Genomic DNA, 288,358 nt, shown 5'->3' on the forward strand with positions numbered 1-288,358 from the left:
AACCTTCAAATAACATTTTAAAACTTCTACTTAATAACGTTATTTTTTAAAATTATTGATATGGCTGAAACTTTCAACCTTTCAACATAATATACATAAAATAATAAATCAATTACAATTAAAACATGTTTCAACATTCAGAAATATCACAAAACTATGTTATAGAATTAAAAAAAATATAAAAAGTACAAAAGCAAGCAAGAACAAAACAAGATGGGAAATCACATATTAAGCTCATTTCCCACTATACCAATTATTATAATGCATTAAATCATACATATGTCATCAATACCTTCTGTTTCTAAATTCACTTCGGACAAAAAATGTACAGTTGCGTAGCGTAACCACTTGATTTCGAATGTATATGATAAACTTGGTTCCATAAATCCTTGGCATCCATACAAATCGACGAGTGAAGTAGATTTTTAAAATATTTGAGACGTAACACTCGGTAATGATATGTTCTAAAGTTTCTATTGCTTTCCCACAAAATTGACACATATTTGTTGTCCTGCCTTTGGGATACTAACGTTATATTTACAGAGTCAGTCTGATGGCTCTGAATAAAAGGTGCAATCAATGTTCCACAATAGAAGTGGTGTGGGCTGGGCATAAGGGTCTAAGAAAGTTATGAAGACATTGCATAAACCTGTTAGCAGAATGTGACACCTTGGACACAGAAGCCAGGTGATGATGTATGCAGTCAATTCATCCACTGATTATGTTGTCAAACACATATGTGATGTGTGTGTGGTGAAATAAATAATGAATGTATTAGAACATCTGAGTTTTGGAAATTAATTGCTGTGAAACAAGAGGGTGAACAGAGTGAATTTTGAAGTTGGGACATTTTAGTGGGGAAAATATGATGCATGTCATCTTTTGCAGTGTTTTCCTTTTGCAGTGTTTTCCTTTTGCAGTGTTTTCTAAGTACTTCTTCTGCAATATCTGAGTAAGATGGTGCCTATTTGTATGGTATTTGACATTTTGTATTCACCTAATAATTAATCAATGCATTTTATTGCTGGAATGATCACATAATCCAGAATATGACAGGGTTTTAGATGTCCATATTATAACCAACAACAACAAAACAGTTTAATTGTTGAAATCAGAAATAATGTAAAATTCCAAAGCTGTAAAGTGACTATTGATCACAGTGAAAATCAATGGAAGATCCTGTTCGTTCCTTTTAATATTCCACCGTCCTTCTGTCTCTATGCACTTCATTTTGCATTGTTACAACTGCATGTCTTCTGACTGTTTGTTATGATTGCAGTTTAGTCTAGTTTTGTAATACATCATTGATGATAAATGCGCTTGGAGGACCACCATTTACAGGACCGGTCATTCCATCTTTATTAATGAACTGCCACAGAGCCCACCAAAATGGTGGATGATGTGGTGTACAAGACCACTTTACATTTCATAGGCAGTGAAAACAATTATCGCCCCTCTCCTCACCACACAACCTCCCTTGGACTTCTTCATTTTTAGTCTACCTTTTTAGGAAACAGAGTGGCTCCTGCTCACTCATATCTTGATCCACTGCGTCTCGTAGGGAGCCGGTCCATATTCATCTGTGTACCTCAAAATCCCAGAGCATGACAGCATTGGACCAATACCAGGGGAGTTCCCACTCTGTCCGACTGATGCAGAAGATGTTGGTGGGTAGCATCAACAGCACACTTTCAAGCTAGGTTTCGTAAAAAGACTGATAGTTATTGACAAATCGTCCTGGATAGTAGTGTGGTGGTTATGTCTTGCAACAAGTTCTTGAGGGTCTTTCCTCTTTGCGGGTGTTCCCCTTTATTTAACAAACCCCCACCATGCACCAGTTTCAACCTGTTCACACACCTCTAATGTTTTAGGGGATCAATGATTGTTTTTGTGGCACTGTATGTTTATTGGTTTAAAATGCAATTCACACAAAAAAAAACACTGCCTTCTTTTTGCATGAAAGGATCTTTTGTCTCTAGTAGGCTCCTAAAGTGACAATTCATAAATAGTCTATTATGACGTTTCAACACTAGGCTTCTTAAGTGGCACCTGCAGGTTCCTGCCAGTCACATGATGGCGCAATGGCCTCCATTACATAACATAAAAGAGGATAGAACAGTTTATCACCACTAGACTATTAGTGTCACTCATACAAATTCAATATATTCGGCTCATGATAACATCATAAGAAGTGTCTCTTCTTAAGAGAAGACAATTTTGACAAACTATTGAAAGAACCTTACTCCACATAGACCGCGTAAACCGAAACAACGCAAAACAGTGTGAGATTTACATAGCTGCAGGACGAGAAAGTGTCAGAGTGGGGGTCCCAAAGACATTGACTGGTGACGACAATGTCCTCTGTGTCGCTGCTCCCGATGGTGACGTTACAGATAAGCTTGTACCGAGGAGGCGTGGCCCTTTTGACCAGGCTCTTGATCTCTTCGCACAAGTCTGTGGTGATCCGGGCACATTTGCTGGGATCATAGGAGACGTTGGCAAGCCTGGATGGCAAATACTCTCCGATCAAGCGTTCCACTTCGGCACAGGGGAATTTTTCCTTTGGTATTGCAGAGCTGGCAGGGACCTGTTGCCAAGAGAAAATAACAATATTAACAACCCTTTGGTACACTAATAAGTGATGCAATGCTTTGATCTCCAAACTTTATATGAAGACACCCCTTGAGTAATGTTATGTTATGTTATTTGGCATTTGAATAGCGCTTTATATATCATTGGGGCGACCTCATAGCGCTAGTAGGTTGAACGCCCTCAGAGACTGCAGTCCAGGTCAGTAGAGCAAGTAGAGAGAGTTAGTGTCATCGGGTGCGTGGGTGCACCAGTTATGTGTGCAGCTGGTGTAATTGCCTGATAATAGCCGCATCCTAGCATTAGGTGTGCTGGTTGAGATATCAGTTGAATGTGTGCAGTCTGGTGGGTGGACACCCAGACCGGGTTCTGGTTGCGTTAGGCCTGCAGGACGCTTATGTGAGCAGCAAGGCTGGTTTGTCATGGGATATAGCTGCATTTTATTAGAATGATGATGTGGTCATGGGGTGGTATTCGTATGTGAGCAGCTAGACCAAATTTATCAAGGGGTATAGCTGTACTCTAATTGAGTGATGGTGTAGAGAGTAAGCGTAGTGATGTGATATGATGGTTCATGCATAAAGCGCCTAAGCATAAGGGACTTCGAAGCAAGTGGTGAGGTACGGACATTGGGGACATGCCAGGAACAGTACATGAGGACCGGAGGGGCTGGGTACACATCGCGGTGGGTCGTGGTGGGGCCGAACAGTAAGAATGCGGGGGCCAGAGGTACGGAGACATTACGGGAACAGAGGGGCTGGGTATACAGCGACAAAGGGTAACTGGAGGGCTGGGCAGGCAGTCACTACGTGGGACACAAGAGGTGCATGGTGTACAGCGATATCATTACGGGACCAGAGGGGCTGGGTATACCGCGACATAAGGGGACTAGAGGGGCTGGGCAGGCAGTCACTATGTGGGACACGAGAGGGGCATGGTGTACAGTGATATCATTACGGGACCAGAGGGGCTGGGTATACCGCGACATAAGGGGACTAGAGGGGCTGGGCAGGCAGTCACTATGTGGGACACGAGAGGGGCATGGGTGTACAGCGATATCATTACGGGACCAGAGGGGCTGGGTATACCGCGACATAAGGGGACTAGAGGGGCTGGGCGGGCAGTCACTATGTGGGACACGAGAGGGGCATGGGTGTACAGCGATATCATTACGGGACCAGAGGGGCTGGGTATACCGCGACATAAGGAGACTAGAGGGGCTGGGCGGGCAGTCACTATGTGGGACACGAGAGGGGCATGGGTGTACAGCGATATCATTACGGGACCAGAGGGGCTGGGTATACCGCGACATAAGGGGACTAGAGGGGCTGGGCAGGCAGTCACTATGTGGGACACGAGAGGGGCATGGGTGTACAGCGATATCATTACGGGACCAGAGGGGCTGGGTATACCGCGACATAAGGGGGCTAGAGGGGCTGGGCAGGCAGTCACTACGTGGGACACGAGAGGTGCATGGTGTACAGCGATATCATTACGGGACCAGAGGGGCTGGGTATACCGCGACATAAGGGGACTAGAGGGGCTGGGCAGGCAGTCACTACGTGGGACACGAGAGGTGCATGGTGTACAGCGATATCATTACGGGACCAGAGGGGCTGGGTATACCGCGACATAAGGGGACTAGAGGGGCTGGGCAGGCAGTCACTACGTGGGACACGAGAGGTGCATGGTGTACAGCGATATCATTACGGGACCAGAGGGGCTGGGTATACCGCGACATAAGGGGGCTAGAGGGCTGGGCAGGCAGTCACTATGTGGGACACGAGAGGGGCATGGTGTACAGTGATATCATTACAGGACCAGAGGGGCTGGGTATACCGCGACATAAGGGGGCTAGAGGGGCTGGGCAGGCAGTCACTATGTGGGACACGAGAGGGGCATGGGTGTACAGCGATATCATTACGGGACCAGAGGGGCTGGGTATACCGCGACATAAGGGGACTAGAGGGGCTGGGCAGGCAGTCACTATGTGGGACACGAGAGGGGCATGGGTGTACAGCGATATCATTACGGGACCAGAGGGGCTGGGTATACCGCGACATAAGGGGACTAGAGGGGCTGGGCAGGCAGTCACTATGTGGGACACGAGAGGGGCATGGTGTACAGCGATATCATTACGGGACCAGAGGGGCTCGGTATACCGCGACATAAGGGGGCTAGGGGGGCTGGGCAGGCAGTCACTATGTGGGACACGAGAGGGGCATGGTGTACAGCGATATCATTACGGGACCAGAGGGGCTGGGTATACCGCCACCTAAGGGGACTAGAGGGGCTGGGCAGGCAGTCACTATGTGGGACACGAGAGGGGCATGGGTGTACAGCGATATCATTACGGGACCAGAGGGGCTGGGTATACCCCGACATAAGGGGGCTAGAGGGGCTGTGCAGGCAGTCACTATGTGGGACACGAGAGGGGCATGGGTGTACAGCGATATCATTACGGGACCAGAGGGGCTGGGCATACCGCGACATAAGGGGACTAGAGGGGCTGGGCAGGCAGTCACTATGTGGGACACGAGAGGGGCAATGGGTGTACAGCGATATCATTACGGGACCAGAGGGGCTGGGTATACCGCGACATGAGGGGACTAGAGGGGCTGGGCAGGCAGTCACTATGTGGGACACGAGAGGGGCATGGTGTACAGCGATATCATTACGGGACCAGAGGGGCTGGGTATACCGCGACATAAGGGGGCTAGAGGGGCTGGGCAGGCAGTCACTATGTGGGACACGAGAGGGGCATGGTGTACAGCGATGATATTACGGGACCAGAGGGGCTGGGTATACCGCGACATAAGGGGGCTAGAGGGGCTGGGCAGGCAGTCACTATGTGGGACACGAGAGGGGCATGGTGTACAGCGATATCATTACGGGACCAGAGGGGCTGGGTATACCGCGACATAAGGGGGCTAGAGGGGCTGGGCAGGCAGTCACTATGTGGGACACGAGAGGGGCATGGGTGTACAGCGATATCATTACGGGACCAGAGGGGCTGGGTATACCGCGACATAAGGGGGCTAGAGGGGCTGGGCAGGCAGTCACTATGTGGGACACGAGAGGGGCATGGGTGTACAGCGATATCATTACGGGACCAGAGGGGCTGGGTATACCGCGACATAAGGGGACTAGAGGGGCTGGGCAGGCAGTCACTATGTGGGACACGAGAGGGGCATGGGTGTACAGCGATATCATTACGGGACCAGAGGGGCTGGGTATACCCCGACATAAGGGGGCTAGAGGGGCTGTGCAGGCAGTCACTATGTGGGACACGAGAGGGGCATGGGTGTACAGCGATATCATTACGGGACCAGAGGGGCTGGGCATACCGCGACATAAGGGGACTAGAGGGGCTGGGCAGGCAGTCACTATGTGGGACACGAGAGGGGCAATGGGTGTACAGCGATATCATTACGGGACCAGAGGGGCTGGGTATACCGCGACATGAGGGGACTAGAGGGGCTGGGCAGGCAGTCACTATGTGGGACACGAGAGGGGCATGGTGTACAGCGATATCATTACGGGACCAGAGGGGCTGGGTATACCGCGACATAAGGGGGCTAGAGGGGCTGGGCAGGCAGTCACTATGTGGGACACGAGAGGGGCATGGTGTACAGCGATGATATTACGGGACCAGAGGGGCTGGGTATACCGCGACATAAGGGGGCTAGAGGGGCTGGGCAGGCAGTCACTATGTGGGACACGAGAGGGGCATGGTGTACAGCGATATCATTACGGGACCAGAGGGGCTGGGTATACCGCGACATAAGGGGGCTAGAGGGGCTGGGCAGGCAGTCACTATGTGGGACACGAGAGGGGCATGGGTGTACAGCGATATCATTACGGGACCAGAGGGGCTGGGTATACCGCGACATAAGGGGGCTAGAGGGGCTGGGCAGGCAGTCACTATGTGGGACACGAGAGGGGCATGGGTGTACAGCGATATCATTACGGGACCAGAGGGGCTGGGTATACCGCGACATAAGGGGACTAGAGGGGCTGGGCAGGCAGTCACTATGTGGGACACGAGAGGGGCATGGGTGTACAGCGATATCATTACGGGACCAGAGGGGCTGGGTATACCGCGACATAAGGGGACTAGAGGGGCTGGGCAGGCAGTCACTATGTGGGACACGAGAGGGGCATGGGTGTACAGCGATATCATTACGGGACCAGAGGGGCTGGGTATACCGTGACATAAGGGGGCTAGAGGGGCTGGGCAGGCAGTCACTATGTGGGACACGAGAGGGGCATGGGTGTACAGCGATATCATTACGGGACCAGAGGGGCTGGGTATACCGCGACATAAGGGGGCTAGAGGGGCTGGGCAGGCAGTCACTATGTGGGACATGAGAGGGGCATGGGTGTACAGCGATGAGTACAAAATAATGGTTGGTCACTGCAAATGCTCGGACTGCTCATTAATGTCGGCCCCTGTCCTCATGTTTCAAAGAGCTTTGTGCTCCCCTGGAAATCTCATACCCCTTTAGGGGGAAGCATAAGAATTGAAAAACCACTGCTTTTTGCCTCCAAACCACAGTATAACTAATAGTGATAAAGTAAACAATCCGAACGATAAGGAGATGGGGGTTGATACGAGCATAGACAGTAGCACGACCTCTTGCTGTTGTACTTAGTACCCATATTAATTCTGAAGAGAAATATAGTTAGACAGTGCATTGCTCTAACCCAAGTGCATGTGTATTATCACAAGCATGAGGAAGTCAACGAGGATTGTAGAGTTACATCTGTGCATATGATATGATTGTTTATTTATAAAACGCTTAATACCCAGAGGTGTCTAAGCGCGGACCCGGGGTCGAGCCTGTGTTGCTCAGTGTTGTCTTGCTTCCGAGGCGAGCACATTGCCCCTGAGCTATCCGTTGTTACCAAATATTCCATATTCTGTAATAACACCATACAGGAAACTGCACACCAGCAGCTGATTCATTCATTTGTTCAGACTCTGACATTGTGCATTGTCTTGTGAAAAGCAAAACCATTTGAATCTTTTCAACAGTATTCAAACTTAAAGAAAGGTGTATTTGTTTAGGTTTGCAATATGAAACACTACGTCCCGCAATTAAATGGGTACTGGTGTCCAATCAAATTTTTAAAAAAAACATCTTTGACATTATTTTATAAACCTAATATTTTAAAAGATTGATTGGTGATTAATACGCCCCTATGTAATGGTTTCCACACTTTCTTTTAAAAGACCACTTGCAATAACTAGATATTTGCTGTCAGAATGAATAACGCTCATAAAAATTGTAGGTGAATTACTATGTTAGGACAGTTCTTTATAACATTCGTTTTTCCCCCCCAGGACCTAACAGTAGGGGTTTCCCTCCCGTTAATCCCGTCTATCAGCAAGTGCTTCCTCCCAGGTTCTGATAATGTGACCCTCCAGCTCCGACTCACCCCCTGTGCTGATGTTAATGACTTTTTTAACACACCCTTACTAGCAAGTATTTCTTCTCCCTTGCTTAGGTATGGCAAGGGGGAAGGCTGTATTTTTGTAACCCACCACCCCGCCGCCATGGGACAAGTTATCCTCTATTTTCACCCTCTGTGTTTGGTCGTTCCCCAGTGTTTGAGATGTACCCCTCTGTGGGCTCTCTAGATTTGATCATTCTCTGTACTTGGCCCCTGCCATTGTCTGAGATATAGTCCTGAACAAGCTTTTGGTTCCTATTCCTGTTATGTGTGTGGTATTGTGAAATATAACGCTCAGGCTTTTTGCTATGTTCTCTGCCAGAGGATGAGAAATAGTCATCAGCAGGCACTTGGGTCTCCCTCTTAAAATTCGCCTTCTGATGTCTCTTAGGGCCTCCTGTCTCCCTGGATCTGGCTATCTTCCTGTGTCTTCTTCTTTCACTCTCCTCTCCCAATTCAGCGACCCTGAAGTCTCAGCACGGGGTTCTGTTACATGGCTTTCTATTACTTTAGTTATCCATTATAACCTCTAATAGGCTTTTCCATTTATTCTTAGATTCATTGTACTGGGATTGGGTATTCCCCATTTTTATTGTGGCCCTAGCCAGTGTTGTCCTTCATCTATTAAGAGTTCTTAGTTGCAGTGACTTCATTGTCACCTAGGAGTCTTTACAAGGAACGCCTCTATTTCCACAATTTAATGTTAGACCTGAAAAAATCGCATTCGAACTTGGCCATAAAAGTGAAGTTATGCTGTTTTTATCATCTAGTGAAGTTCTGTCCAATTGTAATCTAGGCCAAATCCAATTTTACCAGCAAGAAGTAAAACTGTCAAATACCTGTTTTAATGAGCGAGTCACCTTGTCGCTGTCACATTACCACGGCCTGTGTCACTGTGGGAGCAACGGGGAATCATGAGAGTGGGGCGGGCCAAGTAATGGGGGATGCTAGAGAAGTCGACCACAAAGGTTTTTTGCGGAAGAAGGAAATAGAAGTGAAGGGGCGTCCCCCATGAATGTAAATAAAACAAGGGCACTGGGTTGTCCCAAATGAAAGGAGCCATCTGCAAAAGGGAGGACAGAGTTTCTCCGCTACCGTGGTCACAGTGGTTTTGCCGCATGGCAGGCTTGTAGCTGAATCCTAGACAAAATATAAAAGGTTTGCTGGTTAAGCCCAGGGCACAGAGATACAGGAAAAGGGGGAGGCATGAAGGGGCCATTGGGGCAAGAAGCGGCATCAGGGCTAAAGCATGTGCTGCATAAGATTATGCATGGTACCATGGTCCCAACCTAATTAAACAGAATGTTTACAAATTTGAAATTCAAATAAACATTGTCTACTCATTCTGATTACGTTAGACATTTTCTCTGTTAGCATTAACATACCTCAACTCTCAAGCATTCTTTGGTCAAGGGACTTAATACAAGAATTAAAGCGCATGCAGAAGCTGTTAGTACTGTGGTGAATCCTGCAGAGTCATCAATGATTCCCTGGTGGTAGTCTCCTCCCACATGTCCAGGGAAAGGCAGCCTCTGCCTGCTCCTGACCCTGGGGGTGGTGTCAGGAGGGAGGATCATGTGGGAAGGGATGAATATCAGGAGGAAGTGATAATTCCAATAGGAGAGACGCTGTATTCCCCTCTTTCCTGTAAAGTGGAAACTCTAATTCCAGAGTTTCTGATGGCATTTTGTCAGTATTCAGAACTCCACTTCTACCTATCAGAACTCTATGTACTGTATTTACTCTTCATAGGTACCTAACACCTCTAAAACACATTTAACATCTTATGTTTATGATGGTTGTTATTTAAATAAAAGTGTCCAACAATGCAGTTTAAAACAGTCTAAAAAACCTTGGGCCTTCAAGTCACAAAAAAGCCTCAAGTACTGAGACGAAGAAGAGGAGCAAGGAGTCAATATAGAATGAAAGTGACACCAAGTACAAAGTGCGGTCTAGTGGTCAAGTTCACAATCAGCTGCACGGGGCATTTAAACCTGAAGATCACCTGCTAGTAAGGAGTAGAGAAGAGAAGAGCTGCAAAGAGCGCTGAGCAGGAAGCAAACCCATACGCAGAGACAGCTTCACAGAGACAAGCCATGAAGAAAGAAGAAGATGCTTATCAGCAACTGACTGGAGGCATAGAAGACCAGAAGAGAAAAACTCTGATAAAGCTATAACGGGTGCTCTGGGGGAACCGCTAAACGTAAGGAGTTCACCGCGGGACTGTTGAAGACGCAGTCCTGCAGATAGGCATCAGTTCCACCGGCGAAACAGTGAAAAGCTGATGCAGGAACCGGAGAGGACTCTGCCTGACAGGGGAAGCCTGCCCAACGAAAACTCTTCACTGCAGCTGCATGTTACACCAGTGAGTTAACCCAGAATAGGCGGGGGCCCCGGGACATGCCAAAAAATTATGAACATTTGGGGCATTATATGGAATACCGACCAAGTAGAATTAAAGGGCAAAAAGGGTACAATTCTCCTTATTTGAGATGTCAATTTGTGGAAACTTGGAACCCGCATCATCATAAGCCAAGAGACACTAAAGATGAAACACAAGGGTAAAAGCTGTACAATTCTCCTTATATGAAATGTCAATTTTGGAAAACTTGGAACAAGCATTGTATTAGGACATTGGACATTGTATAAAAGACCTAGTGAAAGATACGCATCAGGCAGTGAGCCCTTTTTGGAAAGAGATAACTGGCAGGGGAGTACACCAGGGGATCCGCGAGAATCAGAAGGGGCTAATTCCCGGCAGGAGATTATACCAGGAAGTTATCATTTTGAACAGTTGTGTGAAAGAGAAACATTATCATTTGAAGCAATTGCTGAAGTTAATCAGGTTTGCCATCCTGATAAAAAGTGTTCTACGGAAAAGACATTTGTTGTGCCAGCTTGAGAAAAGTGTTCTAAGATAGAGACATTTGTTGTGCCAATATGAGGAAAGTATTTTGTAAAAGAGACATTTTCATTGACTCGAACATTGTTTGAACATAACACTTTCAACAGTTTTCGTGAATTAGTTCAGGGGAAGGGAACCAACCCCTGGACATAAGAATTGCTTTTTTGGAATTATATCTTTGAACTTTTAAACCCTTTTGTTGCGTTGGAAACAGAGCCATTTACCTTGCACCTTTTGATTGTGTATGTTAGTGTGAGGGTCAGGTATATTCTGGACACAAGGTCAGCTTGCTTTAGTTTTAGGCAGGGACACTCTCATTAGGACAGGGACCAATAGGCCATCATCCAAATCCTTTTTATTTGAATAAAAATGGCGAATATGGAAAACGTTTCAACTTTGTGCCTGCCTCTCAATTCTGACCCCTCACAGTATTAAGATTCTGATTGTTGGTGAAAGACATTTTAGTTGTAAGTGATTCTAAAATTATGGTCAGGATAATGTTCTGATCTAATGGTTCACTGTCGGATGCTTTTTGCGGACATTGTGCCCCTATGCGCAGGCCTAACACACCATTAGCCAGGTAGTTCATACGCGAATTCCAGCAACTCTAGACCTCCATAAGCTTCTATTAAAGAACGTGAAAAAGAAATATGCCACTGAAGATTAAGATATTAACCTGGCATATCTACCATCATCCAAAAGAGCCATCTATCTCAGCTCATAATAAAACTTCTTGGGATGAATATCCAATGCCACTAAACTGCAAAAATAGTCTCTTCAACTTATATTTCCAGCAAAATTCCACTCATTCATGCACACCTTGCCTTAAAGAAAAACCGAAACACAATCTGCTCTGCCATTCGCCAAACCAAAGACTTTGATCTCTTTTCCTTCCTTTACAGGAGACCCTCTCCTGTAACATCTTAAAGAGACTTGTGCCTTAGAGTGAACCTCGTAGCCCCAGTCCTCCACAGAGATTGCAAACCATTCTGGTCTTTCTTTCCATTGCTACCCCTTTTCTTACTGCCATTTAGTGGACATGACTTTTCCAATGGCTCTAAAAATTCCAAATCCAGGTCTAGAAATGCTATGCATAATGAAGCTCATAAAGAGTTCTATACAACACCAGCTACTGTCCACTGAGTTACTGAGACATTCGGGCTCATTACAAGTTTGCTGGTATCCCACCGGTAATTGAAGCAGGATAAAAGCAAACTGCCCCTATCGTTTGCGTCGCCTGATAGCCTGGTATTACCGAGATATTACAAGCAGCAGAAAGGGTGGTAAGTTCCCATTCCATAGAGTCCCATTGGATGTTAATGGATGGGATTGCCGGTGATTCCAGAATGTATTTGCCAGTAGGGTTCTGATTACCCGCAGGCTTGTCCTGCCGGTAGATCACTGCCCCTACTGCACTCTGGAGTTTCCCCAGACTGGAAACAATGCTGGTGTCGGAATTACATGTATTCTTTCTGGCATTTCCCCCCGGACCAGGGAATTTATAACAAGCCCAATTATATCATGTCATGGTAATAAAGATTACAACTGCACCAATCACAATGTAGGAGTGTTATGACGATGATGCTTGTCCAGATAGTGGCACATTATGCCTCTGCACGATTTAAACTAGACCATGGTCTATGGAGGAAATGGAAAAGGGAGAAGTTGAGAGGATAAAAGAAGTGGGACTGAAACAGAGGTGACAAGACCTAGGGAGAAAGAATATGATGGTGTTAGCTGGGGAGGATGTACGATCGTTGGTAATGCAGCAATGTTAACCTGGAAAAGAGGGAATTAAACTCGCCTATGATGTACATCAGTTTGTAGTACATGCTAGAATTAGCTGACGTGTGTCTGTGTGGTGGATCGGAGATGTGAGTGTGGAGGCTTTTTCCTGCGACAACAGTTCTGGACTTCCCTTGCTGTAAGCAAGAAGGATAGCTGGGGGTGCCAATCCAAATGACAGAGCTAGCAATGTAAAGGTAAATCCAAGGAACAGAGAGGGAAGGGAAGAAGGGATAATTTCAGTCTTCTAAGAGCCATATCTGCTTTACCACGTGACGTAGGATGAGATTGGTTGATCGATGTTAGGTGCTACAATTGTTAGGGGAGTCGCTGGGAGAAGGGTATTCAATCTTAGTGACATATTTGTTTCGAGACTTTAGTGATGCTAAACATTTGTTTCAAAACAATCACTATAAACCATCCATCTACAGCCAGACCCTGATCTCATTTTCCAGGAAAGGAAATAACCAGGAAATATAAATAAATAAACTAAACCACTATTATATAATACAGAGAAATGAGCAGCATGTCCACAGCTACTTGGGAGATGTAGACATACGTGTTCAATTTGAGTTTATGTAAAAATAGTACATCGACAGCAAAGCAAAGGCATTCCTTCTGTGCCATCTACCAATATGCAACAATTGCTGCTACTCGCATTACTAGACCTAAGTCTTGCAGTACCTTTAGTTGTCAGAAGTTAAATTGACGTGCAAACGAGCCCAAAGTTTAAAAAAACTAGTTTAGTTACACTCCCCCATGCTGGCAGTTGAGAGCATTAACCACACTCCGTTTTGGTGCCATGCTTCCCTATCCAATCACTGTAATGAGTAGTTTCTTTGTTAGTAGTTTGCATGTGCATTTTTGGTTGGAAGCGACCAGATACATAGACATGTATATGTATGTATGTATGTATATATTTTTTATAAAGCGCCGGTAGCCCGAGGGCATCAGGGCGCTTGAACATTACAACATAGAAGAGAAGAAAGCAGGCATAAAGAGACGCAAAACGTCATATATGTGTATGTGGCTGTAGGAGAGTAGACGGGTGGGGGGAGATTCCATGGGGAAAAACAATGACTGGTCGAATTCATATTGACCAAAAGTGCACAAACTACTTACTTTTAAACAGCAGTCTACAAAAACACATAGAACCTCCAATCACTTGCAATCCATACCTCTGCCTTATTATACAACTGAGCCGAGCTGTTGTGTCCCTTAGAGGTCAAAATGGGTTGCCCACACTGTATACAATATAGAAGAAAACAGATCAAATTCACATTTAAATGGGAAAAGGGAGGTGTAACACACAGGAACTATACCATTAAAAAAAATATTTTTATTATAGAAAACATCAATCTCATTAAAAAAACTGTGTTAAATCATACACAGATTAAGGAACAACCCTAAAACCAGGTTATCAAAAGCAGGACGATCACATACACAACATCCAAGTAAAATGAAAAAACCATACCACATTAACTAAAAAAAGTTTAACATACAAACATCAGTGCAAAATTCATTTGTTGCATATTATGTATAACCCAACATGTTTCTGTCTGTTGACTCTTAGATGTCTGACATTCATCAGGCGTAGCTCTTCTTGAAATTCTAAAGTAATCGTCCCCTCCAGTCCTGGTGGGCATGGATCTGAACTTGATCCTTAATGCAATCTTGGGATCAGCGTATTCCATTGCCAAATGCCATTTGGAGGTTTGTGTGGTGACATCTGAATCACGGCACTCGGCGGAAGAAAAAGAACTTGGGGCTTTGTTGCCTTTTTGTCCGGATTGTGTTTGGAGAGTAAGAACTCTATACAGTGGCCGATCCAAGTTAAAACCTGTTATTTTCCGCAAGGTTCACTCTCTATTGGGAACACATTTGGCTACCTTACCTTTCAAGTTTGTTCTTACTCTATATCCATTGAAAAGGATTACCATTATAGGCAACTGAAATCCGGCTGGATGTGATTGTATAATTAGCTACATTGGATCCTTGGCATACGCTGATCCCAAGATTGCATTAAGGATCAAGTTCAGATCCATGCCCACCAGGACTGGAGGGGACGATTACTTTAGAATTTCAAGAAGAGCTACGCCTGATGAATGTCAGACATCTAAGAGTCAACAGACAGAAACATGTTGGGTTATATATAATATGCAACAAATGAATTTTGCACTGATGTTTGTATGTTAAACTTTTTTTAGTTAATGTGGTATGGTTTTTTCATTTTACATTGATGTTGTGTATGTAATCGTCCTGCTTTTGATAACCTGGTTTTAGGGTTGTTCCTTAATCTGTGTATGATTTAACACAGTTTTTTAATGAGATTGATGTTTTCTATAATAAAAATATTTTTCTTAATGGTATAGTTCCTGTGTGTTACACCTCCCTTTTCCCATTTAAATGTGAATTTGATCTGTTTTCTTCTATATTATGTACTATTGTCTTTCTGTCCCCAGACAGTGAAAACAGTAGGGCCCTCGTTACAAGTTATGCCGGTAGCCATGCAGCAATTTGCGGCATGGCTGCCGGCAAAACCGCATCCGTGTCCTCGGAATGAGGACTTACCGGACCATTCCGAGTTCGGATGGCCCGGTAATTCCTCACTCGAGGACACGGACACGGTTCATCCCAATTCCCATTTCAGCCCCCATAGGGCTGAATGGGAATGGGAGAGGGAGTAAACAACGGGCCATTACGAGATGGCCCGTTGGTTGCTCCCTCTTCCCCTCGCGGGACCTGGTATGCACGCCTGGTTTTCCCAGGCGTGCTTAACGTGTCCCGCGAAGGGACCTCGTAATGTGGCGGAACGGGTTGAACGGCACCGCAGCCTTTTACGGCGCCGTTTAACCCGTTCCGCCAGGGTCGTAATGAGGCCCTAGGTTTTGCAACAGACCTTTCTGTGGGGACTTTTTTGCTTTAATTTGACCTCATTTTGTCCTGCTTGCCCACACTGTAGACATGTATATCCATAACCTTGTTCTAATCATCTGCTGCTATAGACTGAACTTTTCAACTATGTTTTTGACTTCCAGATAATATTGAGACTACACGATCGGAATGGAACTTAACAAACATCCCTCTTGGATCGTCTGTTTCACATAGACCTATGGACGACTGACAACCAGCTACAGGTGGGACCCATAATAAGAATAAGCTGATTGTGTTTGATGCTAATATCCATGTCTTGCCTCGGGTTTCTGGTGTCACCACTTATGCCCGGCAGCTATTTCCTCTTTTGAGGTGAACAATCTCTGTGTAATTTCTAGACAACAATCTTTTCTTCAATTCCTAAATCACTTCTATTGAACACCTTCAGACACCTATTCAAATTTCTGGATTTGCCACAACGTACTACCCTTCCTTTGGATCCCCAAATGTGTATTACATAAACTGGTATATCTGATCTTTCTTAGTTCTCCTAAAAATGGCATCCATAGGTGCCCAAGAGACTATGCAATGGATACCCCAAATAATGGGAGATGAATGCAGCCCATGTTATCCAATTGTGCAGACTGAAGAAAAACAGATACATACGTTTAGTGAGAGAGTGAGTGATATTTCAGTAGCAGACCCCTTATCAATTTACAGGCAGCTTTACATAAGGAAATATTTGAAGTGCTGCCATATTTTCCTGACTTCAAGGTATATATTGACAACTTCAAAAGGAGACAGCAAAAAATGGGCCTCACCACGGGTTGGTCGGTATACGGGCAGTAATACCGCAAAACTGTAATAGCGTTAGCACCCATTGGTCCAGCAGTATTACTGCTGCATCATGGGTTGGGCGCTAACGTTAAATCCCCATTCCCCATTGGGTCAATTGCATCCAATGGGGCATTTTCGGCGCTAAAACCGCATGCTAATACAGGTGGCGGTAATACTGCCGAAAAACAAGACACTAAATGGGATTTTCACCTCCAGAAAAAAGCGTATTACCGTTATCGCTGCATTCAAGGGCTACAGCCCCACTCTTGATGAGGCCTAATGAATCAAAAGGTTTACTTTTTGACACAATTGTTTCTGGGATATTACTTTATTTTATTTCTAACAATCTTTCATGTGCTTTTAAGGGATCTTTGTGCAGAGCCCTGCAGTTCTAGAAGTGTGTGAGGGTGCATATTGGAAATGTAAGAAATACATGAATAATAAATCATAAATAGTTATGAATTTGTGTCCATAAATTGCACTGAACTTTCTGGTGACATGTAACCCTTACACCGGGCCTCATTATGAGTTTGGAGGTAGCCATGGTGCTATTAGCGCCATGGCTGCCTCCAAAATCGTGTCCGGGTCTGGGGTCTGTGAATGAGGAATTACTGGGTCATTCCAACCTTGGAGGACCCGGTAATTCCTCATTCACAAAACCCTTCCCCATTCCCATTCCAACCCCCATATATTAGCTCCTTGGTCCCGTTGAGGGACCCGCAAAGGACATCTGGTCTGACCAGACGTTCTGTGCGGGACCCGCAAGGGAACCTCGTAATAGGGTGGAATGGGTTTACCGGAACCCATTTCACCAACCTCGTAATGAGGCCCACTGTAGTAGAGGTGGGTTACATTTCTCTAAAAAGTCTTAGTTTCAGCTTGAACTCAGTGAAGCTAAAATGAGGTCACTGTGAGACCTCGCCAAGTAGGATGGGCCTCATTACGAGTCCGGCGTTAACCGAGGCGGTAAAACTGCCTGGTTACCGGCAGACTCGTATTACCATTCCGCCTCCTTGACTCCCGGAAATACCAGGGCATTACGACCCTGGTGTCCCGGGAATTCCGGAGGCGGAATTCGGTTAATCTCCATTCCCATTGAGTCCCATAGGATCTCGTGATGGTGCTGGTGTTTCCACGTCCGCCTGCAGGCGGCCGGTGTTAAACCCGCCATGTCAGACCAGGTGGGAACATCACCTCCCGCCTGCAGGAGTCGGGATCGGGCAGTCCGGAATTAACAGTGGCGGCAGGTTTACCGCCACTGTTAATTCCGGACCGCCCGACCTGTAATGAGGCCCATAGTCACTTGCCGGCTCTGGGTACCCTACAGGAAATAAGCTTGTCTGACTCATTTATAGCTCACTTCGGAGGAAACAACAAAATAACCACAAATGGGTTAGTAACTTATACACTCTGCACTGAGTTTGCAGGTGCTAAGTGATCCCCAAATGAATTAAAAAACGCTTACCCTTGAACTCACCTTCAAAATGGCAGCCACATCAAAGTTGAGCTGAGTGTTGCACCCACTGCATTCGTGGAGCCGGTATACAGCACTTGTACTCATACTGTTATAATTCATATCCTTCCCTAGGGGCGTGTTGAGAAACGCTCGCAAGCTGTGAAATTCACCCATGAGAATCAAATAGATGGCAAACATGGAGCTGTGTGCTATCCAGTGCACCCTTTGAACCTAGCCGGTGGAGATTCTCAGGCTGGGACATGCCTGAGTGGCACCCGGCATGGGTGAGGCCAGGTGATGGAGTTCAGGGCAGCTGGAGCCACTAGGAAGGTAAGTGGCCCAAGCGGACTGTGAAGGAACCGGAGCTGAAGATTGCTTCGGTAAGGAGTGTCGCTCCTGTAGTAGTAGGGCAAGATCTGGGAGACGCTTGCCCTTGCTGGCTGGTGTGCCGCCAACTAACAGTAGCAGAACCAATATTCAAGCGAGAGCGGCCAGAAAAGGTGTTGGGAACCAAAGTGAGATGCCGACTGTCAGGCATATATCTAGTGAGAGGCAGATGCACAAGTCCCGGGTGACTGGGATTCAGGCCCCGAGCCGAGTGCCTCAATGAGGTGGTGGATGAGTACCTAAATTCTAGAGTCGAGTCTTGCCATAGAACAACATCAAGCGATGCAAAGCCGATGGGGTCTGTTCAGCACTTGAAGTAACTGGGACAGTGGCCATCAATAATGACAATGCAGAACTATCAGATGCTCTAAATCTAATAACATAAATGAGATATTGCCGGTGCAGGATAATCCCAAAATACAAACTTGTCATGACAGAAATACACCCCACACAGCCACCTCAAAAACAAGTACTGGCCGAAAGGCCCAGCACAAAAGCAAATCTGTTGCAGATGCTAAGCGAAACTAAAGTTACATTGCTGGACCCATAAAAGAGGTGTTTCTGAAGTGGACTCAAACCTTTGTGAGTACAACAAAGTGCATGGCGAGCTCACAACCCGAGTAAATCAGTCACTGCTGAAGAAACAGGAGACTGCAGAAAACGGATCTCTACGAAATAGCCTGAGTGGGACCTCAGTGGAAGTCTGGGATTGGGATCTCATGATCAACATGCAAGACCCGGTCAAACACATTCTACAGATAACTGACTATTCTGAGCTCATTCTGGACAAGACACACAGAGTGTATTCAAATGCAACGAGGCAATCCTGGTGAAGATCTGTAAACAAAGGGCGTTCATGTTGCAATACACCAATTTGACCAGACTCCGGATGGAATTGCATCTAAAATGGAAAAACCTATGACAGGAAAGAACATGGGTGAGAGAGAAGCATAACTGCTAGCGATTGGGCCTTGCCTGCGTCTGTAGAAGTCTGTCTATCCACCTTTGAGGGACAATTTATATAAATCTCAACCATAGATATGATATGATAGGTTGTTTATAGCGCGCTTAATACCCAGAGGTTTCTAAGCGTGTACCCGGGGATCAAACCTGTGTTGCTCCGTGCTGTCATGCTTCCAAGGCGACCACGTTTCCCCTGAGCTAACCTCCCGATACCAGGTGGCAGAGGTTAAGCGCATTGTCGTTTTCAGCGATTCAATTAAATGACAACAGTCCTTCAGAGGAGAACAAGGGGAAAGAGCCCTCGATCCGGGCACCCATGAAAAGACAACACAAATTGCTTGGATGATTTAGTTGAAAGAATTGTTTTTTTACATCAGTATTGCATCATTGGCAAAGAGAAAGGTTGCCATCTTCTCCCCCCTAAGGCTTGGTGTGCCATCCAGATTTTCTATGTCCTCGGCCATGTCATTATGATATGGTGAAAATAACAGGGGAGGAATGCGTACAGCTCTGCTTTAAGCATTTTCATAGCAGAGGTTTGAAACCCCTCTTCCTATCCTGGCTGAAGCAAAGTTGTTAATATACAGATTGCAAAATGCTGCAATCAAGTTCACAGGTGCAATCCAATGTCCTTCAGAGGTTTGCCCAGGGAACAGCATCAACTGCAGTTTGCATATCAACAAAGATAATATATATGGGCTCGTTTCTCTTAAAATGACACATTTTTGAATAATTAAAAACATGGCCGACCGTGCTTATTCCCTGAGGGTGAGTCATGGAATTGTGGATGTGGGAGGCAGGGGAAAATGGCCGAAGCTGCCTGGGAGACCCCAGTCAGGTACAAAGCTTTGGGCAAGGGAGTCAACAGACCCGTTTGGGGAGCGTTGTGTAGGCAGACAGACTGGGTCCCCCTTCTGGCAATAACAGACAGGCTGCACTGAAAATTGGGAACACAATGAAGGCACCACAGTCTTTGTTGAAACCTGGAACAGATGTATTACAGGAAGAGGAGTAAACTCATTGCCAGCAGGATAAATTAGACACACAGGACTAGCTGTGCACATCCACTGGCGTGGAGCCTGGGCATGGGGAGTACCATTGGATGCAGGGGGGGCACCAAGGGAGAAAGGGAAGGGTTGACAGGGAGTTGGAGGAGGGGACTGGTAGAGATGGTGAGGGGGAAGAGAGAGAGAGAGAGTTAGGCGCAGAGAGGCACAGAGAGAGATACACAGGAAGAGAGGAAAAGGTGCACCGGGAGACAGACACAGAGACACAGGAGGAGTAGAGACGGGAACATGGAAACAAGCACAGAGACACAGGGGGACAGAGAAGCACATAGAGGCAGGCAGTGGCGGGCAGAGGCTGAGAGGACAGGAGAGAGAAGCAGGGGGAGGTGAAGAGGCCAGGAGACCCACTGGTGGAAAAATAGAGCAGATTGGGGAGGAAGGGATCCAGGAGAGAAGGATAAGTCCAAACAGGGGGAAGGGTACCTGCTAGAAGGGCAAGGGCCTATGTATCCTAATATATAGAGTGCATGGCAGTTGGTGCCAAAGGGGAGATTAATTGCTGGACTGGGGAATGGAGGAGGTTGCCCGGAAAGGGGTGCAAGAGGTCATGAGCTAGTTTGGTGACTTGCAGGCGGCAGAATAATTACAGGGTGTAAAGATGCAGCCCTACGCCGCAGATTACACTGGAGTTGGCTTCTGTCTCAAAGGGGGCTGAACAGGTTTTCCGACAAGGAGTGTTGGTCAGGCCTTTGGGGGAATGTGATCCCTCTGTTACTGGCTGTAAACTGGTTGCCTAGGCTGGGGACGGGGAAAACTGTTTTTGTGGAGTCCCCACAGAGGGCAGTGTCCAGTGTTCCAGAAACAAGCAACTATAGGGTTTATTAAGGTACAAAATATAGTAATCAGGCAATGTTGGGGCCATGCAAGCAATTGACAGATAATAAACAGCAAGCATAAACAGCACTGAAACTGTAGTCTGGGGCGAATATACAGTCAAATGCAGTGCACAATGGAAAATAAATTTGGGAAACATGACAGTCACACACAGCCATTTCCACACAATAAACCAATACACACTTAGTTCCAGCCTATGTGAACAATGCTTGCTGTGGCACTGGAAACGTCTGGCAATATATTCTCACCATATATCCATATATTTGTTACGTTATGTTAATTTGTTTTTTAATATGTTTTTAAATTGCTCATCCACCAGTCTGTGGCACTGAAAAAGTGGGTGGACAGTCTAACATAACGGAAAACACCTGAAGACTTAAGGAAAAGCAAGCAAAACAATGTGGGGGGTCTTCAGCAGTAGTAATGTGGAATCTCAGTTAGAGGGTTTTTCAGATATGTGGACCTAGGAACAAGAATGCCGTGCCACACTGTTTCTGCCTATGGAAATGTGAAACCCTCCTCAGCCAGATCTAAGGGAGCGAGGAGGACAATAAAGGTCTAGTTTATGCTGCAGACAGAATGGACCTTGGTTGTAGAATGCGGGATGACCAGGTCAACCTCAATTCGAGAGGACACTTGAAGCCAGTGTAGTTGGCGGAGAACCAGACTAATATGGTCCGATTTCTGGACACATAAAAGAAAGTGGGCTGCTGCATTCTGCCCCGTCTTTAAGCTTTTATTTTGATATAGAGGTTGGGTAGCCAAGGTTAAAGGTGTTGCAGTAGTGAAGCCTAGAATATAGTATTACTGTAACCACTGACATCCGAACAGCAGGGAGTACGAAAGGCAGAAACGTCGGAACCACAGGGATGTCATTTCACCAAAATACCAGCGGTAGCAGAAGTGACATCACATGACCCTTGAACCCTGATTGCATCAAAAGAAAGTGATGTCATTTTACCCCACCCCCAAGTGACATCACAGCACAGGAAGTGATGGCAAACAACCTTCAGATTTATTTTTTAGATGGATTTAGCACCCATGTTTCCAGGTGCTCTCATTTCAGCTAGATATAAGAACTGAGGCACAGAGGGAGGCATGCTTTGTCCACGATTACACATTTGGGGAATGCCATTTTCCAGATTCGGCATGGGGTCTATATGTAAAACATACATAATTCAGTATTTCTGACAGGGTAACCTAAATCTGTAACGCAGGCTACAGCTAGTGTACGAAACATCTATAGATCAATGGACACAGAAGTATGTGTTATCTGTGGCGTTGATGTGTTAAAAAAGTCAAAAAAGCACTGACCTGGGGAGGCGTGCGTTGCTGTTTAATCGGGAGAAAAATGCTGCACGAGCAAAGCCTGAAAATTAACTCATTGACCAGGATTTACTATCAACAAAATTCCCTGGATATAAAGGTATATATGATTCAGCTACCACTACGATAGAAGAAACCTATTAGTCTGGCATGCGTGCACAGAGGAGGTGCACCTCATAATGTTATTTTTGCTGGAGTATTATACCTGGTGTTAAGATGGATTTCTGAACTCTGTCCTGGAGGGGCAGAGGTTCAGAAGGCCAGCCTAGTTTCTTGGAACAGGGTAACCTCTGGACAAGCCAGACCAATCAGGGTAGCGATCGCGGCGGTCAAGACTAGGTCTCAAGAGGAGTGAGGGTGACTGAAAGCCCGCAATGAGCACACGAAGCAAGGACACTTACAAATTACTCCAAGCAGGTGTTATATTAAAAATATATACACATTTATTACAAGGCCTTTGTAACATTGACCGTAGCGAGAAATCACAATAAAACTCAAGTAAACCAACACATACCAAACCAATACAATATATATACAAATACAAACGAGTCTAACGAGTTAGACGCACGAAAGGTGTAGTCCACCTAGATGGGGAGGAAAACAGGCAGTGCGAATAATAATTAGACCCAGTCCGCCTTCAGAGGCCCCTAACTAAAAGGAAGTCCAAACCCTACGAAGAGTGGAGCCTTGTGCACACGCTGGTGTCAACGGGCAAAAAGGTGAGTCTCTTCGAGGGAATCGGGCAGTTTAGTTCGGTGAACAAATGAAGATGAACAGAGCTCCGCGCACCTCCACTGTGGGTAGAAGCAGAGCACGAGTACGGAAAGGCGCGCTTTTAGACACAGCGGGGGAAAAGCTATGGGCTCCTGCAGGAGGGCGACCAGTTCCTAGCGATGCTACTCACCGGTCCCCGATGCAAGCAGACCAAGGCTTCTCCGCGTCAGTTTCAGTGCTGGCAGGTTCAGATAGGAGCAGGGGATGTCTCGTCGTCGTGTAGATTCCGCAGCAGCAGAAGTTGAGTTGAGGATGTCCCAAACGCAGTGAACCCGCACAGTTTGTTACCACAGCAGGGCAACGGAGCGGCCGTGTGTATTTCAGCCAAATGTACACTACTCACTTCAGACCTGGGAATGCCAAGTGTACGAATCGTGTGAGAGTGACAAGGACTCGTAATACAACACAACCTGACGGCAGTTACAGAGCAAGGCTCCTGGGTAGGCTGGTCAGTCTGCTGGAAGGCCCAGAGACACTTCCGAAGGCTTACGTGCAGGAGATGGTGAAGATGCCGAGAATAGTTGTTCCCACTATTCCAAGGGTCGAAGTACCAGTACAGGCCTTCTCGTTCGATCCGAGGTAGAAAGGGTTTCACAAAGCGACAGCAGTGCAGAGGAGCAGTCCTTCAGCGGGTCACCAGCGATTCCTCGGTTCAGCCTCGTGGTTGCAGGATACTTGGCTCCTGTATTCCTTTGTTCGTGAGAACTCAGGAGATCGACCTGGTAGTGGAGTTTCAGGCCCCCTCTTATCCACGGTTCCCTTCGCGCCAAAACAGAGGAGACCCAATGGGAGATCCGCTCATAAAACACTCACACCATCTGTGGACCTCATCACGGACCACGGGTATCCCAGGCATTCACACCACCCTAGACTCTCTGGCGCCCAGGATGTTTATTGGGACCAGACATCCCAGCCCCCATCCTGGAGGCACACACAGGCCTGTAGAAGCCCGCGAAAGCATCTGTGTTTCGCGGGAAAGTACATGCCCAAATAAGGAAGGCCACGGGTCGGCTCGACCTGGGGGAGGTGAAGGGGGCAAGACGGTCAGCGGACAGGACAAAGAGCCTCGTGGTCTGGCCATTTTGGGAGCCAGGCCACCATTTTGGGCTAAGCGTGAGAAACGCGCTTAAAACGCCAAAAGGAGCTCAAAAACACAAGAAACGATCGCTGCCACCAATCCCGTCCGTGATTCACGTGCACCGTTCATTTACAATCCAAAGAGAGTATTTAGGGCCTGTAGAAGACTAGAGACCCAAGAGAGCAGTAACTTAGCTTATAGTGCCCTCTTGTGCCATGTTGCGCGAAAGCTGCAACATGATAAAGAAACTACGGAAAACAACGTTTCCCGGTACTGACTGTCTTAAGGGCATGTCAGTTTCCCCGTAAGAATGGAGCGAAAGCCCAGAGGAGTGCGGCAGAAGGCTGCACTTCTCTGGCAAAGTCTAGATCATGGTGAAAACAACAGCAAAACGTTTAGGGGTTGCCACATGGAAGGAAAATTACCCAATTAAGAAATCTTTCCTAACACCTGGTGAAGGTTTTTTCAATATACTTAAGACCCTCCATTGTTTTTATTATCTAAGCATAATACTGGGTGCCAGAGGACTTTGAAAAACACCAATTAATGTAATATCATTGCTGCACACAAACATTTATGGCACCACACAGTTATTTAAAATTGAAAACATCCATGAGTTGCTTCTCACCCAGGAACTCACTGGCAGACCCCAAGGCACGCACTGCACACTACCCCTTTGTCAGACCCAGTGATGCCCAATGCGAGCCATGTCGTGGGGGCCCTCCCAAGCTCCTTAACAAAGCACACGGCACGCCGCAGCCTGTGCCGGTCCGGACCACAAGGTGTGTGCAATTTCCATGATGATTATGCCACTGCAGCGGCATGCACTACTGCAAGTGAAAGAAGTAAATATGTTTTTCAATCAAAGCTTAAATCTTTAATGTAATATAGAGAGAAGGGGCGCTGCCTGGACCACAAATATACTGGTGAGTTGTTTTTTGGAGGGTGTAAATATTTTCTGCAAGTACGTGAACTAATGAAAATGGGTTGGGTGGGAGGCCGAGGGGGATTCTTCTCCCCCCCCCAGAGTAAATATTTTGAATAATGGGTTAAAAGGGTGCATTACATAGCACACTTTCTTAGAAATTGTGGGTAAAAGGCCAACAATGTGGGTAAAAGGCCAACAATCGGGTTTGTATAATGGAACAAAAAACATAAAAGTACATGTAGATCTGTGCTGGGGGTGTGGAGGCTCGAGAGGGACCTATCTACATATGCTCTGGGAGTGTAGTAGAGTGCTGGACTTTTGGAGAGGGGTTTTGCATTGCATTGATATGGTAACTAGTATGCCACTGCCTCGTACTTTTCTGTCAGTGATTTTCCTTTCAACTGATAGTCGAAGTGTGGAGATGTGGGATTGTTCGGAATGGATTGATAGAGCGTTGTTGATGGCCATAAAACAAATAATGAAGGTGTGGAAATCCAGGAAGAAGCCACATTGCGAGAACTGGGTGTCAGATATGCGGACGCTCTCTTGGTATGAGAAGACTCAGGCAATTCGACAACATCGGGAAACTGAGTACGAGGAGAGATGGGGGTCATTCAGTGATTTATTTGGATGAGGTGTAGGCTTTGGTTTATTTTGTGGATATTGAGGTTGGCGGGGTTGGTAGGGGTATATTTTTTGTCCTGTTGTTGTTGTTTTTTGGGTGTTTTGTGTTGTCACGTCTTGCCATGAGATAGGTGGGTGGGGATGTTTTCGGATTTCCTTTTGAATAGCTGTTAATTTAGTAGTCATTTGCATTTTGTTGCACTGATGTATATGGAGTAATCGATTGCTTGTTCCCATTCTGTTGTTACTCAGTTGTTATTTTCTGTATAATTATTAAATAAAGTTGAAAAAAAAAAAACAATAGATGCAAATCACCAAAATTGCACACGGCATTTCCCAATGCATTATCATGCCAATCCCTGCAATATCTGCCATTATAAAAACATGTGTATGCCGGCTGTGCACATACATTTCCATGCTGGCTCCACCAACATATGCTAGTATTCCCATATAAGACCATACTTATGTTCACTTTAAGATGTTTTTCTATAGTATCATTACTGGCACTGGGCACAAAACTGGCTCTGCCAATATCTGCCAGTACTCCTATGTAAGCACATACACCTGTTGGTTTGGACATTAAAAGTGACATGTCACTATAGGAAAACCTGTCCAAACTGGTTCCAATGTAAGCCAGTCTAGACCCATTAGAACACTTATCTTGCTTGATTCATCATAGATGCTCAGTTAATAAAATGTCATGCTACAGTGAAGAATTTACAGGCCGCTACACCAAACCATCTGTCTAGCGAGGTAACACTACTTATCATGCTTGCTTTTTTAAAGATCCCGAGTAATACATGTCATGCCACAGTATACAATGGCTAGACTGACTGCACCAAAATGCCAGTCTAACCAGGGAATGGCACACATGAATTTGTCTTTGGCCACAAATACCAGTAAAACATGTAAAATATGTGGCAAAAAGCTCCAGTTATCCCCAGTCTCCCAGGGCCTTACACACACATGCATCCCCTTTCACCCACCCGTCACCCACACATATATCTCCTCTCGCACTCACTCACACTCGATTCACCACACAGGCACACACCAAACCCCACCCAGAACATTCAAACACACACTACCACATGTATGCTCATTCACCCACCAGTCACTCACTCACACATTCTCCTACATGCACTCCTTGCATTCTCTACACAGGCACACACCCACCCACAAAGAACATTCAAAAACACACATCACTTCTCATTCAAACACCATTCACTGCCACCTTTTATTACATCCACTCATTGCAATCTACACAAGCATACACCCACACACCCAGAACATTAAAACACACACATCACATTGTAATTGGTTATTTAAAACGTGCTTAATACCCAGAGCATTCTAAGCGCAGACCGGGGAATCGAACCTGTGTTGCTCTGCATCGTTTTGCTTCCAAGGCAAGACTGTTGCCCCTGAGCTATCCTCCCAAGACAATATTACATCGCTTCGCATTCACCCACTAGTCACTCACAACTTCTCTTACATCCACTCATTGCATTCTCTACACAGGCACACACACAACCATCCACCCACCCAGAACATTCATAAACACACATCACATCACTTCTCATTCACCCACCAGTCACTCACCCATTTCTCTTGCATCCACCCATTGCATTCTCTACACAGGCACACACACACCCACCAAGAACGTCAAAAAAACACATTAAATCACTTCTAATTCACCCACCAGTCACTCACACCTTTTCTTACATCCGCTCATTGCATGCTCTACAAAGTAACACACCCACCCACCAGAACATTCAAAAACACAAATCTCATGACATCACTTCTCATTCACCCACCAGTCACTCACACCTTCTCTTACATCCACTCAATGCATTCTCTACACATGCATTCACCCACCGACCCAGAACATTCAAAAACACACATCACATCACTTCTCATTCACCCACCAGTCACTCACACCTTCTCTTACATCCACTCATTACATTCTCTACACAGGCACACACCCACCCACCAAGAGCATTCACTAAAACACATTAAATCACTTCTAATTCACCAACCTGTCACTCACACCTTCTCTTATATCAACTCATTCTATTCTCTCTACAGGCACACACCCACCCAGAACATTCAGAAACACACATTAAATCACTTCTCATTCACCCACCAGTCACTCACACCTTCTCTTGCATCCACTCATTGCACTCTCTGCAAAGGCACACACACACACACACACACACCCACCCAGAACATTTGGAAACACACATCTCATCACATCACTTCTCATTTACACACCAGTTACTCACACCTTCTCTTATATCCACTCCTTGCATTCTCTAAACAGGCACACTCCCACCCGCCCACCCAGAACATTCAAAAGCGCATATCACATCACTTCCCATTCACCCACCAGTCACTCACGCCTTCTCTTACATCCACTCATTACATTCTCTCCACAGGCACACACCCACCCAGAACATTCAGAAACACACATTAAATCACTTCTCATTCACCCACCAGTCACTCACACCTTCTCTTGCATGCACTCATTGCACTCTCTGCAAAGGCACACACACACACACACACACACCCACCCAGAACATTTGGAAACACACATCTCATCACATCACTTCTCATTTACACACCAGTTACTCACACCTTCTCTTATATCCACTCCTTGCATTCTCTAAACAGGCACACTCCCACCAGCCCACCCAGAACATTCAAAAGCGCATATCACATCACTTCTCATTCACCCACCAGTCACTCACACCTTCTCTTACATCCACTCATTACATGCTCTACAAAGGCAGAGATCATTCAAAAACACACATTTCATGACATCACTTCTAATTCACCCACCAGTCACTCACACCTTCTCCTATATCCACTCATTGCATTCTCTACACAAGCACACACTCTCACACCCAGAACACTCCAGGACACACATCACATCACTTCTCATTCATCCACCAGTCACACAAACCTTCTCTTCATCCACTCATTGCATTCTCTACACAGGCACACACCCACCCACCCAGAACACTCAAAAACACACATCAGATCACATCACTTCTCATTCACCCACCCACCAGTCACTCACACCTTCTCTTACATCCACTCATTGCATTCTCTACACAGGCATCACCCACCCATCACATCATTTCTCATTCACTCACCATTCACATACATACATTAAAACACACATCATATTACCAAAAAAAAGCCTTCTTATCTTTTTCTTGTAGCTTCCGTCCGTCCTTCCAGGCCCCCTAGGGTTCTGCATGCTGCCCACAAACAGGAACCGGAAACCTGCGAGAGCTTCCTGGTTCCTGTATGTGAGCGGCAAGAAAACCGAGGGAGAAGGGGTTGGAGCTGAACGTGGCATGTGACATGTGCACATGTCATGGTCAACTCCAACGCCAACCCCTACTGAGGGTGACCCCGGCACAGCCTTCACTGTGAAGGGTGAGGACTGGTCCAGGGACCAACCAGACCTGGTGTGGCCCCCTGTGCCGTGGGAGGGCCTGCTACACCAGGAGCATCCGTTTTTGTGTGCAAAAAACATTTATTTCTTTTAAAGTTCGGGTCGTAAGCGAGTCCCCAGGTGTTGCAAATGTGCCTCCCAGGGATTGCAGTTGCAACCCCATGTGACCACCAAATGGCGCCCCTGCTGAACCACCCTGCGATGAAACAAGGAACTGCCATCAATAATATCTACTTGGAGGACAAGTGAATGCTCATAAACCCTTGTAACACCCAGATATTTTACCCAGGAATTTGGGTCAGGCACTGAGGTCATTCCAGGGGGCCAAAGGGGGGCATCCCGGATGTGTTATTCACTTCCAATGGCCAGTACTTGAAAGAGTTCAGCTTTAACCAGTGAAATCCCATTCCCATCCCACTAGGTAACAGCTACCAGAGACTCTGGAATATTAGCAATGATTCTGCCACACACAGTGGCGCAGCTGGCCCCCAAACCAAGGTGCTGAGGGGGGAGCCCTATGGCTGCCCCGGGAACATTGCTGATTGCCCCTCTCTACTGGGGTGCTGGTCTGCCAGGCGCTTCTCAGTGGCATAACAGAAAATGTGGGGGCCCACCTATGATACCTCCCGATGGGGCCGCCTTAAACACTGACTCAATATAGTTATACCCCAGCCACCAAATTAGACCACGCCTATGACCATATACCCCACCATTAAAAATGTGCTCCACTCGTACGTTTATGCTCCACTTATAGCCATTCCGCCCACTCATACCTTGACGAGCATCTGCACTGAAGTACAACGTAGTGACTTTTGTTTTGTAACCATTGCTACCAATTAGTGTACAATGTATTGTATCTAATACATAACACAGTCACAATTGAATGCGATAGTTACGTTATCCTATGACACATACAAACTAAGCAAATATACATAAAGAAGCGATAAGATAACAAGCCCAAAATCATAGTGTAGTGATCAAAGTCAAATATTTAAAAATCTATGCTTCTGCTTGTCAGTAACACAATACAGTCATTGGCCCTCATTACAACACCGCACTAAACCATGGCGCTATTAGCACCATGGTTGGTGCCGGTGTTGTAACAAGTCCGTCATGGTGAAATGGGGAAATACCGCCCCATTCCAAGGTTGGCGGGGCGGTATTTCCCCATGCCGCCATGGCCCTTCCCCATTCCCATTTTTGCCCCATAGGGCTCAATGGGAATGGGGAAGGCGCTAATTACGGTACCGCAAATTGCAAGTTGCGGTACCGTAATTAGAACCAAGGTCCCTTTGCGGGTCCCTACTTTAACGGCTGGTAAAACCAGCCGTTAAGGTCGGGTCCCGCAAAGGGACCTCGTAATTAGGCGCTAAGTGTTTAACGGCGCTGCAGCCTTTTTCGGCGCCGTTAAACACTTAGCGCCTGGGTCATAATGAGGCCCATTATCATTATTAATGTATTGAAGAGAGAAACACATCGCTATGGGCCCTCACTAGTCTCAGAGTTGTTTTCCGATTTTACCTGCCGGTTGTCCCTGACTCCCTATGGTGAAAAGGACACAAAACAACACAAATAAAAACAGAGGAACAACCTGTTGCTCCTGTGAAAGTGGCACCAGCGGACCTATTGAGTGTCTAGTTGGAGAGGAGAGGGTGCATGGAAGGTATCTGTGCAGGGGGGGCTCAAAGACACTCTGCCTGGGACAGCTCTTATGCCTTGATGCAAGTTTCCAGGGAGTTAGCTGCCTAAATCTATACCATTCTCCATGCTACTTAAAATATATCACATGAGTAAGTCCATTGAATCATTCAAGAAGAAACTTAAAACACTTCTTTTTTGCTGTTTTTTTCTTTAGTATCTGGCTTCATAGAGACTTCTGTTCTGAAACTACTTGATTACAATGTCCCTTCTAGAATTTTGGTTTGAGCTTTTGTGTGTGTTTTTGTCGGCGCCGGTAAGCCTTTGGGTCATTGGTGCGCAATACAAAGGTATATACAATACAATACAATACAATACAATACAATACACAGAGCCGTTTAAACTGCATTATTTTCAGATGTCCATATTCAACACACCAAAACGCATTTCTTCTTGCATTGGTCAAACATTGAAACACAACCAGGTGAACATTTCACACATTACCTTTAGTTATAAGTCTAGGCGCTTGATTTACAAAGGCACTTTTGAAATGGGAAACCTCATAGAAAAATATTTGGTAAATCAGGCCCTAAGTCTTGAAAGTACATTTTCAAAAAACAAGCACCATTGTTTGCCTTCTGCTGAATTGCATTCTGATATTTGTAGTTTCTCATTCAAGATGGAGGTGAATAATGCTACAATTGTACACTTTTTGCATTACATTTTTCTATAAGGATTTATATATTTGTGTGATTACCGTACTATCGTCTGTGGACTCTGGTGCGTTTGCCGCGGCAGCAGTGCAGGCTGTAGACACAGCCCATAGCAGCACAGCACCACCAGAGGCACCTGGCGGCGCATCACCCCAGTAGATAGGGCCAAGCAGTGATGTAGCTGGGGGGGCCGCTGCGGGCCCCCTCTCTGCATCTTGGCATAGGCGCCCTCAGCACCACAGATGGCGCACCCCCCCTTCCGGCTACGCCACTGGTGATGCTGGTGCTGCTGTGCTGCTATGTGCTGTGTCTACCGCCTGCACTGCTGCCGCAACAAGCACACCAGGGTTGTAATGGCTGGCGGGCGGCAGACACAGCAACAGTAGGGTGTGAGAGTCAGTCAGGGCCGCACAGGGCGCATATTCACAGATTAAGCGAAAAGGCACGCCCTGCCCAAGCCGCACGAGCCCAGCCTCCCCCTGACAACACAGAGGAGCCAGGAGAAACGGAACCGTGTGTCACCACACGGTAGCCCCACATGCACTCCGAGTGGGAAAATATCCCTGGTATCACTCAAAAGTCTATCTACCCTGCAATCACAAGGATGGGATGCACAGGGCAGTATAGGCTAATACCTAGTAAATTTGTTTTAGGGAACAAGTATCACACAAACAATTAACAGGCGTTACTCTCAAGAAGAGAGTAGGTATGTTTCCGTGATACAATTGAGAAACTGGCAATTAGGCCAGTGTTGTGTCTATAATCACTTTCAAAAAAGAAGAATGTGCATATGTAACAAAATGATTTTTTAATACAGAAAAATATAACTTGAGGAGTACAATAGTGAGTCCAAATGGTACTCCACACTTGTTACAGGAACCTCTATAATCCACTGTCCAAAGTAACACAAAACAAAAAATCGCTACTTGCACATTTTTCAAAAAAGTTGGAAAAGCATCTTCGAGGTAATTTATAATCACTAGTGTTTACAACATTCACACTAGACATTTTTTAGATGAATCATCAAAGTACATTTAGACCATTCCAAAAAGCACCATTGGGTTCAATCAGTTGCCAACGCGTTTCGGATTACTACAGAATCCATCCTCAGGGCTATGGTTGCTATTCGTTCCAACTCTTTAAAATTTTGTCACAATTCTGATCTCTAGAAGGTAACAGAAAAAACAATCACTAAGGGTTTAGAGTTTTAAACACAACTAAATCACTTATAGTATTGGGAGGATCACAAACCTCATAGTCCATCAACAGTAGTTGTCAGGTAGTAGGATCAGGCTCACAGGACCGCAGTGCACCACTGGGTCGGCTACAGATTTGTGTCGAATTTGAGGATACCTGATACCCTATGGGGAGGGAAGGATGGGGTGTGATAATTAAAAAATGGAGAAACCTCACTGTCAACTAACATCAGGCCCCTATGGCCTCTCAATCAATCTCATGTGCATATGGCACACCATTATAGACTCAGAGCTGCTAAAAGCTCCAAACAAGCTAACCCGTGGGGGAAGGTAAGGTACACACAGTGTGACTCAACCAGATATTACGAGGGGCTTCCAACCCAGAAAACCAGGCACCCCAAATAAGCGGTCTAAGCCGCGTTGCAATCTATTGCGTTGTGGCGTTATACTGATACTAACGTGAAGTTACAAGACTTCCCATTACAGCGCGGGACACTAGGGCGTCTAAACAACACGTACGTCTTATAATTCTCAAAATACGCATGAGTACAGAACTAATAAATCACCTTCACAGTGATGGCTAGATTCTTAAGAAATCAGCAGGGCGAGCACTCACCTCGCTGTGTAAGAAGAAAACCAGCCGTCCGACGCAAGAGCGCGGGGCTGTCTTACTCTTGTGTATATTGGTTGCTGTGGCAATTTCGTGCATGCGCGCATGTGCCAACGGCGGCCATCTTGGAGTGGGCAATTACGTGCCCCATTCCGAGAGGTGTACGGTCCGGCAACGTGGCAGATGTCAAAAAACACCTGGGTCGCTGGAGCCTAAAGATGCTCAAGTCTAACAAGGTAATGTTTGGGTCTCGGTGTCGCGTACATGCCGGATTAGCGCAAAAGCATTAAATGCATAGGAAACAGTGGACACTTGCAATTGACCCAAGGGGTATGTCAAGTGCACAACAGAAACATTTCCTGGAAGTGCGCATAGGGGGAATGCAGATCAAGGTCTGCTGGGGCCCCCATGGCCACCGAGTTCATTAGTGCCAGTGTATTACAGAATCACAACATACTCAAATGACTCCTGTGGTCTGTTAGGACAGCAAAGAAATAGAACACAACTTGATCCGTCTATCGGCTAAACTCAACAGGCAACCGAAGTGTAAACGATAGACATCAAGAGGCAGCCATCTGTCTCTGCATTCTGCCGCACTAGGAACACCCAAGCTGGGCATCCAAGCCGTTCACATTCTTAAGGTCATTAAGCAGCACATTCCTATACAGAGTAGATAAAATTGGCCAAATTTGTTAGTGGTTTGTCACATCAACAGACAACCAAGGTGTAGAAGATAGCTCACGAGAGTCTGATATCTGTCTCTCCACTCCAATCTACCACAGAGGAGCCAGTCAGTCGCTGATGCTGCTACCCATACCCTGGCCTCTTTGTGTTGCGGCTTGGCCGTCCCAGTAGTGCACAGCACGGATGGGCACACAGTCTGGGATAAAAAATAAAATGCATCTTTAATCAGGCTAGCGCTAGCAGGCACAGCCTGCCAGGGGTCAGATTACAGCAACATTGCACTGGTGATAGTGCAAAGTTTCACGGTATTAGTATTAAGGCAAAGCTTGCCCTATTATAAAAAAAACAAAAAAAAATTGCACCTCGACAAGTGCAGCTTGGCATATTAAAAGCATCAGGGAAAAAATTGCCCTTTTGCAAAAAAGATACATTTTCACTACATTGTTGCACCAGGGCAATTTTAGCACTGGTGCTTTTAATATGCCAAACTGCACCTGTCGAGGTGCAATGGTTTTTTTAATGTTTCCCAGTGTTTTTAAAAATAGGGCAAACTTTTCCCTTGTGCTAATATCGTGAAAACATTGCACTTGCACCGGTGCAAAACGTCTGTAACCTGACCCCAGCACGAGGGGAGAGTCTCTGTCTGTTTGTGGCTTCCGACGGTGCATGCATATTTTAGAAATGGGCTGGGGTGGGGGGGCGTTAAAACAGGGAGGAGTGATTAGTAATGTTTGATACTCTGTATGTCATCACGGGCCCAAGTTAGTGGGTTGAGCTTTGCTATCCATCCTCTGCTCGTATCTTTCCAGAACAGGGACACACAAAGCTAACTTGTGTTGCTTGGTGTTGTGTGGCCTATCGTACTGTGGGTGGCCAAACACACGTGCACACACGCACGCATGCACAGACTAGTCAGACACGATGTTGCCGGTTACATCACCCGGCGGCAACTGCCGCACGGACTTCATTTATTCTATTACGCATGCGCGGGCCCAAACGAGGCTCGCGCATGCCCAGTGCACACACGGGACGTCACATCCCTTTTTATCTTTAATGACAAACAACAACATGAACTTAACTTATTAAACATTAGCTGGAGCGAACTGGGAGCAGGTTAATTCCCGTCCCTTACTGACGGTCACGGATCTCCTGACCTCAGTCCCTTGAGTCCAACACATAGTCCTTGAGACGGGCAGGCGGTCTCCTGGACACTCTTGAGGGATACCTAGACGAGACTGTTGGGGTCTCCGTGCTTGCTTCCGCCGCTGGGGCTCCGATGTTCATGGGTTCCTCGCCCAGCTCTTCAGGGCCTCCTTCCGGGGTGGGCACGGCTTGGGCACTGGACATTCCTGTTGATGTGTCCACTTTCTTGAAGAAAGATACATTACGCGTGACCGTACCGCGCTCGCAGGCGGCTGTCACCATGGTCCCCTTTACATGGGTGACCTTCCAAGGGTGCGGTTCAAACGGTAGAGCTAGCTTTCCTTCGGGGTGTCGGTTCTTGACTAGCACTGAATCTCCGACACGGATCTCCTTGCCCTGCAGGCCGCGCCTGTCACTTTCCTTCTGGTTGTGTATGGCCCGCTCTTGTCGTACCTTTTCATTGTCTATGACGACCGGACTCCTCCCCTCCATTTCAGGTATCATTCCTCAGGGGCAGCGCCCAAACATGGCCTCCGCCGGGGCGACACCCGTGGACTGATGGGGTGTGGTCCGATATTCCCTCAAGAACTCCACTAGCTTCTTCTGCAGGTCGTCACCCCCGTTTGCCGAGATCCTCAGCACTTTATTCAGCGTGCGCATCATTCTTTCCGCTTCCCCGTTAGCGCGAGGCCACAGTGGCGATACTCTGCGGTGCTGGATTCCCCTATCATGGAGGTATTGCGCAAATTGGTTGCCGGTAAACGGCGGTCCGTTGTCGGAGCAGAGCATTTCGGGCAAACCATGTGCCGCAAACATTCTGTCGAATGCCCTCGTGGTGAATTCTGTTGCCGTTGATTCTACCACCTCCACCTCCGGGTATCTCGACCATTGGTCAACGGCCACCAGGAAATACATGCCCCGACCCGTCGAACCAAAGTCTACATGGATTGTCCCCCACGGCTTCTCACTCCGCTCCATCGAGTTTATAGGGGGAGCCCTGTCGCCCGGGGTCTCCGCCTGGCAAGCCAAACACCTTTTCACGAAGCCCTCGACCTTTTCTTCTAGATCCCGAAACCACACCTTTGGTCGGAGTCTCGCTTTCGTTTTGACCACCCCTTGATGTCCGATGTGTGCCAGTTCAAGCACCCGCTTCCTTAGTGTCTGCGGGATTACAATTTGCCTACCTCTCAGAAGCAGGCCATCGTCGGAGATTGAGAGCTCCTCCTTCACCCGCCATAGTGCCTGAAGATCTCTCTGGGCCTCCTGCTGGCGCCGGGAGTTGTTGCGCAGCATTTCCTTCCAATCTCCACTTCTAATGGCTTCTTTAGTGATGTCAAAGACTTCATCCTTGGATGACTCAGAGGCAATGGTTGCTCTCGACAACGCTACGGGGAGTGCCCCATCCACCACATTACAGAGTAGACCCTGGCAGTCTGCCACCTCTCCGCCTTTGTTGGAACCTCCAGCGTTGGGGTGACGTGACAGGTAGTCCGCCGGATTGTTGGTGCCTGGCCTGTACGTTAGACGCACCCCGTACTCCATCAGGGCCAGCATCCACCTCTCTATCCTTGGCGGCGGCTTCGAGGATAGACCCGCCAGAATTGGTAGTAGGGGCTTGTGGTCTGTTACCACTGTCACGGGCTTACCTAGAATATACAGGCGAAAATGGTGGCAGCCCCACAAAATGGCGAGCGCCTCCCTCTCAATTTCCGAGTATCGCATTTCAGTATCAGAGAGGGCCTTGCTGGCGTACGCGACAGGTCTCAGGTCACCCCTTTCGTCCGGCTGCAAAAGCACTGCCCCCACTCCCACCGGACTGGCATCGGCGACGATCTCCGACTCTACGGCGGGATTAAAGTAGGCCATAGTGTCCCCATCCGACAGGGCATTCTTGAGTGCCTGAAACGCCTCCTGCTCCTTACCATCCTACTTCCACACCGCATCACTTCTGGTCAGTGCTCTGAGGGGTTCTGATAAGGAGGCCAGGCCCTTGATAAAACGTCCGCAATAGTTCACCATACCCAGGAAGCTTCTTACCTCCGTGGGGGATGTTGGCGCCGCTGCCTCCCGGATGTCCCTGATCTTCTCTGGGTCCGGTGACATTCCCACTGCGTGAAATATGAACCCAAAAAACCCAATCCGTTCTTTGAGGAACTCACATTTCTGGCGGTGCAAGGTGAGGCCTAGGTCGTGCAACCTCTTGAGTGTGCTCTCGAGCCTTTTCATGTGCTCGGCTTCCGTGTCCGCAAACACCAAGATATCGTCACTTATGTTCAACACCCCTTTTAGGCCGGCGAGTGCCCCTCTTATCGTGTTCTGAAAAACCTCCGCCGCTGAGGAGATACCAAAGCTCAGGCGTTTAAATTGATAAAGCCCCTCGTGCGTCGTGAAGACGGTGATGAACCTCGAGTCTTGGTGAAGCTCAAGCTGGTGATAGCCCGCTCGTAGGTCCAACTTCGAAAATACTTTCGCCCCCTGTAATTCGCCAATAATATCGTCCAGCGTTGGCGTGAGGTGCCTCTCCCTCTTAATGGCAGCATTGGGGAGACGCATGTCCACACAAATCCTCACTGCCCCTGGCTGCTTCGGCTTTGGCGCCACTACTATGAAGGATACCGAGGGTGTCGGCCCTTCCACCCTCTCAATAATGTCATTGTTGACCAGCGAGCGAAGCTCCTCTTCCACCTTCTCTCTCAGGTGGAACGGAATCCGCCTGTGCTTCAGGGCAGTCGGCCTGATTGTATTATCAATGTGCAGCCGCACCGGTGGTGCCTTCAACTTTCCAACCCCTTCAAAAATGCCTGTGAATTTGCTTAACAGTACCTCGATGTCCATTTGATAGACTGCCATCGTGAAATGGACCAAATTCAGGGCCTCGGACGCTGCGCAGCTGAGCAACGAGTGGTGGCTCACGTCCGTAACGAAGAAACGTGCCTTGATGGAGTCGCCCTCCTTGGACACGGGCGCTATAAACACGCCATCAATGGGAAGGGGGGTGTCCCCTCCAAACGTAAAGATCTTGGCAGTTGATGTACATAGCGCCGGAGGTCCCGGAATCCGCCTATAGTGGTCTGCGGCCAGCACGCAGACCGATGCACCGGTATCGATGAGCACTTGCGTCGGCACCCCTTGGATGTCGACTACGCATTTTGGCTGTCTCTTGTTCTTGGCACCTGAAGCAATGTTTGAGATGAAGAATACTTCTTCATCTTCGTCCTCCTCCTCCTCTTCTGCCATGTGCAGCTTCTGTATCTCCTGCTCCAACGCCGCGATGCTCCGCAATTTTCTTGAGCCACCGCCACGTGCTCTGGCTGGGCCTCTCTGCACTGACACCGGGGCGGGGGCGCGAGACATTCGGGCATAATGGCCAGGTCTATCACATCTGCCACATGACCTGTCCTTGGCAGGACATTCCTCAGAGTGGGGCAGGTCATAGCCGCATTGCTGGCAAATGCTGTCGGACCCCGCAATCGAGCGACTTTCCTGCTTTCTCTGCCCCCACTTGTCTCTCGACATCGACCCCTTCCCCATGGCGAAAGCTTCCTCCGATGCTCCTGGACGCACCGCCGCATCCATTTTCGCCCCTCTTGACTCGGCCAGCTCAAATGTTCTGCCACTGTCCAATTTCTGCTGCAGGGACCAGCCTGGTTCTCTTAACACTTGTCTCCGCAGTTTGCTGGAACTGCAACCCTATAGAACCTGATTACGTATCATGCACTCATCATTGTCCCATCGACAAGAGGTGGCCATCATTCGAAGCCGGGCACAGAACTGGTTGAGCGACTCCTCCTCTCTCTGCTTTTCCCCGCAGAAGAGGAACCTCTCGTAATCGACATTCGAGAGCGGTATGAAATAGTTCTCCAGCGCCTTCTTCACCTCGGTGTATGTGTCTACCTGCAAGTTGAGGGACTCGTAAATGCGTAAAACCTCTAAGCCTGCTGAGTACAACAAGGTGGCCCTCTTTGCATTGTCATCATTAATCCCCGTTGCTGTAAAGTACATATCCAGTTTTTTGATCCAGAGCCGCCATCTTGGGCCCAACTTCGAAGGGGGTCCTGACACATCAAATTCTTGCATGGGTAGCAAGGCTCCCTGTTGTGCTCTCGCCGCCACCGCTGCAGTTTCTGTCTCTCCCTCACTGTCCGACATGATCACAGGTCGCACAGGCACCTCTTGCTGGGCTGGAGGCCGCAAACCTGACTCTCGAGGGTCTTGCACGTACCTTGACCTCTCTTACTGCGTGTGGTGGCCCCCTTGTTGCATTCTGCTGCTTTCAGGTCCCCTCCGTGCGGTGCCTGCCTTCAATGGGTCATCCTCTGGGCATGGAGGATAGCCCGAAATTCCAAAAATTGGTCGAAGTGGAGCTAGTGGTGCACGAGCACCTTCTCAGGCTGCTACCACTGTGCTCCTGCTTCTCAACGTCGCCGGAATGCACCCGCCGGGTCCGTGACTCATCCGCCGTGACGTCGTTGCTACAACGTGCTATGTGTTCCACGAGCGCTCGTGTGGCATCCCGCCTCGTCGCCAGTTGTTGTGTGGCCTATCGTAGTGTGGGTGGCCAAACACACGTGCACACACACACGCATACACAGACTAGTCAGACACGATGTTGCCGGTTGCATCACCCGGCGGCAACTGCCGCACGGACTTCCTTTATTCTATTACGCATGCGCGGGCCCAAACGAGGCTCGCGCATGCCCAGTGCACACACGGGACGTCACACTTGGCAGGTCAGGAAGCTTTGAATGTGCGACTTGTTGCACGTGCTGGGGAAACAACAACACGTTTGCCTTCCCCACTGTTCTGTTAGGAAAGTGAAAGCGGGTGTATCCTCAGGAACACAAAATAAACTCTTAACAGAAAGTAAAGACTGCCTATTCACTAGTTTGTTTAGAAGCAAACCAGTTTAATTTCTCAAAGTAAACTTGCATTCAAATGATATGCACCCTGTTTATATACTAGGCAACATTATCCATTCGTTCGTACGGACACAGATCCAGACATGGTTTTCACTGTGCCTTCTGGAACTTTTATTTCTGGATTTCCTGATTATAAACCCATGACTACACGTCCCAGGATGCCAGGGTTGTATTAGTCTCTCCCAAATGGAATCGATAATGTTTGTATACATTTACCCACGTGAAATGCGCACGGCTGTGCTGAAAGCTGCATTGTCCTCTAGGAGCCTGTGCTCGAAGAAGAGTGATTGGGAAAGGAAGCAGCACTCTGTTTTGAAGAAGAGAGTAAATGGGAGTGACTGGGAGAGACTGGGAGAGATGCATGCATGCCAGTATTATCCACTCCACTTGGGACATTGTTAAAACCCATAGGTGCCAACTTTTCACAGTGGGCTCAATGGTCACTTATGCGTTGCTCACAATCCATGGCCCGTACTTTCCAAAATCTGAGTAGCTCAGCCCATCTCACTATAAGGACAACATATGCTGTAATCCAACCACAGTGAGATTTCCATTAGAATTAGAAACGAACAGTTGTTTTTTATTTATCTTTTTGTAATAATTGCATAGATGTGTATTTTCCCCAATAGAGTTGACGCATAGTTATGATTTATTATTAGTTTGGAGGACAAGCACTTCATCTTATTTGCATCACTCAGCTGCAAGCGTGCACTGCATTGCATTTAAGGGTTACCGTTCAATAGGTATTCAGAAGTGATGGGTTGCACTGGAGTGCCTTGTGATTGGCTGTGTTACCAAACCCTGCGGGCCTCGCTCTTCTGAGAGTTGCTCCATCATGATCATGCCGGTTCGGCATGCCAGGGCCTTCAGGGAGAGGAGCTGTGGGCAGGGCCGGGCACTGATTGTCAGATGCTCCCAGGGCTGCCGCAAATGTTTTTGAAACTTTGGGTTGAAAACACCATCTGACTGTGGAAGGCATTGCAAAAATATGGTGATTGTGTTTTGCTAACTGAAGCTAACTGCTTCAGATGGTTCACAATGGTTTTTACTTTTGTTTATGTATTCGGCCATATTGTCCAAACTAGCAAAACGCTTTTATTTCAGAAGCTACAGATCAGGCATCAGGATAATAATAACCTCTCCAGAATTACAACCTTTTACCAAGTCTGCATATATAAAGGACTTGCATTGTTTCCCCTCACCCCATGTTTGGCTTTCTACAGTACTCTGTTTCACAAGATGATGTAAAAAAGTACACAAACCATATTTAGGTAATCAAAAAGTGTACAATTGTGACATTATTCACCACCATCTTGAATGTGACACTACAAATGCCAGAATGCAATTCAGCAGAAGGCAAAAAAATGACCTTAGCGTTTTGAAAATGTACCTTCAAGACTTAGGTCCTCATCACGAGTTGGGCGGTATCCTGGGGGTATTACCGCCAGGATACCGCCAGGGCTAATAGCGTTACCACCAACACCCCCTATTAGCGCCGGATTATGGGTTTGGCAGAACGGTAATTCCCCATTCCGCTTTGGGCCCATTGGGGAATTCCCCATTCCCCATTGGACCCAATGGGGAATTTTCGGGGCGATTTACCATCGGCGGTAATTAAAAGATATATTTTAAGTGTCATGGAGGAGGGTGTGGATTTAAGTAGCTAACTCCCTGGACTCTCACACCAAGGCAGAAGGGCTGTCCCACGCAGAGGGACTTTGATGTCCCCCCTTTTAGGGATACCTTCCAGGCATCCTCTCCTCTCCAACTGGACACTCAATAGGCCTTCTGCTGCCACTCCCGCGGGAGCCACAGGATATTCCTCTGTTTTTATGTTGTTTTGTGTCTTTTCATGAAAGGCAGCCAGGGATAACAGGAGTGAAAAATGTGAAAATAATTTGTACATTCTGTTACTAACAAGCAGAAGTATATATGTTTTAATACTTCGATCACTAAATTCTGATTTGGGGCTTGTTATCTTATCACTTCTCTCTGCATATTTACTTAGTTTGTATGTGTCATAGGATAACTTAAGTATTGCATTATATTCTGAAAGTGTTATGTACTAGATCTAATACATTGTACATTAATTGGTAGCAATGGTTACAAAATAAAACGGACTATATTGTACTGGTTTGGTGGTGTTTGATTGTCTGAGAATTCATCGCGGCAAACTGTCTGGAAAAAAACTGCCCGCATGTGATCAATTATCAGAGGATCAAACATGCTCACACCAACCCACACCCACCACCCCCCACACCCTATCCCCTACTTACTTGTTTGCTTGCCGCCTGGTCCACTTCAGCCCTGCAGCGTCAGTTCCGTCCCTCTAAAGCGGGTCTGATCCAACGTTGCAGTATCTCTTTTTCTTTATTTTTTTTTCTGCTCCCCGCCTCCAATATTGAGGAAGTAGGTGACACCCCTGCAACCCCCCCCAAGGCTAATACATACTGATAATACGGAGCTGGGAACACTCCCACAACCCCCGCTCCACATGTTCGGTATGTAGAAGCCTAATTGTTCATTTTTAATTAGGTTGAATGGTACTGACCAAATTCAGTCAAAGGTATCATTCAATCAATTAAAAATGAACAATTATGCCAATACCGTTGTACTTCAATGTACGAGTGGAGTAAATTTGTATGGGCGGCTCTATAATTGTAGGTGTGGTCTAATTTGATGCGTGAGGTATAACTATGTTGGGGCGGAGCTTCGGGGGCCCCATCAGGAGGTTTCACAGAGGGCCCCCCACATTTTGTGTTACTCCACTGGCCACACACCCATCTAGGTGGTGCAAGATCTACGTGTTGTCAGCATAGAAGCAAAATGTGTTGATGTACGAGTGGATGACCCTGGCCAGAGGCTGATCTTAAGTGCTGAAAAGGATAGGAGTCAAAGAAGAGGCCTGGGGCACCCCACATCTTATGGGTATGGCCAGAGACAAGAAGAAAAATAATAACTGCCGGTGATAGCAGCCAGGAAGGACTGTAAAAAGGAATAGACTGTGGGCCTCATTCCTGGATGCCGCCAGACTCGGAATGAGCTACTGGTGACTGACTTCCCGGCAACACCAAGGGATTACAACCACAGCAGTCCGGGAAGTCAGGTGCCGGCAATTGGACTCAATGGGAATAGGGACCATGGAAGCACTGGCACTGTTGATAACGGTGCTGATGCTTCCGTGACTGCTTGCCTACCATGGCCGCTCTGCCCATCAGGGTCAGCCCTGTCGGGCACAGCGGCTCCAGCAGGCAAACCCGTAGTGTGGCAGTCCATAATCAACGGTGCTGGTAAGCTTACTGGCACCGTTGTTTCCGGACCGGCACACCTATAATGAGGCCATGTGTCTCCAAATTCTGCTTCCCTTAATCTGTGTAGGACAGTCTGATGGTCAGCGATGTGGAAGATGTCTGAAACATCTAAGAGGATCAAGGCCGCAGTGCCACAGCCATAAACCACTAGATGATGATCATAGAGTTCCAACAACAGAATTGTCTCGGCCTGTCGGGTATTAAGTAGATTGGAGTTTTTCACAAAGACCAAAGTTTGTAAGTTACGGCTTGTTCTATCACATTAGAAAGTATGGCTAGCTGGGAAATAGGACATGCATTAATTAACATGAAGGCTTTTTAAGGACTGGGACAACCCTGGTTTGTTTAAAAGCCACAGGAACTACTCCAGTGGTCAAGAAGTCATTCACTACATGGTCTTTTATTATTTTCACTGGGCAAGCATCATATACAGATACACTCTCTGCTTGACACATGAGTGTCGAAATGTCCATCTGTAAAAGAGGACTGGAAGCTGTGAGTAACCATCATTGGGTAGAGACAAGAGTAAGAAAGCAGCCTTCCCAATAGCCTGAATCTAATCATAAGAAAAGAAGCAGCACGATGGAAGAGATCCTGCTAAGGGGTTATAGTAGTTTCTAGTGCTGTGGGGAAGGATAGCACTGTAGTGATAGTGAAGGTTTCCTTGCTAGCATTGTTTGACGTAGCAATTCTAGTGGAGTAACAGTCATTTTTGTTACAAGGAATATCTTCTTTATATAAAGGAATTGTTCCGTATATGCTGATTTGGTGCCTGCAACATGGTTCTGCGCTATGAACAGTCAGGATTACCAGTTTTTGTTTTAATTTCACTTAGTGTAGTTGTAAAATATACGGCAGTTTTTGTTGTTCCCTTAGACCAAGAAAAGGTTGGATGAGCATAGGAGAATTCATGTTCAGTAATCCAATGAAAGAATTGTGCATAAGCCAAAGATGGCTCCAAGAGCCAATTATTCCAGTTCCTGGGAGCAGAGGGAGGGGTGACAGTAGAGCTATGGGAGGCTGAAATGCGAACCAGTGTGTTGAATGTGGCAACGGAGGGATCAGACGAGAAAAGAGGAGGGGTTTATGCCGCATCAATTGAGTTGCCAATACCAGTTCGATCATATGTCCTTTTTCATGAATGGCTCCTGAGACCTTCTAGGAAAGGCCTAAGGGTATCCATCCCACTTTAAAAGCTACAAACTGTCGCTAGAGAAGGATCCTCTACCCAAACATTGATTTAATTAGTTTTCTATATTGCTCTTCATTCCTTCCAAACATTGGATCGGGACTGGGTATCGGACCCGCGCTGCTCCGCGTCGTCTTGTTTCCAAGAAGGGCATGTTGACTCTGAGCTATCCTCCCGGCCATTAATCTCCCCCGGCGGCAGAGCGGATCTGGTAGAAACGTATAACTGGGCGGCAAGATCCAGGAATTCAATGTCTAAATCGAGATTCATCCCTGGAGGGCAATAAGTGAGTAAGACAGCAACTGCAAAGGTAGGGGAGAAAATAAATGTGGAAGCTAGGAGCTCTGCACGAAGAAACCTTGGGAGGGCGATAGTAGAGGTAGTGCATGGACCAGATCAGGGCCACACTTGTTAGTAAACCAGTCATCATTTATGAGATCAAAGTTCACATCCAGTTTCACTATTAGTGTAGTGAATTCTAATTTATGTTTGAAGGGGTGCAAGTGTTTACTTGAATACATTTCAAAATAGTCATGTCATGAAGGGATATAGCAGGAGATAAATGATCTTGGAGGGCGGTTGTGAGTTGAGGAGGATGGGGCACAGGACATCATGCAATGCTGAGCTTCATCATATTGTCTTGATTAATGGGATCAGTGCTCAGAAGGTCCCTGACTAAGCCCTCACACCACTGAAAACAATACAACATGTCTAAGCAAGCCTAAGCAGCGGGATCAGAAAATGTGAGCATATGTTCCCCCAGTTTCAGGGAGCTACACTAGCTGTCGATAGCCACCCGCATTATCTTCAAATTAGGCCATCTTAACTAGCTGAAAGGCCAACCATCTCCAGAGGTCCGCGCAAGGCGCCGTAACATTGCCAGACTGGAGACAACCAAACGCAAAAGGAGAAAACCAGACAAACAGCACACACGACATCCACATGGCTACAACTCTCTGACAGCTCAGGACAGAACTGAAGACCTTTAAAGCAGTGAAGCTAGTGCTCTAAACATTAGAGCCGTAGCCCAGCATGCATGATATGATATGATAAGACATCTATAACATGTCTGTACACAAGTGTTTCTAGGTTTGTTTGTTTGGTTTGTTTGTTTGTTTATTTATAGGGCGCTAGAAAACCCTTGGGTAGCTGGGCGCGCAGAGTAACAAGAATACTTAGAACTTGGTTACAGGTTACAGATTACAGGTTGTTGGTATCATATGTTATATACAGTAATTACATTATATACATTCTTTACTTTTACATGTAGAAATAGAGGGTAACATATTATAAACAGTAGATACATTATGTACATTTTACATGAGAGCGTGGATGGGTGCGTATCGCATCGATACACAATGCACATGGTCACAGGTTTCAGAGGTCATTGCGACAGAGCCAGGTGCGGGTATGGTGCCTGAAGCTGTTGTAGGACTGGTCCCTTCTTAGTTCAACTGGTAGGGCATGCCAGTACTGAGCTGCTTGCACAGGGAAGCTATTGCCTCCTGTTTTTTTTAGTCGGAATCTTGGGGTTTGGAGGCAGAAAGAGTTGGCTCTTCTGGTTAGTCGTGCAGAGGTTTTTCTTATTATTCTGTCCCTGAGGTATGGGGGGCAGCATTCTTCAGGCATTTGAATGTTAGTGTGACAATTTTGAAGGTGATCCTCTCGCTAATTTTTAGCCAGTTGTAGTTTCTACGCACATTTGAAATGTGCTCTCTGACTGGTAGATTCAAGGCCGTTCTGAGCGCGTTATTTTGCAGGGTTTGGAGTTTATTGATGATGTATTTGTTCGCGCCTGCATAAAGTGCATTGCAGTAATCCAGTTTTGAGAGGATCAGTGCATTGGCTAAGATAACGAAGCTAGCTGGTGAGAGGAAGGGTCTGCATGCTTTAATGAGTTTACCAGTATAGGCAGTGGATGAGGCCAGGGAGTTTACTTGTTTCCTTAAGGACAAGGTAGAGTCCAAATAGAAACCAAGGGTCTTCACCTCTTTGGCGACGGGGATTATATTACCGTCGATATTGAAAGAGCTGTAGTTAGAGTCGAGTTTTTTTAGGTTGTTAGGTGAGCCTAGAATGAAGATCTCTGTTTTGTTCTCATTCAGGCAGAGGCCATGGGTTGCCATCCATGCCTGAATGAGGGTGTAAATTTTGTTTACTAAAGCTGTATCCGTATCGAAATTGCCCGAAAGGGGGATGAGGATCTGGGTGTCGTCTGCATAATTTGTGTAGGTGACACCCAGTCTGTCCAATTTGTCGAATAGAAGTTTAGTAAAGATATTGTACATCGTTGGCGAGACACAAGAGCCCTGTGGGACTCCACATGTTGTCTGGATAGGGTCTGCAGAGTCTAAGGTGGAGAAGACTCACATACTTCTATTGTCGAGAAAGGATTGAACCCAGGCTATAGCTTCACTTGACAAGTGGGCGGCTGACGCTAGGTGTTTGCAAAGTACTGCGTGGTCCACTAGGTCAAAGGCCACCGACAGATCAAGGAGGAGTAGCATAGCTGTGTTTCCTTTGTCGCTGAGCCCGTCAATTTGCGCTTTGAGATCTATAAGTGCGGTCTCAGTGCCGTGCTGAGGTCTGAAGCCAGATTGACGAGTGCCAAGGAGTTGGTTGGTCTCCAGGTCTTTTTGGATTTGGAGATAGGCCACGCTGTCAATTATCTTCAGGAGGAAGGGGACAGTGGTGATGGGCCTATAGTTGGTGGGGATGGAGGGGTCCAGGGTTTGTTTTTTTAGCAGGGGGAGAACCCAGGACTCTTAAGGTACTTGGGACTGTGCTAGATGAGAAAGAGGCGTTAATAAGTTTGGTGACGAAGGGGGGTGCTAAGTCTCTGGCGGCGTTCTTAATTATCTGGGCCGGGCAGTAATCACCTTTGCAGTTTGAGGGTTTTAGTAAGGCAATGATTTTTTCAGTTTCATGAGTGGAAACTTTAGCGAATTTGAAAGGTGTTAAGCTTGGATTGGGAGTGGTCGTGGATGTGGGCATACTGGGAGTTTCACTGAGAGGGAGCGAGGCGTTTTTTAGGGTAATTTTAGATTGTAATGTTTTTACTTTATTTGCGAGGGCGTTTGGATATTGGTACACCATTGCTTGTCTTTGGGTACGTTATCGGGTGGTGGTATGGGAGATTCAAGTTCTCGCAGGATTGCAAATAACTCCTTTGTATTGGAGCATGTGTTGTAGATTCTATCGTTATAGACGTCTTTTTTAGCTTGAATGATTGTTTTCTTGTAGTTAGTAGCGCATAGTTTGAGTTTAAGTTTGTTTTCAGCTGTAGGGGTGTGTCGCCATACGGTTTCAAGCTTCCTTTTTTCCAATCTCAGTTCTTTTAGGTGGGGGGTGAACTAAGTATTGAGGTGGGACTGTTGTTTGCTTTTACAGTTCTTCAGTGGGGCAATGGTGTCCATGGCTATGGCCATGCTGTCGTTGTATATTTTGATGGTATCTGGGTCAGAATCTGTTGGCAGGTAGGTGCGACAAGACAAGGGGGCGAAGACAGAGGGAGGACAAAACAAATGATCTTAGTAGGCCTTGTGTCATTCAGATCGTGCAAGTGCAGACAAGTCAAAGTGCAGGGGGAGGGAGAAGGGGAAAGTGCTAGGGAGAGGGAAGGCGGAAGTGCCATCAGGCAGCATTGCTGAGATGACGAGTAGCCAGGGAAGCACAGCTCTGGGCAAGTGCAAGGAGCCAGGGGAGTGTAGGGTTACCGTTACAGCCCCTAAGTGCGCATTAGGCTCGGAGGCAGTGCAAGGGAGATTGGTTATGGAGGAGCCAGTGAGACTCTGGGGGTAGGCAGGCAACCGGTCAGTGCAGCAGACACGAGAGTCAGCAAGGGAGAAAAAGAGAGAAAGCAGAGGTGAAAAGGAATGTTGTGAGCTGCTTCTGGAATTTCAGGTGGTCCGGTTCAAGTTTAAGGGAGGCCATTCCAAAGGGAAGCACCTGCAGATGAGAGAGATCTACCCCCCACTCTCTGCCCGGAGAAGCGTCTGACCCTCAGAGAGTTGAAGGTGGCTGAGCGAAGGGCTTGAGAATGGAGGTGTTTTGGGAGAGAGAGTTGGATGTAGTGCGGGCCCAGCCCCAGAAAGCCTTTTGGAAGATGAAGAGGGTTTTGAACCTGGTCCTTGCTGCTACCGGGAGCCAGTGTAGGAATTTCAGGACTGGAGAGATACGGTCTCTGGGTTTAAAGTCAAGGACAAGTCTTGCACTCCTGTTCTGAATTAGTTGCAGAGGGCGAGGTGTAGAAGAAGGCAGATTAAGAAAGAGGCTGTTGCAGTTGTCCAGCCTAGAGAGAACCGGGGCTGTGGAGACAGCAGGATTATGGGGGAAACTGAGAAAAGGAACAATACCTCTGAGGAGGAGCAGCTGGTAGTGGGCCGTCCTGGCATGGTCTGTGATGTGAGGAGAGAAGGAGAGAGTGGAGTCGAAGATAAGACCAAGGTTTTTTGCATCACAGGAAGGCAGAGGAATAGGGCACAATGAGAACGGCCAGAGTGAAAGAGGGAAAGCGGGAGCAGGGGTCCCAATGAGAAGAATCTCAGTCTTAACTGGCATTAAGGCAGAGATCGTTGGAGGTGCACCAATCCTGAATAGCGGATAGACAGCCAGGAAAGAGCGAGAGAGGAGAGGAGGCTGAGGGGAGCCTGAAAGAGAGCTGACTGTCATCCGCATAACACTGAAAGTTAGAGGAGAAGGGGTAGACCAAATGGGCCAAGTAGACAATGAAGAGCCAGGGTGAGATTATGAGCCCTGGGGAACACCACAGGAGGAGAGAGACTAAGAGAGGCGGTGGAGAGACAGTACCCAAATTTGACCTGAGAGGGCCGATCCAGGAGGAAGGAGGTCAACCACTCCACGGCCTGATCCGTGATGCCCAGGTTCTCACGGAGTCAGGATGCTGTGATTGGCTGTGTCAAAAGCAGAGGAAAGGTCAAGAAGGATGAGGACAGAAGGAAGACTTGAATCGGGATTAGTAAGCAGATCTTCACTGGTGTTCAGGAGAGCAGTTTCCATGCCTCTGGCTGCTCTGAAGCCAGACTGATGGTCATGGAGAATAACAACAGATTCAGTGTGGAGAGTAAGCTGAGAGATTGCTAGCTTTTCCAGGAGTTGGCCCAGAAAAGTAGTGATACAGATCGGGTGATAGTTGCCGGACAGATAAGATCGGCAGAAGGCTTTTTAAGGAGGGTGTGCACAAGTGAGTGCTCGAGGAGAGAGGGGAAAGTTCCAGTGGCAAAAGAGTGATTGCATAAAATGGCCAAGGCTGGAGGAAGGGTGTCAATGTGGTCCTTGGTGGTTCTGGAGGAGCAGGGGAGCACCTGTTTGGATGATACTTTCATAAATAGGACTTGTCTAGAAACATTGTCAGGTGTAGTCAGAGAGAAAGAGGAGAAAGGCGGGCAGAGGGGGGCCATGGAAGGTAGAGGGAGAGGAAGAGGATGTTTTTTAACCGTGAAGTGAGACGCCAGTGCCATAAAGAGGTCCTGGTAGGCAACAGGTGAGGTGGAGAATGCAGAAGGATTGGCCAGATCCTTGCAGATTTTAAAGAGTTTGGCCGTATTGTTAGAGGCTGCAAAGACGCAGGCTTGGTAATGGACTCTCTTCTTGGACAGGGCAAAGATTCTGTATTGACTTTGTAGCAGGCGGCAGGCCAGTTTGTCAGAGGATGCACCGATGCCCTCAACTTGCTCTCAGCCACCTTGCACTTGTGTTTCAGGGCAGTGAGGTTGAAGTCATACCAAGAGTTGTACTTGGAGGTGGGCTGCAGACGAATTCTCATGACTGGAGCCTGGGTATCCAGAGTGTTGGAGATAGAAAGATGCAGGTTAGAGAGGGCTGTTTCAGAGTGTAAGTCAGCCGCAGGCATCGGGTGTGCAGAGAAAATAGCGCAAAGGCATCCACTGACACGCACATCTTGGCCTGAATGACCGAGAAGGTAGGTGGCAGTGCTGGGATTGGCTTAGGCTGGGGTACAGAGAGTTTCAGGTGAGTGGAGAGCAGAAAGTCAGTCCACGAGAGAGGAGTGGTGAGAGGATTCGAGAGGGGGATGTCTGAGGAGATGAGAACATACAAGGTGTGCCTAGCAGAGTGTGTCGGAGCAGAGGGTAGAATGGAAATGGAGAGAGTGTCGCAGAGGTTGCGGAAGAGCCCAGAGGAGTGATTTGAAGCATCCAGGAGAATGTTGAGGTCTCTGAGGAGGGAGAAGTTGAGAGGTAGAGGCAAGGAGAGAAGAGGAGAGGTCAGCCAACTCTCAGAGGAAGACGGCGACTTGGCCAGGTGGCCTGTAGATGGTGGCCACAGTGAGAAAGAGACCAGGAGTGATAGAGAGCCTGCAGACCAGGCATTCAAAGGAGGAGTAGGACTGCATAGGAATGATAGAAGCAGAGACCCACCCCAGAGAGATCAGAGCTACTCCACCTCCAGGATGATTGGTTCTGGCTTCAGAGAGGATCTTGTACACATCACGGAGGAGAATGTCAAAACTCGTGACGGAGCTGGCTGTGAACCATGTCTCAGTGAGAGAGAGGACATCCAGGTTAAGTTCTTCGAGGAGGTGCCAGTTGTCAGAGGAGTGGTTGACAGCAGAGTGAGAGTTGCGAGTAGCGGCGTGGAGCAGGTTTCCACAAGACTTCTGTGGTGGGTACAGGCCTAAGGTATGAGGGGTCCATAGGTTGGAAGAGGGATGTCGTGAGAGTCTGTCTGGAGGAAGCACTGATGTAAATACCACTGATTGGGAGGCCTGGGTTGAAGACCAGGATACCCCTCTTGATCTTCTTCCTTCCAGACTTAGTGAGAGGGTGTAGGATAGGGAATAGAGTAGCAGTCAGAGAAGATGGGAGAGACTGAGAGCACAGTAGAGGGTGCAATGAGTAGGGAGGGTAGAGTGAGGGCGGAGAAGCACAGCCACAGCCGAGCACCACAGGAAGCACCAGTGGGACAGCGAGTCACACAGAAGGAGGAACACGGGGCAATAAGGCAACACATTACAGGGGAAAGCATGCTCAGTCTGGGGGGAGACAAGAGGAGGGGGACAGCGCACTGCAAGACCCAGATTCGACTTTCCTAAAAGGAGTGAATAAGGCTTAGTTTCAATGCAGACAGCAATGCAAAAACACACCCAGATCTGACCTACCTAAAATGAGGGAACAAGGCCTAGTTTCAGTGCAGACAGCAATGCAAAAACACACCCAGATTCGACTTTCCTAAAAGGAGGGGAAAGGACTAGTTTCGACACAACCAGTAATGCAACACAATTTGACTGTACTAGAGGAATGTGAATGATGGCCAAACAATACGGGTCACAGATGCTTATGAGTGGTGCGATAAGAACAGTAGAGTAATTAGATGGGTGGGTCAGTTTAGTGGGGTGCAGCGATTGCTGCCCCCCATGAGCACACCGCACCACACCTACCATGTTGGTCGAAGCTGGTTGACGGCTGCTAGCTTCCTGCTTCCCCGGCTGACACCAGCAGACACCATCTGGAGCTGCTTCCACTGCAGCTGTCCTTAGCCTCAGGGTCCTTCGCCAAGGGGGCTGCTTAGCGTGGATGACTGTAAGGGCCTGTTGGCCAATGGGAGCGTGGTGGGCGGGAGGGGGTGGGGAAGGAGAGACCAGGGAGCGGGGGAGCGGGAGCATAGCAATATGGAAATTCAATTTTAAAGTTAAGGTGCCCAGGAATGGCGCTATTCACCCCAGCACCGCGGATGGAAATGGTGTAGAGGGGCTGGGGAAGCGAGGACACTCATAGCTGCTGAAGGCCTGCTGGCCAATGTGCGTGTGGTGGGCAGGAGGGAATGGGCAAGGAGAGACCAGGAAGTGGGGATGGGGAGGAGGAGCGGGAGAGCCATGAGCTGTGGTGCAGCAAAAATGAATTCAATGTTTAAGTTAAGGTGCCCAGGAACAGCACTACTCACCCCTGGCACTGTGGATGGAAATGGTGCAGAGGGGCCGGTGAAGCGAGAACCCTTTCAGCTGCTGAAGGACTGATGGCCAATGGGAGTGCAGTGTGTGGGAGGGGAAGGAGTGAACAGGAAGCGGGGAGGGGGTGCGGCAGAGCCACGTGCTGCAGTGCAGCCAAAAGGAAATTACATTTTAAAGTTAAGGTTCCCGGGAATGCACTACTCATCCCCGGCACCGAGGATGGAATGCATCCTACAAACACCCACAGAGTCCATCTCCCAACAGCCATATCTGTATATAATGACTCCTACTTGTACAGGGCTCTGTTGCTTCCTAGTTAGGTTTGAAATCTAGAAAGACAACTAAATGCATATTGCAAAGTGTTCCTATGGAATGCCTCACATCTCCATCCAGTCTTCGTTTTTCAATCAACAGCAGGTTGCATTCTGGGACTTATAGCTTTGCTTTTCCCTTATGTTTGGTCCTACAAATCATCAAGTGCAAAGTGATGTTGGTTAAAGAGCAAATAGTCAGCCACTTTTCCACCACTACTTTCTTACTCTGTATCGTGGTTGGAAAGCAGAGATAGCTACATCACGGTTCTATGTCCCTGCATTGACAACAGTGTTTTTCAAAGTAATTTTTTTCAAAGAAATTACTTCGAAAAAACTCATTGAAAAAGATTTCTTTAAATGTCAGAGGGTTCCCCAACCCCTCCTTTTTCCCTATAGTATTATACCCATCAAAACCCCCTCCCCATCCCTTTTAACATCTTAACCATCCCCTATATATTTTGGTGAGTTTTTTTCAAAGTAATTGTTCGTTAAAAATGACTTTGAAAAGACACCTGTCGATGTAACACTGTGATGCCCTTCATCACCAGGGACGTCATTTGGGGGTCGCCAGGGGTCACAACTGTACCCCATGAGGTCTCCCCTGCTTCCCTGTAGGTTCCCTTGCTATATTGTATAGTGTAGAAATGTTTGATCATAGCACATCAAGTGGCCCGCAGATTTAACTGTGCCACAATTAATGCTTTGTTGTAATGTGTCTATTTTTCCTATCTCCATGGCATGCTGTTCAGGATGTTTGTTTGAAGGTATGAGGTAACGAGTAACCGGAGTACGGGATGCCGTGTGAGTGTGCTTCTTTCCTGCGTTACTCTAAATTCTTTAATAAACAGTAATGAACCCTCCCAATGGTATGTATTTTGCCATCCCCTTGGAGCCACGCAGGCTTGACATGTTAACAAATTTGCACCAGGCCTGCAGATGAACTGTCCTGCTGTTAAATCTCAGTTACCAGTTTATTGGTATCCACTACAGAGTGTAATTTGCTTTTTGACTTTGAGAACTTTCAGACATGTAATTGCTCATTTTACTATAGCCAGTAAGGTAGCTGGTAAGATAGCTCGGTGGGTTGAGCGCTCGCTGCTGCGATGTGTGTGTGATCTTCTGGTTCCAGGTTTGAATCCCGGCAAGACCAACTCAGCCTTTTATCCTTCTGAGGTCTGTAAATCAGTACCAACACAAGTTGGGTGATATTGTATGTATATTTGTTCTATATGAAGCGCTTATGCGTAAGTGCTATATAATAACACATCGGGCCTCATTACGGGTTGGGCGGTCCAGAATTAACAGTGGCGGTAAACCCGCCGCCACTGTTAATTCCGGACCGCTCAATCCCGAATCCTGCAGGCGGGAGGTGATCTTCCCGCCAGGTCTGACCTGGCGGGTTGAACACCTCCCGCCTGCAGGCGGACGTACCAGCACCATCACGAGATGGTGCCGGTGTTTCCACTTCCCCATTCCCGTGGAATGGGGATTAACACCATTCCGCCTCCGTGACTCCCTGGACACCGGGGCTGTAATGCCCTGGTAATTCCAGGAGTCACGGAGGCGGAATGGTAATACGAGTCCGGTGGGAACCAGGCGGTTTTACCGCCGTGGGTACCGCCGGACTCGTAATGAGGCCCACCATTATCCTTTGGCCTTGTACATCTGCTTGCATTCACAGTAATTTGGTTATATGGGCCTATACACATAGATATTAATGATACATATGGTGATCTATTCTTGTATGAAATGTATATCAGATTACAGTGATATGGTACCATATTTATCATAGTGTACTTAGGAACAATGCTATGTGATGCCACTTCCTGTTTTGTCAAGGGATGAAAGGCTGTGTTCCATAGCTTCCGTGATGTCACTTCGGGGTGGGGTCAACTCACATCACTTGTGGTGTCATCAAAGGTCATATGATGTCACTTCGGCTACCCCAGGCATTTTGGTGATATGACGTACCTGTTCATCACATCATGTCTCTGTTTCTTTTTTAATCACTTTTCAATATTGCAATCTGTAAGGACCGGATTCAGTTTTCAAGCAAGGTGCCCAGTGTGTGAAACACAGGTGCAGGATCTTGCTCATTTCCTCTTCTTCTGCCCGGCGCGTTAAGTAGTGAGAAAGAGGTTTTTGCTGCCAGTTTTTAGAGAGACTAGTTTCATGCAGCATCGTCCGGCTTTATATTTTTTATCGAATGTGACTTCGCCATTTTCAGCTTGGGCTTTGTCACTCTTTATACGCACAGCCTTGCAAGTGTGACGGAGGTAATTGAATGAACTAGGATGATTTAAATAGCGTCTTTTTAACCTTGAAAATGAAGACTGTATAGCTGAGATATCCTAATCTTTCTAGGATTGTCATTGTGGATTGGGCATGTGTACACTCTGTGCCCTGCTGAGGAAACTGGGAAGGGGAAGATTTTGAACTTTTGTGCTTTAGTATTTTGTATTCAAATGAGGATGATTCATAAGATTTGTAAAAAATAAATTCTATTTGATGAGAGTATGTATAATTAATATGTATATGATATGATTGGTTATTTATAACGCGCTTAATATCCAGAGGTTTCTAAGCGCGGACCCTGGGATCGTACCTGTGTTGCTCTGTGTCGTCTTGCTTCCAAGGCGAGCACGTTACCCCTGAGCTATCCTCCCGTATGTTTTTTTAAAATGTGGGATTGTGTTTGCTTTTATGAATATGCATATCCGAATAATGTTTGGGGGAAAAAAAGACTTTGCAATACTGTATCCATACTGTATGCTCATTCCACTAAAAAAAGGCAGACATATAGGTACCAGGATGCCAAGAAAAAGATAGTCCGGACTAAATTCACAGTTCACAGAAGACATCGGAGACTTGAATTGTCTGTAGTAGCTGCACGCCAAGATGCGGTGCGAAAGTAAAAGGATGGTGTGTGCAGCTGTTTGCCTTTCTTTTTTCTTTTTTTGAGGGGACACCATCACTCAGGGCGAACCTAGAAATCTAAACCCAGGAATTTAACAATGCCCATTTCAGGCGTGTGTGGCGCGTCCTGCAGCGTCGGATTGGGTCGTCGGCCAATCGGCCCGTGGCCGATGCAAAATCATGGCCGGAGACCTGGGGGCCGGTTCCTGAAGCCCACGTGGGCCGGTTTCAGCCCAGGCGTGGGCTTCACACTTCAAGAACCAGCCCCCAGGGCCTCGGCCTCGCCGGGCGGATGCAAGTTGCAAAGGATCTGTAAGTAAATAACTTACAGATCCTTTGCAATTGCAGCCCCGCCGCCGGCCCGTCGCAGATGCAGAGAAAGGTAACACTGAAGTGTTACCTTTCTTTGATAAATGCGGCGGGCCGGTGGCTAACTGCCTTGGCCCACGACACCCTGGCGCCAGCAGCAGTCAGTGCTACAAAACACTGGGAGGGAGCGGCAGGGCTGGGCGGGACTGCCGCAGCCCAGCCTGCTCCCTCCCAGTGATTTGTAACAGACTCTGCTCGCCTCTCCGCCGCACACCGCCACTGCCGCCGGGCCGCCGGCACCATAGGTTGCAACTTGCAGCAGTGAGCTGCTTTCATCGGAATTATTTCTGTGTCCGCTTCGCTCCACTCAGGACTCAGGAGGCATAGAGTGCCTGCCTGGGACCCCACGGGGGGAGACCACCAATCCCAATGGTACGGTAGGCCGGATCTCCCTCCATAACCGTGACTATGTATTTTGCTTTTTGCAAGTTGCAGTAATAGCATGTTTTTTCTGCCGTTGTCTCTGTTACGATCATACAAGACATTCCATCTCTGTATCCTCAGTCACTTGACAAAATCCTTGTGCCTAAAAGCTTGTGTACAGTGTACAAATATTTGACCATAGCATCACGTGTTTGCATTATGCAGGCACCGTGGGTGCTTCTTTGTATCCAGTGTGTTTGGGGTTCAGTTTTACTGGTGGGTGTGCACGCAAACGCAGTCATGGGGGGGTTTGCTGGGAAGGGGGGGGTTGCTGGCGTGTAAAATAAAAAAGTGTTTTTGTCCAAAGAAAGGCCTTGATTCTGGCTGGATGTAATTGGTTTTACGTGAGGGTGTTGGAATGGGGGAGTTTTAAACATTAAACGTATGCAAAGCTTTCTGTGGGGCATGGTAGCCTAGTTATGTGCTAATTAATGGTCCCGTCCCTCGGATGTAGCCGTGATGTATAGGCTACCAGTTTGAGTCGACACTAAGGAAGATCGATCCGGTAGGTGGAACTCTTGAGGGGGGACACGGGATGGCTTGCAGTGCAAGACCAGACTGCTTAGTTAGCCATGCTGGGGGGGCGCCTTGAGTTGCCTCATGGCCCTAACTGGCATTCATTCCAACCTGGCATCCGAAACCTCCTCTCCTCACCCCCCCAAAATACGGGTAACTGTTGTGGTCCTAATGCTTGCATGTGTGTATGTGCGAATCGCCCTGGGCTAGCTTGGGAGATTAGCACTGCATTGTACGTGTTAGAGTGGCTGCTCCACAATGCTTGGCATAGACGGATGTGGCAGGATACAGGCCTAAGGCTTAGGGGGCCAGCAGAAGGGTTTAGTATAGGGAATTGTCGCCAATCTGCTGCAAGCAGGGACAGTAACCTCCTCCCCTTCTCCCAGCATTCTCCCACTCAGTGCCGGGAAGCCCCGCTAAGGCGCGTGCTAACAGCACCAGGTTTACCCCACCCCCGGAACTACAAATAAAATAATGCATTGGGGGGACACTCCAGCTAACTTCACCTGCCTGACGCAAAACATTTCAACCATTTGGGCTGAAAAAAAAAACACAGTGTTACATCTTGGAGTATAAATTGTGGTGGTGAAGGCAGGAAAGGAGACGAAAGCAATAACTGCTTACATAGCCATACTGTGGTTTACTCTATTTCAGTCAAAGGCAAATCAATACAATGCAGCTATAGACTGCACAATTATGACTTTGAATCATTTGCTACGATTGTGCACAACACTTACACTTTCATTCTGTAGATTGGTAAAGTGTGTTGGAGTGTGGAAGCATTAAGAACTATCAGGAACAGCCAATGGGATTCAGGTGTTATTGTGGTATAGAATTAGAAAAGGTCCCTGTTAGGCTATAGCAGCACCACCACCATTTTAGGGATTTGCCTGGTCTTCTATTAGAATGGCCATGAAGGGGTTCTAAATGTGCTGGAATAAACTTCCATGGGTGACATATGAGAAGGGTTCCAACTCTCTTTTCCTGTCCTCTGTTTTCAGATACACTCCCAACAGAACCCAAAACCACACTTAACCACAACCGCACAACACTGGAGCTATGGCAATACTCAAAGTATTGGGTAGTTCATTAGGGCGCAACTGGTGTGGGATAGCACATCAAGTGGCTTACCATTGACTTCATTGTGCCACAATGAATGCTTTGTTGTAATGTGGCTATTTTTCCCATCTCCCTGGCATGCTGTTCAGAATGTTTGTTTGCATGTATGAGGTAATGAGTGCTCAGAGTATTCAATGTCCTATGAGTACACTGCTTTCCCTATTATGCCAACCTCTGAAGCCTGAAAAGTAGATGCACGCATGCATGAAATGCAGCCAAATTTGCACCAGACATGCAGATGAGCTAAACTGGTCTGCTGTTAAATCTGTTACCAGTTTAATGGTATCCACACTCCAGAATAATTGCTCATTTTACTCTAGCTTATTTGATAGCTCAGTGGGTTGAGTGCTCGCTGCTGCGATGTGTGTGTGATCTGCAGGTTGCAGGTTCGAACCATCTCAGCCTTTCATCCTTCTGAGGTCGATACATGAGTACCAACACAGGTTAGGTGATATTGTATGCATATTGGTTCTATAAAAAAGAGCTTAAGCGTAAGTGCTATACAATAACATATTATCATTTGGCCTTGGACGTCTGCTTGCTTTCACAGTAATTTGACAATATGGATCTATACAGACAGATATTAATGGTACATATGGTGATCCATTCTTGTATGAAATGTATATCACATTAGTGAAATCATAACCATATTTTTCGTAGTGTACTTAGAAGCAATGCTATTTGATGCCACTTCCTGTTTTGTCAAGGGGTGAAAGGTCGTGTTCATGCTACTCCTGCTCGGAGCTGTGGACCCTGTCACAGAACTGTATGCAAAGTTATGTTATTTTATGTGTTGTAATGTAACAGACACATGAACCCTCCATAAGTAGCATTTTTTGTAAAGTCATGAATTGACGCAATTCACGGATGATGGTTTGAGGGCCACTTTTTTTGAGGCGAGGGGTGGGCCACTTTTTTGAAATGAGGGGTGGGCCACTTTTTCTTGGGTGTCCGGGCCTATTTCTTGTCCCAGTCCGACCCTGGCGTCCTGTGTCTTTCTCTGCACTCTGGTACTCATGGTTTTGCTTTGCAATTATGAATGCATGGCTATGATGGACAGAATGCAAGAAAGGAAGCAGGGATGAAGCCGCTATTCACACCTGGAACAGTTATAGATAATTACTTTGCTCGTCAAAGAATATTTACAAGTACCTACTGGACCTTTTTCTTGCACACAATAACCAACCAGATGTTCTTAGCTGTGCTGGGAATTAGGCGTTAAAATGCATATGGCACACCACAATAAACAAGCCTAACATTAGCAGTACTGGGGAATCACTGAAGGCGAACTTGCCCCCACAAACCTTTTTCCCTTCATTCTTTTTTGCTGGGGAACTGACAATATGGCTGTAAATCACAGCTCCAGGGAAACCAGGCAAAATGAAACTGGATTCAGCCCATGGCAGGAATTGCTTTGATGAACCCCAGTCATGAGACCTCTAGCATGGATGCAGTCCTTTAGACGTGAAAATATGTCTTTCCTAACACCAAGGAAAACATGGGGGTGGATGCCCCTCTACACGGCCCTTGGAGATCCACCAGTGCATTTTTGGTCATTCGATTCTGAAGAACCTTTGTGGATGAGGTTTTCAGGATATATTCCATATGCCAGCATGAAGCTTCCAATGCTAAAAAGTCTCCCATCAGTATTTGCATTCAGATCTGTACATAGTACACAGGAAAGTAAAGAAATAGTTACTCAGAATTGTGACTACTGTTCTTCGAGGCCAAAGTCCCCGTTCATCCATACGACCTGTTCCACATGTCCGCTTAATTATCCTATATAGTGATGGTGTGGAGAAGGCCTCGCTGTTGGACAGGAGGGTGGAATGAGGTGGTAAGTGCGGCCACTCATGAATCCTGCCTGCCGTGTTTTCTCTTGAAGGCTGCCTCACGTAGGGATCCACTCCCGTCATCTTTCCAGGGATGACATCCCGTCGGTATGCAAGAAAGGAAACTTTGGGCTAGGAGTACAGTCAACACAATGGGAAACCTTTGCTTTTGCCAAGGTATTTGCCATGGATTTCCTGTATGTGTGCTGTTTGCGGCACTCTTTCATTCGTTGTGCTCGGGATCAGTGAATCGGCCCACCTGTTACCTTTACCACCCAGCGGTTACTCCACTGTGTAAATCTTGATCGCGGTACATCACAGTGCTGAGTAGTACTGATGGATTACCACTATTGTTTGGAGCAAATGCATACAGGGCAGAACGCGTCCTACTGCCGATTACGAAGGAGTGAACAATTACAGCCTATTGTTGCCGAAACACACCAAGCACTCACCCTAATCAGCCTCTTACTCTGCTTTCATTGTCTTGACCAGTAGACCACACGCCCTCCTTCAGCACCTTTCTAGTTCTATTAGCTTTGTATCGCACACACTTGCTATTGATGCCAACATCAAGCCAGCAAGATCCTCAACCACGAAGGCTAATTTCTCTGTTTGCACGCATTTGATTAGCAGGCAATCACTCTCACAGACCCATAGTAATGTGCCACTTATGAAGTCCTCCAGGCTTCTGGAGTGCTCTTCAGTAGTGCTCGAGATGCTATCTAAGGCCCTGCACTGCTCAAAGGGCTACCCAGCTGCTCGGCGAATTTCCTCTTCACACGGGGGAACAGGGAAAAAGAGCCCCAGTCTCATCGGCCTCTTAGGCACCCCGCCACTGCACCCTTTACTTGATTTTCTCAGAAAGCGAGCAATCGAAGACTGCTGCCGGACAAAGCGCATTAGAGTAAATGAATAGGTGTTAATGTTTCTCTTGTAAATCAAAGTTGAATGCAGTGCCTCCTCAGTGCATAGTCAAAGAAGATCACATTGTATCTTTGTATGTCATTGGGTAACAATGACTTGTTTTTACAGCTCTGACTCCAAATCCTGGGCCGGGTGGGCACACAAGTGACCCTGAAGTTCAACTTTAAAGGGGCATTCTTTATGTATGCATATGTCTATGAATGGATCTGTGTATAATTAAGATGTGTCATGCCAAAGTAGTGAGATCATAGCTTAGGATACGTGTCACTTTACATGGGGAATGGGAAAACAATTCCTTCTGTAACTTTAGAGCTCCACCATGAAAGGTCACCAAATTTGTCAAAAATTGAAGTCTGGACACTTCAGATGGTATCTCTCTCATTTGCCGACAAGCTTTTTTTTCAAAGTCATTTCTGACGTCAAAATTATGTCGAAAAAAAACATTGAAATATATGGGGTCAGGGGGTTAAAATGTGTGGGGAGGAGGTAGGGGTAAAATAATAGGGAAAGATGGGGCTTGGAGGGAGACCCCCAAAATAAAAAAATAACAATCTGTTGGGTTTTTTTTTTAAGTAATTCCGGCATAGGAAATTACTTCGAAAAGAATCCTGTCGGCAAATTAACATGCAACTATCAGAACAGGCATGCCGAATGTTAAAAAGGTGTTCAGAGAAGTGCTTTCTGATTATTTTCTCAAAATAGTCCGTTTCAGTTTTAGAGTTTTTAGAAATGCATCTAGAACTTGTTGGAAACTGGTGAGATTTGAGTTATTCACTTTTCAAAACGTATCTGAACGTCAGGCAGGCACAGTGCAGCTAGAAAACACACACATACACACAGAAACAGAACACGTAGGCACAAAGGTGCAACCAGGAACCAGTTTTATCGGGACAAGCACAATACACCGAAAAACGTGTGTAAACGAAGCTGAAAACTCAAACATCATAACGTTAGGGACATTTTAAAATGTCGGTATGCGCACAGCACATAATAAACACACACAGAGAAATGCCGCAACAGAAGGTGACGTTACTAAAAGCCTAACTAACATGGAAAGAACATATGCAATTCCTTTACTGACATTTAATAAATCGGTTTTCATATAAAATGCAGGAAACACAAAACCACCTATAAAAATAGAAAACCGGTTACAAGCAGGGGTGGGACTGGCCGATAGAGAGCTCTGGAGATTTCCTGGTGGGCCTTTGCACTCTGGGCCTCTTTTGTGTGATATTTCCACATTTTTTCATAGGAAAATGGTTAGACTTGGCGAAAATCTGTAATTTGGAGCCACTTTGAAAATTATTTCCAGGGCCTCTTTTGGTTCCCAGTCCACCCCTGGTTAAAAGTGTGCTCAGAAGAAGCGCCATAGCCACAAACGGAATATGCATGGCCAATCCACAAACACACATGGACAACACTAGATCCAATTAGGGTTGCATACAACACAAGGAAAACACCAAATGAAAAGGGAAAAACACACACGCACTAGGCCATTAGAGACATCTCACAATTTCTGCATGAGCACACAATGCGGAAAAAACACGCGAGCGGGTGCGCGCACGCACGCTCGCACCCACAAGCACGCACATTCACAGGCGCGCGCGCGCAACCAAAAGCAGAAAATATGAAACTGTATCCAAGGTCTTAATGGACATATCATAAACCAGCGATGCGGAGTGAATGCGGAAAAACTCACACACACCCGTATGAAAAAAAGAGCACAGATGTACATATGGAAATTTTACACATTCCATGATGATAAAAAACATATAGGCATACAGACATGGTCATGGACATCACACATTTCAAAAGAAGAGGGAAAAAACAATATTAAAAAGTAAAGCCTACACATGATACGCATGGTAAAGTTAAGGTGCAAGCAGCCAGTCCCAATCAACTATTTTCCTAATACAAACAACGTCCATCCAACAGTAAATTAAACTTCAGCTCGCCCTGCACCGCCACCACACCGCATCAGGCAGCTCACACCAGTTCTATAGTTACAGAAAGAGAGTGTGGCGGTTTATTATGGCTTTGAGGATTCATTTGCAGTCGGATAGACTTTGTTTGAGTTGGGAAATCTTGGATGTGGACTGAGTGTTTGTACCTAGATGGTGACATTTGCAATGTTTGTAAGAAAGCACCCAGGGTTCAGAGAAGCAAGCCCTGCAGCGCTCCTCTCTTCTGCAGCCCAGTTCAGCTTGAGCACTTGCAGTTACAGCGATGCATTCATTGGCTCACAGCCAGCCCCAGGGAGGGGCCCTGACCTCTATCCTGATTGGGTGATATACAAAATAACTGGGCATCTCAAGGAGGTGTGCCAATGCGCAAAGTCTGTCTGTGCGACCACACACCTGAATGTGTACAGCTCATTCAAAAACCAAATAAAGGGAGACTGAGTGTTGCAAACATTGCCATCCTCATTCATTCCTCGCATACAAAATGTGTGCATAGTTACACGGTGTGTGGAATAGGTTTGTGCTCAGAATGTACCTCAAAAGGGAAGAGATGTTTGCAGGTCAAGTGGAACATGTGTTCATGATGCCGCTTTGCAAAACATGTTCATGCACAAAGATGTGTGAAAAAAGTGTGCATGTCTGGAAAGAACAGAAGTGCATCAGCAGATCAAATTGTACCTCACCGGGGACACGCGGTACGCACATATGTTGTCATACGGGTGAGTTGTTGACGGGCGATGATGTAAAAGTAGCCACGTGTGAAATACAACATGCTTGCAGCATGAGGCGTGATAACCAGAAGCCCATGTGGGAGCGGAAATTAACAATGTTGAGGCAGGTGGAGGAGAGGTCAAAATAGGTGAGGATGACGGGGAGGCATAATGTTAATGTAGTTTGGCATGTGTACGTACGTTGCGTAATGGCCAGAAGTATGAATTTTGATCCCTACATACAAGAAATCAGTGGCATCTATCACGTGTGTATGCTTAGGCATAGCCACATATGCTAGAATATACTAGCTCCTCAGATGCGGTATTACTCACAGAACCCAACGTTGACCCCATTGAGGACATGCTACCACTTGAGAACTAGAGAAATGAAGAAGCTGGGCGGGGCATAGAGCAGTCTCAGGAACATGAAGATGCTAATGCAACTGCCCATGTCATGCCCTTGCAAATATCTCAAACACCAACGAGACCCTCATAGGCTGGCAAGACTAGTGAAGAGCAGCAACTCCTCTCTACGCCAGGCACTGGTGACAGTGGTTCACTTCCACCATTCACGTACCCATTGTTCATGGGCAAGTAAACCATCTTATCCGTCTCCTGTTCTGACAGGACATGTTCAGGACATGTAGAGAGCCTGCACCAAATCAATATCAGAGCCCAGTTGTCTGAAATCATGCCTATTTTAGGGGAAAGAGTGCAAGAAATGTAGGTGGAATTAGTGCAGGCAAGGTTGTGGGGTGCATTCAAAGGCCCCAAACTGAAGTTCCTTTTACATGAAAGCAAGATTTTCAACACTGACACAAAAACAGCTTTGCTCTCTCTCGCTGCAAGGGAAAACTGATTGACCCTTTCACATGAAAAGAAGAATTTTTTAACAATGACACAATAACGGCTTTGCAGTTTAAATGTGAAAATGTACCACTGCTAACAGACAAATGTCAGGGAAAAGACAAGTACCATGATTCATGGAATTATTTGCATATAAAACAGGGATTTGCGTTCCATTCTGCTCGCAAATTCCAGGGATTTGCGGGCAGAATGGCATGCAATCCCTGATTTACACACAAATAATTCCATGAATCAGGGCCATGGTGGCTGCTGACAAAAAGTTATCTATATTATATTTTACATACAAAATACCAGTGGCATTTGAAAAGCCACTTTATTTTCCATGGAAAAATGTCTGTCGGCACAAGGCAAACTCTTTTGGCTTGTGGGTGGGCAAACTTCACAAAGAAACCCCCCCCACTGTAAGTCTGGATGTTACATCCCCCATCTAATTACAACAGCAATAACGTGTGTCCTGCTAAAGGTGTGGAAAGCCCACTGTTCCCCAGGTTTGCTGCCTCTGAAGGCAAGTGATAGCAGGGCAGTTCCCCTTGACTGGAGCATGACTAAAAGGTGTAAAGACTGGGGGCTAAAACTTCAAAAAGCAAACAATCAACTTCAAGGAGACTCATGAAGCCTCTTAAAGTAGACTCCATTTTGTACAATGATGAGTGGGCATGGAAAAGTTGCCTCAATATCCATACCATTCATGAGGGCCTAGCATTATCAGGCTTTATTAAGTGCTTGAATCTGTAGTATGCATTTATTGCAACTTGTTTTGTACTCTTCCTTTCCCTCATTTATTGTTCCTTCTGTATATGGATTATGTTTTATGATGTCATTGGATATGTCCTAACTTGTTTTTATACGCTGCCATTTGAGGAACATTTTGTTTTTATTGTATATCCAGTATATATATATTTGTTATGATTCAATTGATTTTATTTTATTATGTTTCTCTTGCTTTTTTTTGTAAACGTTTGAAATAACCAAATGCAAATAAAACAAAAATAAAAAAAAGATACTCATGAAAAACTCTGGTAACAGGCTGGCCCACAGAGACAGATAGCTGGATGAAACAGATCTCCCATTTGCTGAACATACAGATTTACAATTAAGTTAAAAGGACTATTATAACTCAGGCCTCTTCCCCAGCAACCATAAAGTGGATGTTCTTCATTTATGTACAATGTCTTAGCTAATTTCCAGTCAATTTTGGAGATATAAAATGTATGCACTTACAATTTAGGGAACTGTAATGGCCAGTTAAACAAGGTTCTTGGCTGATCTGCAAATTTCCTGAATGTAAGAGTTGACGAACTGGTGAAGGGTAAAATTAGGAATATGGGAAGGAAATGACATGTTCATAACTGTTATGTTTTCTGTGAAAATGTCAGATAATTGCCAAATGGCCGTGCAACATGGTGCAAACCTAGTAGTCGTCTTATGTAATTCCCTATGATTAACGGAATCGTAAAATATATATGTTATGGCAGTTGCTAGTAAAATTATGAAGTGTTGCCAGGCAGCAGGCAGTGGTACAGAGTTTAAATGAACTGTGATGCAGCCAAATAAATGCTTCCAATGTGTGTACAGTTCACTTTTCCCAACCTTTTGAGTATTCATCCCATCGGGACTCAGGATAGTGCCGCAAAAGTAATGCTTTGCTCAGAGGACTACCAGACTTGCGGGATGGTGGCACAAAGTGTATTGTCCCCCTACATTCAAATTAGGACACGTTTATATTTCCTTAGGATAAATGATGCAACTTTTTAATGCATTTATCCATTTGTCCTAAAGGCACACAAAGATTTTTTTGTATTTGTTATGAATTTGTTTATCACAGAAAACCTTACACATTGATAAAACTAAACCAATTTACAGATCAAAAGAAAAACAAGAAAAAATAAGAAAAACATCAGACATATTAAATAGCATGCATACTGTTACTCATCAATTCCTATTAGGAAAAAAATTCTGATTTTAAAATCCAGTGTTATTTATAAAGTGCTTAGTGCTTTCATACATCAATTATGAAAACAGAATACAAGTAACAATCTAGAGGGTGGAGGTCTTTACCAACTAATTTCAATCAGATTAATTATGTGTACAAATTTTACGACATCCATTGTCAGTGGCGTTTTAGTACCACTCGACAGACGCCTCTCAAATTTTTGAGTTGTAAGCCACAATTCATTATCTATAAATCTAGCAAATATTAACAGTCTCAGATTGTAATGATATGTTTGAATACACTCTTTTTATTCATTTATGTATTTATTTTGAATTCTTAATAAGGCGCTGCATGCCCGTCCGGCTCAGAGCACACCAAAGAGACAGAACAGCATGGGAACAGAAGCAGGGGAGATCAGAAACCGAGCGGGACGATAACAATTAATCAGCTGAATTAAAGAGTAGAGTTTTTGTACTTCTCTTAATCATTGTCAGTGATTGAGACAATTTAATAGCATGGGATAAGGCATTCCATTCACGCGGAGCATAGAATTCAAAACTAGAGTCACCAAATATTTTTATGCGTTATCGTGGTTGGTTAAACTGAAGATTGTTGGTGGAACGTAACACCCAGCCAGGTTGTTTCAATGATTGTCTCTTAATGAGATATTGAGGAGCACTCAAGTTCTGACATGTGTATGTAAGAGATACAATCTTGTGCTGATTCTCTGCTTGACTGGTAGCCAATGCAGTTCCTTCCTGAAGGCAGTGATAAGGTCACGCCTAAATAGTCCAAACATGGCTCTCACAACCCCATTTTGAGTAGTCTGGAGACGATGTAAGTTTCCCTGTGAGGTACCAATCAAAAGACTATTGGAGCAGTCTAATCGTGAGTTCATGAGTGAGGATGCCAGGAGAGATCTGTTCTTTAAAGAAAGGTAAGGCCTACTCTGGTGTAGCAGTTTGATTACATGTCCACATGATGAGCAAATCTGTGATACACCATTGATATGTCAGCATCAAGAATAACCCCTCGTGTTTTTACCAATTTCTCACAGAATTGTGCTACCAGCTACCTCAAACTGAGCATACTGAGTATTGAGCTTCAGTCGAGGACCAGAGGCCATTATGAGAATCTCAGTCTTAGTGTTATTCAATGCAAGTGTTTTATGCGCCATCCAGGCCAGGTTTCCACTATAAACTCGATTTACTGTGGCAGCATCCTTGGAATAATCCTCAGATAGCTCGAACAGGATCTGGGTGTCATCTGCATAATTTGCAAACTGGACACCCAGACCGTCAAGAAGATCAATAAATGGGCTGATATATACGTTAAACAGCAAGGGAGATAGACATGACCCCTGCAGAACGCCACAGGTCAAAGAGATGGAGTTAGCCTCAGCACTTTCAATGGCTACTCTAGATGGTCTTGGACCAAGAAAGGATGCAATCCACTGTGTTGCATTTTCTGAACAGTTGGCAATAGTTAACAATCTGTTCTTTAATACATTGTGATCAATGATATCAAGTGCTGCCGCAATATCTAATAGTAGATGTAAGGCTGGTGACTTCTTTCTATGATTCCTACGATATTGGATTAAGATCCAGGAGCGCTGTCTCTGTTCCAAGTTGGGAACTGAAACCAGATTGGTAAATGTTAAGATGTTTATTTTCTACTATACATTTTTGGAGCTGCAGGTATGCCACTCTGTGCAAGATATTTAGCAATTATGGAAAATTAGGGATTGGCCTATAATTCTTAGGAACTGCAGGGTCAAGTGTGTCCTTTTTCAAATGAGCGGTTACCCAGACATCCTTCAGGACAGCAGGTACAATGCTGTCTCAAATGAGGAGTTAATTATTTTGGTGATAAGATGTAGATTTCATGTTGGTAACAATTTCTGAGACCTCACTTTATGAGCAGCTATGAAAATCAAATTTAGGGAGGGTTGCTAGATTGGCCAGATGGGTGCTCATTGAATTAGTGAGGTCATTGTTACTTGCTGGGCTAGCCAATTGGTTAGAAAAGGACATGCGATGACGCACAATTTTATTCACAAATTCATCCTGAATGGATTGGCACCATATGGAGTCTTTGGAAACAGGCAAGAAAGGAGATGAGCGACTTTCAAATTCTTTAAGAATTTTAAACAGTTACTTTGAGTTTGATTTGGCATTATCAACGCGTATGTTATATGTTTCCTTTTTGGATTCGATGATGGTGTGTTTATATTTTTGTAGCGATTTTTTATATTTTCCCAAAGTAGTCGGGCAGGGATTCTTCATCCATTTTCAATCAAGTACTCTTTTTATTTTCCTTGCTTCCACAATATAATCATTAAACCATGTTTTCTTAATGGTTTCAACTTTGACCATCTTAGTTTTTTCAGGAGCCAGGATATCGATGGGGTCCTTAATAGCGGATGATAGGTGAGAAACCAGATCAGGGGTTTTCACAAATGCTTCAATATGACCTAGTAGAAGAGTAGAGAAGGCAGTGGCTGAGACGTTCTTAATGTTCCTGCAGGTAATCTCTAACCCAGCATTGGTATCCAGTCTCAGGATGGAGAGTTTGTAAGCCTTATAGTAATGTTTACCATTAAATGATCCCACCATGGCCATAATTGGGTGCTAGTGGCAAAGCTATGGACATTGGGAGATAGTATCCAATCCAAGGTATTACCACCCTGATGTGTTGGGTCTTTTACCAATTGGGTATAGCCAGCTACTTCCATGGAGGACAGCAGAGATGTGGCTGAGGAGTCTGATGGGTCATCAGCCCATAGATTAAAATATCCCATTACAAGTACAGGAGAGTTAACCTTTGTAATGCTATTTAGCAGTTCTAGAAGCTGTTCTTCAAAAGACGGGAGGGCTTGGGGAGGTTCATAATGAATAAGTATAATGAGGGCGGTATTCGGGTTAATCTTCACTTTTATTTTAAGATTTTCACACCCGTCCAGATGGTGAGTGTTAGAAGTCTTACATTTAAGGTAGTCTTTCACAATAAGAGCCACATCCCCACCCTGTTGTTCTATACGATCGGCCCTATGTATTTTATATCCTATGGGCAGAGAGTTGTTAATAGTGATATGCGCAGTATCATGTAGCCATGTTTCCGAAAGTGCCAGGATATCTGGTTCTTGCATGCGAATATAATCCGCAATCTCAAATGCATGTTTAACTAGAGAACGTGTGTTTAGCAGAGAGATAGCTGATTACCTATGGGGGTTTTATTGTCTTTAGGTTTGAATCCTATAGTGCGATTATTGTTGAAAATATGCTCCTCCTGATTAGTTAAAGTGAGCCCACTATTGTGAGAAAGGGAAGTTTGTGACAAAGTAGTATCTTTGTCAAAATAAGTCGCCCCATTTGGCTGGTCCCTGTCTGCACGAGAAATAGAAGCAGACGGTGTTGGCATAGTAGGGCTATCGTTTACCACAATATCTTGTATTAGTGGTAGGGAAACGTTAGCATGAGTAAGGTCTGTCTTTGTAATCAACGTGCAGTCGGGAAGTAGTTCCAAGGCTAATTATTTCGTCAGTATTTCAGCCCATTTGGTTTGGGAGAGAGTTCTTAGATCAGTTGACATAGTTGATATAATACAGTGTACCACGCAAGAGCAGGTAGTTAAGGCTTTACATTTGGCAGGAGTGGACGAGGTTTCCGCTATGGATCGTGAGAGGTTGCAGGAGAAGACGTCTAGACCACCTTACACTTGCCTATACATTTTGATTATACAGAGTACAGAAATTGAGGGTTTCATTATATTTAAAGGGGATATACTGAATTTCACACGTGGGTATCATTTTTAATTTAAAACAACGGGATTGAGACCTCCAATAAGCATTTGGAAATGTCTTAAGATACCTTGCTAGCCTACCCATTGGTTTGCCAAGTAGAGTGAAGTTTTTCTATAATGTGTAATTGCACATCCTCCCAATAGTATCGAACCAATCTTTCTAGAAAGAGCTGTTTTGGTTTGCAATGGGTTATTACTTAAAATGACCCCTTAATACTAGAGGGCGCTAGAGGGCGACCAAGAGGGCAGTTCCTTGGTGAGCTCCGATGGTGCACCCTGTATTAATCCTGTAAATCTATAAATTCCAGGCGGCATCCAGAATCGCTGCTGCCCTATACATGTCGCCGAATAACCAGCAACACCGGGGAGCCGAATGCTGATACCGGATATGGCCGAGAACGGAACGGGCCAGGCGGGGGGCAAAACAGCACTAAGGTGAGAGGTGATACCACTCGTTCCCCCCCGCCTGGGTCCCCTGAAGCGGCCCCCGTGGGTGTTGGGTGGCGGGGCCACCCCTATTGGTGGACCCCCGCCACCCAACTAACTGCAGTGAGCCAGCTAACGCGAGCACAGATTGGAAGGTGCCCTGGGACCACACATCAAACTCCAAGTCCCAGGCCCTGCCTGTGTGGGGACAGAGGGAAAGACTAAACCAGACGGCGGCGGGCTCACTTCACTCTGCTCTCACCGTGCGTTGCCATCCACGCTCCCAAAAAGGCGACGCGTGGGAGGCCCTCAGCGTTGGACCTGCAGCCTTGTGTTGCCCATCAGACCTAAGGCTGGAGCCTTTGGCCCTGCACGCCACCTTCTCCTCCAATCGCTAAGCATGGGGCGCCCTTTTGGAGGGCAAGTTCAGTTCACCGTAGCACCATTTGCGACTGGATGAGCATCAGGTGCTCCCACGACCTTCACCAGCCTCCTCCCTCTCTCCCACCAGACCATTACACAGCACTCCCACCATACGTTGCTTTCCACCCTCCTGAAAAAGGCGAGGCACAGAAGGCCCACAACGCCAGACCCGCAGCCTCGGGCTGTCCATAGGACCTACAGCTGAAACGCCCAGCCCCATACACTCCTTCGCCCTCAACTGATGAGTAGGGGCGCCATTCAGAGTGCCTGATCGGCTCGCCGCAGCATCATCAGGGTCTAAATAAGCACCAGCAGCTTTCACGACCACCGACGCCCCCCGTCTTCTCCCCCAACTGACCACTACACAAGCCCAAAGCAATATATGCAAGCCATATCACAATGGGGAAATCAGATAAATCGCAAAGGAAACTGACCTTTGAACCAGGAACAGTGGTCAGAACCCCCAAATCCAAAGACCAACCTGTCGATCCCAAAGAGCCAATATCCCATGACGGCGATGCCGACCAAACCAGAGACATCAGAAAGATCCTTCTCAAGCTCAAATCCGGCATTGGCAGTATCAATTGCAAACTCGACAATGTGTCCACTAAAGTCGGCCAGATCCAGCACCGGTTAGACAAACATGGCGACAGACTGGACACCGCCGAGCAGCGGATCTCCGACCTCGACGACAATGCACACTCTCTAGCAACAACAATGTCAACACTGGAGACTCAAATGAAGGCCGTCATGGCTAAAAATGAAGACCTCGAAGGGCTCTCACGACGCAATAACATTAGGATCATAGGGGTAAGAGAACATCAACCGGCAACGAAAATGGAGGACTTTGTGGAATCTGTCTGCAAAACGCTGTTCGGAAGTCCCGCGCTATCCTGCTTGTTCATGGTGGAACGAGCACACAGAATCCCTGCAAACCGCCCCACCCGGGGGCGCCCCCCGCCCGATCATAGCTAAACTCCTTAATAACAAAGATCGAGATACAATCCTACGCATGGCTAGGGAGAAAGGAGGTCTAAACTACGAAGGCGACAACATACAATTTTTCCCGGACTTCTCCCCATCGGTCCAGGCACAACGCAAAACTTTCACCGGAGTGAAACAGCGTCAGCAAGACAACCAAATGCTCTACTCAATGCTATATCCTGCCAAATTGTGTATCCAACATGATGGTAAGGCCCAATTCTTCAGCACCCCAGAAGAAGCAAATGCTTTCCTGGACCAACTTGGCTGTAGACCCGCAGTGAACAACCCGAGATCGCCAAGGCGTGATTGACCTAGAGCGGTCCCACCGTGACGTATTCCCCCCGCTCACAGGCAACCAACTGTTTACACCACGACTGATCATCTTGAATCTACACTAACGATCAGGAACAGGGCGCACAGACACTTGGAAGGTCACTAGCGCTCCAAGCGCAGCAGAGTTATATTTGGGGATTTTGAATTGGGAAATCTGTCAGGCGAGTTGGAGGTTGCCTGCGTTGGGGAGGGGTTGGGAGTTGCCCGTGAGAAATGGGAAGGGATTCCACACAAGTTTGAGATTAACAAGTTTCACCGAACCCGAGGTTACCTACATGCGCCGCCCGCGAGGAGACCGCACCTCGCCCAATGTCACCACGACAAGCTCCATCACCACCACCCCCCAGCAACCAACTGGAAAAACTCGCTTACACAGAGAAATAAAACAATAGCGCCTTCACCGTTGCTACGTGGAATATTAAAGAAGGGAACCAGCCAGCCAAAGTGAGAAAAATGACACAATATCTATGCCAACACAGGATTGACGTAGCTCTCAGCCAAGAAACCCACTTATGTCTGAGAGCCGAACACTCCTGGGCAAAAGACTGGGGATGCCACAGCTACTTTGCCTCATTCTCATGGTATGCCAGAGGAGTAGCCATCCTTATCAGCAAAGCAACTAACTTCAGACTGATTTCAGAAAAAAAAGACACCGAGGGCAGATCGCTCCTGATACATGGAACAATTGATGGCGAAGAAGTCACTCTAGTGAACTCATATGGCCCAAACACCGATAGCCCCAACAATTTTGAATGGGTAATGACCCAGCTGAACACAACAAAGCAGTCCACGATCATATGGGGCGGGGACTTCAACACGCCACTCAATCCATCCAGAGACAAGTCGCATAACACGACGTCGGTCCCATCCAAGGCGAGCCAGCAAATCATCGAAATTTGCAAAGCGGATGACCTCGTCGATATCTGGAGAAACAAATACCCAACCACCCGAGTCTACACTTTTCATTCCTGGGTCCACAATACTAGTTCAAGAATAGACTATCTTGTTGTGTCTACCCACTGCCGCCTGCAGTGGGGTGACTGCCACATCCTACCGAGATCATTGTCAGACCACTCCATGTTGACCCTAGAATGTAACGCAACACAAGCAATCAAAACCAAGCCCCACTGGAGATTCAAACCCAGAGCGTTACAAGACACTGTCTTTGCAGAAGAACTATGAACAGAAATAAAGTCTTTCCTAGACACCAACCAAGGATCGGTGACCTCAGCTAGGACACTATGGGAAACCCTGAAGTGCTTCACCAGAGGAGTCTGCATAACGAAAGAATGCAAATCCTCAAACTGATACGAAGGGAACTGAACGCCAGTGAATCCCAGCTCAAGGAACTTCAGAGTTCACTCTTAACCAACAACAACTCACAGACTCTGAAAGAAATTAAGAAAGAATTGGAGCTGTTCCGAAACACAGCAGAAAGAGAAGTAAAGTTTCTGGACAGGCACCATAAGATTCGCCAGTACGGGGAGGGACAACAACTCAGGGCACTCCTAGCAGGGCTCATAGCAGCCGACAGGAAACCCACATTGATTGAATCAGTGACCGACCACACAGGCAGTACTGTCCACTCCGCAATCGACGTTGTAGAAACATTTTGCAGATTCTACCAAAGCCTGTACCACTCAAACTACTCTGTAAACCCGGCTGAATTGGCACAGTATCAAGACACAGTTGAACTAAACTGGACAGACACAGAATTTAGAGAACCACTGAATGCACCCATTACCATTGAGGAAATCCTGGAGGCCATCAAGGATCTACCTAACACAAAAGCACCAGGCCGGCGAATTCAATACATTTTACGCAGACCTCCTTCCCCCACTACTCCTACAGGTATACAATGAGGCTCTAGTCAACGACCAACTGCCGCCAACACTCTACATGGCTAGCATAATCCTTTTGCATAAGCCTGGCAAAGCTCCAAACAAATGCGGATCATACAGACCCATATCATTGATAAATCCTGACAACAACATTTTTGCAAAAATCCTAACTAAGAGACTATTACCCCTTATGCCCGCCATGGTACTGGCTGACCAAGCTGGCTTCTTTCATGGGAGGAACACCTCCTATGGGATAAGAAGAATGTTCAGATGATAGAGGCCCTCGACCCAGAACGGCAGGCAGTGGCGGTACTCCTGGACGCCGAAAAGGCCTTCGACTCAGTCGAATAGCTCTTCCTCTTCACAGACCTAGAAAGGATGGGCCTGGGCAAGTGCTTTATACATCTGATTTCACTGCTCCACAAAAAGCCAACATCTAACATCACACTTGGCAGTATTCGGTCGGCTGACATCCATTTAAGAAGAGGAACCAGACAGGGCTGTCCACTCTCCGCACTACTATTTGCCTTAGTAATGGAACCTCTGGCCTCCGATCTGCGCATGCACCACCTCTGTAGAGGCCTCTCGTTCGGCCCACACAAGATGATCATTTCCCTATATGCAGACGACGTAGCCCTGTTTCTCCGGAACGCCAATGAGAACCTGAACCCAGTGAAGGAGAGCAGTGATCCAATTTGGCAATTTCTTAGGACTGAAAATTAACAACAGCAAATCGGTCATCTTTCCACTTACCGCCACCACCACCGTATTCGCTGACGACTTTGGCTTCCATTGGCAACACTCACATGTGAGATACCTAGGTATTTATATGTCCAGAATGAGAGAAGATATGCTTTGCGATAACTACGAAGACACAATGGATACCAACCATCCAATCTAAAATTGACAGGTGGAAATCCCTACCTCTTACCCTCTGGGGCAGAGTATCAATAGTGACAATGATCATCCTACCGAAACTACTGTACCTCTTCTCAAACATCCCTCTGCTACTGTCACAAAAGTTCCTACAGCGCATCAAAAGCATGGTCCTCGACCTCATCTGGGCGGGCAAGGTGGCGAGAGTAGCTTATACCACACTGACTCTACCGACGCGACAGGGGGGACTGGCCCTCCCTGACATGGAATGCTACTATTGGGCAGCCCAAGACCAATTCCTCAGTCATTGGTATGCAACACACTTCTTAAGACCCCACATTCCGATAGAGAGAGCGCTTGCAACACCACACCTCCTCCATGCCATAATCTTCAGGCAATTTCCAGTCATCCAATCATCCACGAACACTGTCACCACCACGTACTCAATTTGGAGAAACATAGCTAAGAAAAGTAAAGCCACGTCCAGATTCTCCCCTCTTCTCCCTGATTAAACACATCCCAGGAATCTCCATCACAGCAGAACATATGTTCCTGCTTTGGACAGAAAAACTACAGCTACACACCATGAATGACCTCTTCCCAGAAGGCACATTCATGTCCCCTCAACAAGCCAAAGACAGGAAAAGCAACACCGCCCTCGATACCTTCATCTACTTTAGGCTACGGCACGCACTGCGAGCATCCATCCCGACCTTCCCGCAACAACCACCAGTATGGCCACTACTGCACAATACAATTCAAGCCCAGGGAGACAGACGCCTAGTCGCAAACATCTATAGGGCCCTCCTCAGTGAACCGAAATCGCCCTGCTCATGCGCTAAAAGTAGATGGGAAAAAGCACTAGAAAGCATAATCCCCGAAGAGGAATGGGCCTATATGCTGAACCTCACTCAAAAGGTAGCAATCAATTCGAGATTCAAGCTGATCCACTTTAACTTCCTCCATCAAACATACCATACACCAGCTAAATTCCATGCCCAAAGAGACACAATATCAGCAGAGTGGGACAGATGCGGAGCGCCAGAGGCAGACCTCCTCCACCTAGCGTGGTCCTGCCCACCAGTGGCTACCTTCTGGAATACAGTACTGAAAAAACATCAGCAGCAAGGGGGGGACCTTGACAACGACCCGAAAATAGCAATGCTAGGACTGACCCAATCGCTGCCTAGCACAGTCAGAAAACTGACAGACCTACTACTGGTCTTGACACGAATGAGAGTCGCGTACAACTGGGGCAGAGAACCCCCACCAAGTCCGCAGCACTGGCTTAAAGACATTACATACTGCCAAGACGTAGAAACCAACTTCATTAAGACATTACCGCTCCACTCACGCCCTCCAGATATTTGGGGCCCTTATATAACATATCTGCTCTCAACAACAGACGATTTGGACCCGCAACATCCGTTTACATCACAAAACTCGAGCACCAGCCTGACACACAACGTTGAGGACAGGGAAATCGTGCTATGCTGACAACTGCACAAGCACATAGACAATGTCATTACAATGGGTGGGGGGCAGGGGGGTGATGGGGGTCTCACGATACGGCCGGCACATGCCCTTACTGTTTGTTTTGTTTGAAAAAGCCAATAAAGAAAGTTTTTTTAAAAAATGACCCCTTAATAATGGGCCCCATACTTCCGATAAATTGGCATACTTTTTTTAAAAGTCTTTGTAAATGGAACGACTAGGCAGGTTTATGATGGCCGTATAAAATGTTAGTATTTTCCAGAGGAAACAGCGTTTAACAACCCAAGTTCATACCAAATGGCTGCAATCGGAATACAATTGGGAAGGTTCAGTGTTTTTTTTCTCCAAATAATGCTTTCAATTTTATGCCATTCAATTTTCCAGCTAAGGTGTGATACATCATAACCATAAAGTAAAGCTGGAATGATGTTTGCCTTATAGAATTCTATAAGGGGAACCACAGAGAATCTGCAACATTTGTTATTCGTTCTTTTAGTTTGTGCAGCCAGTAGATTTTCTTTATCCTTTAGCCTCATAAAGATTCCTTTAATTATTAGGTGCTACGTTCAAATTGAAACCCAGGCCGCCATAAGTGGGGTAAAGCCCAATTTTCCTGTTGTAACTATAAGATTTCCTCATGCTTCGAGGAAAACAATTGATTGTAATTTTGTTTGGGTTACTTATTAATTAGTCATAGCATTATTGCTGGTTGCATTTATTAAAAGCTGTAATCCCATTTACGTGTAATCTAGAAGAACAACGTTGTCTACATATGTTAACCAATATATTGATAGGTCATGTACTCTTGGTGATGTAAACGAGGCCTCTGCTAGAGACTCTCCAATGTCAGACAGGTAAAGCTTAAACAGGCTGGGAGCAAGTACACAGGCCTGCCAAAGTCCTCTATAGGTGGTAAATTCATTTGTTAAACCTCCCTGCCTGTTTAACCTTATCTGTAAGATTGTATCCAGATGTATAGAGATTAGTATTGCTAAGAGCAGATCAGGGAGATTCCACTTCTTCAATTTCCCCCATAAAAGTGCTGTGTCGAAAGCCTGAGGAAAATCCACACATGCAGCAAAAACAGGTGATGTGTCAGAAGACCAGGCCTTTTGCTGCAAACAATTCATGATCAAACCATTCACTGTCATCCCCATTCCTTTCCTAAAACCCGTTTGATACTTCACCAGCCTCCCAGTCGATTCGGCCCATTTTTCAATTCCTGAAGGAATATAGATGCGAAGATCTAACTTTCTGATCTATAAGGGCTATTGGGCGGTAATCTATTGGGTAAGTCAATCACCCTTCCTATAAATTGGGATGATCGCTGATGGTTTTCATAGTTTGGGAGAAGTTTTAGTGGGAATTATATCTTTAAACAATAAGTATAGTACGTTGCCCACCAAACAGGGTAATTTTTAAGAAGATTATCACTTAGTCTGTTAGGGCCAGTAATTTTCGAATGTGATGATTTTTTGATAAGATATTCTATGTCTTCAATGTCAAATTCAAGACTTCAGTTCCCTCCACATTGTTGTACATTTATTGCTGATTCAGGAGGCCTGTAAACATCTGAGAAGTAACTCCCCCAAATCTCTTCCAAAAAAAGGATAGCATTCTAGTTCATATTGTCCAAAACTAATTTAATTAACAATACTCCAAAAGGTATGCATATTTTTAGAAGTAACTAGCAAAATCTTCCGTTCTCTGAATGGTTCTGTGGACAGACATGACAACACTTTCATAAAATATTGAAAATCAATGATCCTGTAGGTCGCTGTTCCGATTCACTTATCGCTTGATGTGCTTTGCACTCTGAAGTAAACTGCACTGAGAATGGGTTTGTGTGGCTGGCTGACATACTACAGAGCAGACATTTGAGGGAGGCGAGGGTTGGTGTGCTGCTGCATACTGGTACCTACTGTGCTGGCTCCCCATCTGTTGCCCTGTCATGGTGCAGTTTGTTGTGATAAATTGTGGTGCAAATGTCCCAGAAACAGTGCATTCTAGGGTTGGGAACAGGCATCCTATGGTTGGGGACAGGCCCTTCTGCAACCACATTGATGTTTCGCCGATTTCAGGCAACAGTCTCATGTGTGAAGATGCTGATGTCCAGGGAAAGGGGTGGGGTGTCCAAATGTTATGTAGCCAGTAATGTCCAGAAGGTCCTAACAGGTGACTATGCAAAATCTGGTGCAGATCGATGCAACAGTGTGGAATTGTAAAAGGAACAGTGCTTCGCCAAGCCACACACCCACAAACACGTGTTGACTTTTGTTGAAATCCAGGGAACGGGGTGGGGCGTCCAATTGTCATGCAGTCAGTATTGTCCAGAGGGTCCTAACAGGTAACTATGTAGAAATTGGTGCAGATTGGTGAAACAGTGTGGAATTGTATAAGGAACAACGCATCACCATGCCACAAACCCACAAACAAATTTAGAGTTTTGCTGAAATCCAGGGAAAGTGGTGGGGTGCCCAAATTTCATGTAACTATGCTAAATAGGTGCATATTGGCGAAACGGTGTGAAATTGTATAAGGAACAGCGTTTCACCAAGCCACATACCCACACATTTTGACTTTTGCTGAAATCCAGGGAATCGGGTGGGGTGTCCAAATGTCTTGTAGCCAGTGTTGTCTGCAAGGTCCTAACAGGTAAGTATGCAACATTTGGTGCAGATTGGTGAAACGGTATGGAATTGTATCAGGAAAAACTCTTCGCCATGCCACACGCAGACCCACAAATGTTCACTTGTATAAATATGGATAATGCAAAGCATTATTTCTCAATTTTTCTGCAGTAAAATATTGCAATAGGCTTAATGCCAATTTTTACATTGAGGCCATACATTGCGCAACCTTTGTTCCATCTCCAGCCCTGAGGCTGCTGTTTTTCTTAATCGTTTTAAGCCTGCTCTTAGCAATTGTTTCTTAGCTTCCACAACAGGGTCAAATCGATGTATCTTTTGTTTAGGTGCTTTTTCTAATTTACCCTTTTTAATAATATTATGAGTGATACATCTCGTAAAATGTTCACTGGTTATTATTTCTCTTTTCCTGTAAATTGTCGTTTGGTGAAATAAGCATCTAGCCTGGCTATTAAATGAGTCTGTGTCCAAGATCCTCATTGCAATCTTATTTCTTATTGCATGCGCCACCAAATTTGCTAATTCATTCTTGGTCGACGAAAGAGTTAATCCATTGTTTACCACATTCATATTTGTTTGAAGAGCCATTCTGCATTTGGTATCCCGTGGTTTCAGCAACAGGAATGACTTTGAAGTAATTTACTTTGAAGGGTTTACTTCAAAATTACTTTGAAAAATATATGTAGTTGTGGGTTATGGGTTAAAAAGGGTGTGGGAAGGGGTTTGAAGTAGGGGTAATAGTGAAGTGGAAGTCGGGTATGGGCCCCCCTGAATAATAAAAATAAAAAATCGAAATAACATTTCAAAGAAATCACTTTGAAGTAAATTACCTCGAAGTAATTATTTTTGGGAAGTAACATGGAACCCTGTTTTCCTTTGAGTCCAGTATTTCTCTCGGCCTGAGCATCTTTTGAATCAGAATTAAAATCTCCAGCAACTGGAGATTCTCCCCGATGGCTACAGGATCCTCCCGAGGCCCAGGCCTAACCGATCGGGGCCGGAGTGGTCCTGATTTTCCCTGAATGGGTCCCTGCTACTATCATAACCTCTCAATCCTACTCTTCCTTTGAAAGCCTTATCTGTAGGCTTGGTGTCTCTCCTACCATCTCCCTCACTTTTGCCACCATCTATAAGCCCCCTGGACCTATTTACCTTTTCTGCTCGGAATGGGCTGACCTCTCCTCTTCGCTCCTGTCCTCTTCCTCCAAGCTTCTCCTCGTTGGTGACTTCAACATTAATTCTGAAGCCCCTGATGAGGCCACTGTACTCTGTGACTTTCTTTCCCTCACTATTCTTCCCTCCGGTCCAACCCACTCAGGCGGACACACCTTGGATGCACTCATCTCTGCAGACATCCCTATCTCTAACCCTCTCACTGCACCTCTCTCCTGGTCTAACCATGCTCTCCTCTCATCTGGAGCTCTCAGGCTCCCCGGCTATGCCTCTGCCTGCACAGCTAGTCTCCTTCTCTGCCATTTGACTGATGAAGGGAGTGTCAGTCACTGCATTTGCCACCATGTCCATTCCTCCTCCCACCCCTGCTATCAACCCTCATACCGACTCTGCTCTTGCTAACCTTCACCTCTCCATCTCCAACACCCTGGACATCCTTGACCCTGTCATGAGGATCCACATGAAGCCTGTCTCCAAGCGCACCTCTTGGTATGGCTCCGACCTGGCTGCTCTGAAACCCAAGTGCAGAGTTGCTGAGCGGAAGTGGCAGGCCTCAAGTACATCCTCTGACAAACTGGCCTGATGCCTGCTTCAAAGACAATACTGACTCTCCATCTGCTCCAACAAGAGGGCCCATGTCCAAGCCCGCATCTCTGGGGCCACCAATAACACGGCTGAACTTTTCAAAATCTGTAAGGAACTTGCCAATCCTACTACAGTTTTTACCTCTCCTCTTCCCTCCCAGGCCCTCTGCACAGTACTGGCATCCCACTTCTCTACCAAAACCCAGGACATTCTGTCTTCACTCTCCTCTTCCTCCCTCCTCACTCCCACCTCTCTTGCCTCCTTTGCCCCTGTATTCTGCTCTATGAACGTCTGCTTCAAACAGCTGCTCCCCTGCTCCTCCAGAACTATCAAGGACATTTCCTCTCTTCGACCCTGCCTGCCTTGGCTGACTTCTGTAACTACTCCTTTGCCACTGGCTTTTTCCCACTCCCCCTCAAGCACTCCCTTGTGCACTCTCTCCTAAAAATGCTGCCTGCTGACCCTTCCTGCCCGGTTACTTATCACCCTATCTCCATCACCCCCTTCCTGGGCAAACTCCTCGAGAGGTAGGTAATCCCCCAACTGACCCACCACATTGAATCTGTTGGCTGTCTCCACGACCACCAGTCTGGCTTTGGAGCATCCAGAGGCAGGGAAACTGCTCTCCTGAACACCCATGATGCCCAGCTCTCAAATATTGATTCCAACTCTTCCCTCCATTCTCATCCTCCTCGATCTTTCCTCTGCCTTTGGCACGGTCAATTATGCCACTCTCTTAAATCGTCTCCGTGATACCCTTGGCATCACACACCTGGCACTGGCTTGGCTGACCTCCTTCCTATCTAATAGAACGTTCCAGGTGCAACTGGGACCTTTCCTCTCCTCTACCTCACACTCTACCTGCAGCGTCCCTCTGGGCTCTATCCTAGTGCTCTGGCTCTTCAATATCTACCTTCCCCCTCTGGCCCACTTGATCTCCACCTTCTCTCATCACTTCCAGTGTTATGCTGATGACACACAGCTCTCCTTCAAGCTTCCCTCCACTATCTCCTCTTCTTCCTCCCTTATTCCTGACTGCTATTCAGGCATGGAGCACAGCTGATGATCTCTGCCTTAATGCCAGTAAGACAGAGATCCTTCTCATTAGGACGCCTGCTCCCTGCCCCCCCTTCCTCTCTCAGGCCACCCTCCTTGGGTCCCCTCCCTTCTCCTTCCTGTGAGGCAAAAAACCTTGGTGTCATCTTCGATTCCTCCCTCTCATTCTTTCTGGAGGCCAACTTTCAGCTCCACCTCCTCAAAGGCATTCTCTCTTTCCTCACCTTCCCCCAGAAGCTCAATGTCTCCAGAGCTCTCTAGGCTGGACTACTGCAAAAGCCTCTTCTTCAATCTGACTCTTTCCTGTCTATGCCCTCTCCAACTAATCCAGAATGGGACCGGAAGACTTATCCTTGGCCTCAAGCCCAGGGACCGCATCTCTCCAGCCCTAATATCTTTCCACTGGTTCTCGGAGGATGCAAGGGTCGAATTCAAGACCCTCTGCATCATCCACAAGGCTTTCTGGGGCCTAGAATCCTGCTTCTTCCAACTTTCTCTCCACAAATACCTCCCGGCTAAAGCTCTTCGTCCTCTAGCTCCAGCTCTCTGCAGATCCCATGTTTCTCCATGCAGAGAGTGGGGGTAGATCTCTATCTTCGGCAGGAGCTTCCCTCTGGAACGGCCTGCCTGCCTCTCCCAGACTTGAGCCAGATCTTCTTAAGTTCCAGAAGAGGCTCAATCAACCCTGCTGTTCTCTACCTCCTTCCCTCTGGCCCTCCCTTGCTAACTGCCCGTCTGTCTACTTTGACTGATCGGTTTGGTCCCTTATGAGTCTCACTGGCAACAGGCCCCCCCTCGTCAAATCTACCTTAGCACCTACCCAACCTTGCATTGCCCATCCGGCCCCCCCACCACCTGACTAGCCTGTAGGGTTGGCACTCCTCCCAAGTCAGGTCCAACCCCTTTCCCTGCACTTGACAGTTCCCCGTCACCCCCCTGGCACTTGCCCTCATGGGCTCTCTATAGCACTTGCCTAACACTTTTTTATGTCACTTTCATTATCTTGGCCAATGTTACTTCGTGTATGTCTTATTTTGTATTTACATGATGATGTGACGTTCTCACCCACCAGTACAGGTTAAAAATCATAGTGATCCCAAGTGTGCTGTAGAATCCAGAGTGGTGATACATAGGAGTCATATAGGTATTGTCGGTTGGGTTTATTGTAAATGTTTGCTAACGGGCTCTAGGGGTTATGTGTAAAAACAAAACGAGTATACCACGAGAGTGAGAAAAGATTACCCCTCTCACTACCGGTCAGGAGGTTTTGTAAAAGAATTATAGGTATGAGAATAATCAGACCACTCTGGCCCCATGTTTGCAGAGCTTCAGAACTCATATGCCATTTCCGGTAGTTGTTTTGAAAAAGAGCTGCTCTGTCGTCCCAATATTGAATATGAACTACCATTGAGTCAATCATAACCTGCTGGTGACTGACAAGTAAGTGACAATGTGTTGTTCCCTGTGTGGGTTATCTGACCACGAAGGCATCTCTTAGACAGATTCACATGTATATGTTGTCACGAAGAGACAATTAAATATCTGAAGTAATGTCTGATGCAATATGCCTAAGATAAATATGAGCAGGTGGATCTAATAAATGGATGCCCTCCTCTTGTGTTTGTAGGAAAGAATAATACGTTCTCACCTGTTTGAAAATCATTGTTTTCCCTGGAGAACTTAAGTCCTAATCACTCACACCGGTTGTGGAAGTAAGTAAAGGGTTGTTAATGCTTATTGCAATTGAGAAGTGTCACAGAAGCATATAAACATTGTCTGACATTAGATAGGCAAAGATATCTCACATATAACAGAAGCACACTGTTGTGCTCAACATTGAGAGTCAGAGCAAAGATGAAGTAGACTGTAGAAAGTATGAATGAGAGAAACACATGGGAATCATCACATTTTATGTAACTGTTATCGTTTTTAATTTGTTTTTAGGACCTGTGAAACAACTCTGGGGTACAAGACAGTATTAGTACGTGATCGAAGAAATCAGTTTGTCCTGAAGAAGGCCTGAAATAGTAATGTGTGTAGTGATACTAGAGATAGTGTTTAATGGAGGTGGTAAAGGCCGAAACATGTCGACAATCTGAAAAGATCTCTAATTTTTAAGAGTTTTCGTGAATTTAGTTATACTGACCCTTGTATGAACTATATATACTTTTAACTGACACATTGAATTGTTGTGTCCTGTGTTTGTTTTTGATATTGTGAAGTGTAATGAATTATTAATAAATTGTAATCTTTTTACAGCCAATGATTTGCATGTTTGGTTCCTTTAGGTGTTTTCTCAACATGTGATATATATATTGTTGATTTAACATGTTGCCTCTGTAAAAGCACTATCAACTCTACTCCTGACCGCTAGTGAGAGGGGTAATCTTTTCTCACTCTCCTAGTATACTCATACCCCCCACTCTGTGGAGAATTAGATCCCCCTTAAAAAATTCTGGGATACAAGACAGTATTAGTACGTGATCGAAGAAATCAGTTTGTCCTGAAGAAGGCCTGAAATAGTAATGTGTGTAGTGATACTAGAGATAGTGTTTAATGGAAGTGGTAAAGGCCGAAACATGTCGACAATCTGAAAAGATCTCTAATTTTTAAGAGTTTTCATGAATTTAGTTATACTGACCCTTGTATGAACTATATATACTTTTAACTGACACATTGAATTGTTGTGTCCTGTGTTTGTTTTTGATATTGTGAAGTGTAATGAATTATTAATAAATTGTAATCTTTTTACAGCCAATTGATTTGCATGTTTGGCTCCTTTAGGTGTTTTCTCAACATGTGATATATATATTGTTGATTTAACATGTTGCCTCTGTAAAAGCACTATCAACTCTACTCCTGACCGCTAGTGAGAGGGGTAATCTTTTCTCACTCTCCTAGTATACTCATACCCCCCACCCTGTGGAGAATTAGATCCCCCTTAAAAAATTGGGAGGTTACCTTATGATAGGTCTAAAAACAAAATGAGACATCTTCTGAAAAGGTGTAAAGGAAAGGATAACATACATATAGATTGTGGTAGGTATTGTCCTCACACCTGAAGATGGTCTTGTGATCTTAACACATATGCAAAATGCTATTCCTAATGAGTCTCTGTTCAGCTGGAAGTTGGTCTATCTTCCCGCCCAACTACTGGGTTTATGGTTAGATGGGTATTTTCTGTCCCCTTACCCGAGGGTCCTTGTCGGGTAGCCAATATCACCTTCCCCTTAAGGGTTTTGCTTCATTCTCTCGTCCTCTTCTTACGAGTTTGCTGGTTTGAAGCCCCAATCTTTAGGCTCTCCAGTCCTCCCCTTTTAAATAGTCTGTAGTCTGTTGGGGTGAATCCAAGAAGCCTGTCTCACCCTTGGTGGTTCGTTCCTCAATAAGACCAAGTGTTTCTCCTGCGCTCTGCACAGCCTCTCTCTTCGGGGTCTCAGCAACCTTCCCCCAGGTAGGGCTTTCCCCTTTTCTCAATGGAATTTGAAGAGAATATTTGTGTCCTCTGGCCCAGTGACACATATTGAACTTTCGCAACCCCCCCTTTTTTACCCATAGGGTTGTGGGAATTTCTGTACCTTCTCTTGGGATTGGTTTATAACCAAAGTTACCCGTGTCAACCACTCGGATTGGTCAGGTCTGACGGGTTTCCAAATGTCACCCATTAAGTAATTATTTAAGCTTTACCGTGATTGGTTTATTCCCAATAAGCATGCGGTTTGTATAATTGAAAAGATTTTGTGGACTGATTTTCACAGTGTGCAGTGCCATGGTAACTCAGTCTTTGGAGAAGTTGACTTGTCCTGCTGCATCCACTCTTTGGGGTTTACTTTGTGTGGTGGCCAGGCCATCCAAGGTGCCTTGGACTTGGCCCCTTATCATGAAAGGATATGGAGTTGCTCCAACTCACCACAGTGCTCATACACATTGGCTACCTTGGCATATGATGGCAACAGCTGGTAAGAGATGAGAGTACCTATATGTGTGATGCCAGGTGGCATTACAATAGCTGACAAACGGTGAACACCTCTATATATGTTGCCAAGGGGCAATTGTGCGAGTGCATTGGCATAAGATGGCAGCACCTGGCAAATTGTATTGGTTGTTGGACGTATATCGCAGGCACTGGGAAATGTTGACAGTATCTGGGCATATGATGGGAATAGCAGGTAGATGTCATGGATTGGGGGCACATGATGCCAATATCTTTCAAATTCTTTGAATATCTGGGCAAAAGACAAATGTTGTGCCTGGGCATATCATGGCAATGACAGGCAGTTTGTGGAGCACATGGGCATAGTTAACACAACATGGCAATTGATGTACTTGGGCATATGATACCCACACCTGGCCAATGACATCAGTAATTTGGCATAGATAAGCAATGACTGCCTAATGGTAGCAAAGTCTAGCATTTTGTTTGTGGTTGTGCATCGCCAAATTATGCATTTTAGTGAATGCTCCATATTTTCAACCTATCCTTATTTTGCACTTGTTATGTTACGTTACTGGGGTTTATACCGCGCTCTTTTGCACAGTTTCCAGGTGCATCAGATTCCTTGTGCATCAGCCCATAATGCTTAGCGCTTTCATTAAATTTTCATTGCATTGGGATTCACAGTCCTAGTGTGCGATTTTATTATGTAACGTGTGTGAGAGGTGGTGGGGTGGGAGGTTTGGAGATGGGGATTGAGGGGACGAGGTGTGATTGTGTTCATGCTGCATAGTAAACTCTTGCATCAGGACAGAAGAGAAGGCTAGAGTTCTTGTTATAGGTTTTGTTAAGTGGTGGTAGATAACTACGCTTGTGAAAGGATTTCTACATAAATGGATATTGCTATCATTATTATTAGTAATTGCCCATGTAGTAAATCTGATGCTATTATTATTAGTTTATTATTAATAACTAGCTGGGGTACCCAGAATTGCCAGTGTCCTGATCGAGTGGTGTCTCTTGTGCCCTGGATGATGTTGCTCTTGTCCTCTTGACGGCAAGTCTTGCTTCAGTTTGCTCTGGTGTCTCAGTTTGCTCTGGTGTCTCGTGCCCTGGAGGATGTTGCTCTTGTCCTCTTGTCGGCAAGTCTTATTTCAGTTTGCTCTAGTGTCTCATGTGCCCTGGAGGATGTTTGCTCTTGTCCTCATGTCGGCAAGTCTTGCTTCAGTTTGCTCTGGCATCTCATTTGCCCTGGAGAAAGTTGCTCTTGTTCTCTGGTGGGCAAGTTGTGCTGCTGTTTGTTGTTGTGTTCCAGAAGCTCTTGATATTGATTTTTGCTTTGCATCAAATGGAGCTTTTCCAAGTGCTGTTCGTGTTTTTGTGACCCATGTTTCAGTCACTGAATGGCTTCAGCACATTTGAGAAAGTGTCTAAGAAATATGTATTGATTGTGCTCTCTTCTTGTGAATGAACCTAAGTGAACTGTAACCGTGCCATTTCCCAAATTGGGAGTGCATGATAAAAAAAATACCCTTTAAAAATGCTTTAATACACCCTTTCAAACTGTATATAGTAGTAATACATCTCAAAGGAATTACTAACACATCGAACATTTTGCTTCAGACACTTTTCCAAATGTTGCCCCCTTCTAGTACCTACGTGAATCGGGGTGAGCATCAGGAAATGAGGTTGTCAACAGAGTGAATATTTTACATCCAACATAGATTACAATCTTGCCCGAGACAAAAGAGGAATCCATGCAAAAAGTTGGTAGACATGGGCTCTCTCTCTCTCTCTCTCTCTCTCTCTCTCTCTCTCTCTCTCTCTCTCTCTTTCTCTCTCTCTCTCTCTCTCTTTCTCTCTCTCTCTCTCTCTCTCTCTCTCTCTTTCTCTCTCTCTCTCTTTCTCTCTCTCTCTCTCTCTCTCTCTCTCTCTCTCTCGCCATTTTAGTGGCATCTTGTGAGGTACTCCTACAGCATGGTACAGGTTTACGAGATGCGATGCACTGTTCCCGGACTCACCACTGAAATGAGACGCAAGAAGGTGCTGCTCTGAGGATCTCAAAGATTCAGTGTGCCCTTTTGGGGGAGTGACCGAGGCAGGGTGTAGAAGAAGTGCAATTCAGAGCAGGGGCGCCGAGCATGGAGGGCTGCGGGCCCCGGGGCCCCCCGGCAGAATAAAGTCGGGGCTGCTGAGCCCCCCCCCGGGCCAGAGAGAAGAGACGCAGTATGGATGGCCCTTTGTTCCATCCATACTGTGTCTCTCTCTGGCGGCCCGGGTAAAAGGCAGGGAAAAAGGATGTTTAGAAATTGTGGGACAGATGCAAAGCAAGAGGCTCTTGCTTTGCATTTGTCCCTCAATTTCTAAAAATCGTTTTGGTTTGGGTATACTTCTACATCTGTGCACCGGGGTGCAGAGATGTATAGGTACACCCAACCCAAAACGATTTTTAGAAATGGAGGCACAGATGCAAAACAAGTCTGTCCCTCAATTTCTAAAAATCGTTTTGGGTTTGGTGTATTTGTACATCTGTGCACCCCTGTTGGCAAGAGCGGTGCACAGATGTAGAGGTACACCCAACCCACAACGATTTTTAGAAATGGAGGCACAGATGCAAAACAAGTCTGTCCCTCAATTTCTAAAAATCGTTTGGGTTTGGTGTATTTGTACATATGTGCACCCCTCTTGGCAAGAGGGGTGAACAGATGTAGCAGTACACCCAACACAGAAGGCTTTTTTTTTTAAATGGATGTACAGATGCAAAGTGAGGGAGGTGGCAGGGAGCAGGGGCAGGGAGAGGGCAAATGAGAGTGTTTGCATGTCTCTGAGTGTCCACGTGATGAGGGTGAATGCTATGGGCGGGGAGCGGTGGCGTATGAGCCAGCACTTTCTGGTAGAGCTGCCATATTATTTGAAATGGGGCAATGCTGGTACTCCTCAGTTAGCTTGCTATACTCTTGATGGAGTAGTACGGCTGTAACAGGGCTTTTATAATTGTTGAATCTTCTCAGCGATAATACTATGCTTTTGTTGAGGCAATGCTAGTTCATCTTAGTGGGGCTGCTATACTTTTGATGGGTTAACATCAGCACTTCTTAGTTGAGCTGCTACACTCTTATTGACAAGGCCCCAGCACTTCTCAACAGATGTATTTCTTTGTATTTTAATAAGTTATTTATAATGCGTGTACTACCCAGAGGTTTCTAAGCGCAGACTGAGGGAGCAAACCTGTGTTGCACGGACTGAGGGAGCGAACCTGTGTTGCGCGGACAGAGGGAGCGAACGTGTGTTGCGCGGACCGAGGGAGCGAACCTGTGCTGCGTGGACTGAAGGAGCGAACTTGTGTTGCGCGGACCGAGGGAGCGACCCTGCGTTGCGCGGACTGAGGGATCAAACCTGTGTTGCTCTGTGTCGTCTTGCTTCCAAGGCGAGCACGTTGCACCTGAGCTATCCTTCCGATACTCTAAAGATCTGAAGTACATTTAATGATACAGAACCAGAACTATTGAGCAAGTCTGTCATCATCAGAATAACGCAACACTGTCGTGGTTATACAAGAGCTCATATATTTAAAGGGATAGAATGTAGCAGCACTATTCAATAACCCAAAGTTCTTAAGCATAGTTAATGTGAAAATACTACACTTCTCACCATTGGGACAATACTTCCACTTCGCACAGAGGCTTCTACACCTTTTATGGGGCAGCACTGATCCAGCCTACTGCTCACATGCTCAGAATTGTCATTTCTTGGCAGGACTGCAACACTATAACATTGTGGTCTGTATGTTGAGTACTTCTTCACCACCAATGTGGATTCATGGCTCTCTCCCAGTGTCTAAATAGTAGATCTTTCTACATCCAATTGGCACCAGGCATGTCTGGAGCTGCCTGCTGTCCATAAGCTGCCCCTTTTGGGAGCCGTGATGGGGCAAGGGATAGAAGGCTCGAGCCTCTCCGATAGCAGAATCAGCAGGGACTTAAAACCTGTTCACTCCTTCTGGAGGGACCATGGGGCAAAATTAGCCTGATCCCACATACAGGGGGTTGTTACCCCTTTATCTCTCCTGAATGAAAGAATGAGCTCTCTCAGACACAAGTTATCACCCCTGCACACACATTGAATGAATATGGTATGGATCTATAGATCGAGAAAACTGGAGTGACAATTCAGAGTGTTTTAACAGAAATATATTTGTTTTCCCAGATGGGAGACTGACTCAATTAATATACATGGGGTCACTGAGATGACCAAGAGTGAAACAGTACATTCAGTTGTGAGATTACCAGCAACGATTGATACTATGCTCCAAAGAGTGAGATGCCCATTCAATGTATCACACTGTTTATAGGTGTGAGACCCATCCTGAACGCTTGCCCAAAGAGCCTTGGCCAGAGTTTCAAACTGAAGAAGTGAGCATGTGATCCGGGGTCTGCAGCCCACAACACACAGGGGATTCCCATGCTCCCACTTGCGAGATTTGCACCAAATTAGTGAGATTGGGCTCCAAGGTAGGAGGCACACGCACAGTCCTTGCTCTGCTGTTTGACACACTCACACAGGATGGGACGGCATTTCCTTCTCCCATCCTAGTCATGTTGCTCTGCCTTTTGAGGGCTACTACAACCTGGATGATTATAGAGGGGTGGAGTAGGGGAACTGATGGCCTACTGGAATGCAACTGGAAGGCTTAAATCTCCTTCTTACTTGGCTTTAGTATATGAAGTACATACTGGCCAATGTTTCCACTATTCTGGGCTGTGCGCGCCTCCTCCCGTTTCTCCCCCATACCCCCCTCACCGTTGCACCAAGTTGGCGTCTACATGCAAATTTGCGGTCCTATAACTGCCAGTGATGTCACGTCCTGAATTTGACCCCCCCCCCCCGAAATTCATAAGTCGGCTCCCCTGATTGAGAGTAAAACTGGGCACAGTCTTTGCGCACACTCATTTGACCAAGAAACCCCATTTTTATTAACTAACATATGCTCGTGCCACTATTAATCCTTTATTTGCCGCTACCAAACGCTTGGCTTTGCTTGAAGCTGATTTTGCGGAAGCCCCAGCCCTTTCCAGCAGGGACACGTCACAAATGTGTGCAATCTAACGTATTCACACTCATAAATTTTAGATTTGTCAAGCCTTTTGTCACGTCTTTTGAACCTTCCCAGCATGGGAGCGCTATCAACTGCCCAATGGAGGAGCTGACATTTGGCGACAGATTGGCATGGGCCTCCCGACCCCAGGTCACGAGAGGGTGAGCTTGTCACGAGAGTGATATACGGTGTTTGTTTCAGATGGAGCAGTTTAGTCTTTCTGGGCAACAGTGCCATCTTACGGCCAATTTCGTAAACTGCATGAAAAGGCTGGCTTCATAAACGGAGGACTACTTTTGTGCGCAGTGTTTTTCATAACGTGTATGTTTGTTTCAGGGTAGAGATTCAGCGCTCCTCTCCTGCTGCTTTCAGCAAGATGAAGTCGGCATGACGCACTAGAGGAAGTGAGGAACACTTATTATTTTTCCAAACATGTTTGGAATAATATCCCGTTTCTTGTAGTGTTGAATTCTCGGTTTCTACGGCTTCTAGGCACTGTAATAACAACTGGTATTACCCAATTTGATGGTAGTCGTTGTTCCTCCGGGATTCAAACTTGAAATATGGAGGCTGCCCCATGTCAGAACCGAGGAGTGAAGGGCAGTATGTATGCTGGTTCATCACCCGACACATCTACATTTAGAAGGCAACAGTTGCGTAATTATTTTCTCCACCAGCCATGGGGCAAATTTGAAAATGAAGTGGAGAAAATCACGTGACATGGAAAATATGTGATAGGAGAGATGAGCATGCACGAAATGTACTCGAAGTCTCCTTATGAGTTCGGCAATATGGTAAAAAAAAAAGTGGCAGTCGTTTTGTTATTACTATTTTTTTGGCAGTCATGGAATTACTGTCACTATTATTGCACCAGTGAAATCTGAGTGTGGAGGTAAAGTGGAGGATTGTCTCCAAAAATTCTGGGGTAAGAACTCTACTTACCTTTCAATAATTAGCAGATTTGTCGTGCAGAATTTCCACTCAAAGTAATTCTGCCAAAAATGCCCTCAGAGTCCAATGGACTTCAAAAATTGTCCTTTTCCCGCCATACCACCACTCATAACCCCGTGGTAATGCCACGGCACCCAGCTACATATAATGGTAAATGCTGGTGAGGGGGGATAGCTCAGCGGCAGCGCGTTTGTCGTGGAAGCAAGATAATGCAGCGCAACACAGGTTTGAGTTCTAGTGTCGTGGGATTGTTGTGAGGGGTTTCTCGTGTGCCAGATTGACTTATATTTGTTGAGATTGTTTCCTGTTACACACTGTCGCACTGCATGTGGCCAAAAAGGTTCCCACTGCCTCTTTTTACACACAGTTTACAAATGACACACCACAATTTGCGCCAGTGTAAGCCTGAGTTTATTGTTAGTGTAAGTAGTGGCCGTTGGCGACACGTGTTACGGCCGTTGTCCTTTTTCTCAGCCGCACATATATTACAAATTGGTGATTACTGTTCGTCACTCTCCATATTTTTTAAGTGAACCAATCAATGGGTGCATTCCCCGAACCTGATGCTACCTGGAATCAGGAAGTGAGCGTTTTGTAAAGGGCACTATCCACCAACTTGTAATATATGGTGCAAATTGTGGTGTGTCATTTGTAAACTGTGAAAATAACACAGGTTCGAATCTCAATCCTGTGCTTAGAAACTAATTATTCATGATGTGTCTCCTGATCACACAAATAATGCAGTAAGAGCAGTCATGGGATTGAAAAAGAGTGACCATGTCTCCGTAGCTAGGAAAGCATCGCACTGGCTTCTTATGGCCAGCAGGATACATTTTCGACTAATGTGTATTACTCTCAAATGTCTTTTTGGAGATTAGGCCTGGTTTATCTATCTAGCCGCATCTCCTGGCTACCTCTCCAAAGAACATTGAGATCTAATTATCTGGGTCTTCTTCAAACGCCTCAGGCAAACTTGGCATAGTGGCACAGGGATCTTTTCGCTTCATGGCATCAAGAATCTGGAATGCTCTTCCTCCAGACTTGAGATTGTGCCAATCCTGAAGCTTTCATGCCCATGGGCCTGGGGCCCATGGGCATGAGGTGCGGTTTTACAAGAAATGTTAATAAATAAATAAATAAATGATGAAAATATATTTGAGCCATTCTCATGGCAGTCATAGCAGAAGTGAACAGAGGATAGCACAGGGGCAATGTGCTGGTCTTTGAAGCAAGACCACGGAGCGCGAAAGAGGTTTGAGTTCTGGATACACGCTTAGAAATCAAACTCAGCTATTAAGTGTGTTATAAAAAACTATTAAAATAAAAATGAATGGGAACAAAACTCATGCTGCAACCGCCTGAAGTTTTAAAGGGGTCCCATGTTTCATGGCAAGCAGCTTCGGATGGAGCACGCAGACCTTGGCGGTAGTGGTTCACCACGCTTCTTAGGGTAACCTATGCTATTAGCATTTTCAAGGTTCTAAATATTGTAATCTTCGCTGTGCATTCCCTGATGATTATATCATGTGTAATGATTGATAGCAAAGTTAGGGAGCTGCAGTTTTTACGTTGCTTCAATCCTTTTGGGAATGAGATTCATGGGGCAATGTTAGGAGGAGGATACATATGTAGTCCAGGTTAAGGAAAGAATATTTGGGTAGTGGTTCATATCTGTACTTATCAATAGTTTATCGTAGACATGATGCATAGGTGTTTTGTTAGGTTTGGGACATGGCTTTGGCAATGCTTGTATTCCCATAGGACACTCAAGTCTTATCTTTCTTCTTTCCATACTTCGAGGTGCAGCACACTTGCACCCTGATCGCCTTCTAGGAACTCCACTAGGCCACTCCCTGAGACTGGCGTGGGGTGTGCTTCCTTGGCACCTGGTGTAGGCAACAGCCGACCACGAGAAGTCCCTGTCTAACCTTGGGGTGCCAGCCCAGGGAGCTTGGGCTGAGGCTGCACATGAGCACAGCCTGTTGATCAGTACATGGACACAAGGCCCCCATGGTCTGCTGTGCTGGTCCTGCTGGTGGCTCTCTTCATTTTGCATGACTACTGGCTGAGAACAGGATGGATTGGGGCCAGCCTACCGTTCCTCTGTCTATTAGGTGCTGCTGGGATGTATAAGGCAGAATTGAGTAGTCCTTCATTTCTCACATCATTTCCCAGGGAGCGTTGGCCCTGATAACGCTGTTTAATCTCAATCCTTTGCATCTGTGATTGTTTGAGGCAAGGCAGCCAGGATGGCGTGCAAAGAGACAGCGAAACCAATCCTTACACAATTCACCACATGGATGTAGTGTCTTGGAAGACCTGGGATAGGAGTGTGTACTTTTCAGCACTACATTCACCAAAAGTCTCTCCTTTCATCAAAAAATACCACCCGACTACCAGCTCCCACTGGAAACAAGCAGAAAACCCCAATTCTAGCAATTCCCTTCAAATGCAGCACTCTCGGTAATCCAGAACACTCCAGCCGAGGCAAGCACGCAAACTGGGAACATGCTACATACATGAGAGCAGTGAGGAAAACAAGACCGGAGTCTACATCATCACTGCCCACTCCATAGCAAAATATACCACACACGTGCATGACCTGTTTAGCCATGGCAATATGGACCCCATATTTACAGTGGGAACCTTACTCAGCAGTTATACACTAGGCCATGCCTTGAGGATACAGAATGAAACCCATTCATAGAAAAGTTAGGAGAAGAGCAGTAATCAGACTGGCACAGAAAGAGTCCATCAACATTAATATATATATATTTTTTATACTATCTTTTAAAGTCTCCATCACACCATGTTCGTTCTGAAATGTTAAGATTGCGTTTGAATTTACAGGCCACAAATCAAATTCTAGCACGAAGAGGTGTAATCCTAAAAACTGAAACATCTTGTCGTTTCTGTAAAGATGCTACGCAAGTAGAGTGCTTAGCTCACCTAATAGTGGATTGCCCGGCTTTGAGAGGTATACGAAAACATTTCTTTAGTAATGTATTACAATTATACTGTGATCGCTCTTCATATGAAATATGGACTATATTAATGACAAGCAATCGCACTGCTATTCACATCGCTTTAACGCAATTTATAAAAACGATATTACCTCGCAATTTATCGTTCATGGCCATTTGACAAATGTATTTTAAACTTCAGGATATGCGGGTTTTATTTATTCATTTTAGTTTTCAACTTTTAACATTATTTGTCAATTGTCCTTGTGAACAAAACATTGTCATTACTTCTGAATCAAATCTGTAAAATTAAATCAATTAATCAAACATGCACATAGGCTATAGAAAGTTTGAAAAATTGTAAACTCGATAAATCAATTTATGTAAAAATGTTTTACGAAAAATTGTAAAATTGTAAAATTGCAAAATTGGGAAAGATTAATGTATTTTGTAATGAAGAACTTTTTTTGAAAGGTTGAATTTATTCAGCCAACCAAAAATAAAATAAAAAAAAAAAAAAAATATATATATATATATTTTGTGTTTATTGTGCCTTTGTAAGGTGCTTATACAGAAAGAAATTGTGTTTCAAAGTGCCCACAGGGAAAAGGGAGGACATGGCAGTACAATACAATAATGAACAGGAAAGAGGTGGTCCTACTAGGCCTTGTGAGCATTCGGATCTTGCAATTGCAGAGAGAGAGAACGGGAAGGGGGGTACGTGCTAAAGAGATTCTCTGGAGGGGGAAGAGCCAAAGAGTAAGTTGCCAGGGATCGGTAAAGTGCTTGGCAGAGGTTGCATAGTAGGGAATGGCCATCTGCCATTGCAAAGTGCAGTCCTGTGAGGGATCAGGGGCCAGTGGGTGCCTAATGGCAAGTGCTGGGAGTGGGAGAGGATGAAGGTGATTGGGAAGAATGTCATGACCCAGGAGAACACATAAGGGCTAAGGCCACTGTGATGCTGGAAATGGATTGGAGGGACAGGGCCTCTATGTCCTTTCCCTGTAGTCCTTTTATCATGTGTGTTCTGTGTTATTTTCTGCACAGGAGTCCATGTGGGACTCCTGGCAGTGCAGCTCTTCCTCTTTTTGTTCGTGGTGAACAGACCCTTGGTATAACCTTATGGCACCCATGGGTGGGGGTACGACCCTGTACCCCTAGTTTATGTTTTTGGGCACCTGTGTTTGGCCCACAGAGCTGGGTATGGGCTGGTGGCAGCTCCATGCTGAATTTGACAGTTGCTCTGAGTATCCTCCATTTTGGGATACCGATGCCCTGCCACTGGAATCAGTTGATTCCTGATAGGAGACCAGATGCCCCCTGTGGCCTCTTGCTTTCTTTTGCCTGGTACCTTGTTTTTCCAAAGTCCTGGGAAGCCCTGACTCTATCCCTTCCCCTGACTGGCTGTTGGGTGGAAGTTCCATATATGGTATTTTGGGGAAGTCCAGGCCAGACTGGCTGGAGCCTTTCCAGTGAATGTATGTTGTGGGTACACCCTTGGGGTCGGACCTAGGTGAATGGAGTGTGTGACCAATATACATTTCCTGTTATGGGTGTCTGGTTTCTGGTATGTGACACAAAGACTGAGACAGCCCTACCCAAACCTGGTATGAATGCAGTGTGAAGTGCTATATGGCTGGGTGCTTGTCCCAATCCACATTCCTTGTTGTGAGTGTCTGGATGGAGAAGAATGGCCTGAATGCACTTTGAGTCTGATTGGCTGCCTGCCTACCTGAATGCCCTTCTGAATGATTGGTTGCCTGAGTTTGACCCAGCAGTGTAAATGAGAGACCAAACAGTATATCTGGGGACCTCTCACTGATAGAAATCATTCAGAAGCTGAAGTCGAAACTTGATGCTTACCTTGAAGCTCAGCTGGAAGAAGAAGGCTTTGCTGCTGCTTTCCTTCGTCGCAATCTGAAAGCTGCCGTGTCTCCAAGAACTGATCCCAGAGAGGACCTTACTAGGAGATCTCTTCCCGAGCTACGAGGGACCATCATGCACCAGCTAACCTTCACCAAGGCTCCCTGGAAGTTAGTCATCGAAAGGCTGCCAACCGGAGACGGGGACCGCCGAGGAATCTGAAGCGAAGCGCCAGGACATTGAAGTCCATTGCCATTAACGACCATCATTGCTGACCGGAGCCGCAACGCTCCATTGCCTAAGACATTTGAATCAGGTACTCCTTTGCTCATCATCGTCGACTGCTTTGTCCCGCCGTAGAAAGTCAAGGTCACCGACGAACCGAGGAGAATCCGCTGGTGGGTTTCCTGCCACCTGAAGTCCTCAAAGACACCGACAAAGATCCAAAAGCCAGCTGTGGTCGAGTCCCAATCGCCAACACCAAACGCTGATGACCCGACACCCTTGCTGGGCCCACGTTCTTCATTGACTATTTGCTGCAACAAACTATCATCATCAAGGTGCACTGCAAGCCTTATCTTCACAGGACGTCCACGACCGATAGTCGACGAGCACCGCCAGGACCAAAGCTGCTGCCTCAACGCCTTTGTTCACCCTTTCCTTCATGGAATCCTAATGATCCGTGACTCCTGCCTTAAAGGGAGTTCACTCAAGAAGGATCGTCGACGACCCTTTGTCGAATTCTACTAAACCAGGTACATTGGGATAGTAGAACATTTGTAGAAGGAAATAAGACTCTGCTAAGCAATATATGGACTGGGCTTGTCAATACATATTTTATTTACAGGTTGCCCAGGTGGGGGGATCCTCACATAGAACTGTGTCTAGGTAAACAGGGCCAGTTCTCTACCAATTGTCTAACCAGCTTGTTTTCCTCCTCAAGTCTATTGTTGGTTCACATTATTAATTGATTTGTATGTCATTTGAAACTGTCTACAGTTGATGCATTTTAATAGAATCTAAGAAGTAATCGTGGTACCACATAGAGACTGTTTTATATTTATCATTATAGAATTGCCTGAGCACAAAGTGTGTTATTGTATGTGTACATAATAAAAGTCTTATTTATATAAAGAACTGTGTGTTCACAAACATGGTGTGTGGACATTCCTTTGTGGGTGCTTGGGGACTACACTGTACTTACGAACCAGCCCGCATCACCTCCTGAGAGCTTAAGCCGTGATTGCTCATCCATAGCTACCTTATAGAGAATCTTGGCTGGGACGCTATGTGCTTCTACTCTTCCATATAGAGGGCAGGAGTACAGATAACGCCCCTGCAGTCTTTACACTCCACCATCTCAGCGAATGAGTGGGTTAGCAGTGGAGGGGGAGAGGGTAGGAGGAGGTGAAGAGGAAGGTCTTGAGGCTCTTCTGGCATTTGGGGAGATCCTGCACAAGACGGAGAGGGAGGGGGAGGCTGTTCCAGAAGAGGGAGCCTGCAGAGGAAAGAGATCAGCCTCCAGCTCGCTCCTTGGAGAAGGGCTTGACATACAGAGAGCTGGAGCTGGAGGAAGGTAAAGACCTGGAGGGAGAGTATGTAGATAGCATGGTCCCCGTCCCGAGACAGACTTATGGATGATGCAGAGGGATTTGAACTTGATACTTGCAGCAACTGGGAGCCAGTGGAGTGATTTTATGGCTGGAGAGATACGGTCCATGGGCTTGAGGCCAAGGATAACTCTTGCAGCCGTGTTCTAGAGAAGCTGGAGCGGGCAGAGAGAGGAAGAGGGTAGATTAAGGAAGAGGCAATCCAAAGCCATCCAGGAACACGTATCACCCCTCCTGCTCTGCTGCAACCTCACGCACATTGGTTGCGTGTGATATTATCGGTGCTACAAAACCGTTTTAAGTATTATTCTAGTAAAAAAAAGATCGTTTTTAGATTGTTCTCCCATATAAGGCATGAAAGGGGAAATACCACTGTTGCCCAAATATTGACCTCTGGCCCTTCTCACTGTTGTTTCTCCATGGCGCTGTCCAGTCCTAATTAGCAAAGTAAAATCGTGCGATTGGAAAATCGGAGAAACGCGTACACCGTTCGAGGGTGCTTCTTCTTTTAGTCTCTCTGCCGGAGGTTACCATTCTACCTATTTTGCACGGGGATTCTATGGGTCGCTCGTCTTCTTCATTCTCTGCCTTTGCACTCTCCACCCCCATGACTCCAAACCGCCAGGGAATCAAATACCTTGTTTTAAAAAGGGGTGTCTGAAACTCTCCCCAAATCATTGCTCACTTGGTCCTTCCATCTAACATCATATGTGAAAACCGGAAAATTTTTAAAAGGACAACTTCCGAGAGCATGGCATTTGGTTCTAAAAGAAACAGCGTCAAAGGTGACGATTTAAGCAATTGTGTTGTTGCGAAAAAGGGCGTCGATAAAAAATGGTTCATGATATTTTTCAAGCACTGTTTATACAGTGTTTATTTGACTGCTGTTATCACTGGACACCGCAGACATCAATTATAGGCCTCTCTTTGTGAAACACCTACTTCTGGGACAACCTGGCAGATGCAGTTGCTAATCTCTTGCTAGTCTCGGGAGGATCGTTCAGGGGCAACGCGGTCGCCTTGGAAGCAAGACGACGTGGAGCAGCGCAGGGCCGATCCCCAGGTTTGCGCTTAGAAACCTCTGGGCATTAAGCGCGTCATAAATAACCTATTACAATTACAATTGGTAGACCACCAACAACTCACCATATTGAGAGATTTCATCCTTTAGTTGCAAAAAAAGTAAAAAACTGCAGAAAACCTCTTTCTGTAAACATGGGTGCACTAAACCTCATAAAATCTGTGGAAGGACCCACACATACATCCAGTTTTCAGGAACAAAAATATCCCCACTGTCTCACCCGCAGGGTGACCACCTTGCCACCACGTTCAACATTTTCACTCAAGCTGCATCACTTCAAAAAGGTTTGCTCCCTAAGTGCTCCCTAACAAACTAAACTAGAAACACATAACGCAAGAAGGACTCCACAACATTCACTTATGGGTATTGCCAATGCTTGATGTACTGGCTCCAAATAAAGTCTTTGAAATACTCACCAAAGAAATAAGGCGCTAAATGGCCCACAATCAGACTCAACTAGCTCACAACGAAAAGAAAGGGCTTGAGCAAATCAACAAGGACTGCAGACAACTCTGTATCAACAGCACAAACAAAAGCAAAGAAAGCATCTTGCTTGTTCTCACCACAGAGAGCATGCACTATGGCGCCAGCAGGAACTGTTCCAAATGATCAAAGGAAATCAGAATCTTCAGCCTGCAATAAATCTAGGGACCCTCCCCACAACTATGTGGCTCCACCTCAGCACCTTTCAGCAAGAACATCCAGATCCAAGACCACTCAGAACAAGAAACGCACAACAGCCCTACATCCAATGATGAAAGTAGCACCAAACGATATAGCGAGATGACTTCCATGAAAGGCTCAGAATATAGGAATATATAGGAATTTAAGCAGACCATGAGAGTAAAATGAATATTGCGGATCTCATATCAAGCGAGGGCCTCGATGAGGGCCATTACTGGCCATGTCTGCCCCCCACAGCGGGCGTGAAAGCCATTTGCACCCTGGGGTTTATCTGGGGTGAAAAGTGTTTATTTTTTTCCTCAGGAGATTGGTTGTGCAAGCAACGCCAATCTCCTGAGGTAAAAAAAGAAACAAGATGGCTGCCACCATAGGGAAAAGGTACTAAGTCCCTTTTCCATTTCTTTTGTAGCGGCGGGAACGGGAGGGGCATCAGGTCCAGAGCACAGAGCTCCAGTCCAACAGGTAAGTGGGAAGGCAGGGTGGGGGAGGAGTATAGATTGCTTAGTGGGATTGGCGGTAGGGCAGGCAACAAAGACCCTCTCCCTGTTGCCTCCCAACATAAAAATAGATGGTACCACCCGGGGACGGAGTGGAGCAGGAAGCTGGGTAATAAAACCGAGCTATTCAGTCGCTCTCTATCGGTACCCTAAAAAGGGTTTCAAAGAGAATGTTCCTTTTAATTAAAGATCTGATATATTTTGCACTGTTCATTGGGAAAAACAAATCAAAGTCGTAATTTTTCATCTTATTGTATTGAGTTGTATTCACTAATCACTTCTTAGTGAGACTGACAGACATCAACATATCCCCAATTAAAGGTTTCTATGTCAATGCATTTCAGAGAATATCTCCTTCATCAGGGCGAACCTTAATGTCCACAATTTAATGTTAATATCAATTAATAATATTTAAAATAGTAACATAAAGCACATACCATACGTTCCGTGTTTCATAATGACATCCGCACATGCAATCAAAAAAGATTTAAGGAGAATAAGTCAATTGCAAAATCCACAAAGGTACTCATGCTTGTTTTTGTGTGAAAACACTTAGGGCCTCATTACGACCCTGGCGCTAATGGGTTAACGGCGCCGTAAAAGGCTGCAGTGCCGTTAACCCATTAGCACCTGATTACGAGGTCCCTTTGCGGGACCCGACTTTAACGGCTGGTCTGCACCAGCCGTTAAAGTAGGGATCCGCAAAGGGACCTTGGTGCTAAGTACGGTACCGCAATTTGCGGTACCGTACTTAGCGCCTTCCCCATTCCCATTGAGCCCTATGGGGCAAAAATGGGAATGGGGAAGGGCCATGGAGGAAGGGGGAATTACCACCCCGCTAACCTTGTAATGGGATGGTAATTCCATGGCGGAGTCGGTAAGTTACCGGCATGGACCATGGTGCTATTAGCAATCTTATGGATGTGGATACAACTTTAACGTTTTCATGTATCTGCCAAACGGCGTGTATCAACTTAGCAGTCCAAATCCCAGCGTGTGTGCCGCCGGAAAGGCCACAGAAACTAATGTGAATACATATTCAGGGTTAATTCTGTCACTAAGCTATGTCACTAGAGTTTGTTTAATATGTGTTCTCCCTTGCTTACCTGCTGGCGTCCACAGTGTAGAGTGCCGTGAACACGCCCAGAGTTCCTTTTTGGAGCCGTTCCCTAGGAAACAAGACTATTTTGTGGACTACTTTACGTGCTGTTAATGCGCGTACATCGTTAGAAGTTCCTATCGTTACAGGCGATTACACAGGGATATTACACAGGGATTGCATCTATGCATTTCTATATTGCACTAATATTGTGTAGTTGCCCTATGAGCCTTTTCGATAAGTAATGAATGTTGCTGGTTGCCATGGAGACCCCGAGGCCCGATTGGAAAAAGAGGCCCGCCGCGAGCACGGTCTCCATGACACCCAGAACGCCAAGAGTAATGTCAATCACAGTTTTCAAATGTTGCTGTGCATTTCTATGAAGCAATCACCAAGCGTGGCAGAGATTTCGTGGAAAACGGCACCTTGCGTCCCAAACGCCCACCGTAAGGTGCTCGGGATGGGACCACCTGGTTATTCACTACAAAAAGTAATGTATGTTGCATCTCATTTGTTAAGACGTAAATATGTGTATATAGTGATTATTCATTGCATGTAAGTCCCATCAATTACAAAGACAGTGCAACCATTTGTACCGGTATTGTGAATCCTACATATTACGATGTTTTTTTCGAAATACAAATTAAAATACATTAGTGTTGCGTCGTGATTTTTACATGATGTTAAATCTATGATATGCACACCTCGAAACTGAATCTTTTGTTAGTGCATTCATAGTTCAAACCCCAATGTCAATGAGTCAAAGCAATGTCTAAACAATTTAAATATAACAATGGAAGTTGATCTCTTTATTCAATCCGTTCGGGGTCAAAGATCCCAATTCGTCTATCCAGAATGTTTCCCTTCTGTCCAATCTTAAATCAATATCTTCATGTGGATTGTTTTTCGAAACTACTTCCAGAATTTGAAACCTGATCTGTGCCAGGTTATGTCCCTTATTTATCCAGTGGCGTGCTACTGCTTAATTAAGATTGCCATTCCTAATGCATGAACGGTGTTCATTCCAGCGTATTTTTGCTGGTCATGTTGACTTGCCTACATAGTATTGCCCGCAGGGACATTTGATTTCATAGCTGTCACATGTGCCAAAGGTCTTATGCATGATTTTTTTTGCCTGTACGTGGATGGTAGATGGTGTCACCTTTCATTACAAAGGTGCAATTAGTACAATGTAAGCAGGGGAATGTCTCTATGCGTTGTGTTAATGGTTCCTTAGTTGGAGGTCTGGTCCTTACCAATTCGTCTCGTACTTTTTTTTTTGAAACTTTATTTATTGGTTTTTACATGAAATAACAAACAGGCCATGCACCGGCCACAGTGAAATTCCCAAAAACACCCACCTCTCTCTCCCCACCCCTCCTCTTCTCTGTAGCTAAATCTAAGGCAAAAAGTCTGGCCGACAACCAGGATCACTTATTCTCACTGGTCTCTTCTCAATGTGGAGGAGAGCGCTGATTTTAAACTGGGAACGAAGTCTGTGAAGAGGATGTGTCTGCAGTGGATATCAGATATGATATGTAGGGTCCCCAGATGTCCGGGGGGCGGGCATGCTGAGGTAGTGTCTTTATGAAGCATGTTTCCACATCTTGGCAGTAGGTCACATTGTTGACTTGCAGATTTTGGAGACCAGTCGTCCTTCACCTTGAGATTGTATCACCCCGTGGAGAAGCTGCCATGTGGGTGGTTGTTGTTGGAAAGTGGCAAGGCTCATTTGGAGGGCATGACGTAGCCTAAAATAGATCAACATGTCTAGGGCGTTGTTGCTTCCGTTGTCCCGAGCCTGTTGCGGTGACAGGAATGTGCCTTCAGTGAAAAGGTCACTTAGTGTTTTTATTTGCAGTTTGTCGGTCCATTGTAGATTTATTCTTTCCGTGGTTATGAGTATTCCCGGAATTTGTCTTGTAAATTACGGATTCTGTCGAAGGCAAAAATCGGAAGTTCCTGGAAAATATGTTGTACTCTTATATCATCTTTGAAAATTCCCCATTGTTTTTCGATAGTGTTCTTGGTTCTAACGCTCTGTACTGAGAACTTAGATACATACACTGGTGATTTCAATTCCTCTGTGCCTTTAGTTTTGACCGCAAGGAATGTTTCCCGGTCTATTGTATTGATCCTCTGTGTTGTAGATTCTATCTCCTCTCTTCTGTAACCTCGAGCCAGGAATTTGTTTCCCATCTCTGTTTGTTGTTGTATATAGTCATTGGGGTCACTGACAATTCTCTTCACTCGCAGTAACTGACTGAAAGGTAAATTACGGATCAAGCTTGGTTGGTTAAAACTTAAACGATGTAGAAAATTGTTCCTATCCGTGGCTTTGCAAAATAAATTGGTGTTGTAACCCTCCTAGCTTGTTCTCACTTTCACATCTAAGAAATTAATCTCTGTTTTAGAAACCTCTCTGGTGAATTGGATCCTACTATCAATGTTATTAAGTTATCGAATTCTGCCTCCGTTTCTGACCAGATTCCGAAAATGTCATCTATGTATCGCACCCAAAGATGGGTGTTCTTTTTCCATTCTGGTTTGCGCAACACATGATCTATTTTGTATTTATGCATAAAGCAATTAGTGTATATTGGGGCCATCGTGGCCCCCATAGAATTGCCGGAAATCTGTAGGAAGTTGTGATCTTTGTATTGGAAATAAGAGTTTTCCGCTATAAATTGAAGTAGTGTAAAGACAAATTCTTTCCTCGCTCCAATCTCCGGTGCTTCTAAAAGTATCCATTCCACTGCTTCTATTCCTAGCTCATGAGGTATAGAAGTGTACAAACTTTTCACATCTATAGTGAATAGAAGATAGTCTTGGTGAAAAGTTGTTGATTTCAATATTTGCAAAAAGTGTGTTGTATCGCAAATGTGTGTCTCTGTGCATTGAATTAGTGGTTGAAGGAAAAAATCAACATAGATTCCTAGGCGTTGGAGAATACTGTTCATCCCAGCTACTATTGGTCTACCTGGAGGTTGTTGTAAATCTTTGTGTATCTTTGGTAATGTGTACAAATTTGGCATTCTGGGATGGTGGTTGTTCAAGAGTCTTTAGGTATGTTCATTAATCCATTAAAGTTCTTTGGCCTTTTTAAGAAGGACTTCCAAATTTTGTTTGATGGCTTTAGTGGGATTGTTATCCGAGGACACGGGTGGCTGTATACAGCGAGCACAGAATGTGTATTCTACCCGCTGTTCCAACCACCTGATCGCCCTTCCCTGGGTGCAAATATAAATGTATGCCTGTAATCCAGCAGGAACACTTGAAGACTCATGCCCCCCACAACATCTAAAAAGCCATAACCCAATAATCCTGACTCGCTCCTATTTTTCAATCTGCTATCAAATGTTCCATTGAACAAGGCATCAGCGTTGAACCCAACTTCATTATTGCTCCACTCAAAATACAGACAGACGAACAGAATGACCCAGCAAGCTGTTGCACCTTCTCCAAAATACTGTTCACAACTAAACTCCTGGAGAAATTCCTCTGTCACCAACTCTGGGATCAGATTAAAACCGAGAGCCTTCTACACAAATCCCAACACAGATTCAAGCCAATGGAGGGACCGAGGTGGACACTCTCCTTCATTTGGGACACTCTCAAAAACAAAGCACACACACAATCTCAATAACTGTGCGCATCCTACTGGACCTAACTGCTGCATTTTACACTATCAGCCATGAAAGCCTGATTAAAACATTTAGGACCTGATTCACAGAGTGTTTTCCATTGGGGTTTCGCCATTATAAAGAGCTTCTGTGAATCAGGCCCTTTGCCTCCTCTGACTCTGGGGAACTGTGCTATGCTGGATGGTTTTATTCCATACTGACAGGGCTGAGAGGTCACGCAAGGTTACGCTCCCACCCCATCACATGCAGAGTACCCCAAAGATTCAGTCTTTCACACCTACTGTTCAACATTTACAGGCCTCCCTCCTCTGAACTCATCAACAACTCAGGCCTGGCATGTTTCAACTATCTAGATGTTACCCAAAGCATCTATACACTCACTGGTAACTCAACCTCAAACAAACCGACTCATGGATGACAATAAACCAACTCAGTTTTAACCCAACCAAAACCGAACGGATGATTTGCAGCACCCCAACAACCACCCCCAGATATATCTGATGGCCCCAAGAAATGGGAACCTGCCCTCAACCATACAGGAAGAATCAAAAAGATGGCACAAAGCGCATTAGTAAAACATGGTATTGATTGTATTATTCAACCCAACCCAGAGTGTATATTCTTTGTTCGAGTCCATTTAAATAAAGGAAAGGTTCAGACTCTGATGTTTGCACCTATGGCAGTTGTTCAATAAATGTCCTCTGGTGCTAGCTGCAAGAAGCGGCTCTGGATTGTGAGGAATGGTTTGGTGCGATTCCGCCCTCTTTCTTTACTGAGCAATAAATACAACACGCGCAGAGCAGATGGAAAGGTTTTGGCATATTTTCTGTAGATGTAAACATTGAATGAACAGTAAATATCCTGAATGTCGTAGTGCTTGCGTAATTACATTTACAGTTCATTCTATTTTCCTTTTTTCTTGGTGCACACACCTGCATGATCACTGAATATTTGACAAAGTGTGAGAGCCACTCCATCGAGGGTGATCAGTGAATGGCACTGTGAAAAGTGAATCTTGTGCAAAGTAAGTAAATAAATAAATAAATACATACATTAAAGCACAGTCCGTAGAGCCCGTTACAATTGTGCTGCTCATACAAGACTATGCTATTGAAGTACATAATAGAGTTTAGCATGTTAGGGAAATTGCTGTATTTTAGTTTTGGCCATTAGGTAGCTCTTAAGCACCGCCTGCAAGCCAAAACCTTTGCATTGGAGCACAGTTAATAGGGGAATTACACATGAGAAGGGACACACGGTTGTGGTTGTTGTTTGGTTATTTATCCACCCATTGACTGCCCATGGCAATGCCAATCCTTATGGCCATTCACACCCACTAATTTCCCCATCTCTACCAAAAGAAATGATAATGATTGGCTATTTATAACACGCTTAATATCCAGAGGTTTCTAAGCGTGGACCCGGGGGTCGAACCTGTGTTGCTCTGCATCCCCTTGCTTCAAAGGCGAGCACGTTGCTCCTGAGCTATCCTCCGAAGACAAATCCTCCTGCAATCTGTTTGAGTTAGCTCTATCAAGCAGTCACATCAGGCCTTAGCCTGCCAGTGTCATATTTAAGCAGTCTGCTGAGAGTTAGTGGCTTAATTGCATCTGCAAAGGCTCTTCTGGTGTAATAGAAATGTCTTAACTAGGTGTGCCTTCAGCCACTTGATATATATCTGTTCCTTTAACCTACATTATATTAAAAACAAGTACTGAAAAATCAACATTCTTGGCTTGTGAATAGACATTAGATAGATATTTGCCAGCCATTGCTATCATATGCACTGGTACCCAAACCATGTTCCAAATGTTGCCATTGAATGGTCAGGTGGTGCCATTATTGTACTACCTGACAAAGGCATATTTGTCTCATGTCTACACAAAGGACAAAACTGTTGGATTTGCAAATGCTTGTTAGACTTATTATGAATGAACATCAATAAAAAATGTTAACGCTGTTCTTCGATAATGCTGTAAAATCTAAATTTATATACATGGAGTTTTTTCAAATTCCTAATCAAGAAATCCGGGGATTAATTTCTGTGTCACAGATACAGATACACAATTCAGAAAAAGGCTCTTTGTGTTTTTTACCCAATTCAAGAATTCTGCTTTGCTGGTGTCTGGGTGCGTGGGTTTTCTGTTCCTTTGGATTTCCAGAGGAATGGGGAGACTCTACCTTCAGACCCTCAAACCTGATAATCATGTTTATTTTGCTGGCCGCGTCATGAGTGTGCGCGTTTTCTATGCAACATTCTGAGCCATCATATACCTGGGACATCCCCCCAAGAAAACTATTTCTGAGGGCATTCTAAGTAATTATCCTTTATTTTCCTTGAACTGCGCGGTGGAGTGAAAATTAATGTTCTCTGCAACACTTGCAGACACGTTCCTGAGTATCTCAAAGTAAGTTTGGTCCAATTCCAGGCCTCGAGGGCCGTAAACATTTCAGATTTTCAGGATAATCTTCATCAATATTAATAAGTTAAATTTGCAAATAATGATTCTAAGTGTATGCACAATTTTTCTCATGAATAATAATGATGGATATCCTGAAAACCCGTTAGGATTCCGGCCCTCGAGGCCTGGAGTTACGGAGTTGGGCAACCTTGCTCTACTGGAATCGGCAGGCAGCGTCTGCTGAGGAGAATATTCTGTGAAGAGCCTGCCCCATAAAAGAGGGCGGGTGCGGGCTCTTTACTGGTGATTCCTGAAAGCAGGAGAAGGAGGATGTAACTAGCACCTGCAGGCACTTCAACACGAGCAGCCTAGATAGTCCTGTGTTTGGCTTTAACAATCACATATTGGGCATGTGTGATCATATGATTTGGATGCCAACTCTAGCTTTAGAAAGTTTAAGCGAAGCCATTTGCTTAGCAAAATGGCCGCCCTTCTTACCTGGTCATTGATGATGGTGATTGGCTTGCGATGATGTATTCTGAGCCTTGGTTTCGAAGCTCTGATCTACAAGAAAACCAGTGTCAACATGAATAGAGCTTAATCAATAAACACATACGTCATCATCACATTGCATACATCCGTGTTCACTCTCCCAGTGGTGTACGTGGCGTGAATTGTAAGATGCTTACAACATTAGGTCCCAAGATTGGTTTAAACTTGTATGATATGTTGCAGATTGTATTACTTTTTTCATCCACTGCAAGGTTCAGTTAAAAGCAAGTCATATGGAATACATCTATATATGCAAAAAAATAAAAAAATAAAAATAAACTATATAAAAAGAAAAAGCAACACTAGGAAAACAATTCACTCGAACTGCATGCACCAAGCCACCCAAGTCTCTGGGAAATGGACTTTTTCACGCAACAATGAAAAGATTTACTTTGCTGTCCAAGCCTCTGTCCTCTCCCACCTGAATGGTGGTAATGCCCACCTGGAAGGCCTCCTGGTGACCACCATGGCACTCCTGAGATGTGTCCTACATACAGCAGTGTGCCTCATCAAAGAACAGTGCAAATTCCACCACATTCCCTCGACCCTCAGTGAATTGCACTCGCTACCACTGCAAGCATATGTTGCCTTATTATCTACACGGCCATCCCCTCAAATCGCCAAGCTACCCCACTGAGAAGCTCAGCATCTCTGGAGGCGGCTGTCCACCAGAAGTAAAGACATGTGCAGACTTGAACTCCGTCAGTGCAGGGAGTAAAGAGCCAGAAGACAGGCCTTCTCTGTTCATGACCCGGACTCAGGAACCTCCTCCCCGCCAACATCAGACTTGTCCCGTCACTTCTACATTCCAGGAAGGAACTCAGGATCTTCCTGTTCAAGGCATGGAGCCTCAACATCTATGCCCACAAAACCCCTCCACTCCCCACCTAACCTGAGACTGGCGATCTGCTCCCCCCAAGTTTCCTTTGTTGGTTGGTTGTAGATCCCTTGCTGCCTAATTGTACACCCTCCATTTCCCACTGTCAGATCTCGATACCATTGTATTGATCCCTTGCAATCTGCTTTTCACCATGTACACCCCCTATGAGTTGTATAGCGCGCTGTTGCTTCCCATAGATATGTTTGTACTCAATAAATGTCAGGTCCCTGAGCAACAGGAGGTGTCAGGTTAGGCATCATTAATTGCCATAAGTGTTGTAGTGGTTAAGGAGGGTCATTTACTTTGAAAAGGCATTTCTTTAATCTAACCATCTTATCAGCCAGCAACTATTGGCCCAACTCATGATGGAGAACTTCCTGTTCAGCAGTGATTGGCCAGTGAATATTGTGATGCTGTTTGGAACCTCTGGAGAGGTTCTAAACTGCCTTTCATCAAGATCAGCTTAGGAATGGTCACAGCGCTCAAGAGCTCCAGAGTTAAACAAAGAAACCAGAGAAAAGAAAAAACATCTTCTGAAAGACAGTCTTCAACAAGAGACAGAGAATAATCTCAGATAAGTGACAGAGAGAGAAAATCAAAGTTTGTTCTAAATGAAAATGTTTTTAAAACTTTAAAGACACTGTTTGCAAGCTTCATGTACAGTGTTGATATTTATCTACTCAAGAGAAGTTAAAAGACATTCTTTACAGTAAAGGATAAAAGTAGTTTTGCACTTGTAATTGTTGAAGGGTTAATTGTACAGCGTTTAATTAGCGCGCGTGCATTACATCAACAGCTGCAGTTGCGCATGAAGGTTTGCATGGGAAAACGTTTCGGAGCCATCGTCCGTCGTGAAATTACTAGCGTATGAGGAAAGCACCTAGCGGCGTGACTTGCGTGCCGGTAGCTGAGGAGGCAGCGTCGGGCGTATCCAAAAAACAGTGTGGTGTAGTATTAATTTCGGACGATGCGACGAGCGAAAAATCAGCTGATGGAAAAGTCGCGCTGAGCAAGCCGATTGCGCGGTGAAGGAAAATCATTTCCAGAGACATTTTTTCTTTGCGGCGTGTCTTTGAAAGGTATGTGTGCACGCGAGCAAATGGAAAAGCAGTTTCAGAGGCATTTTTTCCATGCAGCGAGTCTTTGAAAGGTACGCGTGCGTGCTACCAAATTCAGTCATCTAATAAGGAAGTGAATGAAAGTGAAAAGAATGCACAGATAAGTAAAGAAAAGATAAATAGTGTACAAGCAACTTAAAGAAGCTAGCTATCAATGCAGCAAGATGAAGTATGCAGACAAGCAAAGTGTGTACTGAACTCAACTTGAAGCAATAAAAAAGTCATTATCATTTTGTAGTTCTTAGAAGCAAGGTAATATAGCAATTAGAACTAAGTAGTGCTTAAGAAAGGTTATATTTTGAACATTTATGAAGGGATTTAAAGACTGCATTTGAACTCAGTAAAGAGAGCAGAGGAAATATTCCCAAGTACAACAAAAAACTAGAATACATATTTAAATTGGTCACTTGAGTAATCTCTCTCTGAGGGTGAGAAGAAGTCACTATGCTAAGAGCACAGCAGTACATCAGTGTGGACTAATTATTAGTCACAGCAATTCAAGAACTCACAAGTATCAATTAAGCCTCTAAGATGAGGTAGTCCAGTAATTGGTGGTTTAAAGAATGGGAAAGTTATATTTTTAGTGTAGATGTACTTATTTTGGATGGTAACCAGAGGTGTGTTATTTGCAGGCTATTCCGTGTTCCAGGAGTTAAAGGAGACCAGAGGAATCCTGACCGTTTGTTATTTTCTCCATTTCCCCCTTTCCCCTGATCTGGTCAATCGAGCAGTTGTACATTTGACTGTTGGGAGGACTGGATTGGAGGATTGGGTGGGCTGTCGTCTGCTCCTGCAGGATTTTCGGCGCTGGGACCTGATAGTATGAAAGGCCCACGTTAAAATACCTGCCTGAGCAGAGATGGAGACTGAAGCAGGGGTATCTTTAGGTTCCCTAGCTAAAATGCTATCTGAGATGAGGGAGGAGATGTTAAAGTCTAGGAAGGAGACTACAGAGTTAAGAGATAGGCTTAAGGAGTTAAGTCTTTTGGTGAGCAAGGAAGGTGTGGAGGTTAGTAAACCAAGTGTATCAGGTTGGTATCCAGAAAGAGAACCGCCATTGTTATTTCCAGAAGTAGAAGGGGTTGCTGTGGAAAAGGTTAGAGGGCTGGAGAGGCGAGAAGGGGGCGTGCCAGCATTTTCTGTGGTGACAACTCCATTGGCTCCACCAGAGCGTTTTTCCGGGAATCAACTTAAGTTTAAATAATTTCTAATGCAATGTGAGTTGCATTATTTATGTAGACCAGAGTCCTTTCCTAATGAAAGAGCCAAGGTGGCTTTTCTGATTTCATATTTGTCTGGTGAGGTGGCAGCTTGGTCCAGACCTCTGGTAACTGGAGGAGCAAGAGAGTTAGAGAATTCGGAGTTATTCAAAATCGAGTTTAGTAAGATGTTTGATAGACGTACATTGACTCAGAGTGTTGATTGTGAGTTATTGGAATTAAAACAAGGCAGTAAAGAGTTATCAGTTTATACCACCCTGTTTCGAGCATTAGTATTAGAAAGTCCTTGGCCAGAGGGGAAAAGGTCTTCTCTATTCTACAGAGGTTTGCGTGGGGAATTAAAGGATGCTTTGATGACAATTGTAGAGAGACCAGCCACTTGTGAAGAGTTAATCACATTAGTGTTGAAATTAGACACAAGGATTATTGAGAGGCGGCAGGAGCGCAGGAGATCAATTCCAGAGGGTAGGTTGTGGTTGCAAAGTGAACGACCCAAAGTAGATTCAGTTCAAAGAGATGTGTAGGCTCCAGGGAGAGAAAGACAGTTTAGGCCTCCGCTAACGAAAGAAGAAAAGGAGAAGAGACGTAGGAGAAATCTTTGTCTTTATTGTGGGGATAGTGGTCACTTTGTTGGGAATTGCCCCAGAACCTCTCGAAGAATCTCCACATCTTCTGGAAGAAGTCAGGTGGTGGTGAACACTATTCAAGCATCGGTCCCGCACATTACTATAAATGTATCCTGGTTTTGGAAGGGAGGTTTGAAATGTGGGGGTCCCTGTGTTTTAGATTCTGGGGCAACTGCCAATTCCATGGACAAGAATTTAGCTATCCATTTAGGGGTACCAGTTGTGGCTAAAGAGATTCCAGAACAGGTCAGAGCAGTTGATGGGACACAGCTCAGTCCGGGACTCATAACACAAACCACAGAACTTCTTGGGTTGAAAATTGCAGAAGGGCATTGGGAGAAGATCATGTTTGAATTAATTGATCCCCCCCAATTACAAATTATTTTATGTATGCCTTGGTTGACCTTGCATAATCCCTTAATTGATTAGGCTAGGAGGATGGCGGAATTTAGATCAGATTTTTGTTCGGAACATTGTGAAAAGGCATGGGAGGAGTATGATGTTACAGAAGAAGAGTGTCTGGGAGAGCTTTTGGCAGGAGGAATTGCAGAGGAGCATGTGATTGGGGGAGTGTTTGGAATTCTGCCAGAATGCTATCAGGAGTTTGCGGATGTCTTCAGTGAACGTGAGGCGAATGAATCACCACCACTTCATCCATATGATTGTAAAATAGAGATGGAGGTGGAGCTCCAATTCCTTGTGGCAGAATATATGCGTTGACTGACAGGGAGAATGAACATTTGAAGACATATCTGCAGGAAAACCTTAAGAAAGGTTTTATCTGCCATTCACAATCTCCATTGGCATCACCATTGTTCTTCATGCATGAGAAGGACAAGAGTTTGAGAACCTGCATAGATTATAGGACCCTCAACAAGATAACAATTAAGAACCGTTATCTGCTTCCGCTGATTTCAGTCATGCTAGATGCTATTCAAGGTGCTAAGGTATTCACTAAGTTGGATCTCCGTGGAGCGTATCACTTGGTAAGAATCAGAGAAGGTGACAAGTGGAAAACGGCTTTTTGAACACGTTTTGGATTATTCTAGTATCAAGTGATGCATTTTGGCCTTTGTAATGCACCGGCAGCGTTCCAATATTTTATTAATGAAGTGTTGCGAGAATACTTAGATGTTTTGGTAATAGTTTACATCAATGACATTCTGATCTATTCACGGAATGAAAGTTTACATCAGGAACATGTAAGAAAGGTGCTATTGAGACTGCGCGAGAACCATTTATTCGCCAAATTGGAGAAGAGTCAATTTCACACCACTAGAGTGGAATTTTTGGGTTTCATAATTTCACCGGCTGGTTTGGAGATTGATTCTAGTAAGATTAAGGTGGTTTTAGACTGGCCAGCCCCTACTTGCATGAAAGATGTCCAGAGTTTCATTGGATTTGCCAACTTTTACCAGCGATTTAGTCAAGATTTTTCATCTGTGGAACACCTTTAACTCGATTGCTTAAGAAGGGTGTAAAATTTAGTTGGGAAAGAGAAGCTGAAGAGGCATTTAGTTTTTTGAAGAACAAGTTCACATCTGGTCCGATACTGTTACATCCTGACTTTGAGCAACCATTCTTTGTTGAAGCATATGCCTCAGATCTGGCTTTAGGAGCAGTTCTTTCACAAAGACATCCAGGTACGGGTCAATTGCATCCTGTGGCATTTTTTTTCTAAGAAGTTTTCAAGCACCGAAAAAAATTACACCATCTCTGACAGAGAACTGTTGGCAATTAAAGCAGCGTTCGGAGAGTGGAGACACTATTTGCTTGGAGCTCGACATAAAGTGACTGTTCTTACAGATCATCGGAATTTAACCTTTCTGCGTTCAGCAAAAACTTTAACTCCACGTCAATTGAGATGGTCTCTTTTCTTTGCAGATTACGACTTTGTGATTACCTTTAAACCTGGGCGACAAAATGGTAAGGCGGGTGCCTTGTCCAGATGCCATCCCGGAAGTTCCAAAGAAGATCCTTTAGCTCCAATGCCATTGCTTCAAGATAGTAACTTTGTGGTGGCAGAGATACAAAAGGTGGCGAGTTTGAGCGAACAAGTGTCGAAGGTATTATCTGCAAAGCAAATGAATGATTGGGCAAGGAAGGATCCGGCACAAGTGATTAAGAATGGTTTGCCATTTGTGGATGCAAGATTATTTTTGCCTTCTAAAAGTATGCAAGAAGAGGCTCTTAAACAGTGTCATGATTCTTCCCTTGCTGGACATCCAGGTTTTAGAAAAACCTTAGAACCTTTATGTAGAGAGTATTGGTGGGAAGGAATGCGTAAGGATACTTTGAATTATGTCCGAACGTGTGAAATCTGTGCGCGAGTGAAGTCAGAAAATCAAAAACCAGCAGGATTGTTGACACCTTTACCCATTCCTCCCCGTCCTTGGCACACAAACTCTTTAGATTACATTGTGGATTTGCCTCCTGATCAGGGTTGCACAACAATTTTAGTGGTGGTTGATGTTCTTTCTAAGGCCAGTCATGTTGTACCTATCAAGGGTTCAGCTACAGCTACTAACTTAGCACAAGGTTTTATGCAAAATGTGGTGTGATTACATGGACTCCCTACACAAGTGATTTCAGATAGGGATCCCAGTTTGTGTCCAAATTCTGGCAAGAATTCTGTAAGGAGTTGAAAATAGAAGTTAGTCTAACTACTAGTTTTCATCCAGAGCCGAATGGTCAAACCGAGAGAGTGAACCAGGAGCTAGAAAAATATTTGCAATGTTATCTGAAGACTGATAAGGCTGGGTGGAATTAATTTGGTTGGCAGAGTTTTGTTATAATAATACAGCAAAAACTTCAACTACCATGTCGCCATTTTATTTAAATCAGGGGTTTCATCCCAGATTTCTTAAGGATGTGAATTTGGAGGAATTGGAGGTTCCCGATGTTGAGGGTAGATTGAGAGCCATGGTTGAGAATGTTAAAAAGGCAATAGAGGCTTTACAGAGGAGTAAGTTAAATTATAAGAGATTTGCTGATCGTAATTTGCAGCTCCAATTTATCAATCAGGTGATATGGTTTGGCTTTCCAGCAAGAACATAGCTCTGAAGGGTAAAGATAAATTTAGTCCACACTTTTAGGGGCCATTTGAAATTGATAAAGTTATTTCTCCAGTCACTATTAAGGTAAAGTTGCCATCTAGTCTGAAAGTACATCCCACATTTCATGTCAACCTCCTGAAACCCTGTATTTCAGGAACCAGGTTAACTCAGGTACCGGGTCCAGTTAGTGTAGATGGTTCTGGAGAGGAGTATGAGGTTCAGGACATTCTGGATTCTAGGGTGGTTCGGGGGAAATTGTAGTATTTTATGTACTGGAAGGGGTATGGACCTGAGGAAAGAACATGGGTGGCTAAGGAAGATGTACACTCACCAATGTTATTCAAGAGATTTAATTTACGTAGACCCGAGAAACCTGGCCCTGGGGCAGGGCTTTACCTGGGGGGGGTACTGTCAGGTCCCTGAGAAACAGGAGGTGTCAGGTTAGGCATCATTAATTGCCATAAGTGTTGTAGTGGTTAAGGAGGGTTATTTACTTTGAAAAGGCATTTCCTTAATGTAACCATCTTATCAGCCAGCAACTATTGTCCCAACTCATGATGGAGGACTTCCTGTTCAGCAGTGATTGGCCAGTGACTATTGTGATGCTGTTTGGAACCTCTGGAGAGGTTCTAAACTGCCTTTCATCAAGATCAGCTTAGGAATGGTCACAGCGCTCAAGAGCTCCAGAGTTAATCAAAGAAACCAGAGTAAAGAAAAAACATCTTCTGAAAGACAGTCTTCAAGAAAAGTCAGAGAATAATCTCAGATAAGTGACAGAGAGAGAAAATCAAAGTTTGTTCTAAATGGAAATGTTTTTAAAACTTTAAAGAAACTGTTTGCAAGCTTCATGTACAGTAATGATATTTATCTACTCAAGAGAAGTTAAAAGACATTCTTTCCAGTAAAGGATAAAAGTAGTTTTGCACTTGTAATTGTTAAAGGGTTAATTGTACAGCGTTTATTTAGCGCGCGTGCATTACATCAACAGCTAAAGTTGCGCATGAAGGTTTGCATGGGAAAACGTTTCGGTGCCTTTGTGCGTCGCGAAATTACTAGAGTATGAGGAAAGCACCTAGCGGCATGATTTGCGTGCTGGTAGCTCAGGAGGCAGCGTTGGGCTTATCCAATAAACAGTGTGGCGTAGTATTAATTTCGGACGATGCGACGAGCGAAAAACCAGCTGATGGAAAAGTCGCGCTGAGCAAGCCGAATGCGCGGTGAAGGAAAAGCAGTTCCAGAGCCATTTTTTCTCTGCGGCGTGTCTTTGAAAGGTACGCGTGCGCGCGAGCAAATTGAAAAGCAGTTTCAGAGGCAATTTTTCCATGTAGCGAGTCTTTGAAAGGTACGCGTGCGCGCGAGCAAATTCAGTCATCTAATAAGGAAGTGAATGAAAGTGAAAAGAATACACAGATAAGTAAAGCAAAGATTAATAGTGTACCAGTAACTTAAAGAAGCTATCAATGCAGCAAGAGGAATTATGCAGACAAGCGAAGTGTGTACTGAACTCAACTTGAAGCAATAAAAAAGTCATTGGGCCTCATTACACGGAAGGCGGTAATGGTTAACGGCCACCGTTAATGGTAACGGTGACCGTTAACCATTACCGCCTTACTACGAGGTCCCTTAGAGGGTTGGTGCTTTAACGCCTGCTTTTTGCAGGCGTTAAAAACCAACCCGCTAAGGGACCTCGTAGCTAATTACGGCACCGCAAAATTGCGGTGCCGTAATTAGTGCCTTCCCCATTCCCATAGAGCCCTATGGGGCAGAAATGGGAATGGGGATGGGCAATGGCGGAAGGGGGATTTACCGCCCCTCCAACCTTGGAATGGGGCGGTAAATCCCCTTTCCGCCAAGGCGGTGCCGGTATTTTACCGGCATGAGCCATGGCGCTAATAGCGCCATGGCTCACCGCCTTCCGTGTAATGAGGCCCATTATCTTTTTGTAGTTCTTAGAAGCAAGTTAATATAGCAATTAGAACTAAGTAGTGTTTAAGAAAGGTTATTTTTTGAACATTTATGAAGGGATTTAAAGACTGCATTTGAACTCAGTAAAGAGAGCAGAGGAAATATTCCCAAGTACAACAAAAAACTAGAATACATATTTAAATTGGTTCCTTGAGTAATCTCTCTCTGAGGGTGAGAAGAAGAAGTCACTATACTAAGAGCACAGCAGTACAGCAGTGTGTACTAATTACTAGAACTCACAAGTATCAATTAAGCCTCTAAGCTTAAAGCTGAGGTAGTCAGGTAATTGGTGGTTTAAAGAATGGGAAATGTATAATTTTAGTGTAGATGTAATTTTTGGATGTTAACCAGATATGTGTTATTTGCAGGTTATTCCGTGTTCCAGGAGTTAAAGGAGACCAGAGGAATCCTGACCGTTTGTTATTTTCTCCATTTCCCCCTTTCCCCTGATCTGGTCAATCGAGCAGTTGTACATTTGACTGTTGGGAGGACTGGATTGGAGGATTGGGTGGGCTGCGCTCTGCTCCTGCAGGATTTTCGGCGCTGGGACCTGATAATAAATACCTTAATAATAATAGTTGATAGATTTTTAGTGCACCAAATCATCACCACAGTACATAAGGACAAACACGTTTCAAAAAGGGCACAACACAAATGAACCTTAACAATATTTCATCAGAATGTGATATGGAGGATGATTGGGTGGGACTACGCCATTAGGATGGTACAGGGTGGTATACTATGCAGCTGTTTTTTGTATATGTACATTGCATTGCACATATGTACAATTTAACGAACAAAGAGTTAAAGTGAATTGCATAGAATCCTACAATATTTGTGGTCAAGTGCTAAAGCAAGGGTTGGGGACCAGGTGTCCAGCTCTCATGACCAGCCACAAATCTATGAAGGAGAATCCCTAATGGGGACAACGTTCTCCTGGCTCGAGTCCTGACCTTCTCCTTGGTCCCATCAAGACGTCCATCATGTCATGCAACACCATCACCCCAACCTTCAGAAAGATACACTAATTAGCCCTCCATTCCAGCATCACCTACAAACAAAGTTCCATCCTACTTGGCAGAAAAGCTCACCATCTCTGGAGGCTCCATTAGTCAAAAGATTCCCAAAATAGAAAATAGGAGATTCAAGAGAAAAGAACCAGAAAAGAAGTCCTTCTCCCCGCTACACAATTCGAATCTGGAATAACGTACCGGTACACATCAGGCGGACTCTGCAGCACCGGCTCCAGGATGGGTCAGAGGACCCTGTTCTTCAAGCGACACCTTATTGCTATTGACCTGCTCATAGCACTCCTTCTTGCATCTTCAGCTCTCCCTATACTTTTTTCTGTTTTATCACCCTTTTTGTGCAGCACGCTGTTGTTTGAGCTATCTTTGCACACTATATATCCCATGTATACATATGTCTTCTCCTGCTACAGGCCATAATATGGCCTTTATTAGTTCTACTAATTATCATCTAATGGTCCTTAGACAACAGAGGCTTTTATTGTGGGAAACTATTGTGCCACATAGGCTAAAGCAATTATTTGCTTTAAGGTTGATTATTACAATAGTACCTACATTGGCTCAACTAAATGAAAGATACAGCGACTTGAGGTCCTTCAAAACACGGTGACTCATATAATTACTAAGAGCCACAGGGGGGACATATATCCTCAAGTTTAAAGCAACTTCACTGGCTTCCTGTTAGTGCCAGGATAGAGGTTAAATGTATTTAATAGTTTTTTTATAACACGCCTAATACCATAACTGAGTTCGGTTTCTAAGCACGGATCAGGGATTTGAATCTCTGTTGCTCTGCATGGTCTTGCTTCCAAGACGAGCCCATTGCCCATGTGCTATTATTCGAGGGACCGACCCTAAGTAATTTAGGTTTAGTTCAGCGGGTGACCTGAAGAGTTTTGAGATCCTCTAGGCAACTGAAGTTGCAAATATCCAGAGTCCACAAAGTCAGAGCCTTCAGAAGATCTAGCACTGTTTTGAGGCGGTAGGTTGTGGAATAGTCTGTCTCATTCCATTAAAGAAATCTCAATTCTTTCTCTTTCATAAAAAAGTAAAAACCTTCCTCTCTGATAAACAACCATAGAGTGTATTCATACTTCTACTAAATTTCTGTGAATCTTTGATGATCTTAAGTGCACTGAGAAACCTTTGGGTCATCGTGCCTGTCAACCACCATTACATCGATACGGACCAGAATAGATGCATTACACCTCCCGCCTACACTCCCCTGTGCACTTCTTGTTACTGCACTTGCACGATCCGAATGACACAAGGCCTACTAGGACCATTATTGTTATTTTCTCCTCTGCCCCCCCTTCTTATGTTCGTGTGGCGCTTTGAAACACCATTTGCTGTATAAGCGCCTTATAAATAACCAATTAATAAAATAAAATAAATAGACAGATTGATCGATAGATTTTATCTCAGATGTAAGCAACTACAGTCAATTGCAATTGTTTGACATGGAGGCCTGTGCAGCTGACCACACTGATGAAGAGCCATGTATCCCACCTCTCTTCCTGATCCCAGAATACATAGTAAAGAATCCCTGGGCATCAACAAACAGCATCAGAATTCATTGTTTCTAGGATCTAAGAGAATCACAAAAGGTTGGATACCTCTTATTGGAAAAACGGAAAATGTTATGCTGAGGTTGAGTAATGCATGGGCTGTCAAAGTCACACAGATCGTCTTCATCTGATGGTTTGAGAGCAGAAAATCGTGAGAATTGACGAAAGAGAAAATGCGGCCTAGGGAGTTTGCTTCACTTACTGGGTATTTGTACGCTTTATAATCTGAAGTATCATTAACTGCCATGTGGTTATTATGGCTTCAGTAGCACCCTTTAATTGCAAAGATTTTCATGTTTTGTACAACACAAAACTCTTTGTCTTGGGACGATAGCTCAGGGACAATGCACTTGCCTTGGAAGCAAGACGATGCCGGAGCAACACAGGTTTGATCCCTGGGTCTGCACTTAGAAACCTCTGGGTATTAAGCGCGTTTTAAATAACCAATTACAATTATGTCTGCCAGAAGCATGGATCGGGTTTAATTGTTATTGGTGTTTCAAAAATAAACATCCCTTCAACAGTAATACCAAACCCGTTGGCCCAGTAGTCTTACTTTAAAGTTATGTTAAATTACAACAATATTACAACAACAGCAAGAGTACTGCACATTGTTGTTGACTATTGTCAATGAAAGAGCGAACGCTTACAGCTACCATTGCAGTTCTGTATTCACCCAGGAAAGCAACGTCATCTATGTACATGGGCACAATGTGGGACGGTGGTGGACCAGATGTTTTTTCCCCAGTATTTTCATATTAAACATTATATCATCGTGCCATCTCGGCATTGACGGCTCCTTGTGGCACAACCAATAAACAGCCAATAATCTCTTACAAGCAAGAAAGTCAAATTGCCAAAGTCGGTGCAGATATTTACATTGAGGCAATATGAAAATGGGGAGTGGTGTAACGCTCACCTGATTCCCACGGAGGCGCAGGTCTGGCTTCGAGTGCTGGTGCTTCTTCAATGGTGAAGCGCAGCACTCTGAAGATGGACAGGAAGGGCCCCTCTACTCTGGCTTCTCTGGCTCGCAGGAATATTCCCCTGTGCGTGAAAAGGGATTATTACCTACTGACTGAGTTATGCTCAAGCCTCCCACTCTCTTCCAACCCTTCACGATACCCTTCCACGATTCCCCGTGAAGTCTCACCTTAGGGTCAGGAAGGATGAGCTCTCCATCCTGCTTCTGATGCAGGGGCGCGTTGAAACCCATTTACTTCACTGGATTGAGGATTGATGGGAGTTCAGGTAAGCTTGACTATTCAGGTAAGGCGCTGTAAAAGTTCTGCTGCAAGTTCAAAAGTCCAAGCTTTATAATAATGTTCATTGTCTTGTTGCAGCAAGCGCTAATGCTTATGTCTTTTTCCCCTTAGGGGCCGGGGTTCGGAATGCCGGAGATATGGCGCCGACCCGAAGTGAAACGTGCAGTTCCAGTAAATGACAGGTAAGTTCTGGATGAGCGCTCGGGTAATGTCTTTGCATTCGCTCATTCAATGTCTTTGTCTTTTTTCCCCATAGGGGCCCGGGGTCCGGAAAATGCCTGGAAGCAGCAAGACCCGAAATGAAATGGGAATGACCCAACAGGTAAGTCTTAGAAGAAAACTGAGCTTTTCCTATTCCTTTCCTTCTCTCACCTTGTTCTTGTCTTTTTCTCTCTAGGCTCTGGGAAGTGGCTGTGGATCCGGATGATCGCTGCTGAAGATGGAGGCGTCCAGGATAGGTGAGTGAAATGCAGCGCTGCAGCGATCGTAGCGAAATGCTTTTAAAAATGATGTCTTCCTTTTCAGGATCGTCGGTGTGATGTCTCTGTGGTGCTGATTTAGCAGGTAAGGTCTTTTGTCTCCCTTTGCAGGTGACCCAGGATACTGACAGGCGTGGCTGAGGTCCAGCTGCGAGGAGCAGAACAACGTGAAGCGTGAGTTGCTGATCGGGTGTGGTTTAAATAGCTTTGGAAGAAGTTCCAAGTGTGTATCCTTCCACCGATCAGGTATGTATCCTTCCCCGACCACACCCGGGTGGAAAGTAGTCCCACAGGTAAAGTAGTTCTATTCAGGCCTCAAGAGGGCCTGGATGTAGCAGCATGGTCTGCATCAGGTAAGTGCACATTAAAACACTTGAACACATGTCTAGCTTTATGAGCCTGGCGCCTAAGGCGCCAGGACAGGGGTCCAACATGAGCCTGGCGCCTAAGGCGCCAGGACTGTGTCCAAAGGGCCCCAGCTTGGGCCCGCTGGCACTCCCCTGGGGGAAATGATGCCTGCCTCTGGGGTTGCTGGGTCGGACCTGGCTCCTTGGAGGTAGGCATCATGACAAGTGGGTTAACGCTGCTGGTAATGCTCAACTGGACAAGTTAAGGGTTTGAGCGAAGTGAGGGTGATCAATGCAGGCCTATGATTCTATGAGTATCTACCAGTGCAAGTCAAATGCCCTGAACCTTGGTGTACACCCATTCACCATTCAATATTCACTCTTCACCATGTGTAGAAGGGTCCATCCTGTGCAACCCGGTTGTGGGTATGTACATCCCATGGAGGATTTGACATTGAGGAGCAAATATAAAGTATAGTTCAACACATAAACAAGCGGTGGCCAGCACTGGCTCGGTCAAGCGTGGTCTTTGTCATGTTTCCATGCCTTCTATTCATGAGGCGTTCCCCACATTGAGTCTGCTTCCACCTGGGATCTCCAGATGTTGTGGTCTGTGCCTCCGCTGATCCTTCACCATTGACTATGCTGGCTCGGGCAGAAGGGAATTGTAATCCAAAACATCTGGAGAGCTGCTAAAAGTTGCAAAGCCCTAGTATAGACTATGTTGTATAATGAGATTGTGGACGGACACTTGGGAACGTATCTTTTCATGCTCCAAATTGGCCATGAAAGTGGCAACAGTACAGTTTTTAAATAGGATATAAAAACTGAAATGATGTATGAAATTTTACTGAGAAGTTTTATCATTTGTGTTATATTTTTGCTACATACTTAAGGAAAAAGTAGGTTTTTACTATCTGTCTATTTGGTGAATTCTACACTTCCCTGTTTTCTTTGATATGTGCTTTACTCTTTTGTTTTGTAATGAAATGTAAGATGAAATAGAAAATTGTTATATAATTTGAAAGGTTGATTTTATCAACCAAACAAATAATTAAAACAAAAAATACTGTGTTATATAATGAGATTGTTGTTTTGGGCCTGTCACCCACATCAGAACTGGCCTTCAGTACTAATATTGGCTGAATGGGTGTAGTGCTTGTCAATAATCCTTTAGAGCTGACTGAAACTGCATATATGCAAGCATTTGAGATCCCAGAATATTCCACTTTAATTTTAAAGTCAAATCAGCCTTGGTAAGGAACTCATGGTGACAACAGTAAAGACAGACACAACTGATCACAGTTCAAGTGTGTTTATTAAAATGTAACTGCAGGGTGGAAAAACACCTAACCTAAACCTAAATCTAAGATGGGAGCGAGCGTCGACCATCAAATGAAAATTAAGCAGTCCTTGTGGTGTCTTGTCAAAGTAAAAAGCCTATACTAAAAACTATTGCCAATTCCTTACAACTAATTACAGAAAGAGTGTGGGATAGGGTATTCAAATAAAGGAAACAGTGTTCAAATAATAAGTCAGGATGTGATTGCCTTGAGGTCTCTCTTCCCCACGTTTTTAGCACGGGACAAGGTGGGACTTTGGAGCACAGCACACGCTCGAGCCTTCCCACTACGAGCTAACAGTTCCGTATCACCTATCAGATTCTTCGATGTTTAAGTCTCTTTTCAATAAAAAGTCTCTCACCTTTGAGGCCTGATGCTCTCAACAAGCAAACACAAAAGTTCTGTTCTATGAACACTTTGGATGATGACTTCACCTCTGGGCCCCCCTCTTCTAGGCACAGAACCCTCCGAAATTGCATTCACCAAATCCACAAGACAGTTCCATTTTCAGTGAACTTTGGGTGATGGCTTTCCACCCCTGGATCTCCCTCGGCCGGGCTCAGATCCCACATGACAAAGGGGACACTTCCCTTCCCCTGTCTTGCAATACTTCTTGCTTTTACAAATCTTAATGTCTTTTTAAACAGATTTTGGGGCTTTGCCCCTCGTTGTCGGTTTCCCTCTGCCGGGTTCACTCTCGCCGACTTTTCCCATATAAAGTTCACGTAATCATTTTCACCATCCGGGATTCACTTCCCTTAGCTTTCGCAATCATCTGCCGGTCAAAGACATTCAACGGTACAGAGGATTTTACAAAACCCTTGTATGACCACTTTGACCTTTCTTCGCCTCTTCCCAAGGTCATCTGGTTACGGTAGTTTTTACCATTGGGTAATCGGCCAGAGTTTCTGGAGTGAGCACCCACGTGGGGCCAGACTCCTCTGTTTATGGTTTTCCCCTTCCTTCGTTACTATTATCGCTTGCTTTTCAAAGTTCAATGTAGCCTATGGCTACTTTTTGTTCAACAAAGTTCGGTTTCTTATTGACACTCCCCTTGACTCGCCAGTGATGAACCGCTTGGCTTTCTTCCTTCTTGGAGTCAAGGTCGGTACCACAGAGACAAGTGTCTCTCCCCGGCTTGATAATCAGCAGAGGAAGGTCTTGTGTACCGTTGACGTCTGCTGCAACACAAGTTGGCTCTTGTTCGCTGACTTATCATTCCCTCTGCAGAAGTTTCACAGGCCTTGGTCGGAAAGGGCAAGGTCGACTCTCTGCCTTTCACTCTCTCGGTCTGCGCTGTCACTCTCCTCCTCTTAAACTGCTGTGCTGAGTAAGCTCTTACGTTGTGGGGTATGCCTTGATCGTCTTGTGGTCCACCTTTTATCCCTGTGGAGAAGGGAAAGGGTTGTCAGGTGTGAGTGATTGTGGTCTATTGCCTGACTTTGCCTGAGCCTGGTAAATGGCTCTGGTGTTAGTCCGTTGTCTTTCGTGTTGTACGAAAGTGTTCATGTGGAAAAAGTGGGGGCAGTGTTTTGAAATGTCCTACACGGTAGGATGGGGAAAAGGTGTTGTAAGAAGGGGGATACCACGTCTCACCCGTCAGTGTCTCACTCCCATTCCCCAAGGACCCGCCCATTCAGGTGATCCTCCATCACTGGTCCACCCCCAGTAACTGGATCCAATAGCGAGGGCTGTGTCCTGGCCAACTCGATGACAGATCCATGGGACTAGCTAGGGAGGCACTTTCAGTTTTCTCACACCTCCCATTGTGGCACCTTATACAGGTAAACCAAATGGACATCAGCTGTAATTGGGCATCTCAACCATAACATTCAGAGTTCAGCATGGCTGAACCTCCATGTCATAACGGCAGAGAAAGAGTCTGTGAACATTCCTGGCCCAAATCAGACCAATGGGCAAGGTGCTGAGCATTGCGGAACAGCATGGGGGTCACAATAAATAGGATATTTTGAAAAATGGCCAATAATCCCATGAGCATCATTATAAGCCCCAACTGACCCAGAAGAGCTGGGCTGAGGGGGTTTCCTAAAGTAGTTGAGTTCAATAGTTTTCTCTTGGCAGTCATTTATCGACTCATCTCCCTTAAAGAGGCCAAACCTTAGACTCTGCTGGAAGCATAATGTGCCACTTGCGCTGGGAGCCAAGCTTCAACAAAAGTAGTGTGTATAAGGCCAAACTGAGACAGACTCTCTCATGAGTCCCAGTTTCAGTGAGCAGGTGCTGCTGACAGACAGAAGATAATTCACCATCATTTTCTTTTTGCCATTTGTTATAGCGCCTTTCACCATAATTATGGCCCCAACGTGCTTGCAGTTGAACGCCCTCAGAGAAACTGGAGTCCAGTTCCCCCTCTCCCCAGTACATTCATATTAAACATTATATCATCGTGCCATCTCTGCAAGGATAGCTCCTTATGGCACAACCAATGAACAGCCAATAAATAGGAGAATTCGGGAAGTGCTATTTTGGGTGTGTGCATTTGAGCCATTACAGTTATGCGAGGTTGGGCAAGACCCCGCTGGTCACCCATGTCTAAATGGAGTGTGTATGAGTGCAGCAGAGATATACTATTGACTAAAGGGGGGGGGGTGTTTTAGGAGATAGAGCGTTATGTGGGAAGCTACAGTTAGAATTGTTGTCATTAAAAGTAGCTTCATACTTATGGCACAGGTGATGTGCAATAGTGTTTGTGTTATATATGAGTGCAGGGTGTATGGAGTGAGCCTGCGCCTTCTGCTCAGTTGCAAAGGCGCGATGTGCGAGAGGAGAAATGGATTAGCTGCACAAATAACAAAGTCTACTTCCTGGGTTCCATCTATGTACAAGGATCAGTGCTATGTTTCACAATCGATCTAAGTGCTAGCTGAATCCATAATACTCATCCTCTGAGAGTTTCTTAGAGGGAGAGATTGCCATCCCTAGTTGCTTCAAGTGAGAAAACAAGGCCCCAGTTTCATGATTACATGCGGCAGCATGGCCCACCCTCCTTTGCTTTAAAGTTACATGCAGTGCCAGCAAAGACTGAGGGTCCGAGGTGCCTGATTGTCCTCCTACTGGATGACAAGCATGATTTCCCCCGAGGTGTACCTTAAGTGCACTGCATTGCCCACCCTCCAAGTCCATATGAGTGTAATACCGGGCCCACTGTCAGGATTCCATGTGTGCTTGGTGTCCCACAAGGATGGTAGGGTGGCAGAGCAAAGCAGTTTACAGGAAAGAAGAGGCTAGTAGCTGACAGGAGGGAAGGTGGGGGGGAGTCTGCGGGGGCGGTGGAGGCGGGAGAGCTGCAGGATGAAACGTGTGTGTGAGAGGTGGGGAGTGGGCATGGGGAGGCAAGGGATCAGGAACAGCCATATTTTGAGGGCTTTCCGGAAGGCCAGGTGATCCTCTATGAAGCAGAGCGCAAGGGGCAGGGAGTTCCAGAAAGTGGGTGCTAGAACAGTGAAACAGGCCTGTCCTAATCTGGAGGACTTGTGGGGAGGGACTACCAGGAGGTGTGCAGATCCTGATCTGAGGATTCTGGTGGGGTGGCAGCGAGTGAGCTTGTTTTGGAGGAATGCTGGGCCTTTCTTGTGAATTGAGCAGTGGGTAAAACACATGGCTATGAAGGAGGCCAATAATGAGGATTGAAATAAGGTAAGAGTGGTACACTTCACAATCTTAGACTCAGGTCACTACCCTTTAACTGTAGTCAGTGATCATCCCCGCAAATCATTCAGTCTAAAGATATCAGACTGCCTCTCTTTGCTAGGTCAGGTTGAGGGCTTGCAAAGCAAAAAATTCAGCTCAACAATAGATATTGCACTATCTTGCACAATTCAGCCTCTCTGGTCTTGAAGAGGACAAATGACTCATACTAGGATAGCCAATGTAGGTCCCGAAGGCTATGGAAAGAAATTTCCAAGAAAGAGCCATGTCATATCGCAAGTTACCTACTGTATTTGATATGATATGTTATGGCAGTTATAACTCGCCTGTACACAAGTGTTTCTAGGTGTGACAAGACAAGGAGGGGGAAACAGAGGGAGGACAAAACAACGATCTTACTAGGCCTCGTGTCATTCAGAGTGTGCAAGTGCAGGGAAGTGGTAGGGGAGAAGTGGCGAGGTGGGCGGGGAGAGGGAGAAGTGCAGTTAACTCAAATGTGCAGCCAGAGGGTGACTAAGTGCAGGTAACTCAAGGAGCAGCCAACGGGTGGCTCATAAGTGTAGTGAGAAGGTACTGTAAAAGGGATGAAATTAACATGATATTGTGATTAGTCACGAGAGAGACTGGCTTTTCACATCATGCTCATACATGGTTCCTTTTACCTCTCTTCCCCCCCATTCCTAATATCATAAATAAGCCCCTCTGACAACATACCCATCTTAATTCAAAACTCGTCGACAAATTAAATTCTTGCTTTTTTATTTAAATACCATAAAGCCTGCTGAAAAAAAGCAACTACTCACAAACTCCTGGACCAGGGTGTCATCGCTCTATGTAAAACTTACTCGAAGAGAAATAGAATTAATTATCCTTTTCAATAACAAGCTCTACCCAGCATTCAACTATTTCTAAACAATAGGGTACTATATGACTTCTAGCCCAAACCAAATCCCTGTGCAAAATCTCTAGGCTTCGACATAGGCCAGGTATCTATCATTAAGGACACACAGCCAAAAAGGACAATTCGTTTGGTAGCAACTGAGTCTTATTTTCAAAATTGGACCTACCGAATAGACACCAGCTTACTGTGAAAGCAAAAGAAGATCTCGAGGCTGAGTACCTTCAAAAGGAAATACACCAAATGCAGGTTATAAATATACACAGATCTTTATTCAAAGTAACTGAACAGTTTTCAAAGAAACAGAGTATCGGATAGCTATCAGGCCCTCAGTTCACCACAGCGAATACCAGCCCGTTCGGTGTGGGAAGTGAGTGGGACTGTACATCAGAATAGTCGCACCTTTTATACACTCCAAAACATGATGTCCAACCCACTTGCAGGTTAATGAGTCTAGGATCTAGGGTTCGTGCCGAGTTCGTTTCCTAATTTATGCAGCTATACATTTAGGGGTTATCTTTAACATGTTCGCAAGCAGGTTACAATAGCAACAGGGTGTCTTCGGATTTCGCGTTGAGCCTCTGCACATAACTTTATACAATATAGTAAAACAAGTGTTCACCTAAGATGCTCAAACAGTATTGTGCATGATATACGTTCATGGATTAGTCTTGTTGATACAGGTGATCCTTTATACACAGGTCAACGAAGGACAAGGTCTCAGTACATGACCCTAACATTTGGCCTGCAGGCAGTTTACACATTAACTTGCACACAGAGGTCAAGACGGCCATGTTACATTCAAAACGGCACTGTCCACCATCTTAGAACACAGAGTGACTTTAGAGAGAGAATCTAAAATGGCGGATGAACCTAAAATGGCAGCTTACACAGATTCAAGGTCAGGACCTTGCAACGCAGATTTCCTCGCAGAGCGACTTGGCCTAGGCCAATATATATACATACAATCTAGAGGGTATAATACGATTTCCTGTTCGACAAACCCTCCTTTTGGCCTATGCCAAGCGTTAAACTACTTCTAATCACTTTACGAATAATTCCACGTCTCAATGTCCATACACCCTGAATCACCATCGGAGATATCAATCGCCATTAGATCGGTTACCAGAATTTCTTTCAGAACATATTAATTGGAGTTTTTGTCTGGGACGTATACCTTGCGTCCTAACGTACCCATCGCCTGTGCGCAACATCCCCCTAACATCGAACATATACCAGGAAGACACTGTATACAGCAACAAAGGAACAACAGAATTCCCAAAATGATCAGTAAGACCGAAAGTACCTTCCAACCCCAAGATCGCAAGAAGTCCCAGAACCAAGCGCTAAGATCCCAGTTTTGCTCGGGTACATGCACTTCTGAACTTAGGATATGCAGATTCTGTATTGCCTTGAAGATAGTTGGGGAAAGCAAGCAAGCAAACCCCACTAATTTACATACCCCTCCACGTTCAGCCAGGATGACATCTAATGCCATCCGGTTCTGAAGTGCTACTAACCTTATTGCTTTCTGTTCTAGAGTCATATTATAGAGTATGTCAGTGGTCCGGTTGATGGTTCTCTCCAGTACTCTCGCTAGTCTCCTGATATCCTCTGAGTTAATTATTTGTCCCCAAAATGGCACAAAAGATTTTGCTACGTCTCCCAGAACTTGTGCTGGAGTGTCACCATTCTCGTCCCGCCGTGGATGAGACTTTGAAACCTCTACGGTACTGGCTATGAATACCCCGGGTAACGGGATCCCTAAATAACAAGTTCCCTGCCAATCCCTGGGTAACCATGGAAATGCTACATAACCGCAAACAAAGTAGACAGGTTCACCTACATACAAAGGTCTGTCTTCCCCAGTCAAATTCGCAATGTTGGCGCAACCTTTAAAATCACCCATTGACTGAGTACCATTCCTCTGTATGCAGAAAGAGACTCAATCGGGGCTATGGTTAACAGTGTAAGAAGGAGGCGTGGCATCCTTATTGCCTATAGGAGCCATTTTAAAGGAAATCAAAGATTGGAAAGGACGAGACAGTCTATCAGAAGGCCTAATAGAAGCAATGTTAAGCTTACTCCTATTTGCAAAAAGCGAGCATCCCAAGGGAGTCAAAACACGTTTTTCAAACTGATTCAAATTAGTCCCATCGAAGTTCCCTGAGATGCTATCGTTCCAGTGACCAAAAAATAGTGTAGAAGCATAACATGCAGTTGTCAAAGGTAATGGATGAATATACCAACCTAGCCCCTTGTTGCGGTAAATGCGAACAAACCCAACAGTTGGACCTATTAAAGATGGCATGTGTAGCATTCATGATGAGTAATAGCGTATTGTTGTGATATCTCTGTCTATGCTGAGAATCCCTAGGAATCCCTAGGAGATAGAGTGTGTAGATGCACGAAAGGAGTAGAAACAGTAGGTACATTTTCAGTCGGTAACAAATTCTCGAGCGGATGTACTTCTTCTAGATACCAGAAGCCTAAAACAATGGGCCTCATTACACGGAAGGCGGTAAGCCATGGCGCTATTAGCGCCATGGCTGCCGCCTGTACCTTACCGGGTCCGCCTTGGTGGATGGCGGAATTAGCGCCATATTCCAAGGTGTGTGGGGGCGCTAATTCCGCCATCCACCATTGCCCCTTCACCATTGCCATCAGCCCCATAGGGCTCCATGTTAATGGTGAAGGTGCTAATTACGGTACCGCAAATTGCGGTACCGTAATTAGCACCAAGGTCCCTTTGCGGGTCCCGTACTTAACGCCCGTAAAAACTAGGCGTTAAGGGAGGACCCGCAAAGGGACCTCGTAGTAAGGCGGTAAGGGTTTACCGGTACCGGTGCCCTTACCGGTACCGGTAAACCCTTACCGCCTTCCGTGTAATGAGGCCCAATGACTATTATAAAACCAATTAACTTTATCAAAAAAAGAAATACGTTTTCGGGGCCCATGTTGCAGACTGTCCTTTTTTGCAGCTGGTCACACGTTCACTTATCAGTCCTGTACGAGCAGTAGCGGTGGCAGGCATTGTAATCTTCAAACGAACACGCCAATGTTTTTAGCTGGCGACCTCCAGGCCGAGCATCTTCTTAGTCCTTCCACAAACCCTAGCCAACAGAATCCCCGTATCGACAATAGATCGGGCCAAAAAGGCAAGCCCTTGCTGATTTTCCTTGATTGCACAGCCGAACCGTGCAGTAGGTCTATTTCCTAGGTCGCAGATCGTACCTCGTGCTTCCTGGTACTGTGTGATCTGAGAACAACGTGTCGTCACTTCCCGTTGGAAGCGACGTATCAAAAACAAGAGAGGATGCAAGATCCGGAACAATAGCTTCCGGAAACAAAACTGTTGGAGAGTGTGGAGGCAAAACAGTTGTTTCCCCAGGCCCCACGAGCTCAGGGAGAGTCTCCAACACACTCTCGATGCTGTTTACTGCTTCAGGATCGTTGATTGCAGTACTGATGAGGGGTTCTGTTTCTTCTGTATTGTATGGCACTGGGTGTGGAATCTTCTTGGTGTGCGTTGCATGGATCCAATTTTTCCGGCCAGCCACCCGCACGGCCGTCTGCATGACCAGCAGGACTTGGAAGGGGCCCCACCACTGAGGTGCAAGGCAAGACAATCGCTCAAAGGACTTTACGAGGACCCACTCCCCAAGTCGTATGCTGTGACCGGGGCCCTCGTATCGTACAGGTAAAGCCTCTCGAACCTGGTGATAAATCAAATACAGGTTTTTAGTCAACTGGCTACAGTAATCTGAAAGAAGTACATTTTCTACATTTTGCAGTGAACGACTTTTCGGAAAGGTTCCAGATATTAGCAGGCCTCCCCATAACCACCTCAAAGGGAGAGAGCCCAGTCTTAGTTTGAGGGGTTGTACGCATGGATAACAACACGATCGGTAAGGCATCCGGCCATTTTAATTTGGTGCCGGCACACGTCTTGGTGGGTTTGTTTTTGATGATGCCATTGTGTCTTTCTACTAGTCCGGCATTCTGAGCGTGTCTGGCCGAATGGAACCGTTTATCGATCTGTAATCCCGCGCATATCTGCAGAATTACAGCAGCGATACAATGTGGACCATTGTCCGACCATATGACTCTTGGTAGCCTGAACCTAGGGAAATACTCTTTTAACATAGGGCCTCATTACACGGAAGGCGGTAATGGTTAACGGCCACCGTTAATGGTAACGGTGGCCGTTAACCATTACCGCCTTACTACGAGGTCCCTTAGCGGGTTGGTGCTTTAACGCCTGCTTTTTGCTAAGGGACCTCGGAGCTAATTACGGCACCGCAAGGTCCCTTAGCGCCTTCCCCATTCCCATAGAGCCCTATGGGGCAGAAATGGGAATGGGGAAGGGCAATGGCGGAAGGGGGATTTACCGCCCCTCCAACCTTGGAATGGGGCGGTAAATCTCCTTTCCGCCAAGGCGGTGCCGGTATTTTACCGGCATGAGCCATGGCGCTAATAGCGCCATGGCTCACCGCCTTCCGTGTAATGAGGCCCATAGTCTTTGCAGTAGTCATGGCTGTAGCGTCTTTAACAGGAAAAGCCTGAACCCATTTGCTGAAAGCACAAATGACAACTAACACGTACTTCAAGTTATTACAGCGTTTCATTTCAATAAAATCAAAGTGTATAACCTCAAAGGGGACAGAAGGTGGACCGAAACTTCCCCTAGGAGTTGGCGTTCCCTTTCCCACATTATGCTGTAAACAGATCATGCAGTTTTGGACAAAACGTTCAGCTATCTTAGAGATTTTGTCATTCACCCATACATTTTCCAACATTTTTTGTAATCTTGCGGGCACATATATGTGTAGGACCATGAGCCATAACAACCATCATCATAATGTATACGTCAGGAAGTAGCCATTTCCCTTCAACTCTGTCCACCCAATACCCATCATCATCAAGTTTCCCCAAGCCCTCAGCCCACTTTTTAGACTCTTCCAATGTGACATCGGCTTGGATACCCTCATCCATAGTACAGGCATTTGCGGCTTCCCTTGAAGTATGCATGACCGAAGAGAGATCAGTGGCAGTCTGTTTAGCTATCTTGTCAGCAAAAGCATTCCCTTTCCCTATATCATCTACAACCTTTTGATGCGCTGCGCATTTTACAATAGCTAACTGAGTAGGGAGTGCAACTGCTGAGAGTAGCCGTACTATCAGGGAGCCATGCTGGATCTTTGTACCATGTGAAATTAAGAACCCTCTTTCTAACCAAAGTCTCCCAAAGTTGTCAACCACCCCAAAGGCATACTGACTGTCAGTGTATATATTCATGGTAAGCCCTTCGCAAACATCTTGGCAAAGCGCATGCTACAGGATCGAGGACGTTAACACAGCCAAAGCACATCCATCACATTCATGCACAAACAACACAAAGGCCTTTTCATAATTTGGTGTGCCCAAAACCGGTGCCGAGCACAATGCAGTCTTGAGCAAATCAAATGCACGCTGGTGCTCCATGTTCCATGGCAATGGCGAAGAAATGCCCTTCTTCGTCAGAGCCAACATCGGCTTAATCATTAACGAGAAATTGGGGATCCACTGCCTACAGTAAGAAGCCATTCCTATGAAGGCTCTAACTTCTTTCTGCGTATTTGAGACAGACATGCTAGAAATGAGTTTTATCCGTTCAGGCGTCAATCTTCTTTCCTCCTTTGACAGGAAATAGCCTAAATAGGCGACCTCCTGGCAACAATATTGAAATTTCTTAAGCGAAGCTTTATGTCCATGTTTAGCCAGGTGAATAAGTAACAACACAGTGCCCTCCTTACAACCAATCTCTGAGTCAGCAGCTAAAAGCAAGTCATCAACATATTGAAGCAGAGGTCAACACAAGTAGAGGGGACCCAAGGCTATCGAGTTGTTCTTTCAGAGCCCTACTGTAGATGCTAGGACTTTCCGTGTAACCCTGTTAAGGTGAACTCGAACAAATATCTACTGTCCTTGTGTATAGGAATACTAAAGAAAGGATTCTTTAGATCCACAACACTAAAATGAGTAGCTGAAGCCGGAATCATAGTCGGTATCGTCGTCAAATCAGGCACAATTGGAAATTGTGGAGCGACGATCTTATTGATGGCACGTAAATCAATTATGAAACGTAAAGGAATCGCACTATCACCTTTTTTGTACACGGGCAAAATCGGACTATTGCACAACCTACCTGCAATTTCCTCAATCACCCCTTGATGTACAAAATCGGAGACGATGCATTTCAAAGCATGTTCCCCATCAACTGAAATCTTATACTGCGGAATGCGCAGCAGCTTCACTCCATGTTTCAAAACAATTTTAACAGGCTCAATTTGCAAAACACAGACATCATTGTCATCTACTGCCCATAAACACTCCGGAACATCACGAAATTCCAGCGGCAAAGCTCTAGTCAAAAATTGAGAGACAGAAAGTTGCTCTGGTGAAATTGTCAAACGCATTCCATCAGAGGAACAATGAATTGCCGAATTTAATTCTTTCAACAGATTCAACCCCAGCAAATTCTCTCCACAATTCAAAGTCAAAAGGAATGGACAATGGTCCGTAAACGGACCCAGAAAAATAGTACCGGCGAAGAAACCGGACAGACAACTGGTGTGCCAGAACACCCTACAGAAACATTGGTTTGCCCTGATAGTGGAATGTTTGGAACCCGAGAATGGTCAATGGAACACTTTTGTGCCCCTGTATCTATCAAGAATAGATGTTTCCTATTTCCCACTAACATTTCAACGTAGGGACTTTTCTGATTAACGAGAATAGGCGTAGGTGTAACGCTCACCTGACTCCCACGGAGGCGCTGGCCTGGTTTGCGCTGCTGTGACCTCTTCTAAGGTGATGCGCAGGGTTCGGAAGACGGACAGGACCGGGCCCCCAAATCTGGCTTGTCTGGCTCGCAAAAGTATCCTTCTGTAGGCGAAAATAGGGGATTAACTGTCTGCGGGGTAATGCAATCAGCCTCCCACTTTCCCCTCTCACCCTCCAAGAAACCCTTCTGTGATTCCTCGTAGCGTCTCACCTTAGGGTCTGGAAGGACGAGCTCTCCATCCTGCTTCTGATGCAGGGGTGCGTTGGTATCCAGTTACTTCACTGGATTTTCGGATTGGTGAGAACCAAACTTGCTTGGATTCCAGGTAAGTTTTTTGATAAGAGGTTCCCCTTGTGTTCATGCATTAATGTACTAATGCTAGTGTCTTTTTCCCCATAGGGGCCGGGGTACGGAATGCCGGGGAACAGGCACCGACCCGAGATGAGAGGTGAAATCCTTGTAGAAATCAGGTAAGTCTTTAATGAGCGTTTTTTGGTAATGTCTTTTCATTCGCTCATTAACACTGATGTCTCTTTTTCCCCTTTGGGGCCGGGGTCCGGAAATGCCAGGATGCGGCGCGGACCCGAAATGAAGAGGGAATGAATCAACAGGTTAGTCTTAACATGGAGATTTAGCTTTCCTAATTCCCTTCTCTCTCTCACCTTTTGTTCTGGTCTTTTTCTCCCTAGGCGCTGGGGCGTGACTGCGAATCCGGATGATCGCTGCTGAACATGGAGGCGCCCTGTAAAGGTGAGTGGAATGCGGCGCTGCAGCGATCGACGCGATGAGCTTTTAAATAAAAGTCTTCCTTTTCAGGATTGTCGGCGAGATGTCTCCGGGATGTGGATTTAGCAAGTAAGGACTTTTCCTTCTTCTGTTCTCTTCTTCTCTTCCTTTGCAGGTGATCCAGGATGCTGGCAGGCGTGGCAGAAGTCAGGATGCAGGAGCAGACACGGTGAGCGTCCAGCTGCTAGATGCAGAACAACGCGAAGCACGTGTGGCTGTTCGGGTGGGGTTTAAATAGCCTTGGAAGAAGTTCCAGGTATGTATCCTTCCTCCAATCAGGTATGTATCCTACCCCGACCACGCCCGGATGGTAAATTAGTCCCACAGGTAAAGTAGTTCCTTTCAGGCCTCAAGCAGGCCGGGATCCTGCAGCATGGTCTGCATCAGGTAAGTGCACCCAAGCACTTCCATAATGAGCCTGGCGCCTATGGTGCAGGACTGATGTCTTTTATGAGCCTGGCGCCATAGGTGCCAGGACACTGTCCAAAGGGCCCCTATATGGGGTTGCTGGGTCCTTCCTTGGGGACTGGATGTCCGATTTCGGGGACGCAGGGCTTGAACCGGCTCCCCGGGAGCGGGCATCATGACAGCACTCCCCCCCAAGGCCCCTCCCAAATTTGTTCCCTCTGGGGGTTTTGGTTTGTCTGGGAAGAGTCGGTGGAATTTCCTGACTAATCGAGGTGCATGCACATGGTCGCTGGGTTCCCACGACCTCTCCTGAGGTCCGTACCCCTTCCAATCAATTAGGTAGAACAGTTTTGACCTAAACATTTTTGAGTCTAAAATGTTCTTCACTTCGAATTCGGGCTCCCCATCTATTAGAATAGGTTCTGGAGGTTTGAGTAGTCGGGTTCCGGGTGCCACTGGTTTCAGAAGTGACACATGAAAAACAGGGTGAATTTGCATACTAGCTAGTAAATCAAGTTTAACAGCCACTGGGTTAATTATTGCCGTAATAGAATAAGGTCCCAGATATTTTGGGTTAAAAGTTCGAGGCCCTTTGAGTGGTAAATGTCTGGTAGCTAACCACACTTGATCCCCAATCTGATACAGAGGTGCTTCACTCCGATGTAGATCAGCATTCTCCTTGTATTTTCTCTTGGCTTATTGTAAATGCGTAGTTGCCTCTTTGAAGGCTTGGGTAATTGTAGAATGCAGATGTTCTACTGCAGGCATTCCGAGGTTCTGAGGTGAGTCAAGGTTTGAGGTTCGAGGGTGATGCCCAAACAAAGTATAAAAAGGACTGTGGCCAGTTCCAGAGTGTACCGAACTATTATATGCGTATTCGGCTATCCAAAGAATGTCTTTCCAGTTGCTTTCAGATTGCTGTAACATACACCGTAAGTATTGCTCAAGGGTCTGATTTGTCCTCTCGGTCTGACCATCGGTCTGAGGGTGGTGACTGGTCGATAATCTTACGTCGATCTGCGCCATTTGACAACATTTGCGCCAGAAGTGGGAAATGAATTGGCTTCCCCGGTCAGAGATTAGTATAGATGGGAATCCATGTAGCCGAACAATATTTTTGAGAAATTCTTTGGCTAGGACAGAAGCTGAAGGTAAACCTTTCAAAGGAATAAAGTGGGCCATTTTGGAAAACAAATCCACAATTACCAGAATAGTATTGTACCCCGAACAAGGAGGCAGGACCGTAATCAAATCCATTGATAGGGTGTGCCAGGGTGCTGGCGGTATGTCCAGAGGTTGAAGGAGACCGGCTGGTCTTTTCTTTTGACTTTTATTTTGGGCGCAAACACCACAGGACATCACAAAAGATTTAACATCTTTTCGCCAAGAGGGCCACCAAAATTGTCGTTTCACCTTTTCCTCTGTCTTGGCAATACCGGGGTGTCCCGCTATTAATGCATCATGATAACCGGAAATAACTAGTTCGTGTAATTCCTTATGTGGCAGGAATAAGCGTCCTTGGAAATAAGGTAAACCATTATCTATGGTAAAGTCTGATCCCTTTTGTATCCAATCCTGTAGGGTTGTAGGGTCCAGGAGTTGTTTCACTCTGGCTTGAATGTCTTCAAGCGTCTGAAACGAAGTCATGCCTAGAATCCTCTGTTCGGGAATTATTGGTACTGGTTCTGATTTTGTATCAGATTCTCCCATTCCAATTTGGGATAAGGCGTCTGCTTTGCGATTCTTGTAGCCAGGTCGATAGGTAATCACGAAATCAAATTCAGCGAAAAACAAAGCCCATCGGAGCTTCCGTGATGACTGAGCCTTGGCGGTTTTCAAATACTGTAAATTCCGGTGATCAGTGATCACTGTGATGGTATGTCGAGCGCCAAGCAGATAATGCCGCCAGGCTTTAAAAGCGGACTTAATGGCTAACAGTTCTTTGTCCGTGATTGCATAATTAACCTCGGGTGCCGAGAATTTTCTGGACCAAAATGCTACGGGATGCAGTTGGTTGGTTTCGGGATCTCTTTGGGACAGGACAGCTCCCATGGCTAGGCTGGATGCGTCAGTCTCGACGACATAAGGGAGATCTGGACGCGGGTGTTTCAATATAGGTGCGGAGGTAAACTTAGCTTTTAAATCCTGAAAGGCCTGCTCGGCGTCTTCAGACTATTCAAAAAGTTTATTTTTCCTCAAGAGTGCAGTAATGGGTTTTACCACGCGTGAAAATTCCGGGATAAACCTGCGATAGAAATTGGCAAAGCCGAGCATGCTTTGAACCCCTTTTACAGAGCTAGGTGATGGCCATTTGAGGATGGCATCCACTTTTCTTGAGTCCATTCGGACTCCTTTGGGTGTCAGGATGAAACCTAGAAACTCGACTTCTGTGGTATGGAAAACACATTTCTGCAATTTAGCAAATAGTTTGTGTTGGCGCAGTTTTTCAAGTACTGCCCTGACGTGTTTTCTGTGATCAGATTCCGAAGAGGAGTACACCACAATGTCATCGATATATACAACAACACAAACATCGATGAGTTCCCGAAGAACATCATTCATGAAGTATTGGAATGCAGCCGGCGCGTTACACAATCGGAAAGGCATCACCTGGTACTCGAATAATCCGTATTTAGTACAGAAGGCAGTTTTCCATTCGTCGCCTTCTTTAACTCGTACCAGATGATAAGCCCCCGGGAGATCTAACTTGGTGTATATGCAAGCGTCCTTCACCTGGTCAAGGAGTTTCGGGATCAGAGGCAGAGGATAACGGTTTTTAACCGTTATCTGGTTCAATGCGCAGTAATCGATACAAGTTCTAAGGTTGCCTTCTTTTTTGGGCACGAAGAACAAGGCCGAGGATGCCGGGGACTTTGACGGGCGAATAAAACCATTAGCTAGGTATTGATCCAAATATTGTCTCAAATGCAGATTCTCAGGTTCGGTAAGGGCATAAATCCTGCTACAAGGGGGTTGTGCACCGGGCACCAGATCGATTTGGCAATCGTACGATCTGTGAGGAGGTAACGTGTTGGCCTGTTCCTTTTGGAAGACGTCCTGAAAGTCTTGGTATTCCGGAGGTAGTTGCATGGAGGCAGAGGTTACAGATGCTAGATTAATCTTCAGGTTTTCTAGGTAGCAGGTTTGTGTACAATCCGGGAAGGTTATTCTCTTAGCTCGCCAAGCAATTCGAGGATTATGTGTCTCTAACCAAGGGATTCCAAGAATAACCTGAAACTGTGGAGCCTTGATTACATCAAACACAACACCCTCCCGATGGCCGTCGGGACCAATAAGAGTCACCTCAGTAGTGGAATGTGTTACCGGTCCAGAGGCAATTTCAGTTCCATCGACTGTGGTGATGACATCTTTGCTGGTTTTAGGACGGAGAGGGAGGTTAATCCTAGAGACCAATTCACGATCCACATAGTTTCCAATAGCCCCACTATCGATGTATGCCTTTATTGCATGCAACCGCTTAGGCTGTTCTGGATCTACGAGAACCATTGGCACAATGAAATGTGAGGTCTGAGAGTTAGTTTTCAAGCTCGGCAAGCGGACCCCTACACTTGTCGAGCGGAGTCGTTTCCCGAAACAGAGTCTTCATGGTTTTTATCAGCGGCTCCTACCGCCTTTCGGGGCGGTTTTGCCGGACAATCTCGTAGAAAGTGTCCAGAATTCCCACAATAAAGACATAATTTTAACTGCCGCCTCCTTTTACGTTCCTTTTGAGTTAAGGGTCCTTTAACCCCTCCAATTTGCATAGGCTCAGAGACATCAACTCCCTTGGGATTAGCATGGGTCTTGACCAACACCCGGGTCTCAAACCTGGACCGATCTGCTTTTCTGTTTTGAAGTCTGTGATCCAATTGGACCACTAAGTCTATATACTCTGTGCATTCTTGGGGCGGATTTACAACTTGGGCCAAGACATCTTTAAATTCTCCGCGTAGGCCTCGATAAAACAACGTGACTCTTTTATCCTCTGGCCATCCCGTTTCCACAATTAGTCTATTAAAGGTTGCAATATAGGATAGGAGGTCCTGATTGCCCTGTCGCAGGGATAGAAGTTCGTCATCCAGAGCCTGCCCCTGAGAGTGTCGAGCAAATAACCTTTCCATGCTTGCTTGAAACCTTTCAAAATCACGGAGAATCGGGTCATCTTGAGTAACCAGTGGAACTGACCAATCGGCAGCGCAGCCGCTGAGATATGACAATACAAAGGCTACCTTGGTCTGATCATTAGGGAAGGCCCCAGGTCTGCATAGGAAGTGCAAACGACACTGATTCATGAATACGGCGAATCGTTTGGGGTCCCCAGCAAAGCGCTCGGGTGGGGCCAGCGGCATGTTTCCAGGTAGATTAATCTGCACAGGGTTACTGGAAACCACAGGAGCGGGGTTCCCTCCGGGAACCGGGTAGAGGAGTTTGCCCAGCTTGACCTTGCAAAAGCTGTCTGGCCAGGTCATCAGTTCTTTCCTTTGATATTATTAATTCCCTCCTGAGGGCATTAGTCTCTTGACGAGCGGCATGTACTTCGGCCCGTAATTCCCCCAGTAATTGGGCCAACTGATCAGTCTCAGAACTTTCCATAGCGCCTGGGTGGGAATTTGTAGGAAGGCTTCACGTTCTGTAACGCTCACCTGACTCCCATGGAGGCGCTGGCCTGGTTCGCGCTGCTGTGACCTCTTCTAAGGTGATGCGCAGGGTTCGGAAGATGGACTGGACCGGGTCCCCAAATCTGGCTTGTCTGGCTCGCAGAAGTATCCTTCTGTAGGCGAAAATAGGGGATTAACTGTCTGCGGGGTAATGCAATCAGCCTCCCACTTTCCCCTCTCACCCTCCTAGAAACCCTTCTGTGATTCCTCGTAGCGTCTCACCTTAGGGTCTGGAAGGACGAGCTCTCCATCCTGCTTCTGATGCAGGGGCACGTTGGTATCCAGTTACTTCACTGGATTTTCAGATTGGTGAGAACCAAACTTGCTTGGCTTCCAGGTACGTTTTTTGATAAGAGGTTCCCCTTGTGTCCATGAATTAATGTACTAATGCTAGTGTCTTTTTCCCCATAGGGGCCGGGGTACGGAATGCCGGGGAACAGGCACCGACCCAAGATGAGAGGTGAAATCCTTGTAGAAATCAGGTAAGTCTTTAATGAGCGTTTTTTGGTAATGTCTTTTCATTCGCTCATTAACGCTGATGTCTCTTTTTCCCCTTAGGGGCTGGGGTCCGGAAATGCCAGGATGCGGCGCGGACCCGAAATGAAGAGGGAATGAATCAACAGGTAAGTCTTAACATGGATATTTAGCTTTCCTTATTCCCTTCTCTCTCTCACCTTTTGTTCTGGACTTTTTCTCCCTAGGCGCTGGGGCGTGACTGCGAATCCGGATGATCGCTGCTGAACATGGAGGCGCCCTGTAAAGGTGAGTGGAATGCGGCGCTGCAGCGAACGACGCGATGAGCTTTTAAATAAAAGTCTTCCTTTTCAGGATTGTCGGCGAGATGTCTCCGGGATGCGGATTTAGCAAGTAAGGACTTTTCCTTCTTCTGTTCTCTTCTTCTCTTCCTTTGCAGGTGATCCAGGATGCTGGCAGGCGTGGCAGAAGTCAGGATGCAGGAGCAGACACGGTGAGTGTCCATCTGCTAGATGCAGAACAACGCAAAGCACGTGTGGCTGTTCGGGTGGGGTTTAAATATCCTTGGAAGAAGTTCCAGGTATGTATCCTTCCTCCAATCAGGTATGTATCCTTCCCCGACCACGCCCGGGTGGTAAATTAGTCCCACAGGTAAAGTAGTTCCTTTCAGGCCTCAAGGAGGCCGGGATCCTGCAGCATGGTCTGCATCAGGTAAGTGCACCCAAGCACTTCCATAATGAGCCTGGCGCCTATGGTGCCAGGACTGATGTCTTTTATGAGCCTGCCGCCATAGGCGCCAGGACACTGTCCAAAGGGCCCCTATATGGGGTTGCTGGGTCCTTCCTTGGGGACTGGATGTCCACTTTCGGGGACGCAGGGTTTGAATCGGCTCCCCGGGAGCGGGCATCATGACAGTAGGTTCCAAATCCTGCTTCAGGCAATCCTAACGAAATAGAATATCGTCGAAAGGAAGTTCTTCAGAGAGGTAAGCGGAAAAAGGATGGTCAAATATGTTTCTAGTATCCACACTTGGTACCTGATTATCCTGTGAAAAAGGATGCTGCGAATCTTGTGAAAACTGACCTCTACTAGGGCACCCTACGCCCAGGCGACCTCTGGGTCATCTACCCATATTGCCAAATGTGTTACTTGACCTCTGTCGGAGGATCGGGCATTGTGCACGCCAATGACCCTCTTGCCTACAATAGGCACACTGGTTAATGTTTACAGGACCCAAGGGCACATTTCCTTGTGGACATACTGACCTCTAGTTTGTGCATTACCCCCTCTAGGGCCTCTAACAATTTGCTGTAATAATACTTTTGTTTTCAAATCGCCTTTTCTCTTTTTGACTCTTTCTTTTTTCATTATTGACATGATTCTCATAGTACTGAGCCATGTGCAGTACTTCTGATTGAGACTTCGCTTGCCAAGCACTCTCAGAAGACATAATTTGCCACTGGATGTCTGGCAGCAATCCACGCACAAATTTGTCTACAAATAATCTTTTCCCAGACTCTGTGCCTAAATCTTGTCCACTGAAATCCGAGAATACCTGTTCGAACCTATTAAAGAACTCGGTAGCACCCTCAGACTTCCCTTGGACACAGGCGGTAAGCTTGTCCCAAATAATTCTCTTCTCAGGAATTATAGTTTTCAATTTTGCAACTATTCTGTCAGGCAAGGTCAGTATCACCTGAGGTGGTCTTTTGCCCGCTGGCCTTTCTCCATCGAGTCTAATTATGCTAGCCCATGTATTTCCTAACCCTGGTACGTCATCTATAGTCCTAACCTGTTTCCACAAATCTACGGGCAGGATTACGGGAAATAACAAATCAATATCACTTAAAGTGAATATTGAGGATTGTAAAACAGACTCTATTTCTTTATAGAACCCCGTCGGATTTTTCCTAATGTCGTGAATAGATTGTCTAATGGTGTTCACTTCCTGTCTTGAGAACGGGACGTGAACGGACTGAGACACATAATGTGCAGGTATATTCTGAGCAGCTGTACCCGCTACGACATCGGCAGGGATCTCAACTTTTGGGACAAGTGTCGGAGGAACCTCTCTCATAGGCAACTGAGAAGTAGGCAACTCCGAATGCTTACTAAGCAACAGAGCCAAATCGAGCGCTAAAGCAGCCGAAGAAGTGTCAAATGAAAAAGCTCTCTTGTAAATACTTAATAACTCTGCGGGACAACTAATCTTTCTTTTTACACACTCATCCTGTAAGTATTCTACCATTACCTGTATCACTTTCCTCTGTATTTCTGGCGTATACTGACTATACGTGTCATATACTTCAACTTGAGTTATCGACAAGTCTGAGATCCATCTAATTGTGTCCTTCATGCAAATTCGTATTTCCTCAGATATCAATTTGCGACAAGGAAGGAACCGTTTCTACACATACGTACTATCTCCATCTTCAGCCTCATTCTGTAACCTTTCCAACTCCTTTCTATACTCAAATACCCTCTCAACATGCTCTTGTACTTTCTCCTCAGTGTCTCTAGAGAACGCTAAGGTGTTCAGATCCCTCAACCCTTGTGGGATGATGATATTGTTTAAACTGCCCCACATTACACACAAATGGATCCCTAATCCCTCAATAAAAACATTTTTTTCAGGAAAATTATCCATATTAGAAAGTGTAGCAAAAACATTAGCTTGATCATCCTTCTCCATACAATTCTTAGCCCACGCAATCAATTCACGTTTCTTCTCTGGAGGTACAGTATTGCGAGTGACAACTCTCGATCCCGCTCCCTGATCTACTACAAGCGGTGCAGGACCACTTAGAAGAGGGAGAGTAGGCATGTTCAACGGAGGTGTTATCACTGGTACAACAGGAAAGAGCGGAGGAGCAGGTGGAGGAGCAGGCGGAGCAGCAGCAACAAAAGGAGAACCAACGACTGGAGGAAGAGGAACGACAAGAGGGACGATAGGAGCAGGAGGAGGAATAACAGCAGGAAGAGGCAAAGCAGCAGGAACAACTTATCAATAAGTTTGTCGGAAACATGAAAATATTTAGAAGGATAGATTTTCTGGATACCAAGTGAGAAAGCCCTAGACATATTCCTAGCCGACTCAGAATATTTATCTTGGTCAAATAACAACGCTTTTTCCGCGTTCGTCTTATGACGGCGCACATGTTTTTCTCTACTCTTAAGCTGCTGCAAAGCTTCTTTCTTCCAATTCTGTAATACGTCAAATGCTGCAGGTTTAGCCTTTTTCTTTAATAATATAGATTCTAAGTATTCAATACAAGGAATTTAAAAACTACCATTGATTGGCCACTGAAGTTCGGAAGCATGTCTAGTTTTTCTGTGCCAAATATAATTAAAGACTATACTACCAATGCCATGCTTACAGTACATAGTACACGCCGGCGACCCCTCCTGTGGCGCCGGACGGCCAAATTTCAAAGGTTGTCTGTCACTGCAGAATAATGCCCTAAAGCAGGCAGACAATTTCCCAGGCATGTCAGAATACTGGTGTTACCTGGTCAATAATTGTACTTGTGAGTGCAATGCTCCAAAACAAATTATCAGGATACTTAAGAATCGGGTCACGATTCACCTGATCAAGACTAAGGAGGTCCGATCGGATTTCAAAGTTTTTCCTCGTGTTTGGTGATTTCTGCAAATCTGCCCGCCTCGATATGTGGACCCTCGTCAAGATGCCGACTCGGACTACGTGCTCACCATCCAGGGATCCGACCGTGCAGCGCTGCTGAGGTGTCGCTTCTCATTCAGAAAGGGGCCCCTTTTGTCACCGCCATATCCCGGTCCGATAGCCGCGTCAACCTTCAACGAGCTGGCATCAATCTTGAGGGTCCCTATTCGGGCGCCATCTGTGAAAGCAAAAGAAGATATCGAGGCTGAGTACCTTCAAAAGGAAATACACCAAACGCAGGTTATAAAGATACACAGATCTTTATTCAAAATAACTGAACAGTTTTCAAAGAAACAGAGTATCGGATAGCTATCAGGACTACAGTCACCACAGCGAATACCAGCCCGTTCGGTGTGGGAAGTGAGTGGGACTGTACATCAGAATAGTCGCACCTTTTATACACTCCAAAACATGATGTCCAACCCACTTGCAGGTTAATGAGTCTAGGATCTAGGGTTCGTGCCGAGTTTGTTTCCTAATTTATGCAGCTATACATTTAGGGGCTATCCTTAATATATTCACAAACAGGTTACAATAGCAACAGGGTGTCTTCGGATTTCGCGTTGAGCCTCTGCACATAACTTTATACAATATAGTAAAACAAGTGTTCACATAAGATGCTCAAACAGTATTGTGCACGATATACTGTTCAGGAGGGGAAGAAGTTACTGACGGGCCCATAGGTCAACGCTCACCCTCCAGAACTTGTAAGACAAGATAGCTGCACCATGTGAGGACAGGGGGTGCAGGATTCACTTACTCCAACACGACTCAATAATGAGGACTCGGTAAATTGGCAAAGGGAAGTCCGTTTAATGACAATTACATCAAACAGAGAAACAAATGGAAATCAGCAGCATTGCGATCACCTGTCTCGTCCCGCCTTCCTCGAACTTCAGTTGGACAGCACTTCTTATAGGCAAAAATCATCATCACTGACGTCTAATTTCTATAAAAAATCATCATGCAATATAATTGGTTAGGAAAGGTAACTTAAGTATAGGTGTTATATCTGTATATGATAATGGGGCATGCGGATTGGATAACTCTTATTGGGTGGGCGTCTACGCCCATCCCTCTACATCACGCGTGATAGACGTCACTACAACTACGACGTCCTATTGGTTACAATATCTATAGGACTCCAGATAACTTGGTCCATTGTGATTGGGCAGGTTACACCCCTAGACATACATTTCCACTTTTAATTAGCAGCATGCAGAATGGACACGCCTGTGCCTGGTGTCCCAAGTTTCACCCTGCCTCCCTTTCATCAATCAGTGTTTTAGGGCGACGTGTCAATTAGTTGGCTAAGAATGGCCTTGAAACTGTAGTCTCTTATCGGGAAAAGCTATGGCATCCTCGGGTCCTGGATGACATCAGGCGATGGTACTTCTCCGCCCCTGGCTGGTCACGTGTTAGTTCACCATGAATCTGCTTCAGTTTCCAGCTTTTAGTGTATTTAATTCTGTGTCAGCCTAGCCACCTGCATGGGCCCCCCTTATCTTGACCTTCATGAGGCAGGCTGGTATGCTCTGAAGTTGGAGTCTTGTGAGCTGATGCTCTCCTCCCCTTCTCTGATTGACCTCGATTTCCTAGACATGAGCCGCTCTTTGTTGAGTTTCGATTCCGCTCCTTCTCTTGCCTTTGGCTGGGTTTCGAAACTTGGCCTGTCAGGCCTCTGGCCGCCTGGGTACATTTCTGCTTTTACAAAATGGAGTTGCGCTTGTATAATGTGCCTTATTGAGGTAGATATATGGTTGGCGCTTGCCGCTCTATCTTCTATTAAGCATTGCAAGCAGTATCGATTTCTTAGCATCTTGCGTTTCAAGCCTATTTACACACGTTTAACAGGACGGTTGCTTCCATCTTGTCTCGTAGCACTGTTTCCTCACGTTGTAACATTGTCTCCTCTCTATGCCTATTCCATTCAATTTCGTAGTTACTCGCACTGGCGTGCTATCTTTGATAGCTGCTTTTGTTCATTCACGGGTCTGTTCAGGCCCTTGTGTCATTTCCACTGGCCTTCCATTAAGGCTTTTGGGGTCTCTTCGTGGACCGTGAGTAGGTACTCCTCATTTCGTATCAGCGGCTGGTATGGCTGTCTGATAGGGTACCGTGCTGCCCAGGGTTGTCTGTTTATGGGTGCTTCAACCAGTATGGATCTTCTGATGTATACTGGGCAGACTCCCAGTGCAGCTCTTTGTAGGTTCATTTGCTCTTCATACCTCTACAATACATTCATGGATTAGTCTCGTTAGTACAGGTGATCTTTTATACACAGGTCAACGAAGGGCAAGGTCTCAGTACATGACCCTAACATTTGGCCTGCAGGCAGTTTACACATTAACTTGCACACAGAGGTCAAGACGGCCATGTTACATTCAAAATGACACTGTCCACCATCTTAGAACACAGAGTGAGTTTAGAGAGAGAATCTAAAATGGCGGATTAACCTAAAATGGCGGCTTACACAGATCTAAGGTCAGGACCTTGCAACGCGGATTTCCTCGCAGAGCGACTTGGCCTAGGCCAATATATATATACATACAATCTAGAGGGTATAATATGATTTCCCGTTCGACAACAAGCCACAATCCCTCTCACCTTGATGGAGGAAGCACCCTACTCTTCAGCCTGTCAAATGCAGTTTTCAACCCTAAAAGCTAGTCCTCTGCACTGCAACAAATATAGTAAAAGGCAAAACAATACTGAGCATATCACTGATAAATTCACCACATCTGACGCTATTTTCAAGGGTTCATCATCTACCTATATATCCCTGATCCTGAAAACCCCAGACGTGCTTCAGAAACTCACCATATCAGGCAGCACCCATACAACAAAGGACCAAGATCTAGCTCATGTGAAGATGCTAAAAAACAAATAAATAATCTTTCAGGCACACATTTTCCACTTTGACATTCACGCTTTTCTCAATGCCCTCCACCTCGCCCACAACACCTTAACTTTGAAAAAGCTGGACTCTCCTCTTCTCCAGCATAATCCACAACCTATTACCTAGGCAAGAAATTCCTTCTTGTACTCTAGCCCCAACACTCAGAAAATGCCCAGAACCACTAGAACTGCTCAGGTCTGTCAGATATGTGTACAGCTATCATTGATGGTTCCCCCATATTCTCTCTAACAATCTGTAGCCAAATGCATTGTCCAACGATCTGCTATTTTTCAAACATGGACTGTGCTCATCAAATTCCATAATTGAACTCATACCATTGAAGTTGACATGTCATTTTACACAAAAAGACAACCATGCTCGACTTTATGATATACTGATATATCATCAATCTCTCCAGTTGGTTGGCATAAGATGTTGTAGATGTACTTCCGCCCGTGAGCACAGATGGTCTGAAAGGCTGTCACGCGACTGAAACCTGGTTCCTTCGTGCCTGTTTACACAGGCATTCTCAACCAGATGTTTCCGTCCTTACTTGGAGACATCCTCATTCCACCTAGTGTTGAAAGTGAGTCGAGGCCCTGTCTATTGCTGTCAGCTCCCTCCAACTCAATGAATTCTGACCATCTACTTTAGACCATTGGGCTTTAGTTTTCAGATTTCTCAAGGCTACACTCTAACCGAGGATACTGGGATCTATTATCAGGAGATTGGGGGCTGTGGCACCAGGAAGGTCAATAGATTGTTCCTGTCTTCCCAGCATGACAGTTTCTCCTTCATTCGGCTATGGCAGGGACTCTTGTGTCGTATTGCTTGGCAGACGACTACCAGTGTTCCAAAAGATACTGAAGTAGGGGTTCAGTTGGACACATGCCCACATCCCTGTTGCTGTACACGATGCCACGTTGATTTGTAGGTGAAGTCATCTTCTAACTGATGTTGTTCTTCTCTGCGGTATCCCCTCCAGTGTTGTTAGAGCATTAACACCATCGAAAAGGACAGGAAAGCTCTGACCATCTCCATCTAAAATTTTGCTGTAGTGAACTGTAGATCTTGGTTTGGTAGGATCCCAATTTCCAATTGATCCTCAATCCATGATCTGTGTGGACTGTTCAAACTCACTTATGCTGAAGGCCCTCCTCCTTTGATTGTGCCCTGAGAAGCCAGTCATTAACATATGGAAAAATGATTAAATTACTCATGTGTTTAGCCAACTCACAATTGGCGCCAGGACTTTGGTGAAAAGTATGGGCGCAGAAGGCCAGCTGAGGGGAATACTCAAAATTGTTTAAACACATCTTGCATCATGGATTGCAAATACGTCTGGTACGTTTTCCAAAGCGTGATGTGTACATTTGCATCTTTGAGGTTAAGTAATGTCATGTAATCCCCTGGTAAAATGCCTACTATCATGTGTTGTGGAGTGTCCATTGTGAAAGTGTGGTATGTGATACCTTCACTTAGCCGTTTCAAGGCCAGCACAGGTTTTCATTCTATGGTGGTTTCTTGACAAAGAACTGGAGAGAGAGAAAGCCCATCTTCTGTTCACCTTTATGGTTTGCAGTGAAGGTTTTCTTTCTTCTGAATTAGAAGCTGTGTTCCTGTCATCCAGATGTGCACTTTCACTTTGTTCTTTGGAACTAGAGTGATGATATTTGTGCCATGTAACTCACACAATTATATTGCATATCCCTTCCGTGCTATCTCCTGTATCCTGATGACTGACAAGTCTTACCAGGCTTCTACAAACCGAAGAAGGGCCCTTCTCCCCCTTTTGGCAGACCAAATTCCCCTGAGTAGTTTTACATTGGAAGTAGCAGCACTTGTGGGCAGGGTCCCCTTTGAGCAGGGTTGTTGCCAGATCTGGAAAAGATCTGGGGCTACGCTAATGTCGGGACTGTTAGGACTTGGAGCTAGCTAGCCTTTTGGTTGTAGCCCCTGAACTTCTCTCCTGGGCTACAACCAAAAGACCTGGGGCTACAGCCCCTTCAGACCCCCTTAGCAATGTCTCTGCCATTGAGCATTCTCTGGTTACAGATAATCCTCTTCGTCTTCCTTGAAAGGAACCTCTTGTTGTCTGAGTAGGGGGGTTGGAGATGAGGCCCTTCTTGGAGGTAGCTTTGAAGTGAATGGTCAACCTCTGGCCCTGTATGTTAGGGAGTGTTTCCAATCATTACAAGATTTTTTCAGGAATGAGTCCAGTTGAGTGCGATCAGGACAGGCTCCAAAAACAGTTGTTTGGTGAGGGCCATTTTGCAAGGTGACTCTGCTTGCCAATTATGCAGCCATAAATCTCATCTTGCATATGCCAATGAAATGTTGTTAGATGCTACCCCCTCATCCCTTCATGAGCGATGTCAGTTACATGTCACACATGAGGCCCAATTGCTTCCAACAGTGGCACAATATCTGTATTTTCTTTACAGGCAATACAGGAGGAGGGATTATGTGGCAAACACACAGTAGACTCCTACCCTAATGATCATCAAGGCCCCATCAAATTTCTTGTCCACTGGGTTTGATGGTTTTGCCTCACAGGGTGCAGAGTTACTCTGGCCCATCAGGTGTCCCAACGGATAATCCAACTTTACATTTCCTGGATATTTGGAGTCAAAATTGGTGAGGGGGAGAGGTTAAAGTGATACCTAAGATGGGACGGCTGCTCTGTATCCTTCCATTATTTCTAAAGTACATATTTCCATAACCTCATTGAATGGAAAAGATGATGAGGGCAGACCTTTGAACTACCTAAAGAGTTTCTTCTCTGTAGGCACTGGTGCTGCTGCGATATTAAGTTTATGCCACATATGCTTGAATACCATCTGAAAGTCCCCCCTGTGAGGGGTCAGTAACGCGAGTCGGGCAACTGTTTGTTGTTTTCTCAGTATTTGACATTTTATTTTAAACAGAAAATGCAAAGGAAACCTAATTAAGCCTACTCTACCAGGGAGTTCCCTACCTAGTCTAGGAGCTAAGGGAAAATCTCCTAGCATACACAGACCTGGCCAACAGTCAAAAGAAAGCATAAACAACATAGATAAAAGATTACCAAACAATCAGTGTCTTGGATAATTTCTACTTGTCCTGGGTAGATCTCGTTCCCCAGGAATGTCAAAAGTCAATTTCTCCCAAAGAAAAATAAAGACAAATCAGTTCTTGAAAAGTTTCAAAGAAACAAAAGTTCAACTAGACAAAAATCCATTGGTAACAGTTCCTTCTTCGTTTGTTGAAAAGTTCCCCTTCCAATCTCCACAAAGAAAACAGCACCAATGGTAATACTGATTAACTTCCTTCCAGGATAGATTTGTTAAAGTTCAAACAGAAGTACCACTTATGCTTCAACAACTGTCCTTTTGTATAACCTCTGCAGTGTCTTTGATATAACTTGTTAGGGTGCTTCTTCTAAGGGGGTTGCTTTCTCCTTGACAACTCCCTTATACAAAAGTTACTGTGAAAGCAGGCTTCTTTGCATCACGGTCTACTGCTGCTTCAACTACATTCGATATAAAGTGTTCTGACAATATTATAGACAACCGCAGTTGTATTGGTTCTACTACAACTTGAAATTTTAAGAATATTTCAGGCAACTTGGACAAGGGTCTTCCACTCAACCACTAGAATCGTTATTGGCTTCTAGACTGCTTCTCTCTCTTAACTTTAACAGACTCATGATATGATATGATATGATAGTTTATTTATATAGCGCCTATACACAATGTGTTTCAAAGCGCTTCAAGGAGGGAGGGGACATAGGAAAATACAGTTACATTCAGCAAAAGTCCTTGAAACAATACAGAATGTGAAAATAACCATCATAATAGGCCTGTCGACATTTCTGATAGTGCAAGTGTATAGAACAAGTAAGGCAAGAGGTGATGGAAAGGAAGGAAAACAGAGCAAGCAGTAACATTACTAAGTCTGACGACAATTTACGCAGTGCAGGTGGTAACAAGATGCGGGGTGGGAGGGGGGGCAAGTGGACGGAGGGGGGAAGGAGAACAAGACACGCTACTGAGCAAAAAGTCAGTGACAAATTGAAAAGTAAGGGAGGGGGGAGGGGGAGAACAAAAGGGGGGGGACAGACAAGCTGCTATCAAGAGTCACGGAACAGATGATAGGAGTAAGTGCTAGGAGGCGGAAGTCTAAGAGGGGGAGAAAAGGAGGGGGGAGTAGGAGGGAAGTTGAAGAGGATGGAAATGAGGAGGGGGGGTGGAGCGCAGAGCAAGAGGGGGGGGCAAGCAGGGTGAGGACACACAGATACTCACGGGGGGGCAAACAGAATCTCAGGGGGGGGCACACAGATACTCACGGGGGGCAGGGGGGGCAGAGGGGGGGCACACAGATACTCACGGGGGCAGGGGGGCACACAGATAGTCACGGGGGGCAGGGGGGCACATGGATACTCACGGGGGGGCAAATAGAATCTCAGGGGGGGCAAACAGACACTCACGGGGGCAGGGGGGCACACAGATACTCACGGGGGCAGGGGGGCAGAGGGGGGGCACACAGATACTCACAGGGGGGCAGGGGGGGCAGGGGGGGAAAACAGATACTCACGGGGGGCAGGGGGGCACACAGATACTCACGGGGGCAGGGGGGGCACACAGATACTCACGGGGGGCAGGGGGGGCAGAGGGGGTTACACAGATACTCACGGGGGGCAGGGGGGCACACAGATATTCACGGGGGGCAGGGGGGGCAGGAGGGGCACAGATACTCACGGGGGCAGGGGGGACACGGATACTCACGGGGGGCAGGGGGGCACACAGATACTCACGGGGGGCAGGGGCACACAGATACTCACGGGGGCAGGAGGGGGGCACACAGATACTCACGGGGGCAGGAGGGAGGCACACAGATACTCACGGGGGGAAGGGGGGCACACAGATACACACGGGGGGCAGGAGGGGGGCACACAGATACTCACGGGGGCAGGGGGGCACACAGATACTCACGGGGGGCAGGAGGGGGGCACACAGATACTCACGGGGGGCAGGGGGGCACACAGATACTCACGGGGGGCAGGGGGGGCACACAGATACTCACGGGGGTCAGGGGGGGCACACAGATACTCACGGGGGGCAGGGGGGGCACACAGATACTCACGGGGGGCACGGGGGGCACACAGATACTCACGGGGGCAGGGGGGGCACACAGATACTCACGGGGGGGGATGGGGGCACACAGATACTCATGGGGGGGGAGTATTCAGAGATTGTTAATCAGTTCTTTTAACAAGCACCCAGCACACCTTCTTGTTTCCAGTAGTTACCCCAAATCTGTATTGCCACTCTTTCAGCCTTAAATAATCTTGTCACCCTTGTATCAGAGGACTCTGGATTTATATGGGTTTCAACAACTTCAAACCATCAATGTTTAGGTCTTAATAGGGCTGGTTTCACCTTAGAAAGTATTGGTAATGCTTGTTCTTCTCGTGACTTCAACAATTTCTACAAAGTATTTGTTGTGAATGTTACAAGAGTCAAGTTTCACTAGAGTAATGAAATTTGGTACACGCGACCACTCTTTGATGATGAATTTCAACTTAAAGACTTGCGTTCCCTTTTATTCATATAGAGTTCTGCTTTAACGTGGACCGGGAATCAAAATTACTTACACGCAACCTTTCTTTGATGTAAGTAGGCTTGTAACAATTCGGAAAGTCAGCTGCTACCTCTCGAGTGATTACGGTTAACGTTCTCCCTCTTAATAGGGGACATGCAACCACTTCGGGAATGGTTTTAGTACTACAATGGGAAAAGAAAGGTTTTCCTTCTATGCAAGAACTTTAATTTGTGATAAACACTCATGGGATACACTTGCTTTGTTGTGAAGATTTCCCACGGGAACTACAACTTTTACCCGCTCCCACTTCTAAGCAAGTGTTAACTTAGCTGGCTACAGTTACTGGCAAGGGGTTTCTTGTGAATTGGAGTATAGAGCTTCACTCACTGGCTCCAAAGTCACAGCAGTAGAGGGCTGCTTCCACTTCCCGACTTTCTTTCTGTTACTACTGCTTCAGCCACTCTTGAGACCCACATCCCTTTGCAGTACAGGTGTTTCCAATCTGGCCTCGACCTCAGAGAGTCTTCTCTTCTCCTGCTTCCCTCGACTTGCTTCTGCACATGGACCTCGGGTAGTTGCACAAGATCAGCTCTGCATTGACAGCAATCACGCGCACCTGGAAAGTCTACTAACTTCTTCCAATCTCTTCAAATGCTGCCGCAGCCAAACACGGTTTGTGAGCACAGGACCAACTCAGAACCTGCAGGTGAAATCTGTTCTTCTCTCACACCACCGTCCATTAAGTGGCCACACTTCCTTGTGAACTGACAGCCTCATGCTCCGTTTCATCTTCTGCTACTACTGCCAACCTTCCTGCTCCAGTTTCTTTCTACTGCTCCTTCCCGCTGCAACCTTTTATGTCTCTAAGGTGGGACAATTGGCTTCAGGTGCATGCCCTTAGTGTTAATTGCCTTACCCTGGCAAAGGCTATTAGGCCTGCTTGCCTATCTATAGCTCTGCATGCCTCTTCAGCCTTCTTCTTCATCACAGTCCCTGAGGCACTCTGGGACATATAGCCCATTTTAAGGAAATTAGGTTTCCCACATCCTTTCTACTTTTAACAGTAGTTTTACTCCCCTTGATGTTTTTAGAAGAGGGCTTGTTGGTAGAGACAGGAGGTGCAACACTCTCACTACTCTCTGTAGTGTACCTTTGATATTGAGGAGGACATTTAGGGATAACAAAGATTTGTTCTGTGGATTTGATAGATTTTGATGTTTTAATCCTAGGTTTTATTAACTTAGTTTTAACCATAGGCTGAAATCCATTAGAATGGCAACATTCTATAACCTCTCTCGGAATGGAATTAAAAGTATCTCTCTCTGAGGAAAAATATCATGTCTCATCCCTACCCTGGGTCCTGTCTCCTGTGGGATGTATTTACCCATGCATCTGAGCCGTACCTCAAAACTGTGCAGTACTGACATGGAAAACATCATGATGGCCAGAGTTTCCCAGAAAATGCCCAGGGAAATGCATGAAGAATAGGCTGCCACCCATTTTTGCCGATGTTATGGGCACAGAAGGGCACTGCCTAAAACCACCATTGGACTACCCGCACAGTAGTCTGAAACCATTGGGAATGGCAATGCTGATTGCCAAATGCAACCTAGAATTGTGGGGAATTCATTTCTTAAATCCCAAAAATGGGTGCAGTACCAGTACTCACCACTATCCAAAAGCCGGCGTTTTAAAACCACCCTGTGTTTCTCTGAAGGCAGGCTCAAAATGCCTATTTTCAAACATTGCAACATGTGCAAAATATTCACTGAACACCAGCAGACATTTGGCAGAATGGAGTTTTGTGTGCTTACAGAATCTGGGAAATGAAGAGCCCAAAACAATGCTTATAACAAAACTGCTATGGAGTCAGCAGTTTAAGTTGCACTGGATTTAAAGACACTAAAATCGAAATGTTTAGATTAAATGAGTGACCTATGTTTGGTGTCACATGCCTTTGTAACTGTTGAAATGTCATAGTTTTGCACTTAGAATCAGCATTCTAGCTGCATGTGTAAAATTGCAAGTTAATTTAAAAAGCAACAAAAAACATGACAGTTAGCTGAAAGTCTGGCTTAAGGAACTTGATTTTGCTTGACAGCTACCCCCATCAGGAGTGAAACTTGAGTCACAGCTGTGTTCCCAGGCCTATCTGCCTTTTGCTGGCCACACTAAAGAATATACCATCTATCTGATAATTGAATTACCTGTGCTCTGCAGGAGATTGAACAATGCAACTCCCTTCACCCAGGCAGAGGGTTTATTGAGAGGATCATAAATGGCTTCCTCTTGAACAATGGGCCTTTCAGGACCCAAGCAAATCTTATATTGCAGGGGTCGTAAAAGTGGCTTACTCTTGGCAGAAACTGGGAGGGGGAGAAACTGGAGACAGAAGCTGGCTTGGGGGGAGTGGGAAAACCAGTATTTCCACCATGTGACCTGGGAAGACACACCTCTGTAGCCAGAATCTGGTTTTAGAAAAAGATGAATAACTCACAATGTGGACTTGTCAAAATAATTTAATTGATACCATAATTCGTGTGATTTTTCTGTCTATTTTTTAAGAGGTTTTGGGATCCGGTGTGATGTCCTGGGGCAAAACCCTGCTATTGTTTGCACCACAGACTCTGTGTGAAAGCTACGGATATGGGAATTTACTGAGATATGTATGGACAGGCTGTGTACAATTGTACAAATTTGGAGAACAATCTGATATGGGGAACGCTACCAAAACGTGCTAAAAGTTGCCATTTTTGAATGCAAGCTCCTAGAAAGAGCAGATTTGGACAGAGACATGGCTAAATTCAGCCACACCATGTATATGTAATTTCAAGCAACTGTGTAACTGTGAAATATGTCTTTTGTTATCAAATATATTGTGTGCCATTTGACAGGGGAGTGTCCTCTCTGCAAGCCATAAAATGACATCGCTCTGACTCACAGTCAGTTCCCCAATCAAGTGAGAAATGGAAGCTTGACCAATGGCAAGTGGAGAGGGGTAGGGGCTAGTGATGCTGCATACACACCCACTCTCAAAACACATAAAAGCAGACAGACAGGACAGATAGAGACCTTCAATTCCATCTGCAGCTGGAAGCTCTGCCGGAAAAATCCATACTTACCTCCATCAAACTTCAAAGAGCCAACACTTAGACTCCAAGATAAACAGAGACTTCAGAACCTTAACCAAAAAGGTCACTGCCAGCAAGAGTATTTGTCAGCAGGCCTAAAAATCTTTTTGCAACTGAACTCTTCAGACAGCCGGCTGACGCCGTCTGAATTTTGCCAAGAACTTTTGCAAGAACCCGGTGACAGAAATATCCAAAGAGAAGGCAGGACCCGACCCAGAGAACCGGTGCCTAGCAGAGACCAGGCCATTGTATCCAGAGTGCTGACCCCGATGCTGTGAGCAGTTCCAGAGGCCAGGCGCTGTGAGCGGAACTCGGGAAGACCTGACCAGACTGAAGTCCGTGACCAAGTCGCTTTCCGGTTCAAAATCTCTTGTGAGTACTCAGCAAAACTCAGAACACATCTCTTAGTTAAAATCCTATAAGTCAATCCATTTTTAATCTAAGTAGAACTGCAGCTTAGCAATTGTGTTATCCTGCCATCATTTTTAAAACTGAAAAAGTGCTGCGTTTAAAATTTGCAAAACCAAAAACGATCTTTACTAAATCGCTCATATCTCCGCGACCGTTTGTCTTAGAGACTTGCAGTAACTTTCATTTGGAAGCTGAGATCCTAGGCTTTCCTAGGACCCCAAAACGATAGTGATAGTCCTTGCGGTTCCTCTGTAATAGCGCTCGGCGCATCCGCGAATTTTGCCACGATTTGCAAATTTCTTCACGTGTAAAAAATCGGCTGCTGCTTGCCTTCCATTTGCCAGAAATTCGTTTAACCTGCTAACTATCCCTGCATCATTGCTAATGTGAGCCTGGACTAATATTAACTAGATACCACTCACCCTGAACCTCTGAAAGGGAATCAAAAGAATTTTAGCATATTTTTTTAATTCATTGCCAGCACATATCAAAGCAATTTGGGCCTGTGTTTTCAAACTTCTGTAGTCTAAGCTTGCTGGGGTGAACTGAATCACATTTGATTGCATTTCTGAGAACTGTGTGTTTTCCTTCCATTTCCTTGCCTTGCATCAAGGGGGGGAGGGGATTGCCAGAGAAAAGTGATTACATTGTTTTGTTGAAATCATATTGAGTATTTTCTATTCTGCATTTCATTCATTCAACCTTGCATTTCCTTGAACCCTATAAAGCATTCTCTACCACATTATACTTCTGTACCTATTTACCAGTGTGCTACCTTATCCATTTCATCTCAACTCCTTAGTGATTATAAAGAAGTGTGCTAGTGCCAGATTCTCCGTTGTTAATATTTATCATATCAGATTAAGTGTGATATTCAATTATTAATTTATTATAAAGTGTGATATATCTATCTATTGTTTAAATTATCAAATAAACCTTTTAACTTGCAAAACAGAACTACTTCTTGGCTCAGTGGGGTCAGGGGGATTCCAAGAGAGGGGTGTTATATATGGGTAGTCATCCAGAACGCATGAACTGGACATAAAGATATATCAATAAGGGTTTTCATTCAGTATTCTGGACTAGGCATTGACTTAGCTGTAGTGCGGGATTGAATCCTCTTACAAATTGGGGGCTCGGGCCGGACGTCTGGGTTAGAATACCACTTGTGCAGCTTAATACAGTGTGCTAACTGACGGGATACATACATCCAGTCGGATCACCACGCTGCATTACGCTGTGAAGCATTCCTCAAAAGGGACACTCCAAGAAAAGTTCTGTTCTGCAAAAATAAAATACTAACTTCTGTAAGTCAGGACAGAGACCAATCTCTAGAATGACGACTTTGGTAGATATGAAAATAGCCAGAGAGCACTTCTTACATAAACTATTTGTGAGAGGTGAATGGGCTGAGCAGGGCCAGGATGCCTGGTTGCAGGCCATCACGCGACAGGTCACTGAAACAGGGTCAGATTTATGGAGAGATCAGGGTCCATTACATGTGGCCCTGAGTGAACTATATATGGCTCCTAAGGCCAAAGATGAACACGACAAGATTGTTAGGATAGCGGCATATTTATATTTATATATGGGAGACATGCAGGATAAATGCACTGAAAGCCAAGATCTGGCAAATAGGCAACAGATGACAGTAGAGAAGGCCCAATCTGATCTGGCCTCTTCTGAGCAGAGGCTGCAGAGGAGCCAGGAGTCAGAAAATGATAGTAGGCAATATATCATTAAAATAAAAGAGGATATGCGCATCCTACAACAGGAAAAGACAGACCAGGATGTCAGATTTCTGGCCTTGCAGAAGGAGCACCAAGACAGTTTGAACTCCCTACTGCAGAGCCAGAAAAAGCTGGAGCAACAGATCAATTTCAACAGGGCATGCACAGAGCAGGTAGCCACCCTGCAAATCCAACTAGACAGAGAGAAAGAGGAGAGCAATAAACTGATCCTGAAAGACCTGGATACCCAGGCAGAGTTTGATCACGAGCGCAAGAAAGCCGGCGCCTTCCAAAGGCAAAGGGACGACCTGGCGGCGCAGATGCAGGCTCTTAGTCAGGAAAGAGACACTTTAGGCCAGGAAGTCTGCCACTTAAAAAGGAAAATGGAAGAAAATCACCTGGCCCACCAGGGACTGGGTGACCTCCAAAAAGAACACCAGAACTTGTTAGAGCACACCAGGAGGGTGGAGGATGCTCTAGCAAGAAAGGAGCAGGCCAATAGGGACACAGCTCAGGAGGTAACCCTCCTGCAGCAAAGACTGGCCCAGTGCTCCAGGACCAATCAGGAAACACAGAGAGAGAATGAGGCTCTCTGCCAGCACAATGATAGGCTCCAACAACAGGTAGCGATGCAGGAGAGACTGATAGAGTCTAGTAAGGCCTTAACTGAGGAACTGAAGGCACAAATGCAGGCTCTTGCATTACAACAGGGAGCAGGGGCGGATAGAGATGAGGTTCGCTGGGAAATGGAAACTCCGGAGCATAACCTCAGGAGCCCTAGTGCCAGAGGCCCTCATACCTCTCAGTCCCTGGACTCTGCCACCCCCATGTCCCCTGGCGCACATGAGCACAGGGCCACAGGGATGGCAGATTACTATCCAACCAGAAGCATGGGGCTCATAGGCCAGTACCACCCAGGAATGGAGGGGCGGGCATCCGGGTATGGGCACCCAAGCATGGTGCAATTCAGTGGGGAACCCCGGGAGAATAGGCCCATTAAGGGCATCCTGAAAACCTCTGCCCAGTTAGGTCAGTGGGGGGGGTACCCAGCAAATCCTGGCAGCAAGGAGGAATCTGAAGACTCCTCTGAACTGCGCAGGACACAGGAGACCAGGTCCCCACATTCTGCCAGCCATTCCCAGGCTCGCAGAATCCGGGAAAACCTGGAAGATCAGACAGGAACCTCAGGGAGCAGTGCCTCTGAGTCCGAGGACGAATGGACAAGGGTTACCCGAACCAAAAAGGCCAATAAGGCAAAAAGGGCCTTGCTTAAGGACCCCTTAAAGCAGATTAAGGCGATCAGGAGCGTCATCACGCCTTACCATAAGAACGCTAAGTATTCTGTTTGGGAGCACTTAGAGTTGTTTGAGCAAATGATGGAGACTTTCCATTTGAAGGACAGCCAAAGCTGTATTCAATATGTAAAGTGGACCTTCTCCCCGGAATACTCCAGTTTCTTTGCGGGGCTGGAGGACCAAAATCATTTAAGATGGTCCACCTATAAGGCGGCCATCTTGAAACATTTTTCTGTTCACAGAAATCCTCAAGAGGCTCGCAAGGCAGCCTACAATTTGCAATGTGGGGAGGATCAGGCCCCACAAGAATTTGTGCAGGAGTTAAAGCGTGCTTTTGCACAGACCACAAGAAGGGTGCGCACGGATAGCAGAGAATGTATTAATACGTTTTTCCATGCCTTGCCCAAATATATCATGACCCAGCTCGTGAGGGATTTTCACGAGAAAAGATCTTTAGACTGGGTCATTGAACAGGCTACCCGGATCTATGAGGTGCAGAAACCGATAGATAGCAAAAGTAATGCCCAGAAAAACCCCAAAGCCAACAGCACCCCTGCTGCTGCCAAGGTGGCAGAGGTAAAGGTCACCCCCGTTTTGGATTTGGAGATGGGGGGGGCCTAAAAACCTACCTGCACCTAATAATGCTAGGCCCAGAATGTCCTCGGGCCAGTCACAGGCAGGGAGTGAAAGAGGTAGTCCCCTCAATGGGGTCCCTCGCTCTCCTGACTATGTAAGTCCTCGCTACAAAGGTAACAGTCCAATCCTGGGTTATGTGTGGACTCCCCCAGCCCAAGGGGGGGATCCAACCGAGCACCGAACCCAGGGAACTTCCCTCCAAACTTCCCACAGGAGGGCAGAAATTTACCAAACCCTGGGCAGAACTTTTTCCCCAGATATCCACCCGACTTTCAGCCCCAAAACCATCCATCCTTCTTTCCCCAATTCCCTGAGCCCAGACCACTGAATCCGGGAGAGGGGAGGCCAAGGGTGGAGGGGTACCCAAATCTTCCCAACCCGGGGTACTACCAGAGGAGGGACAGCTACCCTTCCCGGGATCAGCCCAGGGGAGAAAACAGGGCCCCGTATCAGCCTGAGCGGGTTTCCCAGTTAGAGCGCCAGGTTCAAAACATGGCGCGGGATCTGGGTCACATACTGAGGGCTCAGCAGAACCCTCAGATGGGCGTGCCGGTGCAGAACACACCCAACTCTGGACCTGGTGCTCCAGAACAATGACGGGGGCAGCACCCCGATAACTCACCGGTTCCCAGGGAGGAGGCACAAAGGGAAGGGGGGTGTAAAGCCTTGGAGGAAGCTTCCTTCCTCACTTGTAAACAGCCCCTGGAAACCCAGGAACCGGAAACAAAATCTCTTGCCCCTGAAAGTCTGCCTCCTAAGGAGCAGAGGGGGGGTAGGAGAAACAAAAGACCCAAACAGACTCAGTTTAAGGAGGAGGTACAGATCTTCCAATTTGAGGGAGAGGGATCCTCAGAGGATCCTGGGAAAAGGATCTTCTCCTTCAGAGAGGGGGGAACTCCTCCCAAAGAAAAATGGGTCCCTAGGGATGCAAATCCAGACTGGGGAGATGTGGAGACTGAGCTACCGCCGCCCACCATCTCATCCCAGAACCAACAGCAAGAAAATCCCCTGGTTCAAACCCATCATGGTGACTGCCTCCAAAAAGGGGGGGGCGGCCCAGAACCGGAGCCAGCGGAACCCACAATGGCTCTGATCTCCAGTTGCCAAATTTTTCTTTCAGATTCCCAAGGCTCTCCACAGAATTCTGCCCAAATCTCTTCTCTCGCCATGTCCAAAACCAGAAATTAGCCCACCAGTTGTCCAAAAATGTACATTATCTGCGCCCCCTTGAGGAGAAGGAGGGAAGATATTATGCCCCGGTACAAGTACAGGGGCAGGGTACAATTTTGGCACTGGTGGACACTGGATCTCAAGCCACCCTTCTGTCCAGAAGGGCCTTTGACGAACTGAATGCAGGAAGGGGAGAGAATTACCAAATTCCTCTCACCTCTCTTCCTGGACAACTGCAGAACTTTGACGGGAAGGAAATTCCCGTTGAGGGGACGGCAGACTTGGACATTAAGATCGGGCGACACAAGTTGAAACACCCGGTCATAGTTGTGACTCCAGAGGGCACCCCTTGTTTACTAGGGAATGACCTCCTGAGAAGGTTGTCACCCCTAATAGATTGCGTAAACAAGGTCCTCTGGACCCAGACTAGCCGACCAATAAAATTAAAACAGAGTGTCAACCATGTTAGTTTAAACGGCACATGCCACATGGTTGAACAAAAATCTGACCAAGTAGAATTTCACTTCCAGAACAACCAGATTCCAGACGTGACAGTAATAGCAGTAGGACAACAGACTGGTGATGGGGGGTCCTCTCTATTTCTGAAAATCAACCTTCCAGTCTAAAGTGGTATTCCACGCTGGAAGGAAACACTCTGAAATTCTATACCAATCCACAATCTGAAACTCCCACTCCTATAGTCCAAAAAGATGTGAAATCAGCTCAGAGCCTGGCTGATATTCAGCAAATTGGAGAGCAGTTGTTCATCCCTGTTCAGTTAAATGATGGGAAGGACTCTGTTCTCGCTCGAGTGTGCGTGAACAATGGTAAGAGCTTCATCAGCGAAGCCATGTTTCGCCAACTCCCAAAAGATCCAGCCATTCCCAACTTCAAACTGATAGACAAATGGGAAATGGACCTGGAAGCACCTAATTCCAAACATCTCCTGCCAAGCAGGTGTATGCTCAAAATCTCCATTGGCAACAAGAGCATAGTCCACAATTGTTGGGTCGTGCGAGACGTCCCTGCCGCCTTTTACTTATGCAGGGACATTCTCAATCGCTTTGCCATTAGTTTGGACCTAATAAACTTCAAAGCTTCGTCCTGATTAGCGGATAATCCCATGGGCTTTGACGATCCAGAAAAAGCATTTAGGTCAGCTCAATGGCTACCTTATGCAGTTGAAATTCAGACTAAAGAGGAAGTCACCATCCCAGAAAGGACCCGACAATTCTCCCTGGAAGTGAAAGTTAAAAGGGGACAAGAGTTGAAAAACCCTGATGCTTACATACATCTAAATGCTTCTCTCCAACAGCAAGGGTTAGGGGTAAACCCAACTCCATTAGTCAACATAGAACATGACACCATTCCAATAGAGGTGGATAACAGCGACTTAAAGAGTATTACTCTAGCCGCAGGCACCATTATTGGAATGGCGGTTGATGACCGACATTTTTCCATCGACTTAGTAAATGAACTGTTAGGACCAATCCCCAAGGACTGTTTTGACAGTGACAGTGATGACAATACAACACCAGACAGGATTTTTACCCGGCATGGGGGGAACTTCCTGGTGTACACTTCCTGCCCCTATGGTAAGGAAGATGTGACTTGTGACTTCAGGAGGGATGAGGTGATTTTCCAGGTCCATGAGGGCTGCCTTTCCCACCTGAAGCCTCCGGTCCAAATCAGCACTCTGACCAGGGACTTCTCCACCCAGCTGGAGGAGGCAGCGGAGATAGCCAAACCAGAAGTCTTTCCAGGCTTCAGGCAGATGGTGGAAGAGAGAGTCAACCTAGCTGATGCCTGTGTGACTCTGGAACAAAAGCAAAAGTTGAAACAAGTTTTCTTGGATTTCCAAGATCTCTTTGCGGTAGACTCATATGACTGTGGTCGCACTGACATCCACACAAAAACAATCCCCACGGACCCTGGCATGACTCCAGTGTTTGTGAAGCAATATCGCTTGCCTCTCGCATCAATGGAGTCCCTTACTGAAATAATTAAGAACCTTGAGTCCCGGGGAATAATCCGTCCAGTCCACAGCACCTTCAATAATCCGGTGCTGGGAATATTGAAGCCAAACGGCCAGTGGAGACTCTGCGCCGACCTCAGGGAGCTCAACAAACGGGTCCATACTTCCCGATGGCCTCTTCCCTACATTGACCAAGGGCTGGCCCAGATTCAGGGGTCACAGGTATTCACTGCAATAGACCTGACCAATGGATACTGGACTGTGCCTGTCAGCAGGGAGGACCAATACAAACTGGCTTTTACCTTTGGGGGCCAGCAGTACACATGGACCCGGACTCCCTTCGGATACCTCAACTCCGGCAATGAATTCAACATTTTCCTACATAAGGCCATGCCCGACCTGGGTGCGAGGGGTAACCTGGCTTATGTAGATGATGTCCTCATCAAAAGTTCATCTGTGGAGGAACACATAGCGGAGATCCGTTATGTTCTGACACAGTTGAGGGCCGCCGGAGCAAAACTTTCCTTTCAGAAAGCACAGTGGTGTAGAACCCGTGTTAATTTCTTGGGGCATGAGATTACTCCTCAGGGTCTCTGTCCCCAGGAAAAGAAAGTGGAAGCACTTCAGAAACTGAAGGACCCCACAACTCTGCGGGAACTAAGGAGCCTCCTTGGACTGACTAATTACAGCAGAAAGTTCATTGAGGGCTACGCAGAGATCACCAGACCCCTGATTCATCTGCTGAAGGGGGGGTCAAGTGGGAATGGGGTCCAGAACAAGCCGAGGCAGTAAGACAACTCAAGAGAAGCCTCTCACAAGCGCCTTGCCTAGCTTATCCTGTCAGAAACAAGGAGTTCTTCCTGGAGACGGGGTTCTCTAATACGTGCTTGACGGCAGTATTATACCAAAAGCATGACAGGGTCAATAAAGTAATCTCCTATGCGAGCAAAATTTTATCCTCTGTGTAGGAAAAATTCAACGATTGTGAGAAGGCACTCCTGGCAACGGTGTGGGCATTGAAGAATTACCGCCCGTTTATCCAGGGGGAACACATCATAGTGGAGACTCCACACCAGCCTCTGCAATATCTCCAAAGTGATAGAATCCGGGCCGGAAATGTGAGTAATTCCCGAATTACTTCCTGGATTCTGTCAATGCAAGGCTTTCCTGTGGAGGTCAGATATGGCCAAAACAAGAAGAGTCCACTCGCGCAAGGTCTGGCTGACTTGCATGATTGTGCCAGAGAAAACTGTCTCAAGGACGAAAGTCTAAAAATAAAGGACAACATGGAGGCATACCTTAATTCCCCGCACAAAGTCTTTGAAGAAGACAAGTGTGAGGGAATGCCCACTGTCTATGTGGATGGATGCTCTTACCATGTTGACAACAACGGGGAGAAAGAACTGGTGGCCGGCGTAGGGAATGCATGGGTGAATGAGTCCCCAGAACCCTCCGCTGGATACAAAATTGGTCCCCGAAGTAGTCAGGTGGCAGAATTGATGGCTGTGCATCAGGCCATCCTCACTGCTGTCCAGCATCAACTCCACGAACTGGTCATAATCACAGATTCGGATTATGTACGGAACGGGTTCGTGGAGCACCTGGTTAATTGGAAAACCAGAGGCATGTTATGTGCTAACAACAAACCCTTGAAACATGGGAAGTTGATCCAAAACATTGATGATCTGGTCACATCGAATGGGATGACCATCTACTGGAAAAAGATCAAGGGTCATTCCAAAGTAGAGGGACCAGACAAAACTGGAAATGACTTAGCTGATCAGTTGGCCAAGACCGGGGCCATCCAAGGGGATCTAATTGAGATTGAGTCCCTGTTGGGGGAAATCCAGGTCACTGCTATCACTAGGTCCCAGACAAATGCTCACAACGACCTTTCAATTGCACAATGGAGTAAGGAGACCCCTGATGCTGATTTGATTACCGCTCAGAAGGGGGATCCAATAATTGGTAAATTTTACCAGCACCTTGAGGACCCTGAGAACTTTCCCCTGACGGATACCGATTATATTGGGAAAGAGGACCTAAGAGTGCTGATGAAATGTCCAAAAATGTTCCGAATCCAAGACGGTTTGCTGGTAAGGAAATCCAAAGCTGGCCACGATCAGTGGGTGGTTCCTACCTCATTCCGAAGCCTGATGCTAAGTCACGCCCATGATGCAGCCACCGCCGGTCATAGGGGGTTTCACACCACATTGGAAATCTTAAGAGAGGTTGCATACTGGCCACACATGGGCCAGGACCTCAACCAATATTTGAAGGGTTGTCTTGTGTGTGCACAATTTCAGCCGACATCCCTCACACACCGGGCGCCTTTACAAAAGAGGGGAATGACACTGCCATGGTCAGATTTACAAATCGACTTTGTAGGCCCTGTGATTCGCTCGGCTAGGGGGAATAAGTACATGTTGACTGTGACATGCTTGTTTACCAAGTGGGTGGAATGTCTCCCAGCCCCAAACTGCAAGGCAGAAACGGCAGCTGCCTTGATGATTAACCACATCTTTTCCCGTTTTGGTCTACCTCAAAGGATTGAGTCAGACAGAGGTAGCCACTTCACCAGTGAAGTAATGACAAAGATGTGGGAGATACTGGGGGTCAAGAGAAAGCTGCATATTGCTTATAGACCAGCTTCTTCTGGGGCAGTAGAGAGATATAACCGGACAATTGTGAGCATATTAAAGAAGTTTGTGGCAGATTCTGGGCCAAGTTGGGATATCCGATTACCTCTGGTCCTAATGGCCATCAGATCTACCCCTTCATCTGCAACCAAAATGTCACCATTTGAGTTGATGACTGGGCGCAAGATGGTGCTTCCTCAGCATTTGCTCTACAGGACCCAAGAGCAGACACTAATAAATGCCTCCACCACTCATGAGTATGTGGAGAATTTAAGGAAACACCTCCAACATGCTTTTGCTTACGCTCAGCGGAATCTAGAAAGATCAGCTGATAGCATGAAGACCCATTATGACCTGAAAACTTCCAGGAAGGAATGTCAGGTGGGAGACCGGGTCTATCTATACAACTTCCAAAGGAACCAGGCCAAGCAGCGCAAATTTTTGCCTACATGGAAGGGACCCTTTGAGATCATCGACAAGATCTCCCCTGTGGCCTACAAGATCCGCATCCCCAAAGGCGGTTCGGCAGAGGGGGAAGACAAGTGGGTCCACATAAACCAGTTGAAATGTTGCCATCCCAGGCACACTCTGCAACAACTGGAGGAATCCTCTGGAATCCTAGCGGGTACTGTCTCAGACTAATTCAGTTCCAACCATAAAACATACCACATCTAGTATCTAAAATATTGTGATTTGCATGAAACTGTCTCTTAGTTATACTGTTTTTTTTTCAAAATAAGAATGTAATGTTTCGTAATGATGAAATGCATATGCTGCCCCACTATCTCAACAGTGGTGGAAAAACGTCTATGAGTAGGTATTGCCGCTCTTCCTTTGTCGTCCTAGGAGAAAGAAGACCTTGAGACTGGCCAAGGAGGACGATCCGAAGACCGGGAGCAGAGACGCAAGGGGCCCAGCGTACCGCCCAATATTCCCATCAGGACCGGGGAGGATGACCGATCGTTCCACCGGATGGAGGAAAAGATGCTGAACTGTGCCATCTATTGGAAGAAGATGAGGAAACATCCCAGGTCTTGCGAGTCCCATCAGTGAAACCGAATGGCCATCGCAAGAGGGGGGCTTGTGGGATGTATTTACCCATGCATCCGAGCCGTACCTCAAAACTGTGCAGTACTGACATGGAAAACATCATGATGGCCAGAGTTTCCCAGAAAATGCCCAGGGAAATGCATGAAGAATAGGCTGCCACCCATTTTTGCCGATGTTATGGGCACAGAAGGGCACTGCCTAAAACCACCATTGGACTACCCGCACAGTAGTCTGAAACCATTGGGAATGGCAATGCTGATTGCCAAATGCAACCTAGAATTGTGGGGAATTCATTTCTTAAATCCCAAAAATGGGTGCAGTACCAGTACTCACCACTATCCAAAAGCCGGCGTTTTAAAACCACCCTGCGTTTCTCTGAAGGCAGGCTCAAAATGCCTATTTTCAAACATTGCAACATGTGCAAAATATTCACTGAACACCAGCAGACATTTGGCAGAATGGAGTTTTGTGTGCTTACAAAATCTGGGAAATGAAGAGCCCAAAACAATGCTTATAACAAAACTGCTATGGAGTCAGCAGTTTAAGTTGCACTGGATTTAAAGACACTAAAATCGAAATGTTTAGATTAAATGAGTGACCTATGTTTGGTGTCACATGCCTTTGTAACTGTTGAAATGTCATAGTTTTGCACTTAGAATCAGCATTCTAGCTGCATGTGTAAAATTGCAAGTTAATTTAAAAAGCAACAAAAAACATGACAGTTAGCTGAAAGTCTGGCTTAAGGAACTTGATTTTGCTTGACAGCTACCCCCATCACAGCTGTGTTCCCAGGCCTATCTGCCTTTTGCTGGCCACACTAAAGAATATACCATCTATCTGATAATTGAATTACCTGTGCTCTGCAGGAGATTGAACAATGCAACTCCCTTCACCCAGGCAGAGGGTTTATTGAGAGGATCATAAATGGCTTCCTCTTGAACAATGGGCCTTTCAGGACCCAAGCAAATCTTATATTGCAGGGGTCGTAAAAGTGGCTTACTCTTGGCAGAAACTGGGAGGGGGAGAAACTGGAGACAGAAGCTGGCTTGGGGGGAGTGGGAAAACCAGTATTTCCACCATGTGACCTGGGAAGACACACCTCTGTAGCCAGAATCTGGTTTTAGAAAAAGATGAATAACTCACAATGTGGACTTGTCAAAATAATTTAATTGATACCATAATTCGTGTGATTTTTCTGTCTATGTTTTAAGAGGTTTTGGGATCCGGTGTGATGTCCTGGGGCAAAACCCCGCTATTGTTTGCACCACAGACTCTGTGTGAAAGCTACGGATATGGGAATTTACTGAGATATGTATGGACAGGCTGTGTACAATTGTACAAATTTGGAGAACAATCTGATATGGGGAACGCTACCAAAACGTGCTAAAAGTTGCCATTTTTGAATGCAAGCTCCTAGAAAGAGCAGATTTGGACAGAGACATGGCTAAATTCAGCCACACCATGTATATGTAATTTCAAGCAACTGTGTAACTGTGAAATATGTCTTTTGTTATCAAATATATTGTGTGCCATTTGACAGGGGAGTGTCCTCTCTGCAAGCCATAAAATGACATCGCTCTGACTCACAGTCAGTTCCCCAATCAAGTGAGAAATGGAAGCTTGACCAATGGCAAGTGGAGAGGGGTAGGGGCTAGTGATGCTGCATACACACCCACTCTCAAAACACATAAAAGCAGACAGACAGGACAGATAGATACCTTCAATTCCATCTGCAGCTGGAAGCTCTGCCGGAAAAATCCATACTTACCTCCATCAAACTTCAAAGAGCCAACACTTAGACTCCAAGATAAACAGAGACTTCAGAACCTTAACCAAAAAGGCCACTGCCAGCAAGAGTATTTGTCAGCAGGCCTAAAAATCTTTTTGCAACGGAACTCTTCAGACAGCCGGCTGACGCCGTCTGAATTTTGCCAAGAACTTTTGCAAGAACCCGGTGACAGAAATATCCAAAGAGAAGGCAGGACCCGACCCAGAGAACCGGTGCCTAGCAGAGACCAGGCCATTGTATCCAGAGTGCTGAACTCGGGAAGACCTGACCAGACTGAAGTCCGTGACCAAGTCGCTTTCCGGTTCAAAATCTCTTGTGAGTACTCAGCAAAACTCAGAACACATCTCTTAGTTAAAATCCTATAAGTCAATCCATTTTTAATCTAAGTAGAACTGCAGCTTAGCAATTGTGTTATCCTGCCATCATTTTTAAAACTGAAAAAGTGCTGCGTTTAAAATTTGCGAAACCAAAAACGATCTTTACTAAATCGCTCATATCTCCGCGACCGTTTGTCTTAGAGACTTGCAGTAACTTTCATTTGGAAGCTGAGATCCTAGGCTTTCCTAGGACCCCAAAACGATAGTGATAGTCCTTGTGGTTCCTCTGTAATAGCGCTCGGCGCATCCGCGAATTTTGCCGCGATTTGCAAATTTCTTCACGTGTAAAAAATCGGCTGCTGCTTGCCTTCCATTTGCCAGAAATTCGTTTAACCTGCTAACTATCCCTGCATCATTGCTAATGTGAGCCTGGACTAATATTAACTAGATACCACTCACCCTGAACCTCTGAAAGGGAATCAAAAGAATTTTAGCATATTTTTTTAATTCATTGCCAGCACATATCAAAGCAATTTGGGCCTGTGTTTTCAAACTTCTGTAGTCTAAGCTTGCTGGGGTGAACTGAATCACATTTGATTGCATTTCTGAGAACTGTGTGTTTTCCTTCCATTTCCTTGCCTTGCATCAAGGGGGGGAGGGGATTGCCAGAGAAAAGTGATTACATTGTTTTGTTGAAATCATATTGAGTATTTTCTATACTGCATTTCATTCATTCAACCTTGCATTTCCTTGAACCCTATAAAGCATTCTCTACCACATTATACTTCTGTACCTATTTACCAGTGTGCTACCTTATCCATTTCATCTCAACTCCTTAGTGATTATAAAGAAGTGTGCTAGTGCCAGATTCTCCGTTGTTAATATTTATCATATCAGATTAAGTGTGATATTCAATTATTAATTTATTATAAAGTGTGATATATCTATCTATTGTTTAAATTATCAAATAAACCTTTTAACTTGCAAAACAGAACTACTTCTTGGCTCAGTGGGGTCAGGGGGATTCCAAGAGAGGGGTGTTATATAGGGGTAGTCATCCAGAACGCATGAACTGGACATAAAGATATATCAATAAGGGTTTTCATTCAGTATTCTGGACTAGGCATTGACTTAGCTGTAGTGCGGGATTGAATCCTCTTACACTCCACCCAGGCGATCCTCCCGAAGTACACCACTCCCAGAATTAGGATCAGAAAGTCTCTGCCTTCTCCTGGCTCCCTGGGAGGCGACTCTAGGAAGGGTTTTGGTGAGGAATGCACAGGATTCCCCACAACCCCTTCTTACATGTTTGTGTCCGTACATTTTATCTGTTTTTGCTTTAACCTGGGGGAAAACCTATATTTTATGTTATATCATCAAGGGAACTGTCTCCTTTCACGAGGCATTTTTTTTTCATGACAGGCTGGTTTCCCAGAATGGGGCACGTTAAAATAAGCATTTGATGAAAGTGGGCATACCGTTCAGTGGCTGCCGCAGTGGCAGAGTAAGGAGGTAAGGAGTTGAGGGGGTGGGAGTGAGGTTGGGGGCTGGGCTGGTTTAATTGTGGGACAGTTGAGGCATTGGGAGGGAGAGGGCATGGCAGATGGATTGAGCAGGCACAGTGGGAGACCAGGGGTTGTGGGGGTGCACCCCAAATTTGAGGAGTGGGGAAGCCGTTAGTGAGACATGGCAGCCTGCAGGGGTATTCCCCATATAAGAGAAGGGGCAGGAGCGAGAACGGGCACAGACATGTGCTTTCCCCGCAGCACCAAAACCATCCCCGGTAAATAGGGTTTCGGCAAAGGAGCCTGCATGGAAAACACATAGTTGTTTATCAAGTATTTGTACTACTCCCGTCACCACTGTAGTGGTCTTACGGCGGCTAGCCTTGTCCAATAATTTTGCGTATTGTGATCACGCAATGGTGATGACAGACCTTAGTTTGTGGAGGTGGTGATAGGAAAAGGTGAGGCTGCGATGTGAGGTGAAGGTGAAGAGGGCAACTACAATATAACGAACACATTCTAAGGGCAGAGACAAAAGGGATGATGATGATGGGATATGGTGGAGATTGTAGGGATGCGTGTGCAATAACTGATGATAGTTATTGGTGTTTAAGAGACGAGGATTCAACTATGTGAAGCTAATTTTTACTGTGATGACAGTAACTAGACCAGCCAAAGCAAGGTACTGGATGATATTGGTGATTGTTTATGCACATTTCACATATGTAACATAAACACCCAGATGAGCTAGTTCCTGTGAAACTGCTTGTGTCAGACTTACGGGCAGATCCAAGTATTTGCTGTGTGCCCAATGTTTTCTGGCCTGGATACACTCTGGCAGCCCTTTGCTTGTTGCAGGGCGGCAGTAGGCTTCCTCAGTACCTGTCGTCACTGAAGGTCCCAGGTGAAAATATGCCTATATCCCCAAGTACCAGTCAGGGAAAACTGACCACACTCCCTAATCAGCTATTGGGACCAAAGGTGAAACAGGAAACGACAAACGCCAGACCCTTGGCACATAAAAGGAAAACAACAGGGAAATTAACATTCAGACTATGGGCCTCATTACGAGGTGAGCGGGAAGGAGTTAACGGCACCGGTAAAGGAGCTGGAGCCGTTAACACCTTACAACCCTATTATGAGGTCTGCTTGCGGGTCCCGCAAGCAGCCCAGCATGCAAACAACGGGCCCATCATTAACAGGCCCGTTGTTAGCATGTTCCCCATTCCCATTGAGCCCTCTGGGGGCTCAAATGGGAATGGGGATGGTCCAGGTCTGGGTTCCCTGAATGGGGAAATACCGGGCCCTCCAAGGTCGGAATGGCCAAGTATTTCCCCATTCAGGGAACCCGGACCCGAGTTTGGAGGCAGCCATGCCCTAAATTAGGCCTTAATAAGGGCATGGCTGCCTCCAAACTCGTAATGAGGCCCTATGACTGGTAACGTTTATACTGCCCTCGCATATGAAACATACCTAGTTCAGGAGAAGTGTTATAAAGTCTTATAGTGGTCATTCATGCTGGCGCTCACACACAGACCTGCTGTGGAGTCTCAGATTGATCCAGGAAAGCTTTATTGTACATTATGTACAGTATGTACAGTATCCTGTTACTCTTGTTGTAAATACAGTGACATGGAAGACAGGACAGGGAATGGAATTAGACTCTCCATACATAGGAGAAAACTAGGAGACAACCCACCGGCCATCCTAACATCCCAGCTCAGGCCCCCAACTGACACTCTCATAACATTCACTCACAGATCCACTCAACATTCTCCTGAGCTGCATTCATGCATCAATATTCTGACAGCAAGCACTCCTGGCCAGTGACATCAAATGACAAGACTACATTACAACAAGAAGGCAGGTTGAGGAGAGATGAAGAGCGGTGATGATCCATGGGCCGATGACACAAGAACGTAAACAGGGCAACCTGTCCAGAACAGAACGATGGTGCAACTAAGGGAGAAGGCAAGATATCCAGAAGTTGCTACAGGGTTCCACCAAGGTCCACAGTGGAGAAACCGTCATGTATACCCAAAGTACCAAATCCAGAAGGGGAGATCCAAAAGAAGTTCCAGGGAAACAGGTAACCAATGTACAAAGTTTCAAAATCCACAAAAAGAGCAGGTTTGCCAAAGTCACAAGGAAGATCCAAAAAACTATTCAAAAGGAAGAGCCAAGGGTCCAAAAAGCCAAAAAGCCAAAAAGATAAAATCCAGGAAGTCAAGAAAACACAAGGAACGAAGAGCCACCTGCTGAACAGCTGAGAGGTTCTGGTGCACCATTGCTGGGTCCTTAAATATTTCTGAATGCCGTTCCCGGGTTGCGGCAACAAGTGACTCGCTGGTGTCCGATTACCAATTTGCCGTTCCACTGTCAGCGCAGTGTGGTCTCCCCAAGTCTCCACGGCAACCTCCAGCCACAGGGCAGGAGCGAATGCAAGCCTGGTGCTCCATGAGACCAGTGGGAGCGCGGTCGCGGCATCCGGCGCACCAGTGGATCCCCGAAGGGTGAAGCGTAGCATTGCTCCAACTGATGCAGCTGAACAGGTGAGTTCATGACACTACCTGACAGGTGCTCTCAACTCACCCCACACTCTTCTGTGTACAGTGCTTGCGCATGTCAGATCCCACTCTCCTATCAGGGCTTTAGGTGTGATGCGTGCATTTGTTACACCCAGTTTTGATGACGCAAAGCTTCAGCTCCAAACCCGAAACCTCCCCCATGCTTGCTGCCTGCCTGATACCCGTAGCAGCACAGCGCCTCTTGTCAGTGAGGGCTGGGCTTTAGATAATATGTAGTACTTCGCAAAAAATGTGGAACAGCACTAAATGGGGACATGAAAAGTAGTGCAGAACAGTGCAGCTCTCTTCCTGTTTTAACAACACTTTCAATGTGAAGTTTCATTAGTCCACAACAGTTTTACCAGCTACCATTATATTTACCTTTTTCTTCTTGCTGACCATTGGCAGAAAACCTGTGCCAGGCCCTGGCTGGAGGCAGAAAACACAGGATGAGGCAGGAAGGGATTCCTAAATGTTTGCGGTGTCTGTCTTGGAGATCAGGAAGGGGGATGGGAATGTACGGCAAGAAAATACAAGTAGAATTCGGAGGGCTTATTGACATAAGATGCTGCACTTCACAATGTTGACCACCGAGGGTCACCATCACACCATATTTTGAGGAACTGATTACCTTTACCAAGGACCTGTGAAAGCACACCATTTGTGTGTTACGTATTTTTGGTGGTTGCTTTGTATAGCTTCCACGCTCATTCTAAAAGCACGTTCAGAGCTCTTTTCACTCACACACACGCACACAGGCACACGCTCTTACCTTCAGCCAGGAGTTGCAGTTGTTAGGGAGCCCATGGTGTAGTATACCATCAATAATCGACTGCTAATTTTAGATAGCCATTTCCTGTACGGGATTTGTTTTGTTCTCTTCTTTGAGAATATAGGCCTCCATATTATATCCAGTGCGGCAGAGCTTGGCACAATGGGCCTCATTACGACCGTGGCGGTCCGGAAATAACGGTGGCGGTAAACCCGCCGCCACCGTTGTTTCCGGACCGCCTGATCCCGACCCCTGCAGGCGGGAGGTGATGTTCCCGCCAGGTCTGACCTGGCGGGTTTAACACCGCCCGCCTGCAGGCGGACGAGGAAACACCGGCAGCATTACAAGATGCTGCCGGTGTTTCCATGATCCCGATTCCCATTGATTTACACCATTCCACCTCCGTGATTCCCGGAAAACCGGGGTTGTAATGTCCCGGTAATTCCGGGAATCACAGAGGCGGAATGGTAATACGAGTCCGGTGTTAACCAGGCGGTTTTACCGCCTCGGTTAACGCCGGACTCGTAATGAGGCCCAATGTCATTGCCTGATTCTGTGGGGCAGTGTGGGCCCTGCTACTATGAATAGCTCAGGCCCTTACCCCAGGTGGCTTTAGTATCCCTCAAAGAGATATGAAGTGAATTCTTTGCTCTGCCGGAAGCGAATGAAGTGATTTAGGGTGTATCTGTGTACTCTGTTCTAATCTGCTTAGATTAAGGTGCAACAGTGCAGTCGCATGTAAGGTTGGGCGCCAATCTGCCAGCCTTGCTCACAGCTCAAAGTGAATACACACCTCAATATTTCGAGTTCCCGTGAGATTCCATGAGACTGGCTGGCAGCCATCTCCTTTGGCTCCCTGTGGCTGCAAGGATCAGGTTTAATATCCTCTGCACGCACGCAAGGCTTTCTGGGGCTGTGCCTTCAATACTTTGAACTCTTTCTTCTTAAGTACCTTCCTCCTAGAGCCCTCTGCTTGCCTACTTCTAATTCTCTGCGGGTCAGTCCCTTCTCCAAGCAGAGAATGGGGGTAGATCTCTCTCCTCTGCAGGTGCCTCTGTCTGGAATGGCCTCCCTGCCTCTCTCCGCCTTGAGTCGAATCTCCTTAAATTCCGGAAACTCGTCTAGACCTTCCTTTTCTCCTCTTCTTTCTCACTCCCTCTCTCTTGCCAACCTACCCTTGCACCTGCTCCGTATTCTGACTGGCTGCTGGGTGTCCTCTGAGTCGTACAGGACACCTGGCCCCCTGACCAGTCTCCCTGCACTTGCCGCCTGGCCCACCTTGCACTGTCGCCTGGCTAACCTTGCACTACTGGGCTTGGATTACCCCTCTAGTCCAAGCCTTCCTTGCACTTAAGACAGGGCCCTGCTGCTCTGCATGCACTTCTCCCTCTACCCTCCCCCCCGCAATTGCACGATCTAAATGATACTAGGACTAGTAATATCGTTTGTCTTGTCCTCCCTTGTTCCCCCTCTCGTGCCTGGTTGCGCCTTGAAACACTTGTGTATAGGCACATAATGAATAACAAAACACTCAATCAATGGTGCCTTGAGCCAGGGCGGCCAAGGTTCTGTTTGGCCAGCCACCCCCCAGGTGATATTCAGTGTGCTTGGGGAGGTTCTGGAAACTTATATATGTAAATATCCTTCACTTTCTCCTTGTGGGTTTTGTTAGGCTGTGAGAGGAAGAGTTTATAGGTAAACCCACAACACGTGTTTTAGAGAGGATTTTTTAGATCTTGCAGGGATTGGGGACCATAGAGTGTTATATTTGGTGACTTTTCAGTCTCTATTTTCTGTCTTTTTATGTTTGTGTGTTTATTAGGGTCCACTTTGTTGTCTTTCCTCTTTACCCTTACTTACCCTTAATCCAAAACGTTTCCCATGTCCTTTCCCTTTGTGTCACCCCCAAAGGTTTAAAATGGCAACCAAAAGTAATTTACTGTTGGTTTTCCTAATCTTATTTGACTGTGTGTTTGCGCTACTTGACCTTGTGTGATTTGCTCCATCTGTTTCTCTGAGTGTCTTCAACATCAAAAAGGGAAGAAGTTATTGAAAAAAGTTGTCACTTTTGCATTCCTTTTACATTTGTTTGGGCCCTGTACCAAAATATGCCTATCTCAGATTAGCATTGGGGGCCTCCCAGTGCCGCCACCTGCCAAAGTACCCAGCAGCTACAGCCACTTAGTCTTGGGAGGATAGCTCAGGGGCAACGTGCTCGCCTTGGAAGCAAGACGACATGGAGCAACACATGTTCGCTCCCCGGATCCATCTCCGGGTCCGCGCATAGAAACCTCTGGGTATTATGCGCGTTATGAATAACCTGTCATATCATTCCGATTTATGAACAAGAGAATCCTTCCTGTTTTAGACACCTTCATGTTTGTGTCTGGGCACCCTTTGTTCCCTCTCCTCTCTGCTTTTGATACAGCTCTTCTCTCTGCCAAACAATCTAAGGATTCTGACCTCCTTCATTCCTACTCTCATCTGCGTTGTGTTTTCCAAACTGTACCTCATATCCTCACTTCCCCTTCTCCAGATCCCACTCTCTCTTCTTCCCTTTCTGATGGTGACCTGGCTTTGTACATCTCTTCTATTCTGCTCTGTAATGCTATTTCACCTTCTCTATCTTCCCAATTTTCATCTCCTCCATCTCAACTCTCGGCTTCACTCTGTCTTCTTTCATCAGACTCTCAGACTCTAATACCGCTGTTTGCCTGGCTGAGGCTCACCCTACTTCTGTCCCTCTACTCTTATTCTAAAAGTCTATCCTCTTCTTATTCCCTTTCTTACTGCCTTGTTTAATACCCCTCTCTCGATCTCTGTCTTTCATTCACATTCAAGCATTCTACTATTCTCACTATCCAGAAAAAATCGTTCCATAATCCCTCTCTCCCTTCTAGTTATCATCCCATATCCCACCTTCCTTACCTTTCTAAGCTGTTGGAGCATGCTGCCTACTCTTAAATGTCATCCTTCGTTTCCTCAAACTCACTGCTTCCTCACTTCCAATTTGGCTTTCGCCCTCTCCAATTCACTGAGACTGCTGTGTTCTCTGTCTCTAACTCTCAACCTCTGGGTCATCTTAGACTCCACACTCTCCTTCTCTCCTCCCATCTCTGACATTTCGCCAATGACCTCTGCCTTAATGCCAGTAAGACTGAGATTCTCATCATCGGCACACCCGCTCCCTCCTTCCCTGTAGCTCTCTGGCCAGCCTCTCTTGGCCCTCTTCCTGCTCCCACCTGCCAAGATGACCCTGAGGCAAAAAACCTCGGGATCATCTTTGACTCCACACTCTCCTACTCACCTCACATCTCTGACATCTCTAGGCAGTCACACTACCAACTACACCTCCTCAGAGGTATTCTTCCTTTCGTCTCCTTCCCCCAGACGCTCACTGTCTCACTGTCTCCAGAGCTCTGGTTCTCTCTAGGCAGGACATGACTGCGAGACTTGTCTTTGGCCTCAAGCCCAGGGATCGTATCTCTCCAAGACTGAAATCTCTGCACTCTGGCTCCCAGTGGCTGCGAGGATTAAGTTCAAAACCCTTTGCATCATCCACAAAACCTTCTGGGGCCTGGGGCCTCAATACTTTCAACTCTCTCTTCCTAAATATCTTCCGTTTCGAGCTCTTCGCTCATCCGCCTCCAACTCCCTCAGGATCAGTCGCTTCTCCAAGCAACGAGTTGGTGGTAGATCTCTTTATTCGGCTGGGGTCTCCCTCTGGAACAGCCTCCCTGCCTCCCTTAAACTTGAGGAGAACCATCTCCGGTTCCGGAAGCAGCTCAAAACCTTTCTTTTTGCTTCTGCTTTTTATCCTCCTCTCCTCTGCTGACCTCCTGGCTGTAAACGGAACAGCACTGGCTACCTGGACACCTCTGATCTCGGCCCAGGTCCTCCCCCGCCAGCTTCACACACCTGCACTGCCCACCAGGCTACCCCCACACTTGGGGACTGTTTCTGTATCCCCACAGTCCCCCACCAGCCCTTGATACCTGATGTCCTCACTTACCCATGCACTTGCCACATGATGGCGTTACTTTACTTGTTATCATTTTACCATGTACTGCAGTGTCCCTGCCCCCTTCCCACGCACTTGTGCAATCTGAATGACACCTGGCCTAGTAGGATCGTTGTCTGTCCTCCCTTTGTTCCCCTTCCCTTGCCTTGTCGCGGCTTGAAACACTTGTGTATAGGTGCGTTACAAATGCCACATCATATCATATCATATCTTCTCACTGCATGTTATGCTAAGCACTCTTCGCTCTTAATTCTCGTTGATCTATCAGCACCCTTTGATACTGTTGATCACTCTCTCCGACTTTCCTCTCTTTCAATTTTGGGCTTTTCCAGTTAAGTACTTAACTGGTTTAAATTATACCTCTCTAATCACACCTATTCTGCCCCCTGGCTGGCAATGTCCCTCAAGGTTCTGTGCTGAGTCCCCTCCGCTTCTCCCTCTATACTTGTCCTCTTGCCACCATTATCTCTTCTTTTGACCTATCCCATCACTTCTAAGTGGATGACACACAACTAGCTATTCAATCTTGGATGACTGACCATTATCTGGTGTTAAACTCTTCCAAAACTGAGGTACTTTTATTTCCCTTTAATTTCCTCCCGCTAATATACCGATCTCGACTTCTGCTCATAATGTTGGTGTTTATATGGACTCTACCCTCTCTGTCACTCACCACATCTCCTTTATTTCTCACTCCAGTAGAGTCTACCTTTTCAACATCTGCTACAAAAGGTAGCAATACAAGACCTTTTCCAACTTTGTAGTATGGCATCTAAAATACATTAGATTGAATATAATCTTATCCTGAATTATAAGTCGTTTTCTAGCCAATTCCTAATAACTAGAATTTGGTCTGGCCACTGACAGCTGGCACGGTGGGTTATAGATACTGAATATAATCTCCTGCTGTTTACCAAGAAATATAAGACTGGAACTAGCATCTGGTCTGGCCACTTAAAAACAACACACTGATATACAGCCACTGAATATATTGTGACCTTGAATCATAAGACTTTTTCTCTGCAACTACTAATAACTTGCAAACAGTTCAGCCACTGAAAGCTGGTAAAATAGCCACTTAATACATCCCATGACTACAAAGAAATGTAGGATATTTTGTCTGTATCCTGTATTTGGTCTGGTCACTGAAATGTGGCACATTGATTTACAGCTTCATAAAATAATCTCCTTATGCCAACCAAGCAATATAACATGTTTTCTTTGCAACTAGTGTTTGGGATGGCACTCTTAAAGACACTGAATATAATATCCTCCTGCCCACCAAGCATTATACAAATTGTACTCTGAAACACTACATAGTATTTGGTATGGCCACTGAAAGATGGCACCGTCACTCACAACCACTAAATGTAATGCAATCTCTTGCCTGTCTCCAAACAGTTATAAGGTGCGGTTCCTCACTCCACTGACAAGGTCGTGTTCTTCATTACACCGGCAGGAAATGCCACATGTGTGAATGTCATGTAAACTATACTGGTCACTGGGATATAGTAGGGGCGGTAGTAGTGAAGTGATACACAGACGCCCTCTCATATGTCAGTGTCCTACAGGTGCCCACGTCCTATTTCACATTCTTTCTACCTGTCCCTGCAGCTTCCTTTAATTCCCCCTCCCCCAGATCTCAGCTATATTCCTTTCTTACCATTCCTTTAACTAAAGCCCATTACATCAACTGCCCCAGCAGCTCCCATGATCATTCTGTTATTATTAAATGCTGTGTTTGTGGAACCAATTCTGGCGTACGCCTGGCACACACCGTGCCCAAACACACCCTCCCCAAGCAAGTGTATGGGCACGATATACATAAAATATCATATCATATCAAGTGGACGCACATGCTTAGCTGGCAGATTGGGAGGACACTGCCATTATCCTACCCTGTATTCGACTCAGACTGTTCACTAATATCAAGGTTCCCCTTGTATCAGTTGGTTCACCCTAGTCCTTCACTATAGTACACGTGCCCAAACTCTAAAGTGTAGCGCCTACAAGGAAAGCACTGTGAGATGTAAGACACTAGCTATTAATGGCTGCATCCACAGGACAAACTTCTTCATGGTTCTTTTTCTCTGTAAAGCCTAACAATCCCATAGTATACCTGGCAACAGGAAGTGATATGCATGACAGGTTTTTGAAGACCAGCCAACATCATACAATCTCCTTCCATTTTGTTTGAACATAGTCTGATTGTAAAGGAATTGTGTGCACAAATAGATTAAATCCGGAGCTGGTCCAGTGCACCTAGCCCATTAGATTGATGTGGTGCAACAGTTGGTGACGGCATAAGCACACTCCTATTAGAATGGCCAACAGAGACCCGCCCAAGTGGGCAAACCTCCGAACGCTGGTTGTTGGGCAATCACACAGTATTTTGACTTACAGTTAGATTGAACAGATAAGACTCTATTTCCCAAGCTTGGCCCTGCTCCCAATGATGTATGACCAACACCTAACACAATTTCATGAACACTCTCAGCCTCAGCATATAGTACTCAAATGTGGATAATGTCAATCACAATTCTTAGCAAATTTGTACTAGGATGAAAGCGCAGAAAGGTGTGGCAGTCGCATATAAGGATATCCATGATTCCAGTGACGCCCATTCTGTTACTCCCACCCCCTGCTGAAAATCCAGGTGAATGAGTCCGACAACTATTGCATTCAATTACCCACACTCAGAATTCATTGCATGCAGTGGTAAAAGGCATGGGAACCCGTGTCGATCCCGTGCTTCAGTGAATAACACTGATGCATGCACTGTTCCCCACCGTGTTCACATGCGCAAGGCAGTGATCAGCAATGGCTGACACAGAGCAATGGATTCCCGTAGACTGTTCATCCATTGTCCTGTTGGGTTGAGGCTCTCTAAGGGGATGATATTACTGATCGCATTGGGCTGGTTTTTGGATTACCCAAATGGCACAGGACACCGGTGTGGAAACTTTGGTTCAGAGATTCCATGCAGGGTCCCACACGATGCAGGGAATCATTCCGAATGGGGTGTCTGCATCGTTTACATGTTCTCATTGTCCATCTCATTTGAAACGCGGGTGTGAATATTTTGCTTGCGAATAGTGCAACTGTGGAAAAATTGTGTATCTCGTAAAAGGACCAATGCAGATGAATAATTGGTGTGTAAAACACTCAACGATGTTCCTATGCAGGGCATCCATTCCTTTATAGGTCAACAGATGTTCCAAGAGGCATTTGTACTCTATTGGGATATTACATCTGGATGCTGTGTTGAAGGACAAAGCAAATAAGCTTTTCAAAGTACTTACCTACCAAGATATATTGCAAACTGGTTAAATATTGAGTTCAGAGTCGGACATCCGAATCCCGCCCTCCAACAGCAGTACAAACAGTCGCTCTTGGTTCAATGACATCTCAGTGTCTATTTCGTAGTTAGATTTCCGTTGATTGTCATTTTGTATGGGTATTTCATTGGAAAGACCTGTCTTTTCAATATACACTTTTTATTGCTGTGTCCTTTCCCCCTAGCTCCTTTCTTGGACTCTATGGCCCCTCCCAGCCCACAACATGATCAGTAACCCAACCAATGGTCTCTCGATCCACTTTCTGCCCGTTGCTCGTAAACATCTTCCCCTGTTCCTGGCCTCTGTGGCTACTCCTTACATGTTCTGAATCTGAGAGAAAACTAGAGAGGCTGAGGGATGTACATATTTTTTTAAGAACTCGCCTCAAGGTCCAATCTTCATGTCCCCTGCCCTACGTGCTCCCTATTTTCTGGGCTTCTAACTAACCAACGATATCCTCGCCCGTCCATTGTGTTGCCAGATCCCACTACCTGCCTGCCCCCTAAAATGTATAACCTTTTCCTGCTGGTTGGAACACATCCTGCCTTTTGTCTCAGTGGCAGTCCTAACTGAGGTCACCCAATAGCCTAGTATTTGACCCCCACTGAAATGGCGTTGAAGAGCTTAGTATGGGCCATAGAGAAGAGGACTTGCCAAACTGCAAACAGGTCATGTGGAATTGGGCAGGTCTTCTGCTCGTGCTCTCCCCCGCCGGGTCCAAAGATACTGCAACCCTGCCTCCTGTCTTAAGTAGTGACACTGCCACAATGCTGTTAGGTGATGCCATTGTATACCAACAGCAGGACTGCTAGCATTGCATTCCAGCAACAGATTAAAGTGCCCCTCAGTCTGGCTGCAACCTTTGCTTAGAGCCTCTCATAAAAACAGTAGATCTTAAAATCAACTACCAGGGCAGCAGCCCAGTGTATCCCTCCTTAATTCTAGTAACAGGCCTTGTGGACTCTTGGTTAAGTAGCAGGCCTCAGAGAAAACCTTTGCATATAGTTGTGTATGTAGACTACGAGCAGGCCACTGGATATGCCATTCTAGTAGAAGGACTCTGAGAGAAAGACCTAGCAGCAGGCCATGCATCTTTTAGTTCATCAGCAGGCCTCAGGTGAGATCATCAGAATTTAATGTCAACTACCGCGCCATCAGCCCACCACATATTTCTATCTAGTAGAAGTCCTCAGCAGGGTCGGACTGGGGCATAACTTTGTCTTGGGCACCAATTAAAAAGGGTCCCACAGTTTCAAATGGCAGTTTTTTCCCTTTGTGACAGACTGTTTGAATAGTACCCAAAGGGTATTGCTTGTCCACATATAATACAAATTGTGCAATTTAAAGAATATTTAGTCATCAAAAATTGTCAAAACGACTAGCCGCATAGTGAAGTAACTTATCAAACTGACCCACAATGGCCAAAAAAGTGGCCCGCTTTGACCAAAATAAAACTGGCCCACGCTAACATTTTACGATTTTGGTTCAGGCATTGCCCTGTTGCCCTATTGGCCAGTCCGAGCCTGGTCCTTAGGACCACAAGGTTAAGTTGCAGACTCGGACCTCAACTACTGCAAAAGCAGGCCATCATGATATGATATGATATGATATGATATGATATGATATGGTATTTGTAACGCGCCTATACACAAGTGTTTCAAGGCGCGACGAGGCAGGGAGGGAGGGAAACAAGGGGAAGACAGACAAACGATCCTACTAGGCCAGGTGTCATTCAGATCGCGCAAGTGCAGAGGTAAGGGGAAAAGGAGGAAGTGCAGGGGGAGGAGGTGGGGGGGGAAAGTGCAGTACAAGGTAAGTAGCGTAAAAAATAATAATTAATAAATAATAAATAAAAAGGGCCAGCTGGTGGCAAGTGCGAGGTAAGTGCAGAGCAAGTGCTGGGAAGGGGGCTGTAGGGTACAGTGACAGTCCCACAGTGCAGGGGGAGCCAGGGAGGCAGTGCAAGTGGAGAGTGGCTGGGCCCTGGACCGAGGTTGCTGAGAGTGGCCCAGATGCAGGTTTAGTGCTGAATTCAGTGGGGAGTTAGGCAGGTTTAGCAGGGGAGAGGGAGAGAGAAGGCAGAAGCGAAGAGGAAGGTTTTGAGGTGCTTCCGGAACCGGAGATGGTTCTCCTCAAGTTTCAGGGAGGCAGGAAGGCTGTTCCAGAGGGAGGCCCCTGCTGCGGAGAGAGATCTACCCCAAGCTCGTTGCTTCGAGAAGCGGCTGACCATGAGGGAGTTGGAGACGGATGAGCGAAGGGCTCGTGAAGGAAGATATTTAGGAAGAGAGAGTTGAAGGTATTTAGGTCCCAGGCCCCAGAAGGCCTTGTGGACAATGCAGAGGGTTTTGAACTTAATCCTCGCAGCCACTGGGAGCCAGTGAAGGGATTTCAGTCCTGGAGAGATACGGTCCCTGGGCTTGAGGCCAAGGACAAGTCTCGCAGTTCTGTTCTGGATAAGTTGCAGAGGGCGGAGAGTGGAGGCAGGCAGATTAAGATAGAGGCTGTTACAGTAGTCCAGCCTTGAGAGAACCAGGGCTCGGGAGACAGTGAGCTTCTGGGGGAAGGAGAGGAAGGGAAGAATACCTCTGAGGAGGTGCAGCTGGTAGTGTGACTTCTTAGAGACGTCAGATATATGAGGAGAGAAGGAGAGTGTGGAGTCGAAGATGACCCCGAGGTTTTTAGCCTTGCAGGTAGGGGCAGGAAGGGGGCCAAGGGAGGCCGGCCAGAGAGCTGCAGGGAAGGAGGGAGTGGGTGCGCCGATGAGTAGAATCTCAGTCTTACTGGCGTTGAGGCAGAGGTCATTGGCGGCACACCATTCCTGGATAGCAGACAGACAGTCGGAGATGAGGGAAGGAGAGGAGGAGGCCGAGGGTAGCCTGAAAATGAGCTGGGTATCGTCTGCATAGCACTGGAAGTAGGGGCAGAGAGCGGCGATGCGGTGGGCAAGGAGTGCCAGATACTGGTTGAAAAGCCAGGGAGAGAGGTTGGAACCCTGGGGGACACCACAGGTGGAGAAAAAGATGTCAGAGAGGAAGGAGCCCATTTGGACCTGGGAGGGTCGACCGGAAAGGAAAGAAGTCAGCCATGCCAGAGCCTGACCAGTGATACCCAGGTTATCACGGAGACAGTTGAGCAGGATGGCATGGTTGACAGTGTCAAAGGCAGAGGAGAGATCGAGCAGAATGAGAACACAGGGAGTGTTGGAATCGAGGTTCAGGAGCAGGTCCTCACGGATGTTCAGGAGAGCAGTTTCCGTGCTCCTGGCCGCTCTGAAGCCGGATTGATGGTCATGAAGATTACCAACAGATTCAGCATGGAGGTTAAGCTGGGAAATGGCCAGTTTCTCCAGGAGCTTAGCCAGGAAGGGAGTAATGGAGATTGGGCGATAATTGGCCGGGCAGGAGGGGTCGGAAGAGAGTTTCTTGAGGAGGGGGTGCACAAGGGAGTGCTTGAGGGGGGATGGGAAGACTCCAGAGGCGAATGAGTGGTTGCAAAAGTCAGCCAGGGCAGGAGCCAGGGAGTCGATGTGGTCCTTGATGGTTTTGGAGGAACAGGGGTGAACCTGTTTAGATGAGGCTTTCATAGATCGGACTTGTCTGGAAACCTCATCAGCAGAAAAAGGTGGAAAAGCAGAGAAGGAGGGCGCAGGGGCGGCTGCAAGAGAGCAAGAGGAAGAGCCGGGAAGAGAGGGAGGGGGAGAGAGGAGGAGAGCGAGGACAGGATGTCCTGAGTTTTTGAGATGAAGTGCGAGGCCAGTGCAGTGCAGAGGGCCTGGGAGGGGACAGGAGAGGTAGAGACTGCAGCAGGGTTGGCCAGCTCCTTGCAGATTTTAAAGAGTTCGGCCGAGTTGTTAGATGCCTCAGAGATGCGGGCTTGGATAAGGGCTCTCTTCTTGGTGAGAACGGAGAGCCGGTATTGCCTTTGGAGCAGGCGACAGGCCAATTTGTCAGAGGATGAACATGAAGCACGCCATTTCCTCTCTGCCACCCTGCACTTGCGTTTTAGGGTGACGAGATCCGAGTCATACCAGGAGTTACATTTGGCTTTGGGCTTCAGGCGGATTCTCATGACGGGGGCAAGGATATCGAGAGTATCAGATATAGAGGAATAGAGCATGGAGAGGGCTGTGTCAGGGTGGGAGTCAGCCGAGGGGGGAGGAGGGGGCGAGAAGGTAGCAGCGAAAGCCTCAACTGACACGCGCTTCATGCCTTTCAGTCTAGTTGCTGGCCTCATGGTCATTTGGGTAAGCACCAGGCCTCTGCGGCAATGACTCCAGCAGCAATCCACCAGTTTTTTCAATCTCTCAGTCACAGCTAAGAGTACCAGGCTGAACTATCCTGCCTGTGACATATGTAAACCTGAGAATGGGGCATGAGGGAACCGACACGAGCACCACAGAAGGGACGATTTAATTGGCACCAGCATGTTCCTACCTGTAATGGGGATAACATGGTAATTTCTAGACTATCTCTAGATAGTGTGAACGTTTTTATGATCTAAAACTTCACCTTCGTAAAGCATCTAGTAATGAGTTTTACAGCTCTATGCTATTACCTACTACTGACATGAGCTGTCTAGGGTTGCGGTTCGTACTCTTGTTCTGAGGAGAATTGCCTCGATTTTACGGTGCTAGACACCAGGTGGGTGGGACCAGACGGATATGCAAATCAATATTTCTCCACTGTGTAAGGTACATTGAGCTAAAATGTAGTTGTAGACCCTCCTGAGTGGGAAACCTCCCATCCAACAAGTCATTTGAACGGTGTTCGTTCACTGTGCCCAGAGTGGCTCAGCTTCACTTCAGTGAGGAGTCCCGCCAAGGCGACACACGTGTCTGTGGTTTCTGTTGGTACTCTTGTTCAGAGGAGAATTGCCCAGCATTTCGGTGCTCGACTGCTTGGGTGCTTTGGCTTGTGTGCTGCTCATTTCTGTGTTCACCCTGCTGTTCTATAGTCAAGGTTTATCGAACCAATCTCATCCGATATTCGAGTACCGCATCTGTTTTCCGTCACAGTAGCCAGGGGCCTAACAGGCACCTAAGCAATCTCTGAGATGACTCAGACCGCCCACTGTTCAGGACCCCCCTAGATTTAGACAAAGCTGGTATATGACTGAACGGCTGTAAATCTGGGGCCCTCCAACCCCTGCACAGGGGTTCTCCTTCATTTTGAGTTGTGCCACTGTAGATACCCATATGGACGGGCCACAAATGATTAAGTCATTTGGTGGCTGCACATTAAGGCCGAGGCGGTTATAGGTGCTTCTTCCACTATCTTCTGTACTCTCCAAATCAGAATATTAATTATCCCCACCCTCATCCTCACTGAGGTGAAGCTGAGCCTCTCTGAGCACAGTGAACGAACACCGTTCAAATAACCTGTTCGATGGGAGTTTTCCCACTCAGGAGGGTCTACAACTACAGTAATAGTGAAACCTAAATATACAGTTTGTGGTGGAAGTATAGGTCTAAATAACTTTGCTTAGCCAACAGGATACAAACATGTGAGTATATAGAGCATCTCAATTTTGACTGCAAGCACATAATTCAATATGGAGTCTTTCTCTAAGCTACACTAGGTCTAATGCTGAATATAGAGGGACCGTCTTTTTGAAATCAGTACACCTTTTCCAGTTATGTGTAAGTTTACTTACAATTACATTTCCCATAAACATTCTCTAGATATTCATTTGCATATATTGACATATATTTGCATTGTCCTTCCACAGTTTGCTTGGTACAGTATGCAGAGCAAGCAAGCGTAAAAATAATGGTGTTTTTCTTTTACATCAGTGTTTCTCCTCCACCACTCACTCTAGCTAATCAGTGGTGCGTCGGCCTCAATTACACCAATTGAGTGAAAACGGGATGCAGTACAGAAGATATAAACTGTTAAAGAATATTCTCTTGCTGTTTAATATTTTGTATGCTTCTGTTGTGTTTGGATTTTATAGCTTCTGGTTTCTGCTTCTTGGTCAAGCTTGCTTAATTTGTTTTTGCCCCATTAATTGCTTTTTTCTTTATGTCTTCCCCCTCACTTTGGAACTGTTCACAGGGCCATCTTAAGCACTTTTGGGGCCCTGCGCACGGACATCTTTGGGGTCCCCTTCACCAAACCAAAGGAATGAAGTAATCAAGAATACCTACCCCGCTCTCCCTAGTCGCAATCTCAACCCATAGGTTGATATGCTGCCTCACAGCATTAAAAAATAAGGATGTTAACTCCCTTTAAGTCCCATTACCCTCTTCATTCTTGCTCTAATCAGAATGATAATCACGTACCATTTGAAGGCCAACATTACCAGCCTACGAAGAGGTTACTTCGGTTCTAGTATAGATACAGGAGACTTATTATCAATATCATCCAAGAAGGTATGAAGCCTGCAGTATTGATCCAGGACTGTACGTAAAAAGGTACATGTAACCCAGAATAGACAGAGAACTCACATTTGCTGCCTCACAGAATGCAAAATTGCTCATGCATGGATAGAGACCAGCAATTGGAAGGAAGGAGAATGCGACACATACCGGAGAATGGATAGTGGAGGCAGATTAGAAGCTACCAGGAAGGTGTCTGTATCTAGACAGACTGAGATTATAAGTGGGACATGGTTTTAAAATAGTGTTGCCATTAGAGATCAAGAGAATAAAGTGCCCGTGGTGTGCAATATATCAATGCTCACTATTATAGTGGAAGCAACACTAAAACCAGTGAAACCATGAGTGGGGCTAAATTGAAGATCACACCCTGAGAAGGAAATCTCTCTGAAGGGCTGACAATTTTGAAAGGTTTAGGGACTGGCAATTTCGAGAGGCTACGCAATACAAGATTAAATTAGGTGCCAAGCATTACACACACTTGTTAAGGGGTGCATCTGGGATTGGTGCCAGCTCTGCAATTTCTGCCTTTGAACACTTTCATTACCAGTTCTTACCATGAACTAGAATAATCACATTTTATAAAACTGACTTGGAAAGTACACCAATCACATTACCAAACATGACCATTTTTAAAAACAATATATTATAGAATGGTTTAACACAGAATGATTCTAGCTTCATTTTCTCCATCATCAAAAGAAGTATATAATTACCAGCATACAAATCAGTGTGATTTAACAGATTTAATCTGGTTTGGGCTTTTGTATTTTAAACCTTTACATACTTCCAAAACACTGGCTTGTGAAATTGTGATTTATAAACGTGCAGAAAAACCTTTGACTTTTAAAAGGAGCATACTTTAAAATATGCTTGTCCCAGTCCTGCACCATCTGGTCCGCTCACTTTTTTCTACCGCCCCTTCAACTCAAATGGCCTACATAAGAAGAAAGATCAAGTCATGGGCTAAACGATCCCAAAACGATGCCACCAGCATGCAAGGAGGCAAACTTCACAGAAGACTGTACAGTAATGTACGAGATATTAGATGATTTGACCAGGATCACTGTATTGTCTTCTGGCAAAGCCCGGATCCAAGCATGAATGCTTTGGTTCCAAATTTGGATACTTATTCATCTCTTGGACTAACAGTTTATGCTCACCGTTTGAGGTGATTAACTAGGTTTTACAACACTCCATCTGATCAAACCAATTTCTAGACCGTCACCATAAGAATGACATCTTTGTTTTTATAGCAACCCTTATCTGGCGCAGATACATTGCTGATAATAGCACCTGTTGTGCTGCAAAACCACGTACATATGCAGGCAGGTTTATAAACGGCAGACATAGGAAAGGCTCAGCCAGCCTTACAGGAATGTGCTATTCCAATCTTGGATAGGAACACACAGCTCTGCAATGAGTGCTTAACACACTGAGCTAACTTCTGAATCCTTGTGGCACTCAATTTACCAATATGCATTTCAAAATTGGCTATTGAACATGATCATCATAATTCCCAATATACCACAGTGAACACAGAAAGAATTACATGATGAATTGATCGAGGCAGAATGTACTTGTCAAAATAGACAGGCGATAGGTTTAGAGCCTCAGCACTGTGCCATAAAATATCTTGATGTGTGCTATTTAAGTCTGGTGAACAAAGGAATCTTACTTCTTTAGATCAGACCTGGCGCTGTGTTTGGGCTTTTTCTACCTTGGAACTGTGTACCACCAATCAGTTACCACTATGTGAGGTTCTGATTCCTTTCACTATTTGCTGGGCTGATGCAAACCAGTGCTTTATCGGCCAGACATGACAATTCAAGAAAGTAATAATGATTCCAGGGGTACCCAATGAAGGGATGCTGGAACAGGAATAATGTGGCCAAACAATTGTGCCTCTCGTGCTAGACCGGAAGCTGAGTGAAATGCAGACCTCAATGGCTTTGCGACATCCTTTGAAACTCCAGACAAATGCGCGTTGCCCCATGGGATAATGCAAGGGGTTGGACTGCTGAACGAAATAGTGCAGCCGGTAGACCATCTTTCACCCGTGTATAGAGCCAGTTAGGCTTTTTCAGATGCATTGGACGTTCAAGACATGTCCAGCGGGTGACCTAGTGATCAAGCAGATCTGGCTAAATATGGGATAACGCCCTGCTGTGACAGCTCTTGTATCCAGGATTGTACCAACCGGGCCTACTCTTTAGGGCATAACATGAAACACCTCAATATTGGAGGTGTTCAACTTCAAATTAGTCTGAGCCATTCATCACCATTCATCACCCAGCGGTGCCTCTCCAGGCGACAGATATCCACTTCCGATGATACACACACATATGATATGATATTTTATCTATATCGTGCTCATACACAGGTGTTTCAGAGCGTGACCGAGCAAAGGGAGGGGAACATGGGACAACAAAAACAACAATCTTACTAGTCCCAGTGACATTTAGAACACATAAGTGCATGGAAATCCTCCTGTCTGGGGTATCGTCAGCATACTGATGGACGGAGGCACGGCAGCCAACCGCTACATGCACTTGTTAGATAATACTTGCAGAGGTATGACCTATAAGGCACTTCAGATGCAGAGGGGGGCATCTGGTGGAACCTTGCTTCTCTATCTTTCCTTGCTTCTCCATCCTTAACCCTTTGTTAAAGAGTTTCCTTTTGCTTTGAATAATGAAGGAGCATAGCAGAAACACTCCTGTCATGTTGTTGATGTAATCCATGCTGCCTATTGCATTTGGATCAATGCGATACTGTAGGCGTAACATTGCCACAGTTGCTTACGTGGTTTGCAAGTGCATGCTGATGTGTTGAAAATGTTAAGTTCACTCTCAGTTCTTTGAGCATTCTTGCTGTTCATGTAGCCCATTATCACCAATCATCATTGTATACAGGTGGAGTGGTGCCAACAATCACAATAAACTGCTGTAGCCATCTACTATAGCAAAAGCAAGCTCCATCCACATGGACCCCCACATTGCCTCCACTAGAATTGTGCCCCCTGCGGGCATACAATACACGACACAAAGCAATTCCACTATTAGGGTGTCAGGAGTAGGATGTCTGGACAATGTATAAACATACATCAGCTGAATAAAGTAATGAATACAATGAATCACGCAATCATCTTTATGTTACATTGTTCCAATGACAAGTAACAAACCATCTAGAAAAAAAGACTGCACCCATTCCCATTATCGGAAAAAAATACTTATTTTCATGTTTAGCTATGGGAGAAAACAAATAAAACTGCGACTGCTGCTCAATTGTGAATTAAATGAGAAATCAGCACACCGGGCTCTACAACGAAAGAGAACGGTCTGCATCATCATAACAGCCGGAAATACGAGGGATGATTATGGACTGAATGAAAAGTGAGGAAATACTTCTCTGCAAAGACAATGATGAACACTTAATCTATGACTGCTTGGTGACTCTTTGTAATACAGAAGAGGTAGTGGTACTTTTTTCATATAACCACCTTCACAGTAAATGTAATAAATGATAGTAACATAGTATTTTTTAAAATCTCTATCATAAAAAGAAAAAGAAAATAATTCCCTATCAATACATTTCACCTGATGATGGTGGCAACTGAAAACTAGACCTGTCACAAAGCAGGATTATAGAAAATGCGCTTTGCTATTTAGAAGGATTGTGGTTGTTGCTTGGGCAGTAGATTTAATCTAACATATAATTTTACGTAGCTTTCGTACCTCCTAGTTGTATCTCCTTTTAGACGCTCAGGTTTTTAACACTACAATAAAACTGTTCTTTGCCACATGCATTACATGTTCAGGTAAAAACAGTTTCTCTGTTTATAGATCATTTGAACATTATAATGTCATTTTCACGTCACATCCACATGTTATCATCACTTATCGTACACTCAGAGCAACTGAACAACAACAATACAACATCTAAATCTGAAGAAGTGATGGCATGCAATTTTATGTTTAGAATAACTAAAAATACAAAAAAGGATTTATAAGGTAGATAAGACTAGCATATTACATTTTATTGTTGTAAAGACTGTGGCTTTCTGTATGCCATTTACTGCAGAATATGCATAATCTGTAATCAACTTTCTCACTGTCAGGGCTACGATAACCTGTTTTCCTTGAATATTCCCTAGTTTCAGCTCTGGTAATGAGATAATAGGTGTTCCTCAGGGATCCTTCAAATGATGGCACACATCCCAGACATCCCTCTTTTCAATGGTGTGCCAGCAAGTCACTGCCATACTTCACTTCTAATACCAAGACTATACAGTAAGTAAAATCAGGGTCAGACTGGCCCCATCGGCCACTCGGCCCTTGGCCGGGCCAAAATCATGTGGAGATGGGTGAGGCCTTGGGGGCCGGTTTCTGCCCACACACCTGGGCCGGTTTGGTTTTTTGAAATTGTTTTTTTTTAATTTGATTAAATTGTTTTATTAGAGTGAGACAAGTCACACAACTGCCTGCAGTGCTGTGCCGCCGCCCGGCCCGCTCGCAGCCTCAGGCTGCAGCGCACAGTCAGAGAGACAGTGTCACTGTTTGTGCTTAGATGCGGCGGGGGCGGCCGGGTCTGCCTGGGCTGCAGATTAAATTGATGCCATTCCCCTTGCCGGGCCATGCCAGCAGGATGGCGTCGGCCGCGGATCAACTGTCTCCCGCACTCTAGCAGGGGCGGGTGGCAGGGCTGGGGCAGCATATAAATCATCAAAGCAAGGTAAGGTAACAACATTACCTTGCTTTGATGATTGATTTGCATGCATGATGTGATGTGTGCATCATATATTATGATGCATGTATCAGGCAGCATGCCTGCAAAGTAGAGAGGTGGGGGACGACGGTGCCGCCACTCCAGTCTCTACTCTCCAGGGGGCCAGAGCCGCCGTGCGGTTTTCAGGCCTGCCACCCGGCTCGCTCATGTGAGGCAGACAGAGAGTAGAGTGTGCATTTTGCAAATTGCAAATAAAGTGAACTAACACCTGGGCCAGGCTGCTGGAGCATGGAGGCTGCCTGCAGGGCTGGGTTGGGCGGGGCCTAGCTGGACCCAACTCTGCGCACATTAAGTTGCTTTCAATTTTGAAGGACGCAACACATTTGTTGCACTTTGCAAAGTTGACAGCAACTTGTGCCTTCCTGGGGCCGCCGGAACAACGGGCCAATGAAAATGCGGCGGCAGCAACTGAGATTCTGTGCCGCCATCAGCCCCTCAGTCATGTCACACGACTGACTATATTTTGGTTGGAACCCTGACCCTGCTGACACAGTCTACTCAATACAGACACAGGTCGGAGTGGACTGGGGCTGCAGAGAGAGCCATGCACAGACTGACAGGTAGTGACACCAGGAGCAGGAGGACCAGAGCCACGGCGAGTTGACTGAGGAGGCCGCACTGTCCACACAGTCAGGAGTCTCACTCTCAGCCAGACCTCAGCCAGACCACAGCAGCAGCCACTCCAGCAGTGCAGGCTGGGCAGCAGCAGGCTGGGGCCAAGGACCCAGTGCACATACAGGCAGGCAGCCCCCCCACAGGCCACAGCCTGCCAGCGGAGACGAAGAGACAGCCCTGAGCTGAGGTAAGACTCTAAGACCCAGTATTTTTAGTGGCATTTTGCTCTGTCGATTTCGATCCTAGCCAAGGGGGGGTCATGACACCAAGAGGGCTCTGGGGGCCACCGCTACCGGCACTCTCAGAGGGAAGTGGCACAACGCCTACCAGTGCAAAGAGGAAATTGGTTATGGTTATAAAACACATTTTATAAATATCGAACATGTAATATACCATGCTGATAATACTCCTAAGTGATCATAGTTTTGCCTGATAAAGGAACTCCAGCATGGGGTGCTAGATAGCCCGAGACTGCTTAACATTTGTGGTCCCCATTGTTCCAAATTTGGACGCTTTAAGGCTAGCATAGACCTCCAACGCTGCTGCTGCTCTCGCGCTTAGGCCGTCGGCGTGGAGTTTGGGTCCTTTTGAAGCGTAAAGAGCGGGAAGGAGCCCTCCTCCCACGCCCACTCTTAGTACCAGTGTGGCCGTGTTGGGGCCGGGGAGATCTCGACAGGGTCAGGGAAAGCCTGAGTAATAGAAGTGCCCCCAGTGTCAGCTGTGGTAGGGTGTCACACTTAAAAGATGGGCTTGTGTTCTAGGCATTGTTTGGAATAACAGGTTATTAGCACCCCGTGTTTAGGGAGGGCAATGGAATGCCAATCTAAGAGGGAATGCCAAGCTTCAGAGCTTGGTTGGGAATGGTCCTTATTCTGGTTTCGTCTATAGCGGAAATATGCCCTTTTTAGATTTGCTGAACGAGCCTGGCACTCGTTCAATAAGACCCTTTTTGCCACTCACTCTACACATGCCCCCCCCCCACCACTGTTGTTTCAAAAATTGCTTTGTCAGGTGTGCTGTGCAATCAGCTTTTGGGTATCAGAGACGGCATTTTCTGGGAGGGGGGCAGTGTCGACCAAAATATAATTAAAGCAAGCCGTGCCCATAACTACTGAAGTGGAAAATGCAGCCTGTCATTTATTCTGAGAGTGTAGATTGAGACCAACAGTGTATTAACCTCTGCTCTCTGGGGGGGAGGGCATATTAACCCTCAGGGGAATGGATTAAATACAGGCTTGCAATGTTGGCATGATCACATTACCGGAACTCCCTGCATTTCCCCCCAAAATGAGAGTGGTACAGAAGAGAGAAGACTATTTGTTTATTAACATGGACGAAGACAGTGCCACGTAGCTCAGGGGCAATGCATTTGTCCTGGAAACAAGACAATACAGAGCCATACAGGTTCGAATCCCGCTCGGTCGAAATGAATGATAAATGCACACATCAACAAAATGCCTAGGTTGGAATCAGTGTTCTGGTATGGCAGTGAAGAACACAATAGCACGCAATTCCGGGATAACAAAACAACTTTTTATTTTAATTTGCTTCTTTTCTTCGGTTACAGCATGCAGGCTACAGACCAGTGGAGTAACTTTGCTGAAAATGTTGGTGGGGGGTCATGGCATCTGAAGAAAAGGTGCCCCAGCCAAATGAATGGGAGCAAAATGGTGTGCCATGAAAGTTGGGGTAGGACAAACACCCCCGTCCCCCTCTAAAATTACGCCCATGCTACAGACAGTGCAGATTCATCCATATTTTCGCTGAAGCAAATCAGGAGATAGCTGTGAGCATATTTTGTTTTCACCTGACAAAACTTATCCCCTCAAAGTTTAAAACTAAAGAAAATAGGAAGAGGCTGGGATCATATTTTAGATGCTGATGTGTTTGCAATTCACAAATGTGCGCAAGGGTGTCTCAAAGAGGATCACAGCACCACTTCCAGATTTTACCCGGTTTAAGGCTTTGCGAATCTGTTAAAAGTCAGCAGGTGCATCAGAGGGGCTCACAGGCATCTCTCGATTTACCCCAGGGACAACGTTTGTGTTTCAGACCCTAAGAATCAATGCACCTTGAGGCATATTTCTAGCTTTTCACATCATACCTGCTTTTTACATCCAGCACATTTTGGTAAAATAATGCTTGCTTGTAACCTAGTGTGCACTTGTTAAATCATAGTAATTTGTCACATCAACCTTTTTTTTTACAATAGGCCTGTATGCGTCATGCTTGCAACACACACATACACATGGATTTACATGTGCTTTCATAAAGTCCCCTGATGGTTGAGGCTTCCAAGTGGACCTGGTCTCGCCAATCAAGCCTTCTTGTTGGGCCCAGGGACAGAATGGGGAGGATCCACCTCTGGCCGACCCAACCAGGTATGGGATGCAATGGCATGCCACTACGGGCCACAATGTGGCAGCACTCTTTAGGGGTCCCTGCTATGGCCAAGGCTGGCTGGAGTGTTCCATATAGTTCACCCAGAAAGTACTAACTCCCATCCAAAATGCCCAGTTATTTCCCCCTGCAAGCTGCAACTCTCTTATGTCATCAGGCTCTGGTGGCAGCAGCAACAAAGCAAAGTAGGTGTCAGCAGTATTGCATACAGACTATGTGGAGGTTTCCAGAGTGGGTTTGTTCCTACATACTGTGCTGTTGTTCCACGGGCAGCATGAGCACAGGAGAGCGAACAGATACACAGAGGGTAGCTAGAACTCCAGAAAACTAGCATGCCTGTGTGTATGGGTGGGAAATAAAACCAAGATGTGGTCTGAGCCGTTATTGGCTAGCACAGCAGAGACAACTCACCCACTGTTAGGATACAGCACCCGTCTTCAGGATGAGCGAGGTTTTATTTCTAACATTGCACGGCAGAAACTAAATAAACACTGAAGCGCATTTGCCATAGATGTCATTTTAAGCTGAACATAATGAAGCCCACTTTATAGAGCTCAGAAGTATGCAATCTTGTCTTGTTGACCCTATGGTATGGGTCTAATTCACAGAGCATTTTCCATTAGGGTTTTGCCATTAGAACACGCTTCTGTGATTCTGTGATTAGGCCCAGCCCCAGTATAAAGATTGTGAACTGTGGATCATTCCCCCAGTTTGCACAAAGATGTGTGAGACCTGTGCTGTGCAATACCCCTTCTTCTTGCGCGTCCCATAACTGGCATTCCAATTTTAGAATAAGCATCCATTTTGGACTATGTATTTTGCTTTTCGCAAGTTGGAGTAATAGCATGTTTTTTCTGACGTTGTCTCTGTTACGATCATCACAAGACATTCCGTCTCGGTGTCCTCGGTCACTTGACAAAGTCCTTATGCCTAAAAGCTTGTGTACATTGTAGAAATATTTTACCATACCACATCAAGTGGCCTTTGACTTCATTGTGCCACAATGAATGCTTTGTAGTTTGCTGTAGTTTGCTGTAATGTGTCTATCTTTCCCATCTCCCTGGCATGCTGTTCAGGATGTTTGTTTGCTTTTATGAGGTAACGAGTGCTCAAAGTATGGGATGGCCTGTGATTGCGCTGCCTGCTTTCCCTATTTTGCCAACCTCTGAAGCATGAAAAGTAGATGCACTCAGGCTTGACATGAGGCCAAATTTGCACCAGGCCTGCAGATGAACTGGTCTGCTGTTAAATCTCAGTTACCAGTTTAATGGTATCCAGTACAGAATAATTGCTCATGTTACTATAGCTGATATGATAGCTCAGTGGGTTGAGCACTTGCTGCTGCGATGTGTGTGTGATCTGCAGCTTGCATGTTTGGATCCCAGCAACACCATCTCAGCCTGTTATCCTTCTGAGGTCGATAAATGACTACCAACACAAGTTGGTTGATAGTGTATGCATATTTGTTCTATAAAAAGGATCTTAAACGTAAGTGCTATACAATAACGTATCATTTGGCCTTGGACGTCTGCTTGTATTCACAGTAATTTGACAATATGGGACTATACAAACAGATATTAATGATACATATGGTGATCCATTCTTGTATGAAATGTATATCACATTAGTGAAATCATAAACATATTTTTTGTAGTGTACTTCGGAACAATGCTATTTGATGCCACTTCCTGTTTTGTAAAGAGGTGAAAGGTTGCGGTTCATTAATGGCACTGATTCTGTAGAAACATGTGTTTGCGCAGTGAAAAGCGTGATAGGCACTGCATTCCTTTCTATAGCGTTGCGCTTTGCTGGGCACAGATTCCTCAGTCAGTGTTCACTCTGTATCAAGTCTCACTCACACACACCCTTGCTGTCTATTTGAAAGCTTATATTCAAATGACCTTTACCTTTGCTCCTTTTTATGTGACAGACTATCTATGGTTTAGCCCCTAGCTATTGGGGGATGCTTTGGTGCCCATCATATCTTTGTTACAAACCCTGCACTGTATTTATATGATATATACTGTGTTTATTGGGTTTACGTCATCTTTACTTTGCTTCTTTTTGCAGGCCGGTCAAGTATCCACTCTAGTCAGGCCTTAGCAGAGCTACCAACAGCCACCCAGGCGATCCCATCTCTGTGGGTAAGTAACCACTAGTGACTGTATATCTTCAATGCAGTGTAATGTAAGGTGGGCCTGTATAGCACACTCATGGCAACCTTCATTATGCACACCGTTTGCTTCCCCCGGGAGCACGGCCACACTAGGCTCCTCCAGTCCAGCCTATAAGCAGCAGTGACCAGGCAGAACTCTTATCCTATTCCTCTGCACCCAAATTAGAGTTAGAGAATCAGTCGCTCTCCTCTTTCAATCTGGCCAAGTTTTGTTATTGTGAATTTGCATCCAGACCTAATGTTGTGTGCTAGGGCAAAATGAATAGCTGGATAATACCTCTCTCAAACACTAGTGTGGAGGGTAGGATGATTACACAAACATGTGCATTTGTGTGCATGCAGCAGGAATTCACTTGCTATATGTATGTATTGCTGCATGCACCCTTGGTGTTTTTCATAAGTTAATTACAATGCAGCTTTCCTTTTTGGCTACTATTATTTTCTGAGACGTCAGACCATAATACAACGTCCAGGCCACTGCTGGCGAGGAGAACTAACATGCATGCATCAGGTTCATTTACCATGCCATGGGACTGGATTACTGTTAGACTGAGCATGTTATAGACCCAGCTGGATATTGTTCTCTTTTTTAGGGAGGGAGGTTATGGGGAGGCTGGGGAACAGTCAAATCTGAAAATGCAGACATTGAGCTAATGGAAAGCAGTTGTTTCCTCTTATGAAATGCTATTTAGGATGTTGGCAGCCAGGTTACTAAGACCTACTGTGATAAAGGAAGGAATCCAATGCCTGTTTAAGGTAATTTTATTTTTTAGGCGAGAAATGGATTAAAAAAAAGAAAGGGAGAAAAGAAGAAAAAGTGGATTGAAGAGGAAGTCCGGCAAAACAAAGATCTGTTTACAGTTCAGACTATCAAAATGTCACATGGTATTGCTGGGAAAAAAGTGGAGGAGGGTGACCAGGCATCTTCTTCAGGTACAAGTGTTAAACCTGGTTCTTCACTGGAGCAATCAACAAGAGCTCAAGATGTGAGAAGAGAGGAAGTGAAAGAAGCCGGAGTCTCTGCAGTTATTGGGGACATCTCAACAGAGGAAGATGCAGCAGTAACTACAATGTCATCAATCATTGAACGTGCCACCCCCGATTGGAAGTGTGGAAAAGAAGTCTGCCAGAAATAATTGGGGATGTCCGTCTCGAGGAAGTGGCAGCTGGTGGCAGTACCGGTCTGTCACAAACAATTGATGATTCCCCCAAGGAGGAAGTGGCAGAATCCAGTGTGCCTGAAATAATTGGCGACAACATCATTCCCCCAAAGGAAGTGGCAGGTACTTGTAATTCGGAAGAATCATTATCTGCTTTACTACATACTGAAGACTCAGGGAACTGGGGTGTGCAGCACAGAGCATGGAAAGATGATCCACAGGGGGCAGACTATTTGTGTCAACGTCCAAAACCAGATCAACTTTCCCATTTCTTTCAGCACCATCCAATTCAAGCTCCCAAACATGGACGCATTAAAGCAGAGTTAGCATTTTGGAGTAAACGGCATTGGTTAAGTTACCCTGAAATACAAAATGCCCCTTTTTGCACAGCTTGTTTAGCGTTTACTACATGTGGAGAGAGGGCTCCTTTCATCAACGGGATGAGAAACTGGAGGTGTCTTTACCAGCGCATTGTAGAACATGAGGCATGCCAAGGTCATCTAAGGTGCACAGATTCATATATGTTGACCTTTGCAGGGGTCGACATAGGCGGTCTACTCTTTCACCACCAGAAATTAGCTCAAAGTGAGCAAATCAGAAAAAGGAGAGACATATTGGAGAGCGTCATTGACGTTGTAAAAGTCATTGGGAAAAGGGGGCTCAGTTTTCGTGGGAAACCAGAGTCCATGTTTGAGTTGGATAACGAAGAGTTGGATCATGGCAACTTCCCTGAAATCCTTCTGCTCCTAAATAAATATGACAGACCTCTAAAGGAATATATTGAGGCCATTCAAACCAAATCCAAAAAGAAAACTGGGCAAGGACGGGGTGCTTCTGTGACCTTCATGTCAAAGACTACAGTTGGGTATGTGATTGAAGCCATTTCCAAACTGATTAAAATGGTAATCTTCCAAGAAATAAAGGAACAAGGACTATTTTCCATTCAGATAGACTGAACCCAAGATGTGAGTGTTACTGATCAGTGCTCTATAATTATTAGATATGTTACTGACACTGTACATGAACGCCTACTAGCAGTAACCAACTGCACTTTGTCTACTGGAAAGGGGCTGTTTGAGTTGGTGCAGAGTGGTATTAAAGATAATGGTCTTGACCTACGCAAGTGCATTTCAAATTCAACCAATGGTGCATCCAATATGCAGGGCCAGTACAATGGTCTCATATCCTGGCTCAGTAAGGAATCATCTGGTCAAATACATGTCTGGTGCTATGCACATGCATTAAATCTTGTACTTGTAGAAGTGACACAAATATCAAATGAATCCACCTCTTTGTTTGGCCTGTCAAACTCCTGTGCTGTTTTTTTCTAGTACTCCTACAAAAGGATGGATATGTGGCATGAGCTGTCTGTGAAAGGCCGCACAGTCCAAATAATAGGAGAAAGAAGGTGGTGGAAAAAGGATGCAGCACTACGGATTTTATTTGCCTCCTTTAATAACCCGAATAAAGCAATGTTCATTGATGTGTTTGGAGCACTCAATAATAATGTCTCAAATACCGATAAATTCAATGCAAATGTCCATTACCAAGCTATAAACTGTTCTGAGCCTCTGTGTAAATTCCAAACAGTGCTCACAGCCCAGTTATATCTCTAAGTATTTAATTCGACAAACCCTTTACCTAAGCACCGCCAGACAAGTGGAATGGGCATCCTCCAGGCACACAGAATGGTCTTGGACACTACAAAAGCGTTTGCTGCAGAGTCAAGAAATTTTGATTCTGTGTACTGTTCAGCAGTACAATTTGCAGAACGGGCCAATGGGGTTTTGGAAGAGAGAGGCTATTATAAAGGAGTGGAACCTGCACTTTTAGAGGGGAGAGTGTCTCAGAAAAAGATAATGCTTGGAATGAGTGCAAGGAATGAGCCAATCATCTTGGCTAAAGACCGGTTTAGAGTTACTGTACATAATGCCATTATGGACAACATTCTTCAAAGCCTAACTAGTCGTTTTAAAACACACTCATCTCTTGCTGCAGATATAGCATGCCTGGATCCCAAGAATTTCAATGAAAGTCTACCCGACAATGCTCTTAGAAATATGTGCTCCTTGCTTGAAAGACTGAATGACTCCATAACGCTACAGGGGTTAAGGGAATAACTCTTGGACTTTGCAACCAAGTGGACTAAACTGAGGAGGACACTACCAGAAGAGTATGCCTTTGAAGCCCTAGATAGTGAAGATCCAGCACTACAAGAAGAATTTGGAGAGCTACCTAAACATTTAGTACAGAAATGCAGTACATGCCGTAACTGTGCAGTATGTTGCTACGCAATTCTAATGAAGTATAAACTTTTTCAGTAGTTGTTACCGGCAATTGTATTTGGCATACAAGTTCATCTTGACCTTATCTTGCACACAAGTAGCATGTGAAGGAAGTTCTTTTAAAACTGAAGAATATTAAAACCCACCTAAGAAACCCCCTCAACCAGGACAACCTCGAAGCCTTTATGCTCATGTCTGTGGAGTGGAATGTGCTTATACAATTGCAAAATTTGGACGTCATCGACCTGGTTGCACAAAAAAGTGCATCGTTGAAGGAACTCTTGATTGAGTGGTTTTCAGGAAGACTTTAGAGCCAGCTTGTCAATGCATGGGACAATGTTCTTAGATTGCTTTGTCAAACCACATTTCTTGAAGGCAAACAGCCTAATATTGTCTTTTAAAGTAAAACAGAACATTTAAGTTTGGATAAGTTACCAACTAACATCTTAAAAACTTACTGTATGGCACCTGCAGGATTCACATTTGACCATCATCACTTCAATCACTACAACCTTGACTTGGTTCAGTTGAAATTGTGTAATACATCATATACTTTGAAACAAAGATGATGTGTCCAATCAAAGACCAAAGTGGGAAGGGTGACACAGTACTTAGAATAATAAAGTTCCTGTTAAGATGGTACCGTTCATCAAGACTGTGTTAACATCAGTGGGGACAATATATGAATCATTCAGCTTTACATCTTTGTGTATCATCAGATTTTGATTCCATGCCAGCTACATGACTTTCAACAGAAAAAAAAGACTTTCCACAGATGTTAGGGCTGGGTGCCAGAGGGAGGGGCCACCCAGCAAGCAAGAAAGGCAAGCAAGCAATATGTGGCATAGTCAGGCCAAAGACAACGTAATAGTGCCAAAGACACAGCAACAACTAAAATGCATCTCCAAAGGAACAATCCAGCCTTTTAGAAGACTTCTCTCTGCTCTTTTTGTAGGGCAACTACCTACCAAATTGTTTCTTCCCAGCAGCACCTGGCCCCAGAACTACAGGAAGGCCACATTGGGAGTGGCACGTCATCGTGCATGTGCAGGAACAAAGGCACAGTGCTTGTGCTCAAGTCTTTTTGCTGAGAAGAAGACATGTCTCCGAGCAGCTCCGGCTTCATATCCATTGCGAGGGGCCACGCCCCACTGGATTGACATCCCGGCCCTCGCCTGACAAAGATAAGTGCTGTAGCGCTTTGCATAACCACGGGGAGCAGTGGGGTCACACAGGGGGACCAGCCCCACCAGACAGAGACAACTGGCTCCTGCTTCCTACAAAGCTACCTGTACCAGTAAGAGACTGCATGCCGCGTAACAGATCACAAAACTAATCGGCACTTCCCATCTACGTACAGCACCATAAATCATTGGATAGCAGGCCGGCTCGCTAGCTGTGGACACAATTCCGAACACCTTCCTAAGGTGTTACTAACTGCTTACTCATACATGCTCTAACTAACACGTTACCACCACTTACTAGAGCCACATGCGGCCCTACTGTGCATGTTTAGTAGCCACATGCGTACGGCCTCTCTAAATCTCTTGCATGTGAACAGCAACATGTGGCAGTGTTTGATATGTGCGCTAATTGTAGCACTTTATTGCAGAATTTGAACAGCTACTACAACACATCCTGGCACAACAAAATCGCAGGAGACAACAAGCGACACTGGTGACAACTAACCTAAGCTAAGTGCTGCACTACCTCATGTGTGTTTATTATGTTGCTGGGCCTTTGTATATTGCAATATTGATATTGTATATGTGTGTGTAGAGTCAGAAGCTGGGACGTGTGCTTCATTGAGTGTACCAGCTCGCTGGGGTTGCGGAGCCCTGTACAAGCATCGACTTGCAGCATGTCCCAAAACCGCAGTGGGGGTGGTTGGTTCATGCCACTCCTACGTCTCGGAGCTGTGGTCCCTGTCATAGAGCTGTATGCAAAGTTATGTTATTTTATAAGTTGTGTTGTAATGTAACAGACAAATGAACCCTTCATAAGTAGCATTTGCTGTAAAGTCGTGAATTGACCCGATTCACGGATGACGGTTTAAGGGACACTTTTTTTCAGGCGCAGGTTGGGCCATTTTTTTTAGACGAGGGGTGGGACACTTTTTTTTGGGTGTCCAGGCCTATTTCTTGTCCTAGTCCGACCCTGAGTAAAATTAGATAACATCATCCCGATCCCACTCCGTAAAGTGCTTTTCTATTTGCCTATGCCAGTGACTTCAACTGTTCTTAATCTTTCAGTCTCCACTGTCACTCATATCTTTGATGCAAGCTTTTATCAATGATCGCCAAATTTACTGTTTAAACCTAGGCATGTCAAGGCTTGCCGTGATCTTGCTTTAAGGAACTCTTGAATAAAGCATGCCTTCGCAGCACTTAATACAAACTTCAATCACGTTTGATATTATCTTAAAGAAAGATTCCAGACTTTTTCCTCCTGGGCAGCCTCACAGGCTTGAGTTCAACATTGTATCCAATGACCTATGGTTTGTTTAAAAATAAATAAAGACTGCAGAGAACTAACCAGACGCTCCTTGCATTGCATGAGAGGGAAAGTGCTTGGGCCTAAGGTGCAAGGATAGCATCTATGAAAGAAGATAATGGGGGTGACAGGAAGAGGGAAAGTGTACAGACCTGAGATGCTATGAGGAGTTAGTGGGGTTGCTAGTGGTAAGGATAGAGGGCAGAGAGGAGCGGAAAGAATGCCATCAGAAGTACAGAGGAACCGGCATGTGGCCAGCAAGTGCTAGCATCAACTACTTCAATGGGATTTTGGACAAATTAAAGCCAACTTTCTAAAAAGGAAGATTAGCTAAAACAAACGAGCACTGCACGTCCTAATGGATTTGTATTCCTTTTTGTCAGTACTGCTAAACCGCTTGTTATTGTCATTCTTGCTATTCTGGCTTGGTATTGTCATCTTGTCAATTTTCTTTTTTTGCGTTATGATCCTTATTGTTACCCGATGGTCCTTATTGGTAATGCTTCTATTGGCCATTTTCATTAAATGTATGTGGATCATTAGTATTCAGCGCGCCAAATGAAAATTGAAACAAAGGCACGATTGGTGTGTTTGCAAGCCTCACCTGACCGGTAAGCCTGCACACGTTGCCATGCTCTCTGTTTACTATGGCCGCCACGGAAAGGGAATATGGACTACATTAACCAGTCTTCAGCAGGCAGTACGTGGCGACAACCGAAAAAAAAGGCCATTAGTACCCCTGTCTAATGGGCCAGAGTACTAATGGCAATAAGCCCCTCGCCGCCAGGCCATCACTGCATCCGGTAATAGCCTTTGTTAACTATGTAATTATGGGCCACCGTTCGGGGCTTATTGCCTAAATAATTGGAGGATGGAAGTTTACTGCTTCGATTCATGCTAACCACCAAACAGTGGCATCATCTTGTTTGACAGAGGGGTCAGTAAGAGTGTTAATTTAGCAACAAAAGGATGGAGAGGGAGTAGTCTATACTATATGCTGTACTCACGAGGATTACATGTTTTAATCATGATTGTACCCTCATAATAACTCTCAAAATAGTAACCTTAGATATGTTCACTGGGAAGAGACTATATAGGGCCTCATCACGAGTTGGGCGGTATCCCGGCAGTATTACCGCCAGGATACCACCAGTGCCAATAGCGGTACCGCCACCCAGTCAGGCGCTATTAGTGCCGGATCAAGGGTTGGTCGGTAATGGGTATTCCCCATTCCCCATTGGGTCCACTGGACCCAATGGGGCATTTTCGGCGCAAATAGCGTGCGCTAATAGCACCACGCTAATTGCGTCTGAAAATTTACATTTTTCCAGCGCATTTACCCCCAGCTTGAAGCTGGGGGTAAATGCTGCCAGAATTTTTATTTGGCGGACCCTTAAATGCAGCGGTAATAGCTACTGCTGCATTTAAGGGCCCAACACGTGATGATGACCCCATATGAAATATGTCCCCTTTTGAACTGTACAGTCCTCTATGTAACACCAACTGAGATGAAACACAGCTTCTGAGCAACATTTTAAATTGCAATCTATTAGTAGCATAATTATACAATACAAATGGTACAGCCATGTTGTATTTCCTCCTTGACATTAAATGCCAAGAATGATAAATAAATCTCAAGGGCATGGGCAGGAGAATTGATGAAATCCTTGTTATGTACTTTCGCTTTGCAGTTTTGTCAGATGCACTAGGGGCAGGAGTTGGTTACCAGAATAGGAATTATTACAAATAACAATACGCTAATCAATTAAAGATACTAAGTACTGAAGGTGGTGGCGCAAAAGCATATGTACCATATAAGAGGGAGAAAGTAGGAAAAGTGATTTTGAAGTAAGGCAATAACAAAAAGGACAATATAAGCAGTCGTGGCTAAAGGGCATACCCCCATAAAAATAATATAGCCCCCCACTTGAGCCTATAGCACTTCCCCACCTTACTGATGTGTGCAATCATATGCAGGACCCCTTTATCTGGCAGTGCCTCTGTGCCCACTCTGAAAGAAATGGAAGAACATAGAAACAAGGCCAGCACCTGCATCATGCACTAGATAAGAACTGGGAAGTTACACGCATGTTTATGGTTGGATTACTAAAAGACAGAAATCGAAGCACAGTACCTTGAGTTCTTTGGTCATCCTCTTTGCTAGCATGAGTCCCTTCAGACTGAAAGTAGCTTCTGTTTTATCCACACTTCTTGCACTTCCAGATCCTGGTTGAAGCTGCGGTGGAGACTTTGCAACCCTGGATAGAGCACTTGATGTCTATGAGGGGTAGAATTGATAGGGTGACCAGATAATATCACACATGTTGCTATAAAAACATATTAGCACCCTGGCGGGGGGCATTGGCCAGTCAGGAGGCCCCCTCTCCTGCCTCGCCAGCTGCCAGGAATGACCTTAGCATCTGCGAAGATCACACACAGTTGCTAAGGCATTACTTAGGCATCCCTGTATCTCCGCTGAGGAAAGTCTCTTTTCCATGTTGATGACTTAATGGTCATCAACACGGAAAACGCATTTCACAAGTGTATGAAAGCCCCAGGGATCATAGGGTATGATTTGTGTTTTACTTCATAAGAGCCCTTAGCACCTATGAGTGATCCTTGAAGGTGTTCCTGTCGATATTAACCTCGGCAGTGGGTCAACCCTTCCGATATTGGCCCTGCCGTCCATGATAAGCGACCTTCTCTTTGCCCGGGGCCCTTACCTTCGTCAGCGGGATGTTTCTAGCAGGGTCAGCCAGCTGCCTCTGTTCATACCGTGACATTAACATTTCTATTTCCTGAATGTAACCATTCTCAGTCAAGTTGGAAAGGTATACTGGCTTGCATTCGTTTCCTATCCACTACTCCAGGCAGTGCATGTAAGGTCATCAATTCAAGACATTAGCCTCTCAATGGTATTACAGACTGTAATATGTCCTAAGAATGAAATAGGAGAAATATAAGGTTTTGGAGAATGGGAGGTCTGTTTCGAGCCAAGAGGGGCTGACACTCAACATTGGGTGTTTTAGACTTGATCGTCAAATTATTGATGATTGTAGGATCTGCTTGGCATATGAAATTGATCAAAGGTTGACCTACACCTTATCAATGGGTCTTGACCATTAGAAGTACCAAGTGTTGGTCCACTGCAGTCTCAATAGGCAGGGTCAGTTATGACTACAGTCAGGAAGGGGTCCTATTGTCCATAGATGAAACCCTTAATTCCACCGGCCCTTTTTCCGGCAGCTGCATGGGGCAACCCCACAGATGGTTCAGCTCGCTTGATCATGTACCACAGAAAGCCTATATCATTTTTAAAGATCAAATACTTTTTCTTACCACAATGGCAACACCGTATGAAAGCTGAATGTTGGCTCACCTGCTTTCCTGCACGTTCCTCTTTGGGTTTTTCTTGGAAGGTTACTCGCGACATCTTCCTATTCATCATGGCGCCGTTGCAGGTTTACACACAATGGGTTTTTAAACTACCTTTATCAATTCAAAATGTGAGAAGAAAAAGGTAGTTTAGTATCACAAAAAGGCAATCTATGATGCATTTTTGATGTTATGGCTTTCTCAACAAAAGTTATTTCAAAGTTAATTCTATAATCTTCCGAACAGTAACATATTTCAGCGCCTTGATGCACTTGGCATCGCGTTGATGCCCTTGGCCTCAGTACGCTTAACAAATGCAAAAATAAATAAATAAATATCGATTTATTTGGGAGTATATTTGAAATTGATCCCTTTTAAGTCAACAGAAAAGATATCACATTTCTACTCCCAAAATAGCTTTATTTTAACCCCTTACGTGCTAAGGGTATATATTATCATCCCGAATTACAGGAAATTCTTGTAAGCCCTGTCTCCTCCTACCCTTAAAACAAAGCCATTAACGTGGTGGACCATTTACGATTCCCAAGCTCTTGTTGGGAAAAATCTTTATTGTGCATTTTCTGACAGTGTAGTGCTGTAAGAAAATATCTTACCATTATTTTAAAGATGTTTTGCTTATTTATACATCAACAAATGACCACATTTGACAGTAATGTAACATGTTTGAGTTTGGACAAAAGAGATGTCACATACGTTATCCTATTGTTTGCTGGTCAGATAGCCCAGTGAGTTTAAAATGTGCTTGTTCGATCTGTATTCAACCAGTACATAACTGTTAATATGATCTATTATGTAAAAATACTTTTTTAAAGAGGCATCATAGATGCAGTGAAAAATGTCAAAACCATTAAAGTTAGACAAGTCATGGTTTTCTAAGCAACCATAACTGTGCTTCGGCCATCGTAAAACAACCATAACTCAGCCACCGGCATGCAGTGAATTTTAATAATTTTAAGGGAAACGTAACCATAACTTCCCACTGCATACAGTATCATATGTTCAATCCCCGCTTTGACTGGAGCAGCCCCTTACCCCCCCACCGCCCCGGGATCCCTGAACCGAGCCATTGCGCCCAATGGCCAGGGCCTGTGGCCATACCCTGTGGCCATTTTGAATAGGGCGGGGCTTTTTGCTCTGCTACATGAACCCCAAACAACCCAAAAGGCCCACTGACTACTTTAACCAGGACCAGCCTGGGGGAAGCCCGAACGACCTTAGAAGCGCATTGGGCATGACTTGGGGGTCAAAAGTGGTATGAATACCCAGATATCACTAATTGGGCTTGAACAACCTTTGGGAAGAATTAATCTAAAAAAAAAAACATTTGATGAATGCACGCCAAATTTGCAAAAAAAACACTTTGCAGACCAGGCTACTGGCCATCGTGAAGGGTTGGTGCAAATCTCTCTAGACGTATTTATTCATTTAAATGTATATAGCGCGCAAACAGCCCTTGGACATCCAGGCACTGTTACATGTAATGAGCTTAGTTACGTGAAACATCAGACGCCTTTGGAGTCAATACAGATTAGCTACGTACATTATACATTGTGGGCAAGCAATACATGTTACGGGCATGTAATATTGAAAGCTTTGTATATATGTAGCATATGGTGATAATATGATGAAAAGTAGCGCCTTGACAGCTTTTCAGCTTGACAGATGTTCGGGTTGTAGGTGATAGCAAACCTTTGTCTATGTGAGGGGACTAGGAAAATGTAGGAACCCCTATCAGTTTGTCAACCTGCCCCCACAGATGATGCAAAAGTTGCAGGCCTCTCAAAAATGGTCTTTCCTTGGTAGTCCAATGAGCCATAGCTACTTCCTTTATAATATCAGCTATACAAGTGCAGGTAACTATTAACAGAAAGTTAAAACCTTTAGACGTTGCGAATGCTGGTGTTTATCCTTAATATACTATTACACTCTTTGAAATAATACAAAATACAGCTGGCAGGCATACTGGAAGGTATTTACTGTAGGTTGCGCTATGTTTTTTTTTTCTGTTGCGGTTATTTTATACTACAGTTATGTAGAGTTTCTTGAGTAGTAGGCATCAGTGTCTGATTTCTTTTACATGACGTTTGTAAGTGTATGACTCGTTACTCTATATGTTTTGTTCTGCATGATTTGTTTTTTAAGTGTGTTTCTGTGAGTTTTGTTGTTTTCTCGTCTGGGGTACACTTCATGCATTGTGAACTACCTCCCATATTTTGTTGGTTTATCTTTTTATGGAGATGTCTTTTTTGTAGCAAGCGCATAGCAAGCGCATAGTTGGAGTAATGAACAGTGAGAAGCATTCTTGACAGCTGCATTTAATTGTGTGTTTATTTTGTCTGTATCTGATTTTTTATTGTCATTGTTTTTCAGGTACAGTGCTCCTGTGAAGATGTAGAATGTTCTTTCGGATGTCTGAACACTGCCTCTACAGCCTAATTGGATAAATGGACTTTTAAGAGACATTATAGTGGTGTTTAAGCTGCACCTGCAGTGTGTGGCAGCACTTGTACATGTGAGGCACTTCTATTCATCTTTGCTATTGGGTAGCAGAAGGGGCGTTGCTAGGGGGGGGCTAAGGGGGCTATAGCCCCTGATCTTTTGGTTGTAGCCCCGGATAGAATCTCAGGAGCTACAGCCAAAAGACTAGCTAGCCCCCAGTCCCAACAGTTCCGACATCAGCTTAGCCCCGTGTCTTTTCCAGACCTAGCAACTCCCCTGGACGCTACACTGATGTAGAAAGCTCCAAAGACACACACATCTTAACTGTAACTAAAAAGGTAAAGTTGCCTGTTCTCCTTGTTCTTCGCCTCTCTATGTCGGGTTGAGTCTTCAGTTGCTGTGATGGCCCCTTTGGTCACCATTGTAGGTAGTTGGTGTGACGTTTCAAGAAGTAAAGCTTACCATCAGAGGGAATTTTATAATTGATGAACAGGGGGCGGGGGGCGAATATATTGCAAAAACGACTCAAATATAGCATAATCCATGGATCAGTGCATGTGAGGACTGCATTATGTTTTTTATTTTTAATATCCTGTATGAACTTGTAAAACAATTATAAAACGAATTGTAGTAGCTATTGTTGTTGATTGTGTTGATGTCGTCTTTGTTAATGGCCACCTTTCCATTGGATTTTGCAATGCTGGCCTTTCAGTGGTGGAATTGTGGGGGCAGTTTGGCCAGTGTTTTCTTTTTTCTGGTTGACTTGAGATTTTCTTTGGTTGATGCATTTAGCATGTCTCCATAAAAACATGGACGCTAGCTCATAAATATGTGTGCTAACTTGATTTATTTACATTTTCTATTTGCTGGTGGCATCCTATCAAATGAAGCAGTACTGTCATTTTGCAGATTTGTGTGTGTGTTAGAACCATGTAACTTATGTGTGTTTATGAGTCTTTTACTTACGTTTAGCAAATTCCTGGTGATTAGTTGCACATATTTACTTGAAAATTACTTTGGTTACGCAGGATTGTTTTTGGGTGGGCTGTGAGTGAAGGCTTGCAGGGTGGTTATTAAGATTCCCTATTTTTAGGTAACCAGTGTAGTGATGTGTCAGTTTGTTTTTAGATGTGTTAACAGCAGTGTTTGTGTGCTGTGGAGTGTTTTACTTTCAGTGTAAAGTGATGAGGGTTTTGTGCAGTTTACCTATTGTGTGGATTGTTTAGTTAGGAAGATGTGTACCCTTGAGTGTGGGGACGGTGGTGTTTTGGGTGTTTTTTTTTACCAATTGTTGGTTTGGGATGTGTGCTGTGTGTTATGATTTAGCATTTGTAGGCTTGTATACTTTTTACACAGGGCATGCATTGTGGAGGGGTGCGGGACACCCACGTATTTCTATGCTGTTTGATGCATGCACGAGACTTGCCATCCTGATTATCCGGGTTAAGATATGAGAGCAAGCTTCATGTGGTAGACATCTTGTGACATAGAAGGAGAAAAGAGTATAGGCACGCGGAAGGATAAGTGTTTTGTTGGTAAGCAGTATAAACTTATGTTTTGTAGTAGCACCGGGGGCTCTGACAGCATGGCAAGCGACGGTGCAGGTGCAGCTCGTGGCACGATAGCATGGAGAGAACAGAGGTATCCCGGGAAGTTGAAAGTATAACGTTTGTGGGTGAGTGTCTAGCCATCAAATTTCCATGGTTACAAACGTGTGGGTGCTGCATTGGTGACATATTGTGTGTACAACATGGATAAGTATTTCAGGTGTGATCCCCACTACTATTAATTGTACACGTGAGGTCGCTCTACTTGTAGTGTGCTCTACTTTCCAGCGATGTCATTGATGATGTTGTAGGTGATGCCATAAATTATGTCATATGTTATCTGTGATGTCATCAATGTGCTCATGGGCCGCATAATAGGGGGCGTGGATGGCATAGCTTGCAACACTTACTGAATATCAAGGTTATCATAGTGTTCAACCATCACTTTATGTCAATGTAACTATGCCATGCACAAGAGTCTTGCGAATATATCATTGCTGCTCACATAATCACAACTCCCCACAAACACTGAATGTTCCCAAATGTTACTATCTTACTCTCCCACATCCACCTTGAAGGGACACTGCCCTGAAGCCCCTTCTTAATATCATTTTACCATGTTCTTATGTACCGTGCTACACTACAAAAGGTAACCCAAATTCCTGGGAGAACGCCTCCATCCTCATGATAATAGGAATGGGAAGATATATGAACCACAAACTCTCAAACTTCCCAACTGCTGCGCTTTCACCCGCCATCCACCCTGAAGGCAAACATCCCCTTCACTCCTCCTGATATCATTGAAGTGGGTTGGAATCTCCTGTTCTCATACGGATACCCACAAGAAAAGAAATGTTGGCTTTTCAATTCTGAAATGTCTCAGTTGCTGGAATGCACCGTGGGAGACACATATATCATTGTCTTATTTTAAAGAAACATTGGCAATGCCAACAGTTTGGGCTTTTGTATAGGCATGGGAAAGACACTTGACAGGCATTGCAGTAGTGGTATTAACGGGCTATTGATGGTAGCAAGTACAACATTGTGCGAGTACATGGGCATCTACTAGCAGTCTCTGGCAAATGCCTAATACTTATACACAAGCCAAAACTGTTTACTTTGTCAATGCTTATTTTTAACAGGACTTCAGTGAAGTGCACGCATTATGAATATAAATAGAGTGGGTGAAGCCAGATCTGGCTAAGACATTTTTATTACACCAGTAGCTCGTTTACAATGGTATTGTACTTTTTTACTGACTATAAATGGTCGCAATGACCAAAAGTTCTAAAAATGCTACCACAAAAGGTTCGAACACCAAAAGTTCGAACCTTTGGTGGTAGTATTGCAGGTAAGTTAAAAAAAAAAGACTGCGTGGGTTGCGGGGGTGTCACCCGCAACAACCCGCTCACTATAATGTGTGGTATAGTGAGCGGGGTGTTGCAGTGGACACCCCCGCAGCACACCCGCAAAAAAAAAAGACAAAAAACGGGGGCTGCGGCGGTGTTCCCTGCAACACCCCGCTCATCATACTTCCAAAGCTAGTGAGCGGGGGTTGCGGGGGAAACCCCTGCAGCCCCCGCAGTATGTACGTGTGTTCGCATGAGAAAGGTGCAAACTTTTGGTAGTTCACACCTTTCTCATGCAAACGTTCCGACCGCAGCAAAATCAGCCGGTCGGATCACTTAGATCCGTTTACAACTCCAATTCAGTCATTAGATTTCAGAAGACTGCTTTAAATAAACACTGACAGGCACTTTGACTGCAAAGTTAGTAAAGCTTGCTTAAGGCGAGCTCAACAAGTTTGTATTAGGAGGTTTGCGGGTGGGGCAGGCACTGGGTTGGTTGCCATAGGGATTAGCATGGCCAGGGGCAGTCAATGGGTGGGCAAATAACCAAACAATACCTACAGGCTGGTGCCCCTTTTCATATGCCATTTCTCCCTGTATCTACTCTAATTCAATAGTTTTCGGCGAATAGATGGCATCGATGTGCCACCTAATAGTCCATACTAAAAACAACTGAACCTTTGTGCCACCACTGAAACAACCACCCAGCAGTTTAGGCCGTGCATCTGTTCAATGACTGCACATTTTCGCAATAGGAAAACCAATACACAAAGTAAAAAACACACTTTTCAATCTTTATACATTTTAAACCGTTAGATAAATTGGCACCAAACTTTCCAAATCTTTGTAAAATTTCACAGACAACTCAAACAAGACAAAAGTTCTTAGGCATGGAATTTCCATAAAGTCAAAGGGTCATATAGAATATTGCATTAGAGCAAAGTCACACATGCCACAACGCAACCTAGTAACCATCGTTGGAACTTCACCTCCAGTTCAGAGCCAAATCAGGAAGGCATTGTGGGTATGCAAATTAGCTCAAATGATAGCCTTTTGCTCTAGAAAATTGCCTTTGTCTTACAGGGCAGTGCTATTTTATACATAGATTAATCAACCCAAGACCACCATTTCTCAAGACTGCAGACAACCTTATTAGGAATCATCAGTATAGTAGAGTCTGACAGTCTTGTGGTTGAAGCATTGGGTCATGTTTAATCAAAACCAGAAAAGTTATGGTGGATTTAAAAAAGCTTGAAAAATCCCTTGCTCCTGAAATGTGAAATGGAATATTCCATTAGAGTCAAGCTACACATGCAAGGAAACATCTTAACTGTCCTTAAATTCTTCCAACTCTTAAAAAAACAAAATTCCTTTGAATCATATTTTCAACAGAACCGTTTGAGAAACATGTGCTCAAATCCAATGAGCCCTTAGTTTTCAAGTCTGATCTCCCTCCATTGAAAAGGAACACATTTGGAATTATTTGTTTTAGGAGGAGATAGGTACAGTGTCCTAAAATAAATCATGCAAAGGAGTGCCTTTTCAATAAAGCCCACAGCAGTGCACGCATGTCGAATTCCTCCAACGAGTCGGGCATTGTGGTTCCTGACGCATTGCATAGTAGAGATCACAGTGAGAGGCAAGATGGCTGGAGGACTTGGAGAGAGCATTATATTGAAGGGCGGATCTAGTCTTGGCAGGAAGTAGATGGAAACATTGGGCCTCATTACAAGGTTGGAGGTAGCCTTGCCTGTAAAACCGGCAAGGCTACCTCCAAACTCGCATCCGGGTCTGGCACCCGTGAATGGGCAATTACCAGGCTATTCCGGCCCAGCCACCTTTTGCGGGTCCCGGGCCGGTACATCCCCATTCCCATTGAGCCCTAGAGGGCTCAATGGGAATGGGGAAGGTGGTGCTACAGTCCTCTTCTGCTCACGGGTGCCGGTATGGCCACCTGGTCAGACCTGGTGGCTGCAAGGGCACCCGCGAGCAGAACTCGTAGTATGGCGGTACGGTAGCAACGGTGCCGGTAGCGCTACCAGCACCGTTTTTGCCTTACCGCCATACTTGTAATGAGGCCCCCGTACCGGCACCCTTTTCCGGACCAGTGTAGCCCGAGTCACGATGCCGGTGTTACGGGCATAGCCAGGGACCAGCCGGCCTGGCGACACTGTCGCTGGTATCAGCATTGACACGCGGCAGCCATGCCAGTGATACCGGCACAGCGTAAGTTAGTCCACATTAAGAGGTGCACAGACACGCAACCACCGGCATGTACATGCGGTAATAGGGGTACAATGATGCCGTAAACACCGGCATCGCAGACCAGGCGTTAAGAGGAGTCTGGTGTGTAGAAACCTGCCACAGGTGCTCACAATCAGCACAGGTGCAGCCAATGGCCTGTAGCACAGCACAAAAGGATCACTCGCAAACCCCATGCCCCTTCCAAATCCACAATGCTACCATTAGCACTAGCAGTACTAGAGCTGGAGGACATGCATGCACAGCTACTCATTGAGGAGGCATTGAGGCTAAGTACGCAGTGGAGGCACATGAGGAGAAGGAGGGCCATCATGGCTCAGCAGATACCCAATGTGCAGCCAGTTGCCCCCCGCAGGCAGCCACCAATCCCTCGCATGCCGGAATGCACGTGCACGCTGACTCAGAATCTCCCGTAGATTCTGGAAGCAGTGCTACACAGATACGATAACAACGGCATGCCAGTGATTTTGTTTTTTTTACCGGCAAACTCGTAATGAGGCACACTGTTTTGCAATCCAGTCAACTGCAAACCACTTCTCCTCTAAAAAAGATACCACCTTTACAACACCGCCCACAACAGATCACACACTAACCCCATAACACATTTTTACCAGTCTGCCTTATTCACTTTCCTCACCTCTGTCATGATTTCCCTATCCCTAACCTTCACTTTTACCATTTGACCAGTCCACAGTATTCTCATTCCACAACTCAGGCCAACACCAACCTCACTACACCCACCCCAACACACAAACAGCACTTCACAACATTACTACAGCCTACAACATTTACATTACTCCCCACAATTCCTTATCTTGCTTTAAACACCACCTAAAACACACACCGACACACTACACTTTTAGCAACACTCCAACTGCAATAATATCACTACACACCAAATCACAGCACTAGCTTCATACCACATTGTGCGCGCGCGCGCACACACACACACACACACACACACACACACACACACACACACACACACACACACACACACACACACACACACACACACACACACACACACACACACACACACACACACACACACACACACACACACACACACACACACACACACACACACACACACACACACACACACACACACACACACACACACACACACACACACACACACACACACACACACACACACACACACACACACACACACACACACACACACACACACACACACACTAACACACTAACAATAACATCACCATGTTTTTAAATAGTGCTTTCTGCTGTATTCCGTCAGCTTCTAAGCCCTGCAATTGATTGTGCTCGGCAGCCTTAGCGGCTCAGTTGGCCCTACTGGTAGTGGGACCCTTGAAGGACAGTCTGACTACATTTCCAGAGTGAATGCTTAACCCATGAGTAATATCCGTATTACCACTTACACTAGTCACACAACAACCTCATACATCAACCAAATTTAAGGCACCGTCCATCCACAGGATCACACAGCACAGAACAAGCTTCAGCACTCATATTACATGTTGCACCAACCTAAAAGCAAGACCTGCCTTTTAACCCTTTTATCTCCCCTAAGCATACATTCCATTCCACATCACCTTTCACAGCTCCCTCTACATGCCTCTGACACTTCCCTTCCATATAAGCCTACCTTGCTACATCACCATCTGCTTCAACAAGGCCTGCTATTTACACTCTTTTTATTGCTATCTACACCCCGCTCACATCCACAGAATCCTCCACGGGCCATCACCTTCCACACTCTCTCACTCATTAGATCAGCTGATCCACCGCCAGTTAAGCACACCCATAACCCTTCACACTACTCACCTGCATATCTCGCACAGATCAGTGCCACACATACCTCACCTTACCCCTGCATCTACCACTGCCACTCTCAATCATACTCACCAATATAGACCCTTTTCATCTGTTTAATCCACAAAGGCACATACATTTAACCCATTGTCTCAACTAGACCCGTACACCTATTTTCCCTCTGATGACCCTCTCCCACCCAACACCAACTTGCATCACCCACATACCCCCCCTCTTATATCGTCCCTTTCTCTCATCTCCTTGAATCACTCAGAGTTACACACACACTGCACCTCCTTTCCAATTCCAAACCTAGCTTCACCAATCCTCTCTCTCCCATCTCTCACACACGCTCGCACCCCTCCCCCCCAAGTACACTTACTACCTGGCCACCCAGAAGATCCAACAAAATGGGAAAGCTCCTGCACCCTAATCTTGCCACCTGAGCTCACACCTGAAGCTGTAGATGCTGCTAACCAGACCATCTCTCTGTGGTATACAGGCGATGCCCCACACTTAGGAACCTGTGTGAGGGTCACAAGCAGAACATTTTCTCACCCACTGTGTTAGATGCCAGAGTGAAGAGGCTGTGGAAGTAATGTACCTTGAGTGTTGCAAATGCTTCCTAACATAACAAACAGATTTATCACCGTAGGGATCCCTTATGCTAGATTCCCTCTCCCAGCCTTACCATGGTTAGTAATCAAACTCACCTGGTGCCTGTTCCCCGGCTGCCTTTCCAGTCCCTCTCTCTTGCGTGTGTCTGCAGCTGTTTCTCTCGCTTGCCTTTCTTTTTGTTTGGATGTAGAGTTTAGGTTGGTGCATTTCCCAGCTTGTGGGTTTCTGTCAAACACTTCAAATGTTTTCTTTCCTCAGTAGCACTTGTATCCCTGTCAGTGCTTTGTCTAGTACTACTGTCAAGTGTCATCATGCTTACAATGCAGGAGCTTATTGAGCTCTACTTGCTTGTTTATGGTTTGGGTGGCAGCTCTTCTACAGTTTGCCAGCACTGCAGGACATCTGTAGCTTTGCATACAATTCCAGAAGACAGAGCATATGGTCCCAGCCCAGATCCCTCACTTTAATATAGCTAAATAGACTCTTTCTAAAACCATATTCTAGGTCTATCCTGCCCCGCCTGGTATAAACTCCACAGTTCCGCATTTAACAACTTCTAACCTGCTTACTCAGTGCCTTCCATAGCTTAAAATGCCTGCATGTAGGTTCCTCAGCCTCAGTGGTATGAATGGGTATCCTATACATTGGAAATTCCCATTACCTAGTTGCCTGTCTTCCACTTCGCAGTCCTTACACAATGATGATCAGAATTGCTTAGGCCCATTCCCACCCCAGATCAATATGGCGAGCAGTACATGCTGCCTAGTGAGAAATACCAGTTCATGACGTGGTACAAGGCAAGTGAGCACTGCATGTTTAACTTTCACTGAGAGGTAAGTGGCCACTGTCAAGAAGATGTCAAGATTTTAAGACAGGCTTGTAATTTGTTCAGGTAGGGGATCATACAAATGACATGTCACGAAACACCTATACAGGACGGCTTACACGTGTCATACATCGATCCTTTTAAAGTAACACACTGGCTAGTTGTTGTATGCAGATCTACAGACAGCTGTATCTAAAACCTGAAACAATCACGCTGCTCACTCATGATTCATACCAGAGGGGGCAGAAACGTTATTCCACAGCATCTATTCAGTGGCTCTTATACGTTGCAGAGACTGATAACAATGGCTGCTTTTATAACGGCTGTCCCGATTACTATCCAGCCAATGGTTTCAATACTTTGATTGGTACTACTTATTTCTTTATTTTTATTTTTTGCATTTATATAGCGCTACAAACCCTCTGGCATCTGAGCGTTGCTTACCACCGGTGTGTGGTGCTCATTTATCAACCTCGGAAGGATGAAAGGCAGAGTTTGGCCCTGCCGGGATTTTAACGTGCATCTGCAGGCTCTGCACGGATGTCAAAGCGAGCGCTCTACTCGCTGTGCTATCTGACCACCTTATGAGCAGCTGTATAGAGGCACCCTGCTGAAACAGACATTCCTAGCCAGTCGTGTTGTTCATGTCGTCAATATCTGGGAGCACAAGTGGTGCACGATGGTGCAAAACAATCAGAGAGTGGAGCATTTTCTTAAAGAGAAGAAACTGCCTGACCCTCTACAGCCAGGAAGTGTGTTGTACGGAGGTTGTACAAACACTTTGAAGCTACACTACCCTGCCTCGGAGGGATAGCAAATACACTTTCTAGATTTTGCCAGTTTACACCCCCTGTGAACAATGAAAGCCAAATCTTGTAGGGCACCCCGATATCATCTGTGACAATTTTGGGCATATAGACCAGTAGTTCGGGCTGATCAGGTGCAAGGTCTACCCACCCCGTGGCCTTTACTTACCCCTGTTGCCCTATAAATGCAATGACAAGCTAATGTTTCTGCTTTGTCATAAATGTGTCGAGACAAAACAGGCATGGTGTAAGCACACAGATGAAGAGCAAAGGCTGACAGGTACTTAGGGTATGATTGAATTACAGATTGCTTGAAAAACAGGGCTACTGGCTGGAGCACATACACGAGATATGGCATTTTAAGAAAATCACCCTCAAGCTCGTCTGCGGCTATATTCATATGTTCCTACAGCAGAAACAGGAAGTCTCTGGTTTCCTGGCCACATGTGTGGCCGATGCCTCTAATCAGGCCTACGTAGATGATTATTATAAACATCAGGGCATACGTTTGCGTATCAAGCACATCAAGGACAACCCCACTCGGCAGATGCTGGCAAAACTGTGCATTTATTGTGGGGTAATTTGCACAAAGAGTTAATTTGACAAACACAACCATCGTCACAGACCCCGATGTGCTCCACGTTTATCTATTCGATAATTTTACGACGTGAGCAGTTGTGTGTTCATAGACAATGAAACAGCTTTTTTATGCTGGTGATACGCCATGGAATACCCAACCACTTCAGACAATACCCATATATTTATAGCTGCATTCAAGATCGCTCACGCGCACTTGAAGTTGTACATGGTGATGGAGCAATTGCAAGAGCAGGTTCTGTACCACAACACTGATAGAATCAGCCACCCCGCCACCAGTGATTATTCTAGGGGATCTAACTTCAGAGCTAGAACCCAATGAATGCATTGTGGAGTTTGGCTCCGTGGGTCCCAAAACATACGCTTATCGTACATCTTTAGGAACCGTTGGTATGAAAGTGATAGACATAATGCTGAACGTTAACAATACAGTCGAAATGCATTTCGACAGTTTGATCGATCTGGTGCAATCCTTTGTACTCAAAGATAAGTGTAACATCCCGTGTTCTATCGTTGCTACACACCCGTGTATCGTTTGTGATAAAAAAGCAGTGGGATATCAGCAAAGAGACTGCAGAAGATGCTCAGCATTGTGTTTGATAAGAGGATGTTGGCTTGACACATCCCTGCGGTTATTAAATATTCTGGGTTATGGATATCGGGCTATAACATCCATCCGTGTGTGTACTGATGGGGTCTTCCAGCTGCAGCCCGAGTTATTTTATCAGAAAACCTTTCAAAATGTCCCCATTGGCTGTCACAAGCTTGTGCAAGTGGTTGCTGATTTAAATACCCTGACATCTTTAACAATCACCCTTGTAAACAAATCCTGAACCCCCAAGGTCCCGTAGTGAGGTGAAATAACTTGGGGGGGGGTTAAGAAATCCTTAACCATCTCCTCACAATTGCAAACAATCCATTGTTAGTGTGTATGTTTTATTTTTCTTTGTGTTGAAATGGTTTTACAGATATAACTTTTTCCATTCTGTATTGAAATACTTGTGCAAGTATGCTGTTTATTTTTTGCTTTCTGTGTTGAATTGCTTGTTCACAAGTAACCTTTTTCCTTTTTGTACTAAATATGCCTTTTGGTCTATAAATAAAAAAAAATATTCAGTTACTAAACCTGCCTGGTCTTTATTACCTTGTCATATGTATTAAGTATGATAATGCCTGACGCTTGTTTATTATAAAAAAAATTATTTTACTCACACGTGTAACACCACGGAGTGGTGGGCACAGGAACCCAGTATGGGTTACAAAGCTGATTCTATGGTTTTTAATCACACTGTGTAAGTTGGGAAACAAACTAAAACTATCTTTCTTGCATTGTTTCAAATGTTGACTTGTTGATTTGTATGATACGATGTTTTACAGATAATGATTTAGTACGCTTTTAGAGTTATTCAGGATGATTTGAGCGATCTTTGCTTGAATTAACTAACTTGCTACTTGTTTAACAAGACATTTTATGTACACTGTAGTTGTAGCCGTACAACAGCCCACAGTTTACAATACAAGCCTTAACCCCCCGTAACTACCAGCACCCCCTTAGTCGTAATATATTTTCAACAGCTTCATGTCACCCATGTTCACCCCATTACCCGCTGGACAGAAAGACACAAATAGGTTTTATATAACAACAGATTTTAATTAACATTTATGACAGCAATTTTGATTCACATTGAATAGTTTGGATTTGTCATATATTGCACTGGCATCAATCGGCCTACAAATTCTTCAGAATGTTCAATTACTTCGTAGACACACTTCCTTTCACTGCGTCTATAAGCAAACATGCATAGTAGTGAGATGGCCGATATAAATTCATAAAGTTCCCTATCAAACAACCAATGGCCTTTAGTGGCTAGAAAGTGTTGTTGCATGTTGTACAACTCCAGCTTGCGCAACAGCCCCCTCCCCCCCTTTGCAGTGCTTTTGCCAGTAGGTGTTCATTAGCAGGTGGTTGCTGTTGGAACATATGTTTGCAATGCATAAATGATTGTTACATACACGTCTGTATATCTATGCTGGTCTTTCCAGATAACACAACATCCTTTGAGTCATAGTGCCTAGATCCTCTTTAAGTAAATCCAACAATAATTGCTGTACACATCCATTGGCAGGTTTCACATTAAATTGGGCGCATTCCAAACAGGCATTCATTTTTTTATCTTCTGTAAATAAGTGTAAATACATGTACATTTTCTATAGTCTCAATCTTCGAAGGTTAGTTTATGGGGCACCATGCACGTTGCTCTGCCGTACTGCTTAAGATATACTTTATCCCCCCAATAACAAACTGTTTTTTCAATGATGCTTCTAACACACATCGGACACTCCCGTCTAAACTGCTTCATTTTCAAAAGGGGGCTATCTACCTATTGCATAGCCCACAGCATTTTAGACATGCACAATTTGGTTTGAATTGCAAGCACAATAAATATTGATAGTCTATGCTACACCTTTGGATCTCCTCAATGCTCTCCACTTTATCAGTTAGCGGCTGTGAACAAAACAAAAACGCATGATTTTAACTACGGGCTAGTTGTTACACTCCTAGAAAATACAAATGTTTGCTTCAAAAATATACCTACCAGCTGGCACGCCATCCGATATCCGGTCCTCATGGGTCCCATTTTTTACCAAAGTTCTATTGGGGCAGGGTCACTCACATACGTTGTAATGGTATCACTCTGTGCAACCATAGATTCGTATCTGCTGTCTTCAGAGGTCACATCGTCCGTGCAGGGTCTCCCAGGCATCACGACCAGGGTCTGCTTCAGAACCACGTCATCACCCCAGGTAACCATTTCCAAATTAGCCCTGGCTACTGTTGTTTTCTCCTTTATGTTTTGGATAAAATTGTCAACACTTCAGCCCATAACTTTGGTGATAATAGGGAGGTAATTGCTGACAGAAAGTGCAACAATGTTCTCGCAGAGTTCCTAGCCTAGCGATCCGCCCTCACATACTGAACGGCCTCCATCTCATCATGTTCCATAAGACAATAAGGGGTATAGCTATTGTTGGAATCGCTGGAACTTCTGGGAGTTATTTTACCCTCGTAACTGTAACGGGTCATGAACGCAGTTTCCTCCACACTACACTGAATAACCCCTAGGAAGCCTGAAGATTATGCATGTTTTATGGATCTACAGCAATAGCTATATATCTGGATTGTAAGAGCCACCCCCAGCAGCGTTGTAGCCTTAGAACTGCCCCTTTAGATCGAAATATCAGTCATATACAATTTATATGAAAATTATATCAAGTGTATATCAAATTTATATCAAATTTGGATAAAATGTATATCAAATATATATCAAACATTCTTGGGGTTCTTATCGCATGTATATCAAAAATATTGGGGGGGGTCAAAACATTTTATATTAAAGTTATTGGGGCTCCATCCAATGTATAGGGGTCAGGCCCAAGGTCAGAAAGGGGCATGGCCACCTGTCAAAATAAACGTTTGACGAAAGGTATTCCCCTTCACTACTATTGTGAGAGAAACCTGCTTTTCTGTCATGATTTGGACTGCTGCTGCATAATAATTTCCAAACAGTTTTAACTCTTCAGATGAGTTGGATGGATTCTCGCATACATTTTACTCTCTTGAGGAAGACACCTCATTTTTACTCCTTTGAAATTGCATTTACTCTTAAAGTTCAAAAATAGGGAGTAAAATACTCCCACCTCAAAATCGTATCTGGAGCACTGACTATGTGCCTGCAGTTTGTGAGTTTGTGACAGCTGCCAGTTGCTCACTGTTTGCTTGGGATTTTGGGGGCATCACTATGCACCTGCAGTTTGCGACAGCTGCCAATTCCTCACTAATTGCATGTGATGCTCTGTGAATCACTAGGTACCCACAGTTTGGATTCAGATTCATACACAAATAGCACATCCATAGTTCGATCCTGGCCGACAGAAACCTGTGGGAATCAGGATCTTATATTCCATGAGAAATCATTGAAAATGGGTAAGCGTCAAGCTGTCGATGAGTTTCCACGATTTCAATCGTAGGCATTTGTTGCTATAAACACTAACAGATGTCAGTTTCAACTAATAGTTCTTACATTTCTTGTGTCCATGGAAATGTGCAAGGTATACAAACATAGCAGTTTGAATTGGCAAGTAAAGGCCCCATAAAGCTGAGTGCGGATTGACACACGTTTTAAGAATATGTAATGTAGAACCATGGCAGAGTACTGAGAAAGATGGAAAAGATTGCTAAAATGTTTGTTTGACATGCACATGATATTGACCTTGTAGAATGCTACTGAGAATGTTTGCAGTGTGTCAAGTGTTTGTGTAAGTGCTCTTCTGCACATTCTTGGCATCTCCTTCTGATCCACAGCCAATTGATGCATGGCACCTTTCCCAAAAGCTCTTTCTGGCACTGCAGGCCTCTATTATGGTATATGGGGACCTAACAAATCTACTAAACATTGAATAACATAGCAGACTCCATAATCAGGATGTGTTCTAAATGAAATAAAGTAGGATCCTCAGACACATCAGGTAGGTTCCAGCAAGTAATCAGCTTCAGTCAGTTACGTTAAGATGTTAACAGAGATAACCACTGGCTGCCATCACCCAGGCAGGAGCTCTCCAACTGACACAGTATAGAACTTTTATTCCAATCACTCCTCCAGTCACAGCATAACATTCTCTCTGACACACCAACACTCTTACATCACCAGACGCCTGCATTCATTTTTTAAAAAAATGTGTTTATTGGCATTTATCATTATTACAGTAGCTTGACATAGAAATGTGCATAGTTAAAGGATGATGTGCATTTCGTAATAAAACATTAACAAATTAACAATTCAACATTAACTGTCTCCAAATATTCCTTCCGTTACGATAGAACGGATTGTCAGTTCAGGAGGGGTCAGGTAAGCCGGTGATAGCGGGGGAGAGGGGGCTTGAGCTTGTAGGAACTAAGTAAGGTAGAAGTTAGTTGCTCTTGGGGTTCAGTGATATTGGTCATAGGTCTGTTTTCCGTAGGTTTGTTCCTTTCATGGGGGCTTGACGTCCGAGGGGTGAGAGAGGGATCCTGTGAGTTCTTTTCAGGCCGCTAGGGTCATGCTCGAAGCATCCGTTGATCTGGCTACGCTGTCTTCCCATGCCTTTGTTTCAGCTTGTACCCAGCGTTCCAATTCCCTGTGCCATATTTTTTGTTGGGGTCCTGCAGGTTTTTTCCAGGACATTGCGATGGTCCTTTTTGCCAGTATGCACATAATATCCATTAATTTGGCTAGGTGCTTAAGTTTGGCTGGCCTGGGGTACATTCCCAGAAGGCATTCGTCTAGGAATGTACCTAGTCGACCCTGCTTTCTCGCTTGTCTGCTGTACAGTGGTCCACAGGCTTGTGTTGTGGTGCACGACCAAAACATGTGGATCAGGTCCGCATTATTCGCCCCACACCAAGTGCCGTCAGAGTGCGGTGATTTGGCGAACTTCGCCAACCTAGATGAGGTTAAATATGTTCGATGTAGGAGGTTCCGTTGAATTTGCCTAAATCTGTGATTCCTGGAGACTGTTTTAGGATACGCTAGAGCCCTCTCCCATTCTCCACTTGTTATCTCCCGGCCCATGCCCCTTTCCCATCTGCTTTTCAGATCGGCACTACGTGGGTTAGGGATGTCACTCAGTTGGGCGTAGATCTGGGACACTGGTTTCCACCCCTCTCCTAGGCTGTACAATAGTGTGATCAGGGGGTTTGATTCCGATTCCTCTGGCCATATTTTCCACTTGTTTCGTGCTGTACGTATCCTGTGATACCAGAGAAACTGGCCCGTGGGCACTCCAGCTTCTTTGCGTAGTCTTTCAAATTCCTTGAAGGTGCCATCAGCATATAGGTCTCCCCATGTATATATCCCTTTCCCTTCCCAGTATCTGAGATGTTGTAGGTTCGAGGAGGATCTGCATAGGTCCGAAATCAATGGTATGTCCGGGGAGTACTGGTGCCTTGCGTGGGCGAGTGTCTCTGCTCTGTGCCAAACTTTTCGCCCTAGGGCTGCCATGAAGGGGGCATTTTGCATCAGGTAACTGGGGGCCCAGATAAGGTCCCTCAAATGGATCGGGGAGGTCAAGGACTGAAGCAGGGGTGTCTCAGATGTGGCGTTGTCTGCCAACCACTTGGTCACAAAACTAAGTTGTGCTGCCAAATAATATTTTTCTAAGTTTGGAAGTTGGATTCCCCCCTGGCTGTACTGCAGGACCAAGGTGGTGAGTGCTATCTTGCGCCTTCCTTTCCCCCATAGGAAATCTCGGAGTATCCCTTCTAGGAGGCGAAAGAAGGAAGTATTGATGTAGTAGTGTATGTTTTGGAACTTGTACAGAAATCTGGGAAGGACAATCATTTTAATTATTGAGGCTCTACCCATCATAGACAGGGGGAGTTTTGCCCAGATGTTCATGGATTTTCTCAAGGCAGGGATTGCTGCCTTCGTATTGTGTTCGTGCATTAATGCCGGGGTGTTCATTACGTGTATTCCTAGGTATTTGAATGAGGTGTCCTCCCATTGTACCCCTAGGGAAGGAAGTTCTGATATGTCCTTGTTCCTGAGGCCCGCTAGAGGGAAGACGCAGGACTTTGCCCTGCTAAATTGTATGTCTGAGAACTTCGCAAAGTTGTCTAAAACGTCCAGCATTATGGGCACGTTGTTGTGTGGGTCCCTAACATACAGCAGTACGTCGTCTGCATAAAGTGAGATGGTGTGATCCACTCCCCCCAGGCGTATCCCGGCGTCAAAGAATTGTTTCCGAAAATAGATGGCAATAGGTTCTTGTCCTAGTACATAGAGCATGGGGGATAGTGGGCATCCCTGCCTAGGGCCCCTGCGTATGTCCCAGGTGTCAGATATGTATTTTCTGGTTTTCACTCTAGCCTTGGGTTCCGTATAAAGAATCTTGACCCACCTAATAAAACCTGGGCCAAAGCCGAAAGCTTCCAGAACCGCCACGAGCCACTCCCAATATATGGGAATCAAATGCCTTAATGGCATCAAGGGATAGTAGTGCACATGGCTCCGCGATAGCCTGCGTTTGGTTTATAACCTGTTGCAGTCTGCGTAAGTTCATGGCTGTGTTCCGGCTCAGTATAAATCCGCACTGAACCATGTGCACGATCTCCCCTATGATTCTAGCCAGCCTCTTTGCTAGTATCGTCGTCAGAATTTTCACATCGTAGTTAAGCATGGCTATTGGGCGGTAAGAGCCACAATCAGACACCTGCATTCATGCCAAGCACAATACAACACACCACCCTTCTTTCCAAATCACACAATATCACAACAAAGCACATCACAACACTAAATGAGTGCAGCTGGTGTGTAATGCACTTAGTGTCATCTGAGTGTAGTAGCAGGATAAGTGTCCATTAGAGTTTAAAGCAATTAAACTCTGCAAGCGTGTATGTCTTGTAGGTAAGTCTGACTCACCTGTTCTTTAGAGACTATCTTGCGTACTGAAGCTTGGGAATGTGAAGGTGGATGCCAGACTGGGCACCTTGGAACAAACAGAAGCTGGACCTGGAACCTCATAGGTATAGAATGTGTCCATAAACAGAGAAAGCACTGCGATAAACACACTACAAACATTGATTAGTGTAGCAAGAGTGAATAATTACACGGCCCACGGTAGTGGCTGTGTAGTTATGGTTAAGTTGCTAAACACTTTTTGGGCGGCTTATAACTTCGCTACCCCCTGGACGAATCCACACCAAACTCAGCAAAAAAAAGTATATGGCCCACTCTAAATATATTTGCAAAGTTTGGTGAGGTTTGGTCCAGGGGGGGCAAAGTTATCGGGGGGGTCCCAAAATTTATTTTCTTCCCGTAGACTGAATGGGGAAAAAACTTTGCTCACGCCTACAGCCCAAACCGCTCGACGGATTTTCACCATATTTGCGGCAGGAGCAGCGGCTTGGTCCCGAAAGCGTGATTTTGTACATTTGGTGAAAATCCGTCCAGTAGTTTTTTTAAAACAATCAAAAAGTAGGTCACAACAAATTAGTGACATATATGTCCGCTCCGCGGACACACTTCTCTGTTCGCTCCGCCGAAAGGACACCGATTGGTTAATCCACTTGCGTCATGTCCACGAAGATGTCAGCTTTGATGTCCTGGGTGTTAGTTTTAGCAGTGCACGGTGGTGGCGCGGGTTATGCTTGTTTAGCTTACTATAACTGGCGAATTTCTGGGGTTTTTCAATTTTATTTGCAACCATAACGTCCCTTTAACAAAGTTTTTTCAGTGAATTTCAAAGGTTTTATTAGTGCAACTTAACGATAACCTCCCCTTAACAAAGTTTTTTCAAGGAATATCAAATATAAGCATGTTGCTCGAGTTCCAATGAACAAGAAAAGGGTATGTAAAAATGTGCACTGACAGGCTGGGTGGAGTTAGGCACTCTTACCCTCATCGAGAGTGCACTCTGCCAACGTATTGACACACTCCTGAAGTTGGTGTGTGTGGGTAAACAATACCTGGAATGATGATGCAAGGTGCTGGGTCCATTGGCTGAAAGATAAAACAACCCCTGCTTCTCAGATGCAGGTTCTGTCACAGGCTGTACATGCAGGTTTACCGCTGCCAATGGGTGGTTGTGGACTATTCCCTCACAACTCAAAGCATAGTAAAGGTTTTCACACAGACCCAAGAACTTCCAGAAGGACAAACTAAGACTCCTTTGGGCTTCCATCTTCCCCAGGAAACAGACAATCTCAGAGGAGGCAATACACACTCCTGTCCTTTGGACTATCTTGGCCCCCAGATTTCCTTTCTTTCAGGATGATGGGACTCCCCCAAAAATAAGATTCTTATTGGCACCAGTCTTGTTTTCTGGAAACAAAGATGCCTGGCAGAGAAAACCCCTGGTGGTAAGGGACAAGGGTTGTGGAGTCTGCAGGACTATAGACTGACACTTGAGAGGAATAAATTAGCTGCTGGGTACTCCTATTGGCGAGATAAAAGCAGTCTCTCTCTCTTCCCCCTCAGACCTTGAGGTTCTGGAGGCTCTTCAGCCTTGATTCAAGACCTTTTGAAGAGGAAAAACAGCAGGCATTTCCTCCCTCCCTGCCAGGGTAGCATCAGCCAATCAAAGGGGATTGAAGGGAAAAACTCTATCAATGGGCAACTAAGACAACCTCAGGTGAGCTCCCTTCCACATGGTTGACTGACAATGAGCTGACATTTATTTATTTATTTATTTATTTATTTATTTATTTATTTATTTATTTATTTATCTTTTGGTGATTTGTAAGACCAGGCTGCAAATGGATTCTTTTCATAGATCCCCAAGGGGAAGGAAGGGGCAAGTAGTGGTCTGATTATTCTTATTCTTGGATCATTCCATATCACTTTATTTTAGCGGAAAATGCTATGGGAAAAAAACAACTATATACAAAGCAAATAAATATCGGCGAAAGGGACAGGGAAGGAGTATATTATACACACACACAAGAATACAATAACAAGATCAAGGACAATACTGAACTTTAAGTGCAGAATAATGCAGATTGTACATCTGCAAACTAGTCAAATCAAGTGTTTATCCATAAGTAAAAGTTCACGCATATAACCTGGTATGAATAAGGTAAGGTGTTCTGGGAGTCAACACATTTCTTAAACAACTGCTTCTTCTGCTCTTTGGTGAACTATCCTGACGGTGCTGGGAAATTTGTACCTTTAGGCTGCTCTGGCAGTGTTCAGTGACCTCCCCCACATTAATTTACTGGCACGGACCTAGGAGAGTAGTATGGACCATGCTGACATTGGGAGTCTGGCCCAGCAGTACTGGGTGATTCAGAGAACTCCAGACATGGATGGTCAGTGACTTCACAGTCTTGTTTTGGGCCGGGAAAGCATAATATACTGTGGGGTTGTTGGAATATTGTCCAACTCCAGGCCTCGAGGGCCAGATCCATGCTGGGTTTTCAGGATACCCCTCTTAAATATTCATAAGATAAATGTGCATGCAATGATTGTAGATTTTTCCTCATGAATATTAACTAGGGATATTGTCAGGAATGACCCTTGTTCCCTGAAACTCTGGAACTCATGGAGGATACAACCCATTCAATTCTGTAATCAAACACCACACCCAAGATGGCCACTGAGACAGCACAAATCACGAAGTCAATGAAAAGATAAGAAGTGGTTTATAGTACTCCACGCAACCAGCAGGGGGACTCATTGCATTCATAAGCAGCACAAATCACAGATGGCTGCATTGCTACTTCCCTGTGGCTTGCTACATGGACCCTGCTCTTCGATCTGTCATTACGTTGCTGCAGATTCCTTTCGCCAAGCTTCCTGATCACGGTAATTCTTATCCCGCTTTCCCCCTGACTCTTGCTGGTCCTCTTACTGGTCTCTGCTTTCTCGCACACCTCACGCCTTTCTCTTTCTAACCGTCCTGCCTGTTCGCTGTCTTCTTTGCAGCTTTTCCTTGTGAGTCTGACCTCGGCATTTTGCCACAGCATTTCCTCTTCCATCTTCTGGCTGCTGTGATTCCTCTCCCAGTGTAGTTCCATGGCCAGCACCTTCATGCTTACCTTCCTTGAACAGAAGTGGTGCTCTTTTGTCGTGATTGCAATTCTCCTGCCGCATCGCTCTCCTCGCAGACTTATTCAACTTTCCCTTTGAATACGAACGGCACCTCCTTTTCTTGCTCTCATTCCTCCTCCATTTCGTGTCCTGTTCTATCCTTCCATCCTCCTCAAATTCTTGTACAGATTACTGTTCCTCTTTCAGACTGTTTGACAGGAACCTGCTAACCCGTTGGATTCTCCGAGACAATTATACATCTACTCGTCACTACAGAGCTCGTCAAACCCTGGACATCCCATTCCAGGCTGATCAGAACAGGTCTATGACAGTTTTTTTCCCTTTCTTAAGGGTTTTCCCTGTTTCTGCGCGACCTTCTGTTCTCATTCAGGGGCTGGATTACAGAAACTTTGCACCGGTGCAAGGGCAAAGTTGTACGGTATTAGCACTAGGGCAAAGTTTGCCCTATTTTTAAAAACACTAGGACATATTAGAAAACTATTGCACTATGGCAAATACATCTTGGCATTGTATACACACCTGGGAAAAAATTGCCCTACTGCAAGAAAGATACATTTTGGATGCGTTTTTTCACCAGGGCAAAGTTTGCCCTAGTGCTATTACCATTCCGTATTAGCAGTAGGGCAAACTTCCCCCTGTTGCAATAATGCAGTGAAAATCAATCTTTTTTGCCCAAGAGCAATTTTTTACCTATGTCAGCACCATGCCAAATTGCACTTGCCATGGTGCAATGGTTTTCTAATATGTCCCAGTGTTTTAGAAAATAGGGCAAACTTTGCCCTAGTGCTAATACCGCGCAACTTTGCAGTGCAAAGTTTCTGTAATCGGGCCCCAGAGATCTGACAGAGATGGGGATCATCCTATTATTCTCCTTAAGAACTCCTCCTACGATCTCAGGTTAGTTCACAAATCGAAATGTGATAGATATCTTGAAAACCCATCAGGATTCCGGCTCTTGATGCCTGGAGTTGGGCGTCCGCCAATATACAAAATGTATGGTCCTCCCTGTAAGGCAGGTAAACCCTGGGGTTATCAGCATGCCCTAGGCTGGGGGCACTCTGATGGGGTCATTAATAGGCGTCACTGCTGTTCCTCCAGGCCTACCACAGGCCTGCAGTGGTTTAGATTTAGGTCCCTCGGCATTGCCCATATAATGTTGTGGGCATAGTGAACTAATCACACCCACCCTGTACTATCACCCTGCATCAATAGGGCGAGTGTTTGCTTATGGCCCTAGCTGGTCTGCTTAACGAATCCCAGGGCCTCTGTGCACTTGTGTGCAGTCCTGGTCTGAATTCCTAAGTCCCCCCAATGCTGACCACAGCTGCTGGGAGAAATACATGTGTGTGTACCAGGAAGCAGGTGGAGACTCAGAGCCTGGATGATGGTGGTGATTTGTGGTGCACTATGTGGCACACCCATACATGAGCAAGGAACTTCATTTTTTTAAGATTACATGTTCTGTAATTGTCTGTTGATGGCCACAGAATATGACCAATGTCAGGTTATTTATTTATTAGTTAATTTAAGTGTTTTGTAAAGGGCTGTAGTTAACACTTGTCTGCCTTGTGGTTTTGTTCAAAGGCAGATGTTCAGGCCTTAAATTGATTAGACTCTGGGCTGCCTATTCCCACATATTGGTAATTTCATCCTGAGTCTGAAAGAAATCGCCGTCCTGATTGGTGGGCTTAGTCTCTCGGCCAAGGTGGCGTGGTCCGAGTCCGGCCTGCTATGGGCGTACGTTATGGTTCAGTTTCCCTGCCTGTACAAAAATGTGTGTCTTGTCGACATAGTACAAACAAGCCACACTCTGTAGTGTATGGTAAACTTCTTTTTATCTGAATTCATTGTCTCAATGACTCATATGAGGTCGGTGTGGCCTACATTAACACTTTACATGATCTAGCACTGACTGCTACATGTGTATCTTTATCTACTGATAAAAAACCTAAGTACTGTGCATGCTCTTAGAAATGAATTTATTACAGGGGTGTTATGTTAAAAATCAATACATATATCTACTACTTCTAAAGTTCATTCTGACTCATTCTAGTCATTCACTTGCACTTAATTTCACTCCAAAATGTATAAAACTATACATACTAAACACTGTGCAAAAATGTGCTTACAATTTCTAAAGTGCAACTGCAATGGAACTATTTAAACATTCAATTCTGCATTAGTTTACATTCCACATAATTATTCGAAAAATTCTCGAGATCTTTATGAGCACTCTATGTTGATTTTCATAAACGTGGATATTTTGCCTTTAAAGGTGCCAAATCATTTGCTTCCTTATTAACTGGTCTACAGACTCAATTTATCACATTGTCCATGTTAGTGCTCGGTGCCGCTCAAATATACCATGCCTGTCCACATAGAACAGAATGCTTTGCCATCTTCTTCTTTTCTCTTGTCATTAACATTTACTTTTATTTGCAATTGACATCATGTTTTACTGTTTGAACTACAATTAGTTGATTATAGCAGAAAGATTGTGAGAGGAAATAAACAACATTGAAGGGAACAAAAATAGAAACATAGCATACAAATTGACGGGGTCATGCTGTTACACTGCGCCGTGCACATCACTCCAGAAGACGGGCTTGTTCTTTAAAAGGTACGCACAAACATGTTTTCCTTCCTTATGGTATGCGGCGCTTCATTCCCCCATTCCTTTCACAATGGAGATTGCGGCAGGGGTTGAACAAACTACGAGTTCCATGATCCTCCACTGCACTATCATGTGCCCTGCACCTCCAATCACCATGCTCTGACGTTTTGCTTTCTCTTTCGGATAAATGCAGTCTTTTCATTCAGCTCGCTGCTTCTGATTGAAGTTGCTGACGCCTTTGAAGTTTCGTCTTCGTCCTTTCTTGAATATCTGGAATTCTTGACCTTTGCCTGCCTAACGGACCGTCTTGTCTGCTGCTTTGTACTTTACTGCCAGGTTGGTGTACCAGGACCTACTTCTTGTTTTCACGGACTGCCTTGCCAAATCGATTTTGTACTTCTGCTGCCCGCACGTTAACAGGACCCTTTCAAGTCTTGCTCCTAGCCCCGAACTGCACATCTAACAGGATTACCGTCTGGGATTCATTGACATTTCTATCAAGTCTGATATCGGACATTGGGAATTGTGTTTACCTTTCTTCAACAAGTGCACAGGGGGACGCTGCGCAGAGTGTGCACCAACCCGGAACTAGTGCGCTCCTCGTGCCGTTCGGGTTAGAACCCTCACTAACATTCCCATTTATTATTTTACACTGCCGTTTGTTTGACCTTGGATTGATCCCAACACTACTAGTGGTAAGGAGTGTTTCCTTCCTATTCCAACCTATTGTCATAGTTCCTTGAATAGTCTTGACAGGGATATTATCTTGAGGTAGAAATAATCCATTCCCGGTCTGCAATTATAGAACTCATCTCTTCTTCTTTATTTTTACAGCTGGTAAACCGTGGCGGTGTGTTCTCCCCGCTCTTTTGGGTGATCGGGCTCTTGTACTGTTTTAATCAGTAGGGGGTCATATCATTTTAAAGATCTATTCCCTCACAGAGAGGAGGCTCGGTTGGAGGCCCCATCCGAGCTCTTCAATCAAACCCTGCGAATCCCGGTCCTGGTCACCTCCTTATCCTCATCCTGGTTGGTGAGTAACAGAATCAGAAGCCTTATTAATATGGAAGGAGAGGACCCCTTAGCCGCCATGGTACGTCTGGTGGCAGAACTCCGGGCTGAGATTTCAGTAGCTCATGATGCTCTGAGTCACAGGATTGATAATCTACAAAGATTTCTGCAGCCGCAGTCTTTGGGGATAGACGTCTCAAACGCTTCTGCATCGACTTCAGGGGTCTCTAATCCCTCAACATCGGGGTTTGCTGCGGCCCCAGTACTGGTGGCTTCTCAATTCCCGTTAGCTCCTCCTGAGAGATTTCTTGAAGACCCAAAAAATTATAGGACCTTTATTAATCAGTGCAAGCTGCACTTTCTTTGTCGCCCTACGGCTTTCCCTAATCCAACGACAAAAGCTGCCTTTATCCTTTCCAATTTTGGTGGAACCGCTGCAGCCTGGGCTAACCCTCTACTCGAGTCAAACAGCTACCTGCTATATGACTGCGATGCCCTCATCGCAGCTATGAACCGGGTTTTTGACACTCGTTACAAATCCCAGGCTACGGACCTTGAGTTCCTGAACTTACCCCACGGGACATCCTCTCTGTTTACCTATCTTACTAGGTTTAATCAACTGGCAGCCGAAACGGACTGGCCAGAAGATAAAAAATCGGCAGTCTTTTACAAAGGGCTATCAGAGGAATTAAAAGATGTATTAGCAACCGTACCTACAGTTCCCACGGCTTTTGGTGAACTCCTGGATTTGGTTTTGCAGATCGACGCCTGAAGAGCAGAAAGAAAAGGGGAACGCAAACCAGCAGGTATGACCCCTCCACTGCTGGAATCCGCCAGTTCTTCCTTGTCCGCCCCTGAACCCATGCAAGTGGGGGCTATATGGGGACCCCTTACTCCAGCCCAAAGGTAACACCGCAGATCTAACAATCTTTGTATGTATTGCGGTTCGGCGGACCATCTACTTAGGGACTGCCCAAAGAAACCTGTTGGGAAGGCGGGAAACGCCAAAACCCGGCGCTAGTAAGAGTCCCTACGCCGGGGATACATTCTTTGGACTCACACGGGGTCACCTCTGCCCCTGTTAGTTTACCTGTGGTCTTTACAGCGACTCCTGACATCTCTTTTTCTTCTTTAGCCATTATTGACTCCGGTGCCACAGGGAACTACATGGACTATGACTATGCTAGTTCTCATAATGTGCCTATGGTGTCTAAGGTACGTCCAGAAACCGTTCATGCAGTGGACGGTACCTCCTTGGTATCTGGGTTGGTCACCCAAAACACTTCTCTGGTTCGAATGCAAACCAAAGAAGGGCATACTGAGAACATAACATTTGACTTGATCAAGGCCCCCCAGTTCCGGGTCATTTTAGGGGTTCCCTGGCTTCAACAACATAACCCTGCCATTGACTGGGCTAAGGGGGTCGTTCAGTTTCCATCCCCGCTCTGCAATGAACAATGCTTTCTAAGCACTAATGTGTCACCCGATTCTTCCTGTCAGGCATTAGTCGCCTCCACAGCCCTTATCGGGGCCGTTACCACTGCTCCCGATATAACTATTCCATTGGAATATCAGGCCTACCGTGATGTCTTTGACAAGGGTGGAGCCGACCACTTACCACCACATCGTCCATATGATTGTCCTATTGATTTAACACCTGGGGCCAAAATTCCAACTGGCAGAGTGTACGCCCTTACGTTACCAGAGGATAAGATATTAAAAAACTATATTGAGAAAGCCTTGAGCAACGGGTTCATCAGGCCGTCCAGGTCCCCTGCAGCCTCTCCGCTCTTCTTCGTTCCTAAGAAGGAGGGTGATCTTCGCCCTTGCATTGACTATAGGGCCTTAAATTCGGTCACAGTAAAAAACCAGTACCCTCTTCCGTTAATCTCTGTTCTTCTGGATCAATTAGGTACTTCTGTTATATTTACCAAACTGGATCTGAGGGGAGCGTACAATCTTGTACGTATACGCAAGGGGGACGAATGGAAGACGGCGTTCAAAACCCGGTACGGATTATTTGAGTACCTTGTCATGCCCTTTGGGCTATGTAATGCTCCGGCCACGTTTCAGGCCTTTATGAACGATATCTTCCGTGACTGTTTGGACCAGTTCATAGTAGTCTACCTGGATGATATCCTTATATACTCTTCATCTAGGCAGGCACATAAGGAACATGTGCTTTTTGTTCTGCAGAGACTGCGAGAGAACCATTTATTCATTAAAGCCGAGAAATGTGTCTTCAATACCACTGAGGTCGAATTCCTTGGTTATGATCTCACTAATCAGGGTATCAGAATGAGCCGTTCGAAAGTTAAGGCAGTCTTAGAATGGCCTATTCCCACCTCAGTCAAAACACTTCAGTCGTTCTTGGGCTTCTCAAATTTCTATAGACGTTTCATACACTCCTTCTCCTCCATCTCAGCTCCTTTGGCAGCTTTGACTAGTTCCAAGCAACCCTTCCATTGGACTCCTGAGGCACAAGAGGCCTTTGATGCTCTAAAAGAGGCCTTCTCCTCTGCCCCGGTATTACAGCACCCTAATCCACTGTTACCATACTTGGTGGAAGCGGATGCTTTGGGATCCGCTGTTGGGGCCGTCTTGTCTCAGCGTTGTCCTGATTCTGGTGAAATACACCCTATAGCTTATTTCTCTAGGAAACTCACTCCCTATGAGAAGAATTACCCCATTACGGAAAGGGAATTGCTGGCCATCAAGGAGGCTTTTTCAGAATGGAGACATCATTTGCTGGGTGCACAGCATCCTGTTACGGTTTTCTCAGATCATCGCAGTCTGTTGGCTTTCAAATCCATGAAATGTCTCACTGCTCGTCAGGCCCGCTGGCACCTCTTCTTTTCACAGTTCAACTTCACTCTCACCTATCGTCCGGCACGTCTCAATACATGTGCTGACGCCTTGTCTCGCCTGCCTCAAGATCCTCAGAGTACCATTCTTGACCGACCTTTGGTTTTACCCTGCAGGGTGGTCTGCGGATGCACCCCACATTCGTCTTTGTGTTCCATAGTTACGGAATGGGTTGCCACTCATGCAAAGGAATGCCTCGACCTCAATCTTTACATTGTTCAGGGGTTGCCTTACTTACCTCCCGGAGAAGCACGTCTTCGTGCTTTTACCTGGTCACACGACTCGATTTCGGCAGCTCATCCCGGTCAACAGAAGACTTTGGAGGCTATTCGCCGTTGGGCTTGGTGGCCCTCGATGTCTAAAGATGTCATTGACTACCTTGCCTCCTGTTCAGTCTGCTCCCAATGCAAAACTACTCGGTCCAAGCCCATGGGCCTCCTACAACCGCTCCCTGTGCCACATAAGCCGTGGTATATGGTATCCATGGACTTTGTAGTGGACTTACCTCCTGTGAACGGCTTTAACACCATCTGGGTTGTGGTTGATTATTTCACTAAACTGGCCTTACTTGTTCCCTGTATCGGTCTCCCGTCTGCCCCAGCATTGGCGTCCCTCTTTCTTAAGAACGTTTTTAGGTTCTTTGGCCTTCCCTCTATCATCGTTTCAGACCGTGGGTCCCAATTTACGTCACGCTTCTGGAGAGCCTTAACGGCGTCGCTTCAGACCGAGGACCGTTTCAGTTCGGCCTTTCATCCACAAACGGATGGCCAGACAGAGAGGGTTAATGCCACCATGGAACAGTATCTCAGGTGTCTCTGTCTTCAGTTCCAGTCGGATTGGTTGGTGATGCTCCCACCGGCTGAATTCGCATACAATAATTCCTTACACTCCTCTTCTGGTGTTTCTCCCTTCTTTGCTTTATACGGGCAACACCCTCGTTCCTTGCCTCTGGATCCGGCTCTTCCAATTGATAACCCGGCAGCTCTGGATTGCGTCCGGAACATGCAGACGGTGCATGACTCAGTTCTTGGACACCTATTTAAGGCTCAGAGACGGGCCAAATTCTATGCCGATAAGCATCGGATCCCTGCACCCGATTATACGGTAGGCATGAAGGTATGGCTCTCCACGCGCAATGTGAACATACCTGGCAAACGTGCGCTCCTTCCGAAATTTGTGGGTCCCTATTCGGTGACCGCCGTGATCAACCCGGCAGTGGTGCGTCTTTCTTTGCCTTCTTCGTGGAAAGTGCATCCCGTGTTTCATGTGAGTCTGCTGAAACCATGTATTGCCTCCACCAGACTGCCGGCTCGTCCTTCTCCAGTGCACGTGGATGGTGACCTGGAATATAAAGTGGCTGGCATACTGGATTATCGTCTGCGCAGGGGTCGTCCCTTCTACCTTGTTGATTGGAAGGGCTATGGTCCCGAGGACCGGTCTTGGGAGCCTTTGTGCAATATACATGCGCCTGCCCTTTTGCGCCGTTTCCATGCCCGTAGGGGGTTGGCGCCGTTTTTGGGGGTGGATACTGTTACACCCCGCCGTGCACATCACTCCAGAAGACGGGCTTGTTCTTTAAAAGGTACGCACAAACATGTTTTCCTTCCTTATGGTATGCGGCGCTTCATTCCCCCATTCCTTTCACAATGGAGATTGCGGCAGGGGTTGAACAAACTACGAGTTCCATGATCCTCCACTGCACTATCATGTGCCCTGCGCCTCCAATCACCATGCTCTGACGTTTTGCTTTCTCTTTCGGATAAATGCAGTCTTTTCATTCAGCTCGCTGCTTCTGATTGAAGTTGCTGACGCCTTTGAAGTTTCGTCTTCGTCCTTTCTTGAATATCTGGAATTCTTGACCTTTGCCTGCCTAACGGACCGTCTTGTCTGCTGCTTTGTACTTTACTGCCAGGTTGGTGTACCAGGACCTATTTCTTGTTTTCACGGACTGCCTTGCCAAATCGATTTTGTACTTCTGCTGCCCGCACGTTAACAGGACCCTTTCAAGTCTTGCTCCTAGCCCCGAACTGCACATCTAACAGGATTACCGTCTGGGATTCATTGACATTTCTATCAAGTCTGATATCGGACATTGGGAATTGTGTTTACCTTTCTTCAACAAGTGCACAGGGGGACGCTGCGCAGAGTGTGCACCAACCCGGAACTAGTGCGCTCCTCGTGCCGTTCGGGTTAGAACCCTCACTAACATTCCCATTTATTATTTTACACTGCCGTTTGTTTCACCTTGGATTGATCCCAACACTACTAGTGGTAAGGAGTGTTTCCTTCCTATTCCAACCTATTGTCATAGTTCCTTGAATAGTCTTGACAGGGATATTATCTTGAGGTAGAAATAATCCATCCCCGGTCTGCAATTATAGAACTCATCTCTTCTTCTTTATTTTTACAGCTGGTAAACCGTGGCGGTGTGTTCTCCCCGCTCTTTTGGGTGATCGGGCTCTTGTACTGTTTTAATCAGTAGGGGGTCATATCATTTTAAAGATCTATTCCCTCACAGAGAGGAGGCTCGGTTGGAGGCCCCATCCGAGCTCTTCAATCAAACCCTGCGAATCCCGGTCCTGGTCACCTCCTTATCCTCATCCTGGTTGGTGAGTAACACATGCTGATTGCAATGCTGTCATTTCTCCCACAATACCATTCAACTCTAGGCATGTAAACATGCCTGACCCCCCCACTAAGTGATGGGTCGCATCTTTAAGAATGTGTTTACCTGCGAATATTCTTGTGTTAATCGTGGGGGATGAACTTGGAGGGTCTCTCCTACCCAGAGACCCCTGAGCACCCTAATAGCCCTCTAAATCTCATGTTCGCTCCCCTCACCCCACTTATTTCCCTATGGGGGATATGAGCCAAGGTGATACAACCTCCCTGCCCAGGGAAGCCGCTTTGTTTCACATTTCTAATTCGGAAGACCCCTTCTGCCAAGGAAACGTGGTTTTTTTTCTTTATTATTGGCCCAAGCAGGACAGATTGCTTGTATTGAAAATGAAAAAAAAATCTCAATTTTGTAAGGCCTGGAAATAAAAACAATATTTAACATGTCCTACCACACCGTGGGCCCTGCCAGGCCAAGGCAAAAGAGTGTGGCGTCTAAAAGGGTCATGTCATAGGGCCTTGTGTGGGGTGTCAATCTGCCCTATTATGTGTAAACTTTGAGCATTTGTGGACAAATTGACAAACAAATTTGTGGAACCTCAAGCCACCCACACTTCAGGTGGCTTGAGGTTCCCTATAAATATTACAACCGTGACTGCTTTCCTGCCCTCACACAATCAGCCTCATAAAGGTGCTCAGTTGGCCCACATAATCTGTCCCTCAATTGAGCTCACACATTGTCCATCTGCTTTTAATGTACATGAGCAAATTGGTTGGTTTCCTGATCGTGTCCATAACATGTCCTGGGAGGATAGCTCAGCGGCAACATGCTCGCCTTGGAAACAAGACGACATGAAGCAACATAGGTTTTATCCCCGGGGTCCGCGCTTAGAAACCTCTGGGTACTAAGTGCATTATAAATACGCAACTAAGACATATACCTGTAACAGCGCCTCGATGCCCCCGGGCTGTGTGAGCGCTTTAAAAATGCAAATAAATGAATTTAAAAAATACTATCACTTCATTAACTTAAGTAGAAGGGCTGGCACGGTGGGGGTTGAGGAGCAGGCGGTTTGCGTGAGTAACCACTTGGAGCTAAGCAGTTCTTTTTGGTCTCAATTTTGGCTTGCAGCAGAGCTATTTTGTCTGATAAGGCTTTCTGGATATTAGCACAACAGGCCTTGTCCTTAATGCAGACCTCTGTGGGAAGGGCTGGGGACTCAAGTTCCCTTGGAATGGAAAAGAGCTCTTTAGTGCCAGATTTTGCATCTGGATTCTGGCGTTATAGATCTCTCTTTTGGTATTGATAATGGCAGCTTTATACATGGTGGCGGCGATGGAGAACATTTCCTTGTTTGGGAATGAAGGGCTCTTTCGCCAGTTGGCTTCGGATGATCTTTTGGCATTGCAGAGTGCTTTTAAATCGCCTGTGAACCACTTATTTAAGTGGGCTGTCGGTTTAGCCTTTCTAAGTTTGAGAGGGGCAATTTTATTGAGAGCTAGTTCTATGGTGCCGTGGTACAAGTCTACCAGTGAAGATGGGACCATATCTGGATTATAGTTTAAATCAGTGATTGGCTGTAGCAAGGGTAATAAGTTGTCTAAGGTCATATTACGATTATTTCTGGACAGGGCAGTGTTAACGTTAATGTGGGCATCCTTCTGGACAGGGCAGTGTTAGTGTTAATGTGGGCACCCTTCTGTATGGTGAAGGTGATGCAGTGGTGGTCGGACCATGCACAAGGTGTGTTCTTAAGGATAGTAGTGGAGCAATTTAGGTCTGCTAGCCAATCCAATATTCTACCCTTGCTATGGGTAGGTCAGTTAATGTGTTGTTTGAAGCCAAGCTGTGTAATGGTGTTGTCTATATTAGAGGCATTAGAGTCGTTTGGGTTATGAAGACCTGGGTTAAAGTCTTCCAGCAAAATATTTTGCGAACCCGGTTTGGTATTTTGGGTCAGGAGGTGGGTAATGTCTTCCTCAAAAGAGATGATGGCCTCAGGGGGTTGGTAGAGAAGATGGAGTCGAATGGTGCGGGTGGCTGTGAGCGGGAGTTTAACTGAGAGGAGTTCCGCTGAAGGGAAGGATGCATTTGAGCATTCCCTGAGGCTCAAGTGTGATTTGGCTATAAAGGCCACTCCGCCACCTTTGCCAGTGCCTCTGTCTGTTTCGATTATTGTATAGTTATCTGGGATAGCTAGTGATAAGGTGGGACCTGCCACAGACTATAGCCAGGTCGCTGTTATAGCAAGGAAGTCTAATTGGTTAGTGATAATGAGGTCGGCAATGTCCAGGGCGTGGGCTACCTAGGAACGTGCATTAATGAGAGCTCCTTTGATGGTTGCTCTGTCTAAATCTGAGGCTCCAGGTGGGGAATTAGGGTTTGTAGGAGAGCAGATGTTTTTTGTTGGATTGAGTGGGTACAATAGGAGGGGGTGTGGTCTTTGAGTTAATCGTCCTGCTGGTGTCTGGTGGGTCAGGTAGTCTGTTTGTCATCGTGATACACGGGCCGCGAGAACCGAGTCTCGCGTTTCCTAAGGCTGAGTGGACATGGGGTCAGGGATGAGGGAGGGGAGGCATAGAGGTGGATCCATTCGTCGGGTGGGATAGGGTCGTTCACACTAGTGGTTGGCGATGCTTCTAACCAGCAAGGTGTGCATAAGGCTGAAAGGCTGGTAGGACTGTTGTAGGAGCTATGGCATGAAACGGAGGTAAGAGGGTAGCCATGATGAGTGTTACCATCAGGGTGCCAGGATTGTAGTTCAGGTTAATGAGATATAGCACGGCTGGAAGTGCAATGGGGTACTAGGTACGGTGTAGTGTACTCAGAGTAGCACTATGTGATACGCGTTGAGATCTTAGGCATAACAGTTAGGCTAGGTAAAACACACTACACAGCAAGATGCTAAGCAGAACACCATATGCTAAATTTGGAATTCACGGGAATGAGATGCTAGACAAAACAGATAGGTTAGGCAAAACACAGTCGGCTGAATGTGTGGCTATATATTTTACAGAAAGGTGCAAAGCAAACACCATAGGCTAAATTTGGAATTCACTGCAGTGAAGTGCTAGACAAAACAGTTAGGCTAAAATTCATGGCAGTAGGATGTCCAGTGAAATTTTGCACAAAACACAATAGGATGAGTATAGAGATTTGCAGAAAATTATGTGGAAAGGCAGCAGTAAACTACATGAAGCATTATAGAATTACTACAAGACAATCGGGTGCAACATGATAGTGACAGCACTAAAGAGCTAATAACAGTGCGATATGGCTATATGGGTGCCAAAAGTGGGCACATGACGTAAATGGGCAGTAGGAAGGTGAGTAGCCCTAGATTTGAGGGTAAGAAGAGGTCTTTCAGTTGATCGTGGCAGCGGAAGTGGAATGATACAGTGGGTACATGGCCTTGTAACTTGTATGCGTCACTGAGAGTTTGTCGGCGAGATGTTAATATTCTGTGGCATAGGAATAGGAGATGTGCCCTGGGGGAATGGACCAGTAGGGGTTGGGTGTGCTATAGGTACTCTTACCTGGCTACGAGGCCTCAGTAGGGGTTTTCGGCACCACGCCCCGCTCTGATGCGCGAACAGGCACAAACAGGGCCTTCTTCACGGGCCTTACCCAAAGGGCTGGCTTCCGCCTGCCGGCGAAGCCGAATGGGTAATGAGGAAAGCCGTTGCTGGGCAACGGATCAACAGCCTCGATCTGGCTGTGATCAAGGAAGTTCACCGGCCATTTAAGGATCAGGGTGGTTGCAGGGAAATATGCACAGTGTGCAGAATCATTAGGCAGACAGCCACAAATTGCACAGATGGCTTTTTAATTGTAGATACCTCGTGGGCAGCAGCACCAAAGTTTAGGTGGTAGGTGGGGGTCAGCTGTGGCTCGTCGCTCGCTCGCTGTAGTTTGCGTCGATGAGGGATACACGTGGGTCCTTTCAGCACTTCTCCTGCAGCGTTGGTAGAGTGGTGAGGGCTCCGACCCGCTCCCAGACGATGAGGTGGGACGTGGTGTGGCCCCCACAACGCTGCCCTGTCACAAAAACAACTAATTAACAGACACACCTCCCATGATATAGTGCATCTTGGATTCTAAATTTGTGTGGCATCAGTGAGGACATTGTGCAGCATTCCGTTGACTTTTTTGTAGAATTCTTGCAGCATTTTCACTTATATAGAAATATATCACTTTTGCATGTTTAGTCATATCTGACCTGCCTCGCTTAACTTCTCCAAGCAAAGTCAATACGTGCAATCCTTCCCCAATCTACCCTCCAAAGACACCTATACTTCTCTCCTTTTTTGTGGAGTGTCCTGTTCTTTAGGCGTCTGTCCATTCTCCCGGGCCTTCAACAGAATTCAGTGTGTTCACTCTGCCAGCAAAACTGTATCACCCTCCAGAAAAATGTTGATCTTCTTTTCTCTACGGACTTTAGTGGGATGACCTCACAAAACACGTGTCTTCGCCCTCCTAGGAAGCACATCTATATCTGGTGTTCTGCTTGCCCATACCCACCATCCTGCGCACCCACTACCCCAACAGATACGTGCATGCCTGTAGTCTTGCTACATCTGCTGAGCAGGCACCCACACTTAACAGCCTCACCTATACACCTCTATCCTTAGGTTCTGAGGCAGGGAACACAGAGTGGGTCTATAGAGGACGATGGAGAGGAAGTTATTTTTTGGGATGTAGATTTGGGATTACTGGGAGGGGATGCCATTGAAGTCTAGGAAATGCATGGAACCTCTTTCAATGGTGTAAACTAGTGCAATACTCGTGATACTCTTTGACTAGGGGTGAGTTAAGGGGAATGTCCCCGCTTTTAATGCAATAAAGCTGGATAACCTGCACCCCTACGCTCCTAGCACTCTATCTAGCACCGTGCCCAAATAGTCGTTTACCATAAAGAAAAATACTTTTTTGTGTACCATATTTCAATGTCTTGCAGCCTGTGCAGCAGACACTTAGCCCACACAGCTATTCTGACAAATGTGTTGCCTTTATCTAGCTGAAAATAGAGATCATTTCTAGGAATGGTCTAATGATAATTACCACCGGGACTTTAAGTGGGTTGGGGCGAGCCAGGGTCGGCCCCAGCAGTCTTTAATAAAAAAAAAAAACCAAATGCCCTGTCAGGGCTCCCAGAACCACCAAATTCCCCAATCTCATTTTCTAGCACTGTAAATTAAAAGATGACAAGTAACAATACTGCTTATTACCAGTAGATGGCACTATCAGCAATGTTTAGTGACATCCCTACAAAAAGACATTTGGAATTAGATTAGAATCACATTATTTGTTTTTAACACTGGTGGGAAGAGAATACATTTCTTGATTTTTGCAACACATTGTGTTATATTCTTGCCATTAGAATGATTTAATAAAATTAATACATAAGAGTCCTGCATTTCCTTCAAAGGGACTGAGTGATTGGAATGTGCACTGACTCATTGTGATTTAATTCTGAATTTATATTTGAAAAGCTTTATTTTAGTCGAATTTTTAACTGCACATGAATTATATTTAACACATCTTATAAGAAAGATTTGACTCCAGGCACGAAAACTCAACCATGTTTTTTAGAAGGGCTTTGTGTGTTTTAAAGTTTCTTAACCTACATGAGGATATTAGGCTGGGCCAGATGCTTCTTAGTCCCACACCCTAATACTGCTTAGTAGGACCTTTCTTCGATTTCTCATGCACTTTAAGCACTGGGTTTCACTGTTACTTTTACAAAACTACAAGGCCCAATGTAATGCCAGGCAATGGATCTCCATATCTCCAGGGGTTGCAAGAGCCCTCTCCATAGGTGCCATGGCATTTCATATGCCTGGGCTCTCCTCCGTATGCCATAGTTCTGGCAGGGCTGCTCACAGCATGGCTCAGCGTAATAAGGGCTTCATAGCGGTCCAGATTAAAAGAGTGCTGTCATTATGCAAATACATCTGCTTATGGTTTCCCCGAGAAATCATGGCAGTGCGAAGATGAGTTCCGCTCCATTCGCTGGCAAGGCATTTCAGTCTGCCTTTCAATTGTTCAACATTCCATTACATACTTGACTGCGCCTTTGCTGCCTTTTGTAAGAGCGGATTGAAAGTTGCCAGAGTGCTCTAAGAAATCTTGGATTGTTTTTTGGATTGTTTAGGGTCACCGTTTTGCCTTCCTCCTGAGATGCCATTGCAGGCCACGCTTCAAGCATCCTAGCCGTGTAATGCCGCTTCGTCTGGATTTACGGCGCCGTAGCCTCTTTCTCCATTGGGGGAAAACCCTTTGTTTCAGTGTTTGGAAATGAGCCACCACTTTTATATGGGAGGTATAGCGCCACTGAATGGTGTCTGTGCAAAATGTGGACAGTGAGGCAGCGCCACCAATATTTTGTGCACAAATGTCAGTCCTCTGGGCGTAAATTTTCTTTCCCTACATTCAGAATTGTACATGGTGGTTGAATTTCCACTCTCAGTTAAATGTGGCGATATTTCCTTCCAGCTTCCCCATCTACAAAATCTAGCCCTTTGTGGCCGCTCAGGGCTCGGGGGAGTGATTAAAGGAGCTTTGTTGCATGCTGTGTTTTCTTGGGCATGGTTGCTACATGCCTTGCCGCACCATGACACTATGGAAGGCTCGGATTCTGACCACGGCTAAGCCGTAGACAGGCTTCAGGTTCTTAAGAACTTTGCGCGCAAACCTCAGGTTTTGGGAACCATGACATAAATAAATGAGGAAACAAAAAAAGGGAGGGTTTTTTGCTCGCTTTTCAGGGAGATGTTGCAAAATTGACACATTCGGATTTGTGTTGTACAACCCCTGCCAAATGTTGTTGGGGGTCTGGGAAAGAAAGCAGAAGGGCTTTGATGCCTGTGTTTTCTTGGGCATGGCCCAACACGCCCCAGCTCACCATGCAGTGAGTACATTCCAGGCATACCCCCGGCGCAGCATGCCCCTCTTCTCCAGCTAGCCCTCCTTTTGGCACTACGCCGCATAGAATACAATTTAGTCCCATGATACATTTGCTCCAATTGTACACAAAGTGCCTCCGCCTTTTCCTTCTCATGCCTTCCTGAGCGCCTTATCTATCCCTCGCCCTCATCCCAACTATCTACCCAAATTTTGCTCCTCCCTACCTCTACTGAATGTTCTGCCCCACTCCTCCCTTGCCTCTTTGACAGGCAAAAGCGCTTCAACGGCATGAACTATGGCAGTAGGCGCTATTCAAATGAAAGATAACTTTACATAACATTATGGCACGGCTCAGATGATGCCATGGCTTAGGTAATACCCCTGTGCTGCTTATGTATTATATTTTTTGCTGTTTTATAATGTACCAAGTACAAACACTGGCGTATCCTAGTCCATCGTTCTGATTATGCCAAGAATCTGATTAATTTCATCTGTGCTTTTAACATCTGACTCCTTTCTTCTAGGTGGTCTCCCTATTACACTATCTCTCTGTGATTAGGGCTGGGGTTATAATTAGGCCTGATCTGATTCTGTTCACGTACGTGCTCTTTTTTTGCCAGCCGTCAAATAACAGCGAACATCTGCTAAGTCTAATGTCCTATCAGGCCCGGGCTCTCATGATGCAGAGGAAAAGGGCTATGTTTGGGCTGGGGCTCTCTTCCTTCTACAGAGAGCCATGATTGGCTGAGGGTTCCGATTGTCTCAGGGCTCTGGGGCTCTGCTTGAATCAGGCTTCTGATTGGGCCAGGCTTCTGCTTGAACCAGGCTTCTGATTGGGCCAGGCTTCTGATTGAATCAGGCTTCTGATGGGGCCAGGCTTCTGATTGGGCCAGGCTTCTGCTTGAATCAGGCTTCTGATTGGGCCAGGCTTCTGCTTGAACCAGGCTTCTGATTGGGCCAGGCTTCCGTTTCTTACTTCAGTTTTGAGGAAGGCTGACATCGTGACTTGTACTCAAGTACCAAAGACCCTGCTGCTCAGGGAGTGTCTGTCAGAGCAGCAAAGATCTTGAAGCACCTGAACCTGAAAATGCCCCCCCCAGTCAGCCATGAAACCTCCCATGATGTGTCGCCATTGTAAATCCCATATTCACCTTTGTGCTGCTCCCCCGCTGCTGCGTAGCCAGTTCTCCCCTATATAAATACTACATACACACATGCATACACAGTTGAGCAGTGTGTTGCCTGTATAGGAAGCTATTGTTAATGCAAACATTCTTGTTGCACAAGAATCACCTCAGAGTGATGTGTCTACATTGAGCATTCTACTGAGTGACTTCTAAAGTCCTTTTAAGATAGAGCTGGGAGCACCTTTATTTACATGCTCCTCGGCAGCAAACAAACACGAAGAACGCTGATATCACAGGTAGAGCAATGTTAATGTTCTGAAAGTCAATAAACACAAAGCCTTCCTTTCTTTCTTTCTTTCTTTCTTTCTTTCTTTCTTTCTTTCTTTCTTTCTTTCTTTCTTTCTTTCTTTCTTTCTTTCTTTCTTTCTTTCTTTCTTTCTTTCCTTCTCTCTTCTCTATTTCTTTCTTTCCTTCTTTCTTTCTGCTGCTCCTCAGTGGAGTGTGTATTTCTTTTTTTTTCTCTTGATATTTGCTTATTCCTCACATGCACAATAGTGCCCACTGGTTGTGTTTGGTTTGCCTGCAGAGTAGGCACCTCGTTAGTGCAAATCCTTCTACTTTGATATGAAACGTGTTTATGTCTGCATGGGATTTACAAAGCGCAAACCTAGCTGGGAAGCTACTGATCACTGGACAAAGGGGACGCAACCAGGGGTTACAAGCAGAGTCCGGGGAAACATAGTCGCTGGGATGGGTTACGAGAAGGGGAGGAAGGGAACTCCAGAGGGGAGAATGGGGTTCAGTGGAGCTATCAGTGCCAGGTAAGATGTTCTTTGAAGTGTCCGGTCATCAGGTGCTTCCTGAAGTGTAGGAGGGGGGGAAAGGCATTCCTGGGGGGGAGAGGCAATCGTATCTGTATTGGTAACTTCTTCCAGAGACGAGGTGCACAGCAGGAAAAGGCCTGCCTTCTGATTTTTTCCCTCTTTCAGTTTTTTATTTACAGCTTGGCAATGTCATGGCACTGAGATGGTGAGTTTCACGGCAAAGTAGAGTTATGTTGTGTCTCTGGGTGCATGGCAGGCCCGGCTGAAGATGTGTGGGGGCCCAATTGAATTTTAAAGATACGCCACCAATCTTACGAAAGTTATAACAGAGCGTCGGCAATGGATTCTTGTAATGTACCTTTTAATTGTTCAAACATTCCATTACATACTTTGTACATACCTGTTATTTGCTGGAAAAAATGACTGCGCTTTTGCTGCCTTTTGTAAGAGTGGATTGAAAGTTGCCAGAGTGCTCTAAGAAATCTTGGATTGTTTTTTGGATTGTTTAGGGTCACCGTTTTGCCTTCCTTCTGAGATGCCTGCATTGCAGGCCACGCTTCAAGCATCCTAGCCGTGTAATGCCGCTTCATCTGGATTTACTGCGCGGCAGCCTCGTGGTTCATTGGGGGAAAACCCTTTGCTTCAGTGATGGGAAATGAGCCATCACTTTTATACGGGATGTAAGGCGCAACTTGTTAGGGAGAATTCTCTGTTTAGGCTGAATTTCCTAACCTAGTGAGTCCCCCAGCAGCTTTGCTGGATTTCTGGAGTTTGTTTTTTCCATCCTGCCAAGAGTGAGACTCTTTTCTCCCACTCTTGGACATGTATGTGTGTGTAATTCCTTTGAAATGTCAATGTGTTCGATGGGCTATGGGGTCTTTTACTCCATAGGGTCTCATATGTTTTTCTATGTGTGTTACACCGCACCCTACGTGTCGTAACACGGGGGCGCCCTAGCGGGTCCCCCACCATAGACTCCATACCCGGGGACTGACTACTGTCTCCCCGGGCATGTAAAGTCACCATTGGCTTTACTAGACCTAAATTTACTAACAGAACTAGTACCAACCATCTTATTGTGGACGTACTAGTAGGGGTAATTCGATTACTCCTGGATCTGTTACTCGAGGGGGCACTGTCCCGTCCCCCCTCGTCGAGTTTTGGCTGGTGGCAGTGGAAACTACTTGTTATGTTCGATCCCGAACATAACCCTATGGGACTCGTCCCATTGTTGGAGATTGATACTTTTTCTCATTTATCTCTGACGTACCACCGATCTACTTATCTTAAATAAGTTTATCGAGTGGTATTTTCTGCCAGAACTCGGTTTTAAAATGGCGTCTGTGTTCATCTCTGTGACTCCTAAACCAAAGGTTGAGCCCTTTGTTCCACTTTTGGCGGGCCTCTGTACAGAGACCCTCCAAAGTGGTGCCATTCTGTCTGGGTTACCTCAGGGGTGTGGGAGGGGGTTTAGGCACCCTGGACCGAGTTGCCTTGCCAACTCAGGTCGCACTCTGGAGTGATTGGCCCAAGTGGTGAGCGTTCCCGCGCACCACTTAGCATGTGTTCATTGACAGCTAGGCTGAATGAATGGGGGTTTTCTGCATAAAAGCAGGGCTTTTGGGACTGAATCTTCAGAAGTCGCCACAGGACCTAAGAATCCGACGAGGGTAACGCTGAGCCGACCTGCACGACGACACCTCCGGTGGAGCCCTGCGGAACCGACTCACCACTTCCCGACGACAGAGGAGATCTCCCTGCCGGAGAGTCTCTTCCCCTGACTGGTGGGAACAACCAGTCCCCTTTGCTTTTTATTCGCCTCAGGACGCAGTGGTCGAATTGCCCGTGCAGAGCACCTCGGCAACCGGATAGCCACTACCCCTGAACCGCGACCAAAAGGTGGTGCCTTGTGACGGAGCACTCCGCGGCTGGTCTCTTCCCTGGTGGTGCACCGGTCTTTACTTTCCTTCGACGACGAGATCATCTCTACTCTTGGCCAAGACCCGACATGCATCCACCACCAGGAACAACTGCCCCCTCCGGAGCTGCCCTCCACAACAAGGTACCGTGTCCGCCTGGCTTCCCTTTCGTTCGGTTCGAGGGAGGTGTCTTAATCCTCTCCGTTCCGCTGGGTCGCCTCCAAGCTTTGCTCATTCTTTGTTCTGAACTGGTTCAATCTGCCGATAACAATTTGCTATAAAGACTTGAATGCATCTCCACTAGAGACTTTTTGGGACATCGCGCCTTGCCTCTCTCCGAGTGGGCCTGGCCTCTGAAATTTATGATCTATTGTGATTCTTGCCTTCCTGCCTTGCATTTTATCCACGTAGGATTGAACTGTGTTGACTTCATAACCTGCCTATCTTTTTTCTCTCCCTTCCTAACTAATATTCGAGTGTCATCTAGGTTGAGGTATACACCTCTGTCTGAAAATAAGTGGTACTGGTAGAACCTAGAGTTGTTGATATTTTACTAGGGGGATTGATCGTTTTCTACTCCGTAGAGTAATTGTGTTTGATTTGTTTGCCGTGATTTGCTTTAGTGTTTTTCATAGACATTTTGTTATAAATAAATACCTTAATATCTTTACACTAAGCCTCGTTGCGTGTTTGCTTGTCTTGCTGTGAAGAATTGCCCTATTTTGTATACTCCACATACCGACCAACTTTTCTTGAGAGAAGTCTGACTGCTCAGCCACAGCTACCAAGTGAATCTGTGTGGTACAGACTGCTACCAAGTGGGTTCACCGCCAACGCCTGTAGTCCTAAATCTTTTGCAGTGGTCGCAGAGGGAACTGCACAGGTTTCCGCCTAACACTGGTGTACAGTGGTGGGATTTGTATCGAGTATACAGTTTAGAGTGCTTTTCGACACTGTAGGATAACTAACCACAAAACTTTGCACAAAAAACAAACTCTCAAAAAACATGTCTACGATGGAAACTTACAGTCAAGAGTCTTTGTCAGGTGGAAATACTGAGAGTTTGCGAGCTCTCTGTAGGCAAGAGAATCTTCCTGTAAGAGGCAAGAAGTTAGAACTAATAGAAAGATTGCTGGCGAACCAAAGTCTGGGTACTGGTTCAGGGGAACCAATCTCCCCAGCGAATGTAGACAACAGTAATGGTGTTGATCTGAATCGTAATTCTGATAATAGCGATGAAGAGGCTGACGAGGACGGAGAGGCTAACGAAACTGTCTCCCCCGCTCATCTACCTGCCTTACCAGATGTGCCTACGGGGACCATACCAGGTCCCACAAGTAACCCTGCTTATTTTGAACTTGAAAAAATGAAGCTCGAATTAGAATATAAACGGTTCTTGGCTCAATCTGAACGAAACCAAGAGCTCGAGTTCAGACGGATGAATGCCCAGGCTGAGCAGAAGCAAGCTGAGTTAAGACTCAGGGAAATAGAACTTAATCACGAGTTAGAGATGAAAAAGTTGTCTATCGAAAATGCTTCTCTCTCCTCTGGTTCCTCTAGGAGCTCCAGTCCCAAAAGACCCCGGATGCCGAAGGAATTAGTGGGTATGTATGAACCGAGATTGGATGTGTTGGATTGGTTGAAACTGTTTGAATACAATCATGGGCTCCAGGACATCACCGGGAATGCGTTGCTTCCCTGGTTGTTCTCTAGGCTCCCTCCTGTTGCGACTGATGTGGTAATGGAGTTGGGGGAGGCGGATAAGACGGATTACGAAAGTGTGAAACTAGCTTTGATAGCTAGATTCGGGAAGACCCCTTCCCAGTATCTTAAGAGGTTTAGAACCCTCAAAAAGCATGATGGTACCCCTTGGGCTACCTGCGTGAGTGAAGGGTTGAAAAACTTAGAGGGATGGATTAAGGGTTACAAAGTGAACACTTATGAGGGTATGAGAAATCTTTTTATGTTGGAGTCTATTTATGATGCCTGTTCTCCTGAGCTCAGACAGCACTTGGCTGATTCGAAGGAATTGGATTCCGGGGCACTAGCTAAGGCTGCTGACTTGTGTGTTGCCAACAGGGCTACTCCTAAGGATTCTGGGGCAACTCAGAAAAAGGATGAGGGAAAACAGCCTAAGAAAGACTCAAAAGAGAATTCGAATAACTCACATTCCAAAGAGGGCCCCAAACAAAACCAGAAGGGTAAGCCACCGGGAAAACCACAGCAGAATAGTGTGTCTTCTGGTGCCAAACCGGAAGGAGGTCAGAACAAGCCAACGTTCCAGAAAGCATTCGGTAAATGCTTTGTTTGTGGCTCGACTGACCACGTGAAAGGAGATCCCAGATGTAAGGGTAAACCTTCAGGGGTCCAGCTTGTCTCCTTAGCCTTCGCTCCAGAGGAGGAAGTCCGAATGGCAAGTGGAAACTTTCTACTGCTAGCTGACGAACCCATTGGAGTCTCAGCCAGCGTTTCTTTAGTATCTCTGGGGTTGTGGGAACAACAGGATTTAGATGTCTATAATTCTATCCCCGATAATACTGAAGAGTATTATAAGGATAGTGTCCAGGTGAATGGTCAGGAGACTCCTGCCATTAGGGACACTGGGGCCAGCATAACTGTGGTGGATAAATCGTTTTTTCAGGCTGAGGATGTTGCTAAGGCACCCAAAAGCCTCACCAAGTTAGCTGGAGGGCCTGTGCAGATGCTTCCCCAATTACCAGTTCTCATCCAGTGTAACAACATGACTGTGAAGATACCTGTCAGCATACAGAGTGAGGTACCAGGACGCGTACTGTTGGGTAACGATTTGAAAACTCTCAGAGTTGTATCGCATACTCCCAGACCTCCTAATAAACGGTTACAGGAACTAACCAGACCCGCACGAGAGAGGACCATGCGCGGTACTCTCCCGGAGATGATGAAGAAAGAAATCACTCCTGCTCCACTGGAATTGTCGCCTGCTGTCTCCAAGAAATCAGAAGCAAAGGGGAAACTTAAGACTTCTATCCCGAAACCAGCCGCCAGCACTCCAGTGCAGCCGACACGGACTTCCCCACGGTTGTCCAACGTCACACCCGTAACTCCACCTCCAGCCGAGGCTGAGAGGGAGGTACAACCCTGCATGGTAGAATTAGACTCTGAGGAAGAGCTAATGGAAGGCCAGGAACTCATTGGAGATCTGGATCCTGTTGACCATCCTGAGCTGCAGTCTTTACTGGCAGAAGGTGGACCCAGCAGGGCAGACTTCAGTAAGGGACAGAGAGAATGTCCAACTCTGGAAGGTCTTCGCCATCAGGCAGAAGCTCAGGCTGAAGGGCAAGAGCCTGGGAAATACAGGTTGCACTGGGAAGATGGCCTCTTCTACAGTGAACCGACCGAGTCTGCACCTGGAGACTACAAACGCCTTGTAGTACCCCAAGAGAACAGACCACAGTTCTTGCAGTTAGCCCACGAGATTCCTTTGGCTGGTCACTTGAGTTTCAAGAAGACTAAGGAAAGGCTCTCGCTCTACTTCTATTGGCCAAAGATGGGGGCCGAAGTAGAAAAACACTGCAGGAGCTGCCACACCTGCCAGATCTCTGGTAAGGTCGGATCCAAGAACGTGGCACCGTTAGTGCCTCTCCAGGTTGTGGGAGTCCCATTTGAGAGAGTAGGGATTGACATTGTTGGTCCCCTTGATCCTCCAACCTCCTCAGGGAACAGGTTTATACTTGTTGTAGTAGACCATGCTACTAGGTATCCTGAGGCAATTCCTATGAGGACTGTTACAGCTCCGGCTGTGGCTAAGGCCCTCCTTGGTATTTTTACCAGGGTCGGGTTTTCTAAGGAGGTAATCTCTGACAGGGGGTCAAACGTTATGTCCCACTACATGAAAGCCATGTGGAAAACCTGCGGAGTAACTTACAAGTTCTCAACGGCTTACCACCCACAAACCAATGGGTTGGAAGAACGGTTCAACCGAACCATGAAGAGCATGATAGGTGCTCTAGAGGAACCCCTTAAGCGTAAGTGGGACCTTCTATTGCCATGCCTTCTCTTTGCTTATAGAGAAGTCCCTCAGGAGGGAGTAGGTTACTCTCCCTTCGAACTACTCTATGGTCATCCCGTCAGAGGTCCATTGGGCCTGATTAAGGAGGGGTTGGAGAGTGCTCCTTCCCCTAAGCCAGTCAGAGTGACTGACTACGTGATAGGTCTCCGGAGGAGAATGTCGCACATGATGACGGAAGCAAGCGATAACTTGAAAGCTGGACAAGCATTGGTCAAGCACTGGCACGATCAAAAGGCTAACATGGTTGAGTTCGCTCAAGACCAGCTCGTTCTCGTTATGATCCCAACAAGGCAGAGGGCCTTGCAAGATAAGTGGATGGGACCCTACCGAGTAGTGGGTAAACTCGGAGAGGTTAACTATCTGGTGGACTTGGGCAATCCCAAGGAGGCTCCGACAGTCTTTCACACCAACCGACTTAAAGCGTATGTCTCACGACCTGATGCAGGAGCGTTGCTTCTAGCATCATCCGAGGAAGAAGAAGAGAGTGAAGCTCTTCCGGATCTCCTCAGAGGCTTACCTTTAGATGAAAAAATTGAAGGAGTGAATCTCTCCTCCAATCTGACACCCGAGCAACAAGAAGAGTGCAAATCTATGTTGAATCAGTTTGCCTCTCTGTTCTCGCTTTCACCAGGCTTGACCCCTTGGGGCCAGCACGACATGCTCACTGGTGACTGTCTGCCGGTCAAAAGCAGAGGATACCGCATGTCAGAAAACGTACGAACCCACATCAAAGGTGAGGTCAGCAAGATGCTTGATCTCGGGGGTAATAGAGCCCTCTAGTAGTCCATGGTCTAGCTCAGTTGTGTTAGTACCAAAGGCCGGATTTAAAGAACTTAGATTCTGCGTGGATTATCGAGCTCTTAATGCAGTCACCACGACTGATGCCCACCCTTTGCCAAGAACAGATGAGTTGGTGGATAAACTCGGCGCCGCCAAGTTCCTCAGCACATTTGACTTGACGTCAGGCTATTGGCAAATAGCCCTGACAGACCATGCCAAGGAGAAAACTGCATTTTCTACCCCCGTTGGCTTATACCAGTTTAAGGTAATGCCTTTCGGACTGAAGAATGCACCTGCTACGTTTCAACGGATGGTAAACCAGGTTCTGAATGGGATGGAGGACTTCTGCATGGCATACTTGGATGACATTGCAGTGTTCAGCAATTCCTGGGAAGAACATGTAATCCACCTGAGAGATGTTTTGCAGGCTCTTGGACGAGCCAATCTGACCATAAAGGCAAGTAAATGCCAAATTGGACAGAGTAAGGTAGTCTATCTTGGGCATGAGGTAGGCAGTGGAGAAATAAGGCCTTTGCTCAGTAAGATCGAAGCTGTACAAAATTGGACAACACCGACTACTCAAACCCAGGTGAGAGCCTTCCTAGGCCTCACTGGGTATTACAGGAATTTCATAGAGAACTATGGGACCATAGCGTCTCCACTGAATGTCATCTCCTCGCCCAGATTTCCTAAAAAGGTTAAATGGAACGAGGAGTGCAATCAGGCTTTTGAAAACCTGAAACAGGCTCTTTGCCAAGCCCCAGTACTCAGAGCTCCTGATTAACGCCAACACTTCATTGTGCAGACAGACACTTCCAATGTAGGGATAGGTGCCGTACTCAGTCAACTGGATGGGAAAGGTAGGGAGCACCCCGTTTGCTTCATCAGCCGCAAGCTGAAGGATCCTGAAACAAGGTGGGCAACAATCGAAAGAGAGTGCTTTGCTATCGTGTGGGCTCTGAAGAAGTTTAGGCCGTACTTGTATGGTTCTACTTTTGTTATTCAGACGGACCACCAACCCTTGAGATGGTTAATGCAAATGAAAGGGGAAAACCCAAAACTATTGAGATGGTCGATCTGCCTGCAAGGGTTTGATTTCACCATTGAGCACAGGTCAGGGTGTCACCAATAAAATGCTGATGGTCTCTCTAGGATGTATGTCATCGACTAGAGGTATGAGATTCATCCAGGAGTGGATTAAATCCTCCTGTCCCTTAGTCTGGGGGGGGGGCGAGTGTTAGGGAGAATTCTCTGTTTAAGCTGAATTTCCTAACCTAGTGAGTCCCCCAGCGGCTTTGCTGGATTTCTTTTGTAAGAGTGGATTGAAAGTTGCCAGAGTGCTCTAAGAAATCTTGGATTGTTTTTTGGATTGTTTAGGGTCACCGTTTTGCCTTCCTCCTGAGATGCCTGCATTGCAGGCCACGCTTCAAGCATCCTAGCCGTGTAATGCCACTTCATCTGGATTTACTGCGCGGCAGCCTCGTGGTTCATTGGGGGAAAACCCTTTGCTTCAGTGATGGGAAATGAGCCATCACTTTTATACAGGATGTAAGGCGCCACTTGTTAGGGGGAATTCTCTGTTTAGGCTGAATTTCCTAACCTAGTGAGTACCCCAGCAGCTTTGCTGGATTTCTGGTTTGTTTTTTCCATCCTGCCAAGAGTGAGACTCTTTTCTCCCACTCTTGGACATGTATGTGTGTGTAATTCCTTTGAAATGTCAATGTGTTCGATGGGCTATGGGGCCTTTTACTCCATAGGGTCTCATATGTTTTTCTATGTGTGTTACACCGCACCCTACGTGTCGTAACACGGGGGCGCCCTAGCGGGTCCCCCACCATAGACTCCATACCCGGGGACTGACTACTGTCTCCCTGGGCATGTAAAGTCACCATTGGCTTTACTAGACCTAAATTTACTAACAGAACTAGTACCAACCATCTTATTGTGGACGTACTAGTAGGGGTAATTCGATTACTCCTGGATCTGTTACTCGAGGGGGCACTGTCCCGTCCCCCCTCGTCGAGTTTTGGCTGGTGGCAGTGGAAACTACTTGTTATGTTCGATCCCGAACATAACCCTATGGGACTCGTCCCATTGTTGGAGATTGATTCTTTTTCTCATTTATCTCTGACGTACCACCGATCTACTTATCTTAAATAAGTTTATCGAGTGGTATTTTCTGCCAGAACTCGGTTTTAAAATGGCGTCTGTGTTCGTCTCTGTGACTCCTAAACCAAAGGTTGAGCCCTTTGTTCCACTTTTGGCAGGCCTCTGTACAGAGACCCTCCAAAGTGGTGCCATTCTGTCTGGGTTACCTCAGAGGTATGGGAGGGGGTTTAGGCACCCTGGACCGAGTTGCCTTGCCAACTCAGGTCGCACTCTGGAGTGGTTGGGCCAAGTGGTGAGCGTTCCCGCGCACCACTTAGCATGTGTTGATTGACAGCTAGGCTGAATGAATGGGGGTTTTCTGCATAAAAGCAGGGCTTTTGGGACTGGATCTTCAGAAGTCGCCACAGGACCTAAGAATCCGACGAGGGTAACGCTGAGCCGACCTGCACGACGACACCTCCGGTGGAGCCCTGCGGAACCGACTCACCACTTCCCGACGCCAGAGGAGATCTCCCTGCCGGAGACTCTCTTCCCCTGACTGGTGGGAACAACCAGTCCCCTTTGCTTTTTATTCGCCTCAGGACGCAGTGGTCGAATTGCCCGTGCAGAGCACCTCGGCAACCGGATAGCCACTACCCCTGAACCGCGACCAAAAGGTGGTGCCTTGTGACGGAGCACTCCGCGGCTGGTCTCTTCCCTGGTGGTGCACCAGACTTTACTTTCCTTCGACGACGAGATCATCTCTACTCTTGGCCAAGACCCGACGTGCATCCACAGCCAGGAACAACTGCCCCCGCCGGAGCTGCCCTCCACAACAAGGTACCGTGTCCGCCTGGCTTCCCTTTCGTTCGGTTCGAGGGAGGTGTCTTAATCCTCTCCGTTCCGCTGGGTCGCCTCCAAGCTTTGCTCATTCTTTGTTCTGAACTGGTTCAATCTGCCGATAACAAGTTGCTATAAAGACTTGAATGCATCTCCACTAGAGACTTTTTGGGACATCGCGCCTTGCCTCTCTCCGAGTGGGCCTGGCCTCTGAACTTTATGATCTATTGTGATTCTTGCCTTCCTGCCTTGCATTTTATCCGCGTAGGATTGAACTGTGTTGACTTCATAACCTGCCTATCTTTTTTCTCTCCCTTCCTAACTAATATTCGAGTGTCATCTAGGTTGAGGTATACACCTCTGTCTGAAAATAAGTGGTACCGGTAAAATATCGACAACCTAGAGTTGTCGATATTTTACTAGGGGGATTGATCGTTTTCTACTCCGTAGAGTAATTGTGTTTGATTTGTTTGCCGTGATTTGCTTTAGTGTTTTTCATAGACATTTTGTTATAAATAAATACCTTAATATCTTTACACTAAGCCTTGTTGCGTGTTTGCTTGTCTTGCTGTGAAGAATTGCCCTATTTTGTATACTCCACATACTGACCAACTTTTCTTGAGAGAAGTCTGACTGCTCAGCCACAGCTACCAAGTGAATCTGTGTGGTACAGACTGCTACCAAGTGGGTTCACCGCCAACGCCTGTAGTCCTAAATCTTTTGCAGTGGTCCCAGAGGGAACTGCACAGGTTTCCGCCTAACACCACTGAATGGTGTCTGAATGGTGTCTGTGCAAAATGTGGACAGTGAGGCAGAGCCACCGATAATTTGTGCACAAACGTCAGTCCTCTGGGTGTAAATTGTCTTTCCCTACATTCAGAATTGTGCATGGTGGTTGAAATTCCACTCTCAGTTAAGTGTGCCGATATTTGCTTCCAGCTTCCCCATTTATAGAATCTGGCCATTTGTGGCAAAGTAGAGTGGTGTTTTGAATGGGACTGCTTTGTAGATGTTGCAGGCAATCTTGAACATGAAGGTGTAGCCAGTACAGCTCCTTGAGGATGGGGATGATGTGGTTGAGTTTTCTTAGCTCTGTAATGTGACATGCTGCAGCATGTTAGGCAGCTTTCTAAGAGGCCAAGATGGCTTCTGGGAATCCTGCCAGTAGGTGTTATACCACTGAACAGTGAGAGTTGACCAAGACCTAGACAACTGCTACTTGGGTTTTCTCTGCAGTGTGTGCTTTGAATTGAAGGTCACTGTCGATGGTAAAACATAGAGATTCCTGCACTGGGTGAGAGTTGAGGTGTGACACCATTGGGCTGCATGTCAGACAAAGCAATTCTGGACTTCATTGGTAGAGTTTCCTAGAAGAATAACGTTTATTTGCTCTATGTGAGGTTAAGCTTCAGGTAGGAACTTGGCATCTAGGCTTGGATGAGGGATACAGAGGGTTTGAGTCAATCAATGTCATAGATTCAATTGATCTTTAGGTACATCTGTGTGTCATATGCATATAATGCACCTTGATGTTTGTGTTGGCGAGGATTTCACCCAAAGGGGACAGGATGTAGCCGTGTGGAACCCTGCAGGTTACTGGGTGGTGCTGGGATCGGCTTGGGTCCATCCAGAGGAGATGAACTCTGTAAGAGAGGTATAAGGCAAATCACTACGATACTGTTCCTTTGAAGCCCATGTGTGTGGTGAGGATGTGAGGAGTGCTTCATGATCAAGTGCATGAAAGGTAGCAGAGTGCTCGAGGAGGGTGCGTAAGCCGGGATCCCTTTTTCCAGAATGTGCAGTGCGTCATTGATAAATTGGATAGTGACGGTCTCTGTGCTGCATCATGGTCGGGCACAGGATTGTTAGTCCTGTAGGAGATTGTGCTGATGGATCCTTTCTTGGAATTGGATGGCAATGGTCTTCTCAATCACTTTGCACAGGAAGAGTAGCTGCATGATGGAGTGATAGCTAGCCAAATCATCTGGGTCGAGTGTTGCTTCTCCAGCAGACAAAGAATATGCACCATTTTCAGTGCATCTGGGAAAGTGCCTTGTATGAGGGATGTGTTGATGACATTAAGAAGTGGGGTGAATGCTTTACCTTTGATGAAGGGGAAGAATGTCGTCTTTGTAGTTGGTCAGCTTCAGGGCTGCAAGACTGTTGGCCAAGTCTTCTGGAGTAATTGTCCTAAATCCAGGGCACCTTGATATGTTGCAGCTGGTATTAGTTGGATGTCTATAGTGAGTTTCAAGCTGTCAGTGTGTTACCTTATCTTGCCTATCTTGTCTGTGAAGTAGCTGTTGATTAGTGTTGCTTTGGTGAGTGGATTGCGGTACTGCACAGTCTGGCAGTGAGTTGATGTAGTACCTCATGGCTTGGAAGAGTACTCTGCTTTTGGATATTGCATGGATATTGTGTGGTGGTTTGCTTTAGTTGCAGTGATGTGTGTCCTACATGCTGCTCGAGGGTTCTCAGGGTGGTAAGTTGGTCTAGCTGTTGAGCTTTGTTTTCTGTGGATGGCAAGCTTGCTGTTGATGGGTCTGCTCCTGTGTCTCCCAAGGAGTGGAGGGATTATGTTTGCCAAGTCAAAGTTCAGTGGTGCATGGGTGTTGGTGGTCGCAGTTATGGTGTTGTTGGCTGTGTTCAACTGGGCTTTGGTATTCTCTAGTATGTTGGAATTGGAGGCCAAGATGATGAGGTTTCCTCCCAGTTTATTCATAGGAACGTTCTTGAAAGAGGAGTGATGTGTCAGTTTGGGTTGGCCCTAATGTGGGTGAGGTGTGTGGTAGAACAGGATGCATATGGCTGTGTGGTCGGTCCAGTTCAAAGTTAGGGTTGGGGAACATACGGTGGCTGGAGAAGTGTTGGATAACAGGTTGAGTGTTTTGTCTTTGTTGTGGGTTGGTGCTGTGATGTGTTGCTTGATGTCCATGGTGTCCAGCAGTGCGAGTAGTCTTCTTCTGGTTTCCTTGGTACCTTGGGTCCAGGGTAGGTTGGGGTCTCTGAGCAAGATCTTAGTTATGTTGTTGATAGATACTGTAGTGATGAGCTCTCTGTGTGATTTCATCGAGGAAGAGCTTGTTGTTTTGGGGTGGTATGTAGATCGGGTGGAAGGTAGGTGTCTGAGCATTGGTAAGTGGGTAGTGGCAAGTGAGGCATTCCATTGTTGTGTGGGTGCTTTGCTCCTGGGGGATGAATGTTCTTGAGATCTTAGGATTAATAGCAAACCCTCCACCAGTCTTCCCTGAGTGGTCATTGTGTTGGTTGCTGTAGTCCTGTGGGATGAGGACATCCAGGATGTGTGTAGCGGTGTGGGGGAACCATGTCTCTGTGATAAAGCGTGCACATTTTAGGTTGTGAGTGGTGATGATGTCAGCAATGTCTGCTGCATGCAGCACTGCTGAGTGAGCATTGACTAGCACGAGGTTGTGTTCTTGTTTTGGAGGTGGAGTGCGGGTGGTGATGAGAGCGATGTGGACGATGTTCTGTGGGTTGTAAGTGTGTGGGAGTGAGGCGCAGGCTTAGAGTTTACGTGTGAGGGTGGGAATTGTAAGGGATGAGTGGAGTGCTGGCTTACCTTATATATGGCAAGGACACCCAGATGAGAGATGCCCTGTTATCTAAGAGTTAAGAAAAGAAAGAAAAGGGCAGGGCTAAGCAGGTGGGTGGTTTGGAGGTCATGTAACCGAAATACACTTGCACCAGCTAACCACCTGTAGTAGAAAAGAGGCAGTAAGGCAGATTAAGTAGGGAAAGAAAGTAAAGAGGCTAAGAAAAAGAGTGCCAGAAAGACACATAAAGATTAGTATTGATTAGCATGTAGGCTGGGCAGAGGCCCCGTGACCTAGATCCACCTACAGCAGCTGATCATGTGCCTTAGTGGGGTGGTGGCTATTCCTTTAGTCATTTTCCCTTAATATAATGTAGTTTTCGGGTTGGGAGCAGGGGAAGAAGGGAACCCCAGAAGGGTTGAGTATAGCTATCTGTACACTATGCAAGCTATAACATTGTTTCACTCAATCATATATTTGTTGATGCAAATCACTTATGGATTATGAATACAGTAAACAGTGTAGGCACAAATGCAATAGTCACATGTGCCATCACCTTAGCACCAGTACACTTGCAATGCAAATGTATTTGCTTTGACACTTATTTGAGTGCACCTGTGCAAATGTTGCTTGCACAGGTGCAAACCGTGTTCGCGCATGCGCCGCACTGCATGGTCCTGCCCAAGAGGGTGCTGTGTGTTTTCTAGTAGGAAGATTGTACAGTCAGGAGCGAGACCCATTTAAAGACTCGACCTATGGCCAAGATATGTAGATGTGTGATGCTTGGACTAAACAATGAGTGCTCAAATCCATTTAGCCCTAGCATGGTTTCAAATGTGAAAAGAATGGAATTCTACCAAAAATCAAGACCAACATAAATTACAGCTGAAATAAACAATGCCAGGAAACAAACTCAGAGGCGGATTGTCTATTATGGGTGATGTAGTGCCTATCCGCCATCCATTATAGATGAGCCAAGCAAGCCCACTGAAAACACTGAGCTCCCTCCACTACAGCAAGCAGATGAGAGAGAGTACAACTGTGAGGGCTTTAACTGTACAGGGAAACAGGGTTTCTCTTTGACAGTTCTAGTACCGCAGAGCGCATGCCCAATGGGCCGTGCAGGCCTGTGGGCATTTTGCTTTCCAACCCTGTATAGCCCACTGGGGATGCAGGCTGGGCTCTTGCAGAACCCAATATGCACAGAGGTGCATATATGCCTTCCCACACATTCCAAGCCTCAGGGGCGGCTAGACGGATGCGCTTCAACTCCTCCACCGGAGTCAAAGCGCCTCTATCCTGGAGGTGCCAGAACAAGGAAGCAATGCCTGGTTCCTATTGTGTGATGTTTGGGAGCCAGAAGGCCATCATGGAAGGTGTTATGAAGTGGCATTTGGGGTCTGGATCGGTGATTCAGGTAAGAAAAAAAAGCATTTTTGTGTTTGTATGCATATCTGTATGCGTGTAATCAAGAACTTGTGCCTGGAAGTTTCTGTAAGTATTTATGTATGTGCAAAGTCTCTTATGTGTCAAGGAACTGTAATGAAGGCACTTACATAGAGAAGAGAATCCAGCATGGTATTCTTAACATTAGGGACCAGGGCACCACATTTTGGGGACAAGGTGGTCTTCTGTGTGCTGAGCAGGAGGCACAAGGAAGCTGTGGTGGGGGGAAGAAGCAAATATCTCCACAGCCACTGTCCCCACAAGGAGCAACCATTCACATCTCCACAGCCACTGCCCTCCAAAGGAGCAACCAATCCACACCCCAGCAAATAGGAAGCGGGGCGCTGATTATGAGCATCATCTTGTGAGGGCCAGTTCAGGATTTTTAGCGTGGGAACCTAGTAGGGGGATCAGTGTTGTACATTTGCGCTAGTGGAGTCTTGGGCCCAGCACCTTGCAGCAGCCTTGCGGGAAAGAGTAAGATGACCAGGTGGGCCGTTGTCATGTGGGGCTCCTGACATTGACCTGGCAGTGGGCATAGCACTAGTGACATAGCACGTCAAGAGGATAACAAATGATTGTTTATAAAGGTGGAGCCGGGGTGTCTGCCATGCAGAGCCAAGTGTCGTTAGCTGCACGAATCATAGAACTGATTCCAAGGTTTACATCAGTTTGGGGCAAGAGGGAGCGTGCCAAAAGGCCTTTAGAGTAAGACACCCTACAGCATGTACCTGCATGCTACCAGCCCCAACAGTCTAGAATCTGTGTTGCTGGGCAAGTGGAACAACGTCGGATCAGCCGGTAGATCATGGCGCATGTTTTTGGAACTGGCAGTGAAGACGGCCAACATTCGGTGGAGGCTACGGAGCCAAAAATGGAGCATCCTGCAGAGCGGTTATTGTCACTTGGCTTTTTATTTTACCGGTGTTAAAGTTAAAGGCAACATAAATATTCTTACATGTTAATGTTATGTTAATGTTAAAGGACATTTGCACTACGCTCTATCACCACCAGAGTGGTCCCCTGACGCTCTGGTGGATCTGAAAGGTAAGAGGGTAGGGTGGATTAGTATGGTGTAGCGGGATAAAGGTAGAACAAGATTGGTGATGTCCTGTTGGCAGCTTCAGTTCGGTTAACACCGTTCGCTGAACATGGGTGTGGTCTAAGGATCGGTAGACTCCCATGTGCCGTTGTGCGAGACAATGTGTGGTTTGTTTTGTTGTTGCAGTGTAGTGAAGTGCATGCAGTTTGCTGTGTGAGAGAGTGGTTGTGTTTGTTTAGGCTGTGAGAGGTGTAAGCGGAGAGTCGAGATTTTTTAGCAGATGGGTTAGTGGGGTTACCTCTGTGTTTTGGGCATCTGTGTTAGCTGTCTCTGCCCTTGCTGTCTGCAGGAGCGTTCCTTGGTGGTTCATTCGTCCGGTTCTGCGCGAGGCGTTGGCATGTCTCTGTGACTGTCTAGTGATCTGTGGGCGGGAACGTGGTGAGGGCCTCCCCCTCCACAGGTTGAGATCACTAAGGTTGTGGGTTGCCTTTTGGTTGTCAGTGGGGTCTGCCTGCCATCGCCTTCCTGAGCTCCTAGGGCGCAATCCCTCTCCCTCTGAGTCCTAAGCGCTTCATGTCCTGTTGGGTGCTAGTTAATGATTAATGCTCCTTCATCTCCAGCTACAGTCCCTGTCCCTTTGGCTTTGTCTAGCGTAGGGGTTTGGCTTGGAAGAGGGTGAATCTTGGGCCTCCTCCCTCCCCAGCTACTTCTTGCCACATGCGTTTGTTTGTGGCGCGTTCTATTTCCATTGGTGTAGTTGATTCCATCTGGTTCTGAGGTGAAGAGCCAGGTTTTGAGTAGTTTCCTGAATTTTAGGTGCTCCTTTGCATTGCGCATTTCTTTCGGAAGGGTGTTCCAGGTTTTTGCTGCCAGGTGGGAGAATGAGGATCCCCTTCGTTTTTTTCTTGTGTATGGTTTTAGTTCCAGGCGGATGTCGTTGCTTGATCTGAGTGTTCTTGTCGGTTGGTAGATGGTTATTTTCTTTTGTAGGAATTCTGCTCCTTAGCCGTGGATTGCTCTGTACATTATGCACATCATTTTGAACGTGATTGGTTGTTTGATTGGCATTTCTAGCGCTGGGGTGATGTGGTCCCTTCATGATAGTTTAAGGAGGATTTTGGCCGCTGCGTTTTGGATATGTAGCAGTTTCTTCAGCACATGTTCCGGCATTCTGAGGTAGATGCTGTTTGCGTATTCAATTCTTGAAATGATGCGGGCGATGATGCTCAGTGTTTTATGAGTGATGGACAGGAACGGTAGGATTCTTTTTATCGAGTGTAGGAGGAGGAAGCATTTCTTGATTATTGCGTTTACTTGTGGTTCTAATGTTAGCGTGTTGTCCATTAGGATTCCAAGTTTCTTTTTACTATTTTCGATGGTCTGGGTGATTTTTCTAGTTCTGTGGCCATGTGCCATATTTACATGAAATGTATCACCCAACCGAAGTTTGCACTCATTCAAAAAGCTTTATTTATTTATTTATTACATTTACTAACAGCGCCCAAACACGTAAGTATCACAGCGCTGCTACAACTTGGTGAGCAGGGAAAACACAGTACAGTACAGAGTAAGAGAGAGGTAACAACGAGCAAAAGCAAAATATTATGACAAGGTCCGTAGAGGAGGGTAGAGATCAAGGAGGTCACTTTGAAGTATGAAAGGCTGAGTTGGCCTTGCTGGGATTTGAACCTGCAAATCATACTCAGATTTCAACAGCATGTGCTCAGCCTGCTGAACTATCTTACCGGCTAGCCAGCAAGAGCATGGTTTCTTACTGTGTTAAGGCCAAAGGCAACGTAAGTATCCTTACATTACGGTGGGGGCATTTGTGCAGCCTGCAAGGCAATGTTTTTTTTTTTACTGTGGCATGACATTTTTTACTGCCATTAGGTAGCAAATACAACATGATGAGAGTTCCTATATGGGAAGTGGGGGATTTAGTTTGTGGACAATCTGTTGGTTTTACATGGATTTATGTAGCTAGCAAGGATATGTTTTCTTACTGAGGCATTGATTTTTTTTACTGGCATGAAGGCAAAGCCAAAAGGAGTATGTTGTTACATGGGGATACTGGCATGCATTTACAGAGCCAGCATAAACATGCTCTGTTACTGTATCGTTACTGGCATTATGGACAAAGCAAACATGAGTGTTTTCCTGTGTGGGAATAGTTGCATATACAGGTGCACTAGAATGGACATGTGGGAGCACAATCAATATGAAAAGGCTCTTTACACTTTCATATAGTTATGGTATATAGTGGGCAAATGCATTATGTTAAATGTTAAATGTTAAAGGTATTTGTACCGCGCACCGTCACCAAAGGAATTGGTCCCCAGGCGCTCAGGCGGATCTGCAAAGGATAAAGGTGGGATGGGTTAGTAGGTTGAAGAAGGGAGTAGGAAAGTGAGAGGAGTGGTGTGCTGTTGGCAGCTTCAAATCAGTATACACCGGGTGCTGATCTTTGGTGCGGGTATCGGATCGGAGTCAGTCCGCGTGTGCTGTTGTTCCGGTTTATGTGTTGTTGCAGTGTTGTGAAGTGCGTGCGGTTTGTTGTGCGAGAGATGGTTGTGTGAGTTTTTGAGTGAGATAAGTATGCAGAGATTGAGCTTATTGGTTAGTGGGTTACCTGACCTTTACCATTGCTAGCACTCGCAGTTCCTGGGGTGTGGTACTTGTTGGCCCTCACATTCCCATCTAGACGCGGCGCAGGCCAGTGATTAGGGCTCCATACAGGTGTGGTCATGCCAACATTCACATTTTTATCTAGACGCGGCGCAGGCTAGTGTTTAGAGATCGTTCCAGGTGTGGGCAAGCTAACATTCACAACTCCATCCGAACACCACGCGTGTTATCCTTCGATCGATCCTATCCACATGCGGCGCAGGCCAACGTCTATCTAGATGCATCTGTCGGTCTGAGTGTGTTTGTCCGGTGCGTATGAGCGGGAGAGTCTAGGTCTAGGTTTTGTCTGGGTCTAGTTATGTGGTCAGTCTCCTGTGGCCTTCCTTTGCGGCTGTTTTCCATGATGTTTTATGCTCTGTCGAGTGGTTGGTTCTTTGGCTTGAGTGTTTTTCCAATTTGAGAGTGGCCGAGATTGGAGTTATTTCCATCATTGTTTTAGTGTATGGGCATTCTGGTGCGTCTCCGTAGTGGTTATGCTTTGAAGAGCCATGATTTGAGGAGTTTCCTGAATGCTAGGTGGTTTGTTGTATTCCGTATATTCTTAGGTAGGTCGTTCCAAGTTTTGGGTGCCTGGTGAGAGAAAGACGATCCTCCGAGTTTTTTCCTGTTGTAGGGTTTTGGTTCCAGGCGTATGTCTGTGCTTGATCTTAGTGTTCTTGTTGGTTGATGTAGGCGTAGTTTGGTGCTTAGGAATTCTGCGCCTTGTTTGTGTATTGCTCTGTGCGTGATGCACATGGCTTTGACTTTATTCGCTGTTTCAGCGGTAGCCAGTGCAGTATTATGAAAATGTTTTTGAAAATGCTCCTGTGCTTTGTTGGTGGCTTGGCATCTAACAGACTTTTTGTGTTTTACCCTGCAAAACCGATTGTAAACTGTGTAGCTTTTTACCTAATTTATCACAGAAAGTGTACTGAAAAATGCACTATTTTAACCTATTATTCAAAAGCTTTTCTCGAGGGGACAACCCCCCACCACCGTTGATTTGTTCGCCCTCTCTCACTACTCTCTGTCACTCCTGTGCATTTGGCTCGGGGCAGAACACATGCTCTTCCTTCTGGGGCTCTTCTTAGTGTGGGCCCTACTACTTTAGCTCCAAGCCCCACTTGTTACAGAATCATGGCTACGCCTCTGGTGAGTTGGAGTGAAGAATGGATCTAATGGTCCAAAGGAAAGCGTAATATCTACTCAGCCGCCTGGGCTTGGGGGCGGGGGGGCGGTAGTGTGAGAAGGAGGTGGTAATCAGTAGCGCAATAGGTTTAATGTCCCGTCTCACTAGTAGTTTTCAAAACTGCCATCCAGCCCCCTAAAACTTTGAGGCTGGCTCAGCCCCTGTGGGTAGCAGTTATTATTAGCTGCCGGTGCCTGAAGCTCAGCGTTTGTGCCCAGAATGCAGAGGGCATGTTGTGAGGGGATGGTGTGTGAGCAAACATATGCTCCGGATAAGAGGAAAATGCGGGTAGGCGAGGCGGTGAGGAAAGGAAGCATGAAGGACAATTGCAGAGGTACTGGACACATTGTGGAGTCATACATTCAAGGAAGCAGTGCCACAGGTGGTGCCACTTTTCATTGGAAGAAGTCAGGAGGCATGACACCCAGCCAGATAGTGGCTCATATTTGGTAGTATTGAGGAAATTTGATCGGAAACTTTTGGAGTTTCTGCATGAGTTGTCCGTTCAAGAAAAATAACAATGGGCAGAGCAGGTGCTTTGTGGAGGCCTGTGTTTCATGAACACGTTGTGTTATGTTGTGGCCTCATGTAGTCTGGACATCTCGTGTCTCTCTAGGAGGCGGTGGGGGACTGTGTTTAGGCATGCATGGCCTATTAAGGGTATTTGCTGCCTCATATATACTTAGCTGGTCAGGGCATCCTCTTCATTCATTGGGGGCTATTATTTCTACATGGGGGTGTGGGGATGGTCAGCATTTGTATAACTTTCTCATGAGGGTGCAGGGAGATTCCATGGATTGCAATTTGTTGTTTTATGGACTTGTTGGTGCAGGGAGGTCCGCGAAGGGTTCACTTCGATGTGAGGGTGCGGGGAGAATGATGGTAAAGATTGGATTTGTTTATTATGTTTCGATGTTTTATTCACATTTCAAGGTGTATCTACAAATATGTGTTTGTGTATGCCTGTTGATTAGTTTGACTGTTTCTGTAAAATAGGGATGGTGTATTCCAGTAGGCTGCCATTTTTCTGGAATGCCTGGCGGATTCTAGGTACAGGAGACACGAATGTTGGGGTTCACATTAGGGCTATGGCCGTGGTTGTGGGAGCAATATGCAAGGGTGATTTGTACATTTTAGTACCCAGCGAGGGCGCAATCAAAATGAAACAACCATTCTGATTGGCCCTCACCGAGGCATTGCCTGGCCGGGAATCCCTCTGCTGGGATTTCACGGCCATTGTACCCGCGGGGGGCGTGGCAGCCCCTCAGCCAATGAGGAGGCTCGAAAGAGGGCCATCCCCGCTCCAAGCCTCCCCATGGCTGAGAGGCTGCCTTCGTCCCCCGCCGGGGACTCAAGTAAGGCTTTTTTTTTTCCTTTCCTCCCTCCTCCCTGCCCTCCCCACCCCACTTACCTTCTGCCTCCTTTGTCCCCTTTGGGGGACGATGGCAGCCTCCAGCCATGTGGAGGCTCGGAGTGGGGCCATCCCTGATCCACGCCTCCACACGGCTGGAGGATTCCATCGTCTGCTGCCGGGGACGCAGGTACATTTTATATTTCTGTTATTTTTTTCCTCCCTCCTTCTCAACCCCACTTACCTTCTTCTCCTTTTTTTTCGGGAGCGGACGCGCTGGCAACACTTCTGTTTCCAGTGCGTCCGCTCCTGATGGCCACCACTGAATGGACTCTGTTTTCCCTTTCCCGGCGGTCTAGGTCGTTTTTTTTTTTAATTTTATTTTTGTCCCAAAAGTTTCAGGACAGAAAAAAATGCTTTTAGTGCCCCGGTCACGTAAATCTTGTGAGCCAGGGTACTAAAAGCAATATGACCGACTCAGGTAATGGCTCGGGGCCTTCGTTAGTTATGGGCCCCCCTGGGGCATTAACTGAGCACGTAATGCCCCCGCCACTCGGGTCATATTGCTTAATTATGTGCATGGCTCTGGTTACGGTTGACATGTTTAGAGATATCGGGGCATGTTTGTGGTTATGGTTACAATCTTTTTGTAGTTATTGGTGCATGACAGTAGTTGGGTGCCATGTTGCTGGTATTTTATGTTGCCATTTAAGCTACATTGTTGTGTAGCGCGGGTTTGCAGTGGTGTTTGTTCTCGGGTGTTACATTAGATTTGCCCAGTTTTTGTGTGGAGGATCTATAGGGAAGTATTGAAATTGTAATGTGCAGTTTATAATATTGACAATAATTTCAAATACCATGTTTCTGGTGACTGGTGTTTCTGTTGCACGTGGTGGTGGTGCTGAGTAGATTGATAAGGTTGACAAGAAGTGTGTGGTATTGATAAGAGAAATCCATTTTTGTTCAAGGTGCGATAGCCCATTGTCAAGGGTGCTGTAAGATGATTCACTCACTGTTTTAAGGTTCCTCCACAGGTTACCATTCTCTCTGTGGGCTACTCCACTCCAAGGTGTTGCCATTGGTTCATTCAATTTGTCGTAACCTTTGCAGGTTCAGTAGCTAGTAATATGACAGCGTACTGGTTTCATGGTTTTCCAACTTAGACCTTTAGGCGTGGGCATTGTCGCTGGGATCATAGACTTTGAGGGTTTCCCGCCTTTGCCATTCACATACCAAAGGGGGAGCTTCTTTGCTATGTTCTGTGTTTCCAAACAGTCCAGCATCGTGAGCGTTTCCCTCGCAGGTACATATAGAGCTTCTGTCCTCTGAGAGGTAAGGGTCTTTCTTGGCTGCTCTCCTTTCAATGCCGCAACGACTTGCACCCAATCTTACTTAGATCTGGAGGAACCTTCCTTTTCCATATGAATGGCGCTATCAATCCATATCACAATCTCTTCCTCTCTGTTGGCCACCAGTTTTGTCCTCAAAAAGGTAGCCAGTGTCTGCACTGTATTTCAATCTTTTAGCTGCAACTAGAGTGCTGATAGTTATTTCAAGGCTCTTTAGAATTGAGCTGATATCAGACTGAAGGGCCTCTTCCTGTGTGGCAAGGCTGCAGGAAGTACCCTATTTCCTCGCAGATCAGTTTGCTCGAGGCCCACATTGTCGTACGTTTTTAGGCATTTAGAAAAATGGGGGGATGTGGTAGGACATGTTTTGCGGGGTCTCCCCCGCATTTTATGCTGTAAAATGTGGTAAAATAATTCAAGCAAATGGGCCTTGAGCAAATTTCTGCGCGGAAGCATCATAGATCCAGTGCTGCCATTACAAGCTTCGGGGACCGACCCTTGGCCTCAGCCCAGTGCAGGTGCTGGATGCACATGTCCTGGGCAGCGATAGCCTTGGCTGGCACATTTGGAAGCCATGCCAGATTCCAGCTCTCCTGAACATGGAGCAGCCACGCAGCTTTTATCTTGTACGGGTCCATTGCCCTCTTTCCTTGGAGGCCAGGATGGCCTAAGAGTGTGGCAGCAAACTGAGCTAAATATTTTTGATGAGTATCCTTCTTTCATGAGCCACTCACTCAGCTGTAGTGGTCAATGTCCATACCTCAAGTGCACGTGTCTCTACCTCAGCGGTGACTGTTTGTCCCACTCTGTAGCCACTTGGTGTCCCTTAAGTGAAGTAAAGAATGGCCAAGGGGAGTTATGAAGACAGAAATCACCCACTTCTTGTAGATAACTGCATCTTGGCTGTTCTGTACACATACTCTTGGGCATTGAGGTCCAGGATGTGCAGCAGAACACAGGGCTGCCCATCTGGGACCAAACACCCACTCTCTCTTATGTTATCATTAACAGCGGCTACCATATGGAATGTTCTCCCATTGGCCATCAGACTTGAGACCTCCTACTTCTCCTTCCGAAAGAGAGTCAAAGCTTTACTGTTACGATAAATGAACCTCAAAGCATTCTGGTCAACCCTTGTCTGAATCATGTATGTTAAATGTTGTCCCGTAGCGGCGCGTCCCTGTTCCTTCTGTCTATGTTGTGCGCACAAATGCCTGCAGGCTCCAGGGAAATACAAATAAATGAATAAATATAAATAAATAATTAACTGTTATCCCCCTGCTGTTATCCTGTTGTTGTTGCCCCTGACGCAAAATGGGATGATAGACACACATGTAGTGACCTCTGCAGCAGCAGCTCCAGAAGCAGATGAGCTAAGAGGAGATTAGGGGAGCAGTCTAACTCAACATGTGAAGGCGTCATAAACACTTCCCATAGACCAAGGTGCGCTGATGAACAGGTCGCCGTCCCCTCATAACTGGTGCAGTTCTCAGTTTTTGAGCCAGAGGAAGCGCATTGCTTATGATTTGATGCCCAACTCTACACTGCTTATACCCCCGAGGGGTACCCTTGCACCTCAGATCTCTGCAGTATCACCAGATGAACTAGAGAAAAGAAGCATACCTTTGCCTGAAATAGCAGCTGCCCCACTCTCTTGTACCACAAAGGGTGCTGTGTAAAAGACAGGCAGGACCCCAACACTGGCTAAATGTGAAACAGCAACCCCATCAGAAACCGGAAGACTGAAATAGAATCATCATGTCAGTCATTTAGTCTCACTCAGAGTTTGCACAGCATTGGAAATACTGGCCCTGCATTTAAGCCAATAGCTCCAAATCCCTTGACCTCCCCTCACTCTTCAACGCTGCAAGTTAGGTGTTAACCCCAGGCATCTCTGACTCACTTGCAAGACCTAGGTTTCTATCCAAGCAGGGCTGACTCCTAGGTCATCAAGTCGCCCCGCACGCCATCCGACTCGCTAGACGCCATCCGCCCTTCTCCTCCCGCCACGCTGTACAGTTGTACCCCTCTGTGCCCCTCTGTATCCTTCCCCTGCTGTTTATCTGTTCTGTTCTACCTCTGAAAAGCGCTCTGTTATGCATCTGTACTGTTGTATGCCTCAGCGTTGTGTATCTGTGTTGTTGTATACCTCTGTAAAGCGCTCCGTTACTTCTCAAAGCGAGGTTCAGTCTCAATAAGTAACATAATCATAATAATTCCCAGTTTTGATAAATTGAGTACCATTGAATTGGGTTATTACACCTATTTCGCTGCCTCAATCCTGTGGCCTGCTGAGATGAGTCCATTCCCAATACTGTCTCCCATGGCAAGAAATCTTGAAAAGACAATGCTCTCAAACTTGAACCACCGATAAGAGCCATTGTCAGAACCAGCAAATCTCTAACTCTGCATTATATGCTGCGTCTATTCTTATCCAACATTCAGTCACAGAACCAGGGCCATTATATCAACAAAAGTGGACTACGCAAGCAGCCTCTACCGCCTACTCCCGGATCACCTCATGAGAAAACTACAAAGAGTCGAAAATGCAGTGGCCAGACAGCCCCTCAAGATGAAAAGGCCTATCTCATCTTGTCAGCTATAAGCACACCTTATTGGATCCCAGTCAAGATAAGGATATTTTTCCAAACCCTCTGCATTGCTCACTACTCATATCATGGAAAAAGCTATCATTTAGCAGGAGGTTCCGGCACTGCATGCCTTCCAGCACTCTGATATCCGGTAATCCCAAACTACAAAAGGAATGACAGGGGGGATCGTCATTCTCTCGACTGGCCACAAAACTCTGGAACAACCAGCCTAAACACCTCCATGTGGAAGAGAACCACCCGACGTTCTGGAAACAGCTGAAGACCTGGATCTTCCACTAACCGAATTGCACAAACAGAACAAACCAACCACTAAAATACCCCCTTCAACCGGCACCTGCAGCATGTGTGCATGGTGTCAAGCCTATTTTACAATACTAGTATGCACCGAGACTCAGCTTCATAGGTCTCCACACCCACAAACATTGCTTGCAGCCCTCTCTTCTCACCTACATGTTATATGGTTTGTCTGGTCTCATAAATGCATATCTGAAATAAATATTAGAACAACCAAAAGAGTGGGCACTGCTGAACAATTAAAAAAAAGGTCAGTAATGTATATGAGTTGATCTTTAGATTTCAATCTTTAGATTCCATGCGCCAAAAAAGGAGGAATTAATTCATTTAATGATATCATTATTTTCATCTGATAATCTGTGGTTCTGTACAATGTCAAATTTGTTTGGTCATCCAATGTCTTGGGTTTTGTTGCACTGTTTCTGTTGTCTTGTTTTCAAAAAATAAACCTTGAAAATGCTTTTCAATTTTTACTTTTTTGAGAAAAACCTCTATAGCTGGGGTTTTGTTGCACAATTTCTATTATCTAGTTTAAAAAAAAAAACCTAGACATAACTTTTCAGTTTGTAGGTTTTCAAGAAAAGCCTCAAAACACCTCTTCAATTTGTAGACAACCCTTCTATCTCAGTGATATGCCTAACTATCAGAACCTGATCTGTATACACAGTATTTAGGAGTTGTACAATCAAATCAGTGTGGGCATCATCACATTATCTCGTTCTATGTGAGGTGGGTCAAAGGTTTTTACTCAGTGGAAACTATGCTAACATAAAGCAGACGATACTGAGTTGGACATGACAGTAAAGAGCGTGCAGGACATTATTAGTCTCCGTGATTATCTAGTCATCATCATGCATCATCCAGTCCTGGATGTCGACTGTCAAACTTAACCCGTACAAAACTCAATTTGTCCTCATCGGTCCACCCGCTAAAATCCACTTTGTCCAACAATGGCTTCAATGATATGCGCATTGAAGTATTTGATCCACAACTCTCACACTCAGCACAATCCTTAGGCTTCATCAGTAATAGCAATCTGTCATTCCAGAAACAAAAGGCCAAGAAGGCCCACATAACCTGGCTCAGAATCTCGACCATTCGAAAAATCAAGCCCTCATCCCACCGCAGGACTTCCGGACCATACTGGAGGTCCTTGTGGTCTCACACATAGATGGGGGGAAAGGTCTTGCGCCTCTCACTTGGCTCCCCTAAAAGTAGTCCACCACGCTGCAGCATGCCTTTTTACAAGAGCACTGAAATGTGACTGATCACCCCCATCCTATGCAAACTACATTTGCTTGTACTCCGAACCCAGATACTGTATAAGCCTGCATTGATCATCTACAAAGCAGTCACGAGTAGCACAGCAGCGTATCTGGCAGCTAAGCTCCACATATCTGGGAGCACACACTCCTCGTGCAGCTAATCGACCAACCGGCTTGAATCACAACTCGTCCACAAAGAGAGGACCTGCAAACAATCCTTCCCTTGTCATGCTCTCACCATCTGGAATTTAATCCTTGGTCAGGTGTTGTTGAAAAAGCCATGATTTGAGAGATTTGAGAAATTGGAGAATTGTGGAGGCATTCTGGGCCGATACCGGGATTGAATTCCCGATGGTGGGAGCATGACAAGAGAAGGATTGTTTGCCAAGGTTTCTGCCTTGTTCCTGGGTACAAAACAAATAGTTTGTCCCGCATATTTCCTATGTGCGGCCTTCATCAAGACATGACATCTCATTGAGTATTATTGAATGAATCCCCTGGATTAGCGATGTATTCTTTTCATCTACAACAGACATGTATTATACTTTCAATACACGTCCTCATTATGGATCCAGGCATAAAACCACATGTTGCATACATAAACACTAACCTAGCACACTAACCTGGAACTCCTATTGGCTGCTAATCACTATTTTTCATTCATCATTCATACTGGAGCTTCTGTCATCTGTTCAAATGCCCTATAAGTACATAAATGCCAGACACTCTAAGCTATATTATGATTTAAGAAAGACACTTGACTATTAATGCCCTAATCATATCTTATCGATTTGCATAATCTATCTCTTCTCTAGGGGCAATCTACTGTTCCACATTTTTACTGCTGCTCATTATTTCGATTCAAAATAAGACGTATGTACTAACGTTATTTTATTTTATTTAAAGGTGTACCTCATTTTACAAAGATATGTTATATAGATAGATCATCTTAAAAATAGATAAGATGTGATTAGAGCATTAATAGACAAGTGTCTTTCTTAAATCGCAAACATAGATTAGTGTATCTGGCGTTTATGTAAGAAGAGCAAGTTTAGTGTTTATGTGTGCAACATGGGGCCAATTTCTGTTGTGTACAATTGTCCTCTGCCCAAGGGTCTTTATGCAGTAGTTTCCCCTTTAGAACTGTACATTTTAGTGCTGAGCCAATTAAGATTTCCAAATAACACCCTATGCCAACTCTACCCGCATAATCACAGTTCAGGGCTAACAGCTCATGGTTTGAAAGATAAATCCTAGCACTTAACACCCCACTTCACATGTGTCCTAGTAGAGGTCAGCATGACCTGTGCCAGGAGACCAGTATTTCCTTCCAAGTTCCCCTTCTTGGGTACTTTATTGCTTAAGATGAAAGAGTAATTCATTCATTCATGCATTCATTTTGTTATTCGTATAGCGCCTTTCACCATCCCAACACACAGTTGGTTGAACGCTGTCGGAGGGACCAAAGTCCAAAAATATGGGGGAAAATGTGGAGGTGCTATTATGCGTCTGTGCATTTCAGCCACTAAGTTATGAGCGGGAGGCCAAGACCCTGCTAGTCACCCATGTCTGAATGGCGTGTGGATGTGCAGAAGGAGGTATACTAGGAGCTAAGCAGCTGCGGGGGTTGTGTTGGAGTAGATAGCGAATGATGTGAGTAGCAACAGTTCACATTTTCTGTCGTGAAAGGTAGCTGCGTTCTTATGGCAGAAGTGTTGTGCAATACTGTTTGTGTTGTATGTGAGTGCGGAGGTGTGTGGGAGCGGGCCGTGCCTTCAGCTAAGTTACGTAGGTGAGGAGTGCGACAGGGAATAAATGGGTTCGCTGTACAAACAACGATGTCTATCCGTTGGATTGAATCGATGATCGCTTTAAGAATTAGGCATCGCCTCAAAACCTTTGTTTAAAGCACAGTGTTGCACCTCTTGAAAGCATAACTGCTGCGCGGGAGTGCAACTCATATGAAGGATTAAATAGCGGCGTGGGAAAGGATGGTTAAAAAAAATGGCTTTCTCATCTGCTTCTTTCTTAACTTGCTGCAGCAGCAATAGACACTAATAGCAATTCAGAAATGGGCTAAGTATCATCTCTTTAAAGAACATTTTATGGACTGATAATCTGAGGAGCCCCATACAGACGGGATCCCCTTTTCCCTCCCTAATCTGTATCCCTTCCTGTTAGCTTTTATGTCCCTTTGCCCTGGTCGTTCTCACTGTGCCTGTAATGGTCTATCCTTCCCATTGCACCCATATAATTGCGCCCTAACACTGTATCCCACCGTGGTACAGCACTTGGCTACTCCCAGGTGGATGTGTGCTAAATAACACAAAGGTACATATCCCTCTGAATTCAGGCCCAGGTCCCTGCTAACCCTGCTGCATACCCGCACTGCCCCCTGCCAACCGTGGCACTTGGGTCTGTATCTGTTACCCAACAGCTCCTTTACCTGCACTTATTAGACACCTGTTGCCTGCACTTAACTCTTGCACTTGCCACCTGCTGGCCGCACTGTTGTTGTTGTCTTGATCCCGTGTCCAGCACTTTCCACTCCTCCCCTACCCCTTGCACTTTCCCCCTTCCCTCATCCCTGCACTTGCACGTTCTCAATTTCACTAGGCCTAGTAGGATTGTTGTCTTGTCCTCACTTGTTCCCCTCCCTTGCCTCGTCGTGCCTTGAAACACTTGTGTATGGGCGCGCTACAAAAAAAAATCATATCATATCTACACACACACAGAAACTTACATCCTCAAGCTGCGTTAAGTAGCACACCTGAAATCCAGTGCGAGCGGAAAGAACAGCTGGAGCCGGTTCCATGTGTTAATACCCCTGTAAAAATATCGCCATACAAAAATATATTTTTGCGGCGATATTAAGGCATGGAACCTGCGGGGGACACCCCTGCAACCCCAGTATTATTTTAAAAGGGGCAGGGGACGCCCCCGCAACCCCCGCTCCCAAAAAACCCTAATATTATCCCCACTAAAAATATCGCCTATGGCTGTTCCCGACGACCATATTATATACGGCGATATTTTTGGTGGGGATAATATTACCTGATACCCTGGAGCCATAGTACAGAAACTTTCCCCTGGGTAAATTGCAATTTTGCACAGTATTGGCAAAAGAGCAAAATGTGCCCTAGTGCAAAAGATTTGCTTTTTCAATGCGTTTTTGCACTCTGGCAATTTTTGCCCGTGTGCTAATACCATTGTGTACTAGCAGTAGGGCAAACATTGCTTTGGCACGAAAATGCATTACACGAGTATATTTTTGGCACTAGGGCAAGTTTTACTCTTTCACTAATCGCATGCAAAATTGCAATTGCGCTGGTGCAAGCTTCCTGTAATACAGACTCTGAAATGATTGCAGCCGTAACCTTGCGGCCCTATTACAGAGCCTTTGCACCGCTGCAAGGGCAGTTTTGCTTAGAACTATGGGAAGAACTGGCCTGGTGCAAAAACAGATTCTTGAAATTAATTTTTTCACTAGTGTCTCCTAGAGATAAGGTGAAAAGGTATATATGGAAATGTTTCCTATAAGTCAATAACCACAAAAGAAAAATTGCATGACAAAATAAGCCTAGGAAATTAGCCCGAGAGTAAACCCATGAGCAAGTGGCCAATCCTATGGTCTAATTCACGATTATTCAAAACCAATAATCCACACGAGAAGCACTCAGAAACAGATTGCTCAAATAACCCTGGGCAATTAGCCCAGGTGCAAGTAGCCCAGCAGCAAATTAGCCAACACAATGGGCTACAGGAAAACTCGAAATAAGTAATCCGCAACAGAAACACTCGTAAAAAGCCCCAACAGGTAGCATGGACTAGCCCAGGAGCAATTCACTAATGTAGGATAACGCTAAATAAATAAGTAAATAACCCGCACTATAAACGCTCGTAAACAGCCCCAGCAGGTAGCATGAACGATTAGCCCAGGAGCAATTCACTAAGGTAGGATAACGCTAAACAAATAAGTAAATAACCCGCACCATAAACACTCGTAAACAGCCCCAGCAGGTAGCATGAACGATTAGCCCAGGAGCAATTCACTAAGGTAGGATAACGCTAAACAAATAAATAAATAACCCGCACCATAAACACTCGTAAACAGCCCCAGCAGGTAGCATGAACGATTAGCCCAGGAGCAATTCACTAAGGTAGGATAACGCTAAACAAATAAATAAATAACCCGCACCATAAACACTCGTAAACAGCCCCAGCAGGTAGCATGAACGATTAGCCCAGGAGCAATTCACTAAGGTAGGATAACGCTAAACAAATAAGTAAATAACCCGCACCATAAACACTCGTAAACAGCCCCAGCAGGTAGCATGAACGATTAGCCCAGGAGCAATTCACTAAGGTAGGATAACGCTAAACAAATAAGTAAATAACCCGCACCATAAACACTCGTAAACAGCCCCAGCAGGTAGCATGAACGATTAGCCCAGGAGCAATTCACTAAGGTAGGATAACGCGGATAAATAAATAAATAAATAAATAATTGGCACCACAAAAAGGCAAACCAATCAGAGTGGGCGAATTGGCCATGGTTTGATAGTCCAAAGACTGCATCGTAGACATTATGCATAGGTGCAAGTGTTGCAGGCGCAAGAGCAAAAATCGCCCAAGTTCAAAAGATGTCCTTTCAGTGCCCTCGTCCTAGCAATACTGTGAATTTCTCTGTGCTGAATAAATGCATTTAATATGATTTTGTACTAGAGTACTATTTGCCCTGCTGCTAACGGCACTGGCATCGAAGCAGCATTTCTGCAATATGTACCGATTTGTTTGAACAGTTTTCACTCACAGGCATTCTTCGTAGGTTATTTTCCCAGAACGCAGAATAGAGCAGAACGTTTTGGCCTTTGCCTGATTCCGCCAACCCTGACCTTCACTGCCTTGTGCCACCCTCCCCCTTTACACCTATTGCCTTCCCACACTTCCTGCTTGCCTTCCACCCCCTGTCAAGCAGACGCTGATTTTGTGCAGGGGTTTTGGCTTGCACCGCTTTCACATCTCCCAAAAGCCCCAAAAGTAGATGGACTCCCCAACACTGGAACTGGTTCCTAACCCGACCCCAGACCGTCCCGCCCAGACACCACACTAATTCTGCATTAAAATCTTGCTTTGATTTGACCCTGTGACGTGTTACACTTCTCTGTCCCTGTGCACGCTAGCAACTCTTCGTTGATTAGTTGACACATAGCAATAGCCTGGAGCCTGTTCTTACCTTGTGCGGTGCGGTGCGCTCAGCGATATTGCCGAATGCGGGCTCTTCAGGTGAGAACGCGGAGGGCGTGGAAGCGCGCGCTGCTCCGCTCTGCACGTGAAGCCTGCTGTGTACGCCTGGGTTGCCAGCACTCCGGCTATTTATTCAGGACTCGCTGTTGACATGTATCGAGCCCAACCTATGCAAACACTCCGTGATACCATAACTTCCCACTGCTGATCGCGGGCCTTAACACTTGCACCAATCAATCTACGCGGCCCTGCAGAAACATACTGGGAGAGCATGAGAGGGGGCCGAAAGCTGAACATAGGGGCCTTCATGGCCGTAATTTTGGGGGGTAGAGGAGGTATGCCCCCCAACATTCGTGGCACACCATGTGGTCCCCCTCAATTGGCAGGGGCCCTTTTCCTTTAGATTTCATGCCCTCCCCCAACATTTTCAGCAAAGTTGCTCCATTCTGGACGTTCCTGTTCAATCAGACCCAATTTATTGATGGATCTGTGACATGGTGGCATAATTGAGCCCGAAATGGACCGTAAAAAAACTGCGATTGAATTTAGGCTACTGCTGCTGGGCTGAGGGTGCAGTGGGTGGTGAGGGGGAGCTGCATTTGTATACCCTGGACTTTGTGATGGCAGATTTTAACAGAGCCGCTGAAGCCCTCTGAGCGCAATGGGCAATAAAAGTGTGCTTGCTGCACCTGTTTTCATGGGGGACATCTGGACACCTATAATATGTTTTTAAGCAGTGGGCCAATCAGTGGCGTGTCCAGGGAGTGGCCTGGGGTGTCACGTGCTACCCCTGGAATCTGATTGGCCACCCCAGGTACCGCCCCATTATACTAAACTATGATCGTTATGTGTGGGTGTGTGCTCGTACTTTATGCCACCCCTGCATAAGCCAGTGCCCCACTTGGGCCACCCCAGTCATGGACACGCCATTGGGTCAGATTCACAAAGGTCTATGCCAACTTTCATGTGCCACTTGCCTGTGCCACGTGTCGTTGGCAGGACTCAGAAAATTAATTCTACCCAAGCAAAGTTTTTTAGTTGAGATTGTTCCCGCTGGCAAGATGTGCGGTCCAGGCCGGTGTGTGGACAGACACACCCTGGGCCAGATTCCTGATGATGTGCTTCAAGATGCCCTCCCACTGCAACACCATCCCCCTGTAAATGGTTCCGCCCCAATTCCTCACTGCCCTGTGATAATGTGGGTCTTTGCAGACTTCTGCCTGCATTCTTGCTGCCCAAATAGAAAGACTCATTGTTGGCATGAGTGGTTCTAAATTTTTTTGGGAATTTATATCCCCAAAACACGCAACAGCTGTGACAGGTTCTTTTATGCCCGTCACTGCCAGTGCACACCCGGAGCCCAAGTTGTGATGATCCACTACCTGGAGGCTCGTGGCCAGTTCATACATGCGAGTGGCTTGCCAGCTCAACGCTTAGACGGGCATGGAAGCGTTAGTTGCAGCCCATTGTGCCCACAGCCGTGCCTACCTTCTAGCATGCAAGTCCCCTTAGTGCATCAGTGGGTAAAAATGTGCCATCAGTATGCAAGGGGCCCATTTGCTCTCACATTTTGCACCTGCCCCTTCTTATCCCCAAGGATATAGTAAAAGCCTCTAAGGCGGCAACACATTGTTTTGACTGGTTTGAGGCACTAGATTTAAGCCTTCCAACTCCAGGAGGCCTTCTAAATCCTTGGGGATTTGGTGCCATGCTTTCCTCACGTGCATAGGTTTGAAGTACTTCCTTCCTCAGGAGACTTCTGTTTGCAGGCCTCCATCTGTTCTTCAAGTTCTAACCTGATGTTTGTGCAACTCCACGATTGCATAATCTCTCTGCTTCTTTTCTGCTAACAGTTTGTTTGTTTTGTTGTTTATTGATTTGTAGGGCGCACCGAACCCGTAGGTAACTGGGCGCAACATAGTGTAAGATAACTTAAAGCATGATACATAGAGTATAGTTACACAAGGCAAGGTAAAGATGACATAGATGATATTAGGCAAAAAACAAGATAAGAGGGTATATTGGTGTAGTTCAATACAAGTGCATACAATACAGATGGGACATAACTTCTATGCAGGTGCAAACAAACACTGAAAGGTCTTGGATCAGTCATATGTCGTTAGATCGCAACCAGTTTAGCGCATTGCGCCTGAAGCTCATGTAGGATTGGTCTACTCTGAGCGCTAAGGGTAGGGTATTCCAAGATTGGGCTGCTTTCACTGGGAAACGAATGCCTCCCGACTTCATGCGTTTGAATCTAGGTATCTCAAGGCAGAAGGCTTTGGCAGTTCTAGTGGGTCGTGTAGAGGTTCTTCTAACCATTCTCTCTGTTAGGTAGGGAGGGGCGGTGTTATTCAGGCATTTATGAGTCAGAGAAATGGTTTTAACAGTACCTTCCTCTCCTTCAGAAGGACCTTTCTGGCAGCTATATCAATTGCAGCGACATTTCCCTGGGAGCTGGCTAAGACTCCGGACCTAACAGAAACTCAAGACATTTGGAAAGCCACGCTAACCGCCCTTTAGGAAGAATGGCAGGAGCAACTCAAGGCCGCTACCGGTGCCCGTGGGCTCCTCATTGTGATGCTGGAAATGCATCGGAGGGACAGGGCCTCCGTATCCTTGTCCTTTACTGCTTTTCATCGTGTGTTCTGTCGTGTTTTCCGTGCAGGAGTTCATGTGGGACTCCTGGCGGTGCAGCTCTCTTTCTTTTGGTTTGGTGAACGGACCCGTGGGATACCCTTATGGCACCCATGGGTGGGGGTACAACCCTGTGCCCCTAGAGTATGTTTTTGGGCACCTGTGGGTGGCCCACAGAGCAGTGTATGGGCTGGTGGCAGCTCCATGCTGAATTTGACAGGTGCACGGAGTATCCTCCATTTTGGGATACCCCGGCCCTGCCATTGGGATCAGTTGATTCCTGATGGAAAACAAGATGGCCCCGGTGGCCTCTTGCTTTCTATTACCCATTACCTTGTTTTCCCAAAGTCCTGGGAAGCCCTGACTCTGTCCCTTCCCCCTGATTGGCTGTTGGATGGAAGTGCCATATATGGTGTTGTTGTGAAGGCCCAGTCAGACTAGCTGGAGCCTTTCCGGTGATGTATGTTGTGGGTATCTCCTGTGGGTGGGACCTGGGTGAATAGAGTGTGTGATGATTATGCATTCTGTGTTGTGGGTGTCTAGTATCTGGTGGTTGACACAATGACTGAGACAACCCTGCCCGAAACCGGTATGAATGCAGCTGGGAGTGTTGAGTGGCTTGGTACTTGTCCCAATACACATAACTTGTTGTGAGTGTCTGGAGAGAAGGGAATGGCCTGAATACCTCGTGTGCCTGATTGGCTGCCTGCCTGCATGAATGCCCGTAGTCGTGATTGGATGCTTGAGTGTGACCCAGCGGAATGAATGGGAGATCAACAGTATATCTGGGGACCTCTCACTGCTTGGAATCGTGTTCAGAAGCTGAAGTCCACTACGACGAGTAACTGGATTAACTGATGCTTGACCTTGAAGCCCTGCTGGACGAGAAGAATTGCTGCTGCTCTCCTTCACAATCTGAAAGCTGCTGTGCCTCCAAGGACTGACCCAGAGAGGACCTGGTAAGGCGCCCTCTTCCCGAGCTACGAGGGACCATCGTGCACAGCTGATCTTTGCCAACGCTCCCTGGTAGACAGACCTTCGACAGGCTGCTGACCCGATACGGGGACTGCTGCAGAACTCCAAGGAGAAGCACCCGGACTGTTGTCCGCCACTGTCGATGACCGCCGTTGCCGACCAGAGCCGCCATGCTCCCGTTTGCCTAAGAACTTCCATTGATCATCGGACGCTCTCGTCTGCATCGTTACCCGCTGGAGAAGGCCCGACCGGCGACGCGCCGAGGAGCATCCACCGGTGGGTTTCCCACCACCTACAGACCGCAGAGACGCCGACGACTCGACGCCCTTGCTGGGCCACAGTTCTTCATCATCTCTTTGCGGTCCAGAACTATCATCACCAAGGTGCCCCGCACGCCTCTTCCTTGCAGGACGCCAACGCTCTGTCGTCGGCGAGCACCACTGGGAACAAAGCTGCCACTTCCTTGCTGTAGTTCAACCTGTTCACCGTCGGACGTTCGACGACCCGTGACTCCCGCCTTAAAGGGAGGGCACTCAAGAAGGGCCGTCGATTCCCCGACACCGAACGCCAAGTTCCCCGACACCTCTCGACGATCCGTGGCTCCCGCCTGAAAGGGAGGCACTCAAGAAGGATCGGTCGGTGCATCGTCGGAGAACTCTACTCCACCAAGTACATTGGGGGGTAAAACCTTAACAGGAAGAAGTAAGACTATTGAACATTTGGACCGGGCTTGTGCTATATATCTTTATTTACAGGTTGCCCAGGTGGGGGATCTCCACACAGAACTGTGCCTAGTGGTAGGGGTCAGCATTCTGCCTATTGTTTCAACCATTTTACGTTCCTGCCTATCTCTATTGCTGGTTTACTGGTTATTGATCTGTGTGACATTTTAACCGTACAGTTGATGCACTTTAATGAGATTTGATAACATTAGTGGTACCACTCTAGACTTGTATATATTTATCATTATTGACATCCAAGTACAAAGTGTGTTATTGTGATCGTGTACATACCTTTGAATATTAATTATATAAAGACTGTGTTTTCAGTAATACAGTGTGTGGACATTCCTTTGTGGGGGTTCGGGGACTACACTGTACTTAAGAACCAGCCCGCATCACCTCCTGAGAAGCTAGGCCTTGATTGCTCATCCATTGCTACCGTAATAGAGAATCTTGGCTGGGGTCTGCTGTGCCTCTCCTCTACCATATAGAGAGCGGAAGTACAGACACCCTCTACCAGTCTTTACACTGGTGGCAGCAGTGGGATGCTTATGGTTTTAAGAATCAGTGTATAACCGTGCCACTTACACAATATCTGCACTTTATTCGATTAAGGTTTGGGTGTGTACAAAATAACTACATTACAAGCAATGGAGTCTATTGCAAATGGTAAATTGACTCGGATGAGCTTAGAGGCTCTCCAGAGTGCTTGTGAAGCCAGGGAGTTAGACTTTGTGGATAAGTCTAGGGCTGAGCTGATAGCTGCCCTGGTGGACTACCAGACCGATGGGGAAACTCTTGATGAGGGGGGGAATGCAACCAATGAGGACTCTGCCCCTGGGGTGTCTACTGAATCTGTTTCTGGGAATGCCGCCATTCCTGCTGCCTCTGTTCCGAACCCCAGCAATACCTTGGAACTTGAGTTATTAAGGATGAAATTGGCCTTTGAATATCGCAAGTTGGAAATAGATGCTGAGCTTAAGAAAGAGGAGCTGGTGCAACAAGTGGAACTCAAGAATAGGGATCTTGAACTCAAAGACAAGGACACTGAATGTCAGAGAATCCAGCTAGAGAAAGCTCGAGTGGAGACTTCAGCGAAACCCAGTGAGAGTGTCAGGTCCCCAGCCACTAAATTTATGAAGAATTTGGTTGGTGTGTTTTCGGAGGGTTCTGATATCCTCCAATGGATTGAAGCGTTTGAAATGGCTTGTGCAATTCATGATGTTGACAAAAGAGATTGGGCTAAGTGTTTGCTAAGCAGAGTGCCTCAAACTGGATATGACTGTATTCTGAAGCTGAGTGTGGAAGAACGGGGTCAGTATGAGTGTATGAAATCTGCTTTGATTGCCAAGTTTGGCAAGACACCTACCCAATACCTTAAAAGGTTCAGGGATTTTAAGAAAAGAGAGAATGTGTCTTGGGTCGACTGGGTGAGTGCTGCGTACATGAATATGATGGGGTGGATTGACGGTTACAAGGTGAAAACTTTTGTTGAATTGTCCCACCTGTTGTTTTTTGAGCATTTTTCTGAAGCCTGTTCACCGGAGCTGCGACAGTATGTTGCTGACCAGAACATTTTGGATCCCTTTAAGCTGGCTAGGTTGGCTGACAAGTGGGTCTCCCACCGGGTGTCCCCTAAGGACTCCAGTGGGAAGGACAAGGACAAAGAAAAGGGGGCCTCTCAGAAAGCTGAGGAGTCCCAAAAGCAGTCACAGTCGAATAAACCTAAACCTCCTCTCCTAAAACCCAAAAATCTAGTGGGGATAAGTCATCTGTGGGTGGGAATAAGAGTAGTGGTCCACCTGCTGCAAAGCAGGCTCCCTGTGGTTCCAATACCGTACCCCGCACTCCCGGCACTTGTTGGGACTGTGGGGCTCTGGATCACAAAAGGGGTGACTCCAAGTGTAAAGGTAAGGCACTCGGAGTACAGGCTGTCAGCCTGACCTATCCTTACCCCATGTCTGAGGTAGACGCCACGGCCCTCCCCTCCTCTACCGGGATCACTTTTGGCGCTCCCGTAGAGATTTCCTTAGTGTCCCTTGGGGCCTGGGACCAGTACGCGGAAGTACTGGCGACTATCCCACAGAACACCCGTAGATTTTTGAGAAGTGTCCTCCTGAATGGCCAGCCTTCTACTGGTTTGAGAGACACAGGGGCAAGCATGACAGTGGTGGACAGACCCTGCTCAAGCCAGAGGACTATGTAGATGCTCCTCTGAGAACTACCAGGTTAGCTGGTGGGCCTCCCAAATTATCGCCTGTAGCCCGAGTCACACTCATAATTGGAGACAAGACAGCAAAGCTTCCTGTCCTGGTTCAGGACAACGTCCCCGCTAACATTCTGTTAGGTAACGATCTAGTCGAGTTGGGATTGATCACGGATGGTCTTCCCATGACTGCTGCTGCGGTCACTAGGTCACAGGTGACACCGGGTCTGGCTGTGAGTCAGGTACCCGAGCCGAAGGCGTGGCCTAAGGCACGACGAAGGAAGAGCAAGAAGGCCACCTCTGTGGAGGGAGCCCCTTCTCTTCCTGCTGTTCCTAGAGCACCCATTGGGATCCATCCTCCGGACAGGCTGGGTCCAGTGGTAAACCCCGTCTCAACTCCTGTGGGAGAAGAGCCAGAAGACTCTCCTGTGGGAGAGGTTCTCAACCCGGAGGATCATCCCGATCTTCAATGCTTGTTAGCTGAAGGGGGTCCCTCCCGGGCAGACTTCTGTAAAGGACAGAGAGAGTGTCCCTCTCTCGAGGGTCTGAGGAAACAGGCCCTGTCCCAGGCACAAGGCGAAGTGCCTAGGACTTTCCGGATTTATTGGGAGGGTGAGCTCCTTGTTAGTGAGCCCACTAAGCCTGAACCTGGTGCCCTCAAGAGGTTGGTGGTACCCCAGGTTTACAGGCCCTTCCTACTGCAGTTGGCGCATGAGGTGCCCTTGGCTGGTCATCTTGGTACCAAGAAGACTAAGCAGAGGCCCTCTGCCCATTTTTACTGGCCTCGGATGGGAGTAGAAGTAGAGCCCCACTGCAGGACCTGCCCAACTTGTCAGTTGTCTGGCAAGACTGGAGGCAGTGTCAGGTGGACATCGGTTCATCCTGGTTTTGGTAGATCATGCCACCAGGTACCCTGAGGCTATACCCCTTCGGACTGTTACTGCCAAGGTGGTTGCCCGGGTCCTCCTGGGCAGTTTCACCCGAGTTGGATTCCCCATGGAGGTTGTCTCTGACCGAGGATCCAACTTCATGTCTAGTTACATGAAAACCATGTGGAAAGAGTGCGGGGTAACCTAAAAGGTCTCCACTTCTTACCACCCCCGGACCAATGGTCTGATTGAGAGGTTTAATAAGACTCTCAAGGGCATGCTAGGTGCTTTGGAAGAGCCCCTAAGGAGGAAATGGGATCTCCTCCTTCCATGCCTGCTGTTTGCTTACAGAGAGGTACCTCAAGAGGGTATTGGTTTCAGCCCCTTTGAGTTGCTCTTTGGACATCCCGTGAGGGGGCCCCTCGCCTTGATCAGAGAAGGCTTGGAAGCCGCTCCTCCCGGTCCCGCCAAGCAAGTGGGGGACTATGTGTTAGGCCTCAGACGGAGGATGACACAGATGATGGGACAAGCAACGGCGAATCTCAGGGCCAGCCAGAAATTGAACAAATACTGGCATGACCATAAAGCATCGCAAGTTGAGTGGCCTCCGGGACAGGAGGTCCTCGTGATGGAACCTACCAAGCCTCGGGCATTGGCAGATAAATGGACTGGACCCTTCCGGATAGTCTCCAAGATGGGCGAGGTCAATTATCTGGTTGACATGGGAATCCCAGGGGTAGCCCCTCAGGTATTCCATGTTAATAGGCTCAAGCCGTTCCACAGGCAAGCAGAAGTCTCATGTCTCTTGCTGGCTTCATAGCAAGAAGAGGATGAGAGTGAGCCCCTTCCTGATTTGCTGCATAGCAACCCTCAGGATGGCTCAGTGGAGGGGGTGCAGCTCTCTCCAGATTTGACAACCGAGCAGCAGAGGGCCTGCAGGACTTTGCTCCAGCAGTATGCCTCTCTGTTTTCGCTGACGCCAGGCCTTACACCGTGGTGTAAGCACGAGGTGACAGCGTGCCTGTCAAGAGCAGGAGCTACCGAATGTCAGATACGGTTAAGAAACACATCCAGG

The 288,358-nt window shown here is 45.9% G+C and overlaps 1 protein-coding gene across 1 annotated transcript; it reads right to left on the bottom strand.

The window, feature by feature from the left end:
* Positions 1–787: 787 nt before the first annotated feature.
* On the bottom strand, positions 788–207,452 carry LOC138546556 (dynein light chain Tctex-type 5-like). Its single transcript, XM_069642148.1, has 4 exons — positions 207,373–207,452; positions 206,128–206,271; positions 108,523–108,588; positions 788–2,587 (listed from the first exon to the last, which is right to left on the bottom strand). The coding sequence occupies exons 1-4, from the start codon at positions 207,439–207,441 to the stop codon at positions 2,240–2,242; spliced, it is 627 nt and encodes a 208-aa protein (XP_069498249.1). The 5' UTR covers positions 207,442–207,452; the 3' UTR covers positions 788–2,239.
* Positions 207,453–288,358: the final 80,906 nt, after the last annotated feature.

Source organism: Ambystoma mexicanum, chromosome 1q, assembly GCF_040938575.1.
Source record: "Ambystoma mexicanum isolate Mex_15411 chromosome 1q, UKY_AmexF1_1, whole genome shotgun sequence".
Classification (NCBI taxonomy): Eukaryota; Metazoa; Chordata; class Amphibia; order Caudata; family Ambystomatidae; genus Ambystoma; species Ambystoma mexicanum.

What these genes read in the sequence shown, in the direction of transcription:
- LOC138546556 (XM_069642148.1), bottom strand. Translation starts at nt 207,441, where the DNA reads ATGATGAATAGGAAGATGTCGCGAGTAACCTTCCAAGAAAAACCCAAA. An exon ending in GGATGACCAAAGAACTCAAG is followed by an intron (nt 108,589 to 206,127) that starts GTACTGTGCTTC and finishes GTTTTCTTGTAG; the next exon opens with ATCAGAGCTTCGAAACCAAG. An exon ending in TCACCATCATCAATGACCAG is followed by an intron (nt 2,588 to 108,522) that starts GTAAGAAGGGCG and finishes TCTTGGCAACAG; the next exon opens with GTCCCTGCCAGCTCTGCAAT.